Below are 271,038 nucleotides of genomic sequence, written 5' to 3'. Positions count from 1 at the left end.
CTCCTCCCCATCGCAGCGCTGCAGGTTATCACCTGGGTCACTGGTATGTGCACGTTTCAGGTCCCTTTTTTACTTACTCACAACTCGGGCACAAAGGTGAACTCCCAGCTGCGAACCGGTCCTGCCCCACAGACGGCTGCACTGCGCCCTGAGGCCGCACAGCCGGGCCAGGCCTGCCCGCCGCCCGGCCACGGCCAGCCCCGGGGAAAGGCTCCATCACGGCCCGTTCGCAGCCGCACGGCTGCCAGGAGCCAGCCCAGCCCGGGGCCCACAAACACCGTGCCTGGGGAAAGGCTCCATCACGGCCCGTTCGCAGCCGCACAGCTGCCAGGAGCCAGCCCAGCCCCGGGGTTCGGCGGGCACCAGCAGCCCCGAGAGGCCTGAACGGCCCCAAAGGCGCCTCACCTGGGCCGCCGACCCCACGCCGGGCCGTCCCGCTCTCCGCCCACACAAACCAGCAGCACAGGGTCTGCCCCGGGAAAAACATTTACTTCTTGAAGTAAGCCCTTGGGAGCCTTAAAATGGCTTCGGCAAAGTCTTGGAGAGCAAGGAGGTAAAGCAACCCTCTCCACCTCCTCCTCTTCCCCAACTAAGGGCAGGAGCCTTTTGTAATAACAACTCTGTAATCCACTCAGAGCATGCAAACTCAAAATACAAATCGGTTTGTGCAATACAACTTTATTTTAATTTTATTTTTTTAATCTTTGCAGTCATCTTGGAGTAATCATCATGTAAACAGTAGGATGGGATGGGATTACATTGAGTCATATGGAAATAGTTCTAGAACACCTCAACGATTATGACAAGGCATTATAAATAACTTCTCTTAACAATATATATTTGCCATTTTCAGTACATTAAAGAGCTGCCACTTATCTAGGATTAACTAGGAAGTAGTTTAAAGTGTAACCTCTGAGAAACATGTCTCCAAATGTGGAAGTCTTTCTAAGGTTCCCTAGCTCCATAGCATCTATGTCACAGGTTAAACAGAGGGCTACTTGGGTCAAAGTGTTTTCTTTGTAACAGAGTTTTACTTGATCATTGCACAAAGCCCTATTATTTTCATTCCACCTTGGTATTTAGCAGAACTTCAAATAAAGCTTCAGTTCCATTCTTCAAGTTTTTATTCACTTGTATGTAACTGGTTTTTATCATTAAGGGTAAGTCACATCAGAGATGGACACAGTAAGCATTCTACCTTAACAACAGTTCAGAGTAGCTCTAGTTCATCGACTCCCCAATAAAGCATAGTCAAAATACTCTAACACCTTTGCTACTGTAGATCCCCTCCTCGCTCAGATAACTATATATATTTATATTTATTGTACCATATGTATGGTACTTCTAGAAAATGGAGATTATTTATATCAGCAGCCTCAGGCACATTCTTAAAACATTAATATCTGCAAGGCACCTCCCACTCCCTCGAGAATCAGTTTGTGGACTGGTTTTTTGACACACAACCAACAAAAGCTTGCTAATGCCAGATCAAATGATTTCAAAAAACCCCTAGAAGTTACTAAATACTTCAAAGACATACCTGAAACTTTTTTAAATAGTGGGAGATTAACTGCAAATAGCACATAATCAAGTCAAATAATTTTCTTATTACTAGTATGTGTAACGCATAAATATATGAAAAATAAAATTCACAGTAATTTTTTTAAACTAGAATTCAAGTTTGGCTAATATTTCTAAACTTTTATATGTATGTTAATTTCTAAATGTAACAGAACAGAGGCAGTATTATCAACCACAAGTACAGGTAAAATTGTATCACTCAAAGTCTGTGAAAGAAGTAAGCTTGATAGAAAGTTCCTTTTGTAACCAATAAACACAGCCACCTGAGAGAGAGCATTTCCACAGGCTTTTCACTCTGGGGGAATCCAAATCAACTTCTAAGAGACATTGAGGAGCATTTTGAACGTTAACAGCAGCGGTGTAGCTGTGGGCTTTGCTTGTTCTGACTTTGTGAATTGCTAGATAATGAAGCAGAACTCAGTGTGTGGTGCATTAATTTTCCTTTGCATCTAAGCTGGCTTTTTCGCAATCTCACAATTCAGCTTGGGGTCAAGGGACAGACATCAGCTGACACTTAACTGAGCAAAACCAATCAGTTTCACTTCATCAGGAATCTCAGTGCCATCACAGCCAGAGGCCTGCAAGTACAAACAGAAATGTTTAGTATATCATGCTGCAAAGGAGCATTTGACAGCCAGGATATAAAGTTTCCCCATATTGCCCAGTCAGCAAACAGCTTGATTGAAGCAAAGCTTTCAGACTGCTTCATGTGGCCTCAGTCAGCATGCAACCAATTGCAACCTTAATTTTAGCAAACTCTTGTAGTCAATATTAAAAATTATGGTAAAAAATACTGGAAAATGGACACTGAAATACCCAAAATCTTTAAAACAAACTTTCCAGACTGGAGCCAAATTTGCTTTTTCATGGGAGTAAACAGTTTTCCCTCATGAAGAGCATCTAATACATATGTATAGAATCCACTTTTTACCCCTGTGCTGTACACAGCAAATGTCTCATGAGTCCAGCCACCAAGTTAGTTCACCAACCAGATGAATTTTTAAACAAGAAACTGAAACAGTCTTTAGTTATATAGTAAATACTAATATTTGCAAAAGGACAGCTCCCTCCTGACGGTACAATTTAGTAGTTAAAACTGCACAGTTTAGATTCTTCAGTAAAGCTTGTCTCAAAACAAATTGGCACAAGTAATCAGTTCATTTTTCATATATAACAGTAAGAATATAAAACCACTTTGCTGAGAACAAAACAATTACTTTAGGTCTGTTTTAGAAAAAATATGCTGGAGGCAGAGTATTTCTGTTCCAATTTTTAAACACCACAGTTGCTTCTGTAGGACAAAAGTAGCACTTTAAATAAAGGGGTTTCTACTTTTTTATCTGTATGGTAGATAAGTCAAAATATTAATAGAATTGGATTAAAAGTGCAATGCTAACTTACTTATGACAGATGCCTTCAGATTTTTTTGCGTATCACAAAATATCTCCAACAGAACAATTGGTCCACCTTATCAAAAAGCTTTTGATCCTTTTTTGCATTAGTAGCAGTTGAACCCTTTAATAGAACTGGTTTGTACATTGTTGAACATGTGCTGTAGGGTTAAGAGCTCTCAGACTGAGCATAGAAGGTGCACTGACACAATCCATTGAATTTTCATGACCAGAAATAAAAACTGTGTAGACACTTGTTGAAGTATTACATCAGGCTAGCCCTTCAAATTTACTTTGAGCAGACACAGAGAACAGTAGTTCTCTCTTCAGATAGTATTTCACATCTCTTATTCCACAGAAGCAGCAAATTAAAGGTCTGAGATCATCACTCCTGGTTACTATTCAGATATCTGAATGGTGCTTGGATTGGGATTTTACCAAATAAATGGAGTTTGAATTTTGCACTTAAAATTTAATGCTAAAAAGTGCTGCTACTACTACTAACATTGTTCTACTCTCTAGCTAGCTATCAATCAATCTCCTCAAAGTCATGTTAAGTAACATATCTAATGAATGTAGATATTCAAATGCCTTAAATTCATTATAAACTTCAAAATCCCCATCAGCCTAAAAATAGACTTCAACTCCCTTGCCTGCCTTATTAATAAGTATTATGTCTATTTAATGCACCTGGAATCTATTAACTTGTATTTTTTGCTTAGCATAAATACAAATATGATACACAAATTCCAAAATAAAAGTGCTTGGTAGAGACTGAACACACTCTTTCATTATTTGGTTTCTTTCCACCCTTTTTCATAACTAAAGTCTTTGCACAAAATGCAAATTATGCTGTGCAATGATTTTGTGTTTCCTTGAGTGTTTCCAAGATTATTTGTGTATTAAAGCAGCCTCCTTCCCAAAGTGTGGACAGCTGGATCATACAGGGAAGTTTTCATTCTGTGTTAGCAGACAACTAGGGGATAGTTAATACTATATGTGTTCTGCAGAATTACATCATTGCAAGAGCAAAGATACAGTGTTTATAAAATATGCAGGAGAGGGAATCCAACCCCTGCCATCCAGGCACCTCACCTTAAAAATTTCTTTACTATTTCAGTAATAATTAAATACAAAAATAGTTAAGACATAAACTCTTCCTTTTTCACCCCAAAGATGGACAGCTTGCTGTATGAATAGAAATATTATTTACCAGTAAAATACCAGTAACAGCAACTTGTAAACAGAGAGATACTAACTAGACTCCTTGTCCAGAAATACTAGCAACTAATCCTAGACTAAGAAGTATTTTTCAATTGAATTTTCTGAATGGATATAGGATTAGCTACATTTAGACCTTTAAATATTTACCAACAAAATTTGTTTTAATCAAGTAGCATACAAGTGCTCAAATTCAGTGAGATCTTGCTATGAGGTAACAAAGACCCAATAATGCATACAAAGATATGAGAGAGTTCTCACAGGCAACAATTCACTTAGCAACTTCACTATACAATACAGAAATAAGCAGAAATAGAAGATATATTGAATTAATCCAAGGGAAAAATAAATTAGGATACTTCTTGTTATGGTCTTTCCCTGTGAAAAGAGGAACTAGTGCAGGAAACTTAGGTCAAGAGTATGAGGAAGAAACTAAGGTTAAAAATTAACCTCCAGAATTCCTACCCATCCAGTGGAACTTACCTACAGCAGGGACAAAGACATTGATTTTGGATTGTCTACTAATGCTGAGTATGGTAAGAAGCAGAATGATATCAGCATTCACTCACTGGAATCTGAAATTTTATGTGACATAAACCTCAGCAATAAATCCAACTGAGTCACCAAAAAAATAGAAAAAAATATCCCAACCTAAATTTTCAAGTGGATTTGTTTTCAACCTATATAACCTGGATACTATGGGATATTACATTTTGGAATCACAAGCCTCTATTTTAAGTGTGGGAATGAGAAACCCAGGCTTCTCAGAGCCTCTGGAGTATCTGTTACCTAAATGCTCTTGGTGAGATGTCATTTACTACACAATAAAGCCAAGTCAGATGTTTAGACAGCGGGAGCATAGATAAGCTGCAAAAATTAAAGCAGTAGCTTTTAAGCTGTATTTATAGCAAAGGCCAGAGAAAGAAATGAATTTAAGTTACATGTCTTTATTCCCCTAGCCCAACCCCTTCTCACAAGGAATGTGGAAGTTCAGGGGATTTCACTGCATTGAAGAGGAAAAGTGAACTCAAATGAGTCAGCTAAAACTCCTCAGAGCTGTATAAAGAATGACATGGGAAGAAGAGTCTTGAATTAATATATCATCATCAATTAGGTCTAAAAATGGCTCTCTACAGCAGCTGCTTTTATAAACAAAGCTGTGATTCTGGAGAGCTGCTTATCTAACAGACACCCAGTGTAGTCTCTCATGTGACTGAGTCACTCCCAGTAAAAGGTGCTGAAAGCTAATTGGCATTTACATAACTAATAATTCAGTAGCTTTAGGTATATACATTTTTTAACTTAATTTTAACAATAAATAAAAACAAACACAGCACATCAATTCTGGCTCAAGTTTTTGCAATTTAAATTTATTAATATTAAATTAAATCTATCATGCTACAATCAATATTGACCAAAATTAAGGACCCATGGCCCAGTGTACAAAATGCAGCATAGAAAGGAGTCCCAAGCCCCAGCCCAGGGTCTGATGACATACATACAGAAGATAGAGGTAGAGAAGTAGAAACAATAATAAAATACAGTGGGAGAAGGACCACCATGCAGGTGTGGATGGTCAGCTGGAAGAAGGTTGACAAGAACTAAGGAGAAGTAAGCAGTGGAGAAAGTGACCTGTATGCAAAAAAAATGGGGGCAGGTGTTTGAAAAAATGGGATTGGAGCAATATGTCCATCAGCAGAGGAGACTTCAGCCAGGGTAGAGCTAAGGGGGTGGGGGTGAAGGAGTGCAAACCCAGCTATTGCAGTTTTCTCTGCTTTACTTGTTTCTGCAATTCTTCCCAGGGGTTTTCTGACCGCAGCTCTCACCTACACCTCAGGCTGCCTCAGAACTCATGTGACTGAACCTCTTTCCCATGCAGTCATGGCACTGTCCTATCAAAACAGGGTTTCAGCTTTTTCTCTAATACATGGAAATTTCAGTCACTTTCTATGTCAACACAGCTGTTCAACAAAGTATCCATAACTGAGACAGAACCCAGATTCTTATGTGAATATTTTGATAATTTGTTTGTGTCTTCCATTGATGCTTTTACTTACCAACTTAAAAGTCAATGTTTTCAAGGCCTTTGGATCATCTACTATCTTCTGTAAGTTAGCAGCAACTGTAAAAAAAAGACAAAAATATGATTTACATAAAATTGCATTCAACTTCACATCAAGGCTTTTGTTGAATCTTCTACTTAATTCTACACATATACATGTCCGTAAATTACCACTTGAATAATTTAATCCCTCTCTAGCTGCTGTTTCAGATGGCAATTGGGCTGCCATAAATCCTACTTCCTTTCCTTCAGAGTCACTGATACCTTGTGACTATGTGACCTGATTCAGTTACATGTTTCTCCATGATTCATACTGCACGTCTTTAGGAAGGGCAGCCTTTCATTTAATGTTGCCCTGTTGTGGCACAGCCCCGTGCTGCTGGGCTATTTCCCCAGGAGCAAAGCTTCCAGCTGCCCTCAGGCACTTACTGCCAAAGGTATTATTAGTGCTTTTGCAAACAGCAGCCCATGATCAGCAAGGGTTTTAATGAATTGGCACACAGTTGGCTAAGGGGCATCAGGGATGTATTGAGTCTTTAAAAACCCTAACCCCACTCCTGATTGATTCTTTACTGGGGAAGACATTAAAAATTTCCTAGTAAAAACAGAAAAATTGGATTTTTAATATATGTAAATAGTTAATGTTAATTACTTTGTTGTTGTTACTTAAACACTGTATCAAAAATGAGTGGTGTTTTAGATGGCTATCATTCCTCAAGAAAGCAGAGAACAGTGCTCAGTAAAAGGCTATGGGACAGTTTTATTTATTCACTTGTTTATACTTTTAATATGAACTCAAGTCAGAGGCTTTTACATATTAAATATGCTTTATTTTTGTTTTTCTGAAGGACCATAGCTAGAGTGGGACATGTGTAGTCAAATAGAAGATTAGGAGAATTTAAGGGCAAAATGTCACATATTTTCAGGCTGTGCTTGAAAATGAGAAAAGCAGACCTAAAGAGAGTCCATAGTATTAGGATACAAGTTTACATTAAGAATAGTCACACCTGCAGTTTCCTTCAGAGAGATCGTTTCAATTTTAATCATACATATTCAGCATTTTCAAGTACAACTAGCATTTCACCTTTGACTTTGGTACTGTGTTTTACATTTTCTGGCCTTTACAGAAAGGCAATAGAAATCACTTAACCAAAATAATGTCATTAATCACAGTCAATCAAGCCACCATGAATGCAAATCCTCCCAAAAGCCTACTCTTTCTGCAATATCTGAAAGCATATGTAATTATCATCAACTAAGAGCCAAGTATTTGCACATACTTATCTAGCAAAACCATACCACCCTGCTGGTATCTTTTTCATTTTTCTAACTCCTTGTTTTTGTTTTGCCAGGTCTTGCCCTTATTTAGACCACAAGGACAAAAATTAGAGGCAACTGTCTGAATTTGGATATTAAAGTCAGTATTTCAGGAAACTTTAAAATACAGTTCATTACCTTTAGGGATGAGACAATCATTACTCTTTTCACCTTAGTGCAAGCCCAACCTTCTAAGACCTCAGTATGTACATAGCTTTGGATGTGTCCCTCTGCACCTAAACCGTCTAAAAATCTGGGTTCAAGTGATAACCTAAGTGGTCACCTAAGAAAAACATAACCCATAGACTGCAGGTGTCCATGGCATCCCTAGTTTGGTAAATTCCAGTGGAAACAGAGCCTCTAGCACAGGCAGTAGAAGCCATCCAAGCAGGTGAAAGTCCTTCCTGAATGCCTGCAGTCCCTTCCAGTTATATCTCCAGAAGGTCTGGGGATTCCATACAGTGAAGACATCCTCAGAATTATAAATACAACAAGATACTCTACAGCTGAATACTCATCCAACTTTAAATGCAATTAAAGATATCATTTGCAGTAAATATAACTGACTTACCACTCCTGTAAATATATTTCTGAAAATTTAGGACTATTACTAAACCTACACAGTTTGGACCACTAAGTATGCAAATTTCCCCCAAAGACATCAAAAAAATTCTTGCCAGGCATACACTCGTGACAGTAAAGAATGCTTTCACCTACAAGCAGTTGCTGTTACTGTTCAACCCTATACAGAATTAATTGTCACTTCAGGCAAGTATAAAAACCCAATTATTTTTAAGTGGAACTATTAGGCTTTATAGATTAAAACCTCCTCCAGCGACTGGATTTAGGCTCTTCTCATTCAGGAAAATTATTTACAAGGCCAAGACTCACTAACCCTCCGAGTACAGTTCACGTGCAAAGTTCTAATTTGGCTTAAATACATCAAATGATACTAAAGTTTCTAAATGCTCAGTTTCTAAATGAACTCGATCACATCTGCAAACCATAGTGAGGAAAAAAACCATCCCATTCTCACCACCTCTCCCCACCCCACAGTCCCAACAATTCTTGTGTTGCAAGTTGGTGAACAAAACCAATTTAATACAGTAACACTCTCCCTAAAGTGAAAAGGAGTTTCATATTAGGACTTTTAGAGAGGCAGGAATTGTTTTCTCCACTGGTACTTAGATTATTTGGAAAAGTGAAGAGCCTTGTAAAATACATGTCTCTTTACACTTTATCTCTAAGTTAACTATACTGCAGTTCCTATTGAAAAAGCCATTTTTCTTTGAAATAATCTGAAGTCATGCCTTGGATGCTGTACTTGCGAAATTCATAGATTAGCTCCTGCAAGCAGCACTAATTGATAATTAAACTCCTGTTGGGAATTTACTGTTTCTACAAGACCTGGACATCCTATACTCTTTTATTTTGCAGAGTGTTTTCTCAATATGTTATGGCCATGCACAGAAGAAGAAACATGAACAAGAAAAAATTAAGTGGTGATGGAAAAATCTTTGCCAGCAGTAACCTCAGGTAAATAGAGTATACTTCAAATCATGCCTTGGAGCAAAAGCTCTCTTTAGACATTAGCAGCAGTTAGGACAAGAGGCTTTCTGCTGTTTACAACAATAAATGAGGTCCTGTTCACTTTCTTCAGAAGGCTTCTGAAGGACATGTAATCAACCTACACACCACAAATCATCCCAGGTTCTTTTGCAGGTTTTGCTCAGCGACAAATGGTTGTGCCACTCTGACAAAATAAGAGTCTGCACTTGCAGAACATGCAATAGGAGAAAAGGTCAAACCCAGCATATAAATATACAGAACACAGGGTGTTAATTGCAGATAGAATAAATTTGAAAACCCCATATAACTAGAGGATTTTGCATGTATATAATACAAATTACTTACTCTTTGCTATATTACAATTTTGGCCAACAACATAAATTACAGTTTTTAAATGAGTGATTTATATGAGGTAACAGAACAAAAAAAGGCCCCCTTCAAGATGTTACAAATATAAGATAATAACCAAACTGGGCAGTCTCAAACAGCTGTTTTTCTCCTGTGATGTGACAAAGTGCTCTCTCTCTGGTTACTTAAAATTCTTAACACGGCATGAAACTTAACCCTAATGGCTTCTGAAGAGGGAAAACTTCTGGAAAAGTTAAAATTAATGAGACAGTAAATAAAGCTATATGAAGTACAGTTAAACTATTTCCAGTACAATGCCCACCCAGCCAACTAAGCCAGAGCCATCTGGCATAAACACAGACACAAGCAGAATCTAAAGCTTGAGATGATATTTCTGGGGTGCTCTCAAAAGAATAACGATTCATCTGCTTTTCCATTTTGCAAAGAATGGATGGGTAACCTCGGAAATAGCTCATGAACTCATGCTTAGGTTCAGCAGTTCGCAAAGCTAGTGCATATTGTAATCCTGAAATACAGATATGAGGAAAGGGAAGTATTATTCAGGCACAAAATTACTGTCACTAAAAAAAGAGAAAAATTATAACCTTGGAGAAAATGAAAAATATTTTTAATAAGTTAGAAGTGAAATATTTTTTTGTAGTCTAAAACTCAGTCTATAAAAAATAGCTACCTTCAACTGCTCCCTACTTCATCAGCAGTACGGCTGTTAGAGGAGACAAGCTCAAACCTCCACAGATTTATTGGCTTTCCTACTGATTGTTTCAAATATTACCTCTTCCCCAACAGTAGGCAGTTATTTTACCATTTTCATCTGATACATGGAGCTCACCATAATTAACTGCCTTGGGAGTCTGCTGGTTTGAGGATTAATGCTGTGTTCTCCTGTATAGGTCTTAGGACACAGGGTGCTGGAGTAGCAGGGAATATTTTTAAGTGGAATTATTACTCCTAAAATTCAGCTACTGGTAGGGTTTTCCTCCAAAGGGCTGAATTTATTATGCATGCTCTTGAGGCCATTTCACATATTGCAAGATGTTCATTGCAATCTATGCACTCATTTATATTTCATACTACACGGTGGTTTTCATGCAGTTGCAGGTTCAGAACAAAGCCAAAACTAAGTTTTAAAACCTAGATAGTACTGTATTATAGTATATTATACAAACAAATAAAACAACCAGTGTTTACAGCTTTTGGCAACAATTCCTCCAGATCTCTATCTTGTTACTATCTGCCAGCTCACCAACTGTCTGCCTTGAAAGATTAAAGGGCTCTTCAAAGAGAGATCAAAAAGGTCACTTAAGTGTAATGTGATTCCATTAGTTCAACCATTCAGGATGCTGTGAAAAAATCCCTTCAGTTGCTCAGTAGCAAGGGAAATGTTAAAGCATTTGAAGATCTGTGGCAGCTAACCAGCAAGTGTTTATTGCTAAAGGACTGCAAGGACCTAGACATGATTCTTGTAAGTAAGAAATAAAAGAAAACAGAAAGATCAACAGCAAACTTAGCTTCTTTTCTGAGAAAGCTATTGGACACTGATATGGCAGAAGCATTAAAAACATTTAGAAATGTATTATTTATGAAGAGTGTGTCATTAGAAATTTATCAAAGGGAGATTAAAACTCACAAATTTGTCTGAATTCTCGAAGTGTGTTGCTGAATCAGTAGATATAGATAAAAGACAGTGGAAATGATCTCCATTTCAACTTTTGATACTACAATAATTTCTTACAGCTCAATTTGCAGCCTCACCACCAGAAAACACAGCTTAAACAGGGCAGGTACAGGACAACAGGAGGCCAAAGCACTTCTGCTTTGAAAGGAACACCGAGACTGGAAACGGTCTCCTACAGCATCCCAGTGAACAGGGATCCTAGTGAACAATTTCTACCTGCACTTTTCACAATTTAAAACAATAATTAACTCCACTTGAGATGGGTGGTTCATATGAGTTCTGAGCCCCAATACTGTATTAATTTCTTACTCCATACAGACATCCTAGGTTTAGGCTGGCTCGTGTAATTTTAGACATTAAGGATATTAAACAGCATAGACATTAAGGATAGTAAACAGCCTTTGGCACCAGGCTATCTTGTTCCAAAGAAAAAAGAACGGAAAAAAAAATAAAATAAAGAGAGACTTGGTTGGGACCAAAGCTTTAACAACTAGCCAATTAGCCTAGGTTATTCAAATGAATGGCAGAGACATCAGGGGGATATTCCTGATTGACTTCTACCCACAAATAAAGACTTTCAATATTTACCCTTGCTCAAACTGAAAAAAATATATCTCAACACATGTACAAAATAATAGCAGACCTCAAATGTCTTCATATTAAGTGAATTAAGATCAATTAACATGGAGTATTGATATTCAGGGGTCACAGGCAAAAACTAGAAAACTGAGGTTTGGTTAAGTAATATACAAGTTATAATTTTTCCTTAGGTAACTGATGGAAAAATTCACACCAACAGAAGCCGTATATTTTATAAAACAGGAGTACTGCATCCAAATACAAAGTGACATAAGTCAGTGCTAGAAATCTATCTATATCAATTCCAATAACATATTATTAAGCTCCTGAATTCTCAATTACTTAGTATGGCTATCTGATTCCAAAGAAACATTTTATATTATAGTCTGTGAGAAGAGGAAAAAAAAAGAAAAATAGCACAACTGTGACAATTGGTGTTATTGATAGTTTAAAATATTAATTGTAGAACTGGAAAACTGTAGCTTTTCCCAGAAACTTATAAAAAAATAAGAGTTGATATTTCAAATTGATTTTTCTTCCCCCAGAGGATGTGAAAAATGCTTAGGATAACCACTGCAAATTTAAAACAAACTAAAAGGATAAGTAAACAAAGTAAAAGGATAAATGGAATATATTTGGGTAATTAAATACTTATGTATTTCAGACCCTGATTCTTCATGTGCCTAATGGAGTAGATTATTTAGGAAGGTGAGGGCTGAGTATATACATATTTCATCACTTCCCCTTCATTTTGAGGATCCTGAGCATTCTAGACCTCAGTCTATTCTCAAATGAACATTTTATTATAAAAATTTAGACCTGCTGCCCAGCACTGCTATTAGGGCTATTTAACAAGCCTGAGATATTACAGTAAATTGTTCTCTTAAATTCTCTATACAAAAGAATGAGAGTACTAGGTTGAAAAAATAATTTCCCTATGACTGAATGTAGAAACCAAGTGCTAGTTTTCAGATGCAGGTTTTGGCAACAGTTTGGTAATCATCAAGATAGTGAAGACAGCTCTAACAAGTACCTTCATCACACTGGATTAGATCTGAAATATAGGTCTATGCAGAAATAAGGCAGGTCATATTCTGCTATGCATATTATTACTTTGCAATCTCCTTTCCCTATCAGGTCTTCACAAGTCCTCCTGTCCCAAGTTCAGCTATGAATTATAGATAATGTTCTGACAACACCATTAAGAAGATGAAATAGCAGCCAGGCTGCTTCAATACCTTGTATCTGAAACTTGAAACAAGAAGAATATATTTAGAAAAGACTCCCTGATGTGCTGGAGTTAGGTTCTGAAATAGAATACATCTAGTTTGAAGCACCTCAATAAATCCTTATTTTGACATACTAGCCCCTGGCAGAGAAGTGAATGCCAAGGAAATAAAGAACAGCAAGTAAATTACTATTGAAAACAGGAACATTACATACATTGCTGCTTTTGCAATTTCTGATTCAAATTCACAATTGTTTTTGTTTTGTTTTCTTCTTAACTAGAAAGAAAAGTCATTGAAACTTTGATTCAAATGTATGAGGAGCAGAGAGTTTATCACTTACTGTATCAGGCAAAACTCAAACTAATCCCACTAATAACCACATGGATTAATTCCTCATTTGCACATTTAAGTAGGAACCAGCAGACTGCAGGTTGAAAAAAAGGAACACTTTCTTTGAAAGCAGTTGTCAATTCTACCTTCTTTTTTCTTTAAAATAACTAATGATTAATAGTTACTTTATCATGGCTGTAAGACAGGCACATTCACTATGACACATGAACACACATATGTATGTGTGAAGAATAATTTGCACACTTGGAGAATGTCTATATCACATATTTATAGTTCTGCTATAAACCACAGCAACAGTGATTATTCACCTAACACAAGGTTTTTTGCACCTTGAACCTTTACATTTTTACCACACTGAAATTTCATCACAGTGGAACTTCTGTGAAACCTGCCAGCTTCACACAATACATTTCCTCCAGTGCACCTTTTATATCCAGCACAGAAGGTCTACAATAACTTAGGTGCAATTAGACACAAAAATTCATTAGCTGCAGGTGCACCTCAAGCTTCCAGAACTCCTGGCAGTCTCATCATTACGAGTCACCCTTCAGTGCATTAGCTCTAAATGAGCCAGATGTGTTGAAATATTTAAGTCCTTGTTAAAGCCCCCAGGGATTTTAGAGATATTCTTCCACTTGTAATGTATTTGCATATCTTGCTAAAGAGATACTGAGTTATGTACACATTTTGAAGGCACATAGGTTTTTACAAAATGCCTGAAAATACAGTGAAATATTCTAACAAAGTGCAAATTTAATTTTTTACTTAATTAAAAGCAAAATCATATTTTGCAGGTCAGGTTTTCATTAAATCAGGTTTTCAAAGTCAGGTTTTCATTAAATCTATATGTTTTCTTTCTGGATAATATATTAAAGTAAACACAAAGTATTTAGTCCCTCTAAATTAGTTCAAATTAATTTGTAAGAATCTATACAGGCATTTTCTCATTAGAAAGTTTATGGGTAAACTGAGCTTTGGAATAAATAAAACTGTGATACATTTAATTAAAAATTCAGTTATTTAACTCAGTTTGAACCACAAGTAAAACAAACAAAACTTCTAAAAAATTTCCTAAATATTACAAAAATCGGCGCACCTCAAAATATTACTGATATTAAATGACAAACCTAAGGTGCCTTCAAATGGTAGTGCTGTTCCAGTTAGCCACCCATACTGCTCTTTGAGCACAAAAATGTATACAGTATGTCTTCCACTTGTGCAGCTCTATCCCGTTTCCTAACTGCAGTAAGATGAGTTGGAATTTGTTAAACAAAAGTCATCATTCAGTTTCAAAGATGACGACTCTAAAAAGACAAAGTAAAATGAGGTATAAGCAAATGCAGAGCAAAACCTAAGAAAGCAAAACGATATTTACTGTGTAAGTCCATGGCTTTTCTAGAATGTGGATTATCAGTGCCACCATAAGCTAACTGTACCAACAAACTGGGCTGGTGCTTTTTCATCATTCTATTTTAGTATGACAGTACCTTCAGCATGAGCAGACATCATACTGTAATTGTCAGCTGCTTCAATTTCAAATGCTTTATTACTATGAGTAATTGGTAACTATACATTATTGCTACACTGTGTTACATATGTTACTTACTGTTTAGCAGCCCTTTGAAATAATGTTATTCTGGATTTGGTCAGACACATGTTCTGTACAGTCGTGGTCATTACTGTATCCACAGCCATGCTGGTCTTTCTTTATAAATCTAGATGCTAATTTAAGTTCTGTTTACTTACAAATTAATTGTATCAACCTATTATGGCATCTATTGTATTTGTGCACCTAAGAAAATATTCAAGATATTGATGAAAAAGTTATGTATATACTGCAATTTAGTAATTGTAAATACACCTTCAGGTTCTGAAATTTAAACAATGACTCCAGCAAATTAACTGTAGTCTAAGGCTTCATTATAATTATATGCACATTGTATATACCAGTGGAGTAAGACTGCAACTACGTGATTTTCAACAGAATCGACTGTTGATATGATTTGAGTTTTCCTTATGGTATCAAAAATATAATGAAGCATTACCTGATGAACATTTACCAGCTAATATACATGCACTGCATACAGAGACACATTGTCTCAAAAGGAATTTTGAAAATATTCCAGATCTGATTTAACATAGATATTTCTGCATAAGAATACCTCATCAGCAAGATACCACATGCTCCAAGGCTCATTCCCCTCTGCAATCACAAACTCTAGTCTGCTTTTAAACAAATCTCTCTGCTAATTCCCATGGTCTAGGGACTTTGTGTGAAACAATGATAAAAGAAAAGAAACCAGCCAATCAGAGCCAAACCCAAACATCAAGCTGGGATTTCTCCTTTTCTGCAGAACAGATAGCTGAACTTCATGTACATCAGAAAGGAAACCTTCCTGACAAGCCTGTGTTAAGTGAAGCAAATCCAGCAAGATTGAAAAGGTGAAGCTTGTTGATGCTTAGAAGCAAATTCTACAGAACTTAAGGTGTCAGCTTTTAAATTCTATACATTAACAACTTCAGCTCACACATGCCATGGCCTACTTCCACAACAGCATTTGCTGACTCCTATTTTAAATGTCCTTTCAGAAGATCAGCCATTATGCCAACAAACTGTTGAGTTCAACATAAAAATAGGTATTTTCACCTTCTTCTTTTGTCCATGTAGCTACGTGTTTTAACATCCATGAAAAGAATCTACAGGAACAACTTTCCTGAGACTATCTCAGAACCTTGTTTTCATTCAGGTTACAGTGGCTGAATTTCTGCCTGCTTCAGCTAAAAAATGAAAGGCAATTTATCACCTGCTTTCAATCTGTAAACTAATGGAATCTGTTCTTCTGGTGAAGAAGGTTAACCAAGCTCTTCTATACTATTCCCTTCTTCCTATATAGGAAGATTTTAAAATTTTGATTGAACAAGGCGCTAACATAATTTTACACAGAAAATTAGTTTTGTAAGCAGATTTACATTTTAAACACCATCTGCTCTCTTATATGACCTCTGGCTTTAAACTGAAACACTTCTTAAGATTGCACTGTTACAGTGAAGTATTCTAACAAAGTGCAAATTTAATTTTTTACTTAATTAAAAGCAAAATCACATTTTGCAGAAATCTTCCTTCAATAAAATATGAAATCTGAAGTCATTTTCTAGGAAGGTAACAATGTCCAAACACATTTGAAAACTTCACAGGTGAAGCAGACACAAGATTATAACACAAATTGACTCAAGAGTTTGTGCCTGTGGAGCTTGAGGTAAGTTACATTATAAAAACCCCACCATATAAAATAAATAAAGATTAATATAAACTAAAAATAAATTACTGAAATTAAATACAAGTTGATTCATTTCATTACATAGATGAAATTTTATTTCCTTAGATTTTTTTAGTACCACAGTAAAAGATAAAACATGAAAGTACAGAAGGAACCATCATAATCCTAAAAATCAAAGTCTGATGCAATTCAAAACAGGGACTAAAGCAAGGAAGTAAACTTTTATCACTAGACAGTGTCTCTAACCAAGTCTGATATGGAAAAATCTTGTTTAAATATTTGTGCTTCTTCAAGGACCAAAATGCTATCACTGTGGGATGGGAATTTATCACATGAGGGACATCTATTTTCATTTGCCTTTCCCCCATCATGCCCCCTGCAAAATGATAACAAATCCCATTCATGCTGCCATTTTCACAGAAGTACTGGCACTTTGCATTGAAATAGAATTTTGCAGCAAAGGGAAAACGAAGAAGGGAAAAGATTTCTCACTGGGTCCCAGCAGGACTTGCACTGCAGCATCACCAGTTGTGACTCAGAGTGTCACCTGACTGTCCAGGCAGTCAAATAACAATTCTTTTGTTATCCAGAAAAAAAATGTCTTTTTTCCCTAAATGAAAATTCTGCCAGAAATATTATCAGCAGTATGGTAATGACATTTTTCATACTGGATGTTTAAATGACAACAAACCAAGGCCAAGCAACTCCTCTTCCTGAACCCTTAAAATAACCATGCAGTAGAAGTGACTTTAAGAGTGCCTACAGCTTGTATCATCTGCAAGCCTCTCTAAAATACTTTTTCTTTAGACATAAAGGTAAAAAAGCAGATAAGAATTTTATTTCTTAGATCAGCTAGAATTAATCTGTATTCTGATCATCAAAAAGCAAAAAGTACTTTTTTTGCTTCTCTCAGAAGGAGTTTACCTACAAATGCAGTGAGGATGTATTTTAGATAATCTTCCAGGCAAGTAATAAACTTTGGAGCTGTGAAACACTCTCCATACCACTGAGGAGTTTGGTAAGGAAATCTTAACCTACTGATAAGAATTTGTTTCTGACCACAACACAAAAATTGACTTGGTTGTATTCCTCAATTCAGTTTTCCCTTATCTAGCATATACTATACCCCTCTGATTTTGGTGATTATACATCTGCTGGTCTCGAGCATCTAGAAGAAAGGAAGAAGATGCAGAGAAATAACTACTTCCAAATTAATCATCTTTACGAAGCACTGAATTTCAAGAAAAAAAAAATTAAAACATTACTAAGCCTGGAATAGAAAAATAGAGAAGCATCTTTCAGCCACCAGAAAACATTTCTGATTACCTTTCCTTTTTTTTTCCCCACAGAAATAACACCACTAGATGCAATTTCCATAAGTCCTGAACACTGTCTTGCTCCTCCTTCTATGAACCCAACAGAAGACTAACTTCAGGGTTGCCAAAGAACACTCTGCAATATCCTTTACTTATAATAACATTTTATTGTTACACAATATGAAGTTATCACAAAAATGCTCAATCATAGACTTGTCAATAATCCTTCAGGAGAAATATATCACCCCCCTCTCAAACCACTAAAGAGATCTGACTTCCAAAAGCAATTCTTGGACTGGTATCAAAATTGCCTTGTTGATTGAACTATGCATACATGAAAGCAAAATTAGGACAAAAACGATTTTCTGAAAACCAGCATCAGAGAAAACATTTTTTCACGTCCATTTAACATGAACTTGTCACAAGAGCATAATTGCAAACAAAAATGTAATTTACCTATAACTACATCATGGCCATCAACCAGGCCTGCAGAGAACAGCTCCTGAGAAACGCCATCTGCTGTGTCTGTCCAAAAGGTGAAAGGAATAAGTGTGAGAGTCCAGAAAAACAACAAAAAGTATCAGTCATCCAATGCACTTCAACAAAAAATATATTTTCGTTCCAAAATACCCAGGGAGGCAGGATTGAATTCAAAATTATCTTTAATTAGGAGGAAAAAAAGATAATTATCTTATCAGCCTCTTCTCAGCAAATCACATAAGGTAATGACTTGATTCGTTGCAAACGCCCTCCAGACCTCTCCTGGCCACCAGCACTTCTCTTTTATCTAACTACATCATCATACACATTTTGCAAGTTCAGTATCTTCACAACCAAGAAAATAAACTATGCTTTAGTGTGGTTGTCTTTATGCCCTCCACTGTTCTGCATATCTAGACAGAGACATGATTGAGTAGGCTTTCTTGTTTGTTGCAAGTGGCATAAAGGACTTACATGAACAGTCATTATTTTGAGATGTAGGTTTTAAATAGCTTTTAAGTATTGTGAATCAGGAAAATCAAAGCTTTGGATGGATTTCCTATTACCTGCTGCACCTGAGTGGGGGAATTCCTAAGCTCCTGTGCCCAGTACTTGCCCTGGATAAAGGCCTTAGAAGGCTTAGATGTAAGGAGGCAGGAACAGCAGGAACAAGCCTAAATTCCAGCTAAATCTCAACTTTAATCTGGCCCCAGCACCAAACACCCTAATGGAGCTCATGCTTTGAGGCAGTTAAAGTTTTATCATTTCCTCAAGAAACACACACAGGTGAAAAGCAAGGTAGCTGAGCCAGCTGCAGTTTCTGGAGATGAGAAGCACAGCTGCCTTCTGGCTGCCTCAGTGACTGACTACAGGAACAGTCCTGGTCTATTCGCTTATTTTTGACCAAGTAGGAATTCTCAAATGGCTTAAGGAACTGCTTCCCAAGTAATTCTTCTGGCAAACCGAGATGTTCTGTGCCCAATTAAGTAACAGGCCTTTTTTGTTCTTACTCATTGCCAAAATCAACGAGAAAAGCAGGCAGACAACACAGAATAAATCCATGCATAGAACTACTGCACATGAAAGATACTGTGATTTACTGTGAAAGAGACACTTCTTCTAACCTGGATTTAATTTTAGGTGAAACCTCTTTGAAGGCTTCTCTAAATAAAGTGAATACTGACTTCTAAGGAATATAAAATAGGTTCATAGTTCAAAGGGTTGCAGCTTAACAAGGATGATACCTTCTTACTCAAAATATTACCCTTCTGTGCATTTCATCCCAGTACAACTTGATTTTTTCAAACAAAGGCAAAGTACAAGTTCTTACAGCTCTTAGCACTGGAAAGCCTACATTTCTATAAGTATGCAGCAGAGTTTAAAGTTTCAATACCAGAATTTCTTTCTGGTGATAATACCAAAGCTAGAGATACAGCTAAAATTTCAGCTGAAGACAGCATTTGAAAAATGGTGTGCACTTGATACTCATTAATAGACCGTCTTTTATTATAAAAGGGAAAGAAACTTAAATGCTACTGCCATCACCACATACACTTTTATGGCTACTATATTCTATTTCTTACGATGTTTTCCAAATGTGAAAATGGAAATACTGCCAGGCAAGATCTTATATACCATATAGATCATTTCAATAAGACATGGAATTGACAAAAGTATACTGTGAACAAAGTTTTCTAATATATATATTATGCAACCTTGCCACTAGAATTTACGTATATTTGCAATTTTTACTCCACTGAGGTTCCATATAAAGCTCTGCACAGTAGGAAACATTCCAGAGAGGCAGTCTGCATGAAGCATAAGCAGTAATCCATTTCTGAAATGCCTTTTTAAGCAGTAAGAGAATAATTCAGTTGCAGGAGCCTTACCTCTGCCTGGAGTAAACTCAAACCGTATGTCATTAAGTTCTTTCCTGGAGTTCCTGAAAAACAGTCAGTGCATACATTAAAATGTTATGAAGAACAGAACAACTATTCAGTTCCTACACCCAAGGAATATCTCTGGCATTGACAACCACATTTTGTGTGTTTTCTTGAAAATCCTGCTCTCCCAAAGCACCCAGACTGGAAAGACTCCATTGCATTTTCATGGCAGCATTTTGGGAAAACTAGCAGAAAAATACGCTTAAGGTGAAAACGCATTCAGTACCATAAAGGATAAAATAAAGTCCTCTGATAAATATTTTCCTTTTCATCTTCAAAAGACATTCTGCCATATTGACTCTAATAGTTCAACACAGTTTCAGTCGGATACCTTATCCTCCAAGGACAACAGAAGATTCGCTTGGACTTAAAGCTCCCTATTTGAGGTCACATTTATACAAAGATGTTTAAGAGACAAAGTATCCAGAAAATGTTAAATGCTGAAAAGTGGCGGTGATGCAGTGTTTATAAAAGGGTAAATTCTTTACTCCAAATGAGTAAATTCTTTCACTGACCATCCTTGTCTCAGCAGTAAGGTTCCACCTACATATAAAATGAGCAGTAAAATGTTAAATCCCAAGGTTTTTTGTCTTCCTGCTTGCCTCAAACAGTGTTTTAACCAGTTCAGTGTGCAATACAGTCTTAAGGGAGTTAATAGCAATGTTATAGAATTCCTTTACAGCCTTATACTGTGCCCCATTCCATGCATGTTTACAGCTTCAGGTTTAGTTAATAATTTCTTCCATCAACAAAACATAAGCCTCTGCAAAACAGATGTCCATCTCATTTTTGGAAATGACAAGTCATCTGAGCACAGGGAGGAACCTAATTGCTGTAGCCCACTCTTTTTCTAATGAATAGCTCAATCCACTTGAAATGCTAATGGCAACAGAATGTGTTTTGCAGTTCGTTATTCTTCTCCTCAGCAAGGAAACCGTATGCAAGCTCCTATTTCAGCATACCAGGCCATGAAGCCTTGCTGTGGGAAAATTAAATCCAATAGGCAGGCATATTCAGCTGTGACTTACATCTATTACTGCTTGCTAAATGCTTCTAGGAATATTACAGAGCCAAAACCAGCAACATGCAGAAACACAAAACCCAGAATGATTGGCAGCACACGCAACAGTAAGAGAGCAAACCCTGAAAAATGAGTATGCCACATGCAGTGCTTAAAATGAAAAGTACTCATTTACTGAATCTACTAAATGCTTCAAAGGTGAAGGAGTTTCAGGTTCCCAAAAATCTACTCTAAATAAAGAGCTATAGAAGTTTAAGATCACTAACACAAAGCTGCAGATAATGAAGCTAGCCAGCTTCATTATCAGCTTCTTTTTCTCTCTCCTAGAAAAACATGAATAGTTTTCTGTTAAAACAAACAACAACAACAAAAAACATAAAAACTATCAACTTAAAGACCTATTTCCAGGATTCCTTTTGACAAAAACTGTTTTCCAAAGAAAAGGAAAATGCACAAAAATTTAGCATTATTCTTGAATAAGAAATGTTCTGACTGAATGTCTGATGTAACTCAAATACTCATTTCCTGCACACACTTCAGAAGAAACAAATCAAGTGAATAAAGACTTTCACACCTTTATAGAGGTAAACCAGGAGGTAGGAACAAGGTGACCTTTAAGGTCTCTTATAAGCCAAACCATTTTGATTCTATGACCAAGAAGCCTAATCCATTAGGTTCTCCAATTATATCTTTCCACAGACCTCCCATAAGCAGAATACCTATCATGTAAAAAGGTACCAAGTAATTATGAACTCTTATTCAAATTACCAGCTTTTCACAGCTGTTTGAAAGAAGAGCTGCTCCTGTTACACTCTTTCCTCATGCATGATGCACAGGGGCTCTATGTTAGATTGTCTCCAAGTTCCAAAATATCCCAGATAAAAAGTTAAGGAGTCAAATCAGTTTATTTTAGTCAAGGCAAAAATTCATTAAAGGTTGATATATATTCAGCAATCCAACTTTGCTATTGAGAATTATTACACTCTGAACTATTTTGAACTTAGGACACTGCTGCTTTCTTTATAATGGTATTCAGCTATTCAGGAAAGAAAAACAATGAAAGTTTGGCAAGAATAATTTGCTAGAAGCCTGTAAGTGCTTCTGCTTATTGTTCCATTACCTGCCAGACATTTATTGATTTCCATAAATTATGTATTCTAATATATAATCCACCAAATAGCAGATGCACTTCAGTTCTCCCCTAAAAGCACCTCATGCTCTTTTCTAGCCTTTAGACACTTCTCTGGTTCTAGTTAATGTCACTGTAACTGCAAATTAGTTTGCTAGCTCCCCCCTTGGTGAAAACTGTTAGGATTTGTTGATTTATTTGTAGGCAGTTTCCCAGCAGCATTTCATTTGTTCCTTTTTTTTCTTACATCCATTACACTCTTACCATGCAGCAGCATACAGACTTGATTTCTGCTATATAGAAATAGGATTAGAAAAAAGGCACTTAATATCTCTGTGAATAATTTTATCTTCTTCATCATTTCTTAATGGTTCCTATTTTCTCAAATGCATTTGTGAAAAAGTTATTTCTGTTTTAAAATGCCGACTCAGACCTTTATACCATCTCTTATAATAGCTCTTATGTGCTCCTAGCTCTGTACCATTACAGACTAATATACCTTGATTATCATGCGTAAAACAAGCCCATCCCTCATCTCTTTTTAAAAAGTAGTAAATTTAAAGTACTTTGTGCATTTCTATTCAATTCAAGTTGATTTGCATTATGCACTCACCTCCAACAGGAAGAACTGCAAATGTTTTGAATAAGGGTGACACCAAAGCATGCCATGCTAAGATATTTGGCAGCCATCTTACCAGCAAAGTAATTGCAGAATCTAAAACTCCCCACTTTGTGAAAGCATGTTCTGCAACTCTTCATTGCTTTTTTGTTTTCATCAGAATCACCTGATGTGCACACCAAGATTGCTAAATCTGATTTCAAGGGAATAATGCTTCCTCAAGGAAGTTGAAAAAGCGCAAAGGCCACCCACTTAGCCCCTCACCTACAAACTTTGGCAATCCTGTCATTAGGACATAAAAGAAAGATATTCTGTTTTGAAGGAAGCTATTTGTAAAACAATGCTAATATTGACCAAAATCAGGATTAGAGAATAAACAAATTATGCAATGATTCAGATTGACATGGTTCTACTGACAAAATCATAAGACATGAGAGAGATTTCAGGCATTTGCATTTAAAGAAGCCTTCAAATAATTACCTAATGATAGCATGATTCCTGCTACAATCAATTATCTTTGCTCCACATGATTGACAAAAGATGTGTGTTGTTGAATTAAAATAGAAAATTGTTTGTGTAATGATACACATCACATGAAAATTAGAGACATTAAATGTCATTATTTCTTTTGTCCTTAAAAGCAGAATGTCTGTCATGTAAGTGCAATTCAGGAAAATGAGATGTCTTGGAATTAAATTTTAGGACTAAAACATCCTGGAATACTTTGATTATGTATCAAGCAGTCAATTTTCTTTCAATTTAGCCATATTTTTTACCCTCACAAATTAATCCATCATTTCTTATGCAGAGTTATCAAACACATCACACAAGCTTCAACATCTTTCATACAGCCCTCAGGCAGAGTCTGTATTCCTGGATGAGATGTATCCTACCACAGCTAAATAACTGTATATTCTTCCTTCCCAAAGTAAGAAAAAGATTTCTCAGACTAGGTAAACCAAAAGAAGTGTGTGTGTGCAGGTGTGTAAGAACATGCACATTCTGTCTCTGCACTGCTTGCCTAATTTTCAGACATCAGCTACTCAATCATCACATGTGGTTTCCAAAGACTGATGTAGGGAGCTAAGCATCCAAGAATGCAGGTACTGACAGAACAGGAACCACCACAGCTGACTCATGACTGGAAGAGACAACAGCAGAATGCAGAATATGTATTCTTTTCTAGAGACAGAAATAAGCTCATCTTTAACCAGAACTGTAGAAACTTCATTATGAAAGCTCCATAACAATGGTGCCACATGTCACCCTTCACCAGTCAGTTTTTCCCCTCCTCATATTCCTAATAAGCCCTATTCCCACCAGGACAGAAGCTCCCCCACCATCAGGGACTAATGACACTGGCCAAGTCAGTGTGCTTTTACAAAATCACATGCTAAAAAAAAAAAATTAGAAAAAAAATAATTATCTCACTTGTACAAAATTTCAGACCCACAGATGTTCCTACCATCTAAAATTTGAACTGCATTGAAACTACCATGGAAGCAAGGTTAGAATGGAAAAAACAAGACAGCATAGCCTAAGAAGCAAGGGTGAGCAGCTTGGCATTTGCACTGCCTCACTGCAGTTGTTGCTGTAATTAAAATCACAGAAGAATTCAAATGACTTGCTCATTTAGACTGCAGAGAAAGCAGAAGTTCACATCAAAATGAAGTGGACTAATCAGAGTGATAGGTGGGTCATACATCCTAGAGCTGTACTCATCCAATTTTCATTCTACATCTCTTGGGCAGGATCTTAGTGCATACAATGCAAGAAATATAATTGAGGGAGGAAAGCACAGAAGAGTGGAGTTTCCAGGTTTGTTTAAAAGAAATTTTACATATATTTTTTATCTTTCTGGAAAAAATGCTGGAGAGACAAATATTTGGCCTCACCAAATGTCACTCAAATTTCAAAAGGTCATCTGCCTTCTCTCAATAAAGTGTCACCCATTTTTGTCTTTCACCTGCTTAAGGCAGAAAGCCCAGGATAAACACAGTTCCCCCATGAAGCCTATGTAGCCTTGTTTTCACACTGGTAGCTTGTTTCACAGGTGTTGTAGTTTTTTATTAAAAGCAGAATTTTAAGTATTAAATACCTGCACTGATGATCCATAGTACCTGTTTATTATCTCAGTTTTGATTAATTAAAACTTTATTTCAACTTTATTTCCAGAACATAGTTAATATACACACAACAGTGAAATACAAACTGGCACTTTACTTTCAATATTATAAAGAGAATGAGGGACTAAAATATTGGAATAAACAAGTAAACAAATTAATTCATCCCATATTTAAGGTTTAGCCAATCTCAATCCTCTATACATCTATGTTCTCTGCCTTACAATTTTCTTATGCTTCAGTTGTGGAATGTAGCTATTAACCTAGGGCAGAGCAAGTGAGAATCCTCTCCTACCTCAACAGAAATCATAGTTCAGTTTTCTCCTGCTCCTGCCCCAACTTTGATCACATGACTTGATTTCTGAAGTCATGATGCTATGCACACAGATGAACCAAAGCAGCAATAAGAGCAATGTATGTTTATTAATGTAATTTTGTGAATCAGAACACGAAGGCTCCTGTGGGACTATAAACACAAGAGAACAGAGCATTTGTAAAGAAGCATTAGCCTCCTGAGGATTCACCACATGCTTGTGTAAACCCCTTTATTTCTGACTTTGATGCTCAGCTGTCATTTACTAATCAATACCCAGGCTCCTCCATTACAAATTACCATATGATCAAGATCAGATCATGCCTGTTCAGCACTGTGGAGATGGCTCTGCTCTACTTAATTTTAATTACTTTGGGTGAATTGTAAATTAAATGAAAAGGCATCACTGCTAACTTTTGGTAAGAACAAAGATCTTTGAATTCTCTTCTGCTTCGAGACTCCCACTAAGAAGAATGGGACTAAAATCTCTCTGTATTAATAAAATGTGGTTCCAAATAATTATTTTAAGTTCATCAAAACCTTACCATAAAATTCAAATTAAAAACCTTAAATTAAACTCAACAGTTTAATTTAACACAGAAAAATGCCACTACTATTTAATCATCACATGATCTTGGGTAAAGAGCAGATCTCTCAGATGATGCAAACACTTGTTAATCAGTACACATCAAGAGGTAGCAGCAACACTAACAGCAAAGCACAGCCAAATGATGCTTTCAAGAGTGGAAAACATAATGCCAAAATGAAATATTGTCATTTGGCTGATAAGCTGCTGGAATGAGACAGCAGCAGTTACCTGTTAAAGATTTACTATCTCTATGCCACTTAGCACACAGAAAAGGCAAGTGCACATTAAAAAAATCAGCCACCAAGGGAATTATTATGGTCACAATCAGAGCAGCTAGGAACACTGTCCAAGGCTCCAGGGCAGCTGATAGCTCCTCCCTCAGGAAGGGTCTTTACAACACTTCTACCCATAGCTGATAGGTCCAGATTGCTTAAGACTCAAAAGAAAGTAGAGTCCTTTCCATCCAGTACAAATGGATGGGATATGATAGTGAAGCCTTGAAAATGTGTGACAGAAAAAACACAAGAAAACTGATACTTTTTAGAAATGACATATAAATGTTAAGTCCTTTCTCTCAATCCACTGGTTTGCAGCCTCAAGTCTACATATTATGACAAAGAAGTGTTAGAACTAGAGACATTTTAAATATATCTATATCCAAATATGTTGCTTCTCCATTTCTGCAGTTGCTGATGCCAGAAGCTAAATCAGAAGAACATTGAAAGCCCTTCAATTTTTTGACTTGCTACGTTCATTTCCAGCTAAGTCAAGCAGCAAATTCTGAAACAATATTTTTTACCTCAGTTATCAGTGACTCATTTCACTGCACAGGCAGTGAAAAGCAGTATTCACTTGCATCATCTTTTTTGAAATTCACACTTCCTACCTGCTCTCACACATCAGCAGTGGGAATAACTTCAGCAAAAAGCTATCAAGTTTTTTTTGCAGGGGAGATGGCAATATTGATCATGAGGTTTTTTTCCTCTGAAATTACTCTGAAGTAGCACAGAAGTTTTTTTAAGAGCAGTGGTAAAGATGTAACTTCTGAAAAGCGTCAGCTTATAACAAGTACTTGAAATACAAGGAAGGGCATACACAATTATGCTTAGAATTTATTAATGTGGTAAAATCTTAATGTTTGGTAGAAACCAGAAGTGATTTAAAATAGACTTTTTCCTAAAAGGAACTGGAATTAACTACAGAGAACATCAGTAATGTTAAAAAAAAAAAAATCACTTGGAAGTATTCAGAGAGGATTTCAATAATAGAAAGGACAACATGCACATAATTTGATCACTGTGTTAAGCATTACAGCAGGTTGTGGTTATAGTTGCCTTTCTGGATTTGCCTGTAATTTAACTTATCCACTCTGAGTGTATCTCTGTATGTTTTGATACCAAATATTATTGATCAGTGCACACTTTAAGGAAGTCAAACCTGTATTAGCTGCATGACTGAAGTGATACACCATCTGCCTGACTGATAAGAAATACCAGAGCAACTTAGAGATTAAGCAAACAAAGCCTTTTCTGCATGCCTGGTGCACAAGAAGAGGGATTATAACCTGTTATTCCAGTGACAAATTCTTCAAGTACAGCGTTGAAAAATAGCAACAATGCTTGAAGCAAAATGCCAGTTCCTTAAATCAGAAAGCATGAAAGGCCAATCATTGCCAGGAGGCTGGGGGTGTTTCAGAATAGAGCTCTAGAAAAGTGATTTTATTTATGAAATCAAGACAAAAGACTTACAACAACTTCTACAGGTATATGGAGTTTTTAAATAGAACCTTGTAATTCCCCAGTGCACAAAACAGGCTTTGAGAGGAAGGCACAGAGAAGCTTCCGACTTTACCCAAATCAAAGAAAGTTTTAATCATGTTTAATCAAAAACAGCCTGGAAGTCGGCATCCTTTTAATCCCACTGGCTCAGAGCTTTACAGTGCTGATCACCTGTCAGTATGCTACTGTCAAACAAAAGGAGACTTCTAGTTAAACCAGAAAGACACCTGGCCACCACAAAAATTACAATCTGTATATCATCCATCTAAAAGTCATGGATCCTGACTAGCTTATCAAAAAGAGTGGGAAGCATGGAAAAGTCTAAGGCTTGTTTTAAACTCTTCAAAGGTTTCATCTGTTTATCCTGCCAAACTTTCTCTTTACAGTAAATCAGCTTCACCAGCAGTGTCTGCTCCTATGTTAAATTCTTGTCACACCCGTGTCCCAGTGCACCTCTTGTGGCCATTCACTGACCCCACTAGAGCAATGACAAATGTGGGGCAAAACAAAATAAATAAAATTGAGTTCATTTAAAATTTTGCCTTCCCCTCAAAAATATCAGAAGTCACAAACCAACCAACTGAAAGCTGGCTGCTTTACAGGGACCCAACACAGTCCCAGAACATCCCCACCAGTGGAAAGATGGAGAACCACACAACTAAGTGGGAACAGAAAAAAAAAAAAAATTCAAATGGTTTCAGTCCTGCCCAATGTACTACACCACCACATTCACAGGCCAGTAAAATTCATTTGCCAGTAAAATATTTCCATTTGCCCCTTTTAGTCTTCCACAGGCTTAATTCATCTAGTGTGCAGGAACTGTATTAAATTAGGTCCTGGGACATTCCAAATTACTGTCAATAAATTATCTTCCTGTCATAGGAGCTAATTTAACCATCTTAGATTGCTTCAGATAATTTGCAATTCTTAACTATTAACCATTAACAAGTTTCCTAATTTAACACAAAATATCTCTGTTATTAATCCAAGTAGTCAAACCCTCTAATAGCGACCTTCCTAAATCTGTAACTGCAACAGCTTGGTTAGATTGGAAATGTCAAATCCAGGGTGGTAATTCCTCCCCATTTCCCTTCCCTGGTGCTGTGAACAGTCCTGTTGGAGGACTCAATCACAGACATTGCCTTGGCCTCTCTCTGCAGAGTTCCTGCCAGGGTCTGATGCTGAGACACGCGGTGTTCACAGCCTTACTGGAAACAAATTTGGATTACAGATTTCATTCCTCCCTACTCTCAAATACCACTTCCTCTTGAGGTTGAGGTTACAGAAGCATTGGCATTTCCAAGTGGCAATTGCTCAGGCTGGGTCAGAGTCACACACTGTGGTAACAGATCCAGCCAGTGAGAACCAGTATTTTCAGCTCACTGCAAAATTCAAGCACGGTCTCTTAACTAAAACACTAATGGCCCATATTAAGCATTTAAAACTAGATCCTTTCAAGAGCTTTTCAGGGAATTACCTAAAACAGCCTGCTGATAATTTCCCTTTTGGGGCAATGTACTCCAATACACAATACTGCAAAAGGTAGAAAAAAAACTTGGAATATGAAATAACCCTGACAGTAGAGAAGTTTTTGACAAGTCAGCTCGTACTGAGAAAACTATGAAAACAGAAAGGTATTAAATACAAGGCAAGGACAGATAAATCAGTCTGGATGGTTTTCCCTTTTCTTGAGTAAGGGAGTTAAATACCACCATTTGTATAAAGAGTACCATGGGATTCTTCAAAGATTATTTCAGACTGTGAGTTGTGTTTCTGATCCACAACAAGGCATTTGCAGTAAACAGAGGATGGTGTTAATTTAGCACACCCTACTGAATCACTGAATGAGTCCAACCCTGCTGTGACTGGGAAAAAAAAATAATAGAACCTGACCATCCAGGTAAAGAATTACTTAAATGCATTGATTCTTCTGCCAGAATTCCTCCTTCATGAAAGCAATTTTTAATTTTTATGGGTACTATTAAGCTTGTTCTGGAACACACTGCTAGGAAAAAAAATGCAAGCTAACATCTAAAATGCAATGGGGGGTCATGGTGTAGCCTCACTGTAGAAGAGGAAAAAAGAAAGAAAGCAGGAGCACTTTCTTCCTGCCCACCTCTTGTTCCTTTTCAAGGTTGCCCATCTCTTTACCCTTTGCCCTGTCCCAAATCCCCAGGCACTACTCTTTAAACCTTTAGGTCCACACTCCCAAGCCTCATACTAAGTTGTTTCTGCTCAAAAAGCTCTAAATGTTTGCATCAACTTCCATGACAAAGTCTCAACAGGGAAGAAGGTCAACAGTGAACAGAAAGCACAACTCAAGGGCTACCAAAGGTACCTTGCTAAAGACCATATCTACAGTCAGCCAGTGGCTGCCTAAGCTTTGGTGAACGTTCCATAAACAAAATAACTCCTGCCTTTAGCAAATATACAGAAATTCTAAATACTGTCTCTGAACCTATGCTGCTGGGCAGAGATATAGGCAGCTTGTAACCCTCACAGTCAAATCAACCCTTCATAAAGGGCCAAACAAAAGAAAACTGACAAGTGTGTTACTTAGTGCAGCCCACAGCCCTACACTGCCCCCAAACACACACACTGCTCATGAGTTAGCTCTGACCCCACTCACATGCTCAGGCTGCCAGCAGAAGCAAAGTCTGTGCCAAGATCTATAACTCTGCCCCCCTCCTACCACCGAGGCCAGACACAGCAAGAGCTCACATGGGACAGAGGTTTGCACTAAACAGCATTCTTCCCTCAAAAGCAGGAAAGTTAGAATAACAAAACCCTGCAAAATTACACACCAGATTTCTGGTTTTCTCAACACTGCTAACAGAGTTCCCAGGCCCAAGAGCGTATCTGCTTTTCAAGACTGTTTTTTTCTGTTTAATGGAAACTTTCTGATTCCTAAAACAGAAATTCTTCTTTCTTCCCTCTCTACCAATAATCACCTATATGTTCATAAACATAAGAAATTAACCTCATTGCTACAGACTTGCTTTTAGGGAAGGCAGGGAGAGGGATTTTTTTCCAGCCATGAATTAAAGAGGATCCTTAAAAAGAACAGAAGTTCATTGTGCAAGTAAGAGCTTGGAAACTCAAGTCTCCCAGGATCAGTCCTCCTTCACTTGTGGCTCAAAAGCTGCAGAAAACTGAAAGCATAATTCCTGATGTTTCACTATCCTTGCAGGTCTAAAATGTTTGCCCTCTGAATATGCCAGCACTGCAAATAACTGGGTAAGAAGCTAATCACTCTTGGGGTTTTATGATCATTTATAGATAACCAAAGCACCTCACTGCAGTACACATTGGTATACACAGCAGTACAAATTGGTCTGTTTGTAAATGGTTTCATCTACCTGCCAGCAGAGAGATGAAAAAGAAGATTGATAGCATAACTGGGCAGTTATGTAAATTGGACAACTAAAATGATTCCAAATAATCTCTAAGTCTTTCCTATCCCCACAATAAAATTCATTAATCCTCTCTTTTTAACACAACCTTTGGCAGCCATGCAAATTTTTTTGCAGCTGCCACTAGAAAAGTAGTCAAAAGGAAGAAAATAGATTTTGCAACTTGGCACTCATTCTGTGTAATTGGTTTTTTTCTGATTACAAACGGTGGAACCAGAACACTAACAAATTTTGATGCTACTGTTTTAAAGGTATTTGTTATGTATAGATATGATATTTGTTTCTAATATACTGGTTGTAATTTTATAATTATTTCTGGCTTCTCATGTTTTTGTTAGCATAAAAAATAATAATACTTTTCTCCGTAGCAATAATTAGGAATTTACAACCTCACATAGATATCCTGTCAACACAAACTGGATGTAAGCAAGTTTTAAAGTGAGTGGCAATAAAATTTTTAAGAAAAAGCATTAAAAAAGCTATCATACACATAAAAAGCTACCAAAGTTTTGTATGAAGAAATAGTTTTATCCAAGAACTAGACTGCATAATTAAGCAATTCAAACCTTAGTTATAAACTAATTTTAATTAAAGGGAATCTGACTTACTTCAACTAAGCAAAAATTTAAGCCTGATAACATATTTGTATCCATTTTCTAAAATACCCATCTCTTCTCCACAGTGGCTGATCAAACTTGCCAGTGAAAAACATTTTGAGTAGGCAACTTGTAATATAGCTATGGTTTATTTCTGTCAGAGGCTGACTGCTGAAGTGTGAAAGAAACTCATTAAAAACTTCTCACTGTGATTCTGCATTATAAGGAAAAAAAGAAAGAAAATCCTTAATGAAGGGTACACTTAGCCTGAAGACACATTCATATTCTGCTTTTCATTTTACACTATTTCAGTAAGCAATTAAAAGACAGCAATTAGTCACAGAAACACTATTCATACTGGTCATACTGGGAGATTATACACTCCAGCACTGATTTTATGTTAATATTATGAGAGTAATGAGGGAGATCAAGATAATACAGCTAAATAAATAGAAGAATCTTTTACCTTAATCTTAAGACAAGATTCACCGCACATGGAACTTCACTGTATTCCTCACTAACAGCAGGCTGAGGCTATTAGAGAAAAAAGCAAAAAGTCTTATAAAGGATGCCAAAGGGAAAAAAAAAAATCACAAAAAACTTCCCATGCTAACAGTTTGAAGTTAGCACAGAATATTTAACACATTCTCTAACTTTAAACACTTGCAGTACACAGCCTATAATATAGCTGATACCAGTAAAATCCCCATATTTCAATTACAGAGAAACAAGTAATAAATAAGGCCTGCATTAAAGCACTGAGTGTAGGAGCTTATAATCCACCTTGCACCAAAGCAACAATTACCTATTGAATAATATGCACACAGTAAGAATTCCAAACTGCTACTCACATTATTTTTGTGTAACAGTTTTGGTTGTTAAGGAAGTCTTACATCTACCCATATGCAAGGAACTAGCAGCACATCAAAGCAGATATCAAGCTCAGAGGATGTCTTCAGCAGAGAAAAATCAGTAACACTGATATCGTTCACCTTATCACTCCTCCCTCACACTGTGATATCCTCCCAGCTCTCAATAAAATCTCAATGAAGTCTCAAGCAAAAGTGCATCCCACACACAGAATGCACCAGGCTCCTCTACCCTACTATGATTTCATACCCACCTTGGTATATTTTCACCAGTCACAGAACAGCCTGTTCAGAAGTTACAAAGGGTTCAGAAGCCCTCCCAAAATAAAGAATTGCATCACAAATTTCATTTGACTTTTTTTAAACAGTTTTCCATATCAAAGCCACTTGAAAAAAAATTACAAAATATCTGTATTTTATTATCTGTGTATTTTCAGGAAACCTTATTGAATCTTTGGAAAATTCTTTTTCACAATCACTAAAATGAGAGCAGGGATTTTTCTGCTTCAGTTAAATTCCTTCCATTCATATAAGCTACTATTTTTTCTGCACCTTCAACAGACACGTTATGCCAATATATAGGAATGTGGATCCCAAAGACCCCAGAGGCACACACCAACAGTGACAAGATGCACTAGCCTTAGTTCCAAGTCATCTTCTAGAGCATTTCAGGAAACAAAAATCAACAGAACACTTCAAGCAGAGGGGTTTTTTTCTCTTCCATAAACTAAGCAACTTTTAAAAATTATGAGTTACCAGGTCACAAGCAGTAGAACTCTCAACATTTAAGACAGACTGTGTGGTGAAAGTCCTATTTTTGTACTCTGCTTATATGAAGTATCTGAGATGCTGAAGAGCTGTGTAAATTAGGTCTGCAATGGAGACACAGGGGTCATCACAGGAGCTAACAGGACTAAATGTGACAGGAAGCTGCTAGTCTTTTAGAAGATTTCTCTAACACCAGTGAACATCAGAGAATCTAAAATTGCAGGTGAACTGGCAAGGGTCACCCACCCAAGGAACAGACATTTTTAAAGATCATTTAGTCTGTAAGCCATAATTCTATTGAACAATTGATTATAGCAGCAATGCTTCCCACACTTAGCACAGGGCCATGAAATTCTATATGGTATTTTGTTCTTCTGAGTTAATCTAATATGCTTCAGTACTGAACTACTTTATTGTGTATGGAAGGAAATATTTTAATTATAAGCTACATGTCATGATACAGATACTAAGAAGAAAAAATTATTTGGAGATGTTCTAGCTACTCCAACACAGCCTTCATTACCTGTACAGACAGCAATTAGTGTGCTCTAGTTACGAAGATTCATTAAAAAAAGCCAAATTACCTATCTTCATGAGTTCTCCTGGGCACAAACATAACATGACTTTTAAATTCCTATCCATCTTATACACTGTGTGCTGAAGTCCATTGTTACAGGCACAATGGCATAACAGCTCTATCCTCACAAACACTTGCCATACAAGGCTGCAGAACAATACTCCCACCTCAATTCACATTTTTAACAGCAGACATGAAAAAGAAATCTCTTTACTCAAATGCTTGGAAGAAAAATAAATTGATAAAGACATTTTTACCTCTGCATTCTCCTCCTCCTTCAGTCTTCGTGACTGGAAAACAAATGCAGTGAGATGTGAGCTATGCAGCTTTATGCAACAAAGATCTAGAAATACTAACAATTAACATAAAGACAGAATGTCTTTTAGAGTATAAAGGTCTTGGTACAAACACAAAATACCTTTTCCTGAGAAATAGCAGCTTTGCCTTCCTCACTCTTCTCATCCATTTCATCATCACTCCATTCCCAGTCCCCATCTTCTGTTTTATGGAGGTGGCCACTGGAACCTGGCACTCGTCTGACCTACCAAAATATTGTTTACTATTACACAGACATCCTTAGTCCTTATTGGTATTCTGGTTAAGCAGAAATTATTTGCAATTTTTATTCTGTCTGCTCTCATTAATTTGCTGCAGAAGCCACTAACATATCCCAATAATACCTGACCTCCTTAAGCCTCCTTTTGATGCCTTGCATTATATGAGCAGTGACCAACTTGGTTCTACATTCTGTTGGTTAGTGGCAGTGATGGAAAACACAAAACAGGGAAAAAACCCTAAATATAAAAATCTGACTAGAAAAACTACAGTGTTTTTCAGCATAATGAAACTTAAAAGAAAGACTAAGCTGGTATTAATCCTGCTCTAAACTCCTATGGTTTGCTGCAAGCCATAATGTGCAGAGAGATGCAGCATGGGACAAATTCCAGCTGTTTCTAAATCCCATCAGGTATCATAACAGCAAGATGCACGACATGAAAACAGCTTAGACCACTTCAAGTCTGAGACCATGAGCCTCCAAGGAAACTGTGGTTCAGGCATTAATACAATTTTTCCAAAGCAGATTTTCATAGAGAGCTGGGCATTTATGCTATTCCTGTATTGTGTTTAGGCCAAGCACAATTTGGTATTCCTCCCTTACATTTTTTCCCTGTACAACTGAATTAGAGTGCCCTACTCAGTTTCTCCATATATTGTTCTCATTTGTAACTGAGAAGAAGGGAAACCTATGCAGGACACTGAGGGAATACCCTACTCCATCTCTTGATGGTCAAATTCTGCCCAATTTTTCCCTGTTTCCCATACCAAGTTTCTACTGGATCAATTTTAGCCTAGTTACCTCCAAGCTTGGTAGAAGCAGCTCATTTGTATTTGGGAGGGAGGAGCAGGCAGACACCAAGGCAAGCAGTAGCACAGCAATTCTTTCCCCAGCTGCAATCAGCCCAGGCACAATCAGTGGGCTCTCACTGTCTACACCATCAGGGATCAGCACAGACACAAAGTAATCTAGCAGGCAATTTGCCTGCTGCTTGTGGATGTAATTTATTATCCTGCAAGGAGACTGAGGTAGGCTTTTGTTCAACAGCACAGGCATCTTCCAAATGGGTCTACACCAACCTAGCAGAAGACATCATCCACAACTAAAACCATGCATTTCCAGCACAGTAGGATATATTGGTTTACAGGCACATTCAAACACTGCATTGTGCACTAATCAGTATCTTCTGCTGCTTCCATTTTCAGCTGTTTTGAAGACTTATTCTAAACAGAATTATTTTAATGGGGCTTAATGATGCTTCCATCATTTGCAGAGAGCAGCGGATTTCAAATTTTTAAATAGACTGCCTTTTAATAAAAAAATAAACAAATGGCCCAAGTACAAAGCAAAATATCATGTTAAATTATTTTCTTGAGAGGTTTCTGAAAGCAGGAAAACAAGTTTAGTGGTACTCTGTTTCAATCACACTGATTCCCACCAACATACATGTCCACAGGAAAGAAATTATAATTTCAGCTAGAGCAAAGTACCCAACCTTTTCAACTTTCAGAAATGTGAAATTGTTGTCTAGAACATTTTTTAAATTGGTGTGTGTACTTAACACTTGCAACACTTGGTGAACTAATTTGCACAATTTTTAGACTAACAAGTTAAAGCCACAAAGAATCAGTCACATATGGAGGGCATGTACCCTACCTAGGTGAAGGAAAGAGCACGAGTGGCACACCATGTCTGCAAATAAATTGTCTCTTTGTTCATCGTAAACATCTCACTCTAGTATCAGATCTTGGATGGAAATATACATAATTTATATAACATATTAAATTTCTGTTCTGGCTATCATTTGAGTTACTAGTAGCAGACTGATACCACAGGCAGCATGCATGCATTTCACGCCAATAATAACAGCATTAAAGCAATAGAGAATATTCTATATATTTCTCCTGATATCCTGCTACAGGTCTTCCACTTTGCAGAGAGAAATAAAGCAGCAAAAAAAGGAAGCTATTTATATACAAGGGCACAAAGCAAATCCAGGACAGAACATGGAACCTAAACAAATTTCTTGTGTATCTACAACAATAAGAAGTAAGTTGGTTACATTGCATGCAGTAGCCATACAAATGTAATTTCCCCATCAGCTTCAGTCAAAATACACAACATCAGTAATTCCTTATGCTAGACTTGTATATCTCAGGAAGTATTTCAGAGGGAAAGGAAAACAAATTAAAACATGCTCAATCCTAATTTGTGTTTTACTGATTAAAAATCTAAATGATCCTTCCAAATAGGAACTAAACTGAACCATAACTTTTGCTAATATAGAAAACAATGGAAGTTCAGTTTTACGAGACAAATTAGCGCATATTAGAAAACATTTTTCACATAAGTCGGAAGACACAGAGAATAAAAAATTACTTTGAATGACTGGCAGTTAAACTACAGCCAATACAAAAGCAGTTCAGAACATTGTAATGTACAACCAAAAGCTGTTTCTAGGAGGAAAAGCTTAATAAGTGACTGCCAACATTACCACAGCTATGGAAGAAAGACATTATGAACATCAGTTGAAGCACAGAATGTTGGACAAATCAGTAAGTGAAAAAAACACGACCACCACAGAATATTAAGCATTATATTAGTAGTAGCATTGTTGCATATGTTGTTCTTGGTTAAAGCTTATTGCAGAATTCAACACAGTCACAAAGATTTAAGTATAAATTAAACTGCTGACAGAACTCTTTGTCCCCATCCTTTTAAAGCAGGATACAGATAATTTAACATTCCCTGCCAATTACACCATGCCCTAGCTTTCCAGGAGAATGAGTGTTAACAGATGAACAGGGCAACTGTAAATCCCACCCAGTGAAGGTCAGGCCTAATCAGCCTGACAGAGAGAGAACTTCATCAACAGAATGCAGAAGCTGCCACATTTCCCGAGGCTTGATAAAAAGAAGGCAACAATGTAGAGAAGCAAAAGATAAATTGTTTTCTTCAAGGTACGATGTGCTCACTATATGTAAATGTTAGAGACTGGGGAAACAAAAATCTATTATTCATTACTGATTCTTTAGCTGCTGCAATCTCTTTGCAAGTTTATTTTTGCAAAGTGACAGCAAAGGGAATGAGCACTTTTTGAACACTAAGAATTTTCTACATCCTTATTCACCTTATTCATCCTTATTCCTGCTCAAAACAGAAAAGAACTGGGCCCACTTACAGATTATTTTATTTCAGTGTCTATAAGTTAATAAAGAAAGAAATAAAAAGCATACACTGTGGGACACCAGTGCATACACATAAAGCATTACTGCATTTCATACAGGGTAGAACACATGATCTTAGACTACATCACAAATCCAGTCTGTCAGTAAGAGCAATATTATGCATCAACTTTATTTTTCCTCCTTCTGCAGGAAGATGACTGAACTACTAACATTGACTTTCCCACTATCTGAAATATTTAAGGTATTCCTATTGAAGCTCTGGCAACCAAATATTTGCAATGGGGTCCTGGAGAGATCTAAACCAGCATTTTTAAACTTGGTTCCACAGAAAGACTATAGTGACCTGAAAGCATGGGAAGCAAGATGCATTTGTGTAAGTAAAACTGATGGCATTAATAAGCATTAGTATTGAGTATCATGGAAGGTGCCTTGCCACCCTCCATATAGAGGTAACAGAGAGCCCAAATTTCATTTGTTCCTGAATTCCTGGAGAGTAGCAAATGTGTAGATTCCACACATTTAAAGCGCATCTGCAAAAGTCTTAGTGGAACCCTGACACTGCTTCCTATTAATTTCTAACTAGAGAACAGTCAGTGCTGTTGTCCAGTTTTTGCATTTGTGTATCTCTACAGAGGGCAAGCTATACTTTATTTTTAAACACATATCCTTCCAGAAATACTGCAGCTGGAGATAAAATTGTCTTTTATTTTACCACAGCTACATATTCTAGTACAGTAGTGGAGATATACCAAATCCCACATACCCCAGAGAACAGTAATGACAAGGTGATTATTTAAAAACTTCATCTTTTTCATTTTCTGCAGTCTGTCCCCATAAAAGCCTAAATTTGATTTTCAGGTAGAAAAAAAAAAGACCAGTCAACTGATGCTGTATACCTTCACGTTACACTGGTTCTTACAGGAGACTGGACTCCCACTGCTACACAGATCCCAGAAGATCTTATAGAAAAAATATACTCTTCAAAGTATGAGTATTTACTTGGTAATTGATAAGGAGAGGGTTTTTGCATAGCCATTGCTCCTCTCCTTTTTTTTTTCTTAAATTTCAAGTTTCAAGAGCTTCACTTCTCATATGAAGTTCTCTTAATGAGAAGTACTTATAAAACCAGTTCCATCCTAGTTATTTTATGGGAAAGAACAGTGATGAGGAATAGGACATTACTGAATAGTTTTGGGTTTAGCACCGCACTTTGCTTGGTGTATTCTTCTCTCAAAAAAAATCCCTAGACCAGTTCCTTCCATACACAGCTTAAGCTTATAGAACAAACAGATTTTATAACTTTTACCTTTCACCATCTTGCAAACCTTTCCTGAATGCTTCCAAGGACAAAAAATCAAATATTCATCTCCACTCCTATGCATGTATTTTTTATTTCAATGCAACAAAGAAAACCAGCCTATCATTGTGTATTCAGTTATGCTGCAAGTGTTTTGCCTTAAACAGTTCACAGCTTTAATCACAGCTTAGCTCCTGAAGTTAATGGCAAGAAGTCACTTTCTACAATATATATTAAAGTCAAAGAACACTGGTTTTTTTGCATAAGAACACCTACAGTGTAATCACATTTTTGCAAAAAAAAAAAAAAAAAAAAAAAAAAACAACCACAAAAGCCAAACCAAAAAAACCCTGAGGTCCAAGACAGCACATGAATTCCCACATGTTCACATCATCCTTTGTTGAAGAGTTGAAGCAGTACCTCAGGAGAAAGCTAGTCCCCATCCAACCCAGGCTCACAGATCATGTGAACATCCTAACCCCTTCACTGCTGGCCATTCCTAAACTCCTCTGTTTCATTCTATTGTGAAGTCTTATTTTTATTCTGATGGAAACCACAAAACTTCTGCAAGCCTGAATGTGTTTTATGCAATTCCAACCCTTTGTTTTTCTTACAACAATTTATGCAGGCTATCATTATTAATGGGATGTACCACTACCTTTGTAAAAAAACACTCTGGCAATCTGCTTTGTAGAACTCAAAAAGTGCTAAGATACCACAGTAATTTGGTGTTAATGTCCTCTTCTCTTAAACCAGTCTGAATGCTGCAAATATCATCATGGAAAAAAACCTTAGTCTTATGTTTTTCTCATACTTGGAAAAAAGTTAGAATTTGCAGTGTTTCATACTCATACACAGAAACTATTGGAATACTCCCTCCCAGAGAAATCAATTACACTGGCAGCTTAAAGTCAAGAAATACAAGGATCATTATATCTTTCTTTGTGAAAGAATACTGAACACAGGAGACTGATAATTCTGCATCAAACAGGATTTCTTCAGCTTTCGACTGGATCTGGAAGAGCCCCCTTTTAAAGGAATAACACAGCAGAAGTCAACAAAAAACAGATCTCTGTTTAAAAAAAAAAAGACCACTTTAAATATTTATGGAACTGGTTTGTTTTTATAAGCCAAACAGTATCATGGTTACATGATGACAAGTGTGACACCCAAGGGCATGGCCATCAGTTGAGAAGACTGCCATGAAATCCTACCTAGGCTCCCAATTTAGAAATGGAATGCAGTGCAGCTGTCAGTGAGAGGAAAACAAAGCCATTACTAGCTGAAGAGAGACAGGATGAGGGAGCACATTCCTGCACCTCTAGAGGAAATGATGAGAAAAGTACCAGTGAATCAGTGTACAAGTCCTCCCCCGCTCTGGGGGATTCTTTGTCTAACACCCTCCTCTTTACCACTCTTCACCAATTCTTCTGTTGCTGGGATAATGCTGCTTAGAGACAGCAAAACATAGTGGCTCAAAGTAAGACACTATTTTGTTACCAAAACATCTTGTAAACAAGTGCAGGTATTCCCTGAACTCCTAATTCTGCTTTCTTCAAACATGAGGTTTTACCTAAATACTGCAACATACTTATTATCTCTGCTTTCAGCCTGAGTCCAAAATTGGAATCTGATTTTGCTTTGAGAAATTGCAGTTTTGCTGAAATTCCAGTCACATGGGAAATGTGAAATTTAGCAACTCAGTATGATTTTTGCTTTTCAGACATTATTTCTCCATTTATTAGTTCCACTATGTAAAGTTCATTACTGAATGTTATTAGTTACAAATAATTCTTTCACTCACATTTTAACAATAGTCCTTTCGGGCATGAACGTGTACCTGTGCTCAGGAGGATGTTTTCAATTAATTGTGCAGAGGAGATACATTGTTCCACACAAGGAATCCCAAATGGCTGACAGGTATGACCCAATGGCTAATTCACACATGCAGAGTGAAGCTCTTTTCTATCCTCTTTCTTTTCCCTGCCTGTTTCCCGCCACCCTTCCCATCTAATTAAGGTGCAAAGGCCAAGGGTACCTGGCAAGAATCAAAGAACGCAAATCAAAGACACAGCAAATTGGCGAAGTAGCTTAGTACTCTGAAAGATGATGAAGACAGATCCAGATCTTTAGAGTTTTCTTTCCTGGCTGCTCAGATGAATGCACATCATGATGGTGAATCACTGCTAGAAGACATTCCACTAGAGGGATCACTAGAGCCACCTTGATAATCATCATTTTCCAATTCCACCATGCTTTTCTATCATCCAAGCAGTTTACTTTCTTAAAATAAACAGAGGTGAAAATAAAAAATATAGCCTTATGTAGAGTTTTCATTACTCAGTAGTAAAAAACTCATTATAAGGTGGGTTTCACTGTCAGCATTAGAGACACAGTAAAGAATGTTTAGGAAAATAGTATATTACTGTAGAATTCAAATAAGAAATTACTATGACTTTCAATTACTTTCAAACTCAGGGTCTTGAAAGTACCATTTCAAGGTGAAATTCCAATTTTTACCTTTTACTGTTTTCTCCAAGGTTTCCAATTGCTTATGTACATAGAGAAATTACTGTAATACACATTCTGCATCCCACACAGATTTTAAAGAGACCTGAATTTATTCAAGGTCTCTCTCAAATACTAAGGTGATCAAATTTAAACTGGAGTGTAGTTCTTCAAAAAAAGTCATGAATTAACATGAAAATAATTAACACAGTTCTGCAATTTTTATAAAATCCAATTTTCTAAAACCCCCAGCGTTCCTGATTTAGTCAGATATCAAGGAGCAGCATGCCTTCTACCAGCCTCCAGCGTTTAAAATGGCAGAGCTGGAGTGAGACTCGCAGCCTGTGAGTGCAGCCTGAGCTCAGGCAGGATGGGTCCTGCCGGCCGCACGGCACTGGATGTGGCTGCCCTCTGCTGCCAGTAAATCCCACACTGCCGGCATGCGCAGCCCTGACTCTCCCTTTCTCTTCCCATACTGACTGTACCTTTCGCTGCAGCTGCACTGCTTGAATAACCTTCTCGGGGAGCTGTTTGTCAGAGCTAAACAGAATTACTGTTCCAGACCTTCTTTCTGCTCTGCTGGCCTTCATCTACTTGTTCTGGTTAAAACCTTGAAGTTTTCGGCTCCAGACATAACTTTAACTCTTTGAGACAAGAGCACTTTTCAGCAAAATTAAGTCCCCTATAGTATTACTGGGTAACACCATCTCAAGGATGTCCTTGTCACCTATACTTCCCTTGCAGCTCACCCCAGGAGCTTCCAAGAATATCACCAGCATCAAGCACAAGTGCAGGGGGGAAAGGAGTGTCGAAACAAATGACACACACAATTATTTTTGCTACTATACTTGTAAAAGCTTTACAGGGTCTAAGCAGGAAAATATATTTACACTTTCTTCAGATTCTTGAGCCTGGGCTCTTTTTCTTTTTAATTCCCCCCCCTTTTTTTTTTTTTAACTATGAGGGCTAAATATTTAATTTCTCCATATAAAAGCAAAAATTCTCCCATACCTACTCCATCAGTCTTTAAGCAAATGGTAACAGGTGGGAATGCTGCTTCTGAGCCACCTGGCTTTTAGAGAATCCTCTTCATACCCGCACGACGTTCCTGACAAACTTCCCAAAAATATACAAAATCACAAGTATTACACACTTCCACATCCTACCAAAACTCCTTGTTACCTCTATGAACAAAGACAGGCAGAAAGGCTCTCTCTTCCAGAAAGGAAATCCCACAACAGTAAGGTGACCCCAGCTAGCCAGCTGATGCTGCCTGCATTGACACAATATTGATTTGGCCTATAAACTGGGAAAATTATTAAATAAAAACTAAGTCCATTGAGACAGTTTCGCTTAGGGAGCCATTCCAAATCCAAGAGAAGCAATCTGGTATTGGATATGATGCAAGTGAAATGTTTGACGTTTAATTTCTCACAGGGTAAACAGGTAAAACCAGCACCTTGCTGCACATTTTCAGTGACAGGAAACCAAATCCTTACAAAACAGGGTAATAAAATAGGATTATCTTCTGCTTATTTACAAGGCTTAATCCCTGATCAAAGACTACCACCAGCATCATACACACCCAGACTTCCCTTATCCTGTCTTGATTCTTTAATCATGACTCCTTCAACAACACTTCTAAGAAAATCCTCCTCCAGTTCTGCAAGTTTCAACAACTTCGGTAAATGCCAAATAGAGCTATTGCTCTAAGCAGAAAAGCTCTCAATACACACCAACCCCCCATCAGTCCATGTCCAAGATGTTTTTGAACAAGTCAACAGGTCAGGAACACAACACTAGCTGAGGAGCAGATCAATGCAGTCACACAACAGACAGGGACTCACTGCAAAAACGAATTCTGAAGTGGAACCATGGTGGCCCATGGACTGGAACACACCTTCCAGTAGGGAACGGGGCTACTTTTCAACAACGAAGATGAATCATGTATAAGTTTTAAACTCTGCCATAATAAGTAATCCAAGTTATTTCAGATATGCATATGGCTATTTGAAGTACAAAGACACTCAACTACACCATGGTTTGTTTTAAAGCTCACTTCCTTAGGTAACAATTAGATCCATTTGAAAAGGCACAAAATCCATCCTCACAAACAACCACACAGATAGTAAAAGCACCCTACGAAATAAAAGATGGACACACTCATATAGTGCATGAACTTCCTTGCATCTAATGGCACAAGCACAGCATGGCAACACTAAGCTGTCTTCTTCCTTTACATGAAATGTTAAAACAAAGCTGGTGCAACTACATGTGTCTGCCCCTTCCAATTCTACTACCCACTAATGCAGGCACTGCCTTCTCATTATTTGAATTGCTGTCAAATTTACATTTGGACACTTGGAAGAAGTGCTTTTATTAAATTTCCCTTCCAACAACTTCTTGAAAATAAAAAAATAACCGGACATGGTATGAGTGGCAAGTACTCCTTTTTTTTTCTTTAAGTGATATTCAAACATATAAATACAGTTCCACTATAATTTTTTTTAATTTGTAGCAGTGTTGTGGAAAACCTGAACAAATAATCCGCTGCAATGGAAGGCCCTCCCTCACACAAAGCCTTGCCAAACACATTTATAGTTCAGCTACTGCCTTCCAGAAAAAGTGTTCCAGTATAACCCATGTCCCTTCCTTATATACGTCAATATTATTTAAATAAGACTCTCTTATACTGTAAAGAAAAGTTAATATACCATTATATTAACAATCTGATTTCAGGTTCATGTTGCTCTCTGCTTTGCAATTCAGCTGGAGTCCAGCTGTACTAACATCACTGGTAAGATGTATCTATCAGATTGAATCCATTCCTGAAGCAAGGAAGGGCTGCACATGTATGTCTTGCTGAGGTGCAATCATAGCTGTCCAAGAAATCTGGGATATAATATTTTTCTCATTAAATGCAGGGGATGATGATATCTTATGTAATGAAATATCACCATTACCTTAAAATAGCTGTACTGAGGAGCAAGAATTACAACCCATCCATAAGAGCATTTCTAGTGAAGTATAATCAAAACTGGTATCACTCACACTAATCATCTCTTCATGCTGTCACAGGTTTTTCCCACTAACACAAAGCTCTCAGCTCCAAAAAAACCTTTCTATTACAAACAACTATTACAAGTTTTCTGTTACAAGTTTCTATTACAAGCACAATGCAATACCATCATTCCAAAAATAGAATTCAAGCCCAATTATTGCTCAGATTTTTTTTATTAGCAGCACTTCAGACAGGAATAAAATGAAATGCAGATACATGCATGCTTTTCCCTGTTCACTTTGGAGAAGTGGCAGTCATGCAGGAGATTTTAAAAATTAAAAAAAGAGGATTATAAAACCATAAAATTGACCCAGGGCCTTAAGGCATACAGAGTACTTAGAGTTATAATTAATTTTTTAGTGTGACAAGATTTGAAAACTGACTGTGGAACTCTAAAAGCTGTTACAAATTTCAAATTGCTCTCTTCCAATACAGCAATCCTAATCACAAATGAAACAACTTAGTGTTCAGTTCAAAGCTAAAACTACTTCAGCACATGCTAACAAATAGTATATGCAAACTCTTATATGGTGGGCTGTTTTATGGCAGCAGTGCACACAGCCCTCATCCAGGCAGGACAGGGCAGGCTGCTCTACCACCACACCAGCTAACCAGGCAGAGGCACGGGGTGCCAGGGCTCCTACATTTATATCAATGACAAAAGTGTGGCTTCAGAGCATGTCCCTGCTTACCCAACCCTTTTCTCCAGCCCTTCTTGATAGCAGCACAGGTGAGCAGGCCCATGAGTGAAACCCAGAACTGCCAGTAAGAAGTTGCAGGGTGTAACACTCATTGCTGAGGATCAGTACCAATATGTATCTAACCAGGTCCTGGCACAGGAAGAGGCAGGACATGCTCCTCCTGGGTAAGTGGGTCAGCATGATCCTTAATTACTAGGCTAGGGCAAGGAAGAAGGACCTAATTTAAAATTCAGCAGAATTAAAAGCAAATGAAACAATGGAACAGGAGAAACGTGCATAAACACATAGCTTACAATTCTAATGTTACACAGTATTTTAAACACACAGTGAAGATGTTGCTCAATTATTAAACTGGGGTTTAAAGCAGGACACATCTTCATAGCACCAAATGTTTTCCTCACACATACAAGACCTGTGTATTTGCTTTCAGGATTTCACAAACAGATCCAAACTCATATTTAGAAAAAAACAGATGCCAAGTATAAGCTATAAAGGCAGAAACAAAATGTGGGAACACTATGTCAACAGAGAGGAATTTAAAATTAAAACTAAACTGAGACTGGAGTTCTGGGCAACAAGGCAAAGCAATTATACATGTGGTAAATGGAAGAAAAATTAGATTACCACAGGGCAGATCTGACATCTGTACTAGCAGTGGTGCTACAGATCATTAGTCATAGGCATTTCACAGCAAGTGCCACAGAAGATAATTTAAGCAGTGATGACACCAGCTCCATCCCATCTATTGCTCTAGTAATATTATTTTTCCAATTACAGGGGTTACTTCTTCCAAGAGAAACCTCTTAGACATTTTACATGTAAATGTTTAAGCAACCAAACTCAACTTACACAAGCTTTTTAAACAAAACCCCAGAGTTTTATTATTAAAGTACATTTATATTTTATGGTGTCTTAAAACAGCAGCTACATGCACAGTTCTAACAAGTGAATTAAACTTTAAATCCCCAATGAATTTTAATATTGTGTACTTTTAAAATACAAATAATGTAGCATTTTCAGTAGGTAAAACCCAAATATTTTTCCCATTTATGATGTAATTAAAGACATATCAATTTGTATCCACCACTGTATAGCTCTGATTTCATAAGATTCACACCTCTTTCAAATTAGAAATAATTGTCAAAGAAGCAATTCAGAAAATTATTTCTGGTGGTGAGGGGCAGGCTATCCTGCATTCCCCCTCGCAAATTCCTATGTTATCTAAAAAAATATAAAGTACTAGGTGCGTGCATGCCTGCGCTGAGGCAGTCTCTAAAGCTGGCCCGGCATCCAGCGGGGAGGACGCACAGCCCTGCCAGGAGCCCGCGGGTGTCTGGGTCCCTCCTGCGCTCCCGGGGGGCAAACCCAGAAGCAGAGGACGGGTTTTCTCCGGCTGCATCTTGGTTTGTGTGGGCATTGCTGCCACCGCACGGCCAAACCCTGAACACTCCTCCTTCCCCCTCGCAGGCTCGAACCAGCTCAGCACGACACCCCTGCCACAAACCTTCTCAGCAGCCCCTCCTACTCAAGCCTCCCAGAGTCCACCACCGAGTTCCCAAAATTACTTCCATATGAAGAAGACTGGAAGGAACTTGAAGCACTCAGACCTTGCTGACAGTCTCTTTCAAATGTGAGCCACCAGCAGCGAGAACATGTCAGTGTTGTACAACTACACTAGACCAATAGTGCCAAAGACAACAGAAAATCGTGCAGGTGCTGGTCAGGGTAGCTGCAGCCCAACTGACACGCCAACAAAGGCTGAAACAGCTCCTTTTCTAAAATAGCTTCCTCCAAATATCCCCCCAGCAAAGCCTGCTTTTAGAAGGCTGGACTCAGCACACTGCTGTGTCTGTCACCTGCAGGGGCTCAGCAGTCTGAGCAGGCACCTCATACTGAAGAGACACGATGACTTAAGTCACAACAGAAAGGGAAAAGGGAGTTCAATAATTTTTCACACACAAAAAACAGGAGTCTATATTCATTCCCGTTTCTTAGCTCTTATGAACAGCAGTTTGTTTCATATTGTAAGATTTTACAATACTTACCTGTTAGGAATCACAATTTTCTTTTTTATTCTGCTGCACATGACTTGGTAAGCTCATTTATACAAGTGCCAAAGGCACCACAGAAATACAAGCATAGGTGTGGGTTTAACTCTGCCACCTGTGGAATAACGTTCCACTGGTCTGAAAAACTCAGCAGCACTCTTGCAGAGCTTTGACCTGACTTTTTAGGAATAACATTCGAAATACTCCAAAGAATCAGGCTGATTTCAATAAATACCATTTAAAGTATCTTCACCCTTTCCTTAGCTGATCAATGAAGATGTGAACTGAGCAGTTTATGAACCTATATGTTTGCAGGTCACCTTTTTTCCTCACAACTACTTCACCTGTAGCTTTCTAAGAGGAAGTGAGAAGAAAAATCCTATCAAGTATGACAAACATCATCTATCATTTTGACAAGGTCAGAAAGGAAATAAAAATGCCTCAGGGCTTCCTAGAGAAAACAAAGCCTCAGAAAACATTCATTCAACACTCACTATCTTTGATGGACTAAATTAAAAGTATGGCTCAGTTAGTCAACTAAAAACGTAAGGCAACTGAGGAGTCTCTGCTTTATCTTCCACACCAGATGGAAAAACATGTGAATACACTCACCTTTTTTGCTCTTTGTGCTATATTAGGTGTTCTAGTGAGAAGCTTTTCAATCAGGTATTCTCTATTCTGCAAAACCAACATTTGTTAAGTTAAAAATCAATACAAGGAAAGAAGACACTTCACATAGATTTTAAGGCAGAGCAAAATTTACTCATAGGGTTAAATGTTTTACCTTGGCTTTCTGGAAAAATTTGCATTTTAAAAGTTCTGCTGCTGTGGGCCTGAAAGATCAATAATAAATTAGAACAGAAAACAAAGACCCCTCCCAGTGAACACAGCACAGACGTTAGTTAAATGGTACGTCTCTAACACTTTTGAATTAGTACTGTATGAATGGGGAATGAATGGGCATAGCTACTGAATTAATTCACACAAACTCACTTACCACACATGAAAAAAATTAAGACACTCTACGGCAAAAATACCAAAAAAGAGAAAAAAAATCAGTCTCTTAAGCTGCCATTTTTCCCTCTTCTTTGTTCAACACAAATGCATGTAACCTTTTAAAAAAACAAATAAGACCCAAAAAACCCACAAAAAAGGGAGGTATTGCTTTCTTCCCCAAATGACTCCATGAATACAACTAAAACGTTGCTCCACAGCAATAAAACCATAATTACATTTTCCATACAGCAGCATCAGTCCCTCCTATTGGCATTGTTTTACCTCATTGATGTCAGCAGATATTCTCAAGAACTATACTGACACTACTTACATGGTGCACAAACCAAAGAGTCATCAGGATAATCCTCCAATCAAACAGACAAATACAAACCAAAACAACAGCTGCAAGGTAAAAACTGACACCCTTCATTTTTACTTGCAGCTCTGTTTAAGTTTGTTCCAGCATTTCCAAGAGATAACCACAATCTTGCAGCTATCCAAGTGATTCCCACAGCAGGTTTTGTCTCCCTAGATTCAGGGATCTAAAAAGCCACTTATCTAGCTAAAGCCAGACTCTGGTACTGAAGCAGACTCTGAAGAGAAAGTGAAGCATCTCTTGGGATGAGATAAAATCATTTCCATTAGGAGCCCATACCACCATCAGGACTAATTTTGACACAGCTAAATTTAGGGAACTCAAAATCCTTAAGACTCATAATTTTTAAATAAACAGAAGAAACATCTGCTCTAGTTTTCCATTCAAATTCCAGCAAGAGATTGAATATTGAACAAACTAGGTAAAACAGTGAGAAAGCTTCCACTTGGAAAACCTCAATCTCAAAAAAAACCCCCAAAAATCTGACCTAATTTATTTCTTTGAGGACAGATCAGTAAAGTTAGTGAGGAAAAGAGTAGTAGTAAATAGTCTGTATGTATATATCAGTTCATACTTGCAAGGAATAATGAAACAACTTGACATTAACAAAAAATTCAATTTAGACAGACAATAGGTTCCATAGAGCACATAGTTTTCTTCACCTCCAAAATGCCCAAGTTCTACAATAAAGGAGTTTCAATCGGTGGTCCTGTGGAGACCACCAGACTTGGTAATAATTCATAACTGTATCTTGAATGAGCAAAAAGGAAGAGAAAACTATTTAAAAGAAAAAAATAGCTTCAGTGCTAAAGTTTTAGAGTTCTCAAAGTACACTGCTATCACATCTTACAACAGGGTTATGCACACTTAAAAGCTACATTTTAGTAAAGTTTTATCCAAATTAGTATTCTCCGTTCCTCTACCATTACTTATGCCAGAAGCTTCTGAACTGGCCTGGACACATTTTCTGGCCCTGTTTTTCCACACAAGCTGCAGCAATGAATTGCAGCTGTGGACTATGAGCAGCATCCTTGGCACTGGGGAGAGAAACCCAGAGAGATCCCCAAAAGAAAAACATCATAGTCTGAAACAGCAGCAGTGCTATGCCAGTCCTAGAATTTGCCACAAACAGCAAGGGCTTCTCCCACAACTGACATAATGGCTGCTGGAGGGATCTCCATGCAAAATTACATCCTGGATTCTAAGAAATATGAAACCAGTATGTTTCTATCTGAACATCTGTTTGCTGGTCTAATTGTTCCATTCAAGGCAATCCTGAGTATGAAGTTATTGCATGTGTCTGAAAAAAAGTATAAATTTAAATAAGTACCTTAAACACCAAAGCCTTTACTACACGTCAGGTAACTCCGCATTACGTATTCAAGGAGACAAGGAAAACTCATTTTATTTACTTCTCATTAGTTTATACCACTTTAATCTTGCCTGAAAATTGCTAGATACAGGAAACAACAGGAAGCTTGATTATCCAGAGCTTGATTATCCATTATTACTATTATTCCTATCTGTAAGCAGCCAAACTGCAGCACTAAGCTTAAAGCATCAGGACTTGCTACTAAGACCAACAAGGGTAAGGGGTTTGAGAATCTGAAAGCAGTACACCAGTGATCACTGAGTGAAAAAAAAAATCAAGTATTTCAAGAATAAAGACATGGCCATAATCTTTGTTGTTAATTGTACTTGTTCTCTAGTATTCCTGCTGTCACCTACTCAATGTGACTCCCTACAACCATGTCCTGCACTTGGGCTAACATTACATCAGGAAGTGCACACCATAAATGACACATACAATCAGGATTGCTTTCTCAAAAGAATCTTTTCCCCAAAAAATAGTAGTTCAAACTCTAGAAAACACTGATACTTAACATCTTAGGAAATAATGTTAATTAGAATGTGCTTCATACAATTCTTCAGCAGAAAAAAGCCTGCAAAAATGAGTCTGCATAAAAATGAATAGATAAACTAATCATTCAGGGAACTTGGGATCTCAACAATGGTTTTGAAATAAATGTTTAATACTTGCATCACCTTGGCTGTTTAAAAACAGAACAAGAAAGAACAAACAGCAAATACAACATGACATGCAGTTCACTACATAAACATGAGGAAAATTCAAAAAACTTGGAGCCCCTAACTTTACAGTAAAACAAACAAACAAACAAGAACCTTAGTAAGTAATTTTCTCTGGAAATATCCCAGTTAAAAACAACACTAAGTTTATGTCACAAAAAGAGAAAAATCAACAAAATTATTCATTTTTTATTTCTTTTAAAGGCCAAGAGAATTATATATTTGGTTACCAAGAGTTCTGCTGCTCAATCTGAACAGTCTTGTTAGACTTGTGCAAAGTATCAATATTTATATCTTACTTGAGATGAGAAATTAAGATGTAGAACAAGGACTTTTATTTGATCCACGTTTAATTCAATACTGTGTTTGAGTTTAAATACATTAGGTTAACAATCAGAAGTAGTAAACTTAAGGAACAGCAAAAGGGCAACTTCTCTCCCCAGATGGAGGTGACTGAAGGCTGCTATATACAAAACTCAAATGATACATTTAAAGATTACATCACTGTAACTTAAAGTAGCCTATATATTTTCAAAAATAATTCTATTTTACATGACAATAGTGACCTACCTTTTGGAAGGATCTTTTTGAAGGCATAATGAGATTAGTTTTCTAAAGGATTTGCCATACTTTTTCATCATCTCCTTGTCCTCTACACCTGTCTCTAAAGTGGGGGGGTCATTTTGAAGCGTTAGCATTAACACCTAAAATAAACCCAAAAATGAGGTGTCATAAGCAAAACCAATTTGAAATGTAGAAATTAAAAGAAAAAAATACTCCACAGAATACATCTATTTAGATACCCTGAGTTGCTACTGAAAATGAAGTAGTACTATCTAGCAGCCTTAATAATACAACTAACAGCATTAACAATTACAAAGTGATTGTTACTTTCATAGGAGGGTATTTGTGATAAGGTGCTGCTCCTGTTGCTAACTCAATGGCTGTTATCCCAAAACTCCACATATCGGCCTTGAAGTCATAACCTCGCACCTGCAACAGAACCAGAACAGAAAACCAAGGTGGTAATGTCTCAAGTTCCACAGTTAAAAGACAAAATGCTGTAAATTTTTGATCAGCATTAGAAATACCTGCTCCATTACTTCAGGGGCCATCCAACAGGGAGTCCCAACAAATGTTTTCCTTACTTTGTTACGAGTAACATCACCTCCAGTTGCTAAAAATGCACTAACACCAAAATCTGCGAAAGAGGAGAAAAGTTGAAATCAGTTAAACCACCAATAAAAAATCAAAAGTTTTACAATTTGGAAATAAAGTCAGTTCCTGAAGGAATGCTTATAGAAACTCTCCATTGCAAAGCTGACCTTTGCTCCACAACTCGCTGTTCATGAAATGCTATGGAATAGAAGGTACAGTTTTGTCAGGGCAATCCACACTAAAACATCCTCAGGTTTAACCTCACAGTATGTGTCTTCCTGGATAAAGTTGCAAAGAACTTCAACACATCTGTCACCTAGGGTTTTCAAATATTCACTTTGTGCCAAGGTTTGCATCTGCTATTGTTCAAAGACAAGAAGCTTCTTCTGCATAGAAACTAAACACAAATCTGATTTGAACGAGAATACTTTACGTAACTTCAATTCTTATGGGAATTTGACAAACCAAAGGCAATCAGAAAAGCCATCACTAATATGTACTTAATAGTAGACCAGGACATGAATAGTTTTCTCCAACTTCTGAAATAGAAGAAAAAAACCCAAAGGCTCAGCGTTCTGTTATTCTGTTACTACATCAATGACAGCTGTATGATGTAGTAGCATCATACAGAGGGAGAGGTAGGTGTGCAAGTGGAAGAAAGAGTAGGTTCCCAATGTATGTAGAAATACTGTCAATTTTGAATAGAGCTATATGAAGAGTATTTTCAACTGTACTAATTACAATTCAGTTATATTGAAATAGAGTATTTCACTGTATACTTCAATTTATTCCCTAATGCTTTCCTGGTTACCTGATTTTAAGGTTGAAAAGAAAACACCCCCAGTAATTACAGAAAAATGCAGTTTTACCATTATTTGACACTGGCATATTAAAGCCCTTAAAACGCAGGCTTACATGGTACTTGGAAAGCATCATTTATATAAAAATTACAACTTCTGCCTATAGCCATTTTTATTACCAAGGGCTCTTAGTGCTCAGTCACCCCCTATAACTGTGGGAGGCCTGGCAGTGTGCTGGGGGAAGGGGCATGTATCACCACCTACTCCCATTGTTTGCCAGATCATCTGGAAATATTCCAGATACCAGTCAGAGATGGGATATGAACCTTGCTCTTACAAGACCAAATAATTCTTACAGATTATAGCTCAAGAAGCACATCAATGCTTCTTGAGGACATTTAAGATGCTAAACTGTATCCAACAGATACCACTGCCAGACAAATGGCAGATATGCCAAAAATAATTCTCAGTGAGATATATCTCTTACATCTCAGTGACTAGTAAATTTATAGTCCAAGTCCTTATGATGGACAGTACACACAGATTGTTGAATTCTCAAGAACTATTACAATTACTTGCAGAAAAAAATGAAATTAACAGAAATATCAGCTTCTACCATGTGTAAGCTGTTTAAGGTGCATGGGTGAATAAAATGGAAACATTAAAAGGACATTAGAAAATTTGCCTTAAATATTTGATGTGACACAGAGAAATATTGAATAATTTCTGAGTCAAGTATCATTAATCGAGAAACCTAAAATCTGAAACTGGATAACTTGTGGCTACAAAACCCCAAAAGGAATAGTTAAAGGCCAATAGAAAAACTTTCCCCCTTGAAATCAGTTGCCCCTGATCCAGCTGCAGTTACCTTTTGCTTTTATTCATTCATTACTCTACCACCACCATTACCTGCTATTTGTACAGAGCCATCCTCACCCAGTAGAATGTTGCCAGCCTTCAAATCTCTAGAATGTACAAACAGAGGTTAGCATGAAAGCACATACTGTGCTTTTTATGCAAACAAAAATATTGCACACTGAATAGTTTCACAAGATAGCATTTTCAAATTTAAAACAGAGAAAGGAAGCTGATGTGTAAAATGTAACTGAATAACAAAAACAGAGTGCAGAACTCAAACTCTAACAAATTTTCACATATAAAAAGACCAGAATTCAGATCAAGAATAAAGGAGCAAAATTCAGGAATAGATTTTAAGAAGGGAGATATTTAGGTTCAAAGTCTGGTTTACAATCTTTTATAAATATAGTCTCACAAACTAAAGCTCTCAACAAGCTACAGTCAATTTTGAAAATGCTTTTCATTATGTATAATGCTCCTACCTGTGAATTTGTCCATTCCTGTGTAGATAGTCTAAGCCCTCCAAAACTTCTTTAAGAATTGTTGCTATTATGGGTTCTTCAAGCACACCATTTTTGTGCTCTCCTCTGTTGACAATATACTTTATTATATCAAGCATTGAACCTGTATTACAGATCCAGGAGAGAAAAAAAGCATATTCAAAGCAATATCATATCAGATTCCTCAGAAAGCTGTAATTCTTCATTCTTTCTATGCTACTGCAACTTAAATCTTTGCATGTATGTAACTAGCTCTCAGAATAAAGCACACCACTAACCCATTCAAACAAGATATAGAGCACTGCTTTTTGTCAAAAATACTATAACACCTAATGATCCATTAGAAAGATCTGCTAACACTTGCAAAGCAACCCCTAATTAAAAATTCAGGAGTACCCCATATTTAAACAGACATATACTGCAAAGCTCTTGGTTTATTATCCAGTTTAGATCATGCTTCATGTATTCACAATGTAAACACACAGCTGCAAGACTGGAAGGAGACAAATGCAAACAAATTATAACATTCCCAGTGACACACAGTTTGACATAGAACCTCAGTTACTATACACTTCAAGGCTTTTAATGGAAACATTTTCTTTTATCCAAGCACTATTCAACAGCTCACAGTAAATTCCTGTCGTGAATCACTTGTTTCTCTCATGGTCTATGCTTGCTTTTGCTTGAAGTGACCAATTCAACCAAATGTGACACAACAAGTGCTATGAGCACTTTCCCTCCTTGTTTTCCAGCATCATGGTGAAGCAGCCTGCTGCCATCAAGACTAATCTTGTTCTTTTTCTTGAACAACATCATGTAACAACAGGACCAGAGCAACCATTTTCTTCTGGGGCCTCTCTTTTCTGAACTACATGAACATTAAGTTCAGCCTCCTTTTTCCTTTTCCAGAACTAAATAAGAATTTTATACCAGTAGCTATTATCATAAAACAATGCAATGAGTGTTTGGTTAGCTTAAGCAATAAAAAGGATGCAATATGTGTAATACCTGGCCTTGAATGGATCTTGCTTGAATAAGGAATGAGTAATACTCATTATGAAATCAGATATATATGCATTTTTCTAAAAATACAGAGGATTCTAGAGAAACTCCATAAAACATCACACAGACAGAATTGAATTCATTCCAATCAGTTTTCTCTACACAGCCTTAATAGACAACTTTAATAAATTGGTTCAGAATGAAAATTACATTCTGTTTATATAACTACCATATTTCATTAATTCTTAGCCTCCCCTATGAATATAGATATACAAACTTTGTAAGCTTGCACATTCCTCCTTAACATCTCAAGATTCAGTCCATGTAGTGTCTACCCCTTTCTCATTAGTTTAGCTCAATGAACTTGCAGGTGGTACATTAGGAAAAAAAAATCCTAAAATTGCCTTGCAGCTGAACAAGTAAAACCAGTAACTTACCCCCACTTAATAGCTTCATAACCAGCCACAGTTCATCCTTCACCACAAAAGATGTGTAATAGGTCACCACATTAGGGTGGTTGCACTGACTCATTGCTTGAATTTCTTTCTGTAAGAAATACAAAGTCCAAAACAACACAGCCAGCTATCAGTTTTGCTAGTATAAAGTTGCATTTCCAAAGTGAAATACTATAACAGAACTAAAGTATGTACAGGGCATCACATCAAGGCATTAAAACACTAATTTACCTAAAGATCTGCATGCAAGAAAAAACATTATTGCTAAGAACACGAGGGAAGTCTGGCCATGAGATACAGGCATAGCTACATCACTTTTCTCCTGAGAACAGCAAAGAAATTACTGTTAAAGTCTCAAATTCACAGTAAGCAATGAAGAATGAGTAGTCTCCAAGAGGTGAAGGTGTGGATAGAGGCTGGACAACAAAATGCAAGGAAAGGTCAAAATCTACTGCATTTTCTGTTCAAAAGGGATATGAAGAGTAGAATGGGAACAGGTAGAAAAGAGGAAGGAAGCCATCGAACAAAGGACACAGCACCACTGGCTCAGCTGCTGTGGGACAGACAGGTAGACACCAGAGCCACACAAGTAAACAGAAATAGAGAAAAAGCAATATTACAGGCCAAAAGTCATAGGAAACAATTGACTAGAGGAACACACAGTCACTAACAGATGCACAACGTGGCACTACCAAGTAACAGCATCTATGACACGCCACAGCTGTACACATTAAGAATGACTGTCTTGTATCTGTTAATTCAAGCAGAGTTCTTTTTCTATTCACTCTTTCACATAACTGCTCTGTAACACCTTTCTGGCAGCTCTCATTCTTCTGCCAATCCTTACACAGGAGCATGAGGCCTCTTCTGTACCACAGGCTTTGGCCTCACCAATTTAAGATGTCCCAGCCCTACTTCTCCCTCTTTACTTCCAGCCACAGAGCCCTGATCCACCCCTGGTGCTAGAGGACATGCTTGTGGAGGGTGAGCCAGCCTGGAAGCCAATCCAGCTAAAAAAGCTCTTCCTCCCCTCCTCTCTCTGAAAAGCAACTGCTTGAGGTGAACTGTTTCTCTCTGACTCAACAGCACTTGTACAAGTTACGCACTAAGCAGGTCCCACTTAGGTTGATTAAAGCTGCCACAAATGCCATTTTCAACTTTAAGCTTCATTTTAGCAATTGTTTGAAAGAGGTTCTTTGTTATTTGCAATGTATTCAAAATCACAGCTGGTTTCTAACAAAAAGTTAATTATATGTATTAAAGACTGGGATTTAATCTCATGGTGCTTGTAGGAAACTATTAAAGTCAGGCTGTAGTTTGCCACACATTTCAGCTTGTACTGCTGTCCAAAGTCCTCCTCCTTAGACAATTTCTGAAACACAGAAGGAAGAATGCCTGGATAATGAATCAATGAACCTGAATAATAAAAGCAATTTGCAAGACAGCTCCCTGTCATCCCCCAGAAAACAGTAGGTGAAAGACAGAAGACAGACATGTAGAGTACATTTCCCTCTCTTAGAAGACATGTCATCTTAAACACAAGTCAAATTACTGCCTCGTGTACTTAATTCAGCTACCCATTCTAAACCTCAACTGTAACTCCCCCAGTCCTGGTTACTATTTCATTTCTTACACTGTTTTATTGTTTTCCTATGCTGGTAATATAACAGTGACTCAAAGTCCAGCTGACACCACTGGGCAAAAATGCATCTCATCTAATTTTCTCAGACATTAATAATGCAGAAATGTGACTAATTGACTGAGATAAGCTTCACTATCTTTATCTGAAAAGTGTTTTGAATATTTTACCTCCCAGCATCAACTCATGGGCAACAATTGAGCTACCACAGTAACCATTGCCAAAGGCACCTTGCGTCTCAGCTTTCATGACTTTTTTTTTCCAAAGAGTCTTTGCAAAACAAAAATAAACAAACAGAAAGCACCTCATGAGAGATAAGGGATGAAATTTTAGTCAAGAAAGAATTAAATAATTTCAGACTTGCAGTTCTAGAAAACTCCTATCACAAACAGAATAGTAAGCCTCCACAGACTTCATCTATTTGGCTGTGGCCCACGATATACACAGGTGGGAAAGAAAAGAAATTATTTAAAATACACTGCCAGGGAAACAGCTTGCAGCAGAACATTCAGGAGAAAACGCTGGAGCTTTCTTCACATTTATGTCACCTCAGACATTCAACAGCAGCAAAGAAGCAACAGCAATATAACTCTCTCCCTCATCCCTCTCTTACCCCTGCCTTGCACTAGCACAGGCATTTGTGTGCTTCACCAGGCAATATGCCCAGGTTAAAAGCTAACCTCTTTCAGCCAGGTTACTCCTGATCCAGTTTCACAGAGCAGCTGCATAAAAATGTCTTTCAGCCTGAGGGCAGGTGGGTGACACAGTTAATAAGCAACTGCGAGACAGCTCCTTTCCGTGCTGGGCGGCAGCAGCAGCGGCCGGGCCCTGAGCAGGCCGGTGCCGCCGCCCCCCGGGCCCGGCTCCCGGGGCCTCCCCACACAGCCGGGGCTCCTGCACGCCTCCTGCCCCCGGGGCAAACACCGCAGAAACGCCAACAGCCCGGAAAATCCCTTCGAGCAAACAATTCTACACAACACTCTGGAGTTTGTGGGCTTGAGGGGTGGATTATTCTAAAGGACCGGAGGTAAAAGAATAGGGAGGATACCCAGTCAGGACAGTACTAAGGACAGGACTTTTCCCTTGGCTTAGGGGGTAAAGTTACACTTCGGTTACAATAGTGAGAACACAGGACATTGCAGGAAACAGAGTATCGAATTTCAGGAGTTTGGCAGTTTGTGTAACCTCAGTAATATTTAAACTCACTCCCACACTTTGACACTGGCCCAAATCCTGTCTGCTTGCATGGGTTGGATGCATTTCCACTTCTCTGAAGGCCACACAGCTGAGAACTTGTGAAGGGTGCCTGTGCACAGCATTCACAAGCACTCTACACCATCATTTTTAAAAACAGCATGTTCAGAGAACAGACAGTTTTAGAACATTCCTGTGCCAACAAAAACTGTTTCATCAGAAAAATAAGTGATTAAAAACTGATTAAGCTCAAAATTTTTAGACACAAATTCTGCCAAAAACACAGGAACATTTTAAGTACTATCAACTGAAATGACAATATTAGTACAGTTGTAGCAGAAGTTCTGAAGGTCAATTATGCCTTTTCCCAGAAAAATTCTCTATTTTTGAAACAAAATTTTAAAGTTTCTCTAATAGAACTGAGCCATAAGTACACTGAACCTCACAGAAAAAAGTTAATTATGTATGTGTACGCATGCACATATGTGTACACACTTCTATAGCTCTCCTAACCAGAATCCAGGAAATCCCAATTCATGTTCAGATCAAAACAGATCAACAAATTCAACAAAAATTCTGCGCACAGAAAAGCAGAAATTGACTTATGTTATAAAATAAAACAGATGGCATGGACAGTTGTCTTTGTACCAAAAGAAAGCAATATAGGACCAAATATTCAAGACCTACTGCCTCATTTGACAGACAGCGGAGACATGTCAACAGTAAAGACACTCAAGCATTTGGCAAGGTAACTTTTTACAAGCTTGTAACTAACTGCAATCGTTTCTCCAGACCACAAGAATTTCTCTTGCAGATATCTGGCAGTTTTGTCTGGTTTTGCTTGTTTGCTTGTAATTTTAATTCTTAATGCCCAGTATTAGTTCAAATTCTAACCAAAAATTTCCAATTCTGACCAATTTATCTTACAGTTATTAGTATTTATCTTTTTATAGAAAGGTTCTTTGGGGACTATAGCTGTTAATACATCATGCACAGCATCTCACCTTGGGCTTAAGGACAGTTCAGAATTTATCTTTTGAGTTTTCAGTTGACAGAATTCTCACTACCTCAGAAGCAACTTCCACTACCACAATCCTCGTAAAAAGCACAACAATGTCGCATACAAGCAGTCACATAAACTCAAGGCAACTGCCATCAATCACCAGGGGAAGAGCATTTTGGGTCCTCCACTGTAAAAAAGCCATTTTATCTGAAGAAACTGGACGGACCATACCCTCTGTATCAAATTCAAGATATCTTTTGCACTGGCAATTCCCTGCTGAGGAGATCATTTCCTTCAGAGGCAGGAATTTCTGCATTAGAAAAAGCCCACAGTCTCTAGGCTGTAGTATAACCTGTGGAACAGAAGAGAGTGTTCTCACTTTTAGAATGGTTTTGTGTCCTTCAAATCTTATTACTCTGCCTATACATAAATACACATTAGTCTTGCAAGCACCTATCTAGGAGCATTAGAAAGCAATAGGTTTTGTGTTTCAATAGTTCTTTGTGAATTTTCTGGATTGGCATAACCAGTGCAGAGGAAAAACACTTGCAGTTCCTTTACAGATGGCTTCTTACAGGTCCCTTTCTTCTGACCAGAGGCCCAAACAAATAAAATTCTTCAAACATTCTTGCTGTGCCTATCTGATAAATGTGTGTTACTAGCTTTAACAAGAGTTTCCTTGTGTAGATGGCTGTGCAGCCATTCTTCCTTTTCTCCTTAAAAGTTATCATTATGAAATGATAACCAACATATTTCGATGCTTCAGACATTTTAAGGAGACTCACTAAATTTTTTCTGCATATTTTTAATCAGTGCTTAACCAAAGGAAAATGTATCTTTCCTCAGTATTAAAAAAGACAGACATCCAGGCAGTAATCACTTAAAAACTGAGCTTCCAGAAAACAAGAGTTTAGGGTCTTCCCACAGTTATCCCAAGTTGATTATCCCAAGATTAAACTTTGCATATGTTGTTTTTGTGACATGAAAAAATATGCATTAAAAAGTCATATCTTTAGGGAATGGCATAAGTCTTTAAGATTATTTTCAAATCCTTCTCTCATATCCTCCATAAAATTCTACCTCACTCTTGGACCAAGCAAAAAAAAAAAGTCGAAACAGAAGGTAAGTCTCCATGTAACATACTGCCCCTTGATTTACTTACAAGTAATTCATCCATACTGGTTTGGCATTTTTCTAAGTTGATCCTCTTTATTGCTACACGTTCTTGCCTGGGTTTGCAGAGTGCTGCCTGGACAACTGCTGTAGCACCGCTGCCTGAAAAAGGGCAGGAAAGGAACAGTCAGAGATCAGCAGAGATTCACAGATGAGGTAAACCAGCAACAAGCATGAGAAGCCCATACTGACAAAGAACTTCAAAGCTGCTGTTTATCCTTTTTCAGTGCTTTCTCCACATGCATACCTTTCCACTAGCAAGACACCTTTCACACATCTCGGATGGAAAAGAAAAATCTTAAAGTTTCTTTTCCATATACCACAAAAAAATTACAAAGCCAATGATTTCTCATTTATCAAGACATAACCACCCCCTCAATGCATTTCATAGTTCCTTACACTTCTGTCTTTGGATACAATTATTTTAATCAAGAACATGACCTGCACAGTTGATACATGGAGGGGCAAGTACTGTGCTTTATCAATTGTTCTTTTTTTCTGTACTTTTAGGCCAGTCCCTATTTAACCAGTTTTTTTGCTCCCCTATCCAATGAACAGGAAAAAAAAAAAAAAAAACAGTAAACTGTACATGCCAAATCTTCTACAGTTCCACCAGTGTTCGTGCTCATTCATTACAACTGCAGTAACACCCTACAAGGAGCATGCTGATCTTTGTGAGGAGCACAGGAGGCACAAGCACCACACCAACAGTAAGAAGATGCAGGTTACTGAATGGCCCAGCAGAGAAAGTCACTCATGTGTACTTGGCATGCAAATCACATATGGTCACACAACTATGCTGATAACAAAGCCCAGGGGAATTGAACAAATGTGGGGGGAAGAAATGGAATAATTTTCTCTAGAAGGCTTTATTTGTGAATCACAGGAGTAAAAGGCATTGTTGCTTCTTTTATCAGGCATCCACTGGCATTGACCCAGTCAGTATTGCCTCACTAAATTAATGAAATGATTGCCAGTAATATTCAGAAGGAGTTTTGCTCAAGTTGCACATCTTGTTGCCACATCAAATATAACAATGTGTGCTTCCTCAAATAATTACATTGTGCTCATGCATGCAGAAATCTAAAAGCTCCCAACAAGCTTCTACCATAATTCTAAATATTTCAATATAAATTATGGATTTCTGGTAAGTCATTTGAGCAACATGTTATATTGGCCTGCTTATAAACTATGTTCTATTTATTTGGCATGTCCTAGATGAATACAAATTGTGAACAAAAAGCCTTTTGTTGTCAAGCTCTACAAACGTGGATTCAGTTACCAGCCGACTTAAGAACAATTGAGAGCTTTTCCCTCTGCACATCTGAAAACAGCACCAACAATACCTCATGACTGAAAGTTATTGTATATGTTTTAATTGCTATCTGCTCAGCTATTTTCATGTATTGTTGGTTCACATGATGTTTTCACTCAAATCACAAAGCTTTTTAACTGCATATGATTTTTGTGTCAAAATTCTGAGCTCATCTTTTTAAAAAAAAGTCTCTTTAAAAAAACCTCTCCACAGGACTAACTAGTCATGTTTCTGCAGGATGTGGTCACAGACAAATATTGACATGTCCTGTTCTGTCTGCTTACAGAACAAAGCCTTTAAAAATTCCAATAATGTAGGTAATAAAAGAATTAAGAGATTTTAAAAATTAAATAAGACATCCCAAGGAAGAAACCACCACGTCAGCACAATTCAGCTAAGGTAAGACTCATCTACATCACTTTAATGAATTCGTCTTTCAGTAGACATCAAGACACAAATCCTCTCATTACTCTGACTACACAAACGTACATTGAAACAGGAGAAAGTATTTTTAGCTATTAAGTATACAGAAAAAAAGACCAAGATTTTCCTTATATATCTTTTTCATCTATGCCTTTAGTTTTATCTACTTGTAGAAAACAACCAAGATCTTTGCTTTAACATAGATTTGTATACAAAAGCCTCTAAAAAGACAAACAGAATAAGCATACAGAGAATTGATTCACCCAATGCCATGGTAAAATCTTGACTATTTCCTCAAGTTAAATGACAGCAAGTAACACTTCAAAACACTCTGGAAAAATCAACTACCAAAAGTATACTTTTCTGTGTTTTCTTCTCAAACAAAGGTGACTTACAATGGGATGTTCTTCACCACATTACTAAGATGTGCTGACAATGCAAAAAACTTTAGAATAAAGCCAATATACCAAGTTTCTTCTTTCTCCAGCTTTTCTAATTCTCTACACAATACACTAGTTTGAGAGTAAAGTCAAGTTATGCAGTCTTCTCAGTTTGACTTATGTACATATCAAACCTGCTTGGAAAAGCAGTTTCACACACTGAAGCAGGAGCCAAACACTGAGTAGCTGTATGCCTCCTTCTTCCTAAAGATGTTATCTCTTTCAATGGCTCACAAAGTGAACAACCAGGGATAGAGATAAGGAAAACCTGCAGCTTTCACATCTGGTCAAAAGACTCCTTTTGTCTCACCTACTGAACAAGGAGAAGTGCGCAGTGTTCCATAGGAGCAGCTATTAGAGACTACCTAAATAAGCATTTCAGTTGAAAGATAAGAGAATGCAGAACTAATGAACCTATCATCATACAGTGAAACTAAATTGGCACAAGCAACCATTTAGCATAACAAATTAGGATCACAGAAAATGATTTCATAGAATAGATTACAGTCAACTATTCCTTGTCAGAAGGTAGAGCTTCTTCAGATATTGAGCCTTGCAAGTCTTCCAAAACCCTCAAAGCAGAAAATACTAACTACAACATAACCAAAACAGACTGGTTTAACACCCAGTCTCTATTTAGGAAACTGATATAGTATAATGAAATCTCAGGTTGCATAAAACCATGAAGCCTTTACATCCAGTTGTCTCCTGCAAAACAATTACCCATGGTAATACTAAAAAACCCAGCTTTGTAAGAACAATGGGCTTTTCCACTACTGGAAAAGTCATTCTGCTACAGACAAGTTCTCTTTGCCAATTTCAAAAGTTAGCAGTGAAACAATGCAATTTCAGACCACATCAAGATGCCTACTACTCCCATTTCACAACAGACAACAGGTCAGAGTTTCATCTTGCCCTGGTGTTTTTGCTGCCATTCTCTCTAGTGTGAGCATGCCCTCACAGCCAACCTGTCCCTTCATGCTACAGACCATGCACTCCCTCCCTACCAGTCCCATCCCCAACGCAACAGAGCCATTAGAATTGCTTTTAACCATCTGGGTTCCCGCAATAGAAACCTTCACAAGAGCTACATCATATGGCCACACTGCACCTCTTCTGAAAGGATGCAACCTAAAAGCAGTTTTCTGCATTCCACTTTGCACATACTTCCCATAGAGCATCTAAAAACTCCACAAATATTCATCTGGGATTGAAGCTTACCCAAACCAGTTGTTCTAAATTTGACATAAAGGTATTTTTTCCTCTCTACTTTTTTTCAAAACATGAATCGAACCCTTGCAGAACCTGACTCAAAGAGAAGGATATTTGACATTAACCTTTAAGTTTTAACTGCTCTCCACTAGTCATGTCTCAAAAATACAGTGGGGTGAGATGGTTGGACCATATCACCAGCATATTGCACATGCCCACATCCTTCATACAAGGATGCGACACTTCATTTATTCCATTATTTCTAAAGGTCTAGTACTTTCCACTTATCATGGCATAGTAACTGTATTCAAAATAGACCACAAACATTTCTTTTCAATTTTGCTCTTATCCTTAAAAACAAAAGCCCATTAGCCCATAATGATTCATCCAGTTTCTCTTTTAGTGGCTCAGTGTTAGTCTCTACAGTATTTCAGCACAAGCCTCTTTTAAAGATCTCTGCAGTTTAGGCCACTCTAACAAAAGAGACCTTCCCCAATACTACACTGGTTCTAATTTCAGAAGAGGAGGATGAAACTTGTTGAGAATGGTAAGTTTTCTTGTTAACTAGATACCTGAAGGGCTAGAGAACAGTTGCAATTGGAGAAGACTAAATATCTTATATCAGAACCTATAAAGTCTTATATACCAACATATGCCACCTGCATTTTTGTACACTTCTGCTCCCCCAACCTACAGAAACCTCCTAATAACACTTAATCTCCCATAACATCCTAGTTTTGAAGAAGAACCCCCCCTAGGTAATTCTTAAATGTAACTCCTATACAGTGTAGCTGCAGGATTCCTTTTGCATGGAGCAGAATGCATTTGTGCACAAATCTAGATTAGGTTTCTACTCATGAATACATGTGGAGTTTTTAATGTAATGTACAAAGCACCTGTACTTATATAAAAGCTTGGAAAGGTATGTTGTATGTGCTGTACGTTTGTTGCACACAATATTGCGCAGCATATTTCCAGCATTACTAAATCCGTTATGAACCAATCAGCCCTTCAAAATATTCCATAGCAGCACTGGGCTGAACCTGGCTGGTCTCTTCAGTTTCGAAAGAATTAATTTTGTTGGTGACAAAGCAATACTTTTGGTTAACAAACAGAGAACAAAGAATATTTAACTTCTTTTGGTTGCTAGATTTTACCCCAACTTTCAGTATTACTCACTTTCTTTCACATTACTTCCACTGATTAAAATAAGTTATAAATCAGCCAGGTAAAGTTCATTTACACCTCCACACTGAACTCTGAATCTTTTGGAAACTTAGCTTCTTCACAGAAAATGAGCCATTATTTCCCTTTACATCTTCACATGACAAATACTTGAGTTCTTAAGAAGCTCACAATAATCATTCCTGTCCTAACAACTCCTGCCCACTTTGTGTTCTGAATTCATGCTGGGATCAAATCTCTCTCCTTATAGCTCACTTGGATACTACTTTACTTATCCTAGCAGTTATGATATAATTCAGTTAAATACACTAAGTGCTACATGAAATCGATGCCCACACCTAGAACTGCTACTTCTGCATTTTTGACATTCAAAGATTGATCTCTTTAATTGCTCAATTAATTTATTTTGCAGTTGGACATTTAAAACATTGCTATTATGGCTAAAGAACCATGGGGTTACTCAATTGTTGTATTTACCTTTTTGTGGGAAATTAGCTTACACAAAATCTGAGATCTAGCTGAGATTCCATACTACTTTTTAAAAGTCCATTGTATAAACAATCCAGAAAAACCTTTCCAAATATGCTATACAGATATTTCAGTGATTGTAGAGAAGTCCTAAATAGCCTAAATGTTGATGTCAAAATTATTATGCATCACAGAAAAGTCCTATGCAAGTGTTAATCCAACCTATGATAAAGCTAAGATAAAGCAAGCTTCAGCATTAACCAGGTATCATATCCTCCATACAGAAAGAAAAAGGCAGGGGGATTCACAAACAGCAATAAACCCCCACATGCATGAAAAACAGCCACAGGAGGAAATGACCTAGCTTTCTGAGATATTCTCTTTATTATCTCACTAAAATAGTAAAAGAACTGGTTATAATAGATGTTTTGCCCAGATAAATTACAGGAAATACTTTGAGGTTTACTGTGATATAGCTCCATGTCAAATCTTTAGAACAGAATAAAATTTTCTGCCAAAAGCACGTGAAAGAGAACTACTTTCTTGAACATAGAGGGTACTAGCATCAGAGTATAGCAAATATGTGTCAATCACAAACTAATTATTCAGGAAATATGACAAATTGGAACTGTACAAGAAAGCTGAGAAGCTCTACCAATGATCTGGAAAATACAAGTCTTACTTCCCTCCATCAGAGAGCTCAGACACACTATATTGCAGGATTTCTTCTGAAACATCTTTCTTATCTGAAGAATAATCAGCTATCAACACCAGCCATGGGTAAAAGAATTTTAAGTGTTCCACTGTCACTGACAAAGGTATTTAAGAAATCTGTAGCTAGAAAGTGAAACCAGATATATTTAGATCTGACACAAGTTTTTTTAATAGTGACTGTGTTCAGCTTTAAAATGTAATATCAGCCTAAGAGATGGCTTTTTGCTTTCAGACACTTTCTTGTTAAGGAGACTTCGGCCTAGAGCCATACAGAGCTCAGCACTTGTCAGCTTGATACAATGGCATCAACACACTAAGATTAGACTGAAAAGTCCAAGGATGACCATTAACTATGTTTGGGGCATTCAAGTAAACCTTTCATGGAAATGTCAGCATCACAGCTGGTAAGGAAAACCTAAACAAAAGCAGTTCACTTTCAGTAGGTGTTATTTTCTCCCTGACTTGTCCTTTAAAATAGGTGAGTCATCTAAATAAAGTTGAAAGGGAACTGTCTAGGGAAACCCCCTATTATAAATATTACTCAAGATTAAATTTCTTTTGCTCTGCTCCACATCTCAATTAACTTCTTAAGAAGTTTTATAAATAAGTGAGAAACGTCTACATAAAAAAAAATCCAAAATCACCACTGTTTGAGACATCAGAGTTATCAGAACTGGAATTTGCCTTGTGGAAATGTCAGGATAAAACTGGTGTGATCCACAGGCCCTGCTCCTGACCCCTTGTAAAGCAACTGGCATAACTAACACCACTTTATAAGGCAAGCAGGAATTCCCTGTGACTGAATGGGTGATGTATTCATTCCTCTCCCCCTTATTCTCAGGCACTGAAGGTCCTGTGAACCAAGCAGGCAACCAAACAGATTTCTCCTTCCTCTCCTGCAGTCCCATCCCGGTACACCCTCCCTCCCAGCTTCAAGATTCCTGGGAATCATGGTGATCACTCCCTCTTGTACAGCACTGAACATCCCAGATCCCAGTGCTGGTGATGAACCCATCACTGGGAAGTACAACAGCATAGGGAATACCACAACTGCCTATAACATCAAGCACTTACAAGTCCTGAGTAAGGAACTTGGACTCAAGCTGCTGGTGGACACTGAGATGCTTGTGGTCAGAGATGCTTCCATCATCATCTGCTACCTCTAAGGACTGACTTGTATCTTCCATATCATCTTCCAGTCCAGATTTGACCTGATCTGCAGAGGGTTCCAGTCATTGGAAACAGTAAGCTAAGTTGTATTAAAAATTCTATGATACTATACTGGGGCTGCCATGGGATAAGGACAAATGTGAATGTACAGTACTCCACATTAATGTATCCAACAAATCCATGTTCATTCTGTATTTTTCCAACAAAAAGCATGAAAAAGAGTGAAGGATACAACTTGATTAAGAATTTACAGATTTTATCTGCCATGTTATTATCCATTCATTCTCACTTGAAAAGAGCATGGATTCTGATAATTTCATTTTCCCTGTTGTTTCACCATCAATATAGAAACCATTATTCAATATGCATACAACTCTAAAAATCTGGAAGGCAAAGCCCATGCTGAAAATGTCTCTGTATAACTATAGGAGAACTTGGTATCTAGTATTCACTGTGGAACCAAAAGTTACCTTACCAGGGTACCATCAGAACTCCACAGAACCCCCTTATAAATATAGAACAAATTGAAGATTTGCTATGCTGAGTCAGCTCTCCTGCCTAGAAAGAAGCTGTTAAAAAAGAACTACTATTCATTTCTGAAGTAGCACTATACACAAATTGTGTTGATTTAGTTGGCATATTTTATTGTTTCTCATTTGGTTTGAAAGTAAACACTTGGAACAATTCTAATACCATGAATGCAGTATTTTCCAAGTATTCCGGATGTCACCACATAGTGCATCATTCTCTTCCGAGAATGAAAAACAGCAATCCACCAAAACAAAGGCACTATTGCTACTGTCGTGTCAAAGATCTCTAATTAATCCAGCAGTATTGAGCTACAAATCTTCAGCTAGTTCACCCCAACAAAATGTCCCTCCTAGAATTTGAGTCTACTGTGACCACACATTACAAGCAGAAAATTTATCTATTTCTCATATATCGCTTCTCATGAAACAATGGCAGAGTTAGAGCAATATGAATACTATCATATCATTAAATTTTCATTAGGCAATTCTAATGCAATTCTAATGAGGTCCCTATTATTAGTCTGAAGTGGTTTAGGAGTCTGGAAGCACAAGACACTAAGAGGAATAAATTATAAGCTTAAATTCAGTCCCTGTGATAAAACATCTTCAAAGCAAGAAAGTGAGAAGGAAAAAGCAACTTTATAATTAAATGGCTATGCTTCTGAGTCCAAATATGTTACTTCTCAGAAGTCTAAAGCAATAGCTTAAGTTTATGCTCTTGTTCATATTACTCCTAAAAGACAGAAACCACAAGTAACAAACACACAGTATTTTTCTCGTCAGTTAAATTAACTACTTTTGCACCACTACCCTGAACCAAGTATACTTGGCACATGGACATTCAGTATGGATCTTGACTTTCAAGACCTTTAAGTAGATAATTCTTCTGAAAGGATGATTAGGAACACAAAAAAGCTCCTAATTTTCCGTCTGCTTCCAATTCTAATTTTTCTAAGTGCAGAAGCATAGCTCAAAAGCTATATGATGATTATGTTACATCAGCCTATAGGGCATTCTCAAGTTTCATCTATATTTAACTTACAATCAGAGGCAGTTAGACATCCACAGGAATAATTAGGCTAATAAAATAATTCAGAATTTTTTATTTGTAAAGATTAAGGACTAATGGAGACAGCTAATTTATCATACTGAAGTTTCACTTATAAGGAAAAAGTAACATTATAGAGAGAATTCTTTCCTCAAGACTTTTATACCATAGCAGTCTCACCTCATTCTGCCTGATAATGTTCTTAAACTCACAAGTTTCAACCATGCAAACCTTGTGCACATCCTAAGACCTTCAAACTTAGCAAGAAACAGTCAAATCTAGTGGAGCTGTAAGGATTTCATCCCACTGGAAAGGCTGTGCTGTAAAAGGCAGAAATACAGAAAAATCCACTCATTCAACACAGTTCATTCTTTATTTACACAAGTAAGAAGCATCAACATATATTAAGTATGATTTTTAGGGGATCAGGGAAAATTCACTTTTAATTTTGGGCACCAGAAAATGTCCTAGTGACATTTTGTTTTCCAAGTGCTGCAAGCATGGTACTCCTGTGCAACCTCTGCTCATCAGCATCCCAGTGACTTCAGCAAACCCAAGAAGTTAACAAGAGTAGTTAACTTAATTTGATTTTTAGGGTCCATTCTTTAACCATCAAGAATTACAATTATTACTGAAAGCAAAAAAAAAAAAAGCCTCTATCAACTGCTGCCTTACAGTTCTAAATTATTTTGGAAGGTCAAATGGAGGAAGATAAAGAGAAAGCCAAGGCAGTGCACACAAGAATTAAATATGACCTGACAAGTAGCCACTATAGGAGCCACCCAGATCTCCTTTGCATGGAGAGCTAACTGTGTTTTCCCCTCAAGCCAATCAGAACAGATGTGGTTTTGTTTCCAGTTAACAAAGAGAAGCTCCATTTGACAAACCGATCCTGAAAAAAAAAACAACTGGTCTAGGACCTAAGAGAAAATGATTCTTCACAAAAACAAAAAAAGTAAAGCGGTTCTTAAGTTGTTTCAGAACAACAAGTAAAATAGCTCTGCCAGGTCTGAACTCAGCCCCTGCCATCAAAGCACAGTGCTGGTTACAAGAAGTAGCTCTACTCCGAAGATGCAAAGCCTTGCTGTTGTAACACTTAGCAAGGGGCAAAATCATGCAATCCTTTCAAATTTCTACATGCTCAGCAGCAGAGTGGCTCCTTGTCTAACACTCAATCAAATCCTGCAGAGCCAGGACAGGGCAGGTATTGGGCCTTAACTGTAAGAAGGACTTGGATGGAAGGGAAAGAAAAAGCATAGAGAGACGAGAGCAGCCAATAGGGAATTAGGCAGATGAGAAGAGCAGGAAAACATATGTACTATAAATTATCATTACACAGCACCAGCCAACTGCCTGATGTGTTGATATATGTTCCTTTACCCTTACAGTAAACAAGGTAACTTTAAAACAAGCTTAATATCCTCACTACTTCCAATCAGGAGAACCCCAAAGGAAGCTCTTTTTTTTCTTTTTTGCAATTTACATTAGTTTTGTTTAAAATTCACTAAATTATAAAAAAAAAAGTTTGAACACTGAATCAATTAAAGTTTTACTTCTAATGAACCAATGAAAACTACAGCTATGTACAACCATGTCTCCAATCAGGGTGTTTCTAATGCACTTCCATTAAAAACAAAAAAAGCATCAAGGCAGATCCCTTCCCCAACACTACCATGGGGAGACAAAGCAAATAATTAACAACTTCAAGCTCTGCAAGCCTCATTAGCAGCACAGCACTGTGAATGTTCCACAAGGTGTTTTTAAATTGTACCATGACCACCTTTACCCTGGCAACTGAATTAAAAGCCACTCCTTATTAAAATACTAAATGGGGATTTAATATTTCCAGTTTTTACAGATGGTTATTAGCAGGCAGAAAATCTCAACCAATTATTTCCCAAAACATAAAATTTAATTTACAAAATTAAACTCTTCCTGCCAAGCTGAAATTGTATTAAGTTGCAATTAATATTACAAAGGCTGTATTTAATATGTGCATGTAAAATATTCTTAGGCTGCTGTAGTAACTTTTAAGATTTATTGTTAAGGAATAGAATTTATTTTGGAGCAGAATTAAGGCAGACACATTTTTCTTTTTACCAAAACTTTTTGTAAAAGTTAGGTAGCATTAAGTATTGCTCATCAAATTATGCAGACTCTCATGCAAGAATTGTGGAGGTTTTGCCAGAGCAAATACAAAATTTTGCCATAGCTTTAGTTGTTAGTGTGGTATTTCATTTAGTACAGTGTGATTTACTTTACAGCACATACATAAAAACTACTGCAAAAGAAAGACCTTCAAATGTTAAAAAAAATCCTGATTCAGCACAAGGATAAGAAATTTTGGAAAATGTGAATGAGACAGGAGCACCTGATTAACAGAACAACAACAAAGAACTGTAATTTCACCTTTAACTGTAGAGGCTTTTCAAAACAGTGTACAGCACTACCAACGTGAACATGGGTTCCTGAGGATCACAAACAGAGATAGTCAAAGATCCCTGATAGCAACAAATATAGGACAGTCTATTCTCTGTCAGACAAAGAGCCATTAGCAATACATGCAGCAGGTGAGAAAAAGAAGTCAATTACACACCCTGGAAGCACCACTAAAGACCTCAGAGCTATTAACCAAGAGTGATTCTCAGGCTGCTTATAATAAGAACCATAAAATCAGCAGAACAAGCTCATACACTACCTTGTTCTACTCAAAATCCCAACACACTTGACTTAGCAACACTGCACCTTATGAGGCAAGAAATGACAAGATATTTTTAAACTCAAAGTTAGAAAAAAAATAGACAAACATACAAGTTCAACTAAGGTAACTTTTTAATGATTTGCAGCCAATATAAATAATCCGTTTCATAAAGTAACCTTTTATTTCAATCTAGTTCTGGTCGTTTCCCAGCCAGAATAATTTTCAAAGTCAGTTGCAGCAGGAGAGAAAAATATAATTTTATAATGGAAACTAGTACCCAACCTAATCACAAAATAATCCACTGCTTCTCCATAACAGAATCCACCTTCCATCAGTGCAGGATGACAATAAGTCACATCTGGCAGAGAAGCATCAACTCCAAAGTAATTTTCCAAAATAAAGCCGAAGCTACTTGATCATACCTAGACAAAAAAAAATAAAATAAAAAAAACCCACCACCCAAAATAAAACAAAAAACCAACCTATATTGAATGCTGCTTTGTCTCATCCACATGATGTAGGGCTCATTACAATTTGAAAGGCTGAAAGACTATTTTAAAAAAACAGAAAACTGAATTAAGTGTTAATGTTGATTACCATTTAAATGCTTTTTCTTTGAATATTGATATTGCTTCTGAGGAAAAAAACCCTCATAAGTATATGACAAATTTAAAGCAATTCTAATTTCAGTTATTTCATTCTGAACACTTGGTAATAAACCCAAACTGCTTAAGAACACCTCTCACAGTACTGCTTTCATTAGCTGCTATTTTTTTAATCCAAGTCATATTCATCTTAAAAAAAAACCCAAAAAATAACAAAATCCCCTCCACACATATTAAAATCCACTGAGCATTTTAATGCATTTAAATCTTAGAAAGAGATCTCCCAGGTCTTCGCTAATTTAAACGTGGCTCTACCCTAATAGCAATTACAGTTCTTATCTGTGTAACTACTGCCAGAAGGTTGGTTGGATTCTCCTTTCCTAACAATTAGGAATCCCATTGTAATGTGCTTTTATATATGGACAACCTGTATTAAACTGAATCAATGTAGAAGCTTCCTCTTTACGCTATACATTTACAGAGAGCAATCAGTGGTTTTCTCCCCCTCCAGAAAATATAAGCATCTAGGCATTAATTGGAAGAGCCTCTTCCTTGCACCAAACCTGTCAATCACAAAGCCATGCAGCAAGTCAAACAGGGAATCTGATCCAGCAGGAAACTGACCCGGCAGAAGAACTAGTTCGCTGTCAGATCAATGAGATCCTTTCAGCAGCTGCCTGTTAGAGCAGATTAAATGTATCATGAAACTGCACACAAAGAGTTTACAGAGAACTGGCCAGCCTCCTACAAAATAAAGCAGACTTGGAATAACATCTCATAAGAACTCCTTAAAGCTAGTATTTTCTCCTCAGCAGACACTTGAATCTCCCAGCCATCCTGAAGGATACAACAGACAGAAAATAAAAAAAAAAGCTTTTTCATTGGAAATCCATATCATGTGGCCTTGGTTTTCAACACAGCATGTGGGTAGACACAGATGAGCAATAAGAAGTGTTCATGCTTTCACAGAGAAGAATATAACTTCTCCAGCTGCTAAACCCAAGGGATGGAGATGGCCCACAAGACTAACAGTTATTTTCATTTCATAATCCCCACCAAAACTTTTAAAAATTCCTAAAACAGCTATTCCTGCATTTCTGCTTTAGTTACCAACAAATCTGAAGCCTCTTCTGTCAGGAAGCATGGTGATAAACCATACTGGTTTATCTTTCCTCCTGCAAAGCCCAAAATGGTGCTTCACTGCATGGTCATTTTTTCTCACTTAACTGGTAAAGGGCTGCTGTAACTGAACTCAGCTGACACGACACAGCTCCTCAGGGAGAAGTATGTGGTGCTTTCCAGAGGTGATCAGCTCTGTTTCAGCAAGAGGTAACTACTCCTGTTCACAACGTAATTAACCCTGGCATGGCGCATGAAAAGGGTTGCTGCTGAACTAAGTTCAGACTGTGTCATTCTCTCCTCCCTCAGATACAGAAAATATTATTGAAGAGTCCCTTACCATGTTCATTAAAACCGACAATATTCATCCTAAAGCTCCAAAATTATGTTAACATGTGGTCAAACACATGGAATTTACAGGGGGCTTGGTTTGGCTGGGCTTTTTTTAGAAAGTGGGGTAGGGTGTGCTCAGTTAGAGTTTTTTACTATTTTAATAGTATCCAGACTAAATTTAATCTCATAGTGAGTCTCCTGTAAATTACGAAGGTGTTAATGAAAAGACATGTTTGTCTAAGCACAAGATTTTTTTAGTCAACTGGTACAAAATAAATCTCAGCAACTTTCAAAGAAAGTAATGGAATACACCTAAGCTCAGTGAAACTACAGCAGGCAAGTTCAGTGTGTCCAAGAATCTGATTCAATATACCCTGACCTCAATTTATTCCCTAGGCATTCAGTTAAATAACATCAATATTTAGGAGCACCCACAGGTAACTAGCAAAGAAGTTTCTCTATAGATCAGTATCTGCAAGTCCAACGAACATCCACTCATTCAATGAATGTATATAAATATATATATTAGCTGTTAGGATTACAGTTTACATATCAAAAGATACAAGCTTTTAAACCGAAAGAATAAAGTGGAAAGGCGGTTTTAAAGGAAATTCTCACACAGGCATTCTACAGGTACTGTAACAGAAAACAACTACTATTTAAGTAACTCATATGACCCATATTACACCCTAGACAAAGATTAATCCAACACTTTTGAGGCCTTTTTCACCATAGAAGAGGGATCTTCTTCTCAGCAGAGATACACCTTTATGCTAGCAGAATCACCTCCACTTGGCTAACTTTGACCTATTCCCCAGACTGAGGAAGACAATCCTCTGTCCAGTAAACCCATACTTTCTGGGGGCCTCCATAGGCAACATCTGCTCAATACTGAACACAGTCAGCCACCTCCAGGGACCTGAACACCTGAACCCTCTTTAGTCCCTATTCACAGCCTGGAAGCACAAATAGAAACACAAAGGCACCACCTGGGTCAACAAAAAGCCATCCCATTTTAAGGAAGAAGTACTTTTCTCAACTATTTTGTTTCTGCCTGTGGAAAATAAAAAAGTTTAATGACCAAGCTGAATATACACAACTTCCAGATTGATAACATGAAGTTCTGGTGCTCATCAGCCTGACAACAATTAGCAATTAGTGTAATACTGAAGATAATCAACAGCATCAGCAGGCAAGTCACCTGGACTTTTCTCACTTAAGTGGCCTTATTTGTAAGAAACAGCAATCAAAGCTGGTCTTTGCCATCTGCAGTGTTTGCTAGAAGTTTAAAATGTTACATACAAATAAAAGCAAGTTTTCCCAAAGTAGATCGTTAGCAACATCTAGGGCAGCATCCAGGGCAAGAGATGAAAAACTTTCCATCGTGCATACTTGCATCAACAGCTAGCATTTCATAAAGTAAAATTCAAAATGACTTTAACCAAATAAAGGGAATGGAGAGTGAACACATCTGATCCGTGTTAGTTGGATACGTGAACAGAGTGCTGAAGCGCACAACCAAGAAAGTCCCCTTCCTTGGGAGGGGGCCAGCAGACGGGTTAAACTTCACATGGCAAACCGGGTCAAAAGCAGGTTGGCTGGGGTGAAAGCGAAGCTGTAATCCCCCGCTGGCCTTACGTGCCACCGACGGGCATAGGGCCGAGGGGCATAAGGAGATGCGAACAAGATGAAACAGTGAGGGAGAAGTGGAAATAGTTTAAATATGTATATACGTGTATATATACACACTGATTAAGAGAGAGTCGTCACGTGAGCAGCAGATCTACGGGTGAGATTTACCTCCCCCATGAAAGCACCGGAAAAATGCAGAGTAATCTAAGCGGATGCACGCACATGTGCGCATCCACGGACACACAGCGTAGACACACGAAGCACACAGAGCGCATCCGCGGAGTTGCCGGGGTCCCAGCGCAGAGCGGCAGGTCAAGGCTGGAGTGACGATGCACCGCAGGACAGCGGCGCCTCCGCCGAGCCGCACCGGGCGGGGCACGGCGGCTTCTGGCAGGAGCCGCCGCCCCCCGGGGCCGCCCGCTGCCGGGCGGATAAAGTTTGCAGCAGCCGCCGCTGCAGTGCCGGGTGCGTCCGCCGCAGTGAGCCAGCCCTGCCTGCGGGAGAGCGAGCGCCGGTAGGCCCGGGGCCGGCCGCGGCATCCCTGCCTTCCTTCCCCACCTCCGCCCCGCCGCGCCCCCGCTCCACTGACCGATCACCTCCTGCAGCTCGTAGGCGTCCCTGCAGATGGGCCAGCCGGCGGCCGGGGCGGCGGGTGCGGGCGCCGGCTGGGGCTGCTGGACGTGGACCGGCGACTCGCCCTGCTCCGCCATGATGCTGCCGGAGCGCCCAGGCACCCGGCGACCTTCTCCAAAGTTCCCCTCCAGCAACACCTTTCCGCCGCGCTCTGCCTCCCGCCCGCCCTGCCCGAGCAGCCGGCCGCCCGCCCGGCGGAGGGAGGAGGCAGGGCACCGAGGGGGAGGAGGCAGAGGCGGGCGGCGCCGCCGGCCCCGGCCGCTCGCCCAGCGCCGCTGCGGAGGGACGGAGCCGAGCGCGGGCCGGGGCCCCGGGCGGTGCCGGTGCGGAGCGCGCCCCCGCCCCCGGGACAAGCGCTGGCGCTCTCGCAGGTGCGGCCCGCGGGAGCGGCCCCGCGCACCCCGGGGCTCGCCGCCTTGCCCGGCACCCCGTAACCTACCTGCCTGCCTGCTGCTCCGGCCATCGCCCTTCCCCGCTCATCCCGCGGCTCGCTGCGATGCTCTGCGCCTCGGGAAGCACCGCGAGGTCCTGCCCAGGGCGGCGGGCAGAGCCCGTGCAGGCCATGGCCCTGCCGGCGGAGTGCCGGACCCCGCCAGCGCCGGGCAGCACCGGAGGGAGGCAGGGAGGGAGGGAAGCCACGTCGCGGGGCGGATGCTGAAGCACCTGTTAGGCCGATAGCATGAGCACACAGGCTGCTCTGGAGCACTGCTCACTGTAAGTGTCACTGCTGAGTGTGCTGCTCCAGATGACTCGTATTCGAATTTGAGGACGTGAGGAAAGCGTTTTCTTCCATCGGTGATCGTGCTGCAGTCCTGCAAAGTGTTCAAATACCATATGACGAGTAGCCCTCTCCAGGATGAGTAGGACAGCTGCAGCGTGTCACTTCAGTGCAGACACTGCCTCAGTTCACGACACCGAGAAGGACTGAGGACAGCTAAAAATGCTCCCCTCGCTAACCAGTACCAAGTGATTTAAACAAATAAGAATCATGATTAAACATCTCCAGTGCTTTCCATTATACAGTGCAAGGTTAAAAAAACCCTTCAACCTTGGGTTAAACAAAATTCTGCTGTTAATAATAGTATGGATTTTTTTTCTTCTACACTCTAAGTAGTGTCAAGTGTTCAATGACATCATCAGGACTTTACTTACTATGGAGTAATTTAGAAAATAGTTATTTGTGTAGTCTACAGTCTCACCCCTACTTTGAATGCTTTGCATTTTAAGACTTATAGAGCTCTGAGAAGAAAAGTGGTAACATAAGATTTCCATATAGTCCAAAATCTTACTTCCTGCTACAGAATGAACTTAAGGTAATTAGAACTAATACAGGATGCTAGCAGGAAAGCTATAGCACTGTCTAAAAGAACAGAACCTCAGAAATTGTTAGGAAGTATGATGAAGTGTGATTTAGAGTCAAGAAAACATACGTATAACAACTAACCCCTGTTAGATACTTTGTTCCATTTGGGATAATGTCCTTCAACTAATATTTTGTGTGTGTGATTAGTTCAGTGAGGACTCAGTTAATTGAAGGTTATTTCAAAAAGGAAAGCAAGTTACTTCTAGCTTGCTGTTGTTGAGAAGCTGAAGGAAGTCCTAGCCACTGCTTAATGATTGATTCATCAGGTGCATCAGCAACTTGCAAATATTTCTGCACTGCCCTTCCATTTTCTCCTAAGCAAAAGTTTAGCTTAGTATAGAGACTTCTAGCAGTAGAATAAAAACATCACACATTTTTTTTCTAAACTAATGATTCTTCTCAATCTCATTTTTAAAAGTTACATGTATGGAGTATTTTCCTATATACAAATTGAAAATTACTTGCCGCAAAACTGAAGGTCAGCAAGACTTGGAAGAGGAAGTATTAAATTGTCATTCGGCATTAAATTTAATGCCAAGACCTTTCTGCCAGGAATAGCATAAAGAAAAAATAGTAAAAGAGCAACAGCACAGGCCAAATCAATCAGCAGAGAAAATGGGTTACTCACTATTGATGGAAAACAGCCAACTTCTCCATCTGTACTCAGTTGTTGGGGGGGGAAGAAGTTGGAGGTGGCTCGTTTTGAGCCATGAATTTCTGTGATGCTACTGCCACATCACTCTTTAAATTGTTGGTTAACACCTGACACCATTATGGTTATTTTTGTCCTGATTATTGCCCAACTACTCCCTACAATTCTGGGGATTTCTAGAGTGCGCCTGCGCTCTGTAATTCGTTGAAACGAGCAGCTTCCACAGGAGGACCCTTCCCGCACAGCGGGTTTATGAGCAGCGGGATGCGTTCCGTGCGTTCCAGGACAAGGCCTGGGCACGGCTCGGGGCCGCTCGCCCCCGGCTGCAGGCGCAGGGAAGGGCCCCGCAGCCCGGGCTCGGCCGCGCCCGTCCCACACACTGCAAATAACAGCAACCTGCCGGGTTAGGAGGTTCCGGACAAACTGACAGGACTCATGTACAAATCACCGTTCTCTGAATCAGTCACCAAATGATTGATTCCAAAGTGAATAAAGGATTTACATAGCCAGGTTACTACCAAAACCGGTGAAATATAAAACCATGTAGGCCACTATGGCTGGAGAGTTAAAGCCATGCTCAGACCCTTTGAAAGTTCCCTGCAACACCCTCTGCAGATGGGACAAAAACGTGTTCTGAGCAAAATAAATCAGACTCATTTTCTAGGTTTGCAGAATTGTGGCAAGATAACATTGATACTTAAAATGACATTGCAGACCAGCTAATTAACTTCAAACATAAGCATACCTATATAAAATCACAGACAAGCATAAGGTCTGGGGTTCATAAGCAATGGTAGGTATGCTAGTAGCATAGACAAGGGATAGCGTCCACCCAAACTACTTTTTTTTTCTGAATACAAGGCAGCAGATGCAACCAAAACAGCAATATAACCTACCACAGACTAACCCATAGTGAGAAAGAACTCTTCTCTCTACTGTTACTTAGTCTACCTCAGAGAAATGAGTGAAGTAAAACCACCCTCTCTTCCACAAGGGTCCTAAAAATGCAGTTATGACTATGACATACAGCAGCACAGCTCTCGCCAATTATGTAGGTAAGGTCTGAAAGCCTCTAATTTGGCAGCACTGAGGGATGGCTGTGCTTTAAACAATGTCATGAGATATGAAGGCTGACATGACAGCAGCTGGTGCTGTTGGGAGCAGACTAAATGCTTCCAGCCTCCCTTTCTCCTCTAGTGAATGCACAGTTAAAGAGGTACCATGCCCATTATTGTTACTAGGATGCTTCCTTTCATCAAAGCTTACAGCTTAGCTTGGTTTCTGCTCAGAGAACACATGAGTATCTTCTTGGTGATTCACATCACAAACCACATTGTATTTAATACAGAATCATTTGGGTTAGAAGAGACCTCTTGAGATCATCCAGTCCAACCCTGCCCCAACCAAGGCAGGGTCACCTAGAGCAAGTTACACAGGAACGTGTCCAGGTGGGTTTCAAATGTCTTCAGAGAAGACTTCACATCCTCCCTGGGCAGTGTGTTCCAGTGCTCTGCAATACTGAATGCAAAGAGGTTCTTCCTCATGTTGAGATGGAAACAGTGGAATGTTTACACTGAAAACCCTTCATTGGAATTGGACATGAAGTTTCCCTGAAGTTAAGGTCCATCAAAGCATAGTGATGCTGTACAAAATAAGCCATTTCTATATTTTCCCTACGTTGAAGGCCTTGATGCCTTCATTTCTTTTCTTCTCCCTTCCCCCCCGCCCTTGTAAACCTTTGCAAGTTGTTCCACTCAGCAGATTAGTCCTTTTAAACTCCTAGAAAAAGCTGTATTCTGGATATTAATGTTTATCGAGCCAATTATGATTAAGCTAAATTTTGTTGCTATACAGTGAAATGGGTATTTCAATTACTTACTTATGTGCCACAACCCAAGCTGTTACTGGTCCCTGCAAAAAAATTTTTTTTTAGATTTTTTTGTTAACCTGGTTTTCAGGCCACAGGTAGAGGAAATGCTCACATCTTTGTCTCAAGCCCTTTGAAAGTGAGAAGCCCTGACAGGAATATTGAAATCATACAAGGAATAATGGAGCCTGGATGAGCTTCTCTGCAGAGCTGGAGAGCAGATGCAGCCTGCGTGTAATCAGAGCTGGTTCCTCAGTGTCACAGCTGGCTTTGCAGGCTGGGAGCCCCTGTTAGAGCAGCTAAGCCTCCACATCCACCCATCCAGCTTTTCAAACCAGGCCATGGGAATACATTGTGCTGTTAACTTGCTCTTGCTGCCAAGCCAATCAAAACTTTAAAATCACCAGCTAAATATTACTAGCTTGTTCTAGCACCATGAGCCCCAGTGGCTAATTGCCAAAATCATGATGGCACATCAATCATTATACATTTCAAACACTCTAAATTCAGAATTTTGCATCCATTTAGAATATCTACATGCTAGCCATTCGTATATTGGCAACAACAGCCTTTTTGGGATCTGCAGGAATCACAGTCAGAGCTATGATTATTTGAATGAATTTAGGATACAGGCACCATGAAAATGACAGCGAACTAAATGTTATTGTTGCTTTTGAACTACAGCTTAATGTAATTAGGATGATGTGGAGGTGTCCAGCTTACTGAAGCTTATAGCAGGAATAAACTCTCCATAGCTGTGAATGAATAAAATTCAAATATATAGAAGATTTGATCTAGGAACTCCTATGGCTTTCATCACTGTGGGATATGGACACCTCATGCATATTAATAAATTAATCCTCACATTAATTTACGTACAAAAAGACTGGGGAATATAATAAACTCAGTTCACAAGTGGAAACAGAAAAAGCTTAAGGGATTTGCTAAAGGTCATGAAAGAACTCTGTAGCAAAAATGGGAGTGTAATACATATTTTCTAAGGATGAGACTTCACACAACCTCACAAGATCAGGGATCTAAGCTGATTGACAGGTAGTTCCTGGTTTGGTTCATCCAAAAACATTGGCTAGTTACTGGTTAGCCAAACAAGCCACACACAGGATAAACAAGGGAGACATGAAAAAAAACACAGCCAATAGAGGGGAAGAGTAAATGCCACCATTTAAGCAGGAGCACAGTTTTAGCTTTGATAGATGATCATGGAATGACCAAAACAATACATTAATTAGAAAAAGCTATTAATCATTTGAGTAAATAACCCCAGCCTTTGTTAATTTTCTTCTCATATTATCAGGGAAGAAACACATTGCCGTCTTATTGCAGGGGTCCCATACTGTTGTCTCCTTATCACAAGTTTCATACCTTCTTGGTGCTTCTCGTGGGCAGCTCCTCAGGGCAGTGACTCTTTCTACCTCACAAAGCAGCCAACCAATTCCAGTTCCCTTTTCAACCAGCCACCCCACTCTTTTATAGCACTCTTCTTCTCATTGCTTACAGCTGTGGCCTGTTAAAGTCAGGCCTGTTCCTAATCTTTGATAATTGGCCCAGCTGCAACTCCTTAGGGGTGAGATTATTTCCTACAGTATCTTGATTTTCTTATGTTCTATCCCCCTACAGAAACAGTCCATATTTTACTGGAAAGTTACAAGCTTCAATGCAGCAATGTTTATAATGTGCTTGAGCTTTGGGGTTTAAAAATTTCTAAAAGTTTTCCTTTCAGTTTTGGGAATGTAAGTTGAAATAATTTTGTAATCTAAATGCTGTAAGTGTGCTTGTATATGAAACTCAGCAACAGAACAAAAAACTGTGATTACATTTAGATGTTCTTTTTTACCTTCTGTGTTTTTTTGGGGGGGTTTTATTTTCTTTTTTTTTTTGTTAGTTTTTGTTTTGTTTTGTTGGTTTTGTTTGTTTTAGGTTTTTTCTTTTGGTTTTTTGGTGTTTTTTTTATTTGGCTTATTTTTGTTTTTATTTTTGGGGTTTTTTTGATTGTTTGGGGTTTTTTTGGGTTTTTTTTTTGTTTGGTTTGGTTTGGTTTTGGGTTTTTTTGGGTTTTTTTTTTTTTGGTGGTTTGGGTTTTTTATTTTTTTGTCCTGGAATATTTGAGGTCTGATGAGCAGTGCTTCCCGGGAGATCAAACAGCACTTAAAATCAAAATAAGCCTTGGTCACATTTTATAATTTCTCTCAAACATTATGATTTACAAATGAGAAATTAAATTGTCCAATGCTGCTGGATAAATACTTCCCTTCAAGTAAGTCTACAAGCTTTCCAGTCAAACTTGAGCATTATAAAAACCTCAGGCTCCCATCTCTCAGGGCAGCTTGCTTGCCTTTTATGGGACTGGCAGAGCTCCTCATCTAGGCCCCCCTTGAGGAAGAAAGGATGAAAAGCTTCTGCCTGAGCAAGTCATGTCAGCAGCAACAGGGGCTGGGCTGCCTGGGAGGGCAGGTGAGCCAGGAGCTGCAAATACCAGCGATGCAGCAGGGCCAGGGGCCACACCGAGCAGGGGACATCCTGCCAGGAGCCCAGACAGGGCCAGGGACCCACACCGAGCAGGGGACATCCTGCCAGGAGCCCAGACAGGGCCAGGGACCCACACCGAGCAGGGGACATCCTGCCAGGAGCCCAGACAGGGCCAGGGACCCACACCGAGCAGGGGACATCCTGCCAGGAGCCCAGACAGGGCCAGGGACCCACACCGAGCAGGGGACATCCTGCCAGGAGCCCAGACAGGGCCAGGGACCCAGACAGAGCAGGGGACATCCTGCCAGGAGCCCAGACAGAGCCAGGGACCCAGACAGAGCAGGGGACATCCTGCCAGGAGCCCAGACAGGGCCAGGGACCCAGACAGAGCAGGGGACATCCTGCCAGGAGCCCAGACAGAGCCAGGGGCAGCAGCCAGAGCCAGCCAACAGTGCAGTGACTGCCAGGTGAGTCTGGGGACAGGCAGGTGCAAGCTGCAGCCAGAGAGCTCCATCAGCAGGCAAGGTCAGATTCATCCATGTGCAGGACTGGGCTCTGCTGCTGTGTAAGGCTCAGGCAAGGACCCAGCACAGCCACAGCATTGCTCAGGCGAGAACCACAGGCAAAGGTCTGAGCCTGAACACAACAGAGGACCCAGACAAGACTTCTCATACCTCTGTCTTGCAACTTAGTTGTTTTCGCAGCACTTAGATCTGAGGTTACAGAGCAGCACCATATCTGAACTAGCCTTGAGTACAGACAGTAAAACCCTAGGTGTAGGGAAAGAGGCAGCAAATCCAGGTGGTGTGCTCAGAGCCCTGCAACATGGGCTTAGCATCAAGAACTCGAGTGTTTCTCTTGTTAGGAGTGTTTGCCATACCCACCATTTATTTCCAGAGTCACATGACAGATCAGAAGTACTGTCAGTGTAGGTTCAGATTTTAATTCAGAAAATTGCCTATTGCTCTAATTCCCTCTACTCTAATGAAGTGCTGAAACACTGCAGGAAACTACCCAAAGGGGAAAGTACAGAAGTCACCATCCCTTCCTGTGTATCAGCTAAATCTCATAAAGCTTCCTGGATTAAGACAAGCTATGGAATAATGTCTGAAACAAAACCCCAGGAACACAGAGTAAATCCAGCAAATGAGTAGCCTCTACTCTAGGAAGATTAAAATACCAGTTAAGGCATTAAAAATAGAACTCAAAGTAAAAAAAATTTTCCTCAAAACATTGAGGTGCTTTAAAATTCCTAAACACTTCTTTCTCTCCTCTCTGTATCTCCTAGGATGTTCACAGTATTGAAAAAACCCAAACATTTGTTGACTCAAAAATTTAGGTGTTAGTTTTCTTTTAAAGACCTTTATCAATTGCTTTGGATCTTGCATAATTTGTGTAATTCAGAAAAGGAATTTGAATGTAGACTCAAAAATAACATTTTTTGACACATTTTTTTAATGATTTCTTTAAAAATCCAATTTATCCAAGAGTAACAGTAACCTAAACTAATCAACATTGTGTTTTTAACAATTGAGAAACAGAAATTAGGCAGGTTAGGCACAACACTTTTTAAGTTGTACTGGGATATCATCAAAATATACAAAGTACGCTCAAAAGACATCATTATTCACAGGTGATGTACTCATAAAAGCCTTACTTTTAGTAATACTAGGTACAACATGCCAAGACAGAACTCTTAATTTTGTTTCCTGCTTTACCAATAGTAGAATCAACTGTGCACAAATATCACTACTCTAGTTTAAGCAAGCTTTGCTTTTGCTGTTGCATCCTGTAATGCATCCCCTGCAAATACAGCAAAGTCCTCACTCTGACCTGGCATTCTGGCCAGTACAATTGCACCTACAAAACTAGGTACAGCTGCAGAAGCCGCACTTTGACTAGTTCTGTTTGTTGTGCTTATGTAAGTGTGCTCATTGTAATGATATAAAGCCTGATTTTGCCAATATACCAAAAAGCATACTAGGAAATGGTGCCAATAAAATGCAAATTATCTCTGTTGGTAAACAAGTCCTGGGCACAGCTTTTTTTTTTCCCCAGTGATTACACCACCAACACGTGGCTTAGTGCTGATACGAAAGTACTCACTGATCTAGGTCACACCACTGAGCCAGAGCATCACTGGAGAGGAGAGGTGCAGTTCTGGGATGTGATCTTTGAGTGGCACCAGAGAGAGCTGTATGGGAAGAGGATGCTGCAAGCCAGGGCAGCAGGCACAGCTTGCTCTGGAATGTGCAAGGTCCAGAGAAAATATTGAGGGGTAACAACCCAAAGGCAAGAATGGTATTTCATGGGAAGAATGGGATATCTGGAAGCTCTGGTACAATTGAATATCTAGATAATGATCTTCAGAGATCCCTTCCAACCCTAACAATTCTGTGGCTCTCCGATTCTGTGATCCAGCAGTACAAATGACAACAGAAAGTTACTTAACCAGAACTTTCATATGAATCTGTACTATTAGTGTGAAAAAACCACCACCACAAACCAAAAAACACTTGGGGTATCAGCTCATTTCCTACAGTAGCACCTCAGACATGATTTACTTAGAATAAGTTTACTATGAATTTTTATGACAAAGACTTGAGCAGTGTATTACACATATATCTGAAATGTACGTGTGCGGTGTCTTTTAACCAAAGGAAAGAGAAACTCTAAGGAAATCTGCAACCTGTCTAAGCTGTGTGCCTTCATGAACTTATCCTGGTTTTTTACAGTTGACTGGGTTGTGGCTGGAAGTGTGAACAGAAACATCATTCCCAGTCTTTCAACAGTCCAGAATCTTGGTTAGACTGCTGACACGCTGAGACAACTGAAGTTATCCACTCTAGGAAGAAATCTGCAGAGCGTGTAAAAAATGGCCCTGAGAACTAGCACAGCCTCGAGGGAGGAAAGGTGGCAGAACTCTAAATCCAGCTGGCAGAGCTCCAAATCCAAGAAGACTACTAACAGTACTACTCAGAGTAGCACTAAATATCATGAAAGTCCTGAAAGCCTTTGCCTCCACGAGTGAACAAAAGTAAAAGGCAGGCAGGTAAATAATGATTAGATTAAAAAACACAAACAAACAAACAAAAAACCCAAACAAACAAACAAAAAAAAACCCCAGAAAACTGACTTGAACAAAACATGGGCTGTGATTGTCAAAAATAATATTCTTAAGGGCATACCTTACAAAGCTAAAGCCATTAGCACAAATGGGGACAGGAGGTGCCCAGCTCCACTTAACTACTCTGGAGCAAGATCTTACTGATATGGTAATTTTAATTTTTGTATAAGACAGCAGAAGTCTGATCTTTAAGATTAAAATGCATTAAAAATTATAGGTTATTTGTGGATTTCAAAAGCAAACAAGATATGCCAGAACACAAGTTTAGTGCAGAAAAAAATAGTATTTCCTGAAGACAAAAAAAGGGCAAAAAGGCATGGGTAAAGTCTTTCATAGACCTGTGTATGTTGATGGCAAAAATACACAATTTAACATTCTCAATTTTCTGGAATATATATGCTAAAGGAGTATCTCAGCTAAGCAGCTGATTGGCAAAGTAATTCTTTTTTAGCTACATAAATATTCTAAGCTAAGAAGTTTGTGTGGCACAAGTTTGGGCAGATCACAGGAAAGTTGATTGTCTTTATCCCTTAATTTAGTAGATTGCTGAAAGTTCCTTGCCAGTAACACGATCCCCATTGAAAAGGATTGCAGAGAAACAGTGTCAGCTTCAGTTTCATTGATGCCATATCCTGTTACTTAATAGCACAAAGTATAATTTGACAGGTCTAGCAATGAATCATTGCTGGTTACCTGCAGACATTTTTGATAGAAAACTCCCAATTAGAATATTTATAATGGAGGAAGCTGGAGGCAGAAGAAGAGGTGGGAACAGGTATCAGAAATGACAAGTAAGTCTGATCTCCTACCTGAGACAGGCAAAGGAAAAAGGAACACGCGGCACCTTACCCAGCTCCCAGAAAGGTGTGAGACCAAACACATGCAAAATGAGATGTAAGAATAATGGCTTGCTGCAGAACTGAGGCAAGACCACCAAATCTCCTGATATAAAACAAGCAGAACAAATGTATTTTCTACATCAGTAGTAGCAGTGGTATTTCAGCTGAGAATCACTGTCATTTCAAAGTTGCTAGACACCTAAGTAGACTCCATTTATAACATGAAAATTTTAAAATATTCATATAATTTTTTAATCTGCCCACAAAGAAATTTGAAGCATTAAAAACAGCTAAGGACTTCCCTATGGTCATTTACACCACCCCAACTGAAGGCCAGAAACTACTTTCTCTGCCACAAGCTTTTTAGCAAGCAGATGTTTGAATGTATTCCAAGAATGTATTAATAGTGTGGTTAAGGAAGCTCAGTGGGGTTTGTGTTTGCTTTAAATAGGATAGATTTCTCTAAGAGGCAGAAATGTGGTAGTCCTTAATAATGGCAAAAGAAATTTATATTTCCTTTTCTGCCTTTTCAAGCAAAGAATAAAATATGAGTTTGGTTTTGTTAATGCTTCCAAGTCTCCCAGCAAGTGACAATACATAAAGGGCTTTTGTTGTCTCCCACTTAAAGGGACAAGTTTATCTTGTCTCTTTGATGCACTTTTGAAGTTATATATTAATTTATTTCACTGCTTGAAACAGTACAATATGTAAACTCAAAATATGCAGGAGTTATTTGCAAGAATTCTCTATTCTGCTGCAGTAAAATGGTGCTATTTTTAATAAAATAAACAAGCAGCACAAAAGCTTTCTTTTCATACAAATTGTGTGCATATTTATTGATATTCCCTGACACATTATGCAGTACAAATGCTATATTGAACAGTTAGAAGAAGAGCATGTTGAGAAAATAGTTTAATTTTAGATTCAGATCTTGTCCTCCAAATGTCTTAAATCAAATAATAAAGATTTACACTTTTAATTAGTGCCTTAGATTCTGGGCTGTAAATTAAAAAATATATTAAAAAATTTACTGCTCTAGCTTACTTAAGATTTTCCTGTAATATGAATAAAATCGTTTTGGTTATGTTTGCTTGAATTAACATTTGAACTGCACAAAATACTAGCCCTGTTCAAAGCTGCCTAGAGAATCTGGTAAAGTCTTCATCCAACTATGTAACCTCTGTGAAGCATTGATGTATGAGTCAATAAACAGGAGGGAAGTCTTAAATCAGTTAAAGTATTTTTTATCCCAAAACAACCAATAATTCAGATTGAGGGAAAAAAGAAAAAAAGTGGAAAACAGAATTTGCCAGCTATATTTGCAGGGAATGTAAAGGTGACTCATGAGAGGTGCAAGACTCAGTCCTCCTGTCTCAGGCACACTGAGCACAGTACAAGTGATGCACCAGCATATGAATGATGAACCCTTCAGGAAACTCTCCCTGCTGACCACGATGACCCTGAGCTGGAAATAGTGCTGCTCATTCACCATCACCACTAGGACTTTTCTTAGGGCACACATCCAAACACATTATAAACCTGTGTACTTCAATGACAATATGAAATCTCTCAACAAGCCTCAAAACTCACTGTTACTTTTAAATGAAAATCTGATATTCTGCAGAGCTGGGCATGGATTCAAGTACTAGACAAATGTACTAGGCAGGCTGCCTTCAGCCATGGGAATTGCAACCTGGCACACATTATGAATCAGGAAAGTAACTTGTATTGATTTGTACTAGTGCTGATCCTGTATTCCTCAGCAAGTTTCAGGTGACATTTCCTCTCTCTTGATGAATTATAAGTTAATATTGCTTGTAGAGACAAGTCAGACAAACACAAAGAACTATCACTTTCAAATGAGAGGTTTCAAAGCAGAAAGAGCTAATGTTTTCTCAGGTTCTGAAGCATTTTAACCTTGTGGCCCAAAAGCTGCCAAGCTGGCTAGCCTGGATGCTAGAACCACTTACTTAATGGAGGAGGAGTAATACTGCAAGGCAGGCAGACAGGCTTGCTATGGTTGCAGAATCAACACAGTTCCAGGCTCCAGCCCATCAATCTTCAAGGTCTCTGCAGAGACTGCTGCACAGCATCATTTAGTAGTGCCCCCAAACTGCAAGGGGAGAATGAACTGATTTCTCTAAGCCAGGTGACAGGGCAAGGGACACTCTGTAATCAGAGGCAAATAGACCTACCTCACTTGCAGACTTCAGTTTCTAGATTTGAAGGTGGATCAATGCTCTTTAAAAGATGCAATCTTTCATATTTGTCCCACCATAGCTTTAAAATACCATTCCTTACTCTCCCATAAACCTTGATTATTTTTACCCATGGGCTTATTCCTGGAACTTATCACAGACCATGGGGAGAGCACACACCATTTAGGTGCATACAAGGGAGAATATATTTTCTGGTTTTGTTTAGCATTGGCTGTATTCCCAGACTTGAAGCTTTCTGGAAGGTGACTGTGTGCATCTGCATCAGCCAGGGTGCAGCAAGGACAGGGCAGTCTGGGGGCTCTGGGTGCCAGCAGGGCCAGGGGCAGGGGCAGTCTGGCACCACCCCAGCCAGGGGAGGAGGGCAGGTCTCACAGCTGCCACAGCAGGCTGGTCCAGGTCACCAAGCCATGCTGTGGCACAGTGGGCCTTGAGCACAGGCAGAGCAACCCCTGAAAGGCAACATTGCATGGTGAGGGACTCCAGGCCTGAACAGTCATGGCTTTGTTTTAGCTCAGGTCTGTCATTGGGAGTTGAGGTTTGCAAAGGACAGGGCCTGCTGGTGGGACCTATAGTCACAGAAGAAGCAGTGCTCCTTTGACTTGGGTCCATCAGGTCTAACACAGCTATAAAATTTACAATCTCACAAGTGCAGTAATGTTGAAGAGAAGCTGATGCATGTTAACATTCTGTACTAGTTATATTGTGCTTAATGGTAACCAAAGCAAAAAATTCAGTGGCCGTCTGTGTAACTGCAGTAAAATTTTCGGAATTCTGTTAATGCATGGGGATCCAGAAAGTTCACAGCTGTGCCTGGCTCTTTCTAGCACTCCCTAACACTGGTCAGAAAATGTGTCAACTTGTTTCTCCCAATGTATATCAGTCCACTGCTGTTTTATTTATTTAATAATACTCTTTATCCTATTCTCATCATGTCACCTGATTTCTAAGCCATCTTTCCTTGTCTCTTCCCTATCTTTTCCTTGTCTTTAGAAAAAAAAAAGTTATAAATTAACAGCAGAATTTGAATGCTGAAAACTACCATCTGAAATATTTTCCTTTAATCAGAAAGGACATCTACATTGACATGCCTGAAACAAGTCTTATAAAAGTCCATATTGGAATAACAGAGGGAGAAAGAATTGCTGTAGGTTTACTTGTTCAAGGAAGTTTTCAGTGTATTCTCAGCAGCTTTATTCCCTGGTGTATATGTGCATGCATAAGGAAAGTGCAACATAATTTTGTTGGTATCCAGTGCAGTTAACAGAGCTCTTTGTAAAAGAGTTACAAAACCAGATGGATTGCTAATGTGAGGGTCCTCAGAGAAGTTGCAAGCTACTGGAATTACCCTACCACCTTCTGTTCCTAACATTCTCCTTGGAGGGTTAAATGGCTGTTTCGTAAAGCTCTTTGGAAGTGTGTAAAAATCCATCCCACCATCATGCCAGCATACCAAAAAGGTAAATCCTTACACAGTTTACCTTACTTCAAATACAGTATTTGGCATTACATGCTTTGTTTAAACTACTTCTAATGCTTTGATTTTTTCCTTCAAAAGATACCCCAGTCTAGAGCTTACCATTGGACTTCAAACACTCCCCAGAGTCCAGAGGGATGGGAGAGCAGACACCAAGTTCTCCCAGAAGAGCCCAGTCCTCCTGCCTCTGTGGGGAAGGGGTATGATTATACACAGGCAAGTGAGACAAATCTAAAAGAGATTCACAGAAAGCAAAGCCCTTCCACTACCACCATCCTGTGGGATGCTTGCTGAGATGTGCCAGTGGCTGTGGGAGTTGCTGCTCAGGGCAGGGGGAGCTGCATTTTGCTTCCCAGAGGATCTCGTTCCTTCTCCTTGGGTCTGGGGCATCTGCCCTGCACCAGGCACTGCTGAGAGCTGAGAGGACTTCCAGCCTGGCACTGTGGAACAGAGCAGGGCTGTGTTTTTCTCTGATTGTACCAAATTAAATTGGGATTATGGAGCTGAAATTTATATCTATTTCATTCTTGATTTAATAAAATCTTCTATCAGAAAGCAGAAATCGTTGCCCTTCTAACACTTAAACGGATAAATTACTTAAATAGCAGCTGAAAAGGAAGAAGCAATTTTTAGTTAATTACCAACTCTGAAAATTCTGTCCCCAGTTTTTTGTTGTGGTGTAAGTTTTAAGTCTGTTTACAGCTTCTATTGTAAGAACTGCCTAGACAGAATTCTCATGTGCCACAAATCTTAGAATCAACCAGGCAATCTCTCTTCAATGTCATTGTGGCAACTTAAATGACTGTTACAAAATTTAAAAGTAAAAATACTTTCCTTTATGTTCCAATCATCATTATGGTGACTCAAGTGTTGGAGAGAGTGAGGGAAAGAAGAGAAAATGGAAATCACTTCACTTTCCAAAATCACAGTTAATGATTCAGAGTTAATCATAGTTGGGCTCCATGATCTTAAAGGCCTTTGCCACCCTTAACAATTGTATGATTCTAAGGAATGTATTTATTTTAATCAGTACTACTGTAATTTGGGCCAAGGTTATTTAAAACCTGTCTCTTGCCATTTGTCTGCATTTTGGTTTTGGAATACAGTCTTTTGGGGTGGTACAGACTGACCAGAGTAAATACTTCTGGAGGCACATGGGGCTTTATTTGAACAGATTTCACTGGGTGCAATGGTGCTCCTAGCAAGTATCTGGGGGGGCTCAGCTCTCCTTGATCAAGGGATCTGGTGCGACTGAGGGTTGGAGCGGAGTAACAAATTACCATGGGCAGTTACTATTACAGGAGGCAGAGTCTATCAAGCAGTGTGCCAGTTGTAGGGGGATACAGTATGGGTAAATGAAGGTGGTATAGAATGTAATCTTAAAGAGATGCAGCTGAACCAATTACTAAAGATTAGGAGCAGGCCTGATTTTAACAGGCCACACCTGTAGCCAATAAGAAGCGTGTTATAAGAGAGTGGATTGGATGGTTGAGGGGAACTGGAGTCACTTGGTTGCTGTGAGGAAGAGTCAGTGCCTAGAGGAGGTGCCCACAAGAAACATCAAGGAGGTATGAAACTCTAATAACATGGAACCTTTGTAATATAGTGATAATAGAACTCTTGCAATATAATGACAACACCAGTCAGTGAAACACCTCTAAGGGCCATACAGGTGGGATCCAGGGATAGTTTAACACTGAAGAGCTGAGCCAGATACTGTCTCCACAAAATGTGAGAGCTCAAGCTAGAAATGGTGCCTGAATTCTGCACAGACCGAGAAGATTTGGATGCACAACAGATTCAAATTTCAGGATGAATTACCAAGAGTCCTAGTGGACTTTAGGACTCTGCCAGTAATATCATACACTACCACACTACCTATTTACAGTGGAAATTACATTTTTTCCTGTTCTGCAGACTAAAATTATTCCTGTTTGACAGCTGGAGAGGAAGCAGAACTACAGTGATATGAAGCAATTTGTCTAAGGTCATGTTGTGTTCCTTTCACAGGCATAAAAACATGAATTCATATTCTTTGGCTCACAAGCTAGTTCTGGTTCCCATTCTTATTCTTACATCTTAATCAAGTGATTGTTTTTTTTATGGTTTTCACAGATTTCTCCTCCTGACACAATGATAAATGGTTGTAAGCTTTTAAGTAGCTTGCTAACCTGTTTTAAGACAGCACTGGAATGTACTTGAAATAAAGGCCAGAATCAATTTTTGGAAGCTGAAATTAAGATATAAAAGGAGCTCACTAGCTCACTCACCTGATACAAGTTCTTTTGTGGCCAGCTGTTAGGCACCTCTGCTAAACTGGTTTCACAAAAGTATTTCATAGTGTACTCGTGATGAGAAGTGCTGCTGAACAGTTAATTTTTTGTAGAGCAAAGCACTTAATTCTCAGCTTCAAGGAAATCTTTGATCAGTTTGTTCATGCAAGTGTCATCGAAGGCTTGTCATACCTGATATGGCCAGAAAGTATCAAACAAGGAGGGTAAGCACACGTGCTCTGGTATCACCAAAGTTATCAGAATTTTCCCAGTAATATAATAACAAAACAGCATCGTTATGCTAAATTTAGGTAACTAATAAGAAGTTATTTGCCATATTTTTTAAAGGTTAAAAAAAAGCATGTTTCATTAATTGAACACACTTGACTTAGTGGGGTTCCTAAACACATTTTTAAGTAAGGTTTTAAAAATCTTACAGCAGACAGTTATTTGTTCCATAATTGCCCAAAATTATCAGTATTAGTATTAAAATAGCTTTAAAAACTTACCCTACAATTCCCCCAAACTCATAATTTTCTTGCACGTCTTATATTGTGAAATTGTAATATAAAGGTAAATATAGAGGTACTTTTAAAAATTATGGGGTTTTTTCATCTCCCCAGTTTACTTCCACAACAGAAAAGAAGCTGAAATTATCTAGGAGGTCATCATGTAGGAAATTATCTAGGAGAAAGCATAGCTCATGAAAAGAGAGTGGAATATTTTAAAACGGTCTATTTGAAGTTTGTCAGATGAGACAGAAAAGATTTTTCAGTGCTGAAACATGCAATCTACTGTAGACTGGAAGTGAAAAATTAAACTAATCGTATGTTTCATAGGAGTCCAAACAAATTTACAACTTAAAATGAACCAGCACTGCAGGTTTCTCAATGCACATTGGTGGCCAGAAGAGCAAACAAGTCAGTAAAAGGCAAGACAATAATAGCAAATACACTGAGATGGGAAAAAATCTGTCATTGTTTGTATTAACACTGCAGCATCAGCTGCATAGTCTTCATAACTACATTTCAAATAGATATCACAAAAGGAGTTAGAGTCGTTTCAGAAAAAAAGATAAATCAAAAAAAGATGGGAATGGAATCAAGGGAATGGAAAAACTCTCACATGGAGTCAAAATACATGATAAGTTTGCTTTAATGTGAAGATAAATAAGAATATGGTAGGTAAAAATTATATTATGAACTTACTTGAAGCTTTCTGTCTGCAGTACTTTTACAGGAAAGAACAAGGCAGCATTCAATTACACTGAAGAACAGGCATACAAAAGTAATGAGGGTCTACACTGGGCAGCTAATATAATCTTTGTATTCCTCCAGCATGAGGAAAATGATGAAGACTGACAAGTGATAGTGAGAGTTTCTCTAAATAACAAATAGCCAGAGTTTTAACTATGGTCAAAGCTCTCTGAAAGGTTTTTTTAGGTATTAAAAAAATCTCCATTAGATCAGGAAGCAATCTGAAGCATGTGCAGGGTGAGAATAGAAGACACAATGTTTCCCACATACGCTGACTGCAAACGTCTTATATGTTCTTCTGAAACACCTTGTACTGACTGCTGGCAGACAAAAAGAATCCTTGGTCTGATTCAGCTGCCAAGTTCTTGATTTGTTCTGGGACACATCAAAATATTAAGTTTTTGACCTTACCTTTCAGAAATATGTTAATTGCTTTAACTGCACTGACAATCAATCATGATGATACAAAATACTAAACTAGCATGTGCCTGATGATGAATTTCAGACACTAATTTAGAAGTCTGGAATGCCCCTTTAAGTCTGTTTGCAATGGCCTGCACTCTGTGTCAGAAGAGCTGCAGAGCCTTGTCCCAGACCACCTGCAAAGGCTGTATCTGCCCTGAGCCCTCTGGGCTGCATTCTCACCACGTGGCTCTCTCTGACATGATGTGCTTTCCTTCAGCCTCCTGCAGTCATCAGCTCCAGAGCCTCTGCTCTGTCCTCCTGCAGGCCTCCCAGTAGAGCAGGCCAAAGGATTACGAGAGGTTCTCCCAGCAAGGCAGGGTTTCTTGTGCATTAGGTACCTTAAAGCCTCAAACAGGAGAGGCCTCTGTAAAACTGCCAAGAGGAAGTGCCCTCTGGCTGTAGCTGCTTGAATTTTTGAGGTATCTTTGCTCTTTTTCCGCAGGGATATTGGTGTGTATTTGGGATAAGGGCAGGGTGCTGGGACAGTGTTCCTTTAAGGGAGGCGCAGGCTAGGTGTGGGCAGAAGGAAGTAATTTGAAACTATTTGTGTTTCAGAGGTCTCCAATTAAAACACATCAGAATACAAATTGCTCAGCTTATATTAATATTTCCAAACAAAGCAGTTGTTGAAAAAGGAATATACTTCATCCAGATATTATTATTCCTAGCACATTATTTAAATGGTGAGCAATCACACAGTAACTGCTTTTGTTCTGGTACAATGAGAATCTGTGGTTTATACACTGTTAGCTTTTCAGGCTAAACCCTAGGCTTTATGCTAGGGTTAATTTTAACCAGCTTATGACTGCAGACTTTTCACAGCTTGGTTTACACTAGGATTTGAAAAGGTGTTAATAAACAGTACATATTAAACTGAAGCATTCTTCAGCAGAGTGGCAGTAGGGTAAGCATAGCCACAGGGTACATAAGGATAACAGCTGCCAAGTGAACTGAGGGATTTTTCATGATGGGGTATTCCTTTCTCCCCATTCCCAGCCTGGCAAGGTGGATATGATCTTGCTGCCAGCAAATGCCACTGCCCGAAACTCTTGCATGCCAGAATGCTGACTATCTACAACACTCAGTTTCCACACAGCCTGTGCACAAGGAGGCCAGATTTCCAAACAGCAGAGTTTGCCTTACAGGTGAGGCCACATCACTCACACTTCCAGGGAGTTACACAATATCCATACCAGCCTCCTACTTTCCTGCCAGAACATGGTATCCAGACTCCCTAAGGTTGATGGCTTGGCTTTATTTTAATTGTGCCCTCAATTTTGCATAATGCTCTCCTGGACATCTAGCCCTTGGGTGAGCTTTAAGGTATGGCAGATGTAGCACATTCTGCAGTAATTTGTCTGCTAGTGTGAAGTCAGGAGGAATGCCCCAGGAGAAGACTGTGTGTTTCCTATGTGGATGTATGCAAAGCAATTGGAGTAAAATTACTTCTCCCCTGGGGAAATCTGTCTCAGAAAAGAACTTTGATATGTAATGACACCTACAAGGGTCCACCAAAGTGAATGGGTGTGGGACAGTTCCACTGTGCCTTCCAGAACCCCAGGCATGTGGGCTGCAGCTGTTGCTCATCCCTGTGGCATGTTTCCCTCCTGGCATGTTCACACAGGTGGCATTGCAGTGTGCAGTTTTCTTTGGGAGCATGTGACTCTACTTGTTGATGTTTAATTAGTGTATTCCTCATTCATCCTCAGTTGCAGAAGGGAGGGGACCCCTGCCCCTTGCCGTGCTGGCCCATGAGCACGGGGGGCAGGAAGGCAGCACCTGTGGGAGCCCGGGGTTAGCTGGGAGGACAGCGTGGGCTGTGCTGCACCAAAGCCAGGTGCTCCACCAAGCCACCCCTGCGGTGGGGCACCAGGCACCCTTGCAGCAGTGATAGGAGTCAATCAAGGAGTCAATCGTTTCTGTCCCCCCCAGCTGCCTGATGAGCCACAGCCTGCTCTCCCCCAGGTTATGGCATCTGAAGACAAAGAATTCAAAAGGTCCATTAAACAGATTTTACTTTGAGTAAATCCCAGTCTAGAAGCCTGAAGCATAATGGAGTGGCAAGTCAATTATTTTTCTTCCAAGAGCTAATCTTCCTTAGCTTCTGGCTGTCTTTTTGCTGATTCTCAGAAAGGGTTATTTGTAGGTGTTTATTGCTGGAATTTGAAGTGATTTAAAATGAATGATTAAATGTAGCATGACTTTCAGAACTAAGTTATTAATATATTACTAGTTTTCTAAGCAGTTAATACTTTTTAAGGACCCTTAAAATTTACTAGCACACTTCATATATTATAGTTTAAGCAGAAATGCCAATTAACCCACACAATGTGCAGTCAAGATAGATGAGGATTAAGTCCCTACAGCCACTGTAATAGAAGAGATGCAATGACCTGAAAATTGTGTCCTTAGTTCCTTTGCCTGTAATTAATATAAATTCACCAGTGAAGTGCCTTTCTTCTTTTTATTAATCCCTTCTCTACAGGCCTGCATCTCTGTTGTTCAAGCAGTTAGGACAGATGGCATATGTTTTCTTGATTCTTCAGGTCTGATTTCAGACTTGCAAGGGCTGCACGGCCAAGCTTGATAAGCTGGGGGCTTGGGAACGGGATACAGCCATCCTGGATATGTGCAATAAATTTCCAGTTATGCAGAAAATGCCAAGGCATGTAACCAGCCAGGTCTCCAGCTCCTGTTTTTTTGGCCTTTGTTTTCCTTGCACATCTGTGAATATGCATTATGTCTCCTCTTCTTAACTCAGTGTCAGCCCTTCCACATTAAATTTTGTTCATTGCTCTCTGCTAGTCCACAAGTAAAACAATCAGTGCAGAACTATGGAGGATGTTCTTTTGGGCCTGGAGCAGAAGCTGAGAATAAAGGACTCATGACCTTCTCTGCAGTCACAGAGGCATGGATCAGGATAGGATGACCAAACTATTTTAACAGGCAGCAGAAGTTACTGCTTCCATGCTGTCCTCCACGTTTCCAGAGGCACATGGTGAAAGTAAAATCCTACTGTTCTGACTCCAATTGCTGTAGATTCCACACATTTTCACACATGCTTTGTTTCTGGTTTGCATTTCAGAGCTACACAGCTGTCACTGGAACCAGGGAAACGAGCAGATCTGTAGATGCATGTGGTTAGCTGACTCAGAGAATATTGGAAACTGCTCAAATCCTGATGTGGCTATCAGCCACACAACTCAGGATATCAGAAAAAAAGCCATAACTAACAGAAGCTCTGAGAGACCAGCTGTGGTGAGTGCTGTGAGGTAATTCAGATTTCAGGTTGGCAAAGAAGTTCATTAGAGTATTCCTTTTCCCCCTGTGAAATTAGTTAAGATTTAGTGTCAAATAAAAAAGAGAAATGCAGTCCCTTGTTTGTCCTTGAAGAAGAAATATGCCGTATACTGTTTCTGCTATTTTACAAATGTAAAAGTTACGGTTAAGGGAGGAAGCAGGACTTCACTGAGACAATAAAATTTCCAAAGTAATAGGATGCTTATGCTGTTTAGAAGTGCAGGAAGACTAAGCTGTGTTTTGGTTTAGGAAGCTTGTCCCATCAGCTGAGTTATTTATAAAATGACACTCCCTTACGTCCTTATATATAGCTCATCTTTTTAAGAAGTAGGGGCTCTTAAAATTGATAAAATATTCCTTTAAGGAGCTCTGAAATCAAGGAGAACTAGAAACCTACAGCAAAATGAAATTATGCATGAATCAATGTGTTGGGCAACAAGCCAAGAGTTATGGTGACAAAAGGATCTCTTAGTCACCATCTCACAATCCTACAGTAGGTCTATGGAAGGAAATACATCTAGTAACTTAATAGGCAATATTGATAGGATTAGATCAGTGCTGAGAAGCAGCTGTAGAGTCATATGTATAAGATGAAATTACATTAAAAGTAGAAGGTCAGAGGATTTAAGGATTTGGAATATTAAGCTTAGAAAAATGGTAAACTCAGAAGGGAAAGCTGCTAGTCTTTGGCACAGCATCAGTTACTGCACCAGGGGAAGAATAGTGGCATTTAATTGGTGTAGCAATGTAGTTTGAGCCATGTAAAGAGAGGCATTTGTCCTGCTTGTAAAACCACAAAAGTATCTTCAAGTTATGCATACACTTTTTTAAGGCCTTGAATGCTAGCCTTTTCTTCAATATCCATCCTGGTATGTGTCAACTGCAGCAGACAAGATGAGAAGAAACTTGCTATTAATGCTGGAAAATACCATGGTACTCATGGTCATTTCTGTGACGACAGTGGAACAGTTCACTGTTAACAGAAGGTAGATCTGCTTTCCATTTACACTTCTTCTAGACAGGTAACATAGACTGTCAGCTGTCACCCAATATTATGACATGGCCAATGCAAAGAGGGGCACTCAGTGGTTGCTCTGCTAGCAAATCTCACTCATGGCTCATGGCTCCATGAGGTATTTTTGTAGTGCTTTTAGCTACTAAATTGGGAAATAGCATATGAAGTGTCCCTTAAGGTGAGTGCTGGGCTATGGACAAGCCACTGATCTTTACTCCTGCCAGGCAGACAGCAGCCTTCTCACTCTTAAATAATTTATTGTCAGGTGCAGTTCCCTTCATATCTCCTTCACCTGATCCTTGAGTCAATCTGAGTTACCATCAGAGCTCAGGCTTCTGCTACTGCTGCTTCCTGCTCCTCTGAAGTCAGTGGCAACAAAATCCTGCTGCTGGGAGTGTTTCTCATGCACCTTTCACTCATTCTTTTTCTGTTACCTCAGCTTTTTGCAGAATTAACAGCAAATGCTGAGGTCGACAAAGAATGAAAGATGAGGTTTTAAAAAATACAAATCCACTTATCTCCTTTACAATATGCATTCCTTTTAGCTGGTACCTTTTTCCATCCTAAAATTGAACATCTGGTCATGTTGTTTCACATCCAATTGGTATTAGATGCATCCTTACTTGTATTTGCCTAGCAGGCTTATGGGATGACTAAACATGCTGAAAATGTTTTGGTAAACATGACAACTATTGTCAATATTTCTGGGTGAGTGATTTTTAAAAGCATATTTTAGCATCCTCTCAATTCCTATTTAAATCAGCCTCTACCTCTATACTCGGTTCCTAGGATAATCTAGTAATCAAAGCAGCAGGAAGTAAAACAGAACATCATAATTCTGTGAGTGCACTAATAAACACAGTAAATGTCTCAAATAATACTTTAGTAAAAAAAATTCATATTTTCATGGCTTAACTTTACTGAACATTGTGTTTGAGTAATAACTGAGTGGGAAAATGACCACATATGCAGGAAAGAACAGAAGAGAGGCAGGCAAGTGAGAAAGCTTCTATGCCATTTGTTCTAAAAAAAAGTCTGCAGAAAGAAAGGATTAAGAAATTGTTGATGCAGAAAGTCAAGGAAATAAATAGCAATTACAGATTTAAATACCTAATTAATGTTATCTTGTTACAAAAGAACACCTGCAAAGCACTGGCAGCTGGTCTTTTTACAGTTACTGATTGGTGGAGTAAAAATAAAAGGAGAAAATTGTCACTGCCAAGTGTGGTTAAAAGGAGTTGACAAATTGACATTAAGTCCTCCCTCACATGGTGACTATCCACACTGTTATTAGCTCAGCCCATCCTTGCAGATGCTTGCACTTTGTTTAGTGCTCAGTGTTATGATCCCTTAATTCCTCCTCAGTTTGTTCTATATCCTATAATAGGTTTGGTGAAACACAATTCAACACAAGAAACTAAATTTACCAAAGGAAAAGCAGGAAAGGTTTTCCTATTTTACTATATTTCCTTTAATTTTAAAAGCAATTAAAACTTAAGTATATAGATACTGACAAAATACTTGTATTTATGAAGAGGGATTTTTCTACATTTTATAATACTACAGAGCCTGAATCAATATACTGTAGCATGTAACTCTTGTAAGATTTGTGTTGAGGGTTTAATCCCAAGACTTTGTTCGGACCCTCTACTTACAGAGTGGTTTATGGAATATTATTGTAGTGAAATAAAGAAATCAAACATGCTGTTATGGTACATGGAAAATCCTGCATACACATTAGAACAAGCAGAGGATTATAGCAGTTGTACTGTGACTGTACCTGCTGACTAACTTTAAACAGGATGTAAACACTCATGCAGCAGGAAGGCACAGCATATGACCCAAAATAACATGCCAGAGAGTTTTTATTTTGCTTTTCAGTGAAAACTCAAGGTAGAAACTATATTTTCATTAAAATGGTAGAAATGTGCCCATCCTGTCCCCATCATGCAAGAGCCTGCCCTCCAAGGCATCCTCTAGAGGACTTGAAAAACATAACACAACACTAGTGTGCTTTAAGAAAGTGGCATTTATTTAAAGACAGGCAAATTGGTGAAGGGGGTGGCATGGGGAGGGGGCTGATTGGTATATTTTGGAATTCAATGCAGCTCTGTGTGTCTGCCTCTGCTTAACCACAGCTCATGTGAAGGGGTTTTGTGTTTGAAATTATATAGCTACAGGATTTTAATGAAATTATACAGCATGTCTTGCTCTATCATTTCCTGGAAAAGTTTGCTATGGTGCAGGCAAATCTTATTCCAAAAGTGAGGCAGCAGCTCTATTCCCCATTTGCAAGGGCCACAGCACATCACGAGCAGCACAAACTGAGCTCTGAAAAAGAAAACTGAAGAACCTGAACTGGTTGTGGCAAGACTTGAGAGAGCTGACCTCATTGAAGAGATGTGCGTTCAGCTGTAATAATGTCAGAGTGCTTCTCTTCCCGAGGGCAGAACTAAAGTAAGTTGTACTTGGTGATCAAATCCACTGGAAGGTGCAACAGGATAAAGAAAGATAGTATTTACCTTACTTAAACTATGTCCCTGCAACTCCCTTTCCTACTCCCCCTGCCCAACACCAAGTCAGCTGCATCTTCATCCTCTGCTGATATCCTAAGTGCGCAGTTAGAAATGAGTGCATTGTGGTTTGCATTATTTCATTTATTTCTGTGACGAGTTCTTATTTCCAGAAGCAGCATTTTCTTCCTGAGGTTTAATCACTTAGGGTTTTATTTAGTAAATGAAAGTCTCTTTTATTGATAAACAATAGCAAATAATGACAGTGATGAGAATGCTAGTTAAAAGATTATGATTAAAATGAAATTATACTATTTTCTCCCTATGGAATATCCTTTCCAAGAAAAAGTCATTGTATTAACAGAAACTGCAGGGAATTTTTTTTTAAAAGAAAGTCTGCCAATGTTAATTGATATTATTCAGCTACCTTCATTTGCTTGGTTCAGAGTACTCCTATTTAATTTATCTGTCTTGATATGGACCTCATTCCCCAGGGAAGCTCCCTGACTTTTGCAGCTGTATTTATTCTGATTTTTTATGAAGTGGGTTAGCTAACAAAAAGTAGTTTTCCATGTACAGTTTATGTTTGCAAAGTACCCAAATTCCAGCCGGGCCCCCTTCATTGTGCAGAAGGAAAGGCTTCCTCAGCACTGCAGCAAAAGCCAAGTGTAAGGAGGCCATATTAGCACGAGCAGGGTTTTGCAGCAGTGCTAGTGAGATACCTGAATTTGGTCAGTCTGGAATGAGCACCACCCACCTCAACAACATCTTTAACAATCCTCAACAATAACTTTAACTGGGAAATGAATGAAATAGTACAACTGTGCTGCATGTGGCAAAAGGGTGCCCTTCACCAAAATTCTACTTCCAGAAAGTTATTCATTGGTGTACCTGGTTTGTTCAGGCCGGTTCTATAGAAATTCATTAGGTGGTACATCTAAACAGTTAAAATAGCCTTCTCCTATTTTTTTGAGTATAAGGAAGAACTTTTTACTGTGTGGGTAACCACACACCGGAACAGATTGCCAAGAAAGGTTGGGGAGTCTCCTTCACTGCAGATATTCAAGAACCCTCTGGATGCAATCTTGTGCTCCAGGATGAACCTGCCTGAGCAGGGAGGTTGGACCACATGACCCACTGTGGTCCCTTCCAACCTGACCCATTCTGTGATTGTGCACAAATGATATAAAACCACAAAACCACTAATACCTAGGGGTTTTTTCCTTAACACTACATGCTTTTAAGAACTCTGGCTTCTAGGTCAAAAGAGACAAAGACATTAGAGCTTTGGAATCTTTTCTAAAAAAAAATCACCTCAACTCTACATACATATATTATGCTAAAAATAAGTTTCTAATGACCACTTTTAGTCCTGTTTGATAAAATTTTGATATAGGTAAGTGCAGATTATAAACTTAGAGTTGCATGTCTTTCCAAATACTTCTTGTTGAGTTCCCTAGGCTGAATGAGAAATTTTGCAGCCTTCCATACCATTCCATGAGGCTGTCTGTGATGCAGTGACTTTAGAATCAGCCTCATTTTATGGAGCAGGAGGAGCCTTGATCACACCAGGATTTTCTCCTACACCTGAGAATAAATTGAAGGAGAGAGAAATCCCTGAACAGATTCTGCTTCTGTGTCCATGCTGCTGTGCCTGGACACCAAGGAGTTATTAGCCTGGGTTGACCAGCTGATTTGGAGGAGGGATAGCAGCTTTGGATATCAAGAGGGAGACAAAGGCTCTGAGGAATACAAATGGGCTGCAACCACTAACTGGAGGAATGCCATCCATAAGAAGAGGTAAAATTATGACACTGGTCAAAGACTAAATACAAAATTTAAATCAAGGTGTAAATAAAATGTTTTGCGTAATAATACAGTATGTATACACATAACCTGGTAGACAAAGTTTTTTTGTGCTTTTTGTCTTCATAGGAGGAACAAAAACAACCCCTTTTTCATAGCTGGGATGAAGGTACTCTCATTTTTCTGTTGAATAATTATCCCCCCTAAACTCATAAAAGACAAAGTGTTGTTCTCTGGTTTTGCCCCTCCACAAGTCCAGAGAAAACAGAAATAGAGTATTATATTGGCAACTCAGAAAATGCTTAAAGCCATGCCTAACTAATCTACTGTGTCAGTGCCCATAATAGATGTGGCCTGCATCAGAGGCAGGAGATAAGATAGTCAGCTTCCCTTTTGGAGCTGACTATCTTATTTGGAGTCAGGACTGTATTTACAGGGCACAGTAAGTTGTCACGTTCACTACAGAGCACAAACAGGGGTAGTTACCCCAGCAGGGAGTGTGGCCCATTGAGTTATCATTTCAGCTTTCTGGTATCTTTTCCACTTAACTGATTTCAGTGCAATAATTTGTGACCTATAATCTTGGGAATTTTGACACAGTCAGTAAAGCTAAGGGAATCTTTAATTACTATCTAGACCTTTAAAGATAAACTTGTATCAAACAATTATTGTGTGTCTGTTTTTACCCAATCCTTTGATTTAAATTTTACGTCCAAGTCACATTAACAAATGAAACAACCTTATTCTTGCAACGTCATTATGAAATAAAAAAAATGATGTTTTGGTTTAAAAATGTCAGAATATATACATGATAATTGGTGGAAATTAAAATGTTAATTTAATAATTTCAGCAATAATTTAGCAATATTTTTCAGTCAACCTAAATGTATATTTTGGGTGAAAATAAAATTCTGTACAGCTGTGACATAAGTATAGTGAAATTCATAAAGAAGAAATTTAAAACTGTGATAAGAAAATACAAGTTTATTGTTAGCTGTTAACTGTCCCCTAGCTCCTAGGAAAATAGTAATTTACATCTAGATGGGGTTTTAAAACCAAATACTAAATAGCATTGTCTTTATTCATGTATGAACACAAAGTATTACTAAGTAGCTACCAGATGACATTCTGACAATGATGTTAAATGAGCTTTGAATAAAAATCTGAGATGACCAGGTGAATGTTCTTCTGAGCAGAATGTAATTACCTTGGAAGCTGTCTGAAAATGACTAGAGAATTAGAAAATTTAGTTCTGACAGTAATTTCTGGAGTTTTGGGGTTTAATAAGACAGCAAATGGCTGACAGGATTGGAGCACAGCTTGCAGCCACGGGATGGGAGGTACTGATCTCACAGAAGTTCACACTGACAATGCAAATTCCCTGTAAATGATATGACAGGTCAGCACTGCAGTAGCTGACTTTTTATGCTAGATTAGAGCTCCCATTGCATGGAGAGCTAGGTATTGTCTGTCCCCTCAAAGCTGACACAAAGCTGGCAGAGACTCCAGATTGCATGTTCATTGGCAAGTCAGGCACACTGGTGTGGCTGCTCAGAGCCCAGATTTCACTGAGCACTGGAGACAAGGCCTGGCTGCTGAAGGTCTGCAGGCCCATGGAGCGTGTCTGGATGCTGGGGAAACAAGATACATACAGTATACAAGAAATTTTGGTGTCATGCAGGTTTGAAAAGTCCCTTCACTAAGTAAATTTTAATGTGACTCTATAGCCCAAACCCAGCCGCATGAATAGGCATGAAGCAGATGTTTCTGGAGGGCCAGTTAAGTGTGACACAGTGCATCTAGTTTAAGATAAAACCTGCACTTTTTCCAGCTGCCTGTCTTTGCTCAGAGTTGTGCAAACCTCATTACAAGGTTTTTTTCCATGATAATTTATTTAAAATTGGCATGGAAGACTCTGACTACTCTTACTGTAGTTTGAGTACATTGGGTAGTTAGGCAACATTGCAATCAAGTGAACTATGATGGTATCATAATTAGGACACACATTTTCACACACTTTCTTTAGAAATCTAGAGCAGGAAGCCAAATCAAAGTGAACAATGAAAGCAAATGAAGCATGGATACATACTGACTCAGGCAATCCCTGCTTTCTACTCTCCTTCTGAACTGTCTTCACAGGGCAGTTCTGCTTCAGCTCTTGACTTTAATTGGAGCCCAGCACAAAGCAAAAACCATCCCAAGGCTTGTAAACCTTTCTTTCAGCTAGAGCTATTTGTCCATGTATCTTTCCATGGCAGCCAAACTAATTACCATGGCATGTCTTTCCAAGTGACAAAACTTGCTTGTCTGCCAAGATAAAACATTTGGAGGGCTGTCAAGTGATGTAACCTGGGTACACCTCTGTATTTCTGTATTTTCAGTGCCATTACACAGAGCTCTGTTAGTGATTTGAATTCAGGGCATGTTGTGTGGTGATTGGGTGAAGCCAGACCGGTCTCTTCAGACTAATACAACCCCCCACAGGAGTCAGGACTGATGTGACTGGCCTGGCATAGGTTTTGTAATGAAGACTGCTGCTCTGTTAGTGCGATTCTTAGGTGAAATCATTAGAAAAGCTGGCAAAACTAGTAGCACAAGAAGCTAGAAGGGAGCACAAAGCTGCTGGGACCAGACATGTTAGAAGAACAGCAGCTCACTGCCATGACTTGCACTGCCACTTCCCCTGTGCCCACGGTCCTTCATCTTCCCCAGGAGGGCACAGAGCAGTCACACAACACCCAGGCAGTCCCTGGCCGTGCTGCTTGGCACATCAGTAGCAGCCTAATGACATTGACCTACGGAAATGGGACTGGCACCAAGCACCAGTTACAAGTATCAACCATAGCCATCTCTTCTGCTTAGGAGCAGTTCAGATTTGGATAATAAGAAGTCTCAGTGGATTGTGTTATTGGCACCTGTACTACCCAGTTCTTTAAAGGGACTGGTCCAGAGTCTTATCACAGTTGCCTATGTGCAAGCCTGATGCTACTCCAGAAATACAGTAGACTAAATGAAAATTTAAAAAAAAAAATGGCTAATTGCTTCCAAATCTTCATCAATCCTTTAAAATCAAGAGGTTTTTCTGCAGCTTTTCCTCTTTTAGTGGAAAAACTCCTCCAGATGGCCATCAATATAGCTCAAGGTCTTGAACTAGCAATGTGTAGGCTGTCAGTTTTCTCTTTTCCTTTTTGGAATGGTAACATAAGTTCAGTAAATTTTGCAGAATCTATGTATCTGTTTTTGTTTAGTTATTACTAACTCTTGCTAGTAATTACAAAGTGCCCAGGCTGGGCTTTTGAGGAACCAGTCTTAGTTTCAGCCCTTCACCTTCTTTTAGGACACCCAAGTTTTAGCACTGTCTTGGAGTAAGTTCCTTCAAGATATGGGACCACAGTTTTTAAGTTCTAAGGCTCCATTTTGTTGGGGGCTGGAAAGAAAAACACCGTGGTAATATCTCCCTTCAAAGCACAATATTCAGTCATTCTTATTCCATAGTCATATCTTGGCTACAGCTACAGTTTGAATTCAATTAAAAGTTTTTAATTGGTCATCCTTCCAAACACTTCCAAACTGTCATTCACTTTCAGATGCATCTAGAGATCTATTGTCCTGACATAATTTTAGTCTGAGACAGAAGTCAATTACACTAATTGTTCAGCAGGAATTAACCTCTTATGCATCATCAGATTATTACTGTTGCTAGGTTCATTTTGCAAAGATCTTTCCTTTATCTGTACATAAGCAAAGCTAAGCACCAGCACTTGTGATTCTCAGTACTGACTGGGAAATAACTACTTTATTGGAATGAGAACAGACATGTATATTGAATGTACTTCTAAAACTGATTGGAATATTGAAATAGGCTGCAAAAAGATAGGTCACCTTCAGCTATGGGATAATGACACTGATTCTCTGATTAAAAATGGCTTTGCCATAAACACAATTATTAACAAAGTAAATGGTTATCTGTGTGTTGACAGATAGTAAAACAATATCTAAAGAACTTTTAATCAAAGTTGATGCTTTTGAGGTCGTTCTGAGGATGTGCCATTATACCTCCATTTAAAACTCACTTGTGCATGTCCATTGAGAAAATGGAGTGATCTGGAGGATTTGAGAGGCGTATGTGTACGTGCAGGAGCCAGCTCAGGTGTATGTGAGAATGTGCTGAAAGACAAGCTCCCAAGGGACATTCTAGGAGTTCTAGGTCAGCTGGAAAGGAGATGAAATCTGACTGTGAGGACAAAGCAGAGAAGTTGGAAGGAAGAAGGACAGGCAACTTTTTGGTATTGGATAAAAGGACTCTTGATGATTTGAGTGAATAAATGTTTTCTTATGCTCAGAAAATATTATTTTTATGTGAGGAAAACTTCATTAGGGGTGTGGAACTCATGGTCTGCTTTCCCTCTGAACTGAAATTCCAGCAAAGCCCTGGATTTTGACAGGTCATGTCAGAGAAGAATCCTGAGACAAAGTGAGGGAAGAGCTGGGGCCAGGCAGATCTGGCAGTGGTGCTGGAACTCACACTTTTTCCAGACAATTTGAAGGACAGACTGTACTCTCTCCCCCAGAAGCAACCACAAGAACTGAATTGGAATAATAATACAGCCACTTAGAAAATTGTCTCATCAATAAAACAGAAACATTCACTGGCAGGTTTACCTGCATGGCTTGTCAGCCATCCTGCCAAAGCATTTCCTGAAACTTCCCTGAAATGTCCTATATGGAAATTATCTCCATATACAGAAGTTGTTTGCTTCCTTTAAATTGATGCGGCATTTCCCACAGCATTATGTTTGACTTATGATTGTATTCTGCACAGAAATGTCAGCACAGACATGAGGAGCTGTGCAATTAATTTTTCGGGAAGGGCAAATAGAACCAGTGGGGTAAAAAGAGCAAGTTAGCATAAAACATAAAAGTGGGATGATAGAACTCTGAACTATGTGCAGAGGTCTGGGTCTCAGTATACAATAGCCTGATGGAAAGAATGATGATACAGTGAAGAAAAGAGAAGGCATCTAAAATAAACTGGGGCAGGGCACAAAAACAGTGATGTTACAGGAGCTACTACTTCAAGTCATTTTGTGTGTGCCAGGACCACCACACGTACAGTCCTGCGGCTACAGCTACACTAAAGCCTGCTGTAAAGTTTAATCAAATCAATTGTAGTTTTCCTCTTGCAGCATATCTCTAGCAAGACATGGCATTGACATAAGGAATCAGAGGTAAAAATCTACCTAAAACGGAAAAGGATTTTTTTAGCCAGGAATGCAAACCTGGCTAAAAACCTAACCTCAATCTTGTTGCTGATGACTCGTGTGCTTTTCCATGCCACATTTACACGTGTTTGCTGTACCCGCGTACAGACTGAAGTCACTGCATGTTTGAGGGTCCTTCCACCCGGGACAGCCCCGTTCCCGGTTAAACACCTCAGCGGAGAGGGGCGGGAGCAGCGCTCCGGGCAGGGGTCACTCTCGGGAACCGGACTGCGGAGGCCGACCCCGGCCCACGTGGCTGTACGGAATTCACAGAGGGCTCTTCACTGCTGCCACCTGCCCACTCCCACCGGGCAGCAGCCCTTCCAGACTCGCCGGGCCCCCGGCTGGGCGGCAAAGGCCGGGTGGGTGCCAGGGCGCGGAGCCGGCGGGCGGGCGCTGAGGCGGAGGCGGCCCCGGTGGGCGCAGCGCTGCTGCCGCCAGCCCCCGGGACGAGGTCCCGCTCGCTCGGACCGCGTCATTTCGGTCTCGGGCTTCGGTGCGGTGTTTGGGCAGGGGAAAGGGGCGGGGGAAGGCGGCTCCGGACCGCTCCGAGCAGCGGCGGGAGCCAATGGGTGCCGGCGCGGCCCTGTGACAGGCGGGGCGGCCGCTGCCCCCGCCGGGCGGGGAACCTGCACGGCGGCGCTTGGCAGCATCATCCGCGGCTGCGGGGCTGACACACGCCTCCATCCTCCTCTCTCCCGGCAGCCGCTCACACGCGCCTCGCCGCGGGCGGAGCGGAGCGAGGGGCGCCGCGGCAGACAAAGCAAAGATGGCAGGGATCCTCGCCTGGTTCTGGAACGAGCGGTTCTGGCTGCCGCACAACGTCACCTGGGCGGACCTGCAGAGCACGGAGGAAGCCGCCTTCCCGCAGGCGGAGGACCTCTACCTCGCCTTCCCTCTGGCCTTCTGCATCTTCATGATCCGGCTGCTCTTCGAAAGGTAACGCCGAGCCCCTCGCGCCGCCCCGGGCTTGGCTGGGCTGGGCGGGCCCAAGGGCAGCCGCGGAGCTTTGTCAGCCGGGCGCCTTCCCCCCCGCCGCTGCACTGCCGGCCTTACCGGGCCCTTGCGTTGTCCCTGCCCCTCGGTCGGTCACGTAGCGGGCCCGATGCAGGAAGGTGGAGGGGCTCGAGAGGCAGCCGGCGCGCTGTTCCTGCCGCCTGCGGCGCGGCCCGGCGCGGGCGCTAGGAGGCGAGGTCTGCCCGGGAATGGGCGCAGCCCTCCCGCCACCTGCGCCGGCCGCGGCGGGCGGGGACACGGGCCCTGGGGCACCCGTGCGGATCGGGGCGCCTGCCCGCGACCCTCGGGCTGCGGCGGGGCCCTGCCCGCCCCCCTCACGGAAGCTCGGCCAGAAGAGTGGCGGCCGGCCACTCCGCTGTCCGCAGCGGAGCCCGCGCTGGGTCCGGCAGCGCCCGGGAGCGGGGCCCGGCGGCTGTTCCGCTGTCCCGCTGTTCAGCGTGGGGCCTCGGGTGGGAAGGGGCAGTTCTCGGTGAGCTGAGCAGAGCTGTGCGTGCCCAGTGCAGATGGTATCGGTGAGCTGTGCCGAGTGTCGGAGCACTCCTGGGGCTGTCGGAATGTGGAAGCTCAGTGGTGAAACGCGCCAGGCGCTGTTCATCTCTGAACCAAACTCACCGTTCTTCGAGGCTGCTGAACTCATTAACCACGTTTCACAAACACGTAAATACGTATATATGTATATTTAAACATGAGGCGTCAGGCTAGCGGTCGGTCGGCAGGGATTTTCTGTGTTTTCTGTGCGTGTTCCCATCCCAGCGGGTGCTGAGCAGGGGCCGCCCGGCGCGGGGGCAGCTGATGCCAGGTGGGCGCTCGCCTGCGCTCGCTGCTGCGCCCCTGACAAAGGTGCTGCTCCCTCAACAGCTGAGAGCAAAAGAGCGATTCCCTATGCCAACACCTACGTGTTTTCAGTGTTGTTTTCTCAGGCATGGTATTAGGGTAGTCAAGGAAGATAAAGGAGGATCGGTAGTTACTACATGCCAGAGAAGGGCTGTAAAGATACTTTAAAAATGATAAAAGAGGTTATCTGCCAGGTACTGCTTCAAATTTCCTAAGCATTCCCTCTCCCTGGTTAGAACTTGCCTGTATTCCTAGCTTGGTTGAGAGGACCATATTTGTTTTGAAAAATAAGCTGTCACAGGCTGTTATCTTCTGTGTTGCTTTACAGATTTACTGAACAGCAAAAATTGTCATCTGCCTGAAAACCTGAGGTTGTGAGAAGTTAATTGAAGCAATTAAGTTAAATACTGCAATATGGTTACAAGTCGAGTAATGAGTACAATTACAAGTATTTAGATTATGTCAAATAATTAATCTTTTTTTGCAATCTGTATGATGTGTACTTCTGAGTGTTGAAAGCGGGTGCATGATATTGCATCTCTTGTCATCTGAACTGCAGTAAGCGTCACAGCAGGACTGTGTTTGATGGATGAACACCTAGTCAGAGAGATAGTTTCAGCCTCAAGTTTAACTCACGTTTCTGCTAATCCTGATGTGGCTGTTGTTTGCATTGTAGAAGCTGCTCTGATTATGTAGTAGTTTGTATCCACTTACTTGGGTTATTTTTCTTCATTCATTTAAAGTAATGTTTAGTTTTGCAATGCATTATATTTTAAGTGTTAGTTATACATATAGATGAGAATACCAGTATTTTTTAAATTCTCTTGTATTCATCAGGCAGATTTTGAAATTTAAATCTAGAAGTGTGTTCTGCTAACCTGATTGTAGGTGAGAGACCTCCAAAGATGTTTTATTAACAATTACTTAGGTATGGGGTTTTTCCTTTTAAAATTAAAATCAATTTCATAACTCCCCTGTGAGAGTAGGATCAGGCTGTTTTGTGTGGGATTAATCCACATGGCATGGTACAACAGTGATTTTTCATATAGAGCATTTTATTAAAGCAAGCAGAGCAAAAGCAACTGAACCTGTTTCCACTGATGAAAGCAGGGGGATTGTGTTTGACTTTGAAGGGGGGAAGGATCAAGCTTTATTATTGCTTATTGCTAATTGGTTTTTTCAGATTTCTGTGCTTTGGTTGTTGGGAGCTACAGAAATCCTTCATGCACATCATCAGTTAAAGGTCTGAAATTATGCATGATTTAGAAGGGGGAAGAGAGGAATATCTTTAAAACTGATTTTTTTTCTTCTCTATATTAAAACATAAGGTTTTTTTAAACTCAAGTTGTGGGTGACTGATGAATGTGCTGCATCCTGCAACATACTCTTACAGATGTTTAGCAGCTACAGTGATAGCAGTTAAAGAAGAAATAAAATTAGATTGTGTAGCACATTTTAAAAACTTGCAGATTTATTTTAGATCTATCACTGTACTGTAGAATTTGTAACATCAATGTATTGTCTATTTTGTTTTGTAAGATACCCTAACTCTAGTACAGGTGCTTTTGGTACATCGGTAGGTAAGCAGACACAAGGTGTTAAGAATCTGATTATGTGTTTTATATCCATTATTTTCAGACTGCTTCATAGCAGCTGACTGCTAGGCTGCTGTAGTTAGTAAGGTTTATTCCTCTGCTTCATAGGAAGGGTTACTAACTTCATGAATCCTCACAATAGTAACAAATACAGTTTGGGGGAGGTGGACTTTACATGTCTTTGCTTACGAAGTTCTTGACATGTTTGGGGGATGCAACTTGCTGTGCTGAAAGTTGATTTTATGTTTCTATTCTATATACATATGTATTTGTGTGTATGTGTTTGCAGGAGGAATTGAAATGATAGAACTTGGAAATTTTGTACATATACATGCATTAATTACAGAGTTAATCCTAGGAAGATTGTTGTTGTTGTTTGTTGCTGTTTTGATGAATCAGCTAACCAAGACAAGAAAATAAGCTAGACACTTCTTTTTTTTTTTTTTTTTCCTCCTTTCAAATGGGTTACTTTTTTATTGATTTCCTTGTCCTGCTATCCCTGACCAGCCCTCTTGAGTGAATGGAAAAGATAGATTAGAACATTAATGGTATGTTCAGTCGCCTCAGCAAGTGGATCTGATGATGTTGAGTGCTCCTGAAATAAGCTTTGGTCTGAGGTACAATCTCAGAGCCATGAGATTTAGTGGATGTATCTGCTGAGGTTATCATAGCTATGGGTGAGCTGTTAAAATATTTTAACAGCTTTTTTCCCCTTCCTTCTCATTCATCTTTCTTTAAACACAAAGTACATTTTAGAAAATAACATTAACTAAGCACAAAGATAGTATTACCTAGTAGTTTGGAATATGGAAGAAGTTTAGCAATGCAAGTTTAGTGAGTAATGTGGGAACACATTTCCCCAGAGTATGTATCCATTTTGTGTGCATTACTGTGTTTTTTAAAGGCATGTAACAATTGAGGATATCCCCTGTACTATACAATGCCTTAAGGTAATGTAAGTCTCTGTGTCCCTGGATCCTTTCCAGTTCTGCTGTGGCAGAAACAGCTTAAAGCTGAATTGAAACTGGTCTTGCTAAGAGCAGGGTGTTGTAGTTTTGACTGGCCTAAAAAAAGATAAATAAACACCTGTTGTTCTGGGTAAATACATTTTTTCTTCTTTTGTTTGTGGGAAAACATGGCTCTTCTCCCTCTGTGCTAGACCTCTCTGCTCAGAAGCAGCATCCTTTCCTAAACCCCTAAGCATCTCCTCTGTGGGGAGTGTGTGCTTATACAAAAATGTATTCACCCAGCAATCAGTGTGCTTGTTGGTCACAAAGCAAGAGGGTAACACTTCTGTTTTAGAGACTTCTCTCAAGGCAGAAATTGACAGAATCCTCCAAAAGGTTTCCTGGTGAAACAGATTTCTGATGTGGTCCAGCAATCTTCTGAGTCAAGTAGTCTGGTATTGCTGCTTTCTTTACACTTGGCTCACCTATTGAAGTTACTCATACTTCATCTTTGCACTGTAGTTGCACTTTGTTTTATTTCCCTCATCTTGTAAGCAGCAGTTTAGGCTCAGATCTAATGAAGTCACTCAGTGAATCAGCAAACTGCTTTTACTGCTTATATTGTAATCCAGCCTTGATGAGGAGCAGTCCTCCAAGGTGATGCTGATATTCTGCAGCTGATGGAATGGCTCATAAGGTCAGAGACAGCTTGATTATATATAGCAACAGCCCTCCAGCTGCACTGACTTGAGCTGAGCCAGCCACATCATTTACTACTACTCCAATCAAGATACTGTAGACGTGAGCATATGGAAATTCATGGCTTTTATTTGAAATTGCTTTTGTAATGATAATTCGGTCTCAAAGGTTACCTCAGCTGATTTTCATTTAGTATGACACAGTAGAATACCTAGTGGATCTGGGTGACATGATACAATGACTGTATGGGCATGTGTATATATATATTTTTGCTACCTATAAAAACTCATTCAGATGACAATACATACAGTCTTATGAGTGTTTCTGGTGCGTAGTGTATATGTACAAATTTTATTTTTGTACTCCCTAGGATGCCTAGTATCAGTGGTTTTTTACAACTAAAAAGAGGCTAGACAGGATACAAACTTTGGAAGTGACTGTACTAACCTCCTGTACTTCCAGCAGCCCAGAATCTCATCTGGAGAGGCTGGGTGGGGCACTGATGGCTCTTTCTATCAAAACCTTTTTATAGGCTGTAATATTTATAGATTTTTTGCTTACTTTTAGGCAAAATCTGATAATTCAGGTATAATTCATTTGTATGTAAATGGATGCATGTTCAGTTCTTTCTTTACCTTTTTTTTTATAATTTTTTTCCATAAGATGACATGTAGGGTTTTTTCTTTTTGCTTGATTGCTATTTACTAAATTCTTAATACTGTTGAAATGGAATGGGATATTGAAATTGCTAACTTGTATGAAAAGACAGACCCTGGAAATAAAATAACTAAAAATCTATTTCTTTTCAACTTTAAATCAATTTCATTTTTCAAAGTAACAATAGATCCTTACCAGTAAATAGCTTTAAAATGCATTTATATCTTGCTGATTGTACTGTTCATTTCTCTGTGTTTCTTTAAGTTACTAATTTTCTGTCATTTATCTTTTTCTTTATGTAACCAGTTTTTGTTTCCCAGGGTTGCAGGGCTGAGCTTCAGCCACTAACACTTGCAGACTAACTCTTCCCAACAGAAGCATTGTTTTGCCTGGAGAGCTGCTGTCTGTCTTGGCGTGTCTCTTACCAGCTCAGACCAGTGCAGTGAGTGCTCAGGCACACTGGTGCTGCCAGTGCTGGCTGGGACACATCTCTGCTGGGTAATGTGGCTGTGTGTTCACACAGAGGCTTGGAGTGTTCCTTTACAAGAAGGTGGAGTGGATAAAATGCACACTATTTGAATGTCCTTCGTATCAGGCCGTTCACAGATGTGTGTTGGTGTCGGTCTTAAAATGAGGAGTTAAATGGGAAATGCATGCTGAGCTCCAGAAGAGAATGCCATTAGAAGTGATTCCTAAAATATCCATGTGAGAGAAGTGTGACAGCTAAACCTCAGCTCTGCCAATGAAAGGTTTCAGTGCCAGGTCACTAGCGGGTGCTGGGAGCCTGTCAGTGGGGTTTTGTCTGAGAGCAGGTTCCAGTTACTGGTAGCAACTCCAGTTTGGTTCCTGCCTGGATTCCTGCAACCATGCGACTGGATCCAAATTACCTGTGTTGTGTCTCTTTCTGCTGCCCTGCTTCTGCCTCTGTCACTGATTAATAGGTGTTTGCTAAGGATTTATTTTTGGAAAAAGAATAGCTTCTGGTATGCTGCTCCTTTCTACGTATCTGCAGACCAGTGTCTTATTAGTCCATACAAAATATTTAGTGAATTAACACTTGTGGTATTCTGTTCCCTAAAATCTATCTCTGTTCCTGTCAACAGTGCTGATGCCTGAGCTGAACAGTGTTTATTTGACTATATTTTGGGGGGGGGGTCTGTTCTTTTTTCTCAAGTTGGTAAATATCCCATGCCTGCCCTAGGCTGACAGTTTATTAGCATGTGGTGTTTCTGTGCCTGTCTAGAGATGGTCTTGGAGTTTGGAGAAGAAAGTTAAAATTACAGCATAAAACTATATAGCTTTTTTAAGTGATGTAATCTTATAAAGTATCAAGCTGTATGCTTAAGACTGTGTTGACACCTGATGGGCAGTCAGATGAATGTGATGTGTACCAACAGTTCCTTGGAGCTGCTGATCTAACACCTGGATTGCTTTCTGTCTCCCCCCAGAGTGACTTCCTTCACTCACTGGGCACTTACAGATTTTGGGGGGCAGCCAAGGGAAAGGAAGGGTCTCTGATCATGAAACATGTGAATCTCTGATTATTTGGAACAGGAGGAATCACTAATGTCTTGCTTTAAAGCAAGCAAAGTTTCTGACAATCAGATGGGCTGAGAACTTCTGTCCTCTGGGAGGAAATGTTTTTAGCACATAGTCCTTGCAGAAGACCAACTCTGCACCATATGGTGTCCATCAGTTTATGATGATGCCTTTCTGGTTGTTCTGAAGTAGTCAAACTGCAGCCAGGGTGAGAGAACTGGAGTATTTAGCACAGTCAGCTGAAATCCTAGAGATGGTTTTCAGGTGGAACTGTAACACAAACTTGTGACTTCTGCACATAAAACAGAGAGCGAACCGTATTTTTTTTCCCTATGTAGTTAATACCTCTCTTAATAGCAAATTCTGCTGTTGTGAAGATTAATGTTTCTGAGCAATTGTAAAGCCTCATGTAACTATTACTGATGTAGCACAATCAAATTTCAACTCTCACGTAATTGTACAATTAGTAAGAAAATTTAAGAATTGTAAAGGAGTGTAACATCCCGTTAACCATGTCATGTATATTGGCTATTAATCCAAGTTATGTTTTGCACAGGGAGGAATGAAATGCTATGGGTGTCCAGACTACCTTGTATTAATGAAATAACTTTCAGGTTCACTAACCTAAAACTCATTTTAATGTTATAAATGATGCACATTAAAGTTTGGTCTGAAGTGATGAAAAGCCTTCTCTGTGCTCACAGGTCACACTAGGATAGTTAAAGCAAAATACCTAGATCATTTGTATTTTTTTTGCAGTGCAAGTGCATTAGAAGCTTCCTTTTAATAATATCTTCACTGTATTGGTTTGTCCTGTATGGATGAGGGCAATAGCCTATAGTACTGTATTAAAAGAAATAAATCTAGCTGACATGGTGAACAGTGATGCACAGAGGTCAGAGTTTGGAATGTGTTCATTGGCATCAAATCTCACATTCTTGAGGATATTTGAGTATTTGTGCTCTCAGTAGTGTTTATCATTTGCAAAAGCTAGTAGCTCTATTTTTATCAGTAGTGAAATAACATAACGTGGTGTCATCAAATCTACTCACTGCCCATTTGCCATCCTCTGAGGTAAACTTAGTGTTTTTTAGTTCTGCAAGCAGAAGTAAATTTTGATTTAATAAAAATGATGCTGAAATCCTCGCTTCAGCATTGGGATCTCTTCAGTACCCTTTCACTTCTGTTCCTGTCTGATTTCAGTTCTGTATGACATTGAGGAAGTTCAGATATCTGAACTTTAATTGGGACTGCTGTTTACCATGTCTGTGGGACTCCTGTCTTTTCACTGAGAAGACAGTGGAAGCGAAGACTACTCTCAGTTTATGCTTTCCTAAGGTGTTTGACAGAACTCTAAACTATGAAAACTGCTTTTGTACCAATACTGTCTACCTTGAAATGGTACAAACGAGCTAAACTGCCTAGACTAATGAGAGATGCTTTCCTGCAGTGGCAGGGAATTGCTTATTTGGAAATAAGACTGTGCTCTATAGCTCAAAGTAAAGAGCTTACTCAAAAGCAGTCCCTGATCACAGAAGTAATGTGAAAGGAAGATCAGAGTGGTGTGTTGTAATATCCCTTGTGCTTGCTCTTCCTCGTGTCTGTTGTGACTGTGTGATGTGTGTATTGCTGAGACACAGATGCCTCCATAGTTAGAGATAGACTGCTTGGTGTGCTTTTTAAGGAGACTGCTCAAACAAGGTGTGTTCCTTAAGGTGCACAGAAATTAGCCTTGATATGGCAACTGCTGAAACACTGTAAGTGGGCAGTGTAAATGTGGAATGCTAGTGTAAACCAGTGGGATTACGGTGTGGCAAAGCAGACAAAATTAAATCTACATGAAATGAAAGCTCAGAAATTTTTGGGGTGGTGGGTGAACTCAGGTAGCGCTTCTCAACCAGGAGGAGACCTGTTCAGCTGGAGGCTCCAGTCTCTCATCAGCTGACTAGCAGGGCTGCAGCTCTCCTGAGCTCTGCTGTAACAGATGAGACCAGTGCTTTGTCAGGACCAGAATCCCCCTTACAACTGGTAAGACCAGTTGTTTCTGTTGAAAACAAAGTTCTAGGAAATGAGTGGGTCATGAATATGTGCTTGTTGACAAGCTTTTCTGCATTTGTCCATTAGCTTTCCTCAAAGCTTTTCTGCATTTGTCCATTACCTTTTCCCACTTCAATACTTGTGGTTGTCCAAAGCATGCTGCTGGATGAAATTATCAGGTCCAGTTTGGTATAATAAATTCCTGTTATGGGCATCATGGTGGAAAGAAACTGTTGAGAAAAAGAAATGCAGGTGGTTAGACCACAAGCAGAAACGTGTTGTGTATATATTGAAGCAATAATTGAGTGGTAATTGAGTGGTTGATTCTTATCTGTCAGTTTTTCCCACACAGTAGTATGAGAGGAGGGTGAGAACTGATATGATAAGAGAGTAGCCTGAAAATATTTCAGTAGTTCCGGCTCCAAACATTTCCCAGTGTTACAACACTTGGACTAAATTAACAGTGATTGCATTGTTATGATGACAAATTGAACTGTAGATGGAGTTTTGGGAGTGCTGGTGGACACAGATTCTTCTCAATGATGTATGTGAAAGGACAAGAGGCAACAAGCAATTGATCTGCAGGAAATTCTGTGTAAACAAACTTTTTCTTGGGCTGGTGGTGAAACACTGTGAGAGGTTCCCCAGGGAGGCTGTGGAGTCTCCAGTTGTGGATGTACTTGGAGAGCATGGACATAGTCCTGCACTGATTGACCATCCAGCAGACTGGGTCATCTCCAGAGGTCTCTTCCAGCCTTGGTGATTGTGTGAAATCACAAACCTCACAGAATGACAGAGGTGCAGGCCTCCAGGGCACTCCTGAGACCTGTGTCTGCATGAAGTTTGTAATCTGTGTTGGAAAACTGAATAGGAGAGGATTAAGTTGAAGTTTACAGAGGAAAATTAGGGCAGAGCACATAACATTTGATTGAATGGACATCTGGATTTTCCATTTTCTGTAGGATGGATCTTTTGATTTTTATTGTAGTCTGGTGTGTGAGTAGATGGGATGTAAATTGAGAAATAGATGTGGACCTCCTCTACCTAAGACAGGGATTAACTTATAGATACCCAGAATGAAGTCTGAGTTGCTTTGAAGTAAACACGTTCTGTTCCCCTTGTAGGAGGAATGCTTTGAGTCTCCTACAGCATAAAATTTGATTGTAACAGGCCATTTTGCGGATAATTTTAGTTTTGTTCCACTTAAGTTGTTTCTTCTCAACTGCAATATCTTTAAGATAATTTTGGGTTTGAAAAAATTCATGGAAAGAGGTGCTTAGACAACAGAAAACAGCAATCACATGCCTTACTGGAAAAGCTTTTATTCCCTTTGTGTTCAGGATAATAAGAGTAGATCAGACTTAGGGGAAAAAAGAGAGAAGGCAGTCTTTAGTCTCACGTTCACCAATTCTTTATATTGGTAATAAAATGCATAGTTGAAAATATATTTGTATATGTGTATGAGAGAGAGTAATTTATATGCCACAGTGGCATCATATCACTCTGATGCAATGTGCTTTTTTTCTATTTTGTTTTTCATATTCTTACATCAAAAAATAGGTGTAAGATGTGGATGTAAAATACTGACTACTCTAGAAAATGAAATGTCACTTTTTGGGGTGATAATGAAACAGTGATACTTGACAGAAGAAACATATCTTTTCTCCCAATTAGAGGTACTGTCATGTGTGCTAATCTGGAATTGTTATTTTCTAGAGCATTTACAGGAAACATGAAAAATACTTGATTTTCTTCCAGTTTGGAATGAAATGCAAAGTTAGAAATGTCAAAATTTCATCAGGAGCAGATGTCCTGACTTTCAGCCAACACTGATAAATGGATTTGGTTACAAGGCAAGGATGTAGAGATAAAAATGAGATCTCTGTAGCATTACCAGCCTCCAGAATCACACATTCTATTCTCACCAGAGCTAACCAGTTTGTATCATCCATGATACACAGAAAGTTTAATTGTGTTTTCCTGTTTGTTTTGTGTTTTATTGGAGGAAAAAATTACCCCTTAAAAGATAATGTGTAAAATTGCCTCTTAACAGGTTGATTTTTTGCAAATAGGCTGATGGTTTGTTAGAGATGGCAATAGTTTGAATCTCTAGCCTGACATTTACCTTCAGTTGCAAAGATGAAGAGTGTGCTGGCAGAAATAGGACACTACTTCATCTTGCTCACTCTTCCTCTGAGAGCTGCCTCCGAGGTTTGAAGAGAGCCCAGCTGCTTTTACCCCTCACAGGAGTGTTCCCTGTGTTTTGCCTTGCTTCCCCAATAATCCAGGTGTAACACCTGAGTGGTATAGAGCTTTAAATACTAATAGCAAACCTCTTAAGTAAGTTGCCTCAAAGGAAAGAAAACTTCAAATTTACCTTGAAGGATCTGCTGTTACACTTATTTTTAAGGGTTCTCAAGGGTTTCAAACTGATCCTAATTTTATCAAGGATCTTTCTCAGTTTGATGGAAAAACCAATGTGTTGGTCATCCCCAACTGAAAACCCTTCATACGCTTATCAGGAAGAAACCATAGCTTCTTTCACATTTTCTTTCTGTAAAGTCCTGGATCTATAACAGGAAATATTTTTTTAAATGGTTTGAAAATAACCCAAGTGCATTGACTAAGAAAATGACATCTGCTAAATAATCTGCCATCCTCTTCCAGCTCTCAGACTAGAGCACAGCACATTGAGAAGCTATATACAGAGAGGAGGTATCTGTCAAAGCAAGGACATTGCCAGCTAGGTCCATAAAGTGATTCTGGGATTTCTGTCCTCCATATCCAGTGTTTTGTGTATAATATGCACAGGACTTTGCTTCCCTTGAATACCCAGGGCTGACTTGAGACCTTGACCACAATAGGAAGGTGATATTATGGGGTTTTTTTGACTTTTTTGTTTATTTGTGGTGATGGGTTTCTGTCTTGGGGAAGGCTTGTTGGAATGAAGAGCCAAGGCACTAGTATCCAACATCTTACCTTCTTGTTCACATGTAGAAATTTCAAATAAAAAGTGGTATTAGTTCATCTTCATATATAAAAACAGTCCTTAGAATCCAAATATTACCACTTGCATCTTGTCTTCTTTTTCAGACTTGTATTAACTTCACCTGGGGCTTCTGTGAATCTCTTGCAAAGCTTTAGGCCTGCCTGGTGCACATGAACTGGTAAATCCTAAGTCATACATGAAAAAATAAGGGTCAGGGGTTTTCATGCTCCCATCCCAGTGACTTCATAGAGTTTGCTGTGGACCATCCTGAATTCCATACATCAGGCTAGTTGTTGGTCTTCCAACATTAGCATTTGTTTTCTTAGATGAATTTTAATGTAGAAAGAGCATTAATTCTGTGAAACTGTATTGCATGCATAAAGAGTTTTGTCACACAGTCTTATCGGGTTATTTGCAAACAGTAAGGTCTGCAGGAGGTGTAAATTACAGCGGCTTTGAGGGTGGTTGAACTGATTTGAGGATCTGCATTACACTTGAATATAATTTATTTACTCAAATGTCCTGAGTCTGAACTTCTGCCAATATAAATTAGAAATCAGTTTTTGCTGAGTTCTGGTGTTTTATCAGCATACAACTTCTGTGTAAGACCAGAAGTTCTATGACATCATTGCATGTCATGTGTATCCATGGAATTTTAGTAATATATTAATCTAATCTAGTAATTAGGTTGCTGTTTTCGTAATTATGAAGCAAAGCAACACTATCTCTATACCTATATATATGTATATATAAATAAACCCAGGCATTCTATGGAAACTGTAGTCACTGCCACAGTAACAATATCAGCAGCTATTGAGAGCTCTGAGTACAAACAGAAAAAGACAAGTGTCATCTTTATGATGATGACAATGTTTGTTCCACATGTGATGATTTTGTGATTTAGAGAGTTCAACAGGTTGTGTGTACAAGTTGACATTAAAATAGGTTGTAATGATGACCTCCATCACTTTCTCAATAAGTCTGCCACTCTGCTTCACAACAAGGCTTTTTTTGCCTTGCCTGCTACTGCTGCAGGTATTTGTTTATATTGAATGACATAAAGAGGCCTCTGAAGGAGTGCGCTTGCATAATGAACAGTGCATTCATTGGATCCACCCTGTATTTTCTTTCAGCCTCCATCTATTGAGCTTTCTTCAGCTGAAGGCTTGGCAAATGTTCCCTCTCAGCTTTGCCTACAGAAGAGTGGTTACCAACCAGGAAACCTAATCACAGGAGTGAGCCTTGCATCCTTCTGAACCTCCACACTGCTGGCCTGTGGGAGAGTAATGAAAAGTACTTTGGTCTGGTTTTGCTGTTGACATTGAAAGAGTGAGGCTCCTGATCTCAGGAGGTCTAAATTTGAATTTTATAGTCAAGTAGAGGACTAAAACTTAATGTGCTTGTGTTTTCTGATTATTTTGAGTAATCTATCATGGGGCCTGGGATCCTTTTTTTATGTTATGGGGATAACTACAGTACCTGCTTATTGCTTCTAAAAAATTTTTTGTGAGACCTATCACTGATAGCAAAAAGTTTTTTGCAGAGTGAGAAGCTCTAAGCTCTAACAGCCACTGAACAGTTAATTTTTTTTTGCTTCTTAACACCTTCTTGACTATTGTCTTGCCTGGAAATTTTCTAGCTTATTACTTAAAAGAAAGAAAAGGAACACTTCATGGTTGCAAAATGCAAACTGTCAGGCTATTTTAATTTTAATGGTATCACCTTGCTTATCCATTTACAGTGTTCCCAGAAGAGTCATACACATTTTCCTTTCTCATTTCTTACCTCAGAAATTGTATTGAAAGCATAGTAATAGCAACAGTAGTAATAGTAGAGTTGATTATTTGCCTGTTTTGAGGGGGTGTTTTCTGATGCAGGTCTATAAAGGGAACTTAATGCATTTGAACAGTTGAGGAAGGTCTGAACAATAATATGGTGGTTGCATCACTGCCTGTGTCTAATAAGGCTGTGTAAAAGTGAAAAACCAGCAGAAGGAAATGCTGATGCTGTTCCACATTTGGCATGGGATAATGCTTGGCATGAAGACCTGTGAGTGGAGGAGGGCTGCTGTGTGTGGCAGTGCTCTATACCAAAGGGATGTGTCCTCTTTATTTGGCTAGAAAGAAATAAATTTTGTAACTCACTAAAAATATGGGTTGTAATAATACTTTTGGGCACCTGAATGTTATCTAGGACACAAAAGAAAAAATACTTACAAAGTTATTCTCTTGTAATTGTTGTAATTTTAATTAAGGACTTTTTACTCTTAGGGTTTATTTATGACAATAGCACACTAGTGGAGTGTGCTTCAGCTCTGAGTGTGTAATTCTAGGTTTGGATCTTTCTTCTGCAGCTGGATTGTTTGTGGTATAAACGAAATAATGATAAAATGTAAGTTCTTTTGGTCCTACTGCAGAACAAGCTGAGTGAATTTGGCATTCCAAACCCTCTTAACAACATTAAAAGAATGAGTTATAAAAGCAGAAGTTGGAATACTTCTGTACCATCAATAAATATTTGCATCTCAGATGACAGATCACGACAAGTCAACCCCCTCATGAGTGTGAGTAATGCAGATAATTTTTGTGGAGATGCAGTGCAGCAGCCACATGACTTGTGGTGTGACAATCTGCTGCTCTTCAATATCTTGACACTTCTGTTGCTTACTTGGAATTTAAAGTTTAGAGAACTAATTACTCACCAAACTCTTCCTGTACTTGCTAGGTAAAAATGGTTAATGAAAGAGGTTGAGGACAAGAGGTAGGAATGGGGCAGAGAAGTAGAACTGGAAGGAGCACACAGGTGTCTTAGGGAGAGTGGGAGAGGGGAGTGGGACTAAAGATACCTTGTGTGTGGGGAAAACATGACTGTGATGTAAGTCTGTGCACCTGGGCGGACCGTGGTGCAACCAGGCATGCCTGTTTGTTTGTATCACCAGAAACAATGTGTTTGCAACTATTCCCTTCAGATACACTTCTAAATTTAAAGGAATATGAGAACACTTATATCCTAGGCAAGGAAAAAGCTTGATGTATGTATGTCTTGTCTTTCTCAAGTTGTTAACAAAACATGAAACAGACCTGAAAATTCTTCAGAAGAATTCAAATTTTACCTTTGTTTTTCTTTTTTTTTGGCAGTAAGAAAGCCATAGTGTTTGTATCATTGCAGTCTGGTCCCACGTGGAAAGGTGTAGCATTCCCAGGCACCACACCCACCTTCTTGCAAAATCATTAATGAAGACAGATGACAACTAAGAGATGCTAGCTGGGTCAAAATGATTATGGACTGGTGTATATTTAGCTCTTCTGATGACATCTAGAAATCTGTTATTTGGGAGGGACAGTGCCCTTTCTTTACTTTCCAAAATAAGTAAATTAATAACCTTCCAGGTTGGTTGGAAAATGTTGGCACTGTTATTTCTGGAAGATCTTAGTGGTAGATTGGGTCCTTGTCATTCAGCAGAACCCTGGGTGGTCAGTGAGACCAGGAAGTGGTCTGAAAGGTGGCTGAAAGGAAATAAAGGAGATTTATGTTAAGTGTCATTGGGGAAAGTGGCTTGCATCTGTAGAGGTTAAAAATAGTGTTAAAATGAGACAATTTCTGATTGGTGAGCTGAGAGTTCCAAGAACAGAGGATTTACAGCTGAGGACAAACATCAGTATAGGCAAGAACAATGGGAGACCTTGAGTACGGAGCAAGTAGGTGAAATTTGAGTCTGGTGGGCCATTTGTGACAAAGGGAAATATTGCTATTGTTACTTGTCTAAAGTGAACTCTGCTTTGCACATTGCAACTGCCTGACAAACTCTGCTGTTGGCAAACCAAGACTGATAAAAGGATTCTTGATTTTAAGATAAAGAACATTTGCAATCAGCTAGACAAGGCATCCTTAACGTTCACAAGCTATCACAGCACAAAAGTACTGCTTAAATCATCTGGGGAACCTAATAGTGTGCTACTCCTATGACTTGAATAGCAGACAAAGTTTCTTTTATGACATTAATAATAGTGCCAAAGAATTGTTCATGTTTTGTGGTGTGCTGTAAGGGGGGATGGTGTCTGGTGTGTGTGAGAAAAACGGTAATGTTCTCTAGTAACCCAGAACAGTTATGATTGCCTGGATCATCTAGAAGCACAAGATGTTTTCAGCAATTAATTTATAGACTGAGCAGATGTTCCTATGGCAAGAACCCAATAAAGGACTTGAGCTGTTCTCTGAAAGACTCACAGATTTTTTCCCAATAACTGAGGCTTAGGGAAAAAAATCTGCAAACTTTATTTGGGGATTTTGGGAAACACCTGTTTCATAAAGGAGATCTTCTGTTAAGTTTGTCATTAGACTAACAATCATAAGATACATTAATGATCTAACACAAGGAATTTAAACAATTGAAAAAATTCGCCTTCTTTAAATAGTTTGAATGGTTTTGAGAGCTATTGTAAATTGCATAAAACATTAGTTTGAGTAGCTTTTTTAATAAATGAGGGAGAAAGCAATTTCCAGCTTAGTTTTTATGATTTCAGCTACTATTTTAGAAGCAAAAATAAACTTGGCATCATATAGGAACAAACCTAGCTGAGAGTGTTGATCTGCTAGACATCATTAAAGAACAGCGCCAGTTTCTGATTGATTTGTGGGGAAAAAAAACCCATACTAATGCAAATGAAGTTTCACAAGTTATTGTACAATTTATCTATTGATTAGGATAGTGAAAAAACACCTTTTTGAATCTCAGTGTTTCTCATTGTGGGGCAGTATTTAAAACAAAAGATAAATGAAGGAAGTATTTAGGTAAATGCAGACATACTATCTCACCGCTGTTCAGAGGATTAACACAAAATGAGCTTTGCATTTTTCTAGAAGCAAAAGGTCTGTTTTAGACCATCATGCATGAACACAGCTCAAGTAGAAATACTGAGCATTAAAGTACAGGCTTCAAAACTGAGTAAATATGCCAAATGTCGCTACCTGTCAATGTAGTGGTTCCAGAATGGTTTTAGTTTCATATTTCTCTTGCAAATGCTTGGTTTTCGTACTTTACTTTGTCAACTCCTCATATCTACCTCGAGAATTCCATCCTTGCCATTTCTTTGCTTACCCTCTGATACATTCAACAGAGGGTTCACATTCTGAATGTCTTTCCGGGTTCAGGTCCAAGATGCTTCCCCCTTCTAAATGTGTCACTGTCAAAAAACCTGGTGAAACAAACATGAACTAATCAGCCCAAAAGAGAGCCCAAATGTTTTCCTCAGGATTTCCATAGTTGTTTATCTAAGGTATTGAGGCAATAATTGTTTATGGCTTGCTGAGTTAAGGATGAAAAATTATTCAAGACAATGAAAGTTCAGCTGTAACTGCTATAGATAAGATGCTACTCAGAAACAAAGGCTAAATGGGGGTGGTTTAGATGAGTTACGTGCAGCATAGGCTTAGCTTCAAAGGAATTTAGCCAAAGGCAGGAATGGTAAAAGTGAAAAAAAATATCAAAGACAAAGGCTCCCTGGCACATTCTAGAATTTAGGATGCAGTCTGTGTAGTCTGCTACTCAGCTGTATACTGTGCCCCAAATGGCTTTTCTGGGTGGTCTGGGAGATAGTCCTGGGTTTGCTGGTGAGAGGGAATGGCTTCAGCAGCACAACATAAACTCTGCACAGCGCCTGTGTGGAAAGTGAGATGATGATGATTTCCGTTGTGAATTTTGCCAGCCGGATCTGCACGTGTCACATTGCACACTGGTCATTCTTTTCCACCAAAGGAAATGAGCGAGGCACTCCTGCCTGGCAGCAGCACCCTCCCCTCTGCCCCAGCCTTGCCTTGCCCCCTCTGGAGCCCCTTGGCTGCTGTCCCAGTGCCCCTGGCACGGCTGGCACCATCAGCACAGCGCACAAGGCTGCTGGCCCCACATGGTTTGAGGAGGTGCTTGCCAGTAAGAGCTGGGGCTGGTCCACCCCAGCCTTCAGCTGCCAGTCAGCAGTCCTGTGGCATTCCCCCATGTGCAGGCTGTGGTATGAGCCTTGCCAAACCTGTTAGGCTGGCCATCACTGCAGTAAGTCAGGAAGTTGATTTCGTCACCTTCTTGCACAAACTTGTCCGGTAGCACATTGCATGTGGTGGAAATAGGGTTCAAGAGTGATTTGTTTTAGTATTTGCCTGATACAAAATGGCATTTTTTTTAATGATAATGAAATAGAGTCCCTTCTATCTCTGCAACAGAAGGAGAGAAATGACTAAAAATGAGTAAGCTGCAATTGGACTGTCTTAGTCCCTACATTTTGTGAAGATTTAAAAACCCACTTAATGCCTTTATGACAGTGAATATATGAATTCCAGTGTGAGTCCTTTTTTCCAGACAAGAATTGTTTAAACAATTCTCAGGGTGGTGAGTAGATATAAACCTAGTATTATAGTTTCTCTTTGAAATCTAGTGTCAAAATGGAAATATTTATGAGATCTCTAAAACTGTTCACCAGGAAGCTGTACAAAATACACTAGCAAGATGTCATTAAAAGCAGCAGATGCTATTATGGTTTTACTGCAAGCACAGCAAAAGTGAAAGCACAGCAATTCCTCTATTTTTGCTTCTTTCTAGCCTGTATTGGTCTGTCTCTTGCCCCTTTCCTTCTACATCTATTTTCTGACATGCATCATTTATTTGATTGCTAATGGACCCTAGTAGCATTGAGTAGTACATGTGCTCTAGGATTAGGATTTGTGAATAGGAAAGACTATAATGATTTAATTTTTTTTTCCCTTCCATCTGTAGTTGCACAGATGACCTCCCTGATATGTACCAGGCAGAAGCAATTTGAGACCTGCATGACAGGTCTGTTAATTGATTCCTTCAATAACTGCTGAAATCTAAAGGGGGAGGAGGGCTGGGGAGGAATGGCAGCGAGGTTGACTAGCAAAAGATTTGACCTAGTTTTTTCAATCTGCATGGCTGTGCAGACAGACTCAATTATAAATCTGCTGCTATAGAAGAGCTTTTTTTTTTCCCTATGTGAACAGCTGCATTGATTTTGAATGTTCAAATTTGGTGTGTTAAAACATAAAATTTTGTCATCATTTTATATAGCGTAATGTGTCATGAAATATGCACGTGTGGTGAGGAAGTAAGGGAAGTCACCTACTTCTGGTGGATTTCTGTGGGGTTTGCTGCTTTCTGCCCTGCTGCTCGATCCCCTTGTGTGTGGCATTCCATGCTTGGCTTTTTGTCCTGCCTGCAGTATTTCTGTGTATGTGAAATACACTCACTCTTTGCTTTGCATAGGAGCTATGGTACTGCTTTGCACACAAAGCTAAAGGGGGCTGAAAGACTTTTGTTTTAAATTTTTTGATAGCATCTCCAAACTAATAATTTGGCTTTCTTATATCTATTTATAGCACTTGCCCTGGCCTTTGCTTGGTTTGCTTGTTTGTTTATTTTTCTTTCCTTATTTAGCAATGAAGCACCAGGGATTAGTACTAAATTCTGCAGCAGCATGGGGATTCATGACAGGCTTTGACCAGAGCTTTGATCCTCCAGATGCTCTGAATAAACATGACAACAGACATTTGAAGGGGGATATTCAGTTGCTGAACAGATTTGTGGATAATGTTTTTCTTCCTTTTGATTGGAGATTCCTTTTAGAGTGCCTGGTTCACTGATGCATGGCGCTGGGGTTGGCCAGCCCAACAAGGGATTTTTACCTTTTCTGCATTTCTTAATAACTGGTTTGGTTTTTGAGCTGTTTGCATCTGCTACAGGAAAACCATAATCAACTGAAAACCGGGAAAGTGAGTTTTGTTCCTGAAGCTGCTATGAGATCCTGCTGAAATGGCATCAGGAGACTGCATAAACCCATCCTTGCTGGTTACATCCTGGAACTCCTCCCTTAGCCAGCCCTATGTGTCAGTCAGCAGCACTGCCCTGTATTAGGCTTGGAACTGGCTGCATGCTGCTGTGCCCTCGGTGCAGCACCATTCATCAGCCCTCCTTCTCCCTCCCCCCTGTGGCTTGCCAGTGCTTCTCTCTGAAGCTGGAGGGATATCCCTGTAGGTAGAAGCTGATCCTGCAATGGAATAATTTCGTCACTGTTTCCTATTCTAAAGGAAAATTTGGAATTATGCCATAGTCCAGGGCATTCTGAAGACTTTTCCTTTTGTTTATGTGCCTGGCTGTAGCTGGCGGAGTCAGCAGTCATGCTTTTTGGGAGCCAGGCTGTGTCAGTAATTTTCTCTAGGGGGTCATGGCTAACATACATGTCAAGAAAGTGACTGTCAGCCGCAGGAGCTGAAAGGAGGTGCTCACAGGAGCTGCTCCGAGTATCCTTCTTTGGCATCATACCTGCTGGCCTGACATTCCCAGTCCCACTCTGAGCAGTGATCTTGGGCTGAGGTACTTGGTCGTGTATCTTGGATATAGACATCATGTCTAATTTGCTCTCAAGGGAGGACAGAATTTGACCTGTGATTCTCTGTAAAGTTGCTAATTACCATGTCCTCAGTGCTTGCAAAGCCTTCTGCAGTTCAGGCTCTGTGCAGACACTTAACTGGTGTGCATGCTGAGTGTTTGGAGTGTGTGCAGCAGGAAGTGTGAGGTTTGGGCAGCACGCTGGCCAAGTGCATGTGGTGGGCTGTAACATCTGTGTTTGCCTGGGCTGTTATGGGCAAGGCTTCCAAAGGAGTCCTGCAGTAACTCCTGCCTCAGTATTTCTCCTCCCTATTCCATCTTCTCCTTTCTTTGTCCTCTTGCCAAGTGTACAGCACTCCACAGTTCAAGTGCAGCAATACTGCACCTGGCTAATCTGTAACCCAGCTGGGTGAGAGACTGGCTGTCACTTCCATTTGGGTTGTCAGATGAACAGAGTAGGTAACATTCTGGAGAGACTTTGTGATTTTTGGGCTGAGCTGCCACATAATTATTGTCCATGTGCACCAGAATGCTCAGTTTACCCAGAGCAGTGGGAAGAGCTCTGAAGACCTGTGGGAGAGCTGATCCCCAACAAGGCAATGTGTTTGTATCTTGTGTTGTGCTGGGAGGGTTTTGGGCGAGCTTTCAGCAGCACACTACTGCTTTGCTCAGACTGCACCCAGACATTGCCATCAGAGTCATTGTAAAGGAATTTTTTTTCCTTTTTAGTTAAACTCTTAAACAAGAATTACTCAGTGGCTAACCTTAGAAATGATGTTTCTTGCCATTAAAAAAATGTAACCGACAATCTACAATTCTGTAAAAATCTTCTATAATTATGAAACTTGTATGGGTTCCCAGTTTTGGTTTGCATCCCAAGCAGCACGCATTGTGGTGTGTTTAAAAACAAATAAATAAGCAAGACAATTCTAATGATTCAAAGGAGATGAAAAGGATTATGGCACCCTAAGCAGGAATACAAAGAGTAACAAATACTTGCCACTTGAAGGTTTTGAGTAACTGTTTATCTTCCACATATTTTGTGACCAGCCAGGGCAGATAGGTGCTCTATCTACTTTTCAGCACAAGGCACCCTTCTTCTTCTTTTTTTCAAATTCTTAATAGTAAAAAGCCACTTTTTCTGTTACTATCTTAGCATCACTTATTTGAGGCACCTAATATCATCCACTGGGGAACCATGTTACGGTGTCAGCTCAGGCTTCCTCAAATACCCACCTGCCCAATTTTTTTTTCCTTCAACTTCTGCTGGTAGAGATGGGCGTTTATATTGCAATACTCTTAGGGAACCATGTTTTAGTCATGTGTCCTGTAGCCAGGTGTTGTTTGAAATTGTAGTGTGCAAAGTTGCTGACAAAAATCTTGTAATGAGCTAAAAGAAAATATGATTCCAACAGTTTCTTGTGTATTTTGCTGTAGAGAATACACTTGCTTATGGATCCGAAGTGTAAATCACTCAGAAATACCCAAGACATGAGATGACTTATTTTCTTTCATTTGACGTGTGCTGCAGCATGTTCAAATGCTGTCAAAGCTGGTGGGCCAGCATTGCTGCTGCAGGGTGAGCTCCTCTAGATGGCTGCCAGCTGTGCATGCAGCTCACCACTGCATCCTGCCCGTGGCTCCCTTCCCTGGCTGAGGTTTCTGGCTGCAGCAGCCCAGGCAGTTGTTTCCAAAGTGTCGTTTGGGTGATCCGCTAACAAATCCTATTATTTGTTAATGGGATTTGTTCTTGCACTGTTTGGTCCGATCACTGATTGTTTATCACGCATTAGGGCTACAATGAGATGCCTGTCAGCTGTGTTTGGAGCTTTTTGTGTGCAAGACTCATTGTTTGCCTGTGATGGCAGGTTTGCTTTGGGACAGCCTTAGTGTGGAAGGCAGAAAACCTAAGGCTGTGCATTTCAAACACTGCAGTGTAGTATTTCCTGCACTCTGGTGGGCAGTGGTTTCCCCAACTCCCCAAGACAGGGTCAGTAAACTCACGTGGAGGGTTGGGTGTTCTGCACCTCTGCATACAGAGCTGCAGCTGCCTTCCAGATTGCTTCCCTGCCTTTCTGAAATAGTGTCCTGTTGAGCTGGCAATTAAATAAGAAGGCTTTAAGAATATTCAGTTATAGAATAGAGAGGTGAAAATATACAGGAACACTTGGAAGCTAGTGAAGCGTAGTCACTTTTTGTCTTTGTTGAATGTTTTGATCAGTCCATGTGGTATTTAATGATCATACAGTGCAGGTGGAAACTACTTCTTAAAAGGGGTTCACCTGAGCTACTTTTTGAGATTTTAGGTGTGAGCACTTTTATAGGTATTTTAATAAATATTTTGCTGAAGCACTTATTTTAGAAAAAAATATTTTAAATCTTTTGTATTATAGGAATCCTAATATGTTTTTAAAATATTTTTTCTCAGAAGAGGATACAATTTAAGAAATACAAAATCAAATTTCCAAAGCAGAATCTCAATATGGTCCTGTGATGGCTTAACGTGAGCATCTAGAGGGTTCACCTTCAAGGTTGCCAGTGTCTCAGTTTAGTGATGCTGTGTTGATAGAGTGAACTGGATCAGATCATTGATCCAGCTGAAAACTCCATGCTCTTCTGGGCTGGTGTGCAGTGATAGTCTTCAGTTTCTTGAAGCCCAAATCTGCTTCTTCTGTGGCTGCAGTAAAAGTGGCAGAAAGGGACAAGTGAGGGAGAGGGAGCCCAAGCACTTCTGGTGATGCCCTTGCTGAGGGTGTGGTGCCTGGGCAGGTAGGAATGGCTCAGAGCAGCCTGCCACATTCTGTCTGCAAATTTTGAACAGCTCTTATTTTCTTAAGTAATACCAATTTAAGAATAAAACAGGGGAAATAATTTATTGTGGTTTGGCTGTATGCTTCTTTAAGAATAGATTTCCTGAATATCTACATGTGTCTCTTACCTTTTTGTGTTGGTAGCTAATTAGAAATAAACTGAGGAACTAGATTGTTGTACCAGATAGGAACTGGGTTTTGTTCTGAGTTTGTGTAAAGTGTCTGGATAGAAATAAGGCTCTAATTCTGGTATTTTAGTACTCAGACACTATGCTGAAGTTTGATTGTATATACACACATATCTGAAAAGTACGCACACACAAATATATAAAATATATGCTATTACATATGTTTTATATATGTATGCTTGTTTCAGTGTGCCATATGGATTTGTGTTCATATACATACAGAAAATACAGTGAATTAATACTATTGTGATCATTTTTTGTGGTTAATACCTGCCAGCCAGAATGAAAATTGGTTCCTCTTGAAGCTCCTGCAAAAGATTTGATGATTTTGTGACTTAGCTCTTGGAATCAAAGCTTAACCTCCAGGTCACACCAACCATCCCTATTTCCAGTACTTACAGAAGTACAACTGTCCTGCAGGGAGGAATCCATGACCTATTCCGTCTTCAAAGGGAACAGAATAAAGATTTAGTGTGAGCACTCTACTCAGAGCAGGAAAGTTCCTGAAACATGCCCTGCCTCCTGAGGTGGGGAAAAATAGGATTTGCACCAGAGGTAGTGGTTTGCCCATCACATTCCGGCACATATTGAAATTCTCTGTCTTATGCCGTGACAGCCCACCAGCAGTACAGAAGCTGAACTCACATAAGGACAAAGAGAAAGCTTGAAAATATTGAAATCCTTTGTTGTGTGTGCTTTTCTTAAGTTTGTGGCACTGCCAGGTGGTGTAATGACAGCGTTCAGGAGCAGAGCATGCCTTCAAGTCATGCAGGTTGGGTCGTTTGCTCAAACACAAATGCACACTTGGAGCAGACAGACAGAGGTTTGGGCTTTACTTTTCTTACAGCTCCTGCTTTTCCTCAGGGCCTGGTTCCATAATCCATGGAGCAGGGCAGGAGGTAGGATCCTTGTGTCCCTCAAGCCCTGAAATATTTTAGGGACTTAATTGTTTTTTAATGTTCTATTGAATATAAAGCATTATTTATCTTCTCTGCTTTGAAGAAATGTTTTCTAACCTGATATAACTTAATAAGTTTGTGTTCTTGGTGAATTTCCCAACATTTCAGGTACTTGTTAATATTTTCTGGGTAGTTGTTGCTGAAATCTTAAAGTTCTGTTCTGTGACTTGGTAAGGTCTTTATACTGTTTGTTGTTAGTGATTGCTAGAGCTTTTTAACAACATCCTTCTTTATTTGGCCTTCCGGTAGTAAATAGATCAGTAAATAGATCAGAAGGCAAATACATTAGAATGTCAGGGGACATTGATGAGACAAGTTAGCATGTGCTGATCAGGCTGAGACCTACCATGGGGGAACCTGGAGCAGTAGCGTTGACTTTCTAGTGGGCAGAGCTATGTTATTTATCAAAATGATTGCTGATACTTTTGCTTTAAACAATTGCTGTAAGCCAATTAGCAACTTTAGTGTCTTGCCCAAGTGTCAGACACACTTGCAGTTTCTTTTGCACCTTGGCATCTGCCTTGGTAGATGAAGGAGAACTGCAGTACGAGAATGTGCCCCTATCAAGAGGCCAGTGGATTGCATGCCTTGGCTGTTCCTTTACTGTAGACATGGGGATCCGTCACAATTTTTAATTTTTTTTTTCTCACAAGTTAAAGTTGTGACCAAAGTAAAAGATGAAGTAATGCTGCAGGGCCTGGGGGATTAGAACAGTGTCATTGTGTTAGGCTAACCTACTGCAATTTAAAAATTAACTTGTCAGTCCTTAATTTCTTTCTGTGCTGTCTTCCTGCCCTTTTCCCTGTCCAGAATCAAATCCCATTTTGACCATGTGTCTTTTCATATGTTTTATGGTTGGTTCTTTGTTTTGGTCATACCACCCTTGCTGAAATGAAGTTTTACCAGCTCTGTATTTTAGAAGTGGCAAAGGAGAGTATGAATCTATAGTGTCAGGAGAGGCAAAGGATGCTTTGGGATTGACTGTTCATTTTTACCCAGTGCGAGAAAAGAAAAAGCAAAACCAAAACTGGCCAGCAATGTGTTCAAAATGAAGGGGGATGGTTCTCCTCACAGAGTCTGAATTTACACTGGAGAGTGCTGCCATAGACTGTGGAAAGTTTTCACAAGCTCAATGAGCTACGAGTGCAGCCTGAGGAGGAAGAGTCAGCCCTTTGGGGAGTGCTATGTGCAAAGATGCCTTTTTTAGTCTAAAAAGTCCCTAGGCCACAACTTTCTAGAAGTTGGGAGAATATTTTTGCTTCACTGACCTTTTTAGCAGTGAGCTACAATTTTGGAGCCTGAATTTTACCATTGACCCTGACTTGTGTGTCCTGATTTTAATGCAAAAAGGGTGAGAGTGATATCTTCAGAATTGTATCATCCATACCATCTACTGCCTTGGTGATGGTGGTGGAGGGCAGCTGAGAGAAGGCACCATGGGTTAGAGGTGGGGGGACTGGAGTCTATCACCATTTCCATTCCTTCTCCCTCTCCCTGGTCTGTGCTTGGAAAGTTACAGAGTGACTAAACTTTATTTTTAGAGATTACAAAGAAAGAAAGCATTAGACAGCTGGCTGCAAAAATATTTATTTGTGACCTTTGTCTACATTTGTGCAGTGGTTGTTGCTATTCTGGAGCATGTAGTTTCCCTTGATTTCACTCTTACAGTTTAAGGAGAAACTGAAATGCTTAAAACTTTACGCATACGTATATTTTAAAAAAATTGCTTCCATATCTGGAAAAAAGGACCACTTCTGTTTGTAAAGTGCTGGCCTTATTTGTTTCCCATTTTTGTAGTAACATATGGACTGGAAAATCAACTGGAGCACTGCTGGTAGAGGCTGGGCTGGAGTAGTCCCATACTGGTGGCAGAACACCTCCTGCATGAGTCAGTCCCATTATGAACTAACCTGCAGAAAGGATGAAATAGATTTTCCAACTCTGTGGGGCACAAAGGATTAGCACCATGAGTGAATAGGGTCTGGAATTGGGTCAGTGATCAGTGGGGTCTGGCCTGCAGCTTGTGATGGGAGCTAGCAGGTATGCAAAGGTAGCTCAAGCCAGATGTTACTGGTTGTGGTTTTTGTTACTGGATCAAAATCTTCAGAAAATGGGAGTATTTTTAACTTTGCACCATGAGGAAATGTGTCCTTGAGATGTGTATTTTCAGTCAAAAAGGCAGGAAAACATAAATGTGAGAAATCCATTGCGAAGATGAAACAGTTTGATGGCGATTGAAAGAAAGGTATGGGTCAGTCATATCGGTTGTGTTTCTTAAGAGTAACTCTGTTAGGACAAAGCTTGTCCTAATAATGCTATTGAGTGATAAGGATAATTTGTTTTATTTACTTAAAATTATGTGGTTTTACTCTGTACTAACCAGTGAGTCTGAAAGCTGAAATACATTGTGTCTTACTGGATCTTGTGTAACATAAATGATTGTGAAACATAAAGCCAAAACTGCTGCTGGAATAGGTATGCTGAAGTGACAACCCTGTTTATCTACTGATTTTGTTCTACAACTATTGAGATTTTTCTGGATTTAGTAGTTAAAATTAATTATTTTAATTATTGCTAATACAAGTAACTTCTGAGTTAAGTAGGTCAGCTATACCAAAATAACAAATTCAGTAATTGTTTTTGAGTGTTGTGGCAGTAAATCAGTTGAGCATCTGCTCAGAAACAAGCCTCTTCTGCTTTTACTGATCCTTTGAGCAAATTTAGATTGTTTCTGTTTAAAAGCAGCAAGCAATGTCCAACAAGTGAGACAATTGCAATCATAAATCCCTGGAATAATCTGTGTTTAGTGAGCATAAAGTAGATGAGCTGGGAAAATTTGCTCTGCATCACTCTTTCAAAAAAAGGAGCCAGACTCCTCTAAACAGATCTGTGTACATCTTTAGCACAGAGAGGAATTTTTGCTGGTTTAACTGCCTGCCCTGATATCTTTAAGTGTCCTAATAGGAAACTGAGATTTTATGGACATATTTGATTATCAAGGAATAATTTGCTTGGGTTTTTTGGGGGTTTTTTGGAGCTCACAGCTGCCTTGTGTTAGCAACATGAGCAGACTTTCATGCAAGCATCACTTGAACTATGCCAATGTCTGTTTCACAGAGATACTGAATGGATGTAATCAGATCCTACCACTTATCTAGAGTGTGGTATCGCTGGAGATCCTCTAGTTATACTTGGGGTGACTCAGAGCTGCACACCTTCACATTCACCACAGTTTATTCCAATTACTGTACATAGATGCATCCTCAGCACAGAAAGAGGAGACTCAGCTCTCATTGTGCATTGACAAGTAATTAACTCAAATGTTTTTGTGGACATGAAAAGCTAAAAAACCCCTGCATATTCTCAAGGTACATGGGGATGTCATAGCTTAGGTCCTGCCTGTTTGCTTCATGATATTTTTCATCTGTTGGCAGAGGTCATGTAGGAGCAGTCTCCAGGGTGATTTTGTGCAGATCCTTTGTGCCATGCTGAGGTATCTTATCAGAAAATAGATTGTTAGTTAGGGGATGGATGCTATGTAATAACAGGCCATTAGTCATGTCTCTTGGTCCATAATGTGACCTACTTTTGATAAAAATGAATGACAAAAGTGACTGATTTAAGCTGTGATTAACCAAGATATTTTAGGAAAGTGTGAAATATGCACTGGCTTAGCTTTTCTCACTTGCACTAATGAAAATTTCTGAGTGGGCTTCTGTAATGAAGTTGGCCACAAAGTAAAGTTACTTAAGTGTGGGAAGAAAGTTTGTGTGCTTAAAATCCTGCAAGGAAAAAAAAAGGTTTACTAATGTGTGGGATGACATGTAGCTAAAAAATAATAACAACAACAACAACATCATCATCAACAACAACAACAATAATAATAATAATAGTAGTAGTAGTAGTCTAAACTTACTTTGCTAGTTATTGCTGGGTTTGGGATCTGTTAGGACTCTTGCAGATCCTTCCCTCTGATGATGAGTTATTTTAGATGTGCCAGTTTTAAGTGCAGAAGTATAAAACACCCTTTTTCCTCTGTATCAACCACCCTTGTTTTGATTTTGGTTCTGTTGAATGGGTAATCTTATCCTTTTGCAAAAATAATTGGTTAACATGTATCACTTACCTAACACTGTCAATTACTTTTGGACTAGTGTTTCTCAAATTCATAGTCTAGAAGAAACTTTATTTTCTTTTCAGACATTAAAAAGAGTGTGAGTTACATTAATCTAATATTCATTAGCTCTGTTAGCTTAATTTTTGTTTTGTTGGCTTTTCTGGGTTTTTTAGCCCTCTTTGGAAAGCCTTGTTAATTCTTGCAGACCTTTAAGTCTGTTTAAAAATTCCCAAACCTGTAGTCCCTATTTACCTGCTGTGGGCTCTGTTGTGGGTTAAATATCTGCAGAGCTGCTGAGGAACTGTCAGACATGGATTTGCTAAAGGGCAGCTGCTCTGGCCAGCTGGGAAATGGAGATGACCTGCTGGTGTGAAAGCACTACATTTGCATCCTATCAGAGGGCCTACAGGCACATTCCCAGTGCCCCAGATGACTAAAGAGTTCTGGATCTGTGTCTGGCCACATTCAGGGCAAAGACGACATGTTACAAGTGGGGCTGTTTGATTTATAGTAAGAAAAATTAAAGCCTTGGGCTTGGAGGGGGTGGGGTTTAAATGTGGCTTCTGTCTGTGAATGAGGAACCTGCCTTTAAAAAGGGTATTGAATTTTGATTTTAATTCCCTTGTTTGTGTTAGTCTTTCCTTTCTACATCCAGAATAGATGGGGCTATATTCAGCAAAATGTGTTTGTCCTTAAATTTCTGTATAGTTGAATACCAGCTTGCAATTCAGCTGTACTGAAATCCATTGAAAAGGAGATATTGGTGTGGTGTCTGTTCAGATTTCTGTGTTTAACAAAGAAAAGCTGGCAATATACTCAGTTCCACTCTCCTTACTCTTTCACAATAATTGCTCCCTCTTAATTGCAGTACCTTATGCAATAAATGGTCCCATGGGATTCACCAAGACTGTTTAGGGAATTGAATACCACAGTGTTAGCGGAAATGGAAAAAATGAATAGTGCTTTTAAGAAGTGCAGCATTTGGCAAAACACTCAGTTTGTACATGTATCAAACATTAATTCTTTTTTTTTACTTATGAATACATTTAAATTCTTACAGAGGAGTATCATGTTAATGAAGCTTTTTATGGCATCTGTGAAATTTGGGACCCTGTTAAATGAATTCTACTTTAAATGACTTTGAACTCTACTACTGTAGCCTTGAAAAACATTTTTGCACTCTAAAGTATATCTTGATTTGGTTGGGTTTCTCTATGAAAAAAAAAAAAACCTCACATTTTATGAGTTCTGCCAAAAGCAGTCACATGGACAAAGCTTGGCTCATGCATACTTGAATTAGTGCTCAAACCTGCTCAGTATTGCAGGTGTCTAAAATTTTTCAGTTAAAACTGCTTTTTCTTGAGTGTCCTGGTGGGACCTTTGTGGGTTTTTTGGAGCTTTCCCTGTCCCTTCATCACTGACATAGCTGGCCAAGATAATCCTGGGTCTTGCAGCTGTGTACTGTGGACAAGCTCTGCTTTAAGTCACGTGTCCATTCCTCCCATGCACGTGACAAACATAAGCAACAAAGGCAGAAAAGCTCATGTTTGTGTTTAGAAAATGTGTTTTGCTTTAGGTAATGGGTATAACATCTATATTATAATTTTAAGGTTAAAAAAACTCCACTGGGTCTGTGCTTTGTCCTGGATTTACCTAGGCTATTCATTAACATCACATGTAATTTTAATATAATTTAAGCAAACGTAGCTGGCTGGCTTAGATTTAAATTAATATCAGCTCAGCATGAAACATGTTGGACTTATGTCTTGTTGAATTTTTTTCTAGCTGGGACTTTTTATCTGCTTTTTTCCTCTTAAATTAGTATGTTTAGGGAACTGCCTCTCTATTGGAGTTATAGCATGGCTATCACATTCCTTCACTCTGGAGAAGGAGAAAAGCAAAACAGAGGTTGCAAGATGTATTTTGTTAAAAGAATAGCGAACACACAAAACAGCAGCAAAACCCCCAAGCAAACAAATAAAACCCCCCCATACCCTCCAAATAAACACAAAAATCCTAAATCATGTCTCATTTCAGAGGAGACTGACTTAAGAAGTGGACAGAAACTCCATCTGAAACAATTTTGATTTTGATTTTTGTGGTTATTTAATAACTGTTTCTTGATTTTGCTGTTGATAATGGAGGCTGAGCTTGGTTTCCTCTGTGAATGCACAAAGCTGCTGCAGTTGTCCTCTGTTTCTTTTATTTGTTTTCACTCTGCCTACAGCATTCCCCTGTCCCTCTACTTTTAAATGTTTCCTCTAACGGCTTCGTAAAATTAGCTTTAATAGTGATTGACATTGGCTTTATTGTCTCTTTAAGGATTGACTCTTGTCTAGCTCTATGGCTTACTCTTCAGGAAAATGTTTTTATTGTCTTTATTATTAAAGACTTGAATTTCTAGCTATTTTACAGCTTTTTGATACAAAATAAGAACATAGATGCTAATATTCTGAGCCCTATTGTTACATTATGAAATGTTTTAGATTCTTTAGTAAAGTAAACTTCTGAAATCAAATTGCATTGGCTTCTTCAGCTATCTTTTTGGTTATCAGCTAGCAGCAATTACCGGCACTGCTTTGGTTATGTCTGTATTGAAATCAAGAATGCAATTCTCACTTCTTTTATCAGCTTATACTTTAACTAACATACAAATTTCCAATGTCCCTTGATTAAATTGTATTTACACCTAACATGCAGAGCTTACATGCTTCTTTTTCATGAGCAGAAGACTGAATTGTCTTCTTGAGCTTAGTAGTGAAACTGGGTTCATCAAAGCTCTGAACTCTAAAAAGCAGGGAAGTTACACCTGATGCAATGCCTTTAATTTGGTTGATGCTATAGAGGTAGCATGATGGTTACACTCTGCAATCAATTTAGATTGCCACCAAAGTTTTACAGAGTGTGAGGGGTTTTTTCCTTCTGTAACACGCTAGGAGCAAATAGTGAGATCACTGATAACATTGCATGTGTTTTTGAATATTTGTCCTCTCAGTCAATCACCAACATAATTTCAGGCTATAGAATTACCTTTCATATGGATTTGTGTCAATGTATCAAGAATTTTTGTCCAGGAAAACAAGGTGGTCTGGCATCACTCATCTTTATTTACCAAATGCTATTGCTGTAACCACTATCACACTGATTAGGACTTAATTCCCTTTAATCAGCAGTGCTGTCTTAAACATGGCAGAAACAGCAGTTGTAGCTCACAACAGGGCTTAAAATGGGGCTTGTGTGTGCATAAGAATTCTGGGATTTTTTTGTAGCTTGTGGTCATTCAGCTGGATAAATGTGGAACCATTTAAGTACCAAGTGTTGTTTTGGTCCTTGCTGGCGAATGAAGCTTAGGGAAAGAGAAGCTGTTTGAGTGAAGTAATGAGTTATATAGCTCAAAGACAGCAGAGGTTCATGGTGTTCAGAGATGAATGGGATTCCTATACAGTGCTTTTAGCTTTCATAGGAATTCCAGATTTAGGCTCGTAGTTACAAATAATTTAATTTTTTGTGAGTAGAGTGGTGGTTGTTGACTATATGTAAACTACACAATTCAACTCTAAAATGTCTCAGAGAACTTAGGGATTGGTGTTAGGATTTTGGACAGCCTCATACTTCAGCAGAAGAGTATTGCTTGTGTCTCTGTACCATGTAAATTTTATGCTTTTAGGAAATTGCATTGACTGGGCAGCTTAAGTGCTTCCTGCCTTTCAGGATTCTGAAATTCCACTGTGCCAAAGGAGTCCTGAGGCAGTAGCTACTTTGGAAACTGATTTTTAAAAAGACTGTGTTTGGAGGATAATATTATATGCTCCTCAAGCTGTCCTGCTCTTCTCTTTAGTTGGTGCTTCTCTAGGAGGCATTCTTCTTATGCTTTTGTTCTAATCTCTTTCTTTACAACATGAAAGAAAATCCTCTGTTTCATGTGTTCCAGGAGTTCCTTTCATCTTTCAAAGTGATGTTCCTTACTTTGTGATGTAATTGCCTATATGAGCTTGCTTTTGAGCTGTAAAACTAAGTATTGTTTTTGTTGGCAGGGTTATAATGTTTGACATTTACCACATGCCATTGATTGGTAACAGAAATGAAGTAAATAACTGAATGTTTTCTTCTCTCATTTTTCTGTTTCTCACAGGTTCATTGCTAAACCATGTGCCTTAGGCCTTAAAGTCCAAGCCAATGGACCACAGAAAGCTCAACCTAATGCTATCTTGGAGAAGGTTTTCACAGCTATTACAAAGGTACTGTGTCTGACTAAAATATTTACCTTGTGAAGTGGTTTGTGGCACTGTAAACTATGTCTGAACAAAGCAAGGCTAACAGATGCAGCACTGCATTTTTGCACCTCAAATCAGAAATTTAGATATTGGGGATGTCATTAATGCCAGCTTGCGTGGTTGTGTATCCCTTTATGATGTCTCCTGTAAGTTTTCAATAAAAAATTGTCACAGAAACTTTGTAGATGCCATATGGCCACCTACATTTTTTTGCTTCTGATCTGTTTTTGCTTCTTACCTATTTTGTATCAATTTTTGCAAAATTGTTGGGGTTTTTAGAAAACAAGGGTTCATTGTAAGCCAGTAATATTGATACCAAGTTTTCCATGAAACTTCAAAGCTATCCCTTCTAGGGAAAGGCCTGTTTTGCTGCTGTCCTAGCTAAAGGAGAACAACATAGAAAAGTGGGGAGAAACTGACTGAAAAATGTTTTATTTGCAGCTTGCATATTTTTCTTGTACAAGATTTTCCCCCCCACAACTTACGTATCTGTCTCTACATCTCTCACCTTATGACATCTCAACCTGTTTGTTGTTCTGTCCATGCTTTTCAAGCATCCCAAATTTTTCTGCAGGAGCTTTGCATTCCCACCTTGGCTCCAGACTGCAGCTGGGCAGCAGTGTAAACAGAGAGTATTAAAGTCATAGAGGACAAAACTGGGTTCAGTGTCACAGACAGTGAAATAGGCTGTGGATCTGTCTTGCTTGTGTGTCCTACACTACCCAGAGATCACCATGGCACTTGCTGTGAGTTTTGTCCTGTTTTTAGGGAGGGAATTGTGTGTGCCTAGCTTCTGAAAGCTTCAGGATATACTCTCATACAGACTCTGCTGAAGGAAGAATGGTTAGGTTTTGTTAGTTGTGCGTTTGTTTGTTTGTTTGTTTGTTTTTAATATTTTGTCATAAAAACTGGTAGTCTGACACAGGGCCTGAAATACCTGTGACTGTGAAGAGCTCCAAACAAAAGTATCTGCTTTCCTGCAAGAATCTGGTAGCTGCTCTCAGAGAAGGTGTCCCATTTAGCTCCCTGCCTTTTTTGAATCCTATACAGCAGTTCTCTCTAGTCAAACTCCCAAGAGCTGCATCAAACATTTCATTTTTCTAAGGTTACGGAAATTGCTTTTCTTAACCTTCCATTGAAAAACTAGTAGATACTTTGGTAGACTATAAAACTTTATTGAGATGGATGCCAAATTCATCCAACTTCAACCTTCTCTTGTCTCATCCTTTCATTTCTCTATTTTTCCTGTGTTTTCTTGGAGGCTGATAGACAAAATTTCAGCCTAACAGAAGTCTTGCACGTCCGTGTCTTGCAACAGTTAAAAATTTAAGGCTCTTTTTTGTAAGAGCTCTTGTACTTCATTCAATATATGTAACTGATTTGTAGAAATAAAGCTAAAGTTCCAGAAAACAGATTGTGCATTTTTCTGTTTATTTAAAAAAAACTATGTGATCAGGAGAAATACATAAGAAGTACATATGCTTCACTGTACATGTAGAATTGCTCTATGATTGGAGATTTTTCCTGTACTGCTCTTCAAATTAAAGACAAACTAATTTTCTTTTGCCTTACCTCTGCACTGGTTTGCACCCACACTAATGGTGTGAGTCTTCTACATTTTCTGCTTTGGAGAATATTTGTGTGTATTTAGTTTTACAGAAAACAATTCCAGAAAATGTCTCCCTGTTGTCAAGGTGATTTGCCTTTTGAAGTTGCTACTTTGTTTAGCGACCTCATTTTTTAACATTATTGTGCAGAAACATGGGATTTATCTTCTTTGTGTGTCAGTCAAACCATCTTCCCTAGTGCAAGAGTCCATAGGACAAAGATCCTGATGTAGGAGAGTGGAACAGGTACTAGGACAAATGTCCTGATGTAGGAGAGTGGAGCAGGTATTAGTGTGTGGCAGGCAGTGGAGTGTTTGTAAGAGCCACTGCTCCAGAAATGCATGGCATTTTATGGCTGCTAAATTTCACTTCCAAGTCTCAAGCAAGTTTCAATCCCATTGTCCCTTTAAAGTTTTTTATCAGTAATGGATCTGCACATCACGTTACAGCATCTGTCCTTCTAGATTAATTGTCATTGTAAATGTATTCTGACGGGAATCTGCCAGTAGAGATTTCTGTGAATTTATTTCTGTGTATCCATGTGTCTGACTGACAGCCTTGGTAAGAAGGCTAGAGTCAATTTCAGTGGTTCTGAATTTAAAGTGCTAATGCAGTTGAGCTAGAAAATAATTTTTGTGCTTCTCTGTTTTGTAGCATCCAGATGAGAAGAGGCTGGAAGGGCTCTCCAAGCAGCTGGACTGGGATGTGCGCAGCATTCAGCGTTGGTTCCGACAAAGGCGCAACCAGGAGAAGCCCAGCACCCTTAGGAAGTTCTGTGAGAGCATGTAAGGATGCATGTTCTCTTCTTGTGTCTTGTTGAGCCTGTGTTCTCATCAGTTTTCCCCTTTGTTTTTCACAGGTACTTTTGCAGACAATTAGAAAATTATACAAATTGGTAGAATATAACTAATGAGAAAAATAATCTTCATTTTCCTGAAGGAGTCAGATTGTACTTTTCAGGGATTTTCAGTGGTCAAAAGCTTGCAGAAATCATGTTGCTGTGATTCTATACTATCAGGGCACCAGCTAATACCAAATCACCTGATGTTAGTGTGCTGTCCTTACAGCACTACCTTTAGCCATACAAGCTGATGCACATGTGAAATGGAGGAACAAAGATAAAAGGCAGTTGGGTTGTTAAATAAAAAGAAGACAGAAGATAAATTGTCTAAAGATGACTGCCCTTTATTAAACAGAATAACTTAGGTGTCAGAATGCTTAAGTCTGTTCTTTGGTATTTACAGCTAAAATCCTCCTTCCTTAATGTTTAATAAATCAAGGCATGATGAGATTATGACAAAATGGCTTGGTCATTTTGTTGCCAGCAGCTGCTGGCCTAAGAGTTACTAATTTTTGAGATCAGTGAAGAACAATCTTTTTTCTGCAAGAGTTGTAGTTAACTTGTCAGCTGTGGAGTCTTGGGAAAAAGTATTGCTTTATTAGTCTTAGAGGTAGCATATTTGGGTGGCATATTTTGCTTCCTCTGTAACTCAGCTCAAAGACCTCGCTCTCTTGCACTGGTGCCAGGGCACCTGGGTGAACCTACAGATAGAAAAATTTAAGCATACCATGAAGTACTGGCATGGATAGGGTAGTAATAGGTGCTGAATTTGTGGCATGCATTATCAAAATGGGATGCAAATGGCAGCTATGAGTGCAGACTGGAAGGTAAGGTCAAGCTGTAGTGAAGTGCTGACAGAATATAGTGCCAGCTTTGTTTAGGGGGAGCTATTGGCATTTCTGCAATATGCGTATTTAACAGTCATGATAAAACTTGTCCAAACAGAAGCGAGATGGCATAAATAATAGGTCAATACTTCAGGTTCTCTCTGTTCATGGTTTGCAGGAGGTGCAGTAAGAGCTGCCTCTCTATTTCTGTGCTACCTAGTGCTGTGGGAATGTGGTGTTATCCAACCCAACTGTGTGTGCCTTGCCCTAGGAGCATTTCCAGTGGTGGACTGTGTGCCACCAGCTGACCTGACACATCTTGGACAAAGTTGTTGGCATGTAGTCAGACTACTGCGGGGAGCCCAGGGTTCCCTTTTATCCCTTCAGTATGGGTTCAGTTAAAGTGTGGTTTAGTTAAATATGTCCATCAGAGTGCTAAGCAAGGTACTTCAGAAAGTTTTGACCAAAGAAATCCTTTGGTATGGAGTCTGTAGCCTTTTCATAGCTATTGAGTTAATGGGGTGGCTTTTGAGAGATGTAGTGACTGTGTGTGACAGGTGCTTTGAAGCTCTGAGCTCCTGAAGTTCATGTTCCCACAGCAGTCATGGGAAGGGGAGCACTCCAGTCTTCAGTAATTCAGGTGCCAGTGGAGAGTTTCGACAGAACAAAGTGTGCCCTTATCTCATAAGCAAGAGCAGAGCAAGCAGAATGACAGTGATCTCTGCCTACACCTTCATCCTGCTGAGCTGCTGTTGTCCCTCCAGAGAAGGCTTCAGTTTTCCTGGGAACAGCACTGATTGACTGTGGCGTGGGAAGGAAAGTGAGAGAACCCACGGCAAATGTGGATCTGCCTAAAAAGAACTCCAACTCTTTTCACATGGAGACGATTTAATTTACTGCTAGACAAAGTGTTCCTTGGGCCCAGAGTGGCTTTTCCATGATGAAAGGGAAGAGGAGCTGTGCCAGAAGGGCTGTAGGCCATTTTTGACTGCTTTATCTTGCTTGCAAATGAATAGCGTGGGCACTATCTAAGGTAGAGTAGCTTCAATGTGACAAAAGCTGAGAGTGAAATTTAATGATAAACACACTTGCCTGAGATGAATGATGCCAAAGACCCAGCCCCAAACACTCTATGCCAGTAACTTCATTACTAGGTTCTTATTGTCACAGATTTCTCACTTTCTCTAACCCTTCCCTTCTTTTCAAACAATTACAATTCTGATCATTAACAGAGTGCAGAGAAACCCCAAAACCTACACTGCTCGCTGCTTCTTGAGGGGGAAGGGGTGTTTGGTGGGTTTTTTAGTTTTGTTTTGTTTCTGTTTTGTTTGTTTGTTTTTGTAGGTTTTTGTTGTTTTGTTCTGTGGGTTTTTGGGTTTTTTTTTGTTTTGTTGTGTTTTGTGGTTTGTTTGTGCGTTTGTTTGGTTTGGGGGTTTTTGTTTGTTTTTGTTTTGTGGGGAGTGTTTTTGTTTTGTTTTGTGGGGAGTATTTTTTGGTGATTTTGTTGGTTTGACTGGAGTAATTCCTTTGCTGCCAGTCTTTGTCAGATATTCAGGCCATGGGCAGATGATGGTTATATGAAGAAAACCACAGTAGTAAAATCTCCTGTTTATTGATACTGTTTGTGTCACAGCATTATAGTGAAAATAAATTACTTTTTCAGGAACCTTTCATAGCCAGTATTCACGCCATAGAGTTTTGTCTGTCAATGTGGAAGAGAAGGTGTAATTTGATTTTTGGAGCCATAGAGACCCTAATGGTGAGACCCTAGTGGTGTTACATACCTGCTTAAGCTTAAGATGTTATGGTGATAAGTATTTGTATGAAATATGAAATAGATAACTTCACTAGGTGGTGATTAATGTATATAATCACCAGGTGGTGATTAATGATCCAGTCAGAAAGTAATAAATGCAGCACTGAGTATTATTTTACTAGCAAGTCAGTCCTCGTATCCCAAGGATTAGGTGATTCTGGCATGAAACCTGGAGTTCAAGTCACAGTTTGTAGTCACTAGGAAAGGTATCCACCTAGTATAACCTCAGATTGCAAAGCTCAGGCACTTAGCCCACTATATTAGTTGCAGAGAATAGTCTATCCATAGCTTTTCTTTCTGTTTTTTGAATTTAGACCATTTGCACTCCTTTCTTCAACTTGAAAGTCCAACAACCGTAAAGGAGGGGAAAAAAAGTGGTCAACTAAGTGTGCAAAATGAACTTTTCTACTTCCATGTATTTCTGCTGGGCTTTTATTATTCTTTTCTCTCTGTCCCTATGGCACAGCCTAAATCAAGAATATTACTTTGCTTATTGCCACACAGAATACAAAATCCAATAATGTCTTTGTTAATGTTTGATGTGTCAGAAAGCCAATGCAGGAGTGATTCCCAAACCACTTCCAGTGTCTTCCCAGTTTCCATGTGTTGTTTCTGCTCATAGTACCAGTGTGTAGGCATGTCTGGTTTTCTCAAAGAGAGAGCATTCTGTCCTCTCCCCTTGTTGTCTGGCACAAAGGGAGAGAACCTGTGATGCTAGAAGTTACTAGCCTGGGATTTTGGAATGTCATCAGGCCGATGGCTTGTCTGTCCTACAGCTATGTACATTTAAGCAAGCTGCTTATTAGAGATATTTATGTGGTTTCTAAGGAGTGTCTGGAAGAAACATATGGCCAAGAGAGATGTTTTGAGTTTATGCAACATTCTGCATGTGAAAACATGGAAATGTGCAGACAGAAGAGCCAAAGATCTATTTTTTCCTCCCCTTTATTCTCTAGAAGAAGCTTGGATACTAAATTGTCTGTAAGTAGGGTGTCTTTTAGTTTTGATGTAGAGGAGAGAAGAGCCTCTGTCTTGTATCCTAGCTAGATATTGTTTTTCCTAAGGAATTGAAATTTTGTTTATGCACATTTTGTTGTTGCTTTGGAGGAAGATTTTATCTGGCTGTGCCTGTATATGAGTGTGTGTGTGTGTGCACATGTATGTGTATAGATGTAGAGGAATACCAATTGGGGTTTTTTTTGCTTGTTATACACGTTTGTGTGAAAATTCTGTGGGCTGTTAGCAACTTCTTGGGTTTACTGCTGTTCTCAACTAGCAGAGTAATTCTGTCCTACAAAATTGTACTGGAAAAATAACTGTGAAAGGGATAGAAATGAAGACAGCTGTTTGGTTGTTGAAATTCTGAACTGTGCTGATGCACATGATAACAGAATGTGCGAAAGAATTCATCAGTCTGTGCTCTGTGTTGAGCAGTAAAGCATTAGAAAATAAATAGGCTTTTAGCTCTGAGTATTTAATAGCATCAGGCTCTCCTAAGCCAGCTTCTAACACACTTCTGATCTGAGGAAAAATTTGTGGTAGGTGGTACTTTGAGTCCATTTAATTTTGATTTGTCAACTGCTCCAGTGCTAGATGGAATGAAGGACTAACCAGTGTTTCATGAAAACTGTTTTTCATGAAACTGTGTTTCAGTGTCCTAGAAAAGCAAAGAGGGGATGAGTCTGTCAAGACCCACAAAGTGCTCTGCAGCAAATGTGGTTGTTACTCTTCAGTGGCCACAGAACTGCACTATCTCCCTTGTTTTCCTTTGCTGTTTTCCATGGAATGGGAGTTGCTGTTACTTGGGCAATCAGATATTTGGTATTGTGTTGATAAGTGGATTACGACATGAGGGGCAAGTAGGTTCAGGCGTTGGCAGAGTCACATTTGTGAGGCAGCTTTTTGGATGAAGGATGTAGGTGTTCAATGAAACGTGAAGGGAGTTGGAGCCTGTGAAATTGTTCCAGAACAGGGAATGTGTGTGTTTGCTGAGTGCAAGAGGTGTTTATTATGGCTTCAGGTGGTAGGGGAGTTGAGAAAGGAGACTCTTAATTGCTAGTAAGTGGTAACTGAAGTGCAGAGTAACAAAGATGATCTGGCAATTTTTATCTGCACTAAGCATGTAAAATACTGCCTTTTTACAATAGTACTGTAAGAGTTGCATTTAGACTCTGGAGTTAATACATTCAAGGACCTATTACTCTCTTAAAAGAATCATGTCTAGTAACATCACTGAAGAGAGATGTGCTTGAATGCAAGGCCTCTGTAGAAAGTAAAAGTGAATGAGGCATTGATACTGAGACTCATGTCAGGGAAACTAGAGCTGTACAAAAAGGCCTGGAGTCACGTTTGACTATGTAAAACCATGACAGAAATCCTGATCTGTTTTACATCAGGGTAAGATGTTGCTCCACAAGAGTAGCACTCAATAGTTTTGCATGTTAGTGATTCCTTTGTCTGCTACTCTCTAAGCCATGTATGAAGTCAGAATGGAAAAGTATTGATGGAGCCTTTTATTTTATGTAAATGTATGTTTTTGTATTATGTCATTCAGCACTGGTTCACTGATGGCCTCCCTGCTCAAAGAGAAAGAGGGTGAGACAGTATTGGTTGCCTTGAGTTACATAATACATAGTAATTTGTAGCTTGAGTCCCTGGACACACAAATAAGTGAATGGCTGGCAAGCTGTCCTAATTTTAAAGTTGTGAGAGCACAGTGCAGCCATGTCAGCAATTTTAATTCTTCTCTAGCACTTGTTCTCTGATAAACCTGTATTAAACATGTTCCATGTACCTCCTCTCCAGCCCTCAGCTTGCCCAGCGCTCACACTTCCAAAGGCAGACTCTGGGCAATCATACCCAGCTGCCACAGCGTGGTTTGCTGTGGGTTTCTGCCTTCAGCTTTGCCTCTTGGCACATCTGTCTTTTTAGGCTGGGCCTCAGGACTTCTCACTGCCCTAACATGGTGTTAGGGGGAACTTACAACATTAGTTAAGTGTCAGGAGTTGCCAGCCCTCTTTCCTTGTGATTCTGCTGGAGCAGACAGGCAAAGATGGCCATGCCATGTCCTCAATAATATGCTCACTGGGTTTTAAGACTTTAGTGCTTTAAGCGCTTATTATTTTGCATCTTGTGAAATTCCCTCTTTCCTCAAGTTGAATTACTTAAAATTATGAATTCCCTGCCCTTACTGCCTTCTGTGACACAGTTTTTAACACAACTAATTAATTTAAATTAACTCATGTGCTCATCCTGCCAAGACACCATCACTTAACATTATCATTGTACATTAAGCAAGGTTATAATTAACTAGGTTTCCATTCTCTTGTGGGTTGTATGGGCTCACCCTTGTCTTATATTATGGAAATTAAATAATTCCTCCTTAAGTTCTAGTTAATGTGAACACAAATCCAAAATTACAGTCACAATATAACAATTTAAGACAACTAAAGGAAACCTGAAAAGACTGAAGTAGCTACTGTTTTCTTGTGTTCTATGCACCTTAAATTGTCTAGTTCTTCATTGTGGCAGAACAAGCTGCCACCTTCAGTCAGCCTCAGTTTTAAATGAAGTTGGCAAACTGGAGACAAGTGCCTTGAAACACTGAAGAGTTAAGTGGCAGTAAGATGTTATTTTATACACAGCAATGAATGAATTTTATTTTATGCACTGCAAATCCTTACTTCTCTCTTCTTCCTTGTATTTATGTTGTTACACAGTTTTATTTCATATTTTATTGCCTTTCATTTTATAGATCCATGGACTATGCCTCTTCACAGAGACACAGAGTTAAGAGGAGAATTAGCTTTCACATTGTTTAACATTTTTCACTTGCATATAACTAGGCATATAACTACACTGTTTTCTGTGTTAGTAAGTTGTCTGCCAATGGCAAGGGGCTTGCAGTGGCCTGTAGCTGAATTTATGTAGTGGTGGTGGTCTCTGTGAGAACATGTACGTGATGCTGATGGAGATGAGAAACTTGGTAGTTTGTCTACTGCTTTTTGGGATGATGGTAGGCAATGTAGCTATAGGCACATGGTAACCCAGTGTTTGATACAGCTGCTGTCTTCTGCTTTGGTGTCTCGCCATAGACCTGCTGTGGCAGCTCACAGAGCCCAGGCTGCACTGGGGACCTCTCTAGTAACTTCATCTCTATGCTCCTCTTTTGCATTATATGTAAACCCATGAACTCATTACATTTTACTGGTATTATCAGTGTGACAGGCCTTTCTGCTTGTATTGACTGGTGACCAGGATTTGCTCATAAAGGCACGTTTATTTTTCACTTCCCTGAAGTTCAAGAAGCTAGCAGATTTGAAAAGGGGTATGTGAGATTTAAATTCTTCATTAATTTTTTCAGAAGAGTCAAGTAGTGCATCAGCTCATGTAGTCCTGGTTATTGGCAGGGTAAATCTTCTAAGATCAGGCCCTGAAACAGCCTGAAATGGTGACTATCAGACAGGAAGTATTCAGTATGATGTGCTGCAGAAAGCAGGCTTTGAAATTCTTAATGCTATCCCTTATGGCTAGTTATTGAAATATTTTAAGACAAATGAATATAGTTTGGTTAGATGGTGCTTCCTGGTAAATTTGGGGTTCTATCTTCTTTATCTGCTCTGATAAAAGCACTTTTGCAAGAACAATAGTACAAAAATTTCCTGTCCCTCTTTCTTTGTACAGTGCTTGGAATGCTGATGGAAAATAAATCTTTAAAAATAAAAAATGGACCAAAAAAAGCCTTCACTTTAATGAGCAACTTGTAGAGGTTTTTTTGAAGTTTGCAGTGATCCAACAAGCAATGAATGAGAGACACAGAAAGGGATGGAACATAAATGACAAAGTCAATACATTTCTTTGGCATGTAAAAGGGAAAACAAAATTGACAAGGTGAGGTTTGCATACTCTGCTATAAGCATTGCTTATCCTCCAATTTTAGCTATAATAGCCCTGCAACTCCCACTTGGAAGTTGGGGAGGTTTGTCTTCTGAAATGGAAGCACAGAATGTGAAGACAAAGCAGAGATCCGGGAGGCAGACTGATCTCTGCCTGTGTAGTCAGAGGCTGTGTGGTTGCTGTGCACAGCCTGGGATGTGCTGCATGGATCCAGCACAGCCAGCAGCTCCCTCAGGGAAATGGGGAAGCAGCACTGGACCCAGCCTGCCTCCACACAGGCCATACCCCTAAGGGTTCAGCATCTGCTTCAGCAGGGCAAAAACCGCTCTGGAACACACTTAATGCTACAGGAGAGTCACATTGAGCATGGGAGCAAAAGAAAACAAGTAATGCAAGTTGGTCTAAGAAGGTGGTTACCTGACACAAGGGTGCCTTATGCATAAAAATGTTGGCCATCATGGCAGGACAACATCATCAGGTGAAATTCAAATGCAGTCTGGAAGATTCAAGTTTTCATTCCTCTAGAGCTGTAGAGGAGTGGGACAGTGAGCAGCTGTTGTGCCTGCAGACAGGTGAGTTGTGAGATCATTGTGAGATTGGAGAGGGGAGGTCCCTGTTAGAAAGGCTTTGGATTGGTTTCTCTCTCCAGGACTCATCAGTAGTTGCATTGAGCATCACTGATGAGACAACAGGTCTGCTGGTCAGACCACAGGGATGGTGCATGGCAGCAACCTCTGGTTTTTCTGTGTGTGCTTCCCATGAGCTTTCCAGATAATATCTCGTTGTAGGGCAGGATTTGGCAAGGAGCATAGATCTCTGAGGTCTTATTTTTATTTTATGTAGCCCTCAAAGTACTCAGAAGAGAACAGTTGCATAATCATTGAACAGAAAGTATGTAACCTAGAATGAGTTACCAAAACACCTTTTGTATTATACATATTTTCTGGCCTAATTATAAAAACACACTTTATTATTTATAAAACTGCATTACTTCAAAATTTATTACTGTGTTTCCTTTCCTCTTTTCTGCACTACTAAATTTTGCTCTTAAGACTTTCAGAACTGCATTTGAGCATACAGATTTAGGACAGGACTGGTCTCAAGTGGTTCTGTAATACTAAATATTAAATAACTGATTCAAACTGCAACCAAGAGGAAAATCAGATGACAGTCAAGTCTTAATCCAGAAGATTGAAGAGGAGAGCAATACAGTGTTGTCAATTTATCATGCCTGATATTTTGCACATCTTAGTGAGTTGTGCATAACTGCCTTCTTCCTCATATAACATCTGCTTAACCACAGTGCAGGAAATATTCACCATTTGCATGGTCCAGGCTGACTCCATGCCAAAAGAGGCAAGAAGATTTTATTAATTCATTTATTTACCTATGTATTATTTTTAATTAACATTTTTTATATCTGCTTGCATCTGTCAGGCTTTGAGGAGATGCAGCAAATTATCATTACAGAAATCTGGGAAGGCAGGAAATTGGAACAGTGGAGCTTCTTCCATCAACCATGCAGTCATACTTGCAGCTTTGTATTAGAATAGGTATCAGGATTGAAGATAAGTAAAGATTTACTGCAGTCTACTGTTTGACCTCCTATGTATTGGATGGATTAAGCATTATTTTTTCAGTGCTCTGTCTTGTATTTTTACATGATTTGTTGCCTAAAAAATAGTATCTTTAGGGAAATTTTTTGTTGGTTTAGGGAGAAGGGTTACTGTTTGTTGTGTTTAGTTTTGGTTTTAACTTAAAGTTGGAGTAATAGGTAGGTGGACAATGTCACAAATATTAAGAAGTTGATCCAGAAGTTCAGAGTCCATTTTTTTTAGGATGATCCTCTCAATATTTGTCTTTAGAGGTAGTCATCTAGAAGGAATGTAAACCTCTGGCTATGTCAGAAGCAACATTAATTGGATTAAGTCTTCTTGAGTGAAGTTGAAGGCTGTCATACTGTAGTTGGGAGAGCAGAAAAATGCAATTTGAGGATAAAACAGATTGCTTTAAGTAACAGTGAGCATGTGTGGAACTTAGTGGTGCTTCTCATTTAAAAGAAATAAACACTGAATACTGCTTAAGCTCAGCCTCAGAAATGCTCCTTTGAGCACTCTCACAGTGAATAAAATTTCCACAACCAAAGGAAACCATTGCAGCAAAAAGTAGTTTTCAGTCCCAGCTAATGATTCCATAGCCCAGCTACATGTTTGTGCAGTCCATTCAGATTGTGGGGATTGAAATGGAGAACAAGCTGTATAATGGTTACTTCAAGCCTTCTCATCTCCAGAACCAAGACCTGCAACTGTGGAGATGCATGAAGCTCAGTTTGACTTTCAGTCCAAAGCCTGAGCACAGAGGTGTGTCAGCCACTGCCAGAAGGTGAGCAGGAGATGATAGAGAACAGCAAATCTTACATTTTACTGCACTCTCACATTTACACATGGAAGTGTATTTCCATGGAAAAACTTCAGGCGTCTGCATTTTCTCTGAAAATAGTTTTCAGAGCCAGAGAGCCAGTTTCTTCAACTGCAGACAATGTGGTGAGCTTATGACTAGTTGCTAAATAACAATGAGGTATTTTTAAGGTTAACTGTTTTGAAGTGTGGCATTCTCTCTCTCATTGTGGCCCTGTCTGTAGCAAACCAGTGGCAAAGGCATCTCTGTAAATAACAGCTACAATTCTGCAAGAATAATGGGTTTTATGTTTTTAACATTCTGTATTTACTATGTTTGGTGTTTTGTTGTCAGCATTTAGTTTTGGATCCTTGCTGAGCAGCAGGCACTGGTTTGGCATCAGAGCCATAAGCACTGTGAGCTGGGTGCTGCAGAGTTCTGCAGGACTGCCAGTGTTCACAGCCTGGCTGCTCAGTCTTCCTGCAAAAAAAGTGGAAAAAGGGAAACCTGCAGGAGCAGAGAGGCCTTGTGCCTCTTCACCCTTGCCCTAGGGAGAAGTGTTCATTTTTCTTAGGGAGGCTCCCATGCTGAGGTCACTCAGCCCAGACATGTGCTCTGCAAAAAGTATGGAGTAGGGGAGTGCTTTGCTTGACCACTGGACCACTGATTGAACTTTTTTTTTTTTTTTTTTTTTTTCTTGTTAGCCATAGTTTAATTTCATATTTCAGTGCAAAAATTCAGAGGGAAATTTAAAGGACAAAATTTCATTGGTGTGATGAAGGGAACCTGACAAGACATAAGCATGAAATTGGTGAAGTGCTTGCTCAAGTGGGCACTTCAAATAGTTTTTGCTGAATTGAGCATACCATGGGGTATATCAGGTTAGTTGGTGGAGGCTCTCCAACTTTTCCATCTTTTTAGATGATGTTCTGTGTCATGCTGAAGCATCTTTAAAATTTCATTAGCAGCTCAAAGTTAAAGGGGTTGAGACTGCTGTGGACTGGGAATGCATTCAAATGTAGAACAGGAGCAGTCAGATCTGCTTATGCACCTTTGAGGACTCTACAGCATTCTTTTTTTAAGACTACATTAGAAAAGAATTTATTTTTCTGTTATGGCAGAGTCACTCTTCAGCTTGACTTTTTTGCTGCAGTGTGTCGCATTTATGTTTGAAGCACTGGTCTGGTAAGCAACAGCACAACCTGAAGAATTTGCTGGAAGGTCCCTAAGTCCATTTGATCTCCCTTATTCAGATGCAAGCCTGGTTCAGTTTGGAAGTCTTATAGTGGAGGACTAAAGTGAACATCATAAACCTTATTGTGAGCAGACAGATCAGGTCTTTCAGAGCTCTTGTGCCTTGAGTGCTTTCATCTAGGTTTGCTGGATTCAAACTAACTTCAGCCTTTCAAGCAGCGCACTTTGTGTGTAAATGGGTAATTCAGATTTTGTCTCTATACAACTGACCAAAGGAATGTTTGAAGTCTGAGGGACAGAGTAAATTCTCACAAAACAGAGAAGCTTCAGCTGTTTTAATCTTTCAGTTGAACATGAATTGATGTGGCAGTGGCCCATGATGGAGTGCTTTACCTTGTGGCCTCCTCTGTATGTCTTTAAAAGGGCAGAGAATATTGCTGGGGGAAAAGGGGAACAAGAGGTATTTTAGTATGCAGCTTGCCTTGCTTTCCTGTTCTCTTGGGCTCTGCTACTGCTGCCTTAGAAGAAGTTGCTTTGTCCGCTGAAGACAATGAACTGTGACCAAACAACAACAGTATCCAGTGACATGTGGACACTCAGCATGAGCTGCTGATGCTTAAACAGGACATTAGAAAGTGTCCAAGGAGGCACCTAGGGCATCTTCCCTTTCTTGGGTTCTGCAACTATTCAGACTGTCTTAGGCTAGAGGCACTTTCCAACATTAGATTTGGGACTGTTACCTAGGACAAATTTGAGACAGCGCTTCATCAACCACCACTTTGTGAATTCAGTTTGAATAAAACTCAATAACCACACACTAAGAAAGGTGTCCTTCTCTTCCATGATGTCCTGTGCAGACAGAAAGAACATTTTGCCCAAGTTCCCAAATGCAAAGATGTTTTGGACACTGGGCTAAACTGTGAATAGGTGTGATTAACTGCTCATAACATTTTCCCTTTATTTGCATTTCCTCATCAGTGGGCTTCAGTGGGACCCACAGAGAGGCATAAAGAAGTATGTACTGTAGATTGAAATCCATCATTCATATTAGAGTGCTTGTTGCAAGAGAATTGGTTTGAGAGTTCACCTTTGGAGGGATCTTGCTTGGACATATCTGCACTGTATGAAAAGTATTTCTCACATACATTCTGTCCAAGTACTCTGTGTTCACAGTGTCTTCAAAGTGCCAGCATGAAAACAGTGTGCCATGTTAGTACAGTGCCCAAACCCTTGAAGGGTTTGCTATTTCTCTCATATCAGTTTAATAAATCAATTTCTTGCATGCTATGGGACTACAGTGTAAAATAGAGGTTCTATTCAGCTGAAGTATTGCACTTTAAATCTCATTGATGTTCTTACACTCTCCTCAAATTGGCAGAGGGTTATTTATTTACAAGTATTTAGAACTGTCTTTCTAAATACTTGTAAAAGTAGTTTTGAAGATAAAGGTTTGGATTAACCTTTAACATAGGAACATTTTCAGTTTTGTAACCATTCCAGTAATGTTTGAAAGCACTCCATTGCCAATTAACTGGAAGCTAATAGTTTTGCCAGTGCAGAGAAAGTTGTAAGTGCTGTAAAATGTGTCACTGAAGATGATTCATGTTGCAGCATTGCTTCACACTAAGGTAGCTAAATCTCATCCTGCTATAAACATTATGATTATTACTTCTCTGGTGTTTATATTAAGCATGTTTGTGTAGTCAGTCCAACCCTTCGGAAAAAAAAACAAACGAGGAATTCTTCTAAGAATTTATACTGCACAAGGTTATAATTTTATTTCCTTAGACTTCCAGTAGTTCTTTCATAAGTGAGTAATGGGTCCAAGAGATGGGAAGTTACTCTGTCTTCTTTTCTTGAAGACTGGAGAAAGACAGAGGTGAGGATGATTCTGTATTAAATCTCTTGGTGTTTTCTCTTATTTTCCATGGAATCCTGTTCTTAACTTCTAGTTTGCCTCTATCTGAAAAGAAAAACCAGAGGCTCAGCAATTATTCTGAATGCATTTGGGAAAATGTAGATCATTTTTAGCAAGGGATGCATGGGAAGTAGATGTAAATTATGGATATATATCTGTATCCAGCATATCAGTCTGTCCTAAATGCACTCCCTAAAACCAAATGTGGAGTGCTGCAATCTGCCGAGTGAATTTCCAGCTCATTGTGAATGACACTTTTATTTCTAAAGAGTCTGTTTGACATGCAGTACTCCCAAGTCACCTGTTGAAGTCTTAATAAAATTTTTTATTATCTTTTTCCTGGTGTCTAATAAGAGATGAACTTTCCTGCAACAGATGGGTAAATTGTCCTCTCTCCTCCAATGTCCTGCTAGTTTTCATTAAACTTTTAAAAACTTAATATCCTCGAAAATGTGGGAGGATTTTCTTCCCCTGTTTAGATAAAATTAGCAAGTATTTTCAGAGAGCTAATGAGAGGCCAGGAAAAGCAGGCAAATGAGCACAATGCTTGATAACAGAAGTTGTAGAAAACCAGACCAAAATTTTGCTTCAACTTCTGTTAATTTAACCAGGGTGTGGTGGTTTGGTGGTGAAATAAGAAATCACGTGTTGAACTGTAAAATATGTAAACCTGGTATCCTAGAGTTAATCTCTTGTGCCTTTTGCAGGTGGAGATTTACATTTTACCTTTATATATTTACCTATGGAGTTCGGTTCCTGAAAAAGGTAGGCACTTATATTATTATGCTTTCATAACCTATCGCAGACTTGAAGTCTTGTACAGGTACAATATAAAGCTCAGGAATAAAGTCAATGTTCACAAGGAGTGAAAATTAAAATTTAATTTGCATTCATAAAATGCTTTGCTACTAGCATTGTTAAGGAATATAAGTTCTTATCAATATTTAATGGGGTTTTAAAAGAAAAAAAAAAGGCATAGCAACATGCCTAGTTCACTTGATTACTTTTCATTATAGGTATTAAACTGGCAGTAAGGCTTACCAAAGTATTAATCTCAATTTGACTATCATCCTTGCTTAAATGCCTCTGACAGAGGTTACTTTTTATTAACAAACAAATTGCATTAGTTTTAGAAAAAAATAAAACTTTTTTGCCTATTCTTTTTCTAATGTACTGTGGAAGGAGGTTTCTGTAGAGTTTCCCATCAGTGGTGTGTTTCACCTGATTTAAAAAGAGAAAGAAAGCTTCTAAGCGCTCTGACATAGGTCTGTTAACCCTGCAGTAGAGAGTAATATGGATTTGTGCAAACTGTTTTTACAGTGTGACTAGTTCTCAGAGTTTCTGTGCAAGTTGGGCCATATTTCTGTAATTCTGGGAGGTGAAATTAGGGGAATGGGGCACTCAATGTGTTCATGTAATCTTTGTTTTGGTCAAAAATTTGACGCAAGAATATGTACCCTGAATGTCTCTGGGTGAGAGACCGATTCTGTATCCTGAATGTGCTTTGTAAGTAAAAGAGGTTTAATGTTCTTTTTTTATGTCTGTAGTTCTTGAGGCTGTCTCAGGTGCAAGGCAGCTTGGTGTGAGCAGGAATGATGATGTGCCTGTGCAGGGAGGGCACACCAGAGCTATTGAGCAGTACTCAGCCCCAGGAGAAGTGTGGCACAGGGCAGCATCAGTTGCATTCTCCCTCTGTCTCCTTGAACACTTCCATTTTGTGTGTACTTCATCCATTAACATGCTGTATGGTCACTTGATCCATAGCACTGTGTGTTTCAGAACATGCCCTGCAGTGGGATGCTAATGTACAGAGGGGATGAAAAAGGTCATAATCAGGATTTGACTCACTTGTGTAATTTCTGATACTTTATGAGAAGAGGGAATCAGTGCAATTGTAGATTAAGTGTTCAAGTTGTCCACCTTCTACCTCAAATACTATTTTCAAGAGCAGATTTGATAATGAGTGTCCTTCTATGTGAGGAAATGGACCAAGATACCAACTTTGAAAGAGAAGATGATACTTTCTTTGTTACTAGCTGCCAGCTCCAGTCTTCCCTGTTTTTAGATCAGGTTTAAATTATTTGTGGCTGCAGAGTGGGTGAGTGGCCCACAAAATCATTTAATGGCAAGCATTCACCTTTCCATCTAATCCTCATTGCCCCCATTCTTGGTAAAATGGCAAATGCTAGATGTGGCCATCCCCACCTTAGTTTTCAGACTTCTGAATGAGATGTTTTAGCACTGAAGGACTAAAGCTAGCATACACTACAGCATTCTTTGTGTATTTATAAATCACCAATATTTGAAGCATAAAAGATAAGTAACCAATTATATTTCTTTGATCATGTATATGCAAATTCTTTCCTTTCTGAATGAAACTGAGATTTTTCAGCTCTACCATTTGTTTCATTTGCATGTCTACAAAACACTTCTTTGCAGAGTACCACACCAATAGTCATGTCAACAAAACATTAAGTTCCAGTGTGTGCCAGTGGCATTAAACTGGCTGCTTTGCTTATCATTAACACAGGAATGAGATAATGTTTTTGTTTTCCTCAGTAATACTTGTAGTTAAATAAATGGTGGCTTTGCTCATTAAGAATTAATGGTATGACTGTGCTCCAATTAAATGGAAAAAATATCATTATCTTTGGTGATAAAGAAACAGAGCAAAGAGTTCAGGATTTGCTTGTTTCTTGCTTGCTCACCCTTGGTGCTAAGCAGTGCCTGTATAATGCTGTAAAATGGAAAAACAAGCATGTGGAAGCAAAGCTTCCAGGTGACATATATAGACTTTTCACATTTAATTTCCTTTCTTTAATTGCCCATGAGAATTACAAACTCACAGAAGAGGATTAATTTTCTGTGAGTTTTCTGAAGTCTGTACTGAGACTTGGAAACCTGAAGTTGCATGTAGGTATTCTATTGGGAAAAGAATCATCAGCCTGGATAAACAAATCTTGCTATTTTTCAAATTCAGTGTTGAAGTGAGGCAGATGATACAAGTATGCTGTGGCTATATTTAAAAAATGTTGGGTGCAACAAGCTTCTGTGGGTATGCAGCTGATGGAGTGTCCTTCCTAATGAATCATCCCCTACAGGAGGACTGAGAACTGTCTGGTGGGTAGTTACAATTTCTGGCTTGCTAAAGAACAGGGAAAGCCATGTTGAAGTGTAAATTTGACTCCAAAAGGCCACTCAGGGGACATAAATTTATGGAAGGCAAATAAAAAATAGCAGGGTAGTATGAAGGAAAAAAACCCAACAGGTAGAGCTCCGCTTCTTCTGTTACGAAATTTCCCCTTTCTTGAAACTGTAGGATGTTTCAGATGAAGAAACTGAAGTGCTTATCCTCATGTGTGCACTAACCACGGAGCCAGTGAGCTTGTGTGTGACAGCAGGACATGTTCTGGTAGTGGCCCACAGTTTCTGTGTGCGCATTGAGAGAAACTGGCTTCATGCTTGTTTGTGAGAGTCAATGTTGTATTCCTGTTGCTCGGTTGAGTTGACGGATTCTTTTGCCTCTTTTTGGAATAAAATAGCAGCAGCGATACATGCACATGCTACAGCCCAGAGAGAGTACTGTAGAATTTGTAAATGCCATTTCAGATTGCTTGTACTCCAGAATTTTAGAGCCTAAAGTCAGACCACCTTCATTAGAAATACATGAAAAGAACTTGTCAATAAAGTGGTGGCTGGTTATTGACATTGTTTCTGTATTACAGTTCACCTACTATTCAAATTGTTAACTTTAGATGAAGAAAATAATGGCTGTTGTGCACAGCCACTTCATAAAATTCAATTGCTATACCAAAAAATATACTGGTGCTCTAGACAGTTTTCAGTCTTCGTAGCAGTAGGACAGACTTGATTTTGTCATAAAATTTCCTCAGCTATTGAAAGCTATTTGCAGAACACATTGCATGTTTTATCATTTGGAGCAGAAAAAATTACCTGCATCAGAATATTCAATATTTCATTTATTGTTTCTATCTTTTGTTGCCCTACCTGCTGCATCTACTTTTTCATGAAAACAATGCTGCTGCATATTTTGTGGAATAGAACAATAAAAGAAATGCAGCATCTTGGAAAAATGCATACCACTGTTTGGATTATGTCTGATTGTCTGATTCATAGAATAAGACTCCTTAAAGCAGGTTGGTTTTTTTCTGGTTTTAGTGCTGAAATACCAAAGTATGAGTTTGGAAAATATCTACCACCTTGGTTTAAATCGGAGCTGACTCTAGCAAACACCACTGTGGCAAAATCTGGGAGGGAGGGAGTTTGCCTCCAGAGCTCTTGGTATCTCTTTCACTCTTGAATCAATTCAGCAGGCCTTCTGCTGGGCACATTTTCTGCTCTAGTCTGCTTCGGCTGTGATGCTTCCTTCCCACGTTCTTCCCGAAAGGTTGTTATGTTATCTGTTACTGGAGCCTTGTAATTCCTTTTGTTCAGAGAGCTTATTTGCCCAATGCTGGATAAATATTCTCATTTAAATGAAGAATGCCAGAGGCCACTGTGGAGCCCTTTTAACACAATGCTGATATTTGATATTTTACTGTGCTATTAGCAGAGGGATAATGTGATACATAGGCCACTAAGGGAGGAAATGAAGCCCGCATTTGGTGATTGTGCTTGCTTTAAAATTGATTTGGATTCTCTGGAGGGTTTGATTCCTTTTTTATTTTTTACTCATAAAACCAATTGTTGAATTTCTGTAAGTCATGAAAATTTTTAAACTAAAATAATTTTAGATGTCAAAATTGAATTATAACCTTTTTCCTTTCTGTGGAAGCAGGGCTGAACATTAGGTGATAAATAAAACAATTTCTAATTCCCTGAGTGAGCAAGAAAGTATACCCGTGCTCTGGAGTCTTTTGAAGAATGCCATTGTGAGAAAGAGGAAATACCATATTACATTTTTAAATAAGCATCACAAGTGGAAAAGGTTTCCAGGAAGACCATAGTTAGATGCTATCTCATGGAAAAGGAATTTGTTTCAGATTTATTTTCAGAAAGGCATAAAAAGTGTTGAGGGCATTTAGGAGAGATTATAGAGTGTTTTAGATGCCTGAGATCTAAATCATGAGTCATGCTGTGAGAAAGATCAAAGCTACTGAAGAAATTTAGTTTTAAATGACTGCAGCACCTCAGTGTACATCAACAAGGAGAATGAATGCATTTTGGACAATGAGGCTTTGTAAGAGAAGGCGAGTCAGTATAGGAAGTAATTCACTGTTTAAGCTGTTGGAAGTTAAGATAATAACTGCATCAGGCAAAAGAGGACAAAGCTAGGCAAGTTGGCAGAGTTTATTTCTGGCTGAAAGGAAACTGAAAGGTTTTGAAAGAAAAAGCAAAAGGAGAATATCAATGGTATCCTAATTCAATAATAGGATGACAACAGGACTTTCAAATGTATACAACAGGGACAAATTTTACATAATCATGGGAAGGAAAAGCAACACACTAATTCAGAAAATGCATCTAGAATTCAATTTCACTTTATCTGTTTTGAATCCAGCTGGGGGTATTTAATAACATCAGAGTAGTAAGTAAATGCTATGTAATCATCGAATTGGCAAGTTAAGCTAGTACTGAGCCATGTTCAGCATCTCTGCTGCTTGTGCATTGCGCTGTCTTTTGGGGCAGTGAAGGAGGGGCTGCCACACCTCATATCCCCCTGTGGACTGGTTGCTAATTTTGCCTTCAGCACAGTCAGTATTCATTTTCTTGGCAGCCCAGCTTTCTGAAAGACTGAAATTTTTTCAGGGTCATATCATAAAAATAGCAGATTTAGAAAAAAAAAAACCTCACAAAGTGTTATATTTGGGTAATTTTATGATAAAAATAGTATTAATTCATCTATAAACTGAGGTTGCTCATTCATACCTGTAGTAAAGTATTAGCTCAGCACTCTATTGTCATGAGCTTTTCATGTTTTTCTCTTTAAATTAATGAAGCAGTCCTGTTTTTCACAGCTAATTAAACCTGAGCAAAGAGTACATGTTTGGATATAAGAAATAGTAATGCAGGTTATTATACAGAATAGTAATACAGGTTATTACTAATGTAACTGGTGCCTTGCATTGCCCTTGTTCAGTTGCACTCACTACTGAGGGAATGACTTGGAGGAGGATAGCTGTTTTCCCAATTAAATTAGTAAAACCTGTAGAACAAAATGTATTTTTATACCATAAGTGCTTCAAGTCATTAAGGTGCTTCATTTTATCTTTCAGTAGAGGAAAAAATCTTGGCAATGAATACATACATCATTGATAATCTTTTTGGTTTTTTCCTATTATATTCCCTTCCAACATTAACCTGTCACACCTCTCAGAGCTTTATCATTTCTCCCCACTGATGCTCTTGGCTACTGGCTGTTGAACAGTGGCAGGTTAGCATGGGGAAGTACTGCTGTAAATTTGAAACCTATTCAGAGTTTTGCTTCTATTTTTTAACTGCTGTTATCTCACAGGCAACTTAAGGAGTTTCTACAGGGATTTTTGTCCTGTCCGCAGGAATTGTAGGCTCAAGAAGATGAGAAAGAGAAAATTCTTTCCTCTTGCCCAGCTACTCTAGGTTCTCTGCTGTGGCACAAATTTAATATTTATGTTTTTATACTAAAACTTAGTACAAATTTGTAATTTATGAAACAAAATCATATGCAATTTATGACAATTCCCCTGTTCTCATCCCTACCAGCCAGTCGTATTGCTAGTTGTTTTAATAGATCAATTGCAGAAGACTGCAAGTTATGTCAATAGATCCATCAGCAGATGATAAATGGAAACATCAGAAGACTTGTCTCTTTGCACTTCCTCAGCAGGAGGGGAAGGTGAAAAACAGAGAGAAAATGAATATAACATTTTATGTCAGTTTAGACATTCTGGAAAATTATTTTGGCTGTCTTCTTTTGCTTTAGAGAAGAAAATGTTGTTATTATGGTCACTGACTCAGAACTGAGCAGGAAAAAATTCCTTTCAAACTGTGTTTTTATATTTAAATTAATTAACATTTCCCCCTTCTGTCTTGCTGTTAGAGGTAAACACAATATGAGAGAGATTCTCTCACTGGGATTTTTTTCATTTAGTACTTACTACTTGTGGCATTATTACATACACCAAGAAATGTGATTCTTGGGGTGTTCTCTGCAGGGCCAGGTGTTGGACTTGATGATCCTGACGGGATCCTTCCAACTCAGCATATTCTGTGATTCTGAGTATTTCCATGGTAATGAAAAAACGCAGTGGTTGCAGGAGTGGAAGGGAAGCAGGTGCTTCAGGGTGTCCTTACTCACTGTTGCTCAGGGCTGTGCTCAGAGATGGGTTCCTGGGCAGTGCCCACACACTGGGGTGCCTTTTGGCCTGCCTGGTCCAGCCTGTCTGAAGGAGTTCTGCTCTCTCAGTCAGGTGGGACTTGTGGAGTCTGTGTTGAGAAGCAGTCAGCTCCTTCTGCCAGGGTTTTGGTGGCATTACTTGAGAGTGGGGAGTTCACTAATGAAGTTCTTCACCACCTGCCCATTATGGCATTATGTGATTCAAATACATTCTTGCCTCTCCAGGGCCCTGTGAACTAAAGAATAATGGCCCTGTGAACTAGAGAAAACCTATATTTCCTATTAAAAATTCTGCAGTTGCAGTAACTTCCTAATTTTCAGACTGTCAGGGATGATCCTGAGACCTTGCTACAATGTACCTATATGAAAGTACAGCAAAACACCTCAGCTGGGGCTTTTGTTTGGCTTTTCTTATACAATGTGTTTCCAGTAGGCAGTGTAGGTTCATAAATACCACCATCTTAAACATCTGGGTTCAGGCATGAAATTTTATTTGAGGTTTACCTTGGTATGGAGTTGTTCTTATTATTAAAATTTTACTCTGGCCCCCCTTCATGGACTGCATGCAATGGTGGAACATGTTGTATGTCAGTGAAGCAAGCCACAGTGTTTACCACATGAGTCTGGTAAACACTTGCCATCAACACATGGTACTGGAAGGCAGTGGCTGGCAGAATCAGACACATGCACTCTTCTGGCAGAGCAGCCACAAATAGGAACATAATTACAGAAAGTAGATGTGTAATGATGAGTTTAATTATTCACCACTTTCCTGTATGTCTTTGAGTAACCATAGTATCAGAGCACTGGAAACCCTGGAGCTTTGTTGAAGCTGCATGCTGTAGGAAAATTAGGAGTAGTCTGAAATCAGGCTACTCTGCAGTGATCAATAAGGGTTGACGTGCCCTATTTTATTTTTTAATGATTTTTTCTTGGGATTTTTCCTGATCTCTTAAAGGTTTAATTTTATGCAGGTCTCCCTCCTACAAGGTGAGGTTTCCCAAGTGTAAACTTCAGTACTCTCTCGGAACAAACTAATTCCAGGCATGCAGTTATATGTCGTCCTTTTAAATAAAGTAAATCCATAAATATCCTCCTAGATGCAAATGCTAGGCTAATTGATGTGGTCTGGCATTGTGATCAAAAATAGAAGGCAGCTGATGTACAGCTGCTTTGCTTCATCAGAGGGTTATCAGGCATCTGGAGTGCTCGGGTGAATGTGCCCGCTACTTTCTGTGCACGGTTCTTACAGTGTGGATTAAGGAACTACAAAATACATTGACTAGTGTTTCTGGGAACTCTAGCCTAGCTCCTGTAATATTTATGTAGACATCCAGCTGCTCTAAAATGTCATACACCCATGATCACTCAGCTTGCTCATGACCAAACAGTCCTTGAAAACACATGAAGGCAAATGTTTTTATAAGTTTTGTTTACTACAAAGCAACCAGCAGAGCAAGTGTCAGAGGAAGAAGGTACACTAAAGAGAGCAAATATTTTGATGGCTGGGCTTGGTAAGGGGACTGGTGGCTGTCTGGGAGAGGAGATGCTGCAGGCACCAGATTCTCTGTCTGGAGTGTTCTTCCATTCTGTTCAGTGCATTGCCTTAATATTAGGACCCTTCCAGATTGTAATTATCAGTTCCTCTTGCCAGCTTCATTTTCCTCTTAAGCTGTAAGTTGAAAGTCAACTTTTATCAACACAAGACATAAGCTCCAGATCTCTGTACATAATATTTTTAAAGAGAAAAGTGGATGTGTGCATGGAGCTTGCTCTGCCTTTCCAAATATCATTTTATATAATACATTAAAACTTGAATTCGTATTTTTTTCTAAAACCTTTTTTTGAAAACACGTGTATTTGCATTTGAATGTCAAGAGCATCATGCAGTGATTGTTATTAATCTTGGCCTTTATAAGTTCTTCCATATTTTACAATTTCCTATTAGCAGAATTATAATTTTTAATTATGTTTGGGAGTCAACAGTGCAGATTGCTGAGAGGAAACACTGAGCACTCTTCATTGCAGAAGCATTTTTTCCCCTAAAACCTGTTTTTTACAGACATAAAGCACTAAACTCTAGAGAGAAAAAAACCCCAATTCTGCAGAAACTTAAAACAGCTTGCTTAGTCACAATATATGAAAAAAGAACCTCAGGAGGTTCATTGACAATGTGTCATATTGTCTTCACTTCTGCAGTTAGCTATGCCAAGAAATACAAACAACTGCTTGGACCTGTGAAGGATTTATGAAAATTCTATTCCTGGTGTGAGAAGCAACTGCATCCTAAACCAAATCAACAGTCACTGCCAGGAAGAGCTTGCACAAACGGATGCAAAATAGTACCCATGGATTTTGTTGTCTTGCTGAGTTCTCTTTGCTCCCAGCATGGTGCTTTGTCAGAACTCGGTGATTTTGTGAGTAGAGGGAAGCATACATGATTTGGATGTGTAGGTGACTTGCAGTGGTGCTTGCAGAGTCAGTTTGTGGCACAGCTCAGCCTGTGCTCTTGGCATCGTTGGCTGCCGAGGCTGTGCCCTCAGAGCCTGTCATGCGTGGCCAGTGGAGGCTGGAAACTGTCTGATGTGTGCTTTGAGTCAGTGGAACTTTAGTTTGAGAAATTCTTAAGTAGTAGCAAAACAAATACAACAGTAGCAAGGGATGTTGCTATATTCAGGGCAGTTTTTCAGAGGATAGTAGGAAAAAGCACACATCTTTAGGAAATCAGAGAGTTTCCAAGACATCATAAGGCAACCTTAGTGGAAGATGGTAGAAAATTTGAAAAGCTTACTCACAAAGTTCTGGTTGTTGCTTTATGAATTTTTTGAAAATCAAGAACAATGAGGAATCATTTCATTTTCTTTCTGCTGGAGAGAAGGAAGCTGTGAAATATTTATACTTGTAGAAAAAAGAAAAGGTGATTTTCTGTAACATTTTAAATGGTGGCTTGTTTTACTAAACTCCTTAATACCAAGGAGTTTTTCTGTAGTTAAGAGGAATAAGAATGTATTTGTTTTTACTTTATATGCAGAAGCAAATATTTTCATGGATGTATATGCTCCTTAAGAGTGAAAGGTGGCAGCAGTCTACAGGTACACGGATCTTCATTGAGCCAAGAAGATAGGGAAGGAAGCCCAGGATCGTTGTGGAATTTGTATCTAAGAGACTAACTTATTAAAACACCTCTTGGGTTTGCCATGCATGGATGGAGTAATTTTTCTAGTAGAACATAGAGCTACTGGCAGAGGAGAGTAAGGAAGGATGCCTTTTGTGTTGCCAGGTAATCTAACTTTCCTTATAATGTCATCCGGCACACCGTGACAAGAGGATGCAGGTGTTGCAGGAAAAAAAAAGAAATCAAGCATTTCAATTTACCTCTAAGCAAGTGCTTATTCAACCAACTGATGTCCAAAAGGAATGTCTATTAATACGTTGTAAAAGAAAAAAGTTGCTATAATCCCTACCCATAATTGGGGGAAAATTACTATTGACATACTATTTGATTTAGGCAAGTAGAAATGCACAGAAACAAATCCAACCAATGGAACAAAACCTAATAAAAAAAAACCCACCTACTACCCAACACCCCAAAAAACCTGTTAATTATGAATAATTGTCCATCTCCTAATGTTATGAACGGTGCTGTTGACTAAACGGCTATCAGTTTCAGTTCCTGGGTAATATAAAATGTGTGAAAATTGTCAAATGTTACTGTACTTTGCAGTGAACAGAGAGCTGGTAGTCTCCTCCTGTGCTGTTGCAGTTGCACTTTGGGTAGATGAGGTGTAAAGCTGGGGATACACGGAGGGAGGGAGGGAGGGGTGTGCCAGGGGGCAGGAGCTGCTGCTGAGGAGAATTTGGCTGAGTCTTGCCCTGTACACGGGTGTCAGACAGTGGAGGTTTGCCCCTGGGGTAAGAGCAAATTGCACAGAGCATTTTGGGGCTAAGTGAGAGCTGGTCAAGAGGAAATCTTCTGGCCTTACTTTGTACCACTTGTTTCTGTGAAGAGCAAAGCAAGGACCTGCTCTAACTTGGTGAATGTAGGTACGAATGTCGTGAGACATCTTTGGCATATTTGCCTATATCAGCCCCAAAAAATGAGATCAGTAGAGCTTTGCTGAAAGTATATATTACCTTGACTGTAATGAATAGTGCTTATTTCCAGTCCTCTTAATATTGCTTGTAACAATTGATACAAAATTGTATTCAAATGCTTTAACAAAGACAGATAAAAATCTTGGCAGAGTAGTGATCATGTACACAGTGAATGCTCTGTATTTTGCTGGTTTTGTTCTACAGTTTCAAAAACTATCTAATTTGAAAAGCAACTTTACATCTTTTCTTTTTGGACTAAGGGTGTCTTATTTTGATTTGAAATGTGTTTTGAACATAAATTGACTCTAGTAAAATGTGGGGATTCTGTCTTGATATTTCTGGATTTTTACATGCTGGATTCTGGTAAAAACAGCAGCCAGATTTCTTTTTTAATGAAAAAATCAGAAGATTTTTCTTACTTACCTAAGAATTTTGGAAAAACCCCTTTGAGAGCTACACCATGACCTCATAGTCATTACTAAATCAGGTGCATGACAGCTCTTTTGTGATAAACAGGAAGTTTTTTATTGTACTGCTTATTTTTCCCCCATCATTTACTATCACAATTGACCTTTCACAAACTAGATACTAGCAGCATTTTGAGCAAGACCTGGAGATTTTAACTTCTTGGGGCTTTCTAAAAGCCAGGGGCCAATTAGATGCTTTCTCTAGAGATAAGTGAATGAGGCAATGGATACAAAACAACCCAAAGCTTCTGGCTAAGCATGCAAACATCACAGGTAACTTTGGAAGGATTTTTTAGGGTTTTTTTCCCTAAAATCCTCAGCCATTTCCTTGTCTCAAGAGAAGGTTTTTTGTTTCTGAAGGAATTCTTTAAAATTACTCTGTCTAATCACAGAGATGGAGAGAGATTTGATGGAGTTTTTAGCAGATATTCCTGTAAGGAAATTAAGGTGATTTGTTCCTTAATACTGTAAATCTCAACAGATTGAACAGCTGTTTACATCCTCTGTCACTGACATTGTATTCAATTGTGCACTGCCCCTAAGTGTGGTAAAACTTCATCTTCCATCTGAGCTCCTTTATGTTCTGTAAGGCAGGCTGTCAGCATTGTAGGGCTGGTGCTCCTTGCATAATTGGTACTGAAGTTTTTAGTATTCTGTTTCCAGCTTAAGGGGGGAGGCTCTTTTTTATCAGGATCTTTGTTTTTCCTCTCTTCTCCAATCCCCTCATGTCCCTCTCTTCTGCAGACATATACCAAGAATAGGAAGTGAAATGAAAACTGGGTATTCAGCAGGCAGCAAAAAGAGAAGTGTGCATTTATGTTCATCAGAAAAGGGTTTGTTGTGAGGCCAAGTCACTGACCTTTTCTTCTCATCCAACATGGGATTTTCAGGCAGAACTGTGCTCTGCTTCACAGAGACCTTGCCTGTTCTGAGGAAGTTTGCAGACTTGTCCTAGCAGCACACACAGGACTCACTTGAGCCCTGGAATGTCAGTATTAGGTCCCTTATGATTAATCCACCTTTCACTGCTGGGTCTAGGTCTCACTCTGCAGATTCTGTGAGCTTTTTTTAGGTTGTTGCTTCCTACTGAAGCCTCTACACAGTATTGCACAGTTGTGAGGCTCACAGAGGTCTAAATAAGATGTTTCTTGGTCCAACTGTAACCGTGGATTACATTTAGGTGTTGAGTGCAGTCTAGGGCTGTGCTCATTGTGGAGGTCAGAGAGGAAGGTTGTGCTTAAACCAAGCTCTTCCTCCACCTCTTCCCTAAAACCCTCCAGACAGGCATAACCCAAGTGCCCTGCTGCTAAAGCTATTAACAGCAACTCAGAGATGCCAAGGCAAGTCATGGGGAAGGGAGACTGGGGAGCTAAGAAGGGTAAGAAGGTGCTGCAGGAGCCCTGGCATTTTAAGTGCTCTTGCCCACAAAGGATCCATTAGGTTTCCAAACAGCTGCTCAGAAGCATTTTGTCTGAGATGACAGCATGGCTTTCTGAGCCTTGTCTGGCTCAGAAGGGACATATATTCTGCTGCATTGGTCTTTGAGGCTTAATGCATGCATTACATTATTTGTCAGTTGTGATACCCTGTAGGGCTTTGTGGTTATAGGTTCATCAAGAAAGGCCTATTTTATTTAGCAATCAGCATTTTAATTGCTCATAAACCTCTGTATCTGTAGCTCCTGCAGCAAGCATCTCTATGAAGAAGGCTTAAGATGTCATAATATTTGAAAGAGAAAAATATGGGTTTTTTGCCAGGACCTGTAATTTAGGCAGCAAAATAATTGGGTAGGAAGCATCTCTTATCTTTTGATGAATATGATATGAAAGACAGTTACAGCTTTTCAAACCTGGCTAAAACTATGAATTATCCTAGAATATTTGTGTGGATCTAATTTAGGCACCTGTCAGACAGAAATATTTTAAATTCTTTATATTGTCTTGCAGAGATACTGTGGCTGTTTCCAAAGACTTTTTTTATTGCATGAAATGAGGGGAACTTGTATAGCACAGTAAATACGGTGGAGACCTTAGAACCAATTAATTGGTTCCATGAAGAAGTTATTTCTGATGGAGGGAAGGATAAGTTTGGATGGACTTAAGCATTCTTACAGCACCTTTGAGAGAGGCATATCAGAAACTCTAGGAGGTCTGTTACTTCAAATGCTGGCACACCTTTCAGGCTACTGTAGGAGCTATTCTTTGTCATTTCAGGAGCACTGGGGGTATTGGTGTGAAATTTTTATATTGTCTTCTTTTTATTAAAGGGCATATTCAAAAATCCTTCCTACCTAGCCTGATTCTCAGCCTGGGGGCTTTACCATTCTGCCTAGTGTCTGTTTTCTTGCTTTGATGCTCACCCATTGTATTTTGGATGAGTTTGATATTATGGTTTGCCTGAGCTGAGCTGCTCCACCTGATGGTGAAAACAAGGATAGGGCTCCTCTCAGGCAGTGAGGATTTATTTTAAAAACTGTGGTCTAGGGGAAGCACTTAATGCTGCAAGTGTAAGCTGTGTGCTGCCTTATTCCAGGAGACTGAATAATGGTGTTCTGTCCCCTTTGTACTTGAATGGAGAGTAGATAAGGCTATGTAAAGATGAAGGGTGGATCCTATATGGAAGAATGCCTATATATAATGGCACATGCAAGGAATCTTCTTTGAAACATTTGAGCTGGCTGACGTCAAAATTTCCTGTGCTATTGAGAATACAGTGTGAGATCTGACCATCCAAACACGAGCGGGTTACTTTCAGTCTGCACTCTTGCAAAAGTGACATCATGGGCTACCAACAAAAACAGGCAAATTGCTCTAATTCATGCTCTGAAACTCTGAGAAGTCTCCTTGACTTTGGTTTTCATAGCCTCTATCAAAACCTCTATCAAGTATTCGAGTTTCATAGCCTCTATCAAAAAATGCAAATTCTAAGCTGGTTTTTTTTTTTTTTTTGTCCTTTAGTACTAAGTATATACACTTAACATATCACAAAGTGGTCTGTACTGACCTTTGTTTTGCTTTTTCTTCCTTTCAGACACCCTGGCTCTGGAATACCAGGCAGTGCTGGAGCGGGTATCCATATCAGGTAAAAGTTACAGTGCAGTCTAAGAACAAGCATGCCACTTCTGCAGAGCTCTGGTTTTGTTATGGTGGAGCTTTGTGCCAGTATGTTTGTGTGAGTGGGCTACTCAGCATTTCAGAACGTTGCTAGATTATTCCCATCTTGCTTGAGTTCAAGATGGGAAAGATGGACATAGCTGTCACACCTGAATTCCACACATTAAATTCTAAAAGCTCCAGAGAAGAGTTTGCAGTTTAAGGAATTTGACTTAGGGTGTAAATATATATGTGTTTGTATAGATATGTATATATACATACCCTATATGTATAGGGTATTTTTTTTTCCTTCCCTAAGAGCAGGGAAGGGGGGAAAAAAGCAATTGTCTGACTGGAAAGTGTGAATAAGATAATTGTCCCAAAGACACATGAATCCCTGTGACAGTCAGTAGCCCTTGACAGAACAGAGACTGAGCAGAACTGTGTTTGGATGCTGCTGTTCTTGAAGGTTGTGTCTCTGTTGGAAATACTTCAGTGGAGACAGTTCAGCAGAAATCTTGATCCAAGAAACGTTGAGGGAACTTGGTCGTGTAGCCTCAGAAGAAATAATGACTTAAATTCCACCCGGAGATGGAGGGTGGACTGAACAACAGTAGGGAAGCAGCAGCAGAAATTGAATGGGGGAAGTGCTGAAAGTTAATCCCTCAGAAACTTCAGGTGCAGTTGTTTCTTAGATTGATGTAGCTACAGTCACTGGTGCCTCTCAGCCTGGTTTCCTACTTTTTTTGTGTTATTACGTGCAAGAAGAGGTTGACTGAAAGCAAAAGACCGTGAAGCTTACTGATTGAAGAACATATGTTTACCAGACATACCAGAAGAACAAAGTCATGTAAAAGTTGGTTACAACTTTTAGAGTGTGGGAGGTAAAATTACTGTATCTAATATTGTTCTAGTAGTGGTGAGGGCCCAACATAAAGCAAATTGTCAAATAAAGTCCGTATGAAAATCACTGTCTCAAAGATAAAAATATCTACTAGGTGCTAGTCAGGCCTAAGTACTGGGGTTTCAGTTTGTTCTGTTGGTTTTTTCCACAACTAGATAAAATTTCAAATCTTTTATTTGCTACAACTCCTTTGTAAATTACTGAACAATGCACTGCAGAAATCCAACTGTACTTTACTGCAGACATAGTCAAATGGATCATTTGGGTGATGACACAGCCATAATCACAGGTTAAACCTATTGAGGTTAGGTCTATGGAGAACTGGAATGTAACATTTGAACTAAGTTAAACACACTATTGATCCAAGAAGGAATCTGTGACATCTTTAGAATTGCCCTACACTATCACTAAGTATGGCTTTAGAAATATGAATGCTCTTGTTAATAAAGCAGCTGAAAAAATTTCATTTTTTACTAGAAGTTTTCCCCAGAGAGTTCCCTTGCAATAATGGGTATAATAGTTGCAGTTCATTGCAAGCTCTTATTTTCTGTCCCTTTTTAATTACACATAATCAAAAGTCTGTTGGCAATCTCTCTGACTCAGAAAAGAGTTATATTGGCCCAAGAGATGGATTTAAAGGATGGATTTTAGTTGAGTTACACATTTTTCATAAAGCATAAGCATATGTCTATATTAAATTAACACCCATAGCACATTTCCTGGGAATCCAAGGACTGGCTTTCAGCTGCAAAAGGGAATGGGAATAAAAGGTGCAACTGAAATACCTCTTGCCAATGGAAGCAGCTCATACCCTGCTTGGTGCACAGTTGTGCCAGCGCAAGGTGCTCTAGAGATGATTTATCTAATCCCTTGGGAATTGCCCTCAGGAGTTTCTCCCTTGCCAGTGTCCCTGTCTGTGCTGCCATGGAAGGCGTGACTATCATGGAAGCACATTTAAATTAGAGCAGCTCCTAGGACGGGCTCTCCTAGGCTGAGGGTCAAAGTGTTAATGTGTGCTACCAGTTACCTTCTTTGAAGTTACCCCAGGCTGGTTTTGGTTGTGGATTTTTTAAAATTTCTTTTATTTTTAAACAACTCTGTAAGCATGTTGTATATCAGACAAGACACTTGGATAAATTTATTTTATTTTCTTCTTTCCAAATGTTAATATGTGCCCAGAAAATGCGAAAAGTAGGCATTTCTATTATGAAGAGCCCTGCTCAAAGCCCACATTTTCATCATGAACAGATCAGATTATATACTAGCATTACTTTTTTTTCTAGTCCACTCTAGTATTGGTTTTTTGCTATGCTTTAAACCCACATTACTGATATACAGCTAGATCTTTCAAGTAAACTTTCAAAACAGACTTAGGAATACCCAGAATTTAGTTTGCTCTGGGTTCCAAATGGACAATATCCTAATTTTTAGTATTACAGTATTGTCAGGGCTAAAGCATTAGAAGAGAGTATCTTGGGGAGCTTTATTTTTCCAGAGCCATCAGAGTTTGAAAGAGGCAACCATCATCTTTCTTCACATAGGATGCTTATGTATAATTCAATAATCCCCTGCAATTAAACATGCTTGCTATAGATCACAGCTGCCTGTAATGTCAGTTAGACTCTATTAACATTTTCTCATCTCCATCTTTCAGCCCCTGATGCCTGACCTTCATTACTACTACATAGTTGAATTGTCATTCTACTGGTCCTTAATGTTTTCTCAATTCATTGATGTCAAAAGAAAGGTAAGAACAACAAGACTAAAAACACAGAGAGCTTTAAGCTTTAGCATATAATTCTTTACTTGAGGAGTAGCTGCATTGCATGTGCAGTGAACTGGAAATGCAGTTCTTTCCAATGTTCAAGTCTTGCAGATATTCGTCACTGAGAAACTGTGATTGTCTTACTTTGCTCCTGGCTGCTGTAATGTGAGGTTTTCCTGCACATGGAAAGAAGAGCCTGGAGAAAATATTGAAGGGCAAATAGCAGAAGCCAAAAGAACCTTCTGCTTTCATGGAGTGACTTGAGTGGAATTGAACAGGTAGTATCTGTTAGATGTGCTGCTTCTTTTAAGAGTTAAACAATGAAATACCAAGAAAAGGGCAAGACTGCCTCATAAATTCACATTATCACTTTGTGAGGTAAGATCTATGAGGGCTTTCAGATTTTTCTACAAAAGGACAGCAAAAACATTTAATATTAAGAAGTGATGTTATATTTAATTTTTATCCTTCCAGTCATGTAGCTCAGCATTGCTATTAGAGAATTGTTAATGAAAAAAAACAAGACTCTATCCAAATAAAAATATTTTTCCAGAATTAGTTGCAACCTGTTCCATATTCCAAGTTCTCTCCTCCAAGGAGGATCCTAGTCCACAGCAGAACAAGCAGCACAACAGTTAGTCTGTAATAACAGTCCATTGAGCTATTCTTGCAGGGGCTTTAATGTTTCAAAATTAATTTTTTTAAACATTTCAAAGCATTTTATAATATCTTTATGTGCTTCCTTCAGCTGTTATTTAAGTAAATGATTGTAGGCTATGCTAATGGAAAAATTCCTGTTTATTACAATTTTAGCAGGAGCATAACTCTGAAAAGAGTAAATGAAGGATGCATTATGACCTGAATAAACTCATCTGTCACTTAGAACCACAGTGTATTCCTAGGAGTCCTATGCCAGAGCTACCTATATAGAAACACACTCCTCTATTTGGATTTCCAGATTATTCCAGAAGCAGAAATCTCAAGAAAGCATCCACAAAATTTAAATCCATATTGGAGGATAAAATGTAAATAAAACAACCAATTTATGATGAATACATGTAAATCCTTTGCTTGCATTGTCTGTAGATACTAAACATTCTATTAATCATGAGCTTGAAATGGATATAACTTCCCTGTTTCACAAACTGAGATAGAGACAATGCTTAAGGGAGCTGTATGATAGTGGAGATTAATTTAAATCAAGAGTAATATTGACTAATATGTTACACTGCAGGAGCCAAGTCTGTTTCTTAGTTACGTAGAAATGACTTGTTATCAGAAAAACCTTAGGGCAACCTGCTGTGGAAATAGGATGGGACCTGGAGGTGGGGAAGTGAATTGCTAGCAGCCTGTTGACACCCCAGCCACAGCTCCTGAGCCCAGAGCACCAGATCCAACAGTGTCCCAAGCACAGCTCTGTCTGAGAATGGGCAGTGTCCAGCAGAGAGCAGGAGCACATCTGCAGTGCAATGACAGCAAGTCAAAAGCCTTCCATTATCAGCACCCAGCGGGAGATGGCATATTTATAAATGACCTATTAAACCACTCACTGGTTTGGACTGTGGAGACAGCTCTTTTTGTAGTGGAAGCAGAATTGATAACGAGGAAGATCAGATTGGAGAAATGCAGCTGTGCCCTAGTGTCACACAGCAAAACTGTTTGGGGTGCAAGCTGCCAAGGAAACCCGCTGAGCTGAAAAATGTTGCTACTAGAGACTTATAATAGTTGGCAAAAAGGAGTACAAGCTTGACAGAAACGCCAGTTCTTGCAACACCATAGTAGTTCTCTTTTAAAAGAAGGCTGAGTTTAAAAAAATGTAATGCACCCCATATGCAATGTGTGGAATGGTGCCCACATGAAATAGGGATCTGTTCAACAGGAAGCAGGAAACTTGCCAGCTAATACCAGATGCTATTGTAATTTTTCACAATTGGCTTGTACGGAGCAGATTAACAGTTCTCAACCTGAGTAAGCCACTGATGTTTTCATGCTGCAGTGAAAGGAATATTTTTATCTAAATCTTGGTTATCATTTTAGATACTTTAAATTCAGCAGCAGTGGCTGTGTTGTATTCTGGGACAGTCAGAAGTGCCCAGGCAGTTTTGAGCACTGCAGGAATTCAGCCAAGTGGTTTTTTTCATGTAGTTGGGTTTGTCTGAAGGAGAGGTGCAGTGTGTCCTTGCTGGAAGCAGCAGCCCTCAGCACTGGCCTAACTCCAGAACTGGTCTTTTATTTACTGTAGATCAAGAGAAATGTACTTACTGTTTCCTATCTTCATTTTATTCTTCTCTGATAGCAAACTGATGACTTCAAAAATTACTTCCAGAGTTTTGAGTTTTTTTGACTTTCAAATACTTTTTTATCTTTATTTAGGTGTTAAAAATTCCATCATATTGTCTTTGCCTGACTGGAGGTGTGAGCAAACTAGGCTGCTGCACAAACCTACTATTGGCATTAAGTCAGTGAACTGTGTAGCAACTTCTACAGTTTTACAATGGCATGCTTTTAGCTTCGTAAATATCTATTATATTGCTGTAATAATGGTATTCTCCCTTGAGGGTGTTCATTTTCAAAGACTGAAACCTAGTATGAATTGGTGTTTTATCATCTTTTTCCAGCTTCCCATGCTCCTGTTTTTTAAAACACTGAAAAAAGTAATTATGGAAGTTTGTTAGTTTCTAAAGCACCTGATGAACCTTAAAAGCAGTGAGGCTTATTTACATGCTTTCTGGATACCTGATGTATTGTTTAACAGAAAAATATTTGGCAGGTACATTTAAAGGAATGTATTAAATTTGTACTCAGAGTTTTAACAGGTTTGTAGAAGGTCTAGGAGACCTTTCCAGGTATTCACACCTTTTATTTCCAAGCATTTGGCAATTCCTAAAGCTTCTGTGTTTTACTTTTTCTTTTTTTTAAATGACAGTCCACTCATTCCAAGAATAAAACGATCTGTAGTTGCTGATTTTCTTGAATACTGAATTTTGATCGTAGAAAATGTACACTATATTTTGCTAAATTTGGATACTAGATTTCTTTCTTCAAAGAGACTTTTCTTGGCAATGAAAGACACACAGAATTGATTTCTTTTGTTTCAGTGGAAGCAGTTTAGATTGCATATGTTTTGCAGACCTTTCCCTTTCCTTGTTGGTCTGTAATGTAAGCCATACAGTTGATATTTTGCCCTTCAGTGGCACTAATGCTCCCTGGCCCCTTGGCAGTTCAGTCAGTGAGTGTGACACGTTAAACAAATGTGGGTGGCAGAAGCCTTAATTCCACAGGGCTTGTCTAAAAGTGGGACCCATGGGGTTTCTCTGCTGTCTGCCCTGTGTTCTTCCCACTGATGGTGTCTAGAATAGGTTCTTTCTCCTATCTTAGCCAGAGATTTTCTTGACCTAGGCACATGACATCTTCCAGTAGTTACAGCTGGAGGCTATGAATCTTCTGTAAATAAACACCTTTCACAAACATACATGTGATTTTAAATACATTAACAAAAAAAAAACCAAAAAACCCCACAAAAATTAAGAAGCCCATTCCTGTACAACTGCTACTGTATGTGGGTGAAAATGCTGGAGTAAGCTGGGAACACAGGGAACACAGGTACCACTTGGTATCTATGTGTTCAATACCCTTGTGTATAACTAAAATCTAACACATAGTATCTTCAGAGCATAGTATCAATTAATGACTTTAAAAAGTGTCACAAAGAGGAAAGAAACAATCCCAATAATAAAGCAGTCTTATTTATATAATTACTCCTTTTTTTCCAATAGTTTTCTGTAGATCAGTCCAGCACCTCTTTTTCAGAGGTGGCAGAGTCAAGTAACTGTCTTTTTTAAGAAACATTATTACAGGAGTTCCCCAGACAGCATTTCTTTAAGAAGAGTCATGCAGAAATGCAGAAGACTGCTGCCCAAGAACATTAGGATTTCTTAGGAATAATCCATATTGTCAGGAATGCCTTGAAGAATATCCAAGAGGGACTAGAAATCTAGTATTTGTAGAACATGAATGTGTCAGCTGTGAAAACAAGAGAGATTTTCTACTTGACTTTTTGCCCCATTAAGACTTCCTATGTCCTAACATAATTGCATTTGGAAGGGAAATTAAGAACAGTGCCATCGTGCCTGCAGGTGAAGGAGGTAAAGAGCTAGACTGCAGTATGGCCACAGAGCAATAATAGTAGCTTACTTGTAATCCCATGGAATAAGGTAGGTACTTTGCTGGTTTTATTATTTGAAGTGGTGAAATGGTCTTAATATGTGTGTTTGTAATTCCTGAAATGACTGAGATGCCAAGCCCTTGTTTTCCCTCAGGACACTCAGAAAGGGAAACAGCTTTTAATTGTCTCTTTCTTCTGTCTGTGTTGGAGGTACTGGTGGTGCCTACTGAGGAGTAGGAAATAGGATCTTGTAGCACCTGATAGCATTAAACATAATGATGGGCTGGGAGCAGGTCCTGTCCCTCCTCAGTTAGTGAGACTGCCCAAGGTGCAGGCTTTTCCATGGACTGCAGGTGTACACTGCAGGGAAGGCAGGTGCTGGTGCTGGGAGGCAGTGGCACTGCACATCCCTAAAACCAGTGGTACCTGCTGCATTCCCAAAGAGAGCTGTGGGCACGCTGTGCAGGAAATGCTTCTCAGGACTGAGCAGACAGTGCAGTCAGGGGCTGGAGCTGCTGCTTTTCCAGAGCTGCCCTGTGTTAATTGGAGCTTGTGGCACTTTCCATAGGGCCCTCCTGCCCGACACAAGTACCTCCAGCTCCTTTGCAAACCAGGTGCTGCCCCTCTGAAGGCACAGTTTTGGTTTTCTCTGTTGTGGGCCACTTAGCTGAAGACTACCACAGCTCAGCAGGACTGGCCAACAAAAGCCACCAGAAAGCCAAATTCCTCCTCCCAATACACTTGGTGAGCAGGCTGCCTGAAGGGACTGCTCCTTTTGACTGTCTGGATCTCTCTCCTTTCTGACAGCTCTGCATGAGAGCCACTGGATCTGCTGGCAGCTGTGCAACAGATTTTACATCTGGTGCATAGAGAAACTTCCCAGTTAAATGTTGCCTGTGATCTTAAGGGTTTTAATATCACTTCCTCAAAGCTGTGCAGGTCGTTCAGCAAATGCCAAGAAGATTATTTTTGACTGACTCAGTGCCTGCTGAGAAGAGTCTCATTAGGTCCTGTTCTCTCATTAATCAGTCTGGGAGCCTAGGCCAGGCAGGCAGGTTGCTCCCTCTGCTTTATCTGCCTCATGGCAAGTATCTGTGACATTACTTCTAGGAGCACCTCCACTCCCAGATTTTTCAATAGTCACAGTTACTTTGTGGCCAAATAACTGAGAGTTACTGGTGTGGACACCAGCTAGCCTGCATCATTTGGGAGGCAGTGGATTGGACCAGTTAGGAAGAGATGCTCCAGCTCACTTGAAGACTGCCTGACCCTGTTAGTGTGTGAAGACAAAGCACCTTGATTAAAAACAAACAAATAAAAGCCTGGACCTGGGATTCTCCCAGTTGTTCTTGGCAGGTGCCTGCTGTCCTAGTGTACTAGTGCCTTCCATTGTAGCTATTTGCTCTCTTCTGAATGGTGAATTATTTGGCACTTGGTTATGCATATTGTTATAATCATGTGTTACTTGATGCATAGAAACTACAGTGGAGTTTGATTTGCATGTACATATGCCTTTTCAAAGTAGCTTCAACTGCAAATGTTTACTTTATTAGGTTAAATTACTATGAACTGAGAAGTGTGGTAATTGCCTACCTTTCAATAATTTTTTTGCATTTGGTTAACATACAATGATTATTTTATTCAATCTAAATGAAATATAGAGCAGGGTGTATAATACACTTATATAGTAGATATTTTTATAACTTAAATATAATGCTAGATTTAAGAAAAAGCCATCCACTTTTGTATGTGAGTACAGAATATCAGTGTTTACTTCATTGTATTTTTTGTTTTCTATGTCTTTTCCTTGCTTCTGCTTCTCTAGGACTTTGGAATCATGTTTACACATCACATTGTAACAGTCACCCTGATTACCTTCTCATACGTGACCAATCTGACACGAGTAGGAACCTTGATCTTGTGTCTCCATGATGCAGCTGATATTGTCCTAGAGGTGAGATCATTCCTGTGTCATCCTGTCACTAGGCAGAACCTTTTTGCTATGCAGAACAAGTATTTCCTAAGCCAGTTCAAGATGGTAATGGTGATTAATATAGTCTATTTCCTTGCCTAAATATCTTGCACTTGTAGCAGCACATATTTCTGATTTCAGACTGGTTTCTCCTTTGATATGTTGCTTGTACAGAGCAGAGACTGGTAATGCATTGCATGCCAGGGAGGGTTACATGCAGATTCTAAATACAGCATGGGAAAATCAAAAGCTGAAGTTGCAAAATCGGCAAAGTGGTGAAAGTGTCTCACCTGGTTCTTAACCCCTGTGACATGGTGTGTGGAGCGGTGATGCTGTCTCTGAAAGAATCAAGGTGTCACGGTGTGTTTCTGCTCTGCTTTGCTGGGCAGAGGCTGTTGGACAATTTAGTGGCTTATTTGGGCATGGCCAGGGAGCTGACCTCTGGCTTTCCAGGTTCCTATGCCTCTGGATCCCAGGACCAGCAGGTGTATTTGGAGAAGAAGGGATGATTGAAATTCTTTTAAGTCAAGATAGTCTGTAACTTCCATAGTGGCAGCTTAGAGGTGTTATCATGCTTTATCTGCACCAGTTGCTAGAGAGCTCTGGGTCATGCTGGAATTTGGCTGTCTCTGAACTCTCCTCCGAAGTTAATAACTATTTTGTCTGATATTGTTTTTTATTCAAGTACCTGCAAGGATAGCTGTTATGCAAGAATACAGGCTTACTGCCTGAGTCACCTATTGCAAAATCAAGATCCTGCCATTCTGATTCAGTAGTGCTGTAAAAATGGCTTTATTTTTTAAACTTTTTTGATCTAGAAAGCACATGACTGCCTGAGATAGAAAGCAAAAGAGAATATGGATTTTTTTGGGATAAAAATAATCACATCTTTGCAAGTTTATTTTTCTGTTTTAGCAATGTGTATAGCTAGCTGTGACTTCACCTAAACTTTCTTCATTCCTCTTTTCTCACCACCAGAAAGAAATACTTAAAGATGTTTATTCTATATCAGACCAGTGTCTGTGGAACTATAAAAACACTAGAGAGCAGCTGTACTAGGCTAGCTAAAACTTTACCCTCTGTTCATTAACTGAGACAAAGAGGAATTGCTGGTGTTCTCACCAGTTGCAAACATTGATCAGATATGCTTCCTCATGAGGCACATACTTGAGTGGTCTTTCTAGTCAGTTCTTTCAGTCTGGTTTGACTGGAAATGCTGCTGGGGCAGTGGGTCACAGCACTGGTGCCATATGAGAGGAGATGGACTCTTGCACAGTGCTGACATTACTGAGGGGGAAGTCAGTGCAGAGGAGGAAAACTATCAAACTGCACAAGAAGTTGGTTAAATGGCTTGCCCTGATGGGTCAGTTGTGCACCTGACTTGTGTTACCTATTACACATTTGTAAAAATGAAAAGCTGTTTCTGGAGGCCACTAGACTCTTTCCATCTATTTCATAATGAAACACATGCACTGGAAAGCTGGGAAGCACCATTTTTTGTTATTCTCATTGCAAAATGTAGTGTGCATTGATGGGAATATTGGAGGTGATATTTTTTTCCACAGGTCTTAAGGTATCTGGAAGTATGGAAGAGCCATAGTAGGATTTTCAAGAATTTGTATTGCTGTGTTCCTCAGTTGTAGTCATGGTTTTAAATTCAGAAAATTGTGTTCTATTGTCCTGGGTGGCCAAGTTCCATCCAACAACAACATATTCATTTCCCCTTTTTCTAGTCTTTCCTTATCACTATAATGTGTAGCATTATTGTAATTTGTTATTTAAGAACCAATGTCCCAATAGCTGTACTGTTTTTGAGAAATGGCATGATGCTACTACAAGTTGCTATAGTAATATCAGCCCCATGCACTAAGAAACCAGTTTTTTAGACTGCCACCATGGAAATACATCCAGAATTTCTGGACTGATTTTTCCATCATCTGAAAAGCAAGGAAGTTAGTAATGCTTTTGCTTTGTATGTTGGCACCAAAGTGTTCTCTTTTCCTTCAAACTAGGCTATTTCCTTCAAACTGCTTCAAACCTCTAGAAAATAGGACTGATTCAGAAGGTTATGTTTTCTTCACAGCAGTGATGGCTTTCCTTATATTCTGGGAGCTTCTTAACTGGGTTTCTTTAGTGAGGAATAATCTTCAGGTTTTTAGTTGAACACTGCAGAAATTGGGTAACATCCAAAAGTGCAGGTTTGGTTTTGGCATTGAGATTATCTCTTTCTCTGGTTTGAATTCTGCATTCAGAATCCTATTCTGTATGCCTGGTTGTAGTAATTTTGCTCCTTCTTAGTACTCTGGAAGCCTGCACAAGTGTCTTGTAGGGCACTGGGAGCTGGATGCAGGTCCCCTCAGAAAGGAGCTTTGAAAGGGTTCCCAGTGGCTTAAGTGGACCCAAAAGAGTTCCCAGTGACTTAAATGGATTCTCTGGATACCTTTGACAGAAAACATGAAGAAAGACTGGCCCTGTCTCAAGGCAGATGTTGTTTTAAAGAAATAATTAACTGCTTGCACACATTAACACTGTGGAAGCAGCACGGACATGTTAAAACAAGCTTCCTTCCCTATATACCATTTTCTTTGGGGGGAAAAGGGTAAAGAAACTTTTGGGAAGATCAGTGTTTTAATGAACAGTTTCAGAGAGGAGTAATGAATTAGTGAGTCCTTCACTGGGAAAGAGTCAGAAGATTGCATGAAGACAAGTGAGAAAAGCATGTAAATATAAACATAAGACAACAAGTTAGAAAGCAGAGGCTGAAAAGAGAGCCTTGGAAAAATACTTGAAGGGGAGGGGTATAATCTTTGAGGTGGAAACTATTCTGTTTAGGCAGAAAAGGAAGAAGAGATGCTTCAGAAAAATGTAGTACATGGGATGTACTGGAGGAATTGAGACAAGGTTTATATATAGCAGCTACTAGAAGGTCAGAGAGCAATGGGCACATGGAAAGTAGATGGATGCTGAAAATGCCAGTGGAGCATACTGGAAAGGTGAAAGATAAGCAGGTAAAGAAGTTGGGGACAAAGACACCATAAACATACTGGAGTTCCATAAAAGGTTTAGAAGAGTTTTGCAAATCTGAAATTCTACAATCTCAAAAATGAAATTGAGTGGGAAATAAATTAAATACATACTCTAGTTTTATGTAGTCTGATTTGGTTTTTATTCCAAATAAGATATTTCCAGCTGCTTGGTGGAGAGGAGTTCCAAGATCACTGTCAGGTGGCCCAGTGAAAATGTTAGCGATATCATAAAAATTTGATTTCTTCTTTTTCTTACAGCTTATACACAGCACAAGAGAATTGAGTTGTCCTCATGGAAGTAAAAAGAAATCTTTTTCTTTTGCAGGCTGCCAAAATGGCAAACTATTGCAAGTGTCAAAAACTGAGTGACCTTCTGTTCCTTACGTTTGCCGTTGTCTTCATTGTCAGTAGGCTTGGCATATATCCCTTATGGTGAGTAAGGACATTGTTTTCCTCAGGCTGTAGGCACCAAACAAGCTTGGAAATAACTATGTTATAATTGAAAACGATTCATTGCTGTTACTCTCTTTCCCAAAGCACCAGGGAGAGTTTCAGACATAACCAGGTGCTGGAACAGCCTGTTTGCTAGAGTGCCATTGTGTTTACTGTGTGCTAAATGAGAAACATCTGGGCCTTGTGCTGCTTTTGAGCTGGAAGTGGGCTGGAGACAGCATAGCTTCAGACTAGCAGGTGGCTGGTTGTATTGGCAAGAAAGGAGAGGAAAATGAAAATATTAGTCACCAAAAAATCTGACCAGCAGCTAAGCTTGAAGCTAGAATATTCTCAGTGCATGCTTTCTGAGCACTTTCAGCTTAAAGAAAACACAGTGGAATAAGTAAAATCTGACCTGCAATAAGGATGTTGTTGTCATGCAGATTGAGATACTGCAGACTCTCCTTTTCCACCTCTCCTTTGAATTGGAGTTCCTGGGGCAGCTGTGTAACACTTCTCTCTAGGTTTGTGTGAAATTACACAGCTCTTACTGCAATCTCACATCTTCCCAGTCAGTCAGCTGCTTGCATGTGCTCACACTCTTGTGGGTACACAGACGTGCATGCACACAGGCTGAGCACAGATGTTTGGTTCTGTAGCTGGGATCTTCTCATCCAGGGGGCAGATGGCTAATTAGGAAACACATGGAGGTACTTTATTGTAAAAATGCATTAAAGTTTTTCTGCATCCTGTGCACTATATATGAGGAGGGCTGAGAGAAGATGTTGGCCTTGGCTCTTTTCTCAATCTTTTATTTCTTATAAACAGAACTAGCACAGATACCTGTTTTTCTAGGCAAGTAAGAGAGGTCTTTCATTGCATCAGAAGATTAAAAATTACACTTTTGTTTTTGGGAAGCAGCAAGAATGCCAGAAATTGTACCCTTTTTAGAGTTCATTTAGATTACCACTGAGCTCCTTATATGCAGAGGATTTACAGATGCCAATGTCAACCTCCCTACTCCAATTTCCTTTCTAAACCTCACTAATGATACCTCTTTGAGGTTTTGTTAATGCAAACAGGGTAAGAGCAAGATGCCCTTAGGGAGCTGTGTCATCAGCTCTGCTTAACGCTACGATGTAGAAGTCTCATTTAGTGTTTGATGGCTCCAAAGATATTGTCATAATGCCTGGTCCCTACTGTGTTGTGAGTTGGTGAACAAACATGACAAACATTAAAATGGATAGACACACAGACTGCATGTTTAGAAACATTTGTTATTTTCTTTGAGGAGTGTTTTTTTTCTTTCTTAAACAGTTTTGCTTCTCTTCCTCAGTCCTTCCTTGAAGCCAACTGGGCCATTCTCTGAATTTCTGTAAATGAAATAAGCTGGTTTTTCTACTTCCATGATCTCATATAGGAAAAATGGTGGCATTCCTGCTCATAGGATTTCACCTGACCACTGTTTTCTGTTTTATATTGAGAAATGGAGGGAAGACCCAATTTCACCAATGCATTTCTGCTGCTGGAGACTGCAGTATAGGACTGTGCTTAAGGGAGGGCTCAGTCAGGTGAGGACTGGATGGGTTTGCAAAGGGGAAATCATACTTGCCCATCCTGATAACCTTCTATGATGAAATTACTGGCTTGTAATTACATAATGACTGGATTAGTGGGCAGAGTGCACCCTCAGCAAGTTTGCATGTTCCACCTGTGAGGAATGGCTGACACACCACAGGGTTGTGCTGCCATCCAAAGGGAAGGAACCTCAACAGGCTGGAGATACAGCAAACAGGAGCCTCAGAAGTTCAGCAAAAGCAGTGCAGAGCCCTGCAGCAGTATTTTCTGGGGGCTGATCACCAGAAAAGCAGCCTTGCACCACAGGAACTGGGGGTTCCAGTGGACACTGGGGTGAACATGAGCCAGTTCTGTGCCCTCGTGGTAACAAAGGCTGCTGGAACCCTGGGCTGCCTTAGGAGGGGGTGGGCGGTGGGCTCAGACAGGGGACCCTGCCTTTCTGCCAGCCCTGCTGAGGCCACGTGCAGAGCACTGTGCAGCTCTGGCCTCCCAGCAGCAGAGAGGCACAAAGCTACTGGAGACAGCCCAGCAGCAGTCACTGAGACTGATCTGGGGACTGGGGCACCTCTCACATGAGGAGAGGTTGAGACAGCAGGATGGTTTAGCACAGAAAAGAGAAAGCTCAAAAAGGGTATTATCAATATAGAAATACATGAAGGGAGAGAGTAAAGAAGAGTGAGCCAGGGCTTGTCCATTGACAGGAGTGCAGCAGCTGGCAGTGTGCTGTGTGCTCCCTGTCACAACCAGAGTGGGGACCCTGGTGATCCCTCTGCCTTGTCATGCTTAACCCCAGCTGCCAACAAAGCCCCAAGAAGCTGCTCACTCCCTTCCCACCAGTGAGATGGGAGAGAGAATCAGGAGGGTAGAAGGGAGAGAACTCATGAGCTGAGATAAAACCAGTTCAATAGGTTAAGGCAAGGGCTGTGCACACAAGCAAAGCTAAACAAGGCTTTCATCCACCACTTCCTGTGGGCTGACAGGTGTTCAGCCATCTCCAGGACAGCAGGGCTCTATTTGTAATGATGACCTGGGAAATGCAAACACCAGCACTCTGAACACGATCCCCTTCCTCCTTCTTCCCCCAGGTTTGTATGCTGAGCACGACACCACATGGTGTGGAGTATCCCTGGGGGCAGCTGTCCCAGCTGTGTCCCCTTCCAACTCCTTGTGCACCCCATTCTCCTCACTGAGGGCTGTGTGAGGAGCAGAAAATGCTTTTGCTCTGTGTGAGCACTGCTCAGCAATAACAGAAACATCCTGAAATTACCCACACTGTTTCCAGCACAAATCCAGGATATAGCCCTATGCCACCTACCGTGAAAAAAAGCTATGCAAGCACAAACCAGTGTATCCCTTAATCAATGGAAATTACATTTATTTATTTGAATATGCAAATAGTTTAGTGTGGTATAAAAATGTTCTTTGATTTTTTAAAGACCCTTTATTTCCAGACCAAAGCCTTGATGTTTGTCAATCCCTGTATGGGCCATAAACTTAAGAGTTGGACTCGATGATCCTTGTGGGTCCCTTCCAGCTCAGAATATTCTGTGCATCTCTTCCTGGTGGCTACCCTTAGATAAAGCCAGAGGCAGATTCATTGTTCTAGCTGTACTGTAGGCAATGCATGTGGGAGTCAGAGTTGGCAGGGATGAGCCATGGCATACATGAGCTTGTGTCTCCCAAATCCTTTTCCTCTATGAAACAGCAATTCTAAATCTTCAGCTCTATTAGTTTGCATGTCAGCAAAGATGACTCACTGGAGTGGCAGCAGGCCAGGAAGTATAGCTTTGCTCTCCTTTGCTGAAAATTCAAAATAGCAAAATTTGGTGCCTGATTAATATTACATAAATATGCAAATTTTGCTAGCATAAAGGCTGAGAGGTATAAAATCAGTGTGCATTACAATGTAATGTAAAAGCAAGGCGGTAATTTGTAAGAAAACTTCCCCCACGCAGGAAGGTGAATGCCCCAGACAGGCTGGCAGGGACGTCACTGCCCAGGCCCTGCTGTGCTGCCCCTTGGCACATGGGCACTTCTTTGTGCATAGAGGGGGTCATGGAGAATTCAGAACGTATCAAATGCTGTTGTTTGAAGGGTGTTTAACAGCAGGGCTAAGACAAAAGAAACTGGCAATTAGGTATATATTTAGCAGTCTTTCTGCAGGCATCTGGAGTTCATTTCAGCAATAATTCAAAAACCCCAGGATACTTTCTGCCTCCTGCTGCTAAGTGAATGTAGGAGTAAAGCTGCTATTTTCACTGACAAGACATTTTGCTTGTGAAATTCTCCCACTTGCACATAATCACTGTTCTAGCAAATTACACAATAGAACACAACTCTCCATGAGTCAGGAGGAACATGGTGCCTTCTCAGGTGAACCAGGATTGTAGGGAGAATGAAAGCAATCTCAACCAAAAGTTAATATAAATTATACAAGCCTTTGGCTAGTCTAATCAGGCTGGGTAAAGCAGTTACTTCAAGCTCTCAGGGAAGCTGCGCTTATATTTATTTACCAGGTTAAGGCACCAAACCAGTTAAATTGAGGCTCTTTCAAATTGCTCTGACTAGTTACTAGCATGTGATTTTCTGGAGTTTTTCACTTCTTTTGATTACATTTATAATGAGTTATATTGTCTGGGAGGTAAGAACCTGTGTTTCAGGGAAATGTTGCTGACAAGTACTGCTGTCAAAGGACAAGGACACAAGCATTGGCATTCATGGGTTGACCTGTGAGTTCTCAGCATGCTCATATTACACACATGCACTGAGAAATACAAAATAGTGCCTTAACGTGCAGATTTAAATGAAAGCCTGATTGAGGCAGATTATAAAGAGCAGAGGTCATGTTCTGCATATGCTGTCCTACAAGTTCTCATCTAGGCAAATTTGGTATAATCCAGGTAGTCCTTATTATGCCCTTCTGTTCTTGATCTCTTTGTACGCTGTCAGTGTCCAGAGTTGTATCACATTAAAAGCTGTGAAGATGGACAGTCAACTACTTTGATTAGTTGGTATAGTCTTGTTTCATGCCAGTAGGTACATCTTAGCTGGATCTTTTATTGTGAGTCTGTTTGGAAATATTCTGGGGGAAAAAAATGGAAAACAGTAATTCTCACTGTTAAAATTCAAAGCTATTTCAGGTGTATGTCTCCTCATCAACTGCAGTGTGTGGCTTCTAAATGAGATTTTGGTGCCAATGTACCTTTTATAAGTACGGGTCAGCCAATCCTCAGAAGAAAAACTTTGTTCCTTGCTATTCTTTCATTTTTGAAGCTTATTCATGACAGTACACACAGTCTGGCTCATGGCTAATATCTAATTGCCTTTACATGGCAGTGAGTATCTGCATGAACCAGACAGGCCTGGTGTGATTCTTCATGAGTTACAGTTAACTTCTGTTCAGCGTGGTGAGCTCTAATGAACCCCAGTTGCTCATTGCCGGAGCTGCAGTCCTCTCTGCATGACTGGCAGAGCAGCTCCTCCTGAGTGCCACCGCTGGCTGAGCACCACTGTGGGGCATAGCCCTGTCCTTAGTGCACACTCTGTGTTCCAGACAGTGAGACTGCCAGTTTGCACTGCTCTCTGTCCCTTCATTTATCCTGGAATCTGCTTCTCTCTGAGCAAACAGGGCAGTGCGGAACCCCCATAAGAAGCAGCTGCTACAAAGATTTGCTGACCCTCTCTTTTTCCTCGTTTTGTTCTTTAGCTGATATTGGCTGGGTTTGTACAGCTCTTAACAAGCAGTGAAGCAGAATTGTTGTCTTTCATGCTGGTTTTCTTTCCTGGCACGCTGTCTCCTGACTGGCCCTTGGAGTACATGTGCTGTGTGGGAGGACAGCATGTGGACCCCAGCAGAGTCTCTCTGCCTCACTCCTGTGAACATGCTGGTGAAACAGCTCCAGCCTACCCTTCAAAGCACCCTACAGTGCCAGAGCAATACATAGGCAGTGGTTAAAGCAGAGTCCTGGTCAGTTTCTTCACATAGTGAGAATTCAGGTAGCTAGATGAGTCCCAGCTGCCCACACCTTGCCTGCACTCTGAACACAATTGTTTAGCAATGGTTTTAGTTGCTCTTGTTGGATTGTAAACCTTTCTAGCCTAGCTAGGCTAATAAAATAACTTTTCTGTTAAGATGATCTCTTCTGACACTGTCTCAAGCTCATTTTGCTCAGAATATTGTCTAAACCAGAGCACAATCATAATCACATGTTGCTTGTGGGTAGCAGATTCTGAAAGAATAAATTATGATTTTGATACTTGATTCCTGATGCTATTCATACTATCATTGAGTGGATGCTGTAGAACTAGCAAAAATTATCTGATGTGCTTACATTTCAGTCTGTTTGTAGTTTCAGCAGGCAACTTATAATCAATCAGTTTATCAAGAGCATTTGATAACAAGGTTTTGGCAAACTAACAATAGTATATTCAAAGAACTCATAGACTTCAATTTATGGATTAAAAAGAAGATTTAATTAACTAAGTCTTTATAAATTACTCACAACTCTTGTCTTAGCTCTTTAGCAGAGTGTATATAGTGCTGTCATCCCATCTGCTTCTGACTGAACATTATCAGATGTTATCCTTTCTAATGCCTAGTTATTTTCTTTCCTCCAATTTTTTACAGCATTTGTGAACTCAGGCCTCTGGAGTTTTACAAGAAGCAAGGGTGAAATCTTTGGAGTACAGGTTAATACTAATCCAGCTATTTACAGGGAAGCTATAAGAAATGGAAAGGTTAGAGGTGTCAGTCACCATTATGGGCTTGCAATGTAAATAACAAAATGTGGCATTTGCTCAGAGTTGCTGTTTTTAAAATTTTCATGTGATCATAGCAGGAAAAAATTATATGAAAAAAGATGTAATTAGACTTCCAAACCCATTCTTATTTTTAGTTTCTACAGACTGTACTCTGTGGCTATAATAATGCTTTCTGTTGTCAAGGATAGCCTATTCCGTTAGTGTTCTTACTTCTTTTTTAATTAAGAAAAATGTCCTGTCTAAAACCTGTGCTCCAATTGGAAACAGGAAAGACACCTGTGCAGAGGGACTTCTCTTGCTCAGAATTATTCTGGCATAAATGTGTCAGGGGAAGCAGCATGGTTGTTTTTCTTGCGGCCAGATGTCTTAGCCACTTTTAAATCAGCTCAGGTAGGTAGTTTGAACTTGTGCAGACATTCTGCCTATTCTCAGCCCCTTTTCTCTTAGAGCTCTCTTTAGCACCAGGGTTTGCTGTTACTGGCACGTATTTTGTGGTGCTACAGAGTCAGTACAAAAGCAGAACAATGCTACTGCAAGCTTCTGACAGATGTGGGATGTAAAAATCATAGCTGTGCAAAAGCAGGAGAGTAAGTTAACTTAGCAGCTTGAAACAGTCAATGACTTTTGATCACCAAGATCAGCAGCCCTGATGGGGCTGGAATCTCATTTGTGTTCAGCTGGGAGGGGCTCATGGTGGCTGAGCACCCTGGGAGAAACCCAGCCCCATGTAAATGAACACATTCCATAGCTTTCATTGGGGCTGCACAATGACAGAGCTTGACCCTAATATGTCTGAAAGAATAAATAATTATTAAGACAATTGGATTAAACTGAAAACTGAAATATCACAGACGTTGATGTTGCATATAGTTTAGCACAACTGCACTTAGTTTTACTCAACAGAAAGAGGCAGAAGGATGGCTTTTTTATACTCTGATACTCTGTTTTGCAAAGATTGGAAACTATATAATTTACAACAAATGCTTTTCCTCTTTGGAGAATAATATGCACTCCAGGAAAATGGATCTTGATATGTGTTCTCTGTTGCTCATATAAAAGTTTTATAGGTGCCTGAAGATTTTCAGATTTGGAAGTGTCATTCTTAGCATAACACAGTTCTTCAGTACCTGTGAGTTATTATCATGGGCCTTTACACAAGCATTTTGCCATAACACATTACTGATACAACATCTTGCTGGGTATAATTACATTCTGCTAGGAAACTTGAGTTCTCTCCATAACCTGATGTCTATGAAGGACTCTCCTGAGGTTTGAGTTTGGATTGTGAAAGTGCCTATGACCTTGTATCTTTGTTTTTTCTATCCTCAAGAGTGTAAATGCTACTATTCATACCAGTGGCTGCAAAATCAGCTAATGGGCAGTAAGTGCTGATGAGAAGGAATTGAGTGAAAAGCACAGCTGAAACCAGGACAGTGACAGCTAGGTCAGGTCTCTTCTACAGTACATCAAAGATGAATAATTTCCTGCCTGCTCCATCATTTTAGTTAAGTAATTGGAAATCCTATTGATCTGCACACAGGACTTAAAATAACACAGTCTCAGTGGCAGGGCTGTAATTTCTGCAAAGACATCTTGTTCCTGATTGGCATTAGGACAGGAGCCACCCAGCCCACAGCAGCTGGGCATGTATTGGTGCCCTGTCAGGAGATCCCTGATGTGGGGCTGCTGTGGGTGAGCAGAATGCCGTGTGGAACTGACCTCACTGATAAAACTGAAGTGTGTGGATTTAATGTTGCTCTGAATACTGACTCAATAGGTTATATTCTTTCTGTCACTGCATTTTGCAGAGATCTTTCATCAGCTCTCTAAAAGAAGGAGGGTAATGAGCATCACCAAACAGACAATCTGATGAATCACTCTGAGATGCTGTTGAAAGATCATCTCTCTCTCTCTCTCCCAGTCCTTTCCCTGCTTCATTGCTTCTGTGTGGGTGACTGGTTCATCTGACTGTTCTCTGTTCACAGTGGGTTTCTGCTGCTTCTCTTGTATTTGCCATGCACTGATACTCTGGAGGACTGAAAATGTAAGAGACAGCAGGATCTGGAAAGGGAAACAAGCTTGTTCTCCCACTCAGCAAGAACCAAGAAGCAGAACAGTGATATAGACACAGCAGCTGGCCAAGCTGAAACTCAGATGAAAAACTTGGCAGTGTAGCCCTTAACCTACTGGATTTGCTATAATTAAATATTTAGCTGCACTGCGGCTTGAGGACTCCAGTACATGGAGTGCTGTAAACCAAAGTTTCCTCAATTTGATGACTGTTTTGTGTATGATTCCATACACTTCTCAGGTAAAAAACTGTTTAACTCATTTGAAGTCTCATGCAGAAACATCTGTGTGTAAGGTCTGTTGTGTAGCACTGACCTTAAATGTAACTAGGACATCCTGGGATATGAAGTCCTGTCAGATTTCAATCAAGGTCTAAATCCTAGAGGTGAATCTTGACCACTGATGAAAGTGTCTGATTTATCATCCTGTGGCTGATCAACATGTGCACATACATGTACTCTCACACTCCACTGCTCTTCATTTATCTCAGTGAATCTCAGTGACATTTTTTTCTACCTATCACTTTTATGGCATCTGTTAAAGAAGTAGTCCACAGTGTTTTATCAAGCTAATAACTCATCTTTATGTGGCCAGCAAGGTGTGCCAATACTCTGTGCACATCTTTAACAAAAAATGAACTGTGTAAAGAAATTTGAGAATTTCTTAGATCACATAAGTTAATATAACAGCTAAATTCACAATTTAGAACTCCTGACTCTTTATTCTCTGGTCATAGTCACTTTTACCACATATAATGAAGAGTAAATGACTATGTTTTGGTGCAAATGTTTGGTTTTTTAAAGGAAAAATTTTAAAAAGGGGCAGAAACTTTGAAGCATTGCTGGTAGGAGCACTGTTGAGTTACTTGCACTAAATGGGATAATTAATGTAACTACATAATTACATAAATGTAATTACATATTTTCTTGGTAATGCATGCAGTATTGAAAGGTGTCCCAATACAGGTGTTACACTGCAATATAGAATACTGTTGTCTAATACACACATAATGGGGATAAAGACATTTATTCTGAATTATTTAGACAAGCTGGTATTGTATTGTGCTGTCCTTGGCCATGTCTGAGACTCCCATCTATTGTGCTGTGTTAACAAAGTGACTTTAATTCAGCATGTTGCAGCAGAATATTGGGCACTGGGCAGTGCTGCAGAAGAGAAGGCAACTTGCAGTAGCACTAATTTCAGCTGCAGTTTCTGCTCCCACTGGATGTGATAATAGTGCCCATCTTGCTGCTATGCATCATTCTGCAAACAGAGTTTATCACTAATTTCTTGTTTGTCTGGAAGAATACCTGCTCCTTCCACATGATCCTCCTTTTCAGCTCTTTTTGTTTCTCTCAGGATCCTTTCAGAAGCAAACATAGAACGCTTTTATCAGTTCTCAGACAATATAGATAAGGATTTTACTCTTCCACCCATTCCTCTCTTTATTTATCTCCCTTCATCTCCAGGTTTTCCTTTCATCCTTGGTGCAAGACAAGGAATCAATTTGCCAAGAATTAGTAGCTGACACCCAAGGGCCTGGATTTGGGCCCACTGAGTTGTGGGAGGGGAGTGTAATGTTAATGAGTCAGTGTGGATCTGTTACTTCTAGTGTCCCAAGTACTGCTTTGCTGGCTAGATAAAGAGCTAGAGACTAGACCAAAAATTTGTGTTACTGTTGGTGTGTTGCAGGTGATTGTTTAGTAGTTGATGAAAATGTGTTCATTTTATTCTGAGTGTTTAATTAGAGTGGTAGTACAGTAAGTACGGGATTATCTCTCCCAGTGGCTCAGATACTGTGGCAGCATTCCTGAAAAAAATACCACAGATTTCTGTAAGAGTAGATTGGATCTTAAGTGGTGAATTTATTTTTATTTGCTTTCATCAGCCGTACTGCTTAATTCAAGATGCTAAACTGAGTGCTTCACACAGCCAGGTGCACAACCCTCCTTGGAATTCATTTAACCAGGGAAGAATACGTTCTATGAAATTGTGTTGTGTTCTCCAGCTGTCAAAGTCTTCCAGGGGCTCAGAAAACAAACAGTACAGAAATTATTTTCAAAAGCAGAAGCTAACATTTAGTTGCAAATTGCAAAGATCTGAGAAATGCTGGCAAAAGTTTTCAGAAAGGTAGAGCACTTGCAGCTTAAGGTAGTTTTCCCCTGTGAGATCAAGTCCAGCTGTTTCAAGTCAGATACCCAAGAATCGAAGTTTCCACCATTCATTATGAAAAGCTGGGATTTAATCACTGGAGAGCTTTGAAAAGTGTGTTTACAGATTTAAGTGCTTTTCTGACTATTTGAATCCAATATTTATTTGCATATGCATCTTATAGGCACTTTCTCCTCCATCTATTTTTGTGCTGCTATTTCCAGTCCCTATTACTTGTGCAGTTGATTAAAATGGTTCCATTGAATACTTGAAGCAGTGAAATTCATGGAAAGTGGTCTAACCTATCTTTCCTCCCCTTCTTCCTCATTCTCTGCAAGTAGAATTTCTCCATATATTCTGACTCATAACCTTATGAATTTTTCCCCATTTCAGACTTTTAATATGAAATAATTTATTTATTTTGAGAGTTTATTTGCTCACATCTATTTTTTCTGTAATTTTCTGTATTTTTCACTCAGCTTCTGCTCTGTAGGTGCTTGGACATAGCCTTAGTTCAACATGAACACCTAGCCTGCACATCAGACCACTGAACCCCCTGTTAGCATTGATGGCCAATTAATGAGATTCTTTTTGCAGCTTTAATGGAGAATTCCAGTCCTGTCCTTAGTTTGCCAGACACAACAGATTAGAAAGCAGTCTGCTTTTTCATTGAGGCTTATTTCCCTATCTGATACACAATATATGAGTCATTTGCACATGGGACATGGGTTTTTGATACCAGAAGCACTCTTTTTGGCCTTGCTTTCTTCCTGACTTCTGCCAGAGTGGGCTAACTCATCTCTAATGCTGCTTTTTTTACTTGACTTCTGTGGAAGTCCCCAGAGATGAATTTGGTCCAGTTAATAAAATATAAACAGAAACCTGCAGAAGCTTTATTTACAATTCTCTGGCATTTGAAGTTTTAGACATAGAGACAGTTGAGTGTAAACAATGGTAACTTTATATACAGGAGTTGTTGATTTCAAGTTTGAATTTGATATAATGGTTAGAACTGCAGTAAGCAGTGGTGAAGTTGAACAGTGCTGACTCCACGTCTGTTTTGATGTGATGAGAGTGTCCCCTTGAACTGTAAAGTGGGGTGTTACTGTGACAAATATAGCTGCCACTGGCAGAACAAATTGCACAAAGCTGAGACTGAAGAGTTCCACCTGACAGAAGCAATAATATGATGGGGGTTTTGCAAACTGGAAAACATTTTCTGGTGCTCACACCATAAGCAGAAGACAGTGTAAAAACACTGTCTAGGAAGGTTACAAAACATTCAACTTCTGTAAGAAGGCAAAAATGAAAAGGTAGAAGTACTATGAAGTACCCATACAGTATTGAGTCGAGTGTATCAGCAATCACTGGTTGCTTTTTGATCAGTGGTGTTACAACCATTGGGTGTGTATCATTACCACTAAATGTGGTATTCTGATTTTGTTGTCTGTACATATTTCATACTCGTACTACTTTGGTTTTGTTGTTTTTTTTTTTTTTAATTGGTTTGATGCTGCTGGAAAGAGCTGTGGGAAATGCGGTTGGTTATTAGAAGGATGAGAGGAGTATCCCTAATTTCTGCGCGGAGTTGAGCGCGGCTGTGCGCCCGTGCGGGGTCCGGAGCTGCCGGGCTGAACGCGCCATCTAGCGACCGGCGGGGATGGCCGAGCTAAAACAGGCGAAAGAACAGAAAGGCAGCCGAGTTTTTAATGAATTTATGCATCAGTAGGGAAAGTGGATGACGTTTGACAAGTCCTTATATTGCCTTATTTTTTTCCACTAATTAACAGCCATTCCTAGATCGTTATTTGTTTTTAAAAATGACATTGTTTCTATCATCTGTTCTTCACTCTGCTGTCAGGCTGTTTGCTAAGATAGATTGAAATCACCTGCTGTGGCAGTGTATTTGAGCAGAAAGTTAGTGCTGGATTAGCAAAGCTTCAGAAGTTCATTATGACATCAGTTTACTGCCTGCATCTGAAATGCTGATTCTCAAAAATTTGTTTCAAACATGTAGAACTGCCTGCATTTCTTAGTCATGGAATGATCTGGATTGCAAGGGATCTTTAAATGTCATTCAGCCCAACCTGCCTGCAATGAGCAGGTGTTGTCATCTTATTGCAGGGGTTCCATACTGTTGTCTCCTTATCACAAATGTTTCATGCCTTCTTGGTGTTTCTCATGAGCAGCTCCTCAGGGCACTGACTCTTTCTTCTTCACAAAGCAACCAACTGATTCCAGTTCCCTTTTCAACCAGCCACCCCACTCTTTTATAGCACTCTTCTTCTCATTGCTTACAGCTGTGGCCTGTTAAAGTCAGGCCTGTTCCCAATCTTTGCTAATTGGCCCAGCTGCAACTCCTTAGGGGTAAGATTACTTTCTACACTATCTTGATTTTCTTATATTCTATCCCCCTACAAGCAGGGACATCTTCATCTAGATCAGATTTCTCAGAGCCTTGTCCAACCTGACCTTGAGTGTTTGCAGGGATGGGGAGTCTACAACCTCTCTGGGTAATCTGTTCCAGTGTTTTACCACTCTCATTGTAAAAATCCTCTTCTTTAGATCTAGCCTCAATCTACCCTCTTTTAGCTTAAAACCATTAGCCATTGTTTTATCTCAACAGGCCCTACTAAAAAGTTTATCCCCGTGTTTTTTATAAGCCCCCTTTAAGTACCAGAAGGCTGCAATGAGGTCTCCCACCCCTCACTGTCCATTGCCCACCTGTCCTGGATGTAACTGCCAAGCCTCACTCTTGGTTGTGCAAAAGTGTTGTGCAAATCGGATTTAGTGCAAAACAGTGGCTAATATGGGGGCCAGTAACTTTTGTTATCAATCAGGGAAGGAGTTATTTGGGTCAGCCAACACCTGCTAGCTGTATAGATGAAGAGAAGAAATGCACACTGAGGACCTTTGTTTTCTGTTTGCAATGTTTACAACTCAAATTAAATATTGAAAGCAACATTTTGATGTTGTTTCTCTCTGGAGACACCTGTGTGATTCAGTCCAAGTCACTATTGCTTTGACAACCAACTGTCTGTGTGGATCCCATCTAATTAAGTACTTGTCATTTTGATTTAAAAATAACTTCTTTGAGATTGTTGGCTTAAGGAAATTGTTATTATTTTTCTGTCCCTTTTTTTTCTAGGATATTAAATACAACGTTGTTTGAACTGTATGAAGCTCTGGGCAATTTTCCTGCCTTGTGGGTCTTCAATGTGCTGCTTATGGTTCTTCAAATTCTGCATTGTTTTTGGTCTTACCTAATCATAAAGGCAGCCTACAAAGCTATTTCAAAGGGCAAGGTAAGACAACACGGTTCTGTTTCATGATTTCTATTTTTCTATTATCAAGAGAAGTAACTTTTTGTTTGGGTTCATTTCTTTTTTTTCTAATCCATAACATGCTACTGAAGACACATCTTGTTTTAGATAAACTCTTCTTTCCTTTCTTGGAAACTTTCCCCCACTGCTAATGATTGTCAGATAGGTTAATAATACTCTGTATAGTGATTGTCTTTATATGTGTTTCTGCAGTTCTTTTTTACAGTGTAGTACACTGAACTAAACTACATTAGGGAAATCAGGTTAAAGAAACCCAACAAGTAAACTGCTTTCTTGGGGCTGCCAGTTCTGTTTTTCTTCTTTATAGTAGTTGTTAGCAAAATGTTCATTTCACAGCTGGAAGTGATAGCAGTAATATGAAATGAAAATGAAATTCGGCTGTGTTTGCTAGTGGCAAAATTACTGATCACAGCCTCTTCTGGGTTTTGGTATTAATGAGGTACTGCAAAGAGCTCTGTATTTTCTTTCTAGCATTCCCAGAGCAAGACTGTTTGGGCTAGACTTTATTGTCTTGCTGCCAGTGGTACATTTGACAGGAAGATGTCACCCCCAAAAATACATTACAGTTGCTGTGCAGACATAAGGCTTGTGTGCAGATGGTAGAACTAATCCTTGCAGATCATGTAAAGTCAGGACACTTTGCCCTTAAAGAGCAGAGCATATTGATGTGACTGACCCCAAAGTGAATGGGATTGTTCTCCAGAAAATTGCTACCTGTGAATGTACTCGGGAGCTCAGCCATGCACTGGCAGAGCCCAGAATCTGCCACTCCATCTGTGAAAGACAGTGCATTCACGAGCTGAATTTTGCCTGGAAGGCACACTTTAGTCTGCTCTGCTTTTAGAAGTTATTAGCCTCAGCTGTCCTGTCTGAATTAAACCAGTGACTTCAAAGGCTTCTTCTTCCTGTCTCTTACTCTGCTTGTTTATCCTTTCCCTTGTGCTGTGCTGGAAGGCTGGGAAGTGGAACCCCTTGCATGTAAGTTTCTTTAAATTTACTATGCAAAGATTTATTCTGACAACACTGGTGTTTGTGGTTTGGGATGCTTTGGTTCTTTTAATTTGTGGTTTCTGCTTCGTATTCATCCATTGTTTGTATTTATATATTTAAGTAAAGACTATTTGGAAAGGCTATTTTTTACCTCTTGGCTATGCATCCCCCAAAACCATTACAACCCACTTCTGTCTGTAGTATCTGGGTGCTATTATGCTTCACCTTTTTACATACAGACATAGATCGATTAGATCGATATAGATAAATAGATAGATAGATAAGATATGTGTGTGTGTGTGTATACACACACATATATATATATGTATGTATCTCAGCAGGATACGCATCTGCTCTGTCAACATTCAGGACACACACTTGAGACTGTAATTCCTTCACCTTGTAGTTCCAACAGTTGCACAGGAGAAAATTGAGATTGTTACACAGAGTTAAAGCAGAGTCAGACACTTGCAGTAACACAGTGACTAGGTTAGAGATGGATATGTATGACATATATACAGAGGATTAATTTTCCTTCAGATTTTAACTTCCTCATTCTTTCTATTTCTGCAATAAAAATAAAAACTATTTTCACAACACATTACAGATATCTTACAGATAAGTACTAAGTACTGCAAGATGTGTTGCATTCATGTCAGGTTTTAAGTGCAAAGACTGCTTCGTGGCTGCATTTTAAAAACAAAGGGAGCAGATCCCATGTTTAGAAGAACTGGCTACAGCACAGAATCTTATTTTGATTTTTGGCTTTATGGCAGGACCCTAGCAGAAAAATTGGCAGTGAATCTATTAAGAAAATTTAAGTTGAAGCAGAATTGTTCAGTCATCTGCTCTGCCATCACATAGATCCCAGGTGCCCAGTACTGTGTGCTGAGACCATTCTCTTCTGTCTGATAAGGGTATAATTCTAAGTGTATTTCTGTACTGCCATCAGCTGCAATATAAAAGTTCCTTTATATGAAAGACATTGAAGTAACCTATTAATTGAAGCTCTGTAAAGTATGGAACCAAATTTCTTTCAGCTGAAGTCCAGTTTCGCAGGTGTCAGAATTGTGGGCTTGCTAGACATTGGCATTAAAAACTTTACTTACTGGGAGATGTATGGGAACTGTTTTCGTCTTTCACTGGTTCCAAGCAGAATGGTGTCACTCAGGTACTGTAATATTGCAAGGGCAACACTGAGAGCTCCAAAGGCAAATGGCTTTTTTTGAGATAAGAGCGGAATTGTCAAGAAGACTTTCCAAAGGAGAGGAGAATTACTGTAAGCGAAAAATTACACAGTGGCCCTGTTCTTTAAGCATTTTTTAGTTCTTCAGGAAAAAGACTCACCATGTGTTTGCCCCCTTTTATGTCCATTTGCTGTAGTGAAGTCAGCTGTAATTGCCTGATTGTGGCAACCAGCAGATGGATTGTGGATCGATCATGAAGAAATTGGGATGCTGAGCTCTACAAATAGTAGAAACAGGCATGCAGGTTAAACTTCAGACCTCTTTCTGTTGATGCTGGTTCTTTTTTTCCATTGTATCTGGTGGACTCTTGCTAATTTTGGAGATTTTCAAGATTTTTCAAAGAAGTCAGCTGAAAATTAGCAGGAAACAGCAGCTAAGGTCCATCTGTTTCTGAAACACCTTTCCAGTGACACAATGGGGCACACAGCTGAACTGTTATTCCTGTTTTAGAGACTGAACTGGACTATGTCCACATCTTGCAAGTGCCATTCTCACCACTTGTCTGAAGTCAGAGACTAGAGTTAGGTGATGAGTTTTACTTCAAGCAGTGCTCGTGTCTCCTCCTGCGAGCACACAACAGTGTTCCCTGGAGCCACGTGGTCTCCAGTGAGTCGGGAAGTAAGGGGCAGGAAGTTGGGTTGAACACTTTGTATTATCAGGTCAAAGAGCAGCACTCCAAATGAAGGACAGTTGTAGTTAGTAGGAAGGCAGGGGGACTGAGCCTGGGTTGAATTTGGGAGCTTGGATTGTTGTTTACTTCGGTCTGTACAAAACCCTTTGCCTTGAGCACTTGGCCATACTACCTTCAGTGCACCAGTGCCGAGTTCTCAGCCTGCCTTTGCACGTGGCATATTTATGTGCAGACATCTGTGTTTGAAGTGAGTGCAGGCAGGCAAAGGCAGAGAAGTGTGCCAGAGCTGAAATCGCCTTCAAAACTCAAATTGAAAAAATGTGTGAGTTCTCTGATTCTCTTGAACCACAGAGCCGAGTTGTTTCCTTACAGTCACCTACTGCCCACTTCTTTTCCACATTGTACAGGTAGCAAAGGATGCCCGAAGTGACGTTGAGTCAAGCTCAGATGAGGAGGAAACAGTACCTCGCTCAAAGGGCCCGCACAGCACGGTCGCCACCAACGGCACCAGCGGTGCCAACGGGACAAATGGGTATCTCACTGGTGCCACTTCCTCAGAGGAGCATTAATCCTTCAGCTCAGTCATGAGACACGAACAGAACGAACTGTTTGCTACTGGAAGTAAATTATAAGTCGTGAATGCAGTTTATTCATGTATTTCAGCATCAGAAAAAAATTAGGAGTATCAAAGCATTCTGATAGCGCACTGCCATATTTCCTGTTTGTGAATGAAGACAGCACACCATTCTGTATACGTAGGCATGCTGTATGTGTATGTAACTGACACAATGGGAGCAGTATTTTCACTTGTACTGTCTGAAATATTATTTATTTTTTATTCTTTTGGGAACTTCTGGACAAAAGGGAATATCCATTCTCAAACTTTGCGTCTTGGATTCTCGGTAACGCAGAGCATCATGCTCAGATCTCTTCTGTCCATCCCTGTTGGTTTTGCTGAATCTGCTATAAGTAATAGTTGCTTGATTTGTTATTTACAGTAATTTAGAACATAGCTTTATAGATTTTAGATCTGCTTCAGATATTTTTGCTATCTTTGTGTTTTAAAGTACTGGTTTTGAAATTGCCGGTCAAATCACAGTTACTGTTCTTCCAACATAATTTGAGGGGGGGAAAAAAAGTGGTAATTGTGGGATATTATTTTAGCATAATTTAAAATTCAATTTGGTGGTTAATTGCATTAGAAGTAGACTTGATTTGTTGTGCAAATACCCAAAAGCATTGTTGTCAGCACTTTGGATAAATTCATTATTACCTTTTTTTTTGGCCTTTCAATTTTTGACCTCTACAGATTTTAGCTTTTTGCAGAGATGCCGTGTAAAAAGGTGTTTCTTCAAATGCACCATTCTGAATCCAGACTTAATTCCTGAAATTGTTCTTGCACATTCACCTGATTGAGAACAGGGGTGTAATGGAAAAAACAGCAGATGAAAAGTTCATTTCTTCCTTGGACTCAGCTCAGTTTAGGTATTGTTCTCAAAATTATTGCTACTTCCTTGGCAGGGTGAAGAGAGGGAAGGCAGAATGTCATACATTTCTAAAATTAGTTTATTTTACATTATTTTATTTTACATATGTGAGAACTTGAGCAAAATTCACTCAGCATAATTCAGAGCAACCTTTGAATGATCAGCAGTATTTTATCACCTCTACAAATAAAATTAGGGGGTGTTTTTAAAATAATTTTGCATTCCTTTTTATCCAAGATTTATACATAGTGTCCCAAAGAAGACATAATAACACCCTAAGTAAACATCTTTTCAAACATTATATGCATACTTCTTCCAGTCTCTAGATCAAAGTTTAGTGTAATGTAGGATGCTAAGGATCATACAGCTCTTGCAGGACACTCTTCTGTGATTTGTGACAGCAGTGCCAAAAGTAGGCAGGGTTCTTGGGTAACAGACTCTATGCAACCTACTGTTCAACAGTATTGTGTGTGCACACAGAACCAATGTGCTTATAGACCAAAGACTGACGTACACACACACACATAAAAGTTAAAAAAACAGGGGAAAAAAAATCTCAAGTGTGTCTTCTATATCCAAAGGGATTGGAGTGCTGTGTTCAGCTGGAAACCTGAGCCATGAGGTCATTTCTGATTCCTTCCACCTATGCAAATAGTAAAATATAGATGGTTTCTGATGCCATAAAACATGTTTAAAGATGCTATTTTATATAGACTTCATTGAAGAAAGTTGTGTTGTTACTTCTTTCTTTTTAAAACTGAGATTTGTCTTATTCTACTGGTCACTCCTGAAAACTTCTAAAACTTTTATTATCCATAGAAACTCCTGTGTGTTAGGAAAAAGGAGGTGTGCTAAAAGCAAGATTGGAATGGCATGAATGGAAATAGTACCTCAACTTAGTAAATAATAAAGGTAAGAAAACTCAGAAAGTGTAAATCACAAAAGATCTGTCAGTTCTACTACCCACAGAGCATCTTTTGAAAAACCCAGATAACTTTGTAATCCAGCAGCTGCATAGTTTATATGCCCATGAGTATATCTGAAGGAGCAAGGGAGCCTTACTTAAATCTCCTTCTCCTCAGAAAGTTTCTCTGCCTCTGATTTTTTTCATCTGTCTCCTGTGCATTTGATTTCATACAGTTTTCTGCAGGGCAGGTTATACATGCTGATTGCAATGGAAAGTATCCTATCTATGGTGTTTGCAGCTGTGTAGTAATTACTGTAAAGACAATTCCAGGATTTTAAAATAAAACCATCCTGGTATCAATTAAATTAAGATTATAATTTTTGAAATCTGACCTGCTAAAATGGTAATGGAGAATATCAGTTTAATTCTGTGGTGTTGATTACTGCCTCCACTGAACCATTTCCCTTCTGCAAAGATGGTTTACAAAAATGGCATTCTGGCAAAATATTTTGTCTCACATGAGAACAGAATGTTGCTCTGAACTGCCAACATGCACAACATGGACCACATGCTGCAATGTTGGTAATACAGGGCATAGAGCAATCCCCAGCAACAATCCCTGTGCCAGAGGCCTTTAGTCCCTGTTGATCCTCTTCAGCAATGCTCTGTAATGTTCATTCAGATGTAGAGTCAAGGCTACAACCCTTGAGATGATTTACCATCACTACATATGCTGTTAGGGTATCACAGAGTCATAGAATATTAAGGATTAGAGGGGACCTTGAAGATCATCTAGTCCCAACCCCCCCTGCCATAAGCAGGGACACTTCAACCTAGGCCAGGTTGCTCAAGACTTTATAAAACCTGCCTTGAACAGTGCCAGGGTTTGGGCATCCACAGCTTCCCTGGACAATCTGTTCAGTATTTTACCACCCCTGAAGTAAAGAATTTCTTTCTAATAGCTAATCTAAACTTTTCTCCGTTTTGCTCCAGTCCTCTTATCAACTTCATAGCCCTTCTCTGGACATGCTCCAACAGTTCTGTGTCCTTCTTATGTTGGAGACACCAGAGCTGGCTGCAGTACTCGGGGTGGGGTCTCACAAGAGCAGAGGGACAGAATCCCCTCCCCTCCCCTGCCCTGCTGCCCTCACTCCTCTGGATGCAGCCCAGGATCCATTTGGCTTTCTGAGCTGTGAGTGCACCCCCATGGCTCACGTTGTTTTTCACCAACCATCACTCCCAAGTCTTTCCACAGGGTTGTTCTCAATCACTTCTCCACCCAGCCTGTAGGAGTGCCTGCGATTGCCACAAGCCAGGAGTAGGACTTTGCACTTGGCTTGCTTGAACTTCATGAGGTTTCCATCGGCCTCCCTCTCAAGCCTGCCAAGGTCCCTTGATCCCCACTGTTAAATGGTGCATCTGGGATTGAAACTCTTCCCTTGAGGTTTCAATTCAGTTGCATCTGTGAAATGCTAAATCATGTATGCAGTTACCTTGGTTCAGCTAACACCCAATGACATAGCCCCTATCATCCTGGCTTTCTGGAGTCTGTTCTTAGCAGTTAGTATAAACTTCATACAGATATGTCTGGAAAATAAGTGAGGTAAGAGAGATTCAAATGACACATGTGGGGGAATAGGGTAAGAGGAAGCCTTAAGAACTTCACCAACCTTTGCTAAACAATGATCTTTCAAGCTAGAGGTTTATTATAAAAATTATGAATTCACACTTTTTTCTGTCTCTAGTGGGAAGGACCAAGTGATTTAGTGATCAGAATGGCAGTGTGCTTTAATTCATTGTTTCAACTAATGGATGTGAAAACTTTGGCTTCATCTTCCACTCTGCAGAGAAAATGCCATGCAATTATTTCCTTTTTTATTTGAATTTGATTGCTTTTCTGATTAAGAGCTTTGCAAGGTGCATTTGGAGGTCATCGAGTATTTAGAGGTTGATTGCACATATTTTAGAAGATTGACTGAAATTATTCACATGGTTCATGGTAAATGTGAGACCTTGAAAGGTGCTGTATATTCACACCTTTTGTAGAATTGTAATTTAGTAATTCTAGAAATGAGAGTTTGTACTCTATAACTTCTCTGTCTTTGAGTTCTATGGTCCTTGTTTATAGTACAGTACATGACACAGTGGTTGAGATGTCAAAGTAGAAAAATGAGGAAATTAGAATTTATTAGTAAATAGTAAGAAGTTGTCTTCTCTCCTAGACAGAGCCCAGATTACAGTAAAATAAGATTCAGGTTACCCTTTGTGTGGTGTTTCCCATATTGGCATATTTTGTGTCAAAAGAAAAATACATGGTGGGTTGGTGGTTTTATTTGGTTGTTTTTGATAAAGAACAACATTGCAGAAAATGGTAAAAATACCTGATCAAACAACATAGGTGGACATTGGAGTCTTTTGGGTCTGGATCAATGTTTAGTGCTAGTTTTAAAATACCAAAGTGCCCCATGCTGTTTCCTTGTTGCCCTTTTGTAGTTTTTCTATCTGTTATTTATTTAATGATTCCAGCAGAATTGGTCCAGGTGTCACAGCTTCATATCTCCTGCCTCAGCCTGTGACCATTCTGTGACCACATGATTGCCAATGCTAAATGCTTTTTCTGAGACCAAGTACATGCACTAAAGCTTTGCTTACAGTGAAGTGATTCTTGTCTTAAATCTGTATCTGATTCAGGTGAAAATCACTTCCTGGTTGTGAACAGGACATGAGGGTGAGAGCCGTGACCCTGCAGCACACGCCACTGCTGCTCACTGCTGGGTGATTGAGGTGCTCCCTGTCTTACACAGAGTGCTCCACTGGGAAGCCTAATGCCCATTTCATTCATTTTCTCATTACCACAGCCTTCTGTATCTCAGAGAAATATGGGCTGCCATTGGTTTTATACAGCTGATGCTTTGGTATTTTCTTAATCTCTTTGCTACAACTCATTTTTGTATGTCTCCTATTGTCTACTTCCTGTGACATTTGTGGGAGAGGAGTATTAAAAACTTTTTACCCTTCTTGTAATGTAGACCCTCTTAGGCCTAACTTCAGTGTTCTGCAAACTACAGTTGCCTTTAAACCATGAAGCAAAACCAGTTTGTATTACTTGTTTTGACTGGTTTTGATTTGGAACAGGGACCTAATGGGAACTTCAGTAAGACAACATTATTCTTTTTTCCCCTTTTCTTTTAAAAAGCTCTAGTGGAGGTTTGGAAAGGTGGTGTACATGTACAGCTGTTACACTGTAAAGATTTCTGATTGTAGTTGCAATGAAAACACAGTGTTTGAGTGTGTCTCTACAGACTTCTCAATCTTTGAAATGGCTTTCAGTTAAAAAAATGGAGGAAATACCGTGAAAGGATGTTTTGGAGTCACGTCAATGATCACATGTGTCAGACAAAAGGCAAAAAATACTGTCTTACATGACTTAAAATGGGTGCAACAAAACACATTTTCTGGCTTCTGCTGAGCTTCAGCTTTTTGCTGTTCTTGTTTATACAAGCTCTCATACCATACTGTGCGTGTTGACTGCTGCAAATCAGGGGGAGGCAGATGACACATTTTTACCTGTGTTTTCATGACAATCCTGTGCTTGAGCAACTCTTTCAGAAATGTGGTGATGTGTAGGAACTCCACTGTTCTGGATACAGTGATGCACTAGCTAGAAGTCCTTTCATGTATGGCTATTGTGTGGAACTTTGGAGGTTATTTTGTCTTTTATTTGACTGGGTTTGGGGTTTTTTCTAATACAGAGAAAAATTATTCCTCATAAAATCTCTGGAACCAACCAGTATTGTGGGCTATTTTAATTTGGAGACAGTTTCATAATAAACATAAGTATTAGAAATGTAGATTTTGTTTTCTTATTTTTTTCTATGAGATGCAGACAATGTTTTCCTTTGTTTTAGCTCAAAGATTGTTACCCACACTGTAGACTCCAACACTCTTTGGACAGATCCAAGTGTGTCTTTGCTGTATTCATCACTGTAGTACTTTATGTTATTTCTTGTATGAAACTGTTTGTAACAGGAAGTGTTGGAAGATCAAGTTCTCTCAATACAAACTAAAATATTTTCATTACCAAAAAAAGGATAATTTTATAGGATTTAAACATAAAAATTTTGCATGGTAATAACTCCTGAATGTCCAACTGGGCCCACTTTGGAAAAGCTGTCTTTTTTTAGTGAGCAGGGTTTCTTTAGAAATACACATTCAGTTTTCTTTTAAGGAGAAACTGTCATTCAGCAAAGCACCCCCTACTAGCCTCTTGTGGAAGTGAGAAAAAAGAGCCACTCTTAGGAGTGGCTCTCCAAAGGAAAAGCTGCAGCTCACCAAAATAAAGCCTACAAAACACCATTATCAGGCAGGCTCTGCTGCAGCATTAAAAGATGATGAGGAAGTACTTAGAAATGGGATGCCTGAAAAAATTCTGGTAACTTCAGCACAAAGAAATTTAGGCAACAGTTCTCATAACACAAGTATCAAGTCATATAGGGATCTTCACACATCAGTTGAAGTTTTACACTGGAAGAGAAGTAAGCCTTTTTGCAAATGGTGTGTGCATTGTGTTAAAGAACTGTAGACCTTTAGCAATTGTAGTTGTTAATATGGCTCTGTGATAATATATAGAGGCTCTTGTGTTACATTTAATATAGCATTTCAATTCATGTTTATTGACATTTCAATTCATGTTTATTGAAGGTATTTATGAAGAGATTTACTTATGTGGAATATTGTCCAGTGGTATGTCTAATGTCTTGTGCTCCCTATGCCACATCTGCTCCTCAACTTATGCAGCACAAGGGAGAGGCAGTGTGTGCAGAGCACAGCTCAGGATAACAGAGCAAGAGCTTTGTGCTCTGGCTCTAAGTCTGTAAAGGACCCTTTGCACAGGAAACAGTGGCTCTCTGAGGACAGCAGGAGGACTGCTGCTTCAGGAGAGTTAGAAGGCAGTGACACAATTTCCTGTAGATTTAGAAGGTGAGTGAAGGGAATCCAAACGTGTAGCTGTCCCAGATGAGCAAATTTCTGCATGACTCAGTAGCTCATCATGCTGTGATGGACAGAGGCTGGGGGCTTATGTGGAGGGAAGTTAGTCCCAGCTCTGCTAGTGTGGGTGGAGGGTTCTTGTTTCCCTAAATTGTGCTGGGGTTTTTGGTCTTTTTGGTGATCCATTCTGCTGCAGCCAGTCCTGCCCCTGGACAGATTTTACACTGTCTACTCTTGTCAGCCAGTAACCTGCTTAAGAGGGTTTCACAGAACAAGATGCCAATTTGTGTTTTATACCCACCTTTTCCAGCCCTGAGTCTGCCAAACCAATGATGATTCTTGTGGAGGGGTTTCTTAAATGCAGGGTTATGTGCAACAATGACGTGTTCCTGAGGTTCTGACTTTCAAAGGTAATTGTTTACGTGTGACACAGAACTGTTAGCTTTTAGTAACTGGAAAGTGTAATATAAAAGTAAGTATTAGAAGTTGAGTATTGAGGGTTTTTTAAGAGTAACATGACCTACTTGTAATGTTACTGCTATAGTTCACTGATCAGATGAAAAGGTAATGTACTCTTAAGCTACTGGCTGGCAACATATATTTACATTCCTAAATTATTGCTCTTTCATATACATCTGAAAAACACTACAGTGGATGAGGTTTTTTATGCTTTTTAAACATTTCAAAGTGTAAGGTACTCTCCCTAAAAAATACTGTGCAGGTTATTTCTCAGTTTTCCAGAACAACCAAGCAAAGTCCCTGCACAACTACCACATTTCTTGCATATTTACATCAACTTTTTGCAATCTCCCCTCAAAAAAAAAGTCCTGAAACCCAAAGATGAAATGTGATCCTTCCTTAATTAAACTTGCATCAGCTTTCTCACATTAATCTAACCAGCAATTTTATGTCATATTTCTGAGCTTATGATGAAGATAACCACACCTTTTTAATTCACAGTAATGGTAATTATAATTACTGTTGGGTCTCCTAAGGTGCCTTTGAAGGAGCTGCTTCCTACCAGAAAGGCTTGCTATCTCATAGTTACTTTTGTTTAGTCCCTCATTTAGGCTTAATTTAAACTTAATTCATCCAAAGCATTTAGTTCTCATTTTTACATGTGGTTTCTCATGGATCTATCTCCCAAGTGAGATTACTGCCCATACCTGTTACTTTATGGGACAGTGTAATCAGATTTCAGTTCCAGAAAGGATTTGCATGTAAATAGTCTAGCTCACTTACAGGTCCAACATTTGGTCCTTCAGCAATGTTGAGGAAGTGATGACCCAAGCTGTGGCACCACCTGGACTGGGTGGATGTAAATAACAGCCAGAACTGCTGTCCAGACTAGAAACAGCCTTTTCACATGATTTTTTTTTAATAACTGTTCCACTTTAATACCAATTTCCTACTAACTGAATCTCATTTTTTCTAAGGCTTTGAACTATTGAAATTATGTATAGTTAAGCTGTGATGGTCTGCACTACTCTTGCAACTTGTCCAAGTATCCAGCACAAACACAGCAGCTGTTTTGCATAGAAGAACTCCTCTGTAAGATTTGACAGGTAACTATTATAGACTGCTAACTGTATTATCTTGGAGAAGAAGAATGGGTTGCTAACAGCAAAGGGAAACAGCAGGAGCAGTTGGGAACATTAAACCATTTTTCTTGTGTAAATTGCATTCACATTGATTGTGGATTTCATATTTTGATTCAATGGGATGCCATTAGCACAACATTTAGTAAAGGTGATCCCGAGTGTACTACAGTCCCAAGCAGACTCAGAATTGTGGACTAACCTTAGAGAAGGCTGGAGCCTAAAAAAGATGGGTAATTGCTGCAGAGTTGCAGTTGACAGCATTGAGAATTGCATGCCAGAAGAGGATTTTCCTCTTTCCTTTAGAAACATGAGTTTATCAGATGGCTTATCTGCCTTTGCAATAAGTGCAGGAAAATACAGGCCAGTAAGTCATGCTGATATAATACTAAAAAAATAAAACTACCAATTTGCTGCATTGTCTTTCCATTATAAAGTTGTGTCATACATGGAGTTACACAAGCAAAACTCTCTCATTAGCTTTGCATGGGAAGTATTAGTTGTTTGCCTGTGAGGTAAGCATTTACATTAATGTAACTCAGCTAGTAAACCACCCACGAGGTCACCTATCACTTTGACCCATTCCTCACTTAGCCAAAAGGTTAATGTATGCAGTCTTCTCTTAAAAGCTTGATTTCCTTTATGGTAATTGCAATTGCCATCAGTATGAAATGTAGCATGCTTCTAAATCAAAATAGTGATACATAGCTGGTATTCTAACAGACCTGTTTCTTTGTCCAGCCAGTTATTCCAGCTGAAGCTGTGGTGTAGAAGATAATGGATAATGAAGAATTGAGCCCATGATGCAGTAGCTAGTGCAAGTCAGTCAAAGAGCATGTTTCCACATAGAGAGTTATCCATCAGTCACAAAACAGGTGAGTCAGTAGCAATTTGCATTGTTCAACATGCTGTGACTGAAGAGGAAGAAAATCACACTGAAGCTAATTGTATCTTATTTCAATTAATCATTTCAGTGCATAACTACTTATGTGTATCCATAAAAATGTCATATGAAAAACCACCACATGCTTGCATGACTAAACACTATTTTTAGCTTCTGTCAGTCTCCCCAGCAGCTTCTGAATGTGTTGCTCAATTAGTCTAAATTTGAAAAGAAGATTGTGTGGCAGTTATCCCTGTCCTTATAATGTACTTAAAGTCAGCAGTCAGGTACAGAGGAGAACCACAGATCAGTGCACTGGACAAAGAGTAGGCAGGGTGCAACTGGTGTCCTGCAGCTTCAGCAGCAGCAAAGCAGGAGCCAAATGGCATAACTCAGGAGTGGTTGTAAAGAAGAGCTGAATATCACAGTGAAGAGAATGGCACTGTTCAAGGACAAACCCACAGATCTATAGGAAATCAGGCTTCATTGCCTCTGCTTCTGCTACAACAACTTGTAAATAAGCTCAAGACTCTAAAGGACTCTCAAAGTCAAAGTAATTAGGGATAATATGGATAAAAAGAATGGAGTGCCACTGTCTGGCAATCAGAGCCATTCCTCCCAACCCTTCAGGCATACAATCCTGTTTTAGCAGTAATGCCTCATACAACTGAATTGCAACTATTGTTTTCCAAAAGGTAGGACTAATACCACAATCATTTAGTATAGCTTATTCACACAGTTGAAATCCATACTCTTTCTGTGTCTGTGGGACTGATTTATGTGTGCATATCTTTGTTGTATCAAGCTCCACAAGCCTTTTAAAAGGTTACAAATCACAAGTGAGTTCACAGCAATGTTAAGGTGTTACAATGACAAAACTAATTTAGACAATTTCAAGGCACTGAATAAATGCAGTTTATTGACACAGTAGAGAAGACAGTATGGCACAATCAGAGCATACTTCCTGAGAAGTACCTGCAACTTAAATCCTGTTAATCTGATTGAAAAGGAAGCAAATCCACTAATGAACAATGAGACCCTGAAGTCAGGCTCCCATCCCTTGTCTTTGTGTGCCATTGCCAGTTACAGAATTCTCAGAGAGGACACAGGGTTTGTCCTGAGAGAGGACACAAAGCAGTAACTGAAGATTTGTTTTATTTGAGATGTCACTATAGTAATGCTTAGTAATTCTGTGCTGCTATTCTGTTCCAAAATTGCAGTGTAATCAATTGGCACCTTTACCTTTCTTACTGTTCTTTGTGTATAACTGGCTGTAACACAAGAAAAAAAATCAATAGGGCACACCAAGGAGAATGATGCACTACATAGAAAACAGCAAATTATGCCCTATAGAGAAGAAGAAATGGAAGATTATGTCTTTAACTTTTTTTGTTAAGTTGTGATCCTAGAAGATGAGTGTGTAGTCTGTGGTGCACCCATCAAGCTATATGGTTAAGTTCAGACAAACCAAATTATTTAAAATACAGTTCACATATGACTGGGAAATATTCCCAACTGTACTAAGAATATCTGATCAGATCAGATCAGATCTGATCACCACATTTAAACATGCCTAAATTACTAGGTCATACATATTAGTTTTTGATGCACTAGAATTTCTAGGACTGAACCTAGTCAAGTCTTTATTTCAACTATGGTATATTATCAAATGAAACATTTTCCTTATTGTTGCAACAGTCCTTTTAAATATTTCTGTAAAAATGATAACAGTTTACAGGATAGAAAAAGAATATTTTCAATCAAAGCTAAGCATTGTGGTAGTAATAGTCTTCTTGATAAGATGAAAAATGCACACATGATTTATCTGTCACCACTATATTTCATACTTTAATACATTATACTTCAGGCTTTGCGATGTCAAAAGGTTTCCAATGACAAAGTTTAACAGACCAGAAGAAAAATATTTAGATGCATGAATATAAATGCTAACACTGTAGAGTACAAGTTACGGTAAAAATCAGGACAATGACCTATGACACAAGTAACTGAAACAAGCGTTAAGCTTCAGCAAACTATTTTTTTTAATAGGTTTCAGGCCTATTTCTACGACGCAGAAATCTGACAGAGACATCCATGCTTTTGGAAAAGATACACAAACTACAGAAGCTACTTTATTTTGATTATCTCCCCGGGGCAGTTAAATACAAACCATTGCACCATTAATGCATGTAATGGATCAAAATTTACATGTCCAGACATTCAGTTAAGGCAGTAGTTGGTGATACCAATGTTCAAGGAATGATTCAAAATGTGTCCAGATAACAATAGACTAAAATATCACTTTCATGATCTTTATTTAGAAATTAGGAATCAAACATTGATAAATACAGCATTTCACCAACAGGAAGGGAGTAAGAGTGCTCTACATCCAGAAAGAGAGGTACAAACCAGTTTCATGCAGACTGTTTATATGATAAAGCAGTGAAAGCTTTTCTGATGTTGGCAATAAATGCAGAAAAATTGTTAGTTTCTCTCAGTTTAAGCTGTAACTCTGCAATACAGTCCAGAGGAGGAGTACAGGAATTCACTAGAATGACACAAATTTGTAAAAGATTAGACTACTAATAAAAGAATAAGTCCATACCAGTGTTTTTCTGCACCTATGAAATACTAATGGAGTTTGTTATCTTTTTATGTTTTCATTTTCACCTGCATGATTTTGGAGAAGCCTCATTTTGTTTCAGCAAAGAGAAAGCCTCAAAGAACTTAACAGGTTTTTTGATTTCCTGACCTCCCACTTAGTGCTGTGCTCCTGCCCGAGTTGTTACAGCAATTCCCAGGAATCCATAGCCTACTCAAAAACTGAAACACACTCCTAAGCCATGATGTTGCTCTGCAGGCAAGCAGATTGTAAACTGATGTAGCCCAGCATATGATAGACTTTTGACTTCAACAGTTTAGGTCTGAATTAGTAAAACCAGAAATCTGTTCAGTTCAGACCCAGAGGCATGGCAGAGCCCCAGCAGCATTTGTCTAGAAGCTATCTAGGACTCAAATTCCATAAATGAACCACATAGCCAGCTTTGAGATCCAAAAGGCTGTGCCCTTACAGAAGGGGAATGCTGGATTTCAAGTTTTATTCTTTCACCTATGTCACCCTTTTTCTGCCTCTAGGCTTCTGGAACAAGTTGAAATAAGCCTGTCAGCATACACAAGCAGAAACTGTAGCAGAAACAAACTACAAATGGAGCATTTTCATCTCTGTCTGTGGTCCTTCTCTTGCTTTGCTTGATACAAAGTAAACAGCATCTCCACAAATGGAGGCCAGTGAATATAAGCAGTCCTATTTTCATGCAAGTTAACAAGACAAACATAATTAAAGAAACAATATTACCAGTTCAAGATTTTCCATTCAGGAATTGGAAGATAAAAGATCCCAATTAAGCTGCACTTTACTCCTCTGCTTTTTTCAAAGAGGTGTCAGATTCAGTGCTCTAATTTAAGTATTCAAATTCACATACCTTCATAGTCCCCTTGTTCATTTATGGAAAGGGTACACACGTAGGGCTTATCAGGATCTTTGTGGTCAATGTGCCTGAATATAAACTGTAATTGCTCATCTAAAATAAACACAAACAGAAGTAATTAACACCATTAACCTCTGCTGCAGAGTCACAATGATGATTAAAACTCACAATACAAAATTAGTTTCAATTAATATTCCTAGAACACTGACAAATTAAGCAACCCTGGCCTCTTTGCAAGACAAATGCATTTTAACATATTTTGCCATTTGAGGGACAAATGTAGTAGCTGGGCTAATCCAACTGATCAAGTGTGTAAGCTATGTGCTCTTCACTGCACAATCCAGCATGAGCCACATTGTATCAGTGCACACAGAAACTGTGGAAGCTACAGAAACCTACCTGGAATTCTACGCATCTCCAACGCAAGATGCTCTTTAAACAATGTTTTAATCTTGCTCACTTGTTCCAGTTTCTCCTTGGCAGCTTTATTTTTAGAAGATTTTACTAGAATTTAAAAGTCCATCATAAGTATCAAAGGCAAAACAAGCACATAAAAAACCATCTAGAACAGCAGAAAAGCCACAAAAGCAAGTGTTAAAAACAACCCCTCCTTCAATTATGAAAATTTACTTATTATCCTTTTTTACTTACTTTCCATTTTCTTCATCAACTCTTGTTTAAGCTCTTCAATGCTGTCCATCAAGTTCTTCTGCTGCTCTTGTTCTTGATTTAGCTCTGATCTTATTTCTGTCAACTGCTCTTCCTTTTCTGCTATGTATTTGCTCTGCTGGAGAATCTCTGAAAGGAGGCAAGAAAATATGAACACATACAGTTGATTAAGTTATGTCTCTGCTATTTAAAACTTAAGTAGTTTGACATTATTTATATTAATAAGACACAATAGAATGCATGCTACCATAGCTGCAGAGAGAAGTTAGCTTAACTATACCAAAGGAAAACTTAAAGTGAAAGTTATTCCTAAGAGAAGCTACAAAGTATGGAGCTGCTCTGATACTTTAATGAGATGAAATTTGCTTCTGGTGCCAGCACTACATACATATTCAAAGCATGAAGATGGTGGCTCCTGCCCACAGGTAATGACAGAAAGCCAAGAATGGAAACATTGACTGATGTGAGAGTTGCAATCATTTTACCTGATATTCTGAAGTTTACAAAATTCAGCCAAGTTAACCCTAGACTGATGAGCTGACAGTATTCTCTTACTAATATGGAAAAGACATAAATAACTTCACAATACTTAGCTTTACTAAGCAGTTTAATTTAATTTTCCTACTGCAGTCAAAAATTCTGACACTATTGTTTTAAATACTTATGCTTTATGCAGAAAACATATTTTTGCATCATCAAGGAAGTTTTTTAACAAATTGCTTTTGACTTGAAATTTACATTTTAATTTATGTTGTAACCAACCCATTATGTTTGGGTTTAATTCTGTCTTCATTCTGATGTTACTACTTGCCTTTTCAAACCTGAAGTTAAACATACTATCCAGCTATATTCAGTTAATTTTATAAAGGTTGAGCATAAGAAATAGCTGTACCATTTTTATACTCGTGAATTTTGTCAATCATCACATCCTCTTCTTTCAGCTTCTTGGACCATTTCTCTGTAAGGGAAAGTTACTTCAGTTATCTGAAGAAGTTTGATGACAACTTGCAAAAAGCAGAGTTAACAGGAGCAAGGGCCTTTGTACCTGCAAGAGCTTCTAAAGTCTCCGTGCACAAATCTTTCAGCGCTGAAGTCTGTTTGTTCTGTTCAGTGCCATAACTGAATTTAAACTGGTTCCAAAACTCTTTCATATCTCTTTCAAGGAGTGTTACTTCATCTTCCGCCGGTACGTTACCCATAGCGCTGTACCAGACCTGTGCGGGAACAGGCGCGGCGTCAGGGCACGGGAGGCAATGGCAGCACGGCTAACACAGAGCGAACGCTCCGGGCTGCTTCTACCGCCCCGCCTTGTTGTTCAAACCTCTCGGCGCAAGTTGTTTTTGTTGTCACCATCAGCTCAGTGGGAGCCGCGTCTCCCTCGCACTCTCCCGACGCTCGGCTCCCGCACCAGGGGAGGTTCCCCCGCCATCCCCTCACCGCCCGCCGGCCCCGGCCCCGTTCCCGGCCCGCACCCACCGCGTCCGCGCCGCGCCGCGCCGCTTCCCGCCGCCAACGGCCGCTCCCGCCCGCCCCGCAGCAAGCGCGCCGCTGATTGGCTGAGCCCCGGCCCGGGCCCGCCGGCCGTTGCTGCGGTAACGAGCGCGAGGCGTGGCCGGCGTGAGGGGCGCGGCCGCCATGGCGGGGCGGTGCCCTGAGGGGCGGTGCCATGAGGGGCGGCACTCCCGGCTGCCCCCGTCCCCCCCGGCATTGCTGCTTGGGATGCGGTATCTGAGTCTGCTGCTGCAGGGCCGCGGGGGGAAACTGCCTGTTCGGTGCTGAGCGAACAGCGCGGCTCATTTACGCTCCTCTGAAGCCACAGCTTGTTCCCAGTTTTACTCATGGAACGCACTTACGGTAACCGGTCTTAAATTTTGTGAGTTTCCCGACCGCTTTTTAATTCGCCCGGCTTGAATTCTCTAAAAGAACGTGGATGAAGCTCGTTCTGAGAGGAGAATGACCTGCAGGGGTAATTGCAGTCCTTTTGGTGCGAACAAAACCACCATACAGTAGCCATGCCTGTACCCAGTCAAACGTTTGCCATAAATGACTGTCAAAGTGAGTTTGCTCTTTATGACAATCTGACTGGTTTTTCTCCAGTTGTTTATATTCCCTTTTAGCTCTTGATAAGCACTAGCTTGTGATCCAAGGTAGCAGCTTTCAGTTTTTTATGAAAGCTACTTTTAATAATTTTTTTAACATAGCTAATGAATTACTCTTAATTTTAGTTTGTGCCAGTGCTATTTAGAGTAATGTATATTTAGCATGGCTTTGAGGATTGCTGTCTAAAAGTACTAATTACTATCTTCCACTTGTGCAATGCTTGGGACCACCAACCATTAGTTCCATTACCCTTACACAAACTTCTCGTATAAACACTTTTACCCCACTGTATTCCTGTCGTGTTTAACTTGGACACTGTTCTCCAGACTTCACAGTTTCCTCAGCAATGTTCCTAAAGCTGATAGACCCCTGTTTCTTACCTGCTTCACACTTAATTGCACTGAAGTTGGGCTGGTCCAAGGATGATTACCTAGCCACGTATGAATTTGGGCACTATGGACCTATACCTTATGCCTTTTTTTATTTAGGAACATTTCTTGCCTAACCAAGTGCATGCTGTTAGTATAAAGTTTCAGTGTTGCTCTTGACAGTATTAGCCTCTATTATTTGAGCTCATAACTTTCTGAATACACAATTTTCCCAGTCCCTGGAGTTTTGTAAATACAAGTTAAACTAATCTAATCAAGTCCTGTTTTCTAATCCATAATCTTTTGGTGGGTTCTACAGCTGGATAACACAGATAATGAGTTCACCCCACAGTAGCTGGCACTAGCTCCAAAGTGTTAGGTGTCTTTTCTTCATTGGTGAAGTTTTTCTAGACTCATTAGTCCTATTCCTTTGTTTTACACTTTCACCCACCTAACAAGACTAAATGCATTTACTGGCAGAATCCATACCTTAATTGATCTCTTTTCTGATTCATTTAGAGGTTTTGAGAGACATGAACTATCTTCAACCTTTCCCACTACTGTCCACCATCAGTTTACCAAGTGTGTGTTTCAGGGAAGCACAGTGATTTTGGCAAGTCCTAATTTTCAGTTCCAGCTGGTGGTTTTTGCCAGCTGCAAACAGGAATGTGGTTTCATGGCCCAAACTAGTGCAGGTCAGATGCTTCTTCAGTCCCCTCTTCTGGATCTGATTCAAGAGGCTCCATGGACAGAAATGCAGGCAGCCAACCCACCATAACTCCAGCCCAGACAATTGTTCTGAATTGTTGCTTTCTAAGTGTCTGTCCTAGCAAGCCATGGAGTAGCCACGGATGGAAAAAAGTTTCAACGGTGATTTACCTATTTTTAACACTGTGACCTTGGCTGGAGACCATCAATTGTGCTATTTCTGCATTTTCCAGCTGTTCATGGGTGTCCTTTTAGGCCCAGGCTATTTGGTTAAACTCAAGGTTCCAAGGGGCTCAGCAGCAGCCACAGGGTGACAGTTCCCTGCAGTCAAACTGAAGGGCAGAATGTTGCCAACAAAAATCTGCTGCTTAATTTTATTGGTAACAGGAAATATGTCCTGGGCAGTTGTGGGTTAAGAGGCAGCTGCAAAGTCCAGCTCAGGGCTGGAGAGCTGCTGCAGCTTATGAGGGCATTCTGAAGGAGCACAGGATTGACAAGCTGGTGCTAATAAACTGACTCAGCTACCTCTTGTGGCAGGTTTCTGACTGCCTGGGCCAGGCTTGGCATAGGGCTGGTTTTAAGAGTTAGAGCAGGCTAATTTCAGGGATTGGAGGGTGACAGTAAGCCAGGAATCTTATTGGAAAGGGAATTGAAAAGATGGGTTGGAGATTGTTGGCTAATGGGTTTCGGTTCCATTTCTGCCTGCAGTTCATGGAATGTGAAGGAATTTTGTCCTCTCTAGGTGGCTTCTAATTTCTAAAAGGTGTTCTTCATACTTAAAATAAGTAAAATTTCTTAGATGTGACTTTTTCATAGGCATGCCAGAATTGTATTCCATGCATTGTTTATATAATTTATATTATTGCACTTATAAACACAATGAAATTTAATTACATTACTAATTTACATTACTAATGTAAACAAATATTAAGGTCTGGCAGGTCTGGTTATTGTTATAGTGCACACATTAGTTTTGTTGGCTTTGTGTGCTTGCATAGTTAACTTTAAAGCAAAGAGTAAAGACTGTACTAACTAGAAAAGATCAGGTTAAGGTGGCAGAACGAAGAGAAGAAGACTGGGTCATGTTTACTATTGCTAAACCTCTATTGGTCAGCCCAATCCTAAAAAAGCCTGAGTCCAAAGAGGAATGCTTGAGGACATGGGATAAGAAAGAGAGCAAAAAATGAGAGGGAGAGAGCACAAGCTTCTTGAAATATTCTTCTCTTCCTAATTAAAAAATTAAGGTGTATCTTTTCAGTGTTCCACTTGGAAAGCATTCACACCTGAGAAAATACCTGTCAGCTGTTATATACAGTGTCTGCTGGTGAACTTAGCAAATTGCTTGTTAATCCTTGTAGTTGGTCCAGTGTCAATGGAAATACTGGTGTGGAAATTCATGTTGTTGTTCAATTAACTAAGCATAATGTACCAGAAAGTTAGGCCCATTACATAGGCCTCCATTAACAGTGTTTCAAAAAATGTTTGCTTTTGCAAACATTTACTTAAAAGCATCAGTTGAGTGTTATGTAATATTTGCTGTAATATGTAGGTGCAAGGCAGCTGTAAACATTTTATCCTCCCTTCAGTGGATCATCAGCATGACTCTTGCTTTCATGTTTTATGTGTGTGTAAATATGAAATCTTTGGTTTTGTGTGTCTTGGAAAACACAGTAAATCAAGAAATTATCAATAAATTTTAAAATGTATGAACAGATAGCATTTGAAAGGTTTTTGCTTTGAACTAAGAACTAATTTATGTGAAGGCCAAACCTTGGCTCTCCAATATCAAAACAAGAGAAAGCTTCCATTTAAAAACCTAATTGCCTACACATTCTGACCATTTTGTATAGATCATAAGGTTCCCTGCAATTCCCCATACTAAAATACAGCAAATAGTTTTATTTTGAGTGAGTTTGAAGCACTAGGGGGATTACAGAAGCTTTTTGCGGTGCTTTGCATAGAGGAGTGAGGGAAGGTCTATTGAAGAAGTGCTTTTCCTTTGTCAAACAAGTTATTAACTATAGTATTTCAAGTCATGTTTCACCATCTTTGTGGGTTATTACAACTTGGAAGGTCTTCAGTGTCTCAGACTTGTATTGGTTGTTTAACATGACAGGCAGAACAAGAGATTACTGACATGTCAGTTATTGATTTCTCTTGGATGGAGCAGGAAGCAGGATCGTGGCTGATTCCAGGCACAGTGGGAACTGCCTCTCCCACAGAAACACACTTACCTGTTCCAAAACTTCCATGGTGTCTGTGAGGGTTTTAAAACATCCTTTATGAACATGATTCCTCTGGTATCTCTAAGGTGAGGATGTAGGAGCTTCTAAAAGACTCAGAAAGAATGTAGGAGAAAATGAAAGCCTTTTCTCTTGCTGTTAGTCTTTATTATGTTTAAGGTGCTTATCTTTCTCTAAGCATGAGAATCAGCAGCAAAATCCTGAAAGTTAATGTCAAGAGGTGTTCAGCCTTCTGAAAAGAGAGCCAAAGTGTGCCTGAGGGGTTCTGGCTGAAGAGTTCAGCCTGAGCAGATGCATTGCTGTTCTGGTGCATAGATAATATGGGTGGGTGGGTTTGAATTATAAATAAAGCAAACATGCAAAAAGTAATTGCAATTATTGCAGTGCTTCTGCACATCCTGTGTCAGAGGCAGTTTTTCAGATAGCACTGACTAACAGTGGTGCCATTAAAGAGGGACTGTAAAATGACTTATTACTTGGTAGACTCTCCTGAGGACATTAAACTGTATTTGATGGAAAGTTATGTACTGCAAAATATTTTTTCCTAATAGGACAATAGTTATTTGGACTTAACCTCATTATAATTGTTGCTCTTTCAACCAAGTACAAGAAGTAAGATGTCTGTTATTCAGCTGCCAACTGACTTGGCATTTGCACTCATGTTTGAAGCTAACTGTTCTTGCTGAACTAGATTGGAAAACAGAGAATTTCTACATTTCTGCATACTAAACCTAGACATGTCTAAAAGACTGATTTTTTTATTGTTATAGTAAGTCTTAATTATGTTTAAAGGCAAGATATTTTTGCAGTAAAAAAATGTAGCAAAAGAACATTTTCTTTGGCAGTAAGGTACAAAGAGTTATTAGAGATTTCTAAACAAGTATGGTCTTGGGGAAGAAAATCAATTCCTTCCATTCATTTCTATGACAGTTGTCTTGCTGCACACTCTGGAAAACAGTAGAGATATACAACTTAGCAAGAAACAAACATCCTCAAATATTTTCAGAAAAAAAATCTAGGGTTTTTTTTTCTTTTTTTTTTAAATATCCTGAAATTTTGAATCTGGAAGGGTTTTCCTTGAAATCAAATACCACTAGTTAAAGTGAATAATTTGGTCAGTATTTAGAAAAATATTGTAGCTATTCAGAAGCAGCGCATTGAAACTTTTAACTTTAAGGTTTTCTATATGGCTTAATGCAATTGGTAGCAATAAACATACAGGATTTAAATCTGCTAAAAAAATTCTGAAACCAGACTGTTATTAGCTAAAGTAAATGGGAGTAGTTAAAGTAAATGTGAGATTGTGTCAGGAAGAGAAATCTTCTACATCCATTTAATTGTCATGCCTTATTTGTTGAATCTACTTAGTGTTTCCATGTGACTCCCTGACCACACATCATGAAGCCCTCTTAAGCCATTAAGCCCCTCTTCAGCAAAACCAGTTAAGTGGTTCATGTCTTTGTCTGCACAGCTTGTGCAGTTTAGCTTGAAGTGCATGGAAAGAGTATTAGGGAAGTGTGCACCCCATATATAGAGCTGCTTCTGTCTTCTGACTCCCACTGTTTCAGATACACAGATAATAATTTGATATGACTACATTAGAATTTTAGAGCCTGATAAAGAGCTTGAAATTTTCCTCTGATGATATCAGAAGTTGGTATCATGAGGCTTTTATTATCCACTTAATCTCTTGTAGAAAAAGTTCTTTTCATGAAGCCACCTCAAATGAACATAATATTTTATGCTACAGTTATTAGTACTAATATTGATAAATCTGATATGCTAATATATTGTCTGCTGAAATCTTTTAAACTCCTGCAGTTTGCAGACTCTGTTTGCTCTTGGCTGTTGGTTCTGGAGCACTGCTGTGCTTCACTGGGGAACAGTTCAGGGAAAGTCTCCTGATGATCTGCTGCCAGCCTTGCTGTGGTTTGTGCAGCAGGTCTCGTTTCTGTCAGGGGGGCAGCAGGCGGGGGCTGCAGCTCCTCCCGGCAGAGGGCGCCGGACGGGCCTCGCGTAGGCAATGCCCAAGAATGGTGGGACCGAACCATGGCTCCGACTCGGAGCACCGTCTGCATTGGGCCTGGATTAACAGGCCTCTTGTAGCAAGGAAACAATTGCTTTTCAGTATTTTAAGAATATTGTTGCTTTAAAAATAAATCTACAGCTCGACAGCATGGTTGATATAGGGATGCTGGTTGCATTTTCCCTGACTGAAAAAATATGTTGTGCAAATTATTAGTAGCAGCCAAGTTCTGTTTCAAAGTGAAATGTACAGCTTCAGTGACAGTTCTGTGAAGATCAGTAATTTGTGTATTCTTTCTATCCTATGCACAGGCAACACTTAATGAAGTACACACATTAGTAAGATGTTCATCCTGCTGAGAAATGAACTGTGAAAAGGTTTAGGCAAACATGTTCCAGCTGTTCCTACAAAGGATTGCACAAGTCACACATTTTGTTTCCACAAAACTTTCCTCACAATTTGCTGCTGCTCAGCTTGTACTAACACGTACTTCACTTAGCTTCCTACAATTAAAATTTGCAAACAAAAAAGCTTTCCAGTGCTAGCAGACTCATATGCTTTCCCAGAGATTTGGAGCCACGTGTTTCAGGAATGGCTGGGTGCACCACGCCAATATAATATAAAGGCAACGTCAATCACCTTCTCTCACTTTTTAATAGCTCCCCTCCATGATTCTCATTCTCTGTCACTAGAAACTTAAGATTAAAGGAACTTTACTATATTTCAAGTATAGTTTAATCCATTAAGATGGATCTCCTTCACAGCAATGGAGTGCTTATCATTCAGCATTTACAGAGGGACTACAGGGCTTACCAGGATTTCCTTAATTTTATGTCACATGTTGGTGATCCTCGGAATATATTTTCAATTTATTTTCCTCTTTGGTTTCAGCTCAACCAAGTGGTTGGTACTAAAATGATATGGGTGGCTGTCATTGGTGACTGGTTCAACCTCATATTTAAATGGTAAGAAAAATTTGGAATTTTTAATAATAGTTATTATATGTACCTCAAGTTTAGAAAACTTTCTGTAAATAATGTACTAGTAGATTTTCCCTGCTAATTATAAAATAGGAATTCACAGTGAAGATATTTAAGATATGTTTGAAATAACCTTGTAATAAGATGAGAAGAACCTGTAGAACTATTATAGAACAGCTTTGCAAATATAGCTCTTTATATTCTTTGTAAGATTATTTATCATGCTTTGCTGAGGCCTTCTTATGTAAAAATATTTTCATTTAATTTCTTCCTTCTTTTTTTTTTTTTGGGTCAGGATTTTGTTTGGCCATCGCCCGTACTGGTGGGTGCAAGAAACAATGATTTATCCTAATCAGTCAAGCCCATGCCTTGAACAGTTTCCTATAACATGTGAAACTGGACCAGGTAAGAAATGTTGCAGATTTTCTTGGTATATTTGATAGGGATAGCGGCTTCAAGGGGGAGAGAATGTGACTTAGGAAGGTCTTACATGATTCAGAAATCTTAGAGCTCATGTATAAAATATCACACAAAAACAAGTAGAGGAAAAGGAAGAAATACAATAGGTAGGTATTTGCTGTAGGACAAGAGTATTTCCTTCTTTTCCTTCAAAAGATGCAAGGGAGGGAGACTTGCTTTAAAAATAACTACTACTAGAATGAACCGGGGTATTGGAAAGAAGTTTTCACAAAACTTGTGAAATACATTATTTATTGGGTTCCAAGGCAGATCCCAGAGCTGTTGAGTTTGAGGGCTTGTTTGCTGTTGCAAGAAATATTCAAACCCCATAAATTAAGTAGATGATTCAGTGTAAGTAACAATAGTCTCAGCAATTGATTACTTAATGTATCACAAGGGGAAAAGAACCAGAACCAGACACTGCCACTGAATGCATGTGTGGGAGTATGTGTACTAATATATGGGGAAAAATTATTTTTGAATTGTACCTTTAATGTATTTTCACTGTTTATATCTCATTATCTTCTCTGTGGAAATCAAATGCAATACTGATGAAGCTAAATGAACTTGTGCAACCCTAATACGTGCAATAAGATGAACTTGCATTGAGCTAACTGAATTTAGTTTAATTTTTGTACAAGAAAATACTGACTGTGGAAATGATATGCTTTGCATCTTGTCAATGCCACTGAAGCTTTTAAACAGTTTGCACAGCTGTATTTTGTTAACAGTACTCTGCATTACATCCCATTGTAATTGTGAGCAAGAAGCTTAAACCCTTGTATGAGGCAGGGTTTAATAATGCCTGGTCTATATGCCTGCAGTCTCTTTCAAGTTACTTCATTTGAGACCTAACACAAAGTATTGAAGCCTTCAGATCTTCTCAAAAGCCTTCAGAACTGAGCCCAATCAGTGCTGTGTAGATCCAAGCCCAGGCTCAGGAGGCAGTCAGTGTTTCATTTTGATTCATTGAACCAGAAGATGTTTCCTCTTGTTCCTGTCTTTCTGAAAGGTCATTCCTATTTCTGTCCAGTGGGTACAACTCTCATATTGATTCCTTCCTTGCACTTATAATGACCACATTTTTCCCACCTCCACACTTACACGGGACCATTCAGACTGTCACTGACCTGTTTCTCATTAGCCAGAGGAGGCACAGTCAGTACAGGTGTTACATGCACCCAATCATTGTATGAGCTTGTGTGGTACTTCACACAATAAATACTTTTAAAATAGAAATTTATATTAAAAGATTAGAGAAGCAGCCACAGACATGAGAAAGCAGCTCCAAACACTGCTAGGATAGCCTGAACCCCAAACTCCATGTCTCAGCAAAAGGCAAAGCTGAGGGAACTGTTCATATGACTGCATGGCAAACAGTTTAGGACCTGAATTTGGTTTGCATTTCTGGAATTAACTGAACTAAAACCCAGCAGCCATTTGTTTTCTAATATCTGTAAAACTTTAAGAATATAAACTTTAAGGTAAAATTTATGCTGTTTTGAGTAGGTAATTTGCAGATAAGCTATGAAATATTATTCCTAGGTGGCATTTTCCTAGATGACAACAAAGAGAGGCTTTTCTACTGCTGACATACAACATTACTGTTTCCTCATCAGTGACATTTGTTCCATTATGAGGTTTAGGAGTGCACACCTGATAGGAAATTAACAAAAGAGCTGGTGGAGTGACTCTAAATGTACTGCCAAGCAGAATAGCAAAAATGAATGCAGGGAATCAGAAATCATTGTGCTTGTCCTGCTAGATATTTCTGCTTTGCTACTTCACTGAAATATTCTTTTACTCTACTCACTACTAGACAGTGCTGGCTCATAACACATTCTTGAGCCAAAATTATTTCTTCTGATAGTGAAATAACCCTGTCCCTTCTCTGTCTCCACAGAAACCCAAGATGTAAAGGCCCCAGATTTACAGATTCCAATGATCTAATTTTTTCTTTCCCTATTTTGATTTGTTGAATGTAAATCTGGTGAACATGAGAAAGGAAATTACAGAGTAATTTTAGGAATCACTTCCCTTGCATCGTGTCATCATACCTTGTTTTATGGTGATTTTCACAGTTGTAGGTACTTCTCTGTGGTTTCATATTGCTTCCAGTAAAATTGATATTTTACTTTTTAAATTAAAAGAAATGACACATATACCTGGATTAAAAAGAAATCACTGTTGTTCTCTATATGAGAGTGTTCCCTGTTATAGACTGCTGTAGGTGGACTACTGTGTGCTGTACCTGTGGGTACAGAAATTAGAGCATCATATCATGTGCCAGTTTCATTGACAATCTGCTTTTAATCTGGTTGATATTTTACACCACCTTAAAAATTATAAAATTAATCAAAGTTAAGCATAAAGAAACATTTTTTTCTGTGTTTCAGGTGCATTTCTAAAATTATTACAAAACTACTCAAAATGTTAATTACCTGCATTGTAATATTGCTAATGAGGCACAGCTCTCAATTGTTAACACCATGGTAATTGCTGAAGCAGATAAAAAGCAGCTTGGAAGTGCTATCTAAAGTTATTCTGGTCCCTTAGTTTAGAATGTTACAAAGAGCTAAATTTCTCTTGCTCCTGTTAATTATGAGGAGGCTCATTCAAAACTTTTTTATGTGATCCTCATACATAATTTCTACATTACATGCTACAGCTCTAAGACAGCCCTAGGTGCTTTTTAAAATTTTTAAATCCAAGTAATGGGAAGATAATATGTTTTCCTATCAAGATTCCAACTCACACCAATATAAAGTGAGTGAGCTACTACCTTTTTTATTTCAGACAAGTATTATGGATTCTCTGTAGATGAACCTTCGGAAAAATTTTCATGGCAAAAATTAACTTTTGAGAAGCAGTTTCAGCCTTTGTTAACCATTTCTTTTCTAAATTATTAGGTGCCTGAGTAACTACCACTAGACATTTTCTATATGACCAATGTCACAGTATTCATTCTTGGGTTGAATATTTCCTTTTTGTTTTTACTAGGAAGCCCATCTGGACATGCCATGGGATCATCCTGTGTTTGGTATGTAATGGTCACAGCAGCACTCAGCTACACAGTTAGATGGAAAGATAAATCAGCTGTTACCCTTCACAGGTCAGTGTCTTTCCAGATTCTTTAAATATATGCTATGTTTTTAGTGGACTTAATTTAAACAAATATTCATTTCATGACTGTGAATTTTGTCTTGAAATAATTGAGTTTTGCATATAGTTATGACTTCATGATGAGAGATATATTTAAGGTACTAGTCCTAATTTAATCTGCCATTGATGACTTTCATCACTTAAACCACAGAGGTGTCTTGGACCTGAAACTTCTGAGATCTGTTTCTGTAACCAGTCTTGATAATGTTTTAGTACTGATTTCAAGTTTTTAATCATCTGATTCTAAACTACTCTACTTAGTAAACCTGTGCTGGTAAAAGCATGAGGCTTACATGATGAGTCTTGGGGTAAATAAGTAGATGAAATATCTTGTTTTAATTTTTAAGCATCTTCCTTTTCCCTCTTAGACTAACATGGTCATTCCTCTGGAGTATTTTTTGGATTATCCAGATCAGTGTGTGCATCTCAAGAGTATTCATAGCAACACATTTCCCTCATCAAGTTGTTCTTGGAGTATTTGCTGGTAATGCTGCTATTTTTTTCTTTCCTTTTTAACCTATATGCAATTTTTTTTTAAATATGAGAGAAGACAAGATATTTTTAGTAGTTGGACTTGCCTTGCAGCCCTGGTGGTGCTCTCCACTCTCTTAAAAATCAGGGATTTGATTTTAGTCCAAAGGTAAAATTTGTGAGGTAGAATGTGCCTGCTGCCTGTGTAACTCACAGTGAGGGAGTGAGCCCTTGTCCACCTGCCAGTTGATGTGACTGTATTGTGTCCACACTCCCCCAGACTGGCTCTGACTGCTTTGTACTGCCTGCATCTGATCTTTAACTGTGGAAGACATCAGAGGGGAAATTGCTCCTCCGTGGCTCTGACCTTTCCTCTCAGGAGGAAGTTATTTGGGTCACTTCAAATGGTGTCCATGTGCAAAACAGCATGTGTGCAATGTGGAAAAACAGAGACCTGGGGCAAAATGGAAAAAAAAAATGTAAATAGCAGGACAAACTCCCCTGGGTGATTTAAGATGCTAAAGTACATTTTTCAGAGTTACTTAAGCATATTGTAAATTGGTATTCAGGGAGTCCAAACTATAAACAGTATCTCCGGTATCTATATGAATTTAAGGAGGGTGACCAGTGCTTTGAGCAGGGGCTTCCTGCTCATGTTCTCTTTCATGAAAGCATGGGCAGCTGCAGCCTGGGCAGCCCTGGCTAACAGCTTTCCCTCTTCACAACCAGGATAAAATGAGTACAAGAGAAGATAACTGTGTTCTGTGTCTTTTCCTTCAACACTCAAAGCCTGTGTGGGAACTGGTGTTGAATTCTGCATTGCTGGAGCCAGTCTTTGAGTGAGGGACTCTTTTGGAAAAGGAATGTTCCAGTTTACATCTAATATTTGATAGGTTGTCATCTGGGAGATGCAGTCAGGCTTTAAGGTATGCCTCATATCGAAACCATGTAGTGCTTGGTTTTTGGTTTTTTTTCCAAAGTGGCACTTTTGAGTGGGAGGAAAGGTTTTGTAATGTACTGCAAAAGTGGTAAATTGTGTGTGTACATGTGTATGTATAAATATAACTATATATATATAGACACACATGTGGATATTTATTACATAGGTATATTCTTCTGTCTTTAAAAGTCAAATTCTGTAGGGACACGGTAGAAAATGCTTTTCAAAGTACAAGTGTGTTGTTCCCTGTAACACTGAGTTTCTAATCCACAGGCATTCTTGTGGCAGAAGCATTTGAACATACCCCTGCAATTCAGACAGCAAGCTTGAGAATGTACATCAAGACAAACTTGTTTCTTTTCCTCTTTGCCCTTGGCTTTTATCTGTCCCTCAAGCTTCTTGATATTGACTTGCTATGGTCTGTTCCAAAGGCCAAGAAGTGGTGTGCCAATCCAGACTGGATAAACATTGACACAACCCCATTTGCTGGACTGGTGAGGAATTTAGGTGCACTCTTTGGTTTAGGTCTTGGAATTAATTCTGAAATGTTCATCACGAGCTGCAAAGGTAAAAATAGCTGCAAGATAAGTTTCCGCATATTGTGTATAGCTGCTTCTTTAGCTACCCTGCAGCTGTATAATTTTGTTAAGATACCTACTCATACTGAGTATTTGTTCTACATTCTCTCTTTCTGTAAGAGCGCAGCTATGCCTCTCACTGTAGTTGCCTTGGTTCCCTACTGTGTCCACTCGTTAATGAGGACAACTGAAAAGAAACTTAATTAGGTAAAGTTTCAAAGTGGTTAGCAATGTGGGGATGGATGTGAACTGTTTGAGAACCCTCTGCAAAGCCAGTTTTGCTAATTAATTTAAACCAAGGGGATGCCACTGCATCTTTCATGTATTCCTGGTAACTAACCACTACATCCAAAATCAGTACACTCAAGCAGTTGAGAAATATTAGTTGCTGATTTTATTCCTAGAAATATTGCAAGTCCACTGCAGTATGGTTAGAAATGGCCCAATACTCTGGGTCATAATGAAGTTTTAAAGTATAAGCAACCATCTTTATTTAGCTATATGGTGGTCTTTTAGTTCTGTCCATCTCTAGCTAGATAATGCTTCAAGCATCAGCTGTACATAGTGATACTCAATGTTTCATTTTTTTATAAATAGATACTTTGTGTTACACTGCTACATAATGGTGTGACAGAATCACACCACCTACTGTATGGCTGTACCCAGGCACTGTGAAAAAGGCCAGCATAGTTATAAACAAGGCTTTAGATTTAATTTATTGAGCTTCCTGAGCAAACCAGCTTCTGAGTAAGTCAGATGAGAAAAAAAAAGTTTATTTCCACTGGACTCTGTAGAATATATTTTTGCATTACTGTGTGGTTTTTGTCATTTTTACTTTTTGGAAGGGGTCACATGAATCATGAATAATACAGATCACAACTTTGAATGGGGGAATGCTTAAATATGGTGTAAAAAAATCTTTGGTTTCTGTACATCTACACAGAGCAACAAATGAAAAAAGGTGTCAATAATGAAATTATCTCAGTATATGAGCCTCAAGAATGTTGTTCCTGCTCCTGTATTGCAAAATTAATTCCCTGCTAATTCTCTCAGATAACAGTCACAAGCCTGAATCACTGTTAGCAGTTGTGTAAATCATGAAAATATGGTTGCAGACTGTCACTTCAAGTTTCTATTCTTTGTTTAACTAAGCACACAAGTAACTAATATGTTGAATATATGTTTGCTATATAAAATGGATTTTCTAAAGGGGTACTTTCCATTTTATTCATTATTTGGCATCTACTGTTGTATATTTCCTTTCAGTGCACAATCTTTAAGTAGTACTTTGCCGATACCTTCCCATAAAACTCTCTCTCTCTCTCTATATATATATAGATATATATAGCCTTAGTATGCCTGGCTATAATATGAGTAATGAGGGCTGCATATATATGATCTGAAAGCAATAAGACTTAGAAGATGTAAACATGATATTGCTTCTAGACTTCCAATTAGGTAGGAGGTAATTGAAAGAATCTTATTTAATTGGGTAAACAAGGCAAATAGTTTGGTGTTGGCCTTTGGGAATGAACAAGATGCAAATTACAGAAGCAAATCTGAAACAGGCGTCCTTAATTAAGAGCCTAGTAAGACTACCATGACTTAAGAAAATTAAACATTGAGGAGTATTCTGCTTCATGTATCTCCTGATACCCTCTCTAATGGTTCTCTGAACTTTTTCCCACAGCAGCTGACCTGAAACCACTCTTTCCTATAATTGTGAACTCCTTAATCAAAATCACTAAGTTCATGGGACTAGACACAAACAATGAAGAACAAAGCTGTGACAAAGATTTCAGCTGTGTTCAAGTTGCTGTGTGCTTTGTTATTCCCTGCCATGTGAGAGGACCTACAGAGGCATCACAGAGCAGTAGCAGGTTGATTGAGTTGTTGTTCTGTTCCTGGCTCCCCCTAGCCAGCAGTAGGAGATTCTTCATGCACAGCTGTCCAAGATTCTTATAATAGCATCTGCATTTGGTGGCAATTTGAAGCTGGGAGTTACGGGTAGGGATCACATAGGCTTCTAATCACGTGAGAGTCTCTGTTTCCCAACACTGACGAAGAATCTGTTGGAGTAGCACCCTTCCCAACATTTAGCTCTGTTTCCCAGTTGCCTGGAAAGAGGATAACGTTACACTCACTGAAGAGCAGCAGCACAATCACCCAGCTTGGGCCCTGGCCCTGTGCTGCTGCAGGGAGACAGCAGGCTCCTGTGCAGGCAGGAGTTGGCCTTCTCTGCAGCTCCATCCTGAACAGCAAACCCTTGGCACAGACATGGTACTTGCTGGTGCTGCCAGATACTCATGTGCTTAGCTGAAGGGTAAGAGAAAAAATGCTAGAGCACAAGAGGCAGTAAAAAAATACAATTTATTGGTTTAATTTGGGTCACAAAGGTATTGCCCTTTAGGAAAAAGAATTATTAAATAAGTTTACATAGTCATTGTCATTTTTAATGAAGAGTTATTATTTTTCTGTGTCCTTAAATAATAATATTAATTAAATACCATATACATGTGTCTGCAGGTTATTGATAGTCACTCTGTCAATAGTTTCCTGAGCCATCAAACTACTTATTGCTCTTAAATGTAAAAATGCTAAAAAGATTAAAGCAAATAATGCAGCTTTTCCTTTTACTTTTCAGTTAAGGTTTAAAATACAGATTTCCATAGAGAAATTGCCATTTCAGTTGTTGCGTGGTTGTGTGATTTCAATAGGGTATGTGGAAGTGAGTCTGTTAATGGAGTTGTATAAAAGCTGAAATTGGGTTTTGCTGCCTGGAATTAAGGGATGTATCCTAATAACATTTTTACCCTTAACAGCTCTATTTACAGTACTGCTACTGTTGTAGTATTTTATAAGAAGTGGTGTGACTTCTTATAAAGTGAGTAGAAACTTGCCTGCCCACCCCCTACCCAGCCCAGATGCAGATTTTAGGACATGGAGAATGACCTCCAGTTAATAATCTGTTGTTTAAAATCAATATTTAAATATTGAAACTGTTATCTATACTTTCTTTCTATCTGCTTTTCTCCAAGATCCTAGTCACTAAAGGACACAGTCCTGTTCTGCTGCAGACAACAACTAATAACATATTTCAGTGAAACTTGTGGTAGATGCTACAATAAACTGTGACAGATACAAGTTTCTACCAAAAGAAGCTCCTTCCTGACCTTTGTAATTTATGAATATATTGTTGCTCTGTTTATCAACTGTATTTAATTCAAAAACTAATTATGCCTATTTTTCCTACCTCCACTCATGATTGTATTCCCTTCTGAAAAAAAGAACACATCCATCACCATTTCAGTAGAAGTGGTTCAAATAACTGATTATTAACCATAGAATTTTACATTAATTTAACCAAGGCATTTATTCCTATTCAAAAATCTTTTTGACAGCTGATTAGAATGATGAGTATTAGCTGGAGAGTGGTGGACTAGGAAATGATCCTCACCAGCTTCTGTTCCTTACCTTGGTTGCTTTCCTTACTTTTGTGGAGCTGCCTTCTTTGTAAGTACTGAGTGGTTTGTTGAAGGGGCACAGCTGTGTCAGTGCTGCAGGTGCACACAAGGGAAGCCCAGCCTCCCCCAACAGCACAGCTGATGTGTGTGGTGCAGTGGGTGAAGGAGTGGGGCTTCTGCATGCACAGGAAAGGCCTCTGCTGAAATCAGCTGCAGACCAAACTTTAGCACAGATTGGGTCCCTTCAGATGTACAGCATCATTTGAAGGGTTGTTTTCACTCATTCGGCTTACCTAGAGAAAGGGCAGTTTCCTGAACACCAGTCTTCCTTGATTGCTAGGTTAGGCATGACAGGACTGTGCAGTCTGACTGCAGGTAGTGGCAACTCCCCAGATCACCAGGAAAGATCTTTCCCTGTTTCAGGGTTTTTTCCCCTTATCAGTGGGCTAAGATACTTCCTAAATGCATCAGCCTGTGCTTAGTGCCTTGCATGTGCTGGCCAAGTGTGTTTGATGCAGACAGCTACATATATTAAGGGTTCCACAGATCTCACTGTATTGTAGAGCACTGCCTCTGTAGCACAATGGAGCACCAACATACACATACCTACCACAAAGTATTTGCTTACAGAAATCTTTCAAATTGAGAATTACAGTAATTCAGCTAATTGGGGCTCCAGTAGTAACAAGTTTCCAGTAGGCTCCTTCCATGGCCATCAGTTCATCATGAGTGCCCCTTTCAATGACGAGTCCTTGGGACATCACAGCAATGATGTCGGCGTTCTGGATGGTGGACAAGCGGTGGGCGATGACGATGCAGGTGCGCCCTTCTCTGGCTTTATCCAGGGCTGCCTGCACAGTCTAAAGGCAACAGACAGTGTCAGAATAAAAATGTGCAAATACAACAGGGCTCAGAGCTGGAGGAACCCAGTTGTTTCAGATTAATTAACCATATTGTGCAACACTTGTAAAAGTGACAGTGGGACTAAATCAGAGGTTCTGATATTGATGTGCTTAGCTGGGTCATGAATTCTGTTTACCAGTATTACAAACAAGAGACAGCTAAACATAGAGGTAGAAATAAAGGAAGGTCTTTACTCTGCTGCATGCTAAATGTCAACTGAATGCTTTGAAATCCAGGCAATTCAGACATTTCTGAAGAAGTGCTGCCTCTCCTTTTAGAAGTTTAAGAGCACCTGGGGCTGGCTGCTTTTTCTTACAGCTGTACCTGAAGTGCAGGCACTTCTCAGAAAGATCATTAAAGGTGAAAGTGCTGAATTCACAATGTGGAATAATGTGCAGTCATGCAGCAGAGTATGCTGGCATATCTATAGAACAGAAAAGGTGGTATGGATCAACTGTGTATGTTGTAGGCCATTAACTTTTCCTTATCGATATCATCACTGCGCATTTACCTTTTCACTTTCCGTGTCTAAGGCAGATGTGGCTTCATCCAGTAATAAAATTTTAGGGTCTCGTATGATGGCCCTTGCTATGGCAATGCGTTGCTTTTGCCCACGAGACAGCTGGGATCCCTGAGCCCCAACATTAGTTTCATATTTCTGAAAAATATACAAAGGGATTATTTTATTCAGGTGTAATTTAACACACCAGTAGATAGCTAAAGCAATAGCAGGAGAGAGGCAAGAAAGTCGACCACTGCTGACCACTTGCAGAACCTGGGAATGCAGAAATAATGTACAGCAGCAAACATGTTTGGGATGAGGTTTCCAAGCTGTTCTTTGTCTGCACATGGCCCTGAGGCCCAGGCAGCCCAATGATGAGCCTGGAAGGAAAATGTGATAGCAAAATGTTGGCTGATTTGTCTGAGGCAAAAAGAATTCTCCCTGCCCTAGATTTGGGAGAAGAGGCTGAAAGTGATTTAAAGGCTTTCTAGAAAAGTGCTTTGTTTGGGTCCCTAAATTGCACCCATTCCCTATCTGTTCTTTTTATATTTATATTATTTCAGTGCATTTAAATACTGCTCAAGTGTACATAAGCAGCCAGCTTCAAATATTTTTGTCTAAGTGTCACATCCTACTCACAAGGCAAATCTCCCACAGCTGGGAACAGGATTTATGTAAGTGCCTACTTTCTAAGAATTCAGTAATAACTCACACCCACAGTCTAAGGAACACAACAAATGGTCACAGCACCCTTTTGCTCCTACTGTCACAGCTGTAAAAGGACATAAAAAGTGCATGCATGTAGCAACTTCAAATGGTTTCAGAGCAATTCCTGCAATGAACACTGAGCAGCCAAGGCCTCGCAGGTACTTACGTTAGGCAGAGACATGACAAAATCATGCAGTTGAGCCTTCTGGGCTGCTTCTATGACTTTTTCCATTGTTGCTTCTTTTGTGTTACTACCATATTTGATATTATCAGCAATGCTGCAGTCAAATAGCACAGGCTCCTGTGACACTATTCCGATTTTTGATCTAAGAAACTGCACATTTACGTTCTTAGAGTCATGTCCATCTATTAACTACAAGGAAATGGAAGAAAACTTGAAACATCATCACAAAGCAACAGCTTGCAACACCCAAATAGTTTATAGCAAAATAAATTATTTAACCATATCATTAAAACACAAACACAACTGATTTAAAGTGGTTGAATTGCTTGTCTCTGACTCCTTTGTGCATGATGTGTATTTTGTGGTACAGCTTTGATCCATACCACAAAATACACTAAACCATTTGCTCAACAGAAGTCCTAATGAACTATTTAATTGCTTAAAGTTAGGCATATGCTTTATGGTCCTCCTGACATAGTGATCACCACACAGATTTTTTCCAGAGAAAGATAAATCAATCTAGATAGGTAAATATTTACGTTAGGAAAACATAAAGCTTTCTAAGCTATCAGTAATTGAATAACTGGAAGTTAAATCTAGGCAAGTTCCAGGCTCTTTGTTGCTCCATTCAGACTTGATTTTGCTTGTGCTCTCACAATTCACAGCATACATTTGTATGTTTCATACAGAAGCTACCAAGGCAAATGCCTACAGCCTGTCTAATGCATGAGAACGCACCAGAGGCAGGTAGTTCTCTTATCTTGTCTGAATATGTCTGAGGTAATACTTGGGAACTGTCCAAAAAGTCCATATGTGTCCTTTTGAGAAGGAGAGGAAGCCTCAAACTGCACATTATGAGCAACACTGCTAGGCTGCACAGTAGGACACAGGCAGAAGGCCCTTGGAGCACTGCTGAAAACCAGAGGACAAAAAACAATTTTCTTTGCTTACCACACTTCCTTTCTCAGGGTCATAGAAACGCTCCAGAAGTTGCACACTGGTGCTCTTACCACAGCCACTACTTCCAACAAATGCCAAAGTCTGTCCAGGTTTAACAGATATAGAGAGTCCTTTCAGGACCTGAATATCAGGCCGAGAAGGGTATGTGAATTTACAGTTAAGAAATTCAATGCTTCCCTTGAAATCATCCTGGTGAAAAGAAAAATGAGAAAGATGTTACAGTGAGCTTGAGCTCAACCCTGAATTGCAAAGTACAAGACAACTCTTCCTCAGATCCGTTCTTGCATCTTTTGCTTAAAATTTGACATTTGTACTTATGAAATTATCTCAGGAAAAGGGGAAAAAACCATACTGGAGTAGCTGTCCTAGGGGTGAAGCTATTAGTGATAACACTGTTTCTCTGCTTATTCTTCCCTGCATGGCACTGGTCAGAGGCATAAATTGGAAATGGCATTGCCTTGCCAATGGGCACATTTTTCCTTTTAATAGACACTGTGTATAAAATAAATCATTTCAATTTTCTGGGTCTGACTTTTCAATTCACCAGAAACTGAGCATTTTCACTTCGTCTGATGCAACAATTCTTTGCCTCCTTATGAACACCCTCCACCAGTTTGATGTGAATGGAAAAACCTCCATCGTAATCAGCAATAGTAAGGTTGGCCATGAACTGTAAAGCAGGAAATAAGAGCTTGCTGTTCTGTGAGTCATACAAATCAGTTCCATTCCAATTTACAGTAGTTTTACACTGACAAATTTCTAATGGCTGACTTTATACTACTCTTTATGTCTAGTACAGAGCTTGCTTCCAAAACAGCAAAGATAAACAAAACTCTTACAATCAGCATAACCTTCTTGTAAAGCATTGATCCTCATTGACTCCCAAATCACTAGTGTAAAATCCATGCCTGTATGAGCTGACTGACATCACAAATTACACATCTCCACTCTTACCCATTTTTCCCCTTTTTCACTGTAAACACTGATTTTAGGAATCCGATCTACCAGTTGAAAAAAGCGTGCAGCAGATGTTTTGGCTTTGGCATAGTTTGGCGTGTAGGAAGAAGCTCTTCCCAATGCAGTTCCACTGGTGACAATTGCAGAGATCACCCTGTGGAGAAGGGGGAAATGCTCATTCTTGGGAAGCCATCAGGAAACTGAACATCACACCGAGTCCAGAACCTTCAGACCTGTTTGTGGCGCTGAGCAGGCTCTCACCTGAACACAAAGCTGTAATGGAGCCCTTCAGCGTCAACGAGAAATCCCCCGTAGCGGTAAGAGACGGAGTTGGCAATGAACACAATGCTCTGGGCAAAGCCAAAGCAGACTCCGTACACATGTGCTTTTTTGATTGCAGCTTTGTAGGGCATATCCAGGTGCTTCTCAAAATTCTCAATAAACATTTTCTCTTTTCCTATCCCAGCTACTGTTCTGATGTTAGAGAGAGCTTCACTGGCAATCTGGAAGAGGGAAAAAAATGGGTAAAAGCTCCTAATTTTTACTTGGAAATGTAGAGTCTGGTCTCACAAGTGCGTGATTCTTTCATGAACTCAGGACAGGACACTGATTCAATATGTAAATTGATTCAGGCATGATGCAGACTGGGGCAAACATCATACAGCCTAAAGAGAACTTTTCCTACAAGCAATTTCCTATTGATTTCCTCGAGAGCAATGCTCTGCCTGCTCCACTGGAGCTGTTACTGTAAGCACTTTTAGGGAATCAGGCACGTGCTCTCACTTGTGACTTATTTCACATAATGTGAATAAATGTGACACCCACAAAAGGAAAAACTGTTTTAGGAACTTCTTTAGTTGCATGGATTTATTAATTAAATATGTTTATTTCAATTGTTTTCTGTTACTTTTAGCAATAGTCAAAGAAAGAGTTAAAAGGATTAGCGTCCCCAACTTCCATTTCATAAATTGAATCCACTTGAATTTACTAAGTTTCCTTATCTGCTCACCCTCCCTCCTCCTGATGTCCAAAAGGCTGATGAGATGGAACATATGAATCTTCAGTGACAAAATTTCCAATATTTTTACCTTGTACATAGGCAAAGAGTAAGCAAATGCTTGCCTATGCACATATGAAAATGCAACACAGGAAATTATGAGATAATCACCAGAGAAACTTGTGTGGAACTTGTGTTAGTTGTAGGCTTCATATCATAATTTATTGCCAGTCAGAATTTGGGTTTATATCCCAACAAAAGAGTACCACAATTTCACCTACAGAAGTAAATTGATGGCTTGTTTGGTCCTAATTTCACCCTTTTAATCTCAAGTAATTTTACTAAGAAATTGTATTAAAATGCTGTCGTTTGCTCAGACTTTGATAGTAGATTCATAATGTTACACATTCCTTTGGGAGGCAAGTGTGGTATTATAGCTTGTGAATGTTTTCAGCATGTAGGAAAAGATCTGAATGTAGACGATCAGAAATCCAGTTTCAGGGGGTTTTTTTTCTGGCCAAAATTGAGAGTCAATGTCTTGCATTTTCACTCAATGTGAAAGAGCAGATAATAGGTATTGTGAATTGGATTGTGCAGACTTTTTCCATGTTTAGCATGGCTCATGAGCAATTGCTTTGGAAGAATTTGGTGTTTTTTGCATTTGGATGCAATGCTGGCAAATAAATTAGAAAATAACACCAGAAACAATCAATCATCACCAAAACTGCTGAAGCTTTGCTTAAAATATGACTTCATCAGAGCCTCTGGGTTGTTCCATTGAGTAAGAGCAGTTGCCTTGACTGATTAGTGAAGTTTCTCTCCTTGTCAAGAAGTATTTTGATTTAAGACTTTTGTAAATAATTAATTATTCTGGGTGTGGGCAATTGGTCAGGTCGTAATTCTTAAGATGGAAAGGGCTAAGAACTTAATTCTTAAGCTGCTACGACCCACCAAAGTAACAACTGTCCTTTTTAAAATCCACAGACTGATTTGTGGTTCAGTGCCAGATTCTCAGGTGCGAGCATTTCTAGGTGAACAGCTATCACTGCTTTCTGAGGACAGCTTAATCACTGGTCAACAGCAAATGGGAGTTTAAATAAAACCCAACAAAGGTGAACCAGACTGCTGAGAGATCTGTGTCTACCACTTCAGTCCAACAACTTTTGCAAGGTCAGTCACATTCCATGATGCAAGTGCTTTTGCAGTTAGGGAGTTCCCAATGCTGTTTCAATGGTTTAACAAGCTGAAACATTGCAACTTATTCACAAACCATTGCCAGTTTCATGACATTTGAATTACTGATGGTCCCTAAAGACTGATTTTTCATCTACCTGTCACTGCAAATATGAATTAGTCTTTAAACAGCATTACCCGTCCAGTAGCTTCCAGTGCTTTCTTGTCCTGCGAGGCAAATCCTGTCAGCATTTTAGCCTGCACAGCTCCAGATAAAGCCAAAAATGGCAGGAAGCACATTATTACCAAACTCAGTTTCCAGCTGAAGTAGAAGGCAATGATCATGGCCACCCCAATGTTAGTAAAGGAATTGACAATCATTCCTATCTGCGATCCAGTTGCCTTTGAAGAAAAGAAACAGACATCATTGATATGTACATCAAAAACAATTTAAACAAATCTTCCAATAAAACTTTAGAAAACTGTAAATTAAAATAACATAAGACACTAACAGCTAGACTACTGGAGTTCAGTCAGTCTGGATATACTGTTTCCAGTTATTTGGATGAAGAGCAGGACTGCAAATGTCCAATATTCCTTTGATCCACCAAATTTTCCATTGAGAATTCAGAAGATTGTTTCTACTGATTGTGAGAAAGATAATGTAATTATTGAAATCTGTTGCCTTGGCTCCCTGGAGAATAACTCATTTGAATACATTGTTTAGCTTCTACATTTATCTATGTAGATTTAAATAATCAGCAGGACCATTTTATAGCTTAACTATTAACAACAAAGCCTCAGCAATGCTAAAATCAGTAAGTGACTTCACTGAAAAGGGATGAAACAAAGCTGTATTTCTGCCTATCCCTTTATTAAGGAAAAAAGTTTTGACATCGTCTTTATTGAATACATTTGTCTGCTCCTTATGTACTTTAACAATGCTGTTCTTTCTAATAGACTTATTTACTCAAAATTCATTTTCTTTCATAGCAGTAAACAGCACCCTAAATAGGAACTATATTGCTATGTATTTGAATAAAATGTACATTTGATATCCTTGATGATTTTCAGTCAAACTCATTTGCAGAGTACAAACTTCGCAGCACAAAATGCTCATCATCTCCTCCTCCTATGACCTGCAGCAAGGTCTGTGTCAGGCAGTGAAAGGTGCAGGGCACTGCTGCACAGGTAGCTCTGGTCTCCCTCACCCCCTGCAAGCTGTGGGTTGGATGGCTGTGCCTCACTGTTGTGCTTCAAACAAAGATATCCCTTAGGACATTAAACGTTTAGTCAGAGTTTTACAAGTTTATTTGTTTCTATTAAAAGACACCCTGTGAGATCTCCAGCAGGTTTCCCTGATTCTGTAGAAATTGCTGCTGCCAGGGCTTTTGGAAATCTCTTCTCTAAAACCCCCATTAAAAGTTTTTTAAAGCTAACTTAAAATCTTCAGTCAAGCTGAAACATGACAATTTTTGCAACAAAAGAAATCTGCACGTCTCCTTCCTTGTTTCTAGAAAATTGCTTGCACTGCAGCCCAGCAAAATGGCATCTGACTCACTTCTACCTGAAAGATCAGTTCAAATAGCGAACATATACAGCTCAGCATGATTTAACCCTCAGCCACTAAGGAACACAATGCATGCAGCTGGTGTGTCACTTTCCGAGACGCTGAAACTGGCTGCAGAATTCCCAGCTGGAGCACCAGCCACTACTGCAGATTGGTTTTTCAAGTGGGTTGTCAGTTTAGATCAAAATTGCCACAACATGCACAATACCATGCTGAAAACTGGAAAACATGGTTATTAATGATTGTCAATAACATACTATTTTGACATGTTTTTAAAATAAACACTTTAACATTGTGACAAAAAGCTAATTCATCTCCAGAAAAAAAAGAAAATCAAACTTCTGCACTGGGTGTTCCTTCCCATTCCATTGTTGGTTGGTATTTTATTGATTTTTGTGTTCTTTTTTTGTACTTTTAGGGTATACCATATACTAGTATTGATTCCACGGTGGCAGTCTATTAATAGCAATAGCTGAATTGGCTTACTAAGAACTGATCTACACTGATCTGGCTGGTTGCATGGCAGCTAATTTCTGTGAAGCACATGCCAAAATAAGCCTTCAATCAGTGTCTACAGTAAAAAATTCATAAGGTGCCAGGTCTTACCCCTTGGACCTGTGAGGCATCTGTAGCAAGCCTGGTAGTCAAAGCCCCGGGGCTGTTCTTCCGGTCATCAAACCAACCAATGTCTTGCCCGAGCATGGCCTGGAAACCAATTTTCCTTAACCTTCTTGTAAGCAGCTCCCCAGCCTTGGCAAAGGTGTATCCCTGGGGTATATGAGAATAAAAACAGACTGTGGAGAGAGAGACACACACCAAGAAAGGGAGCAAAACCAAAAATATGTATTGCTAAATTGGACCATTACCTGGAGAAATTGTGTGAGAAATGAGAGAACTCCGACTAAGACAAAGAGCACGCAGACACCATTGATCTGGTTTTTTTGGTTTTCTTCATCAAGAATGGAGAAGGTCTTTGAAAAAAAAAATAGAAATGTCAGTTTTGCTGTGTGTGACATATGTACTTGATTGCCAATTGCCAAGTGCAGGAACCCACCCTGCAACCAAAGCCAGAACACAGAGCTCTCCCTCACCCCCTGCAAAGGTCTGATTATTTTTCCTAAGGTGAGCCTGGATTAAAATATAATGGGTTTTACTCCTGTTAACCAACGAGTTCAGTATGCTTGGTGTCTGCACTCACTACTCCTATTTGTGGCCTATACCTGGTTATAATTAACCACTCACCCCCCACTGTAAATAATGACAACAAGAAAATAGCAATGTAATAAACAGCATAGCAACAAAACAACAGAAAAATCTGGCCTGTAAAATCAAACCATCCCATTCTGCAGCTATCCTAACATGGTTACTTATGTTTTTAATCTGTGCTTTTTATTAAAAAAATAACACTGATCATGGCAGCATGCAGCATGGACAATATCAGCAGTATTAAAAAGAAAGATTTGTTGCTGAGGTGTCCATTTTCAGATCATATAAGTCTCAGCAGTTTTAGTGTGGACTGTCTTTCATCTGGAGCCATGGACTCCATGCCCAATAGGAGTAAGAGCACACCTTTCAGTTGAGTTTCACTGGAAAGGATCCATATTCTGAGACAATCCCACAGGAAGAACCAAAGCATAAGTCAAAGAAACTAATGAAAACATTGTTCAAAAGGTACATACACAGTATTACCTAGTTCTTCATTGACTTTTTGGGACTTATTTCTGAAAACTTTCAGGGCAGACTTAGCTAAATTTATCCTTTCACTTCATAGCTGTGGGGATTTTTCCCTCACTTCCCCAGCATATTTGTCCCAGAGTACAAGCCCACGTGTCTGACACAACAACATTGCAGATATTTGGGCAGATCTGAAAGCAGATGTATATTCCATCTGCCTGACTGCTTTGGCACCAGGCAGAAATATTTTATATTTATCAATAATAAAACACAATAATAAAACACAGATATTGGATATCACAGATATTATCCCGCATGTTCATTATGGCTTGCTTTTTCTTGCAGCCTCTCTCCTTTGATAGACTGAGACCTTCAAAAGTAGGAATTCATCCCTGGCCATGAAGGTATTTAGCATCATTAGCCCCAGACCTCCCAAGGTCTAGAAGACTCCTCTCCAAAAGAATCAAAGGTGAGATTCACAATGGAATGTGTATAGCAGTGTCTCACCTGCTGTCTAGTGAAAGCCACAGTCCTTGACATGAGGTCTGGACACTCAAAAAGTGTTTGGAGGTGGCACACCTATGTCTACAGGACAAGGATTTTGGGCAGAAATACTAAGTGGATCAACAGGGCCTGGAACATCCTTTTTTCTCCTGCTCATGGGATCTTATTTAATGCAAAACTGCAAGTAAATGTGATTCGAAGTTCTAAGCAACTTCCCAGTGAGAAATGTCTAAGCCAAAACAATACTCCCAAAAACCAAACAACAAAAGGTCAATCTTTTTTTTTTTTTTGATAGATTGTTGGCACTGCTCTTAGAATCCTTTTCTATCAGGAGCTCAAATGCTGGGTCATTCATTCATTCATTTGCTTTTTCCTTCCTGTAAGGTTTTTGATCTCCACCATCTGTCTATCTTTTAGGGCATATGTTTTTGCACTCGTGTACCTACCATGACCTATGCAAGTGAGTGAGAAGCACATCAGATGGGTGGCAAAACCACAAAAAACCCGTGGCATTCCCATTTTGATCCCAGTGAATGTGTTGTTTACTTAATAAGATACAGCTTGAACAGATGGGATTTCTCTAGCCTAATTCTTGAAAATTCAGGACACTTTCCTAGGTACCAGTCGGAGCAGCACTGAACATCTTCAGGCAGCCTCCAATGCCCCACCTACTTGGCAAGCATTTCCCCAGAAAGCTTTTACACAAAAGGGGATGCATCCTTTTGTCTATCACCAAAAGTTTTTGAAGAAATAAACACTCATTGAACTTGACATGTTTCAAGAAAGGGGTGGTAGCTGATTTTGAGAATGTGGTATCTTTTAGTTAAAGTTTAAAGCATATTCCAACTTCCTGCTTCCAAACCTATTGATGCAGGCCTACTTGTTGCTGGTGGCTGTGCACCCAGGTACAATTACCTACCTCTCCCTAGGCATTCTGCAGGGAGCAGGCAGCAAAAAGGTGCCTGAAATATGTAAACAAAAAAGTGAAGTATTTTTTAGATCTGATCCAAAGCTTTCTCAAAGGCTTTCCAAGTCTGTATAATAAAATTCTACAGAGAATGACCTTTGCATGTGTCTCTCTCCATTGTAACTGCATGTGAGGTATTTTTTATCTCATCTAAAATAAACTGTATGCAAGTATAGAAACCCATTCCCAACAGTTCCTGGAAAATGAACAAAAGAGATAATGAAGGACACATGACAAATGCTGATAAGCTTGCCCCTTCAAAGACCTCTAATGATAGTTTGATGACAGTGATATAAATATCTACTGAATTGTTTATAGGCAAGAAGGTTAATCCCATTTTCATTATGAGATCTAAAGATTTGCCAAAACACGTCAAGTTGTGCATCATATATTCACTCTCCTCTGTTTCAGAGCTAAAATACACTTTAAAATGTTCCCATAACATACCCCAAGGATCTGACTGAATAACAAAGCATAGAGTGGATTGACGGCTCCATTCACAGCTGCTGCCAGAGATCCAAGCACCAGGTATGGCCATTCAGAGGCATTGTATTTCAAAATTCTGGTAAATGGTACAGGCTTGGCATCTTCCTCCACAACAGATTCCTAAAAAAAACCAGGATGGATTTCTGAAATGAATACAGTGCATCAGTGATGCTCTCCCTTTGACAATGAGATAAAATAGTTAGCCTAGTTTGTTAAACTAGTGGACCAAACAGCTGCTCTAGCTTTGGACAGGAGGGGCAGCTGCTGTCCTCTTTTGTGGGCCTAATAAGTCAAGTTTAAAAAACACTTAAATAAACAACAAACTTTATCATGCCTGGGGGGAAAGAGAGAGATTCAGATCTTTTGCAGCTCTAATTGTTCCAGCTGCAGAGATTACTTACAACCAGTTTGAGATTTTCTGCCACTGAAACTCAGGCCATTCCCTTTCAGCTGCCTCTAGACAAGGTGTGATGAAATACCCAGTGCCAAAACTTAAATTCCCTCCTCACAAGCAGCTTTATCTGTCACTCATTCAAGCTCTTAAATACTATTTAAAGTATTGTGAGTGACCACACTGATCAGACTGCATCAAATTAACAGGTATGTGATATCATTAAAACAAGAGAGATGTCAGAGTGATAGCTGGATTCAGGCTTTTTACATGGTAATTATGCCTCCCTTCTGTGAAACATCCTCAGACTATATGCTGAATTCCCACAATTATGCCCAGAAAGGGCAGAATATTCATCATCAAATTATAACTTATCCTTCAGTTTGATTTGTACAGAATTTTTGTAACACTTTGTGTGCTCAGCCCTACTCATCTCCCTCAATTCATATGACTAGAAACAGCCAGAAAAAAAGACACTGTGAAGACCTATCTTTCGGAAATATGCAGGGAGGAGTGGGTGGAAGCATCTTGTATTTTCTCTTTTTTCTGAACTGGTGTCAGAGTGATAGCACTCAAGCCCTCTATTTATCCACAGACTAGGCTTGGCAATAGCAAGAAGGGTAACTTCTATCTGCTGCTCTCTGTACTGAACAACTGCGGCCATGCAGATTGATGCAGGGAGCTTCAGAGGCACTTTGGAAACCCACTGTGCAAATTCCTACATATTCTGTGTCATTTTAAGGCATGCTGGCCTTTATTTTCTACGCCAGTAGATTGCATGAGGATACTGAAGTGAAAGGATTTTGGGTTAGGTTTCAGTGAGGATGTCTCTCTGCTCAAGTGTCCAGATGATTTTTAGATGAAAGTGAATTTATTCTTTACTGAACAAGAAGCAGGGCCATTTGTATCACTGAGGGCCCATTAATTACATTTCACCCACTGAGCATTTTGCTTTTTGTCCTTTAATTCAATTTTTAGGAATGTATATTTTTCAACTAAATCTACACCCTATTTACCAACAGGTAGAGAGCAAATAGCAAAATGTCTCTGCTAGAAATTTTATATCGACCAATAATCAAAACAGCCATCAAAGTGCAGCCTAGGGTTTACACAGAGATAAGAATTGAAGCTGTGGTTTTGTTTCAGGTGAGAAAAGGATCAAGTCAAGATGTACCTGCTAAGAACTCTTAATGTACAATCACATAGGTACAGGTAAATTAATGAGTAATATAACCTATTCAGTTGAAAATTTCATAACAAACTATTGGACCTGACCTTTTTTGCTTTTCCATCATCTTCTCCATAAGAAGGGGCAAGATAGTTGGACTCTGCATGGTCTCCTCCAATAGACAGTGGAGGGTCAGGGACCACATTAGAGAGCTGGGATCTTGAGCGCTGCCGGAGTGAAGCTCTGCAAAGAGAACAGAAATGGCCTGCTCTTTACAGCTTAGTAAAACCAATAATTGCTTGCAAAGCAGGTGCAGTTTTCATGTCAATTAAATCAGAATGCACTGAAGCAGTTCATAGGAATCCCACAGACTTTTTCTTTCTTGAATATGTTCTCTCAACTTCTCAGGAAGAAAATATCTCACCAACTGGGACAAATACTTTTCAAAATCATATTCCACTCACACCACTCAGACATTGTCTTAGATGGACCATGTACTGTGTATTTGTCAAGTAAAACTGGGGTGTGTCCTAGTACCTTTGCACAAGTTATTAAGACACCAAGTCAAATCACCACTACCAGTAATTCAGCCCAGCAAAACAGGAAGCTGAAACAAAGCACCTCTCTCTCTGACCAAACATAACTCTGCAATGTAGGAGATGTATTCATTTGCACATGCCTACCATAGGATTGCCTGGAAGAAATAGGAAGTGTCTAGCTACAAGAAAGTCTGGCTGTAAAACGCTTTAACTTTCATCAAGTAGAAGCCATAATAAAAATGTGCTTGTGGATTGCATTGATTTCTCAAGTAATTGCACAGCAAGTAATTTTTCAAATGACTGGACAGAAAGTGCATTAGATGTTACAACTAAGGCTGTATGTTAGTAATATCAAACCCAGAACATGAACAGAGTAGATCAAAATTGGAGACAAGGTACTATGGACAGAAAGGACCAAAATGAAGAGCCCTGCTATTTATCCATGGATTTCGATCAGTAACATTATTATTCAAGCTATCTCTTTGCAAGAGAACTCCATCTCAGTAAAATACTCGCACCCTTCAACCCTCTTTTACACAGCACATAGAAAAGTTATTTATTAGGATTTTGGAATAGTGGGATGAAGTAGAAACATTGAGAATAGTCCGGAAACATCGAGATTTACAATCATTTTTAAGACTCACCGCAAACTGGCCTGATAGCTTCCCCTGCTGAATGACTGAACATTCTCAAGATTTGGCTCAACCACATTATTCTCTGCTGCTGCAAAGTATAGTATAGAGAGCTCTGAAATTAGTGCCAAAATTGAATACAGCCTGAATACACTGTGGTTCTGCAAAAAAGTGCATAGCCTCCAAGTCATAAATGGAATACTTTGTATAAGGAAAGGGGAGTAATATAACCTTGCTACTCAACCTACATGTTTCACAAGTTTTATATTTGTATTTGACATAATGACGTTAACTGAATATTAGCCCAAGGACCATCTCACTTCAGACGTGACTGCTAAACATTTTTACCTATTTTAAGTCTGCAATTGCTCTCTTATTTCAACATAATAATATCCAATGCATGCTTCACAAAAATACAATGGATCATTCTATTGAACCTTGATTTCCAGAAGCTTTAATTCAAATCTGCCTCTAGCAAAACAAATAGGATGATTTCAGCATAGTCTGTAATGTGCCTGAATCCCAAATGCAGCAGAACAGGACTTCTGGCACTCAGTGAAATTATAAAATGATGGATATTTCAGGTCAGAACTAATGTTTCAGGGCAGACTTATATTAGGAAGGTCTTTCAGTGCACATGCAGCAAAACCACTTTGGCCAGGGCCATCAGTGTATCAATTCTATGAATTATAAAAATCAGCCATAAAAGCAGAAGGAAAAAAAAAAAAAAAAAGGCATCTACTAGCCCTCCCAAAAGAAAGAAAGAAAAAAAAAAAAAAGAAAATCTGCATTCTGTGGGATTTTATAAAAGAAAACTATATGCTTACTTTGTGTTTCTTCTCTATTAGGTGCTGTGTCTCCTTTGCTTTGTAAGGTCACCAACATGAAATAAACCCCTTTCCTCTGCAGGAGTTCCTCGTGAGTTCCTCTCTCTACAGCCCTGCCGTGCTCAAAGCCGATGATGACATCGGCGGCTTTGATGGCTGACAGGCGGTGAGCGATGGAGATCGCCGTGCGGCCGAGGCGAGCCTGGGGGAGACAGCAACAGCGCCACTCGCAGCACAGCAGCCCGAAATGCTGCCCATGAGCTCTGCACCTAAAGGCTCGTCAAACTAACTGGCGTCCTTCTAGTGGGTTCAGCCCACTTTAGCTCCATCCACAGCCCGCAGAGGAGCATCTGTTTCTGGGCAAAGGGAGCTATAGGTTTCTGTTGATGTCCCAATGTAAGTAAAAATTATTCTCAGTCCATAATAGTAAGGTTCTACTTGTAATTTATAAAAGAGTTATTAAGGAATGCTTCTGACTGATTTGTTACAATTCAGGAGCACCCTCTGCAGAGTGCATTATAAATAATTTCTGCCCTTTCGAGTCTGATTTTTGCTATACTATAGCAAACCTTATGAAGTGCTTCTTGGACAATTGCTTCACTTTCATTATCCAGTGCTGATGTAGCCATATCCAGGAGCAGGATTTTGGGGTTTCGCACCAAAGCTCGAGCAATAGCTATCCTCTGTTTTTGACCTCCACTCATCTGGCTTCCACCCTCTCCAACATGAGTGTCAAATTTCTGTGTGAAGAAAAAAAAGTTAAAATTTTATAGAAAACAAAAAAGCCTGTTAAGATCCTGGTGAAGGTGGTGGTAAAATGTCTCAGATTTGTCCTTGGAGTAGACTTGAAACAAAAACATTGTTAGTGCAGCAGATTCAAAGAGCAACAGGTGAAATAACTTTCTTCATAATGTACAAGATCATTTTGCCTGAATCAGGTTTTCAACCCCATACCAAAAGTATGCAGTTAAAAAGGTGAGATGTTCTGGTTCAGCTCGAAACAGCTCTATCAGCAGAAGCTGAAATGGAGAGGAATCACCCACCCACTCTCCATCAGATGACAGACAAGCAAACTTTTCCTGGCCTTGTCTGCTGATGACCTGTGACTCATGAACACTGTCTGTGATTCATGGATACCATACTCTGACAGCACTAGGTTCAGGCAGAGAATTAAATAAACACACAGAGTCTGGCATATTGAGAGACAGGACCATTATATTCACTTAGAGATAAAGCTTTTTTATTCCCCCATTTCCATGAAATAAGTAGGGGCCTTTGAACAGCCTTTCAGTAAATATTTCCTGGAAGCCTCGAAATGCATAGATGGAGGATAAAGACAATGTACTAATATTAGTTAAGGGTACTTGAATCGTGTCAAACATTCACTGTTGTAACACGTCATTTCAGAAGCTACTTGGCCAAATAACATTCTAGGAAAGCAGAGAGCTCAATACCTACCCAATTTGGGCTTTGTAAGGAGGAATGATTGAAGCCCTGTCATCATTAGGGAAGAAACTGGAGAAGAAGGAACCTCCAGCTGGTTTACAGAGCTCATACAAGAAGGTGAGGTTGTGAGCATCAGTACAGACAGGTGAAGTAACAAATGCTGGCTAGTGAGAGGCTGAGCTCTACATTGCTTTTGGCCTGAACAGAAACAGATCTCCAAAACATGAAAAATACAAATTTTTAAACCATGCTATAATTATTCCCATAATATTGAATGTTGTGTTGATGATTCCTGAGGAATTAATTCTTTTCGGGGTTGTAGTTTGGGGTGAGGGGCTGGGGGGGGTTGTTTGCTTTCATAACTTCATGGCATACATGGCATAAGACATAAATGACTGTGATCAAAGGAAAGGCAGTTGCCTCCTATCTGAATTAATCTTATGTCCTTCCACTTGAGCACAGATTGCTGCAGGCTAGGAGGGACAAAAGGACAAAAAGATTCTTTTTTCTTACCAAATTCTGCCAAACACTTTCCTAGGCAGAGCATACCTGTGGTAAGTCCATGATGAAATTGTAAGCATTGGCCTGCTTGGCTGCTTGGATGATGTCCTCCATGGTAGCCTCGTCCCGGCCGTAGCGAATGTTCTCTGCAATGGTGGTGGCAAAGAGCACTGGCTCCTGCTCAACCACGCCGATCTGTGAGCGCAGCCACTGGATATTCAGGGAACGGATGTCATGGCCATCCAGCGTAATCTACAGTTAGAACATGGACACAAAATCAGGGAAAAAATCAGGGATGTTATGCCCTCCACTTCAGAGACAAAGAAGGACACAGTAGAAGTGAAGGGCCTGTGATGCTGTGTTTCCATGATCAGCATAAATATCAGATAAAGAAGGTGGTATAGTGGTAGTAGGAATATTGGCTCTCAGAGTTGTGCTCTTTGATTTCATTTTCCCTTTCTGCTTGGCACCAGAAATAAAACCAGGTGAAAAGTAATCATGAAAGTGATGATTATGTTATTTACAGTAATTTGTTTCTTTGTTTTTTATATGTTCAAATGCAGGTCAACATGTTCGTGCTTATCTGTTCCTATCTGATATAGGAACTCAAAATGGAATGAGATTTTGAATAGCTGTAATTCATATTCATAGCCAAGCCATTACTAAGTGGTAATTGCATATACTTAAGTGATATTATGGGTTAATGTTTAAATGTTCAATACGGTGTTTTCCAGGAAACATTTATCACTCCTGAATTATCATTTCTATAGGTATAGTTTTTACACAGATTTAGCACTGAATTTTTATTTTCTCCTAAACAATTTGCTTTTTCACATAATTGTTTTTAATAGACTACTAAGCACAGTTTTATAAAAGAAATGTGTAGGAAGATATTTCACTCATTTAAAAAATAATTGGGAAAAAAAAAGAAGAAATAAATGAAAAGGAAGTTGGTAGTATTGCTTCCCACCTTGGAGAAGAAACCAGCTATTCTTTCAGTTTCTGGGGCCAGAGAAACACTTTGTGGGCTGGGACACTCACCATGCCATCAGTGGGGTCATAGAAACGCTGGATGAGCTGTATTGTTGTACTTTTCCCAGCTCCACTAGATCCAACAAAAGCTGTTGTCTCTCCTGCTTTAATCACCATATTAAGGTTATCCAAAGTCTGGATAGGAAAAAAAAAAAGAAACAGAATCTATCTATTTTATTTCTCCACGGTCATACAACCAAGTGAGTATATTTTGTATCTTAAAGTAAAGATTCAAAGTAATTTTACAAAATTCAGAAAAGTATTATGAAGAAAAAGGACAAAGCAAGCCACATTTACTCTGTTTGAAGACTTTGTAGATGCAGAGTACACATTTCTACAACAGGCAGGCAGATTTTGACCTTTCATTGTTCCTGTTCTTTATCATTAAGAACTAGTCAAGTTAATACACTAGAGAAGTTAATTAATTATATTATCTTTAAAGAACACTCTGTGTGTATTGTGAATGTATGTTACAGCATAAATATTAAGAGTATAACCATGATATTTTGTAGAAAAATCTGATAAAACATGTGCTTCCATCTTTAGAAATAATAGTACTAATATGCTTGTCCAAAAACATGCTTTTCCAAGGAGAATTTGCCAATTCAAACACAGGAGTGGATAAAGAGTGGGATATACAGCCTACCCTCCTGTCCCTTTCCTAGCCTTTTAATGGGTCACATGGTGCATCCCCAGGGTAATGGAAGAGTTTTATAAAATCTCCTTGAACCATTCAGTTTATTACTTTGTGTTCCGTCTCGTACACATTGATACAAGGGCATCACTGATTGCAAGAGAAGCTGTATGCAGGTGAATTTGCCCAAAATTACTGGGAGTTTATGTTCAGCAGCAAGGAATATGCAGATGTGACAATGGATATGTCAGAATGGTAAAATAAGCCAAACAGTAAGCAGAAGAAGACTTTAATGGAAGAATTATTCAGTCTACTTTTAAGCAAAGACTCTGGGCCTCTGGCAAACAATCTCTACGGAAAATCTAGAAATTGCTGGCACAACCAGGATATTTTTCTTGTTTACAATAATTGTGTTCACAGCATGGGTGATGAATAATTACCTTTATGTCTGGTCTGGATGGATAATTGAATGTTACGTTATGAAATTCAATTTCCCCTCGTACTTTATCCAGCTTGTAGCCATCTTCTGACATGCAGTCAATGGTGGGTTTCTACGATGAAATTTATTGGGTTATTTATTTGCTGTTAAACAGTCAACAGTGCTGCAGTAGATAAACAGAATCCCATACAAAGCCATGGCACTTCTGATTGAGCAGCACTTGGCTGCATGGAGCCAGCTGCAAGCTCTGTCCCAGGGATAGCAGGCAAGGGACATGGAATTGAGGGCCAGAGTGATGTTGGCACTGGTGGGTAGCACAGACAAGAAGGATGCACCCTCTTCTCATTGCAGGCTTACTGCAAATACCACAGCCAAGCACTCAGGCAGTTTTGGCTGGAACTGAGTAGCTGACTGAGATATTTTGACTAAGCTAATTTAGCCAGCTCCTCAGGGATAAAATGGTACTACCTCACTCAAAAAGCTCATCCTCTCATAGCACCGAACAACCAATTTATTGCTGAAAATCTTCAGGCCTTGCCACTTGGCAATTAAAACATCCATCATTGTGCACCCAGTCCTAAGAGCTGAAATACTGTAGTTTCCCTAAGAAGTGCTTCAGGTCTCACATACTTTTGGCCAGGTGTTGGGTATTGTGGATTTCTACACATGAGCAGAGAACTAAGAAATTTGAGGAATCGCAAAGAAATAAAATTTTCTAAGGATAGATTTCTGAAGCATGGAATACAAACAGTAAATTAAAATATAGCAATGAATGTTTGATAACTGAAATGTGCATGCCTTTTTAATATAGCCTAACAGATTGAAAGGAAAGTTAAAATGAGAAATGTGTATGTTCTAAGATGTTAAGAACAGCTACAAGATTGGTTTCACTTTAGGAATATAACTTACTTAAAATCTGATACTAATCTGTGATGAAGTTTCCCTGATCCTGCAAATGGGAACCTCAACATGACTAGTTTTCTTGCCAGGGCAGAGCTGTGCTTGTACTGTCTAATCATAAATCTACAAATATGGCAAGCAGATGGATCTAATTTTGTCATCCTTTCTCTAGATAGATGAAATGTGACGTTGGTTTGCTTTTTTTACCCTAAGGTTTTGTGATTCAGCCTTATCCTGAATATTGTGATTAATCCTTACTGTTGCAACTCTTTATGATTTTAATTTTTTTCTCAGAAAAAAATCCATAATCCATCTCTATTTTCAGTTCATTTTAGAGCTTTAGCTTATGAAGTGTATATGTTTTATCATTATTACAGAAGTTTGAAGGGTTACTAAAAACTGTTAGCATTACCATAGCCTTATGTGTTCTGCAGAAGACAAGCAGCATTTTAATGTGTTTACACAGCTTTCAGCACAATAAAGCTTGTCAGTGAACAGAGATAATACATACTTAAAGAAATCAACAGTATACCTTTCCAACCACTAAATTTATAAAGTATAGAAAGGAATCAATAAATTTCAGTGGCATCTCAGGGTCTCTCATACAATTGTTTCAAGTATCTGTTTAGATAATATTGTGATTAACATTTATGACAGCTGCATGAGCAGTGCCTGTGCTCATTTGGTCCCATTTTTGCTCAGGGTAGCTCTGGGACAGGTGACAGAGGGCACCTTCACCACTAATGCCAACAGAGCCACAGCTTTTGATGCCATCTGGAGTCTGGTAGCTATGGGATGGCTGCTGCAAGTGTGGTTGCAGAGTGGCTATTACTGCCTGCAGTACACCTTCCATGGGCCAGCACTGGTAAATAACTGCCTGTAAGGAGAAATGGGAACAAGGAACAGCAGCAGCTGAGGTAAAGCTTCAGAACTCACAACCAGGCCACTTTAGAAATCTGTTCAATGCGTTCTTTGAGTCCATGTGCATCCCACTAGACTTTTCTGTTGCACAGTCAGTTTTTCCTTAATCAGACTCATTTTTCCTCATTTACACTGCAGATAAAACTAGTACCACTTCAGGCATATTTAATTATTTTTGCACTACAAAGTAACACAGCTTAGAAATGCATTACTTACTTTATCTATTGTCTCAAAAATGTTTGTTGCAGCCCCACGACCAGTGGCAAAGGCTTCCAGACAGGGAGATGCCTGGCCAAGATTTAATGCTCCTATTAAAACACCAAAGAAAACCTGAAGAAGTGGAAGAAGAAGTTAACAAAATATGACATCACATTTTTACTATAGCTTACAGCTTTGACCAGCAAACCCAACTACAGTAGCTTTATGACTTCTCGTGCATCTACTGAACTGAAGTGATCCACTATATGAGCATTATTAGCCAACAAGAAAGCAAATAAATGCATTTCAGAAGGCATTTTTGCTGTCTTTTACAGATCTGCTTGAGGCTGAAGGAAATCAACTCATATTTGTCTTTGCCTAAAAAAGTTTGCATCTAGGTATTTGCTGAGATGCCACTGATGTATTTTTAAGCCACCTCAGTTTGACTGGGTGCCTTTTCCTTGAAACAAGATCTAGAACAGGACATTGGTGGGAATTAGATTATTTCAGGGATGCCTTTCACCAGTAAGCAAAAATAGAAAGAAGCTTAAACCACTGTATTACAATCTTTGTATATTGCAGCTCCTGGGTGATCCAACACTTGCAAAGCTTACTTTTGAAGGAAGTACCAGCTATAGAGAATATTTTTTCTTTGTCTCGCAGAGAAATGAACTGTAAGAGTTGCTACAAACACTGGATAAGCCACTTTTTGATGTGAAAATATTCTATCATTTTGGGTGAAGAGTTTCTACAGGTAAGACATACCCAATGGGCTCACAGTTTTGTTATTTTCTAAGAACCAAAATGAAGAGTTACTCACTAATAATCCCCTTCTGAAAGCCCAAGGATCCCCTTTTTGCTTAAGCCTAGGACAGCATGAGAGAAAATGAGCAACAGCATCTGCTCTTCCTGGAAAGACTGACAGACAATAAAGGCAGCTGGATAGAATATTGAATATCAGAGGACCCTTGAGTCCAAGAATTCAGCCCTGGTGTGTGGCCTTGTGATCAGAAGCAAGTGAAGCTGTAGCACATCAACTAAAATACAAAAGTGTTTGTTAGAGATTTCCTAAGAGCTGCCAATACTTCATTTCTATGAAAGGCTTTTATGAAGGTTCTTAAATATAGACAGGAACTAAGACTGCAAATGCTGGCAGGGGCTTCAAAGAACAGGACACTGCAAGGTGGTGAACAAAGGGAAGGTAGAGGCTTATTTAGCACTTGTGTGGCACATAGATGCAAATTATTTCATTGTCTGTGTCTGCATTGTATTGTAAGCATAGCTTATTCTTCTCAGTGCTACCATATGGGGTGTGCTTTTGAACACTTTTTCACAGTTTTTTTTCCTAGAATTTGCTCTGTTTAATTCTCCTTAGTTTTTCAATTACAGAGGTGTTTTGGCAGAACAGGTTATAAGGGTTGGACGATGCCTTTGGTGTAGGCTTTTGGTCCATTTTGTTGCTTTATTGTGGGTGCTAGTTTGAACATTCACCCTGCACATAAGGACATGGAATGCTGTGTCTGGTATGTAACCATTTGCTCTAGCTTGGCCTGCAAATTCTGCCAAGAAGCAATCAAGGACCCAGCTACACTTTTGGATATAACACAAACAGAACTCAGGATCAATGGGGCAAAGCGTGTAAGGAAACACTAAAGTTGAGAAAGAAATAACAGTACATGGGACTCAGTTCTCCTTTGCAGTATGATGATGTTTACTGGGAATATCCCTGTAGCTAAAGTGGAGGAATCTACTGAATGCACACTGTGCACTGCACATGTCTTTGCTGGGATGTAGAGATCATGCCATACATTTACACTCAGCTTTACTACCAACTGATTTTCTTGCAGGAATGAGTCTTAAAGCAAGGGGGTTCTAAGCCTGTCAGAGTCCATCATGGACATGAAGGAGCATGTTCTGTACACCTGGCAGAAGAAGGAGGGAAGGCAATACTTAGTACATCTTAATGCAGTATGGTGGCTGTATGACTTTTTGAGAGAGCAGGAAAAGCATATTTCAATGTTTTGTATCTAGAAATTCCCCCTACTGCCCCCTGCCAAACTAGGAGTGTATGGTAGAAAATATGAAGTAGAAGAAAATGACTGGAAGCTGTGAGGAAGCGCATAAGGGACTCTCTCTCCATTGGCAGCTAAAGTTTTTCAGCTACAGGGTAGCTCCCCACTGTTTGCCATTTGTCATTTGGAAACACCGGACTATAGCAAGGCAAAGAAATTGCTGATTTTGTTTTTCACAGCACTGCCTCATATCAACTATGGGTATTGAGAGCAGGTGCAAATTATTTCCTCCTTGAACAGAATGACTCAGGTTTACTATGTTCTCAGGGTAATTTGCCAAGTTCCATTTAGCAGGAAACTTTGCATTATGTGCAGCAGGTGGTTGGGAACTCTGATGGTATGCAACAGACAGAGAAGGAACAAAAGCAGATGTCTCGTCAGAATACCCAGAACCTACTAAGGCTCAGGAAAAGTTCTGAGTTTGGACTGGAGTCTGCCATTTGGGCAGTGCTGGCTTAAGCAAGCAACCAAAATCCCTGTAGATGTTGGCTTTGTTGCATTGGGGCCAGAAGTGTCTGAAGCACCTACTGAGCAGAAGTGAATGCACGAGTGCCATGCAGGTTAACACAGTTTTTGTACATGCTGCAGGAGCCACAGCCAGGTGTGTTTTTATCTGCATACATGTTTACATGGCCTTTGTAAAAACAAAAGAACAGGAAATGGTTTCTCAAAGGAACACAAAGTGTTCATGAGAAATTAGATGTGACAAGGCTTTCTTTGGTTAGGTGTCTCTTTACCAAAACATTTTTCATCATAAAATTCTTCAGAAAAGCCAACATCCCAGAAGCCCCATGCTGACCCACAAAATAGGAAAAGCTAGTTTCAGGCCTTTGATAGTTTTGTGGGCTGTCAAATGAAGGCATTATTCTGATAACCATAGGTAATATTCAAAATATTTAAAATAAACATAGATTTTTTTAAAATCTTATCCACTTGTGTCATACATATAGTGAGTAATGATCTTTAAAAGACATAAATAATGTTTGTTACTATGGAGCCACCAGATACCAGAACAGATGTGTGTTCCAGAATTATTATTTTAAGAACAGTCCAGAAAAGTTGCATCAAGCTAAAATGAGTACCTGCAGAAGAGTGCCAGGTGAATATTCTTCTTCCTCAAGGACAAGTTTAGAGCCATACCAAAAGGCTAATGCATAACTCAGAAAAATTATACACCACATGTAACCACTGAATAATCCCATTATCATTCCTTTTCGAATTCCCCAGTGCTGAGCAAACACCAAGTTCTTATCATATCTGTCAAAAGAGAGAAAAATAAGGGGGAATTAAATAAATTTGACAGTAATTTCCAAATGAGCAAAGATCATATGAGGCAACTTTGATGACTCAGCAGAATGTCCACACATAAGGTCGAAACAGAATCACTCTGAAGTCAGAGATCACTGCTGAAACCAGCAATGCTCCCAGATCATTAAAACCTTTTATGTTCTAGTGTAACAAGCACAAGAAAAGCCACACTCATTACAGATACCTCATCATGGGGTTTGGAGTTTTAGCAGATTAAAACAGGATTTGAGAATCTGGCCAACACTCCAGAGCACATCCTACAGCCATATTATGTTTTCATAGAATTTAAGAGAAATTTGCAGAAGAAAAACCTGATGGTTTTCTGATGAAAAATGATGTCATGATTAAATGTCATCATGAGGATGTCCTGATGAAACTAATTCTCCTACTTAGCTTGAAACTACTCAAAGTTTTCAGATATGCTGCATAAGTGATACATCAGACAGCATTTAGGGAAAAATTTGACAGAATGTTCCTACAAATAAGCATGACTGAAGATAGTATTGCTGATGCTTTATTTCACTGACAGACTGAATTATAAAACTAATTCTGCATAATTACTTGAAACCTAAATTTCTGAAACATACATGCATATAAGTTTCAAAGCTACTAGATAGTCATAGTTGAAGAATATAGCAATTATTTGTTATGCATCTGATGTGCATTACAGCATTACATTGCTTCAGGAAAAAGAAATCAGAGACCTTAGAGTTTATTCAAACAAACCTTTCAACTTCTTTCTTCTCCCCACCAAAAGCAGCCACTGTTCTGATGGATGAGAGCACTTCGTCAGCCACAGCTCCAGCTTTTGCATAAGCCTTTAATTCTCGGCCTGTTAGTTTTGCCACAGCCTAGAAAAGCATAAGCAGTGCTGGTTACACCTGAACTTCAGGTACAGATAAGGACAGAGATGAGCAATGCTGGCTATCACCCTGTGCTGGCTGCTCTGCACTGGGTCACCTCCTGTGCTCCAAGCAGGCTTTTATTAGGCATGTTGCACATTCTAAGACTTAGCTCTTCTAGTGCCAGGGCATACACCTTTGTAGCATATGTTTTGCAACAGCTCTGCTCCAAGTAGCTAGAAAGAGCAGCTGACAACTCCTGCTTGCCCTGCCTCCCTCCCTCCCTCTCTCTGCTGTAACTAGGCAGAAGCAGATTGCACACTGAGGGTTTGTGCCCAGTGGGAGGAAGGGGGAGCTTAAGTGCCAGGAGCAGCCCTTTAACCGTGGCAGATCTCAACTTTATGGTAACTGTAGTGGTGGGGGAGGATAAAAACAGATGTTGCCACCACTGTGCTTTGTTTCATGGGCTGATAGCAAACAGGTCCCTACACAGCAACCAAGAGCTCACTGGATGCCAAAAGCTTACTTAGACTCAAAAAACTGCTCAAATTAATGGATGAAAATGTAGTAATTGACAATTCTACACAGAGATACCACACTGACTTGGGAATGAGATATCATTAGAAAGCGTAATGTGTCAGCCTTTCCTTTCTCTTTCCAAATACTCTATCCCTTGCATCTATTAGTCCTTTTTGAAGACAGGAAACCAGGCCAGATTGACTTTGGGTCTATTTTCTTCATGGTATAAAACAAAGACTTGGGCTGGAAAGGCTCATAATGAGGAAAACCTTAAAAGTAGGTATGTGTCTGGAAAGAGATGGGTAAAGTAAGAATGGAAATGGAGAAAATTACAAAGATAAAGGGGAATAAGGTGGAACAAATGAAGAAAAAACATTTTGGGTTTTATTTCATTCCCTGCCAAGTTTCTGCTCTCCCACTTCACATGAGTCATTATTCATATCAGCTACTTGCAGCCAGCACAAGGTACTAAAGGAGAGCTGGAGGACAAGAAATTAGTCACAGTTACATTAGATGTTTGATAGCAAAATTATAGCAAGCTGTTCCTGATGGAAAAGAAATGAGATTGCCAGAGGACTGAACTCAACAAGAATAAAGAAGATGAGCAGGAATTACCCAGCCCTGCTGATTGTGGGAGAGGAGATGAAAGGGAAGAACATCCTGCAGTTTCCCTTTTCACTGTCCTTTGTACAGTGCCAGGAAGTTTGTAGGAAGTGGATGGAGAAGTAGAACAGGAACAACTGGAGAAGGTGCAGCAGCTTCTGGGAGCAGGGACAGTTTGAGGTAAGTTTGAGTAGTTGTTTTTAACCATTTTATGTCTCTGAAACTTAGCACCCATAAAAGTCACTCATTTACATAGAGAAATCAAGTCCTGTATCTTGTAGCCATCTAAAGCAGGTGTGTAGTAATTGAGAAAGGTAAAGACCAACTTCTGATCTCAGCATTAATACCCATCCACAGGACCCCCAAGAAGGTAAGCTTACACTCCCCTCTTAGAAGCAGGATTTTCTACTCTGGGAATCAGAAAAAAAAAGTGAGAGCAAAGCCCACCTCCCCTCTAGCCCACCTCTCCCTCCATCCTTCCCTCTCCCTCAGTGCTACTGGGACCATCATCTGTCTCTCTTGACTTTAAAGGGGTGTGATCACCTTCACCAATCCTCACAGCTTTCTGGCCAGATCTTTCCTGTTCATTATTGCTCAATGGGAACCTTTCACAATTCACTTACCAAGCCATAGAGAGCTGCTCCAACCCCAAGCAGAGGGCTGACTGCAATGATAACCAAGGTCAATTTCCAGCCACTGACAAAGCCCAGGAGGAATCCACCTACAAAGGTGGTTATGCGCTGGATGAAGATTGCTACTTGATCAGCAATAGCCTCATTAATTTTGTTAACATCACTGGAAAACAATAACAGCAACAAAAATCAACAGAAGAGTGGTGAGCATAACTTCAGTTTGTGTTGCAGGTCTTGGCCACATTTGGGTCAGTTGCTTTTCACAGGAGAGGGCCCATCCTCATCCCTATTCTTTCACCATTACCCCATATAAAGACCCTGGAGTAGAAAGAGAAAAGCTGATGCCTTTGCAATGGAGAAGCCTTTTAGGCATGAATATTGGAGAAGATATACTGTCCTTTCCCAGGAAATGTTCTGGCAGCAGACTGATTCACTAGCTGTCTCTTCCTACTGTGCCCCAGCTGATTCAGGAAGTGTGCACTGGCAGCCAAATTACAGATCACTCTGAAATGACTGGGCACAAAAGGAGAAGAAAGGAGAGGGCAAACTGGAAAAAAAACCCACCCCAAAACCCATCTAACCCACCACCCACCCACCCACACATTTGCTGTCAGACAAGTCATGAAAGGGAAATAATTGAGGTTCAACAGTTATGGTACTTAGTTCAAAGATGGGAGAGCTAATCAGTCTGGTTGCTGCTCTCATGAACATAGCTGTATTTCTACCAAAAGGTGTTTGTCACATGCCTGGTTATTTGCATTCTGCAGTGTTTGGAAGGAATTACAAAATATTTTCTGTAGCATATGAGTTTCTTAGATTACTTACTCAGAAATTCTGGTGTTCAGTTCTCCTACAGATGTACAGTCAAACCAGCCTATATCCATTCGCATTATTTTCCTGAAATAAGCTTTCCTGATTTTCTGTATCTGACGAGCTGCAGACATAACCCAAAAGCAGATCTGGGAAAAGCACAAAATAGCTGATAATTGCAGTAAAAAGTCTTTCTACTCCCAACAAATCAGAAAAAGCAATTTGACTAGAATGGGAAAGGCTGTTGATAAAATTACTATTCAGGTAAAATACATTCTGGCTACATAGACATGATAGCTGTTTTGGTCTTTAAATACTCCAACAATTTTATATAGCCTCTGGATCAGGCATTTGTCTCAGTTCTGATAAAATGGGTAAAGAGGCAAGTTAAATTATTTATGCTGTTACATGACTGCCATATGGACAACATTTTTTCCATCTACAAATAGAAGTAATACAGAGATGGCAGCCATCCTACCTCTGCAAAATTCTTGGGTAGTTTTCAGGAAGAAGATTGACAAGGATGTTTGCGATTATAAAAAGCTTCAAAAGCCATGGGCCATTCAGCAGACTTCGCAGGAATCATCCAAGCTTTTGACTCACTTCAGTCATAAGGACCAAACAATTACTACAGAATATGTAGGGTATAATTCTTGTTCAACATTAGCTTTACACTAGTATTGCTCTGTAATATCTCTGTAACAGAAACAGGGCTCAACACAGCTGAGATGCCTACTGGGAATCTGCATGCCCTTCAGCTGTTATTTTTGGAGGGCATGTGGATTCCATAGTGGCTACACTTGATCAAGTATTGCTTGTGATGTGGGTAAAATGCATCCTTTTACAAAGGTATGCATGCCCAAATCCTAGGAGCTCTCAGATTGCCAGAGCTAACATATTTCAGTGACGGAATGAGAACTGAAAGCATCTGTTCTCCTCAAATAAGTAGCTAAGCAGTTAAAACCAACATAATAATTATAAATTTAACTATTTAGTGATTTAAACTCTGAACTCAAAATGGAAAACAAAATACTGACTTGGAGGTATCCTAACACAAGTATGGCACAACCAATTCCTGCATAGTATCCTGCAAACTTGGTCATTTCCTGTTCAATGTCCAGCAGCCTGAAAAAAGGAAAAGGAAAAAAAAGGAAAAAAGAAGTAATACTTTTTTAAGTTTCTCACAAGTTTCTAATCTGATCCTCAAGTTAGATTCAGACCAGGTGGAAGTCAGCTTGTTTTGCTAACAGAGGCATTGTTTCCCAATACCAAAGTTTTTGCAAGTGGCTGGTTTCCTTGTTCTGGCTGTTGCACAGGGGTTGGGAGCTGGCAGCTACCAAAAAAAGCTCCACCATGCTGCAGCACCCCTGTAGTCCCTAGGAAATGCCCCCAGACTGCCTGCTCCAAAGCAGCACAGGTGAGAGGGTGTTTCAGACAAGAGCTGCCCAACAAGTCTTCATTAGTTGTTGAATGTTCTTGCTTTATGCCAAGCAACTAATAACATTCAGATTTCAACTGCATTTTATAGGGAGAAGTGAGGGCTGCTTAAGTCAAATAAAATATTACTTTGTACCATAAACTTACTAATGTAAAATGATCATTTGTTTTGTTATACAAGTAGTAGTGATAATTACTCCTAATATCAGTGAAGGACACTGAATTGCTGCTTTTGCATTTAATCTACTTTGAAATAGGTTGTTATAGGTTATGCATTTAGAAAACTTTTTCAAAAACATGCTGCAGAACAGCAAATTTTATTTAACTTACCCAAAATTTTGTACCCTGAAATTTTAAGCCACAAGGGACCATTCTGCACCTGACTTGATCTCTGACAAAAAACTGTCATGGAAACAACTTAGGTTGTTAACCTAAGTGATCTGACACAGATATCCAGAACAATTTTACATGACAATTAGGATAGTGGAGCAGATCCTCCTAGTAACTGTGCCAAGGCATATGATAAATAAGGAGGTGACTGGTGACAGCTAGTGTGACTTCACTAAGGGCAACTCATGCTGGAAAAATTTGGTGGCCTTCTATGACAGAGGTACAGCATTGATGGATGAGAGAAGAGTGACTGACATCATCTACTAACTGGATTTGTGCAAAGCATTTGATACTATCCTGCATGACATCCTTGGGTCTAAACTGGAGAGACATTGTGGATGGACCACTCAGTGGAAAGGAATTAATTTATAATGGTGCACCAAGAAATGATTCTTAGGAAAGGTTACAGGTTCAAATTTGGCCTTTACAGAAATCTGTATCTGAATGAATTATCTGGACTCCATTTATTACATTTAATGGAAAGAAACAGCAAGTCTTATGGGGCAGTTCTTTTGATCTGCCTCAGACATCCCCCATAAGCTAAGATGAATTGCATTCTAGAAATGCTCATTTCTCTCTGGGACAAAAGTTTAGGTAACTTGCTCAGAAGTCAGCAGGCACCTACAGGTAACTAAGTTCTGACCAGAATGACCAGAAGTCATCACTACCTACAGTGTAATCAGAGAAAACAGATTAATGTACTCAGATATGTAACATATATATTTGTTATCCAAACAATCATAATCGAAGAGTATTCTTGCTGACAACTATAACTGAAAGACCAAGATCCAAGCTGACCTTCTGTCCCTCCAGATAATATCACCAGCTCAGAAACAGGACTATGTAACCAGAACCATCTTATGAACAAAAAATATAAGATTTAGAGGCTGAACAGAACCTTCAATAGCAATGCATTCTCTGACAAGCTGTAACAATGGGATATGATAACAATGATAGCATCCATACTTACCCACATCTTATTGTGGCGTTCTTTTCATTGTGATGAATAGTACCATTAACCCACACTATGGTGTTATTTACACATGTCTTGTTTGGGTCTTTAAGCTCTTGCATTTCAATGTCATATTCGATAAATGTGTCTGCCATTGCACCAAACACAAGCAGCACAGCTGGTTGGGCCACTCCGTGAACAACAGCACACAAACTACCAGCAACCATCATTAAAATCTCCATAGATGATGAAAATCGAAACTAAAGAGGGAAGAAAAAATTATGGTCTCTGTTGCAAGGCAGTCTTCATACTGGTTGTGTAATGATAAATCATAAATTAGGTGGATCAGATAAAAAAACATTCTCTTTAAATTTCAGAAGTATCTTCAACATAGAAAGAAGAAAAATCTCTCTGTCCAATCTATTCTAATTACATCTGTGATTACAGCCTCATAAATTATTACAAGCTTCCTTTTAACATGTGAATGAATATATTATCAGATAACATTAATAGCCCAATATCATTCTGCATGATCATCATTCCAGAAACTAGGTAAGAGATTAAAAATAGTAACTATAATTCATATATATAGTCTGCTTTGCAGATTTCCAGTGGAGAGAGTAGGAGGGGAGGAAAAAGCCTTAGGGCATTATGTAGAGACTCTGAATAGAGTCAGCCAATTTCTCAGAAGTCTGTGGTGCTGTGGTAGGAAACCAACTAAACATCTCAGAGCAAGTCTTCATAGCTAAAATTCATTCTAAAATGCTTTGGCTGAGCCAGGCTCTTAATCTGAGAGAAATGTGTAGAAAAGAGTTTTCACACAGGTAGCTCGGCAAAGATACAGTGGTTTAAGTTGCCTTTGTCATGATTGCATGAAATCTGATTCTCAGGGTGAAGTCAGCTGCAAATATATAGATTAAACTGTCCATATAGACTATCAGCATCAAATGCTATACATTTAAAAAATAGGAGTGTCAAGAGGAGTCGTAGCCTGCTGAAGAACCTGTCCAGGTTCTGTAGGTGCTATAATGTGCCCAGAGAAGAAAGGGTGGGAATTTACAGCATCACTGGAAAGGGACATTAGGGCAAAGCCAATATAAAGGGAAAACCAGTTAACACAAAAGATAAATAAATAAAACGTCCTTCTACAAAAAAAAAGAAGAAAACAAGGTCAGAAGAAAACTATACTTCTACCACTGTTTTACAAACCTTGCTCATAAGAAGCCTAGGAATTCACTTGATTTTTTTAAAAAGCACACAGAAAATGCACAGATATGTGATATCTGATCTCTCAGCACATCTGAAGCAAACATACTGTATTTACCAGCAGCACTTCAGGAGTTAAATATCTGTGCAAACCTCTCTGCTTGCCCTCTGTGGGGACAGACTGTTGTCTCCACCCAACCAGGAGCTGAGACACTCAGCCAGGTACATTGCAAGGGATGTTACTGCACCAGCCTGCTGCTACAGTCAGGGCTATACTTGTTTGGACACATTACAGACTAACTGACTGGTCTGTGTGCAAACCAGGAGTAGTAAGATCTCTTAGCTGCATGCTCTTGACTACATTTATTTTAAAATTTAGATTGGAATTACATCAAAGGCTAGATGTAACTCATACCATATGGTATTGCGCATCCACAAGTTTCCATTGCAACCAAATCTTCTAAAACCCATGGAACAATTATGAGGGAGCTAAATTATCTGCCAAATATCACACAGAAGATTTTTGGCAGAAATAAGAATGAACCAAGGTCACTTAAATCCCTGCTATGCAACTTACCTCATTTCCATATAAGTACCTGTAGCTTAAATATAATGTGTTTAATAGACATTTTTGGCACCAAACTGACAAGACAACAAGGGATTCTAGTGAATTCCCACTGAATTTTATTGGTAGGATTTCAGGCCAGAAGATTTAATCCTTAAAAGTTCAGCTTAGTCACAGCTATACCACAAAACAACCTTATTGGTTATTGTCACTTTTTCTGCAACACAATACACGTCAAATATTTATAAACATTGCTTTCATTACCAGCTGAAAGAAGCCAACATGAACACTGTTTTCTTTCTTCTTTGATGACCTTCAACAACAGAAAACATAAAATTATGAACTTGTATTTTAGTACTTATTTTGCTTCATATGCCAAGTATAAAGAATTGAACTTAACTCACTTTTCACTCTTCTTCTCTATAAAAGGTTCTTCATATGCGTAGAAATTTCTGGCAAAAAGGATAAGATTTTATATTATTACTTTTACTCTCTTGGTTGCTTCTCTAAAATTACATTTTACTTGAGACATTTTGCCCAGAATTTTAAGAGACAAGCTGTTTATTTCGGATTTCTTTGGAATCAGTGATTTGATAGTTCTTTGAAATTTTAGACAGAGACTAGAATGGAGGTTAAGTTAAAATTCTCTAAAGTTTATACTGTGTTCCATAAGCAGCTCCTCAGCACACTGTTCCTATAATGCAGATTGTGGGTTCTTTGAGGTCAGCTAAAGAAAAACCTACCACCCAAACAGTTGGTTAATCCTTCCTTTAAGACAAAGTTCCTGTTCCTACAGCAAGGGATCACCAGTAGCTGTGTACATTCAGTGATGAATGATAGGGATATTCTGTTTGTGGTGGGTTGGTTTGGTTTGGTTTTTAATGAAGCAAACTATTCAAGCTGTATTTGTCATAAACTGTTTTCAGAAACCAGATCCTAGAAAGCCTAAAGGAAGCTTTCCTTTGGGTATGTATGGATCACATGCACGTTACATGTGAAAGTCCAACAGAACTTGGGTTTCACGGTGGAAAGACGTGGTAGACTTCTAATACTGGGCTGGTGCTCTTTTAGATGGGCAACCTGACAACAGGAAAAATTAAGAGATACTCTGGTTTTCCTGTTCTAGAGGCAGCTCCCAGACTGGGTACACAATGTCAGAAAGAGTTGGCTCAAATTATAGTATTGTTACTGTCCAGCCTGCTACAGAGTTATCCAAAGGTCTAGAAAGGAGGAGGCTCTTAATTCCAATCAGACCTCTAATAATAGTTGAAGGTCAAATTCTCTAAATCATCCCAAATTTTAACTATCCAGAACTGTACACTTAAATCTTAGTATCTAAGACCTTTTGTTTTAAAATCTCACAGTTGAGTTTTAAGAGAAATTATCAAGTCTGGTTAAAATTCCTGAAAAAGTGATTCCTCAAACTAAAAACACGGAAGAAAGATAAATTTGAATATCAAAAACATTTTCAGAAGGAAGATCATATTGCTGGCATTTATGTTTTTAAAAGTTTCTAGGACTGCTTTGGTCTACCTGTTTCAGTTGTCTCAAATAAGGAGGTTCAACATTAGAGAACAGCTTTTTAAAAAAAATAAATATTCCATCAATTTGATCCAATAACATTAACTTCTTTGAATATTCCTAGAAATATTGATTGCTCCAATCATGTACATGACTTACCCTGATTTCTTGAAGCTGTTACCTGTGAAGGAAAATAAATGCACAATCTAGTTAATGATTATTGCTAAAGTACATAACCTTCTATAGACACGTGAAACATAAACTCTAGAAGTCCATGGGACCTGATCATTTGCATATTGCAGAGGAAAAATTGAAAAAAAGACAAGCTCTGATAAGAAGAGGGAATGCAGATTTTAGCATTAGCTAAGCTCATAGAATTAGCTCATAAGTATTCTGCTGAATACATATATGACTACAAATATGAGTGTTTGTTTGTTTGGAAGAAACTGTGTAAGATAGCATTTTTTACTTTTTTTTCTTCAATGGAACCCTTTTACTTGTACAGCAAAGTACTGAGTGTAAAAACCTATGCAGATACCTTGAACTTGTTTGTTTACCCATAAAGATTGTCCATAAGTAGGGATTATTACATATTTACAGAAAATTTTTGGGGGCAGCATACTTATGACAGCAGGTACCATATAACCCTATTTATATAACCCTATTTATTCCACAGATTATTTGCTTGTATTCTGTAGACTACTTCCTTTGCTTAGGCCACCCACCACATATTTTACATGCTTTATAACATAAGGAGGCGACTGAAGAATAAACTCCTTACATTTGCCATCTGAGTCAAAAGCATAATTATCCTCTCCCACTCTCTTGATGCTACGCAGAACTACTGGGTCAGACATGATGATTATTAACTTCAACCAAAAATCCTGAAAAGAGACAGGGTGTGGGGATGGGGAAAAGAGTATCAGCTTGCATTTGTCTGTGAACATAAAACAACATTGTATTAAACTCCCCCTTTGCCCTCATGATCCCAGGATGACACCACTGATTACAGCACAAGTTGTAACAGGACAGATGTCATGGACTCAGTGAAACCTCAGCATAGAAAAACACCTCAGAGAGTGCCCAACCCACCCCTGGCAGGCCTATGTGGAGGCTGCCCTGCAGGGCTTGGCAGCTCCTGGCAAACAGCCCTGTCCCCAGGCATGGCTCTGCTAAAATGAACCGCTGCCTCTGTGAGGGTGGCATCTGGGAGGGCAGCTTAGAGGCTGAGACCATAACAGGACAGATCCTGCCTCAGTTATAAGGGAGCAGCAGAACCTGCCCCTGCCTTGTCCCAACTGGCAACAGCTGGGAGAACCATGACAGGGGACAACCGGGACTGGGGAAGGGAGAACGGTGGGGGCACATTGACATCTGTGTCATCACCATCAGCTGCACTCCCACAGCTCTTGGCTACCAGAGCTGCTCGTCTGGGCAGTTTATTCCTGTAGTCACACTGACATGCTGAGCAGATATCATACATGAGAAGAAAGAAGAAGACAAAGTTAATACCTTTTTGTTAAAGAAGTGCTGTCATGAGGAAAAACCTGCCAGGGAAGCCTGGCATCCAAGATGCATCCAGGGGGAAATGCTGCAGAAGTCATCCCCAAAATAAGCCCTTTCACAAGCAATGATATCTCATCTACATCTTTGCTTAATGTAATGTATCCCAAGGCATAGTTACTGCACCTTCTTCCAGTCTTTAAGTATCAACACTTACATGATTGTATGTCTGTATAAAATACTCACAACCTCTCATTTTAAGCATATTAAGCATTTAGATAACATAGTTCAGTTGTCCTTATTTCATTTTAACAAATGTTTATCAATTTTTTAATTGATAATTGTAATTGTAACTTTTTTTTAAGCCTGAATGTTGATACAGTTTTAAGTAATAGGAAAAGTGGGAAAACACCAATGATTGACAGACTTGACTTGTCCCACATTTCTGAAACATTTTTCCTATGTTTTCTAAAGCTTAACACATCAACTACTGTCCTGTTCCTTAGGCATCATTCATTAGCTTACTTAAACAGATTAGTATAGCAGATTAACGTGCTGTACTAGGTTATTAAAATAACCTTCCTCAGGGTCTGAATGTTTAATGGGGATCACTTAGAACATCTTAAAAAATACTGTTGCTGGTGTTGCAATTTAAAATCAAGATAATAGAAATCAGAGAAAATAGAAGGTAATAGATCTACCCATGTGTGTGCAGAATACAACCTAGTAGCAGGAAATAACTCGAACTGCACTCAAATGAAATAGCACCTTACTCTAGCCAGTTACAGTGTAGCTGCTGGATTTTTGAGAAGCAAAAATCTTTGAAGAACTCAAAATCCAGATTTAAAAAAGTAATATTGAAAAATACTAACAAAGGAACACATCCAGTAAATGGAGTAACATTAGGACCTCATCCAAGGTCCTTTGAAATCTATTTCAAATCACCTCTTTATTCAGATCAGATCTTTATTTAACATAATTGGGAGTGGAGGGGTGGAGAAAAAAAAAAACCCAATTAAAATTAGCCCTGAAAGCACTATCCTTCATATTTCTCTGAAGTTAGGTTCCTCCTCTCATTTATGCAGAAAGACATATATTGCTTCAAAATGGAACTTAAATGTTTTGTTCTTCAAGGAGTCCCATTAAAAAAAATTAAAAACTGAGAAAAAAAACAAAACCAGAAACAAACAAACAAACAAAAACAACAAAAAAACATGAACACTGTGCACAGGAAATGCAGCATTTAGGTTAAATTGTCCCAAAGGAAAAAAATACAAATACCTTTCAGTTCAGGAAGTGTCATCAGTTAACTCTGAAATAACAAACAGGACAAATTTGTTACTCACCTGTGCCTGTGAGAAATCATAGGATCATAAACAAATGCAAGGACTCTGTTCAATTAGTCAGTGAAGCACCCAAGCATTTTCCCGTATATTTTCATTATTTTAACCCATTTGTCAGAACTGAATCTTTCAACTGGGCCTTGGCTATTTGCGTCTGGGTCAATAACCATGCGGTCACAATGTTTGCAGTTCATTGACATCTAATGGAGTGTTTAAATTTGACTAATGCAATCTCAAACAAAGTCAGTGCACTTGGAAAACAATTATACATGAGGAGACCAGACAGTTCTCTGGAAAACAACTCACAGTTGAATGCACAGGAAGAATTAATATAGCATAATTTTATCAGCAACTTTATTTGGCAGACAATATTTGTGTATGCTCCTGTCCCCACCGTCCATAGTAACATCAGCTGAATAACGTGAGAACTGGTTCAGAGATTAGGCTAAATTCAGATTAAAACCTTGCTCAAAAGCTTGGTTTTCTAACTAAGATTGCCCGTTCCCACACAGCTTCTAATTTTTTCCAATTTTTTATTCGAAATGAAGATTTTACAGCCTGGAAGCTCCTGAGTAGTAGTGAATTCTTCCTTGGATACAAGCCCTCCATGGATTTTTCAATAAGGGACACTGATGAGGACAGTGCTATGACCTCAGACAATATCACTGCATAGCTTAGAGGGAAATGGCAAACAGGGTTTAGTTCCTCTGTGAAATCAGTTCTCACTGCAGAGGCTCCTGACTGGTAGGACAAGACAGAAAGACAATGCAGTAATTGTCAGGTCTCTTCAAGACTTCTGTGCTCTCATACTTCCTATGATAAAGCCTCATGCCCACAAGTGTGTCACAATTAAATGTAGCTAAGCAGAAATCCAATTTTCCTCGGTTAGCATCATTACTGTGTTTACAATGACAGCATAACTAAGTGCAAATTCAGTGTCTGCTCCCACTACTTTACAAAAAGAAGTCTCTAGCAATACCACTGTACACAGCACAGATTTGAGAACAACACAATTGGAGGTAACATCACAGTGATAATAATTTAGTCCACCACGGCACAGATCCAGATAAAACAAACAGTTATTTGCAGTGCAGGGACATTACCTTCATGGTAGTGGAAAGGCTGGAAGGAAAATTATATGATGAGCAGAACTCTGCTTTATTTCAATCCCCACTGACAGCTTCTTCAGGAGCAAAGGCAATGCAATGCCTTTGGCTTTCACAGTATTTAAGCAGAGTTCACACTCTTAATGAGCCCTTTGGGGTTTTGGGTTTTTTCATTTTTGGTTTGTGGCCTCTATAAAAAATGCAGGTAGATCTTTACATTGCAAAGTTGGACAACTGCAGACAGACTGGACCTGTCAGTCTCCCTGGCAGGCTGGAGATAAAACAGACTGTGGAAAGCACTCTAACTGAAAGCCTTGTAATTACAGCACTTCTATTAATTTGATATAAAGTTCCACTCACTGATTAAAGCCCACAGAGATCAGTTTAAGTCCCATGTTTGTAGACATGTCTGTTGTCATGGCAAAACCAGGCTTTTTTTCTTCAGTCCAGCTAAATTGGCTTTTATTTTTGTTTATTGACCAGACTGCAGATCAAGCCAAAACTCTGTTTTTTTAATATTGATTTACAAATATACACTATAGACTGCAACACAGATGCAGGCAAACAAATGCTTCAGCAAAGGAATACAACTCCAAGCAGAGTAAGGGATATTATACAGAAAATGGTGCTTTTAATAAGGTTTGCAAGAGAAGGAAAGCCAGCCTGTGTACTGGGTCTGTTCTGCATGCATACATATGCCAAGAGAAAAATTTCCTTG

General features: G+C 39.4%; 5 protein-coding genes across 11 annotated transcripts; 2 read left to right on the top strand and 3 right to left on the bottom strand.

The window, feature by feature from the left end:
• Positions 1-672: 672 nt before the first annotated feature.
• Positions 673-77,026, bottom strand: STK39 (serine/threonine kinase 39). Of its 5 annotated transcripts, XM_054278216.1 has the most exons (18): positions 76,949-77,026; positions 60,747-60,859; positions 59,816-59,936; positions 55,731-55,839; positions 54,274-54,415; positions 53,843-53,898; positions 52,067-52,176; positions 51,867-51,968; positions 51,546-51,679; positions 48,300-48,348; positions 48,128-48,193; positions 34,575-34,697; positions 34,414-34,446; positions 32,409-32,476; positions 20,308-20,360; positions 18,395-18,463; positions 6,251-6,315; positions 673-2,159 (listed from the first exon to the last, which is right to left on the bottom strand). In XM_054278216.1, the coding sequence occupies exons 4-18, from the start codon at positions 55,822-55,824 to the stop codon at positions 2,085-2,087; spliced, it is 1,239 nt and encodes a 412-aa protein (XP_054134191.1). In that variant the 5' UTR covers positions 55,825-55,839; positions 59,816-59,936; positions 60,747-60,859; positions 76,949-77,026; the 3' UTR covers positions 673-2,084. The 5 variants fall into 5 exon arrangements, with proteins under 5 accessions (XP_054134191.1, XP_054134189.1, XP_054134190.1 ...); XM_054278214.1 differs by lacking the exon at positions 59,816-59,936; XM_054278215.1 differs by lacking the exons at positions 59,816-59,936; positions 76,949-77,026 and adding an exon at positions 76,721-76,913 and having other exon boundaries at positions 60,747-60,855.
• A 31,803-nt stretch (positions 77,027-108,829) lies between these two features.
• Positions 108,830-201,913, top strand: CERS6 (ceramide synthase 6). Its single transcript, XM_054277989.1, has 11 exons — positions 108,830-109,141; positions 141,115-141,220; positions 143,518-143,648; positions 157,460-157,517; positions 171,681-171,731; positions 174,301-174,393; positions 180,402-180,530; positions 183,900-184,006; positions 197,715-197,871; positions 198,865-198,888; positions 201,186-201,913. The coding sequence occupies exons 1-11, from the start codon at positions 108,972-108,974 to the stop codon at positions 201,345-201,347; spliced, it is 1,188 nt and encodes a 395-aa protein (XP_054133964.1). The 5' UTR covers positions 108,830-108,971; the 3' UTR covers positions 201,348-201,913.
• A 10,273-nt stretch (positions 201,914-212,186) lies between these two features.
• SPC25 (SPC25 component of NDC80 kinetochore complex) lies at positions 212,187-216,321 on the bottom strand. Its single transcript, XM_054277916.1, has 7 exons — positions 216,276-216,321; positions 215,845-216,013; positions 215,692-215,757; positions 214,782-214,928; positions 214,530-214,634; positions 214,125-214,223; positions 212,187-213,190 (listed from the first exon to the last, which is right to left on the bottom strand). The coding sequence occupies exons 2-7, from the start codon at positions 215,996-215,998 to the stop codon at positions 213,057-213,059; spliced, it is 705 nt and encodes a 234-aa protein (XP_054133891.1). The 5' UTR covers positions 215,999-216,013; positions 216,276-216,321; the 3' UTR covers positions 212,187-213,056.
• Positions 216,322-222,991: 6,670 nt separating this feature from the next.
• Positions 222,992-229,041, top strand: G6PC2 (glucose-6-phosphatase catalytic subunit 2). The gene is made up of 5 exons (XM_054278344.1): positions 222,992-223,209; positions 223,520-223,629; positions 226,684-226,795; positions 227,214-227,329; positions 228,530-229,041. Exons 1-5 carry the CDS (start codon positions 222,992-222,994, stop codon positions 229,039-229,041), a joined length of 1,068 nt encoding a protein of 355 aa, XP_054134319.1.
• A 2,247-nt stretch (positions 229,042-231,288) lies between these two features.
• ABCB11 (ATP binding cassette subfamily B member 11) lies at positions 231,289-267,225 on the bottom strand. 3 transcript variants are annotated; one of them, XM_054277651.1, is made up of 28 exons: positions 267,150-267,225; positions 266,528-266,549; positions 265,252-265,299; positions 265,112-265,160; positions 263,095-263,336; positions 261,335-261,422; positions 260,313-260,446; positions 259,479-259,650; positions 257,618-257,742; positions 256,666-256,840; positions 253,530-253,643; positions 251,494-251,604; positions 250,429-250,554; positions 249,436-249,639; positions 248,010-248,180; positions 247,441-247,642; positions 246,626-246,704; positions 245,550-245,685; positions 243,845-244,003; positions 241,119-241,223; positions 240,859-241,020; positions 238,881-239,084; positions 236,774-237,015; positions 236,510-236,666; positions 235,547-235,744; positions 234,578-234,784; positions 233,713-233,859; positions 231,289-233,158 (listed from the first exon to the last, which is right to left on the bottom strand). In XM_054277651.1, the coding sequence occupies exons 1-28, from the start codon at positions 267,223-267,225 to the stop codon at positions 232,958-232,960; spliced, it is 4,056 nt and encodes a 1,351-aa protein (XP_054133626.1). In that variant the 3' UTR covers positions 231,289-232,957. The 3 variants fall into 3 exon arrangements, with proteins under 3 accessions (XP_054133626.1, XP_054133628.1, XP_054133627.1); XM_054277653.1 differs by lacking the exon at positions 265,252-265,299 and adding an exon at positions 265,338-265,353 and having other exon boundaries at positions 246,626-246,660; positions 247,430-247,642; positions 266,528-266,542; positions 267,156-267,225; XM_054277652.1 differs by lacking the exons at positions 265,252-265,299; positions 266,528-266,549 and adding an exon at positions 266,785-266,818 and having other exon boundaries at positions 246,626-246,701; positions 267,159-267,225.
• Positions 267,226-271,038: the final 3,813 nt, after the last annotated feature.

This window comes from Melozone crissalis, unplaced genomic scaffold, assembly GCF_028551555.1.
Source record: "Melozone crissalis strain CALT ecotype California unplaced genomic scaffold, PUWL_Pcris_2 ptg000023l_1, whole genome shotgun sequence".
NCBI classification, from domain to species: domain Eukaryota; kingdom Metazoa; phylum Chordata; class Aves; order Passeriformes; family Passerellidae; genus Melozone; species Melozone crissalis.
Note: the sequence above shows the minus strand (reverse complement) of the source record. Positions and strands in the feature narration are given on the sequence as shown.

Bases quoted from the DNA above. Each gene is read 5' to 3' on its own strand.
- STK39 (XM_054278217.1), bottom strand. From the start codon at position 76,362: ATGGCGGAGCAGGGCGAGTCGCCGGTCCACGTCCAGCAGCCCCAGCCG. The intron at 34,698-48,127 runs GTGAGTGTATTC...ATATTTTGGTAG, and splicing joins TAGCACAAAGAGCAAAAAAG to GTCAGACGAGTGCCAGGTTC. The intron at 34,447-34,574 runs GTATTTTGTGTT...TTTGTTTTCCAG, and splicing joins CTGCTATTTCTCAGGAAAAG to TCACGAAGACTGAAGGAGGA.
- CERS6 (XM_054277989.1), top strand. From the start codon at position 108,972: ATGGCAGGGATCCTCGCCTGGTTCTGGAACGAGCGGTTCTGGCTGCCG. The intron at 174,394-180,401 runs GTAAGAACAACA...CTGCTTCTCTAG, and splicing joins TCATTGATGTCAAAAGAAAG to GACTTTGGAATCATGTTTAC. The intron at 198,889-201,185 runs GTAAGTTTCTTT...CACATTGTACAG, and splicing joins GGAAGTGGAACCCCTTGCAT to GTAGCAAAGGATGCCCGAAG.
- SPC25 (XM_054277916.1), bottom strand. From the start codon at position 215,998: ATGGGTAACGTACCGGCGGAAGATGAAGTAACACTCCTTGAAAGAGAT. The intron at 215,758-215,844 runs GTACAAAGGCCC...TTTCCCTTACAG, and splicing joins GACTTTAGAAGCTCTTGCAG to AGAAATGGTCCAAGAAGCTG. The intron at 214,635-214,781 runs GTAAGTAAAAAA...TTTAAATTCTAG, and splicing joins GTTGATGAAGAAAATGGAAA to TAAAATCTTCTAAAAATAAA.
- G6PC2 (XM_054278344.1), top strand. From the start codon at position 222,992: ATGGATCTCCTTCACAGCAATGGAGTGCTTATCATTCAGCATTTACAG. The intron at 223,630-226,683 runs GTAAGAAATGTT...TGTTTTTACTAG, and splicing joins AACATGTGAAACTGGACCAG to GAAGCCCATCTGGACATGCC. The intron at 227,330-228,529 runs GTAATGCTGCTA...TCTAATCCACAG, and splicing joins TGTTCTTGGAGTATTTGCTG to GCATTCTTGTGGCAGAAGCA.
- ABCB11 (XM_054277651.1), bottom strand. From the start codon at position 267,225: ATGTCTGACCCAGTAGTTCTGCGTAGCATCAAGAGAGTGGGAGAGGAT. The intron at 257,743-259,478 runs GTAAGTGAATTG...ATGCTTTTCTAG, and splicing joins GAGCAGCTCTCTATGGCTTG to GCTGTGGCAAAACTAACAGG. The intron at 247,643-248,009 runs GTTTGCTATAGT...TGTCTCCCCCAG, and splicing joins TCCAAGAAGCACTTCATAAG to GCTCGCCTCGGCCGCACGGC.